At 43.8% G+C, this 250,767-nt stretch overlaps 1 protein-coding gene across 3 annotated transcripts; it reads left to right on the top strand.

Moving 5' to 3' along the window:
* Positions 1 to 46,405: 46,405 nt before the first annotated feature.
* USP28 (ubiquitin specific peptidase 28) lies at positions 46,406 to 202,408 on the top strand. Of its 3 annotated transcripts, XM_068240790.1 has the most exons (27): positions 46,406 to 46,666; positions 74,174 to 74,257; positions 76,503 to 76,623; positions 82,648 to 82,753; positions 84,786 to 84,842; positions 89,023 to 89,185; positions 93,159 to 93,245; positions 94,523 to 94,660; positions 103,149 to 103,222; positions 104,247 to 104,323; positions 105,080 to 105,228; positions 112,073 to 112,200; positions 116,276 to 116,371; positions 119,210 to 119,386; positions 120,538 to 120,737; positions 123,539 to 123,609; positions 131,988 to 132,216; positions 132,562 to 132,747; positions 136,230 to 136,366; positions 147,186 to 147,347; positions 148,011 to 148,106; positions 161,083 to 161,261; positions 166,607 to 166,685; positions 166,859 to 166,938; positions 169,815 to 169,938; positions 176,798 to 176,993; positions 200,197 to 202,408. In XM_068240790.1, the coding sequence occupies exons 1-27, from the start codon at positions 46,580 to 46,582 to the stop codon at positions 200,370 to 200,372; spliced, it is 3,459 nt and encodes a 1,152-aa protein (XP_068096891.1). In that variant the 5' UTR covers positions 46,406 to 46,579; the 3' UTR covers positions 200,373 to 202,408. The 3 variants fall into 3 exon arrangements, with proteins under 3 accessions (XP_068096891.1, XP_068096892.1, XP_068096893.1); XM_068240791.1 differs by lacking the exon at positions 148,011 to 148,106 and having other exon boundaries at positions 46,407 to 46,666; XM_068240792.1 differs by lacking the exons at positions 147,186 to 147,347; positions 148,011 to 148,106 and having other exon boundaries at positions 46,409 to 46,666.
* Positions 202,409 to 250,767: the final 48,359 nt, after the last annotated feature.

Genomic DNA, 250,767 nt, shown 5'->3' with positions numbered 1-250,767 from the left:
TTTGCTTTAAATTTAACTCTATTTTCCTTTAACTATTAATCAAGGGACATGTTTTCCTTCCTTTTTTCCTGAAATGTACAAAATGCAGGCGTTACAGCTACGACTGGGGAGAATGCTTTAAACTTCTGCAGCTAATACTTTTTGCAAGCCAAAGAATTTCCTCCTGTTTAAAGCCTAATCCAAAATGCCATAGTGTTCTCCTTTAAGAAATGCACCATGTATGTATTTAGAGAGTTTAGCCTGTCTAATTCCCCCTCATCTAATTCCCCCTCACTAGTGTAATTTTATGTCAGTTTGCTGCAGTAGCAGATCAACTAATTTGTAAACGCAGGATGTTAACCTTATGTCTACTTCTATGAAAGCAGAATGTAGACACATTGCAGATTTATTGCAGGATTTGTATCAGCTGTAACAAGTAAATATTTTTATTTAAAGGCTATTATGCTGTTGTTTATCTTTTAGAGCAGAGAGGAAGTTCTGAGATCAGGTCTGCTTTAAGAGAAGATTCTATGAACCTAAGCAGCCATTCACACTTATCATAGTGGTTTCTGCATGCGATTTCCCACTTGCACAAAATTGTGTTTGCAATTTGTCAGATCTTTTTGTTGTAGCTTTTCTGATTTCTGTAGGCATTTATATGACAATTTTCATTATGTGATTTTTCTGTTAAGCCAATTAAAATAATTTACAATGCTTTAGGAGCAATCCTGATAGAAGGAATACAGGGAAACATCCCATTCCTATAAATTGCAATGGGAATCGCTGTTGAAAATGTTTTTGGTAGTGGGACTCTGTTCTTAAACTGTGGTTTAAGGTTAGTTTGAATGTTAGATTTAGACACCTAAAAATGTAATTTTCACATTAGCTTGACAATGAAATCTTTTCACCCAGAGTTACTGCACTGAGATTGTGGCAGTAAAAAGTAACATTTTGTTCCACTACAGTTGTTTTATATCTTTTGAAATTGTTTTAGCTTAGAGTATATTGCAACAGTTTCTTCTTCATCTATAACACTGTATTTCACTTATTTAACATTTCTTAGTATAATGCTGATCACTTGTGCAGAACATCAATCCCTTTGCAGATATGGGAGAAACCCTAAAGACGCTGAAGTTATTCAAGTTATGCATAGCGACTGCAGCATAAAATGTACACATTTTCCAAAGGCCAAATACAACTCAGGATAGCCATTATCTGAGACTGATATGTAAAATAATAAGCCCTGTCCTAAAATCCATGTTACCCTAAGGAAGCCACATCGAAGACCTAGAATCCATGGTGCCCAATCACAGATAGATGGCCCGAATAGTTACAGCACTATCCCGTGAAGATTGTGTATTCGCGCTTGCCGGAAGCAGCGAACACATGGCGCTGTTGGACCCGCCCTCTACATCATCATTGGGCTAAACTTTGACCCCTTACATCACAGTCAGCAGGCACATGGCAGCCAATCAGCCTGCACTCCCTCACAGACCCAACCACCCCCTTTAAAAATGCTGCAGTGCTCACCATGTTCCAGTCTGTCTTCGGCTGGAATAGTGAGAGGAAGGGACAGAGCTTGCAGAAGATAGGGAAAGCATTAGCTAGGCTTGTTTATTTTGATCCTCGCTGGCTGATTGCTGTTTAATCACCCCAAACAGCCCTTCTGAGGGCTACTTCATCCTTCTGCTGTAGTGTGTGTGTGTGTGTGTGTGTGTGTGTGTGTGTGTGTGTGTGTGTGTGTGTGTGTGTGTGTGTGTGTGTGTGTGTGTGTGTGTGTGTGTGTGTGTGTGTGTGTGTGTGTGTGTGTGTGTGCGTGTGTGTGTGTGCGCGCGTGTGACACTCAGCCCAGTGCCTATAGGCACCCACCGTTGTGCCCATTGCCACTACAAGCACAGTAGTGCTCCAGGGCCTCTATTATTATCACTAAATTGTGTTTGAACTGTTGCAGCACATTCTCAGTGTCTGTCTGATAGTTCACAGACAGAGGCCACTGGCATTGAGCCACACCTGTGCCCACTTATAGTGATATCAAATTGTGCACCACATAAAAGCACAAACACATTTTTACACTATTGCTCCAGGGCCTCTGTTATTATCACTAAATTGTATGTGAACTGTTGCAGCATTCTCAGTGTCTGTCTGATAGTGTACAGACAGAGCACACTGGCACTGACCCACACCTGTGCCCACTTCTAGTGATATAATTTAATTGTGTACCACACATTTGGTCTGTCAGTGTGAAATGTTTCAGTCAGTTCATCTACGTAACAAAACTACTAATACCACAGAATACTGTGAAAATGCAGTGGGATGCGAAAGTTTGGGCAACCTTGTTAATCGTCATGATTTCCCTGTATAAATAGTCAGTTAAATATATCATATAGGAGACACACACAGTGATATTTGAGAAGTGAAATGAAGTTTATTGGATTTACAGAAAGTGTTAAATAATTATTTAAACAAAATTAGACAGGTGCATAAATTTGGGCACCACAAAAAAAATGAAGTCAATATTAAGTAGAGCCTCCTTTTGCAGAAATTACAGCCTCAAAACGCTTCCTGCAGGTTCCAATGAGAGTCTGGATTCCGGTTGAAGGTATATTGGACCATTCCTCTTTACAAAACATCTCTAGTTCATTCAGGTTTGATGGCTTCCAAGCATGGACAGCTCTCTTTAACTCACACCACAGATTTTCAATTATATTTAGATCTGGGGACTGAGACTGGCCATTTCGGAATGTTATACTTGCTCCTCTGCATGAATGCTTTAGTGGATTTTGAGCAGTGTGTAGGGTCGATGTCTTGTTGAAAGATCCAGCCCTGGTGAAGCTTCAGTTTTGTCACTGATTCTTGGACATTGGTCTCCAGAATCTGCTGATACTGAGTGGAATCCATGCGTCCCTCAACTTTGACAAGATTCCCAGTCCCTGCACTGGCCACACAGCCCTACAGCATGATGGAACCACCACCATATTTTACTGTAGGTAGCAGGTGTTTTTCTTGTAATACTGAGTTGTTTTTTATCCATGCGTAACACCTCTTTTTATGCCCAAATAACTCAATTTTAGTTTCATCAGTCCACAGCACCTCATTCCAAAATGTGCTTTAGCATATCTCAAGCGGCTCTGTTTGTGCTGTGATCAGAGAAAAGGCTCCTCTGCATCACTCTCACATACAGCATGTCCTTGTGTAAAGTGCGCTGAATGGTTGACTCTATCTGCAGCAAGATGATGTTGTAGGTCTTCGGTGTTGGTCTGTGGGTTGACTCTGACTGTTTTCACCATTTGTTTCTTCTGTTTATCCGAGATTTTTCTTGGTCTGCCACTTCGAGCCTTGAATTGAGCCTTTGGTCTTCCATTTCCTCAATATGTTCCTAACTGTGGAAACAGACAGCTGAAATCTCTGAGGCAGCTTTCTGTATCCTTCCCCTAAACCATGATGGTGAACAATATTTGTCTTCAGGTCATTTGAGAGTTGTTTTGAGATCCCCATGTTGCTACTCTTCGGAGAAAATTAAAAGAGTAGGGAAACTTACAATTGACCCCCTTAAAGGGAACCAGAGACGAAGCACCCTTAAGTATTTTACCATATAGATCAGTGGGAACATTATAGAAAACACCTGCCATGCTTTCTGTTTCATTCTGCACTGCACAGCTTGCTTCTAATCAGCCCTGATTAAATCCTTGACTGAGCATTCAGTCTGGCTTTGCTCAGGAATTTTTACAGCTCAGTCTGTGTTTTCTCATGTCTTTTCAAATCCAAGCCTGCCCCCTTGTGGCTCTGCTCAGAAATCATTATAGCTGAGTCATTATAGCAAAGCCAGACTGAATGCTCAGTCGGGGATTTTATCAGGTTTGATAAGAAACAAGCTGTGCAGTGCAGAATGAAACAGAGAGCAGGGTAGATGTTTTCTCTAATGTGCCCACTGATCTATATGGTAAAATACATAAGGGTGCTTCGTCTCTGGTTCACTTTAAATACTCTTTTTCATAATTGGATTCACTTGTGTATGTAGGTCAGGGGTCACTGAGCTTACCAAGCCAATTTGAGCTCCAATAATCAGTTCTGAAGGTTTTGGAATCAATAAAATGACAGCAGTGCCCAAATTTATGCAAAACTAAACTGAAAATAAACTTATGATACAATTGATTGTATGTGTAGTATTAATTGAAAATAGAATATTAGAAAGATAGTCTCATTTTTTTTTCAGTTTAAAGGAAACCTGAGACAACATAAAGACCACCGGAGCTGACTGCAGGATATCGTATTGGCCTGGAAGAGCAGCGAGGAAGTCCATGGTCTACAGGGGACATGAGGAAGCCCAGGTAAGTATAAATGCTGGTCTTTATTTTGGTCCAGGTGCAACACTTTAAGGGTTTTATTTTAAAACTGAATCCTAAACAACAGCCATCAAAGTCTGATGTAAAATCTGCTGCAATCAGCTGCAAAACAAACAGAAGTAATGACCTTTTAAACTTTTCAGCAGTGTTTTCTCAGTCAGATTAATGTGTTTGCCTTCTATTTACTTTTCAGGACAGGGGCTGCATTTGACTTGCTCTGTGACTTGCTCATTTGCATAGGTATCATAACTATTTTTTTTAGCGCTTCCATTGCAGGACAATAGAAAGGAACCTGTGGCAATTCATTGGTTTCCTCAGCCTCAGATCCAACTTTTTGCATGCTAAGTCTTGGGGGAAACCGAAGAAAAGTAGGTATGTTCAGTCTTCCAGAAGAGGCTTGTTTATTGGTGAAGATCGTGGTGGATATGGAGTGTAGGATCTGAAAAGAAACTGGTGATTTCCTGGGATCCTTAGAGCTGTTTTGCTAATGAAACAAGAACATGACTAAGATATGCTGTAGTCTTTTGTTCTAGTAAATGAATACCATTGTCCACTTATCCCTACACCAATATCACATGAATAGGTAGCCACTAACGATTCAATTTCTAGCGAAAAATCGTTAGAGCGATCAGACATTCTGATTGGAAGTGAAATTGTTCACTACACCATCAACGAACCAATCTTTGCTTCCTATCTATCATCACAACCAACAAGAAAATCCAAATTTTGGTTTGATTATAATCCAGTCGGACGAATATTTTTTATAATCGTTTGTAATCTATTGTGCCCATCAACAGAGATTATTTACAACCAGTCCAATCAGAATTTCTGATCGCTCAAACGATTTTCACTATGAACTGGACCACTAGGAATTGGACCTTAACACTGGTAACAGATGGCCAGTTGCAGGAAGGGATGGGCAACATTAATAATTTAGACCTGAGTCTCATTCTATACGCCACAGAAAAAAAGCAATTTCAGAGCAAAAGAAAATTACAATGAAGCCAGATATGGAACAGTCATAAAATAGCGATTTGTATAATGATTTATAGGTTTGCTTAACAAAAAATGGCCACCTGTTCTCTTTAAGGTTCATGCAACAACCAGCTTATTTTGTACTATGGCCCCTGAGCCATTGCACTGACCATACTTCTACCACTGATCAATGTGTGAACAAAGCTCTGTGTTTAAGCATATGTTTACCTCTGGCACATTTAATTTTCCCTAAGACACACATGAACACACTGGAAACAAATCAGTTACCATCCAGTAATCTTAAGTGCCTTTTTTAGATTAATTAAACTCTAATGTCCCTTCTTCTCAAATATCCACTGCTGATTAATTGCCTGAAATGAAAATTAGATATTTAATCAATTTTTAGGATTTGTTCCTTAAACTCCTAAAGTGTTGTGTGTACTTAGGATGTAAAGCCTTGTAAAGCTGTCCACAGCTGAGAAGACAGTGTACTACCAGCAAGATGGAAATGTCACCAGTCCATTAACCAAATGAAAGCAGCCTTTAAATTCAGTGGAGTTTATTTGTTTCAACTGGAAGGAATCAAAGTGTCTGAACTGGTTGTAGGAACCAAGGGTGTTAGCTAGAAATCATCAAACTCCACAGCAGAACTTTGATAGGCTCCACCCAATGGTCTCACTGCATTCTTCCTTCCTCACTGGTGACCCCAACAACCAAGGGGTCTATCTGCCAGAGGCTATATAACAAGTGTGCCCATTATGATGCACACACCATTAACAAGTGTGGTCACAGCAGGACCTGATGTGGAGACTAGAATCCTGTATCAGAGGAGGGTAAGCCATTTGGATTTGTTCACAGCCCCCCACCCACCTACACACACACACACGCGCACACACATACACACAAACGGCTGTGGAAGCTGTTACCCCTACAGGCGCATCTCTGTTAGCAACCTATGTGATTGGTTCATAGAGGTAAATGTATCTACTTACATTACATGACAAACTGGTCGGAAGCATGAAAAGTACAGCTAATACTATTTAACTCTGGTCCCCAAATAAAGGCTTCATCCAACATTTCCCTAATTAGTGTGCACTGGACAAATTGTTGTGAAAAATGGAGAAAGGGGTTCAGCACCGCTGAGGCTTTTATTGCTTAAATGTAAAGCATCCCAGCTGTGTAAAGGTAACACATGTGCACAAACATGGTGGATGTAAGGGAAGTGGGTGTAGGGCACTAGTTTGCTTGACCAATGTTTTGCTCATTAGAGCTTTTTTGAGTAGTGATAACTGCCTCGGAAGAAGCTCTAACAAGGGAAATGGATATCTGGCAAACCCAGTACCTTGCACCCACCACCCTTACACTCATCAGGTTTGTGCACCTCTGTTCCCTCTACATAGCTGAGGTGCTTTGCATTTAACCAATAAATGCCTCAGCAGTGCAGCATGCCTTTCTCCATTTTATACATAAACTACATGACAGCCAACCCATCTGGTCAAATAAGCAGATGATTTCACTGCTGATCAGGATCGGATTCCCAGTAAGTTTCTATAGACACTAGAGCTGCAGACTCTTTCGTACAGGTGCTACTAGCCAGTTTCTGGGAGTTTATGCACATCTCTGATATGCTAACATAAATCGGTTGCATCCTCAATTGTACTCTGAATCCAGAGTGAGTAATACAAACTCCTAAAAATTTGACAGTGAGTTAACTACACATTATGATCTTCTAGGACCACACACACAAAAAAATAATTCCTGGCTCCTAGTCATTAACATTATGTCAATCCTACTTTGCAATTTGACTTTCCGAAACAATAATAAACCTTCTCACAAATGAAGGGCCCTTTTCCACTAGCTGCAATCCGCTTCAAAAAGTGTTTTGTTGATCGCAATGAGCACCTCAATAATATGTAAATCATGGTGCTAATTTTCCCCTACCACAATTCATTTTTTTATGAAACACAATCGCCTGCCAGTGCATATCTCACCGCAATTGTGCTCAGTTCCAAACGCGGCAAGTGGAAATTGTGAGTTGCGTGATCTGCAACTAATCACAACTGATTTGATCTCTCAGCTGTGTTAGCTGGTTGCCTCGGTCGAGCAGCTAATTTGTAAACACAGGATGTTACCCATATGTCTGCTTCCATGAAAGCAGGAAGTAGACACACTGCAGATTTACTGCAGGATTTGTATCAGCTGTAACAAAGAAATGTTTTTCTTTAAAGTTCATTATGCTGTTGCTTATCTTTAAGAGCAGAGAAGAAGTTCTGAGTTCAGGTCCGCTTTAACAACCTCAGTCAGGTTGCTTCAGATCATGTTAGCAAATGGTAAAAGGGAGATTATTGTTGAGGCAGAAAAAGTAACATTTGGTCAATCTGCTTACAATCAGATGCTTTGTTAAGGTCTGTGCCTGTCTAGTAGTTTTAAAGTGAACCTAATACTAAAATCAAACAGTATTTAATTTGAATCACTACGACAACTGAAAAAAAACCTGCTTTGTACATTTTTTCTTTTTCCTGGTCAAAACCGCGCATCGTAAATTCAGCAACGTTAAACTTCAATGTACATTCTAACAAAATGCATCTTCAAATCATTTGCTGATATGAGATGTTTTACTCCAGCTTAATAGGTCAGCAGTTAGCTGAGACAAGTCACAAAAAAGCAGGCTTCTCAGAATCAAGAGACAGTCAATCAATTTAGATGGCCCAATTACTGGGAGAGATTGTAATGGTAAACAGATTATAACAAGGCTAAATGCAGCAATAGGAGTGTGCAGACGCCTCTACATTGTGAGCACGGCACACAATCTGAGCTGCCACTAGGAAAACAACATGGTATTGATTGGGGAAAAAAAATCATTGCACATAACGTCAGAGATTTGATTTAGCCCTGAGTAGATTATTACTGATAATTTAGAGGTTTAAAATGAGTTTAGGTACCCACTGCAATTTTCATACACAATAGCTTAAAGTAAACCTTCTTCCAAAATCTTATGAAGTAAAGCAAGCCTGAGAAAACTCTACAGAGGTTGTCATCTTAGGATTGCTCTATGTCTGGCTTCAGTGTATTTTTTCTCTGCTCTGAACTTGCTGTACGGCGTTAAGGTGGCCATACATCAGGCGACTCGGCGGCAGATCGACCATCCAATTAAATTATTGTAATCAGATTGGATAAAGATCAGTGCCACCAAGTGCATGCACGATCGACAATGCCAGGGCCGTTTCTTGAGCAGTGCAGGCAGGGCGACCGCCCTGGGAGCAGACCAGCAAGTAGAAGTGCAGGCAGAAGGACATAACCACTAGGGAGCTGGTGACTCGTGGTGCAGCCAAATGGAAAAAGAAAGAAGATCACCTTCCTTGACTTCTCCTGGGCTGCCTGCGTCAGACGTCAAGTCATCATCACGTCACCACCGCGTGATGACACCTGATGTCCTGTAGCAGTACTGCAGGCTGTCAGTGCGCGGCGCCCATGGAGTCAGCTTTTCGGGCTCTCTTCACCTGTGTGTTTTCCTGGTCTCTGCTTCCTCCTGGATGAGCGGCAGGTCACTAGTAAGTAGGCAGATCTACTTGTGACCTGTGGCTGTGTGACTGTCCCTAAAGAGTAAAGGCTGTGTGCAAGTCCACGGGGTGGGGGGGAAGGGGCAAAATTTTTATGTTTTTGCCCTAGGTGCAATTTAGCTTAGAAACTGCCCTGGACAATGCGACCAATTTTGGGCCGAAATTGCTCGCATTAATCGGTTAGACGTGCTGCAAGATGTTGGGCCATCGTGGTCAGTCGGGTGCATGGCGGTAACGGGGAGTGATATTAAGATAAGTGACGAAACTCCCGGCCCTGTTCCCTTATTGTATAAATATGTATGTGTATATGTATGTGTATTAATACATTATCTGTCCTGTGTCGTGGTGCCCGTCCTCTTCCGAATCTGCCGCTGTCCGTTACACTTCCTATACATGCTACGGGTGCAAGGCACGTAACAGGAAGCTAAAGAAAGGCATTCCCAGCAGCTAGCTCTAGCACCTTAACGTTATCACAGGCACTGAACTACTGCAGCATCCACCTTATATACTCCAGGCCTCCAATCAGGGGACCTCAGTGCAGTAGCTGGCAATGGGACACTAGACCGGCCTGCAGTGACTGACTCAGGACTCAGGATAGTAAGTCACTTCCTGTTTCATGGATGGTGCTGGGGAGGGTACACCAATTGTTCCCTTCACCTTTCAATCACGGTGGAGATCCGTCCATGCTAGCCTGTGGGAGAGACGGTGCTTGCCCGTCGTGAGCTGCCCATCCGACCATGTCCGCTCCTGGAAGCAGCCTGACTCGTCACTGGAACCAGCATGAGGTGAGAGATCGTGACAATTGCATTGTGAACAGTTTTTACAGGGAAACATACCCTTTGGTTGTTGTAATGTGTTCAACCAAAGTGTATGCTATATTTGGATTTGCATAGACCAGACAACAATGTCATGAAATGACATGATATCTATCGTGTCACTTCATAAGTACATAATTGTACAGTTTTGGATGTGGACAATGACATACTGGACTGCCCGAAAGTAGCAGCCCTGACCCCTGGATGTGGCTCAACATAATTGGATAAAACACTATGCTCCATTCTCCTTGGCCATATTTACAGACTTCTCCATACTTTCTGCTCCTTGCTCAACCCCTACTCTTACTGTGCCTCCTACAAACTTTAGTCCAGTCACACAGCAATGGCCAACCTGCCTGTAAGTGACTCTCTGACACTCTCTGGACCAGTAACTGTAAGAGCAAGGGGGACATTTAGAACATTCACATGGATGTCCTCAACAACCCTAAACAAGACCTATAACAAAAAAGGCTGAGAAATGTTGCTGATATCTGCGTTACAAATAATAATTGTTTATGTTTAACACATGTAGTATGTTGTGCATATTGACTCATCAATCTTAATATCCTTATGTTGATTTTTCTAAATGGACAAGTACTCATTAGCCAGCTGTAGTTCCAGATGCTTTTGGTCATTATGCTGCTAACTTTCCTAAAGCTGTACCCGTTAATCTGCCAGCAGCCCATTCACTATCAGCCATAGTCACCACCAGATCAGTCAGACATTGAGTAATTGTCAACGTTGTTACCTTGTTACCACTGTTTGTTTGTTTGTTTTGTAATCTAGAATTTGATTTCAAATAAAAAGTTAAATAACTTTTAAAATATGTAATAAAATAAAATGTTTTGGCTTAAGTTGTGTCCATGATTTTTTTCTGTGTTAATATGAGTATGTGTGATAGTACTACTGTAAATGTGTAAAAAAAAATATTTTACACAGTAGTTTAACTAAAGAGGTAGGAAACAAAAACAGGGTGGTCCTTCCCTCTTTAGATTAATCCCAGTAGGTTATTTATGTAATACCTTTTGTGATATTCTTTTTATTTGCAGTAAGGGTTCATCCCCTAAAGAAAGGACACTTGAGGTAAAATGGAGGTGCTAAAGGGGGTGTGGTAAAACACTGAAGTCAATTAACCCTCTGCACACTCTCATGCAAATACTCACAGCTGACCAACTACTACTATCCTTACAGTATATATCTCAAAGGAATAAATTACAATAGTAACACGCCCCCTCTACATAAACAACAGTAACCACCAAAGCAGCACAAAATGATGGTTTACAATGCATATAGTTTTGAAGACTAAAACCAACTTGAAAACATCATATATAAAAGTCAAATGGACAGGTAAGTAAAATTACACAATACATCACGGTAATGTAATTAAGCACACCCTGACGCGTGTTTTGCAACCACAAAAGGTCACTTCTTCAGAGGCTTTAGATCCGGTGTCTCAAGCAAACACCCCCATCCCCCCACGACTGCCACTTTTTGCCTTAATGGCATGTCCTGAGTGCTTATTTATGGGATGATCCTAATGTTAATTTCTCCCTGTGCTGCGGCATTCAGGTATCTATTCCGCAATAGGTATTGACACTGTAGAATGATCCTTGTGAAACTACTTGAATGTGCTGGATGTTCATGTTTCTTTATGTGAAGGGATCTTTGTATGTCCTTAAGCTAAGTTAAAAGCAGGGGTCTTAGTTTGCAAAAATGCATTATTTCGTGTAGTCACATACGCTATGCAGAGGCTCCACTGTATTTGTATGTGTCCTAACTCTGGCCCTATAACATGCTTAAAGGATACCCAAAAGGCCCTGGTAAAAAGTGAAGGTGCAGTGGGTAGGGGGGTATAAGCAAATATTTACTGCACCTCCGTCACTTGCCACTCTCCTACAATCAGATCCGATCCGTTATTCTTGGCAACTCTGGTGGCTCCAAACCTGGACATACTGAGCCGTGCATGTGCAGAATGTCCGTTCTGTGGCTGCGCAGAGTGATGTCACAGGACAGGAGCACGCTGTCTTGTGACATCACTGCACGGTAAGTATTTCTTATCATTTTAGTTGAGCTTCCAGAAGTTGTTGCTAAACCACAATGGTGGTCAGGCTTTGACGCCAGCACAGTAGGACTGCATCATTTCTTCCCTGGACCTAATAACCCACTGCCTGTCTATAAGCCTTGGGAATCTGGACTTCACACAAACCCATCCTCAAAGGTTTGTAACAACATCATTTTTGATGAGATGAATAAAACCAGGTAATTCTGAGAACATATCCAAGTTTTGAAGGAGGATCTCATTGACCTCATAGACCTATAGAACAGAAAAAAGGAATAGATACCTTCAGGTATTTCCCCTAGACAGGAAGCACTGTGCAATGTGGAAACCACTGAAAAACTGGGTCTCTCCAAGTGTTGATCATGTTAACATGATATAACTTTTCCTTTTTTCTGTTTATCAGGCTGTTGACTTTCATAACTTGCATTCCCAACTTTCCCCATAATAAAAGGTATCTGCCATTTTGCTTGTTACTCTCTGCAGGGGCAACTAAGACCAACACTGAATCCCTCGTATGAAAGATCTTAAGTCTGACTTTCCAATTGTAAATTGGTCTTTTGGCTTCCCGAGTCCACCTCAGGTTCTCCCAAACAATGGTCACCACTGCCACGATCTGGTCCTGCATTTGCAAGGTACATTCCATCATGGGACAATGGAGGAGGACTCCTTCTGCCAGGACTCCTTAGTTATATATCTAGGCGTTCTCAGTGGCCGTATTATTATTATCCTCATGATGCCATCTATTTTGTGAAGTGCACTATTGCAGCAAAAGCACCCCAAAAACCTTCTTTCACAGTCGATGCAATGTTCTTTGGCTTGCAGGCCTCATCCTTTTTTTCTCCAAACAAAATTATTGACTTTGTGGGCAAACATGTACAAAGCATTAATCAGACCAGACTTTTCTCTAGGAAGTAAGTTTCTTGGCCCTACATAACCTTGCAATCTGCAGTTTGCCTTTTATATGGCAGCTTTGAAAAAATAGCTTATTCCTCCCTGAGTAGAATTTCAGGATATGCCAATAAAAGACTAATTTTACTGTGGTTATACATATTTACCTGTCTGTTTCCTCCAACTTCTCCATGATCTTTATTATTACACATGAATAAAAAACCTTCAGGACCCTTTCACACTGGTGCTTTGCATTGGCCAGAAGTGCCTGATTCACAGCAAAAGCAACAGTGCATTGCAGGCAACATGCGGTGAGGCGAACCGGAAGTTTTGTAAGCCTATGGGGACTCATAGGGGGATTACAGCATTGCCGCGGTAATCCCCGATGGCTATTGTTAGTGTTGCAGTGTGATGCGTTCATCGCACTGCAACGCTCTTATGTCGCCGGTTTCCAGTATTTTCTTCTGAGGTTATCGCTGATTTCTTTTGATTTTCCCATTATGTCAAGCAAAGAGGTGGAGTATTTGATAGTAGACCTTAACATACATCCACACATTGACTACAATTAGGCTAATTGCCAACAAGAAGTTAATTATCTAACTGCCTTGAAGGAGTTATCAGGCAAAAAAATGAGTTTCACTTACCTGGGCCTTCTACCAGCCCCATGCAGCCATCCTGTGCCCTCGTAGTCACTCACTTCTGCTCTGGTCCTCCTCCGTCAGCTAGTTTAGTTTTTGCCGCATTTACGCGTTGAACCACTAACGTGTAAAAATGTATGTGTTAATGTTCCTGCACTAACGGGAATGCATAAAAATGTACGCAATGCGGCACGCCAACCATGAGGTCGTCAAAAACTAAACTAGCTGATGGAGGGGGACCAGAGCAGCAGTGAATGACTACGAGGGCACAGGATGGCTGCATGGGGCTGGTAGAAGCCCCAGGTAAGTGAAACTCATTTTTTTTTTTTTTTTGCCTGATAACTCCTTTAAGTCTTGAAATCATTATCTGAAATATTCCTGGCTGTTTAAAGGATCAGTTAACAAAGTGTATTTAGACGTATTGGAATTGTGATAGTAGTCAATAAAAAAATGACATAATCTTTGCCCAGTGCAAAGTACCGTAGATGTCTCAAACAATATGTGAAATTTACAATTTGTTGTTACTATAGAATCTGTAGTATATATATATATATATATATATATATATATATATATATATATATATATATATAAATATATATATATATATATAAATATATATATATATATATATATATATATATATATATATATATATATATATATATATATATATATATATATATATATATATATATATATATATATATATATATATATATATTGTAATGCTAGATCTATAAGTCTGGGCAAGTATAACTTACAGTAATTTCCATTTCGAGACACAAATTCAATTTCTAATACATAAATGTGATTATTGGCTGGAAAAGCTCACCCAGTACCTATTAGAAGTAAGTGATTAACTTTTGCCATTAGTCATCCTTACATTCTTTTTCATTTCACTGGAGAACCCCTGTGGGACTAATGATTTAACTACATATAATGCAACATAACTAGACATAAATACAAATTAAGGTGAAAAATATACTGTGCTCACTTCTAATTAAGTCAGCCAAGTATGGTTCAATGATTATAAATAAAGAAGACAGAGCTGAGTACATTCAATCAATGCTAACTATATTTGCAATAGAAAAATATCTTGCGTACTTGAGACGGTTGGAAAACTAACACTGTAACTAGGCAAAAACAGACACAACAACATGAAAGATTCACTAGCCAAGTGCAAAACTGCAAAGATGCAGAGGGGCATTATGGTTCTTTTCATGTACAAAACAGTTTGGGTTTAGATTTGTGTTTTGTATGTACAAAACTTAGTTAATGGAAAGATTTGTTAGCAGGCATGAGCAGTATGTGTGCACTATATTCAACTGATTTCTCCCAGGTAAGGTGCACAAGGGCTCAGTGGTTAAATAACACCTGAAGTGAGAGGGATATGGAGGCGTCCATATTTATTTCCTTTTAAACAATGAAAATTGTCTGTCTGTCCTGTTAATCATGTGCCTCTTATACTTTTAGCCACAGACCCTGAACAAGCAAGCAAATCAGGCATTTGACTGATCTAGCTGCATGCTTGTTTCAAGTGAATTATTCAGACACTATTACAGCCAAAGAGAACACCAAAGAAAACAGAAGTACTGCAAGGCAACAGTTAAAAAAGGACATAACTATTGCAGCCTTCATATCCTTCTCCCTCTTGCCTTGCAGCTCTTTAGTCCAACATTTACCCCTTACTTAAATTAAAATGTAAGTGAAAATTGCCAGATACCTACCTATGGAGAGGGAAAGCTCTGGGTCCTAATGAACCTTCCCTGTCCCCTCTCGGACCCTTTGTTCCAGAGCTTTCACCCTCGTTAGAGCTATTTGTCCAACTGGTCGAATATACCTCCATGAGCCTTCAGAAGGCTTTGGGAACACTCGTGTCCCCGAACCCTCCCAAAGACAGGTGGCTCTGTACTGTGCATGCTGGAGCATTCTCATGCATGCACGGTATGGAGCTGTCAATCGTCAGGAGTGTTTGAGGACACAAGTGCTCCCAAAGCCATCCAAGGACTCGTGGAGGTGGTGTAAAATTCAGCAGAGGACAATGCTGAAATGAGGGGGCTGAGAGGGGACAGGGAAGGCTGTACAGGATCTAGAGCCTCTCATCTCCTTAAGTATCTGACTTTTATTATTAAAATCTCTTCAGTTTTACTGTAACAATTATTTGTTCATTCCTTTTAACATGTACTGGAACTAAAGCCTTATACACATGCTAGACAGTTCACAGATGAGGAAGCACGTCAGGGCCGCCTCGCCCAAGAAATTAAGAAAGTAGCTTGTGTATAATGCCCCCTCGACATCCTTCGTTACCTCCGTCAGCTATTAGCCTGGTGGATCAACTCTGCAAAGGGCATTATTCCTCCAACTCATCCCGCCTGTTCTATGCACTCCATCATGAGCCACTCCAGCAGCCTTCTCCCCCCCCCCCCCTCTGTCAGATTTTTACTTCCTACAGTAAAGGTGGCCATTAGTGATACAATGCCGCAGCCTAAAGCTTGTTTCCAATCGCTGTGTTTATGGATCGGAACCGATCAGGCATGCCAATTAACGACCAAATTCCTACTAACCAATTTGGTCAGATTAATGGAATACACCCTTTTTCAGGTTGATCCCATCGATCTGATCCAGATTTGTTAGCGGGTTAATGGGCATGATTGTTTTTGATCAATTACCGTGCCGATCAGAAACGATCGATTGGCCACGGGATGGCTACTTAAAGGAGACATCAACATAGGCAAAAAGTAATTTAAATCTCATTTACTCTGGAATATTTGTATGCTTTCACATTTTTTCTAATTTTTTACGATAGTGGTCCTAAGTTGGCAGGATGTTTTCTTTTAGCGCTTGCATGGGTTTTCACCAAAAATCTATTAAAATATACAGATATGTAACTTTGTTCCCTCACTCCACCCCAAAACGGTTTGTAGACTTTTGTAGGGACAATAAACTGTAAGCCCCCTAAGGCAGAGTTCCCCAACCCTGTCCTCAAGGTCCCCCAACAGTACATGTTTTGCAGAAAACATGCACAGGTGAGGTAATTAGTGTCTCAGCAGAGCTGATTAACTACCTGTGTGGATTTACACAAAACAGGCACTGTTGGTGAGCCTTGAGGATAGGGTTAGAGAACACTGCCCTAAGGGACTGTGGGGACATTTATCAAGACTGTCTGAGACAAAATATTGTGCAGAACTGTCCTCAGACATCCTACGAAATCATTAATAGTGCATATTACTTCTTAAACTGTTAGGAATAGGAGGAGTTAGAAAGGTCTCTCAGGCAGTGCAGTGTGTGAGGGAAATTACTGCTGCTGAGGTAACCAATACATCTGCTGTCAGCAGGCTCTGAGTGAGGGGGTAGGAGCCCTTCACAATGTGTCACATTCCTCACTTGATACATTTGTGAGAAAACGCGGAAAAGCCGCCACACATGCCAAGAGCGAGGCGGCTGACTCCGCGTCCAAAGCGGCGGTTTGCACGCATGGACACGCGTCTGGTAGTATGGTGGAATGCGGAAAAGCTGCCGCATGTCCTGACAGCGAAGCGGCTGTTTCCGCGTCCAACGCGGCGGTTTGCATGCAGCAGCATGCGCTTGGTGTGGCTGGGTCTGTTAGTGCACATAGGCAGATGGGGAGCTACACGCGCGCGGGCCTGAACTCAGGACCTTTATACCAGCAGGGGAAGTGTCAGCTGATTAGGAAGATCAGCTGATTCCTGCAGGACTCATGATTGGCTGAATGGCTCGGGCGGGGCGGCAGAGTCCAGCAACTATATATTCTGCTGCTTGTCTGTTGCTGGTTGTCTGGCATTGCTAACACTTGCGTGAAGGCACTCAGACCTTAGCTAGACCCGACAGTGAGTCAGATTCTTGATAGCTTAAAGTACGAATTGAATTGTAATATTTGTTAGACCAGTTCCAGGGTGTTGAGATCAAGGCCCTCACACCCCAGACTAGGAATACTGTGTATCTTCTGTGTATTCTCTAGCATAGTCCCAGGGTGTTGAGATTAAGGCCCTCACATCCAAGACTAGGGAACTGTATTATCATTTATGTTATACTCCAGACTAGTTCCAGGGTGTTGATGATCACGGAACTCACACCCAAGACTAGGGAATTGTATTATCATTTATGTTTAGAGATGTCGCGAACCTCCGATTTTCGGCTTGCGAACCGGGTTCGCGAACTTCCGCGGAAGGTTCGGTTCGCGGAAAAGTTCGCGAACCGCAATAGACTTCAATGGGGAGGCGAACTTTGAAAAATAGAAAACATTATGCTGGCCACAAAAGTGATGGAAAAGATGTTTCAAGGGGTCTAACACCTGGAGGGGGGCATGGCGGAGTGGGATACATGCCAAAAGTCCCGGGGAAAAATCTGGATGTGACGCAAAGCAGCGTTTTAAGGGCAGAAATCACATTGAATGCTAAATTGCAGGCCTAACGTGCTTTCAAACATCTTGCATGTGTATACATCAATCAGGGAGTGTAATTAGAGTACTGCTTCACACTGACACACCAAACTCACTGTGTAACGCACCGCAAACAGCTGTTTGTGTAGTGACGGCCATGCTGGACTACTGCGCAACATGGCGAGATTGCTCTTCCTCACTCAGTGATGTCAGGTAATGTGTGACTTCCTTCGCCAACTTGCCATGGCATTGTTAAAAAGCTTACGTTTTGTTTTTAAATTACATTTTCTACTTGCTGTGTACTTGTTCAGTACCGCTATAATGAGAATCCTGTGGAGGCGGGCAAGTCTGCCATTGTGACCCCGGGTAATGGCCGGGTAATGAGGGGTTTGAATCCGGTGTGGAGCCTGAGAAACGGCTACCACTACACATCCAAGGAGGGCAGCAGGCAGGCATGCACGCCCGCCCCGAGGTAGTGACCAAAAATAACAATATAGTGTGTATTTGAAATGAATGTACTTTAAATCCTTTAACGAGAACCAGTTATGGCGGGCAAAGATGACACCACATTCCTTTCACGAGAATCATATGGAGGCGGGCAATTCTGCCATTTGTGACCCCGGGTAATGGCCGGGGAATGAGGGATGGAATCCGGTGTGGAGCCTGAGAAACGGCTACCACTACACATCCAAGGAGGGCAGCAGGCAGGCATGCACGCCCGCCCCGAGGTAGTGACCAAAAATAACAATACAGGAGGCGGACTTTCGAGGCCCTGCTGTGTATTTGAAATGAATTAACTTTAAATCCTTTAACGGGAATCCGTTATGGAGGGCAAGTCTGCCATTGTCACCGCGGGGAATGAAGGTTGGATTCCGGCCCGAAGTGGGAGCCTGTTGAGACCCATGCTGTAGCTGCCCTGACCGTGCTTTGCAGACCAGGCATCTGTGGTCAGATGGACCCTTGAGCCAGCGGAAGACAAACCAAGTCGAAAGCATTTGCCAAGAATGTTTTACGGAGGGCACGTTTTTTTTGCCCTTTTTTAAATTTTTTGAAAATGATAGATGGTTGTATTTTTAAATTGTTTGAAAGTTTAGATGGTTGTATTTTTAAATTGTTTAAAAGTGTATCCATTCAAGTGCAAGTTATGCACTGACTGCCAGGTATAATGTGCAGTCACAGATGCAGTGAAAGGTATGCAGTGACTGCAAACAGCCGTTTGTGTAGTGACGGCAGTGCTGGACTGGTGCGCACCATGAAGAGAGTGCAGGTGATGGTGGCTTTTCAGCCCATATGCTCGCCCGGCTGATGTAGCTGAATGACAGAACAGTGACTGTCCAGCTGATCAAATTTGGTCTGACCACAATGAAGCAACGACCTTATTATCTTTGTGTGCCACCCCCACCTGAGACACTCAAATAGCCGGCGGTCATTGCTTCATTCTGATGCGCAAGCCCCTTCACCGCGGCAAGGTAATGATCACAAAGGGGGATGGGCACATGTACACGCACCAGAAAAATTAGTGTAGCGGCCACTGCTAGCAGCAGCCTTAAAAATTCAGGAATCTGCCTAGAGTCCTGGACCCTGTTGGTAGTGGCGGAGAAGGCAGTCAAGCGGCCTGCAGGCAGAGATGCTGTGTGTGGGGACTGACTTAGTCTTCGGTCGTGCAGTAGCCCTCCATGATCCATTCCTCATTCATTTTGATAAAGGTCAGGTACTGAACACTGTCGTGACTTAGGCGACTTCTCTTCTCAGTAACTATGCCTCCAGCTGCACTGAAGGTCCTTTCTGACAGGACGCTTGCGGCAGGGCAAGAGAGAAGTTGTATGGCAAATTGGGACAGTTCTGGCCACAGGTCAAGCCTGCGCAACCAGTGGTCCAAGGGTTCAACGTCGCTTTTCGCAGAGTCTACATCCACACTCAAGGCCAGGTAGTCAGCTACCTGCCGGTCCAGGCGTTGGTGGAGGGTGGATCCGGAAGGACTATGGCGAGCAGTTGGACTAAAGAACGTCCGCATGTCCGACATCACCCTGAGATCGCTGGAGCGTCCTGTTCTTGCCTGCGTGGACTTGGGAGGAGGAGGGTTACTGCCAGTGGTACCTTGATTGCGTTGTGCAGCCACATCACCCTTAAATGTATTGTAAAGCATCATCGACAGCTTGTTCTGCAAGTGCTGCATCCTTTCCGCCTTTTGTTGAGTTGCTAAGAGGTCCGCCACTTTGTGCCTGTACCGAGGGTCTAGTAGCGTGGCCACCCAGTACAGGTCATTCCCCTTGAGTTTTTTGATACGGGGGTCCCTCAACAGGCTGGACAACATGAAAGAGGACATCTGCACAAAGCTGGATGCAGACGTACTCTCCATCTCCTCTTGCTCTTCCTCAGTGATGGGACGCAACTCTTCTTCCTCGCCCCAGCCACGAACAATACCACGGGAACGTGGAGCAGCAGAAGCCCCCTGTGATGGCTGCCGCGGTTGTTCTCCTTCCGCCGCCTCTTCCTCCTCCACAGAAACACCCTCCTCATCATCACCATCATCAGAGTCTGACTCCTCCCCTTCCCCACACGACTCCTCTTCTTCCTCCTCCTCCCCCCTCTGTGCTGCCGCCGGTGTTGTGGAAACATCGGGTTCGTGTGTAAATGGCTCCCACGACTCCTGCTGCCCTAACTCTTCTTGTTCACGCTCCTCCACAGCTGTATCCACCACTCTACGCACGGCATGCTCCAGGAAGTAGGCGTAGGGGATCAAGTCGCTGATGGTGCCCTCATCGCGACTCACCAGTTTGGTCACCTCCTCAAAGGGCTCCATGACCCTGCATGCATTTCGCATCAGTGTCCAGTTGTTGGGCCACAACATCCCCATCCTCCCAGATTGTGTCCTTGTACTGTAATGATACAGGTACAGGGTGATGGCTTTCTCCTGGTCTAGCAGGCGAGAGAACATCAGCAGGGTGGAATTCCAGCGAGTCGGGCTATCGCAAATCAGGCGTCTCACCGGCAAGTTGTTTCTAGGCTGAATGTCCGCAAAGCGTGCCATGGCCTTGTAAGAGCGCCTGAAATGCCCACACAACTTCCTGGCCTGCTTCAGGACGTCCTCTAAGCCTGGGTACTTGGACACAAATCTTTGCACGACCAGATTAAGCACATGTGCCATGCAGGGTATGTGTGTCAGCTTTCCCAAATTCAACGCAGCAATGAGATTGCTGCCATTGTCACACACCACGTTGCCGATCTCAAGCTTGTGCGGGGTCAGCCATTGCTCCACCTGTTTGTTAAGAGCAGCCAGGAGAGCTGCTCCAGTGTGACTCTCCGCTTTCAGGCAAGACATGTCTAACACTGCATGACACCGTCGCACCTGGCATGCAGCATAGGCCCTGGGGTGCTGGGGCTGTTTAGCTGGAGAGGAGATGGCGGCACCAGCCAAGGAGGAGGAGGAGGAGGATGACGACAGCGAAGCGGTGATAGCAGGTGGAGAGGAGGTGGCTGGAGGCCTGCCTGCAAGCCGTGGAGGTGTGACAAGTCGGTCCTCTGCGCAGCCACGTACTCCCTGCTTGCTGCCATCGGTCACCAGGTTGACCCAATGGGCTGTGTATGTAATGTAGTGGTCCTGCCCGTGCTTGGCAGACCAGGCATCCGTGGTCAGGTGGACCCTTGACCCAACGCTGTGTGCCAGAGATGACACCACTTGCCTCTCAACTGCACGGTACAGTTTGGGTATGGCCTTTTGTGAAAAATAATTGCGGCCTGGTATCTTCCACTGCAGTGTACCAATGGCCACAAACTTACGGAAAGCCTCCGACTCCACCTGCTTGTATGGTAATAGCTGGCGAGCTAATAGTTCCGCCACGCCAGCTGTCAGACACTGGGCAAGAGGGTGACTGGCAGACATTTGCTTCTTACGCTCAAATACTTCCTTCACGGACAGCTGGGTACTGCTGTGGGCAGAGGAGAAGGAACCGCTGAAGGGAAGAGGTGGTGTGGAGGAGGGTGGCTGTGAAGGTGCAAGGGAGAAAGTGGATAAAGACGATGCACCTGAAGGAGGAAGAGGAGAAGGAGGGTGGCTTGTCTTTTGAGGGGTGCTGCTTTTCCTCAGGTGTTCTTGCCATAGCTGTTTGTGCCTTCTCTCCAGGTGCCTTCGTAAGGCACTTGTCCCTACGTGAGAGTTGGCCTTTCCACGGCTCAATTTTTGCTGGCAGAGACAACAGATGGCTTTGCTCCGATCTGAGACCCACACGTGAAAAAATTTCCAAACCGCTGAACCCCCTTTGGGTGATGGCGCTAGGGTGGCATCAGCAGCTGACGTTGAAGGGCATGTTGGCTGGCTGGCCATAGCTGGTGATATGGCGCCGGACACTGCCCCCAGCTGTTTCTGAGGACGAGCTCCCTCTGCTTCTATCATGGAGTCGTCTCCTCCTACTCCTCTCTGACTCCTCCTCTGAACTGTCCCCCTGGTCATCTCCTCTACCGGGAACATATGTGGTATCCGTATAATCATCATCATAATCCTCCTGGCCAGCTGCGCTTTCCTCAGACACCTCCTCAAGTGCACCAACTTCAGGTGGTCCACCATCATCCCCATCGACACACGTTACGTCCATACTATCGCCACCTAACTCAGACGTATGAGGTGGTGTACCTGCGCCTTCTTGTTGTTGTTGCAGTAGTGGCTGGGAATCAGTGATTTCACCAACACCACCTAATAACTCCTGCGAAGTGTCAAATGCAGCGGATGTGGTGCTTGTTGTAGCGCTGGTGGCTGCGGGAGATGAGGTGTTCTGTGTTAAATACTCAATCACCTCCTCACGATTTTGGGAAGTGATGGCACGTGCCTTCTTCTGAGCACTGTATTTTGGGGCAGGTCCGCACGAAATCACAGCAACACCACCTCGCACAGCCACAGACCTGCCGGTGCCTGGTGGCCTTCCTCTGGGTCTGCCTCTACCTCTTCCTCTACCTGGTTTGTCCATTTTGTCCATCTGGGGGGTATGCTAGCTATATGCAGTGAGGTGGGTTCTCACTCAACACAACAGGTAGTTAGATGCAGTGAGGTGGCCAGGTGGGTTCTCACTCAACACAACAGGTAGTTAGATGCAGTGAGCTGGGTTCACTCAACACAACGCTAGGTATATGCAGTAATGAGGTGGGTTAAGTAAACACAACAGGTACTGGGTAGTTAGATGCAGTGAGCTGGGTTCACTGAACAGTAAAGGTACTTAAGATGCAGTGAGGTGGGTTCTCACTCAACACAACAGGTAGTTAGATGCAGTGAGGTGGCCAGGTGGGTTCTCACTCAACACAACAGGTATTTAGATGCAGTGAGCTGGGTTCACTCAACACAACACTAGGTATATGCAGTGATGAGGTGGGTTAAGTAAACACAACAGGTACTGGGTAGTTAGATGCAGTGAGCTGGGTTCACTGAACAGTAAAGGTACTTAAGATGCAGTGAGGTGGGTTCTCACTCAACACAACAGGTATTTAGATGCAGTGAGGTGACCAGGTGGGTTCACACTCAACACAACAGGTTTTTAGATGCAGTGAGCTGGGTTCACTCAACACAACGCTAGGTATATGCAGTGATGAGGTGGGTTAAGTAAACACAACAGGTACTGGGTAGTTAGATGCAGTGAGCTGGGTTCACTGAACAGTAAAGGTACTTAAGATGCAGTGAGGTGGGTTCTCACTCAACACAACAGGTAGTTAGATGCAGTGAGGTGGCCAGGTGGGTTCACACTCAACACAACAGGTAGTTAGATGCAGTGAGCTGGGTTCACTCAACACAACACTAGGTATATGCAGTGATGAGGTGGGTTAAGTAAACACAACAGGTATTGGGTAGTTAGATGCAGTGAGCTGGGTTCACTGAACAGTAAAGGTACTTAAGATGCAATGAGGTGGGTTCTCACTCAACACAACAGGTAGTTAGATGCAGTGAGGTGGCCAGGTGGGTTCTCACTCAACACAACAGATAGTTAGATGCAGTGAGCTGGGTTCACTGAACACAACGCTAGGTATATGCAGTGATGAGGTGGGTTAGGTAAACACAACAGGTACTGGGTAGTTAGATGCAGTGAGCTGGGTTCACTGAACAGTAAAGGTACTTAAGATGCAGTGAGGTGGGTTCTCACTCAACACAACAGGTAGTTAGATGCAGTGAGGTGGCCAGGTGGGTTCTCACTCAACACAACAGGTAGTTAGATGCAGTGAGCTGGGTTCACTCAACACAACGCTAGGTATATGCAGTGATGAGGTGGGTTAGGTAAACACAACAGGTACTGGGTAGTTAGATGCAGTGAGCTGGGTTCACTGAACAGTAAAGGTACTTAAGATGCAGTGAGGTGGGTTCTCACTCAACACAACAGGTAGTTAGATGCAGTGAGCTGGGTTCACTCAACACAACGCTAGGTATATGCAGTGATGAGGTGGGTTAAGTAAACACAACAGGTACTGGGTAGTTAGATGCAGTGAGCTGGGTTCACTCAACACAAAGCTAGGTGAATGCAGTGATGAGGTGGGTTAAGTAAACACAACAGGTACTGGGGTATATGCAGTACTGGGTAGTACAATGTGCAGCTTCCTGTCACACACACAGGTAGTCACTGAATGTGCCGGGCTGCTGGCAGTGGCACACACAATATCAATTAGCAAGGCTGTGCATGCAACAAAAGTGTCAGTTTGATTATTATTGCTTTAAAAGCAATAATAATCAGTCAGAAGCAAGCAAAGCAGCCTAGAACCTAACTAATCTGTCCCTAGGAGAAAAAGTCTGCAGCAGCTGTCCCTTTCCTCTCTCTAGCAGGCACTCGAGTGAGGCTAATGGCCGCCGGACCCTGCCTTATATAAGGGGGGGGGGGGGGGCTCCAGGGCTTAGTGTAGCCTGAATGGCTACAATGTGCCTGCTGACTGTGATGCAGAGGGTCAAAGTTGACCCTCATAGTGCATTATGGGGCGAATCGAACTTCCGTAAAAGTTCACCTGGTGCAGGCGAACGCGAACCCCCTAAGTTCGCCTGGAACCGTTCCCCGGCGAACCGTTCGCTACATCTCTATTTATGTTATGCTCCAGAATAGTTCCAGGGTGTTGGCAATGCTTTGATAAATCTGGCCCTGTAAGTGATCTAAACTGACCAGTATAATAAATTCATCATCTCATGTGTAAGTGTTGCATACATTTAGTAATTCAAAATAACAGATATGTAAAAACACAGACAAGATATCCTATTATCCATTCAGATGAGCAGAAGCTCAGCTCAGCAAGACTTTATAAAAAAAAGATCATGTCTGAGAATATGAAATATAATGTACGGTCTGTTCTGTGCAGCTAATTACATGAGTTGAAAAATGGAAATCTGGTTGTGATTTATATTCCAGTAGGTATTCTGTACACCGGATGATATAATGCTGCCATTTTCAAAGAAGTAAAAATGTAACTTCTTGGGATTTTTAGAATGTCACGTCTGAATGCCAATTGACCACTGAATTCTGTCGCACTGATGTACTGACATTTTTATTTAAGTTAAAGCTAAACAGAACAAAACGCTCCTGTACATGCTCCCATCTCAAATATGGATGAAGAATGTGGTCCTAGACAAGTTCTAGCAAGTCACAGGTAATAAAATACTACCAGAAACTAAAGGGTCATGAAATCTCTGTACACATCAGCCTGCAGTCAGAAGTGCGCCAAATTTGGTGTGATCAAATAGTATTATAAACTCATGTCCCAGTTTCAATGTATTTGATTTATTTATCTAACAGAAAAATAGTAAGTAAAAACAATAAGTACAAAGGCACATGTTCAAATGGGATTGAAATACACCAAGTTGTTAGCACTTGTACATACAAAATGGGCACCAATGACATTTGGGCACCACAGAAAACTGCTAGTAGAAAATTACCAATATTTTAGTATTGGGCAGTTTTATTGTCTCTGCAGTCTATTAACTACTTTGGACTCCTGGCCGTACTAGCTATGGCCAGGAGGCCATGTGCGCGTCCACACACTCCCACGGTCGATCGCACGCGTGCACGCGCGCTCCTGGCCGCGGATCGTTAGCCCACGAATCAGTGAATCTGGCTATGGTGCCCGATCACTGATTCCTCTCCCCCGCAGAAAAAGCGACAGCTTCTCTCAGAAGCTCCGCTTTTTCTGGCTGTTGCGTCCCCCATACTTCCCTCTAAGCGTATGTTACGCTCAGAGCAGGGGTCTCAAACTCAATTTACCTGGGGGAGGCAAAGTCAGGATGAGGCTGGGCCGCATAAGGAATTTCACAATCGCTGCGCATCTCTGCCCGCCCCTCTCACTCTTCCTTCACAGAAAGGGGCGGGGAGAGGCGGCGATCCGTGCGGCGATTGACGTCAGGAGGGGCAGAGCTGAAGCTGAAAGCTCTGCCCCTTCCAGGAAATGCCAGCGGATTGCCCCCGGGCGATTTGGGGGCTCTGCAGCCCTCGTTTAACGGTGGGGATGCGACGGATTACTTGGGAGCACTGAAGCGAACTATAAGGAAGCTTTTGCCAGCGAGGGCCACAAAATATTGTATCGAGGGCCGCAAATGGCCCGCGAGCCACGAGTTTGAGACCCCTGGCTTAGAGTGACGTCATGTAAACAAACTCATGGCTGCCATCTTGTGGGCAAAAAGTAAAACTACAACTAAAAGTAAAAAAAAAAAATCTTAACACACATTTACATTATAAAAGTTGTGTTTACATCCCACCCTCCCAAAAAATACCCAAATAAAATGTTTAATATAAAAAAAAACATTACAATAATAAAAAAACAAAACATGTAAATATTTACCTAAGGGTTTAAACGTTTTAAATATCAATGTAAAGATGAAATATTTCTATACTTTTTTTATTTTAAACTTGTAAATAGTGATCGATGCAAAACGGAAAAAATGCACCTTTATTTCCAAATAAAATATTGTCGCCATACATGGTTATAGGGACATAATTTTAACGGTGTAATAACCCGGACATATGGGCAAATACAATACGTGAGTTTTAATTATGGAGGCATGTATTATTTTAAAACTATGATGGCTGAAAACTGAGAAATAATGAATTTTTTCCGTTTTTCTCTTATTCTTCCTGTTAAAATGCATTTACAGTAAAGTGGCTCTTAGCAAAATGTACCACCCAAAGAAAGCCTAATTGGTGGCGGAAAAAACAAGATATAGATCAGTTCATTCTGATAAGTAGTGATAAAGTTATAGGCTAATGAATGGGATGTGAACTTTGCTTGGATACATAAAGTGAAAACGACTGAAGGCTGAAGTGGTTAAAGAGGCACTTAAAGAGACACTGAAGCGAAAAAATATATGATATAATGAATTGGTTATGTACTATGAATAATTACTAGAAGATTAGCAGCAAATAAAATATTCTCATATTTTTATTTTCAGGTATATCGTGTTTTTTCTAATGTTGCATCATTCTATAATATGTGCAGATTACACAACACTCAGCATTCAAAATGATTCCTTCAGAGCAGTCTGTGAACTAATGACCTCTCCTCTGGCAGAGAAAAAGAAATTTGTTCAGTAACAGTTGAGATAATAAAAGTCAGACGACACCCCTCTCCATGACTTTGAAAGTCGTAGAGCTTAATGGCTTTTTTGCATAGAGATGACAACTGGAGTTTCTTAACTCTTCCTGTACTGGAAACAATTAGACTGATGTATCTGATCTTAATGTTTTATTTCTTAGCTGTACTACACATACAAATCATAATATCATAACTTTTTTTTTGCTTCAGTGTCTCTTTAAGCCAGGGAAAAAAAAATAGTTTTACTCACCTGGGACTTCTACCAGCCCCTTGCAGCAGTCCCGTGCCCTCGCAGTCACTCACAGATCCTCCGGTCCCCCGCCGCCAGCTAATTTTGTTTCCCCAGACAGGACTGGCCAAACGTCTTCTTCTATGCATTCCCGTCCACAATAGCGTCCTGCGCAGGACGCTATTGCAGATGAGAACACATAGAAGGAGACACGTGAACAAACCTGCACAGGCGCAGTGAGCCTGTCGCTCAAAAATTGGACTAGCTGACGGCGGGGGAAAGGAAGATCCATGAGTGACTGCGAGGGCATGGGATGGCTGCAGGGGGCTGGTAGAAGCCCCAGGTGAGTAAAACCCATTTTTTTTTCTAGAGTAAGTATCCCTTTAAGTGCCCCAGAGCTAAAATATGTGAACTATTGACCTTTTTTTATCTATTTCCTGTACTCAGGAGCTGTTCTCCGCAGGAAAAAGTTTTATGGTTGTAATTCCTTACTAGTGAGGGTTACACTTTAATCCTACAAGGATCCAACAAGAGAGACATTGCATGCCTGTAAATTTAATATTTCCGACAGGAAAAGAAAAAAAAAAAAACATGACCTGGTTATTAATATGTTTGGCACTATACATGCACATGTTTATCTCATCATATCACATCACCTCTTTTACACTTTAAGAAAAAGGGTCTCAATTATTTCCTGAACATTGCAGAACTTCCATGTATAAACATTTAGGCATGTCTATTGCCCACCTATGTCAAACAGCCATTCTTTGGCTTCTGTACCAGTGTAAAGACCAAATAATGGGTGGGGTGCAAATAGTTGGCTCCTGTGATGGTTGGGGACTGCTTGGAACTTTACAAATCATTGTTTTCGATTCCGATTCTGATTCCGATTTTCAATTCCGATTTTCCCTGAATACATTCAACAGAAAAACGGATCTAAAAACGCAGCATGCAGTAAAGATTAAAAATCGGAATCGGATGTAAAAAAGAATTAAAAAAAAGCGGAATCGGATGCAGTGTGCAGGGAGCCTCAGGCTGCACACTACCTAGTCTAAAAATACAGATGTGCATTAATGAAGTTCATTTATTCATGTGTCCTTTTGCACTTATTACAAGCATGGAATTCTGGGAAAACAAATTGTTCAGCAATATCTCAGCGCTACTGCTGACAATGGACGGTTGAATGAACATAAGTAACGTTATATGGTATTAAAACCCTTTGCCTCATATGAAATTAACAGTTTGTGTGACATAAATCTGATACAGCCATGCACACAATGGCTACCTGCATTAGAGGGCTGTGCAAAATCATTACCAATTTACATTAATGTTTTGAGATCCCCTTCCTGCTGCCTGTCAGTCTGTAATTCTAGATAGTTAACATATTTCAAACACAATTATGGGTCCTTTATTTACTATGAATAGCTTTTCTCGGGACAAAGCATATAAAGTGCATTCTGGCATAGAGCAGTTTTAATGACTTCCAAGCCACAAAAAATTCTGATTAGTGGTTTATAAGTGTTATGAGGGATATTAGATGCCTCACAAAGCATTATGTATATGGGAAAGGGCCATTAGTCTTACAAAATGTATGTATATCACTATCTCAGTGGCTTCATGGATGAATATTTAGGGTCAAATGTACTTTGGTGTAATTTGCCCTTGCTGGAAATGCCATAATTCCACCAGTGAGACATAACTACCACAGATGAGTTCCTCACATGCTCTTCTAAAATGATTTTACGGCATTGTTTCCTGTATCCTTGGCAGATCAAACTATGTTTTGAAAGGATGAAAAATAACTGCAATTTTTATGTATGTAAGTCAAAATGGTGGCAGTTTGCTGAAATTTATGTCAGATTATAACGTATTAGTGAGCCTGTGTTTGTTTGCCTGCAGTGCCATGCACAGATCCTGTATACTTGTGGGCAAAAATAACTGTATTCACTGTAATAAATGTCAGATATAGAGATGGCTTGAATCTCAGATTTTGGGTTCGCGAACCACGAATGCGAACTTCCGCAAATGTTCGCGAACCGGCAAACTCAGCGAACCGCAATAGACTTCAACGAACTTGAAAAACGACAAACACTGTTTCTGGCAACAAAAGTGATGGAAAAGATGTTTCAAGGGGTCTAACACCTGGAGGGGGGCATGGCGGAGTGGGATACATGCCAAAAGTCCCAGGGAAAATTCTGGATTTGACGCACAGCAGGGTTATAATCCCTAAAGGGCAGAAATCACATTGCATTCCTAAATTGGAGGCATAAAGTGCTTGAAAACATCTTGCGTGTGTATACATGGATCAGCAGGTAGTGTAAGTAGTGTACAGCTTCACACTGACAGACCAAACTCACTGTGTAACGCACCGCAAACAGCTGTTTGCGTAGTGATGGCCGTGCTGGACTGGTGTGCACGATGGCGAGAGTGCAGGCGATGGCGGTTTTCAAGCCCATATGGTCGCCAGGCTGAGGTAGCTCAATGAAAGAACAACAGTGACTGTCCAGCTGATCGAATTTGGTCTGTCCACAATGAAGCAACAACCTTATTATCTTGGGTGTGCCCCCCAATGATCAAGAAGGGGAACTGACACATGTACATGCCTTTTTTTGTTGTTGTTGCATGCTAGCAGTGGCCTTAAAAATTCAGGAATCCACCTGGCGTCCTGGACCCTGTTAGTGGTGGCGGAGAAGGCAGTCAAGCAGCCTGCAGGGAGAGATGCTGTGTGGGGACCGACTTTGTTTTGTGGCAGGCAGCAGTGGCCGGCAGGCAGAGATGCTGTGTGGGGAGTGACTTAGTCTTTGGGCAGGCAGTCACATGGCGTGCAGGCAGAGATGATGTGTGCGGGGACTGACTTAGTCTTCGGGCAGGCAGTAGCCCTCCGGGATCTATGCCTCATTTATTTTGATAAAGATGAGGTACTGAACACTTTTTTGACCTAGGCGACTTATCTTCTCACTGACAATGCCTCCAGCTGTGAAGAAGGTCCTTTCTGACAGGACGCTTGGGGCAGGGCAAGTCAGAAGTTGGATGGCAAATTGTGACAGTTCCGGCCACAGGTCAAGCCTGCGCACCCAGTAGTCCAGGGGTCCGGAGTGGGAGCCTGAGAAACGGCTACCACCACACATCCAAGGAAGGACCCAATGTACTATATAAGTAATGTACCTGCCCTGACCATGCTTTGCAGACCAGGCATCTGTGGTCAGATGGACCCTTGACCCAACGCTGTGTGGCAGAGATGACACCACTTGCAACTTTCAACATCACGGTACAGTTTGGGTATCGCCTCTGCGGTGTACCAATCGCCACAAATTTTCGAAAGGCTGGTATGGTAACAGCTGGCGAGCTAACAGTTCCGCCAGTTGTCAGACGCCAGGCAAGGGGGTGACTGGCAGATATTGGCTTCTTCCACTCAAAGATTTCCTTAATGCACACCTGGCTGCTGTGGGCAGAGGAGCAGGAACCGCTGGTATAATACAGTGTGCAGTCACACAGATGCAGTGAAAGGTATGCACTTACTGGTATATAAAACAGTGTGCAGTCACACAGATGCAGTGAAAGGTATGCACTGACTGGTATAAAACAGTGTGCAGTCACACAGATGCAGTGAAAGGTATGGGAATAAGGGTTTGATTCTGGTCTGGAGCAGGAGCCTGAGAAATGGCTACCATCACACATCCAAGGAAGGCAGGAGGCATGACACGCAAGTCCCGACTCAGGGAGGTGTGATGAAAAATAACAATACAGGAGGATTCTTTCGAGGTCCTGCTGACTGCTGTATAATGATGAGACGAATACACTTGAAATCCTTTAATGAGAATCTGTTATGGAGGGCAAGTCTGCCATCCATTCAAGTGAAAGGTATGCACTGACTGGTATAATACAATGTGCAGTCACACTGGTGCAGTGAAAGGTATGCAGTGACTGGTATATAAAACAGTGTGCAGTCACACAGATGCAGTGAAAGGTTTGCAGTGACTGGTATAATACAGTGTGCAGTCACACAGATGCAGTGAAAGGTATGCACTGACTGTGCTGGAGTGGAGAAAAGAGAGCGCTCCATAGTGTAACACTGCTTTGTTAAAACAAATTGCGCAAATTAAAATTCACTTACTAGATGTAAGATGAATACAGACATGTAGTTAGGCTTCCAGCCTTAAAATCCTTCCTAGGTGGGTGCACCCTCAAACTGCTGTGGCCATCGGGGTTGAGTGGATTTGGTGGTAACTGACCCTGGAATCCCCACCAAGGAGTAAACGTGTACTGGTGGCACGCGCCTTCTGATGAAGATGTGGAACGCCAAAACGCGTAATAACGCCACCACTACACGTTTACTCCTTGGTGGGGATTCCAGGGTCAGTTACCACCGGATCCACTCAACCCCGATGGCCACGGCAGTTTGAGGGTGCACCCACCTAGGAAGGATTTTAAGGCTGGAAGCCTAACTATGTGTCTGTATTCATCTTACATCTAGTAAGTGAATTTTAATTTGCGCAATTTGTTTTAATAAAGCAGTGTTACACTATGGAGCGCTCTCTTTTCTCCACTTCTGTTTTTTAATCAAGCCTTCCTAACAGCCTGGCTAATAAGGAGCAGCTAAAGTGTGACCGCCAGTAGCAACCCTTGGGTATCGTCTTAGCAGCGCAAGATTGCACGTCTTTTACTGACTGTGCTGCTCCGGGCACAGGGCTGTATATTCAGTGTCAGTGGCAAAAACAAAAAAAAAAAACACACATCACAAGAACATTAGCTCTCAAAAGAGCTTTTTTTGTGGTTCTTTTCAGCAACAAATATCAGCAAGGAGCAAGCTAACAAGAGCTAACTAATGCTAGGAGAGTGTAAGGCCTGGCAGATCGCTCACCTTTCTTCAGCCTCTATACCCCAATCAAATATGACGCTCTTCACCTATACGCCAAGCGCCCGCGACAACACACAATGGTTGCTCAGAGCGACCCCAGCTCTGAGTTTCTGAATAAGGCAAGGACAGACAAACATACAGACAGGAAGGAATGTTTGCCAATCTAATCGCTACCCCAGAGATAGCAAACATTCACACAAACAAGAACAAGAAGGAGCATAACAGAATAATAGAATACTGCTGCTATCGTCACGTCCACAGGATCAGAACTAGCAGGATCGCTAGCCAATTACTATTGCAGATGACTAGCAGGACTGGAAGGACTATGAAGTCCACAGGATCAGAACTAGCAGGAGTGCTAACCATTCACCAATGCAGTGATTATTGCATTCGGACTAGCAGGACTGGAAGGACTCTGCTGTTTGCCCATGCAGGAACAGCAACCATCCAAAAGCAAGGCAAAACAAGACAAGGCAATTCACAATTGAAACACGGGACCCAGCAAACAGCTATGGGAAAGCTGAATGCTATGACAGGCAAGATGACAAGAGGCTTTTATATGAACATCATCCATTGAGAGCAGGCATGCATATTCCAACAAGGCTGAATGGTAATCACTCAATCCAGTTACTCTGATTGGAGGCTGCAGGCTGATTGCAGATGGATAGGACTCTCATTACAAATGCATACAACATTTTGCAACAATATGCATGCAGGGATTTCAGCACTGCTGCAACAAGTCATAGGTGGATTCATGACAGCATCCTGAGCTGCTCTGAGCCGCAGAGTGATTGCAGATGGCAATGACACTTTTTATGAATGCAACCAAAACTATGCAACTGAATACAAGCAGAGAATTCCACTGCAACCAACAGGACATGCTACAGCAGAGATCCTGACAGAGAGCTGGCTGCCTCAGATTAAAGATTCATACCCACGATGTTAAAAGACGTCCGAATACAAGTGATAGCCATTCAAATTGATGGATCAATGGACGAGCGGGAACGAATTGCCTGATGTCCAATGACTCCCACCCAAATTACCGCGATTGTTACAAGGCTCGTTCGTACCTGTCATTCATTTCCATGGTATGTGATTGCGGATGGAAGATGTATTGGGGGATTCTCGTTCATTGCCCCAGATTGTATAGTGATTATTATTTAAAAAGCACACAGATGTATGTGGACCCAGCATGAACATACCTCTGTTATCTGTCTCCCCCAGGGGGCGTGTCCACCTGGGGGAGACAGAGGCGATCCGCTGTCATAGGCTGAAGCCTATGACAGCTGATCGCACTGATTGGCTGGCTGTGGGAGGTAGGGAGGGGGGTTAGTAAACTAATAAAAAAATAGGTATATTTATTTAAAAAAAAATATTTACATAAAAAATAAACATCCTTTTAGAGATCATTGCCCACCAACACAAAGATCTGTTGGTGGGCAAAAAGGGGGGGGGGGGAATCACTTGTGTGCGGAGTTGTACAGGCCTGCAGCAAGGCCTTAAAGCTGCAGTGGCCTATTTTGCAAAAAATGGCCTGGTCTTTAGGGGGGTTTAAGCCTGTGGTCCTCAAGTAGCTAAAGTGCACCTGAAGGGAAAAAAAGTGCCCACATGCGTTCTTACTTAGGTAGAGGGAAGCCTCTGGACCACCCAGAGTCTCCCCGTCTCTCCCCCCCCCCCCCCGTCTCCCTCCTCCTTACCACTCCATCGATGAGACTCCTCCAAGCTCATCAACAGGGCTTTACAAAGGACACACTGGAGGAGCCAGCTTGCACACTAGCATGAAGCAGAACAAGTTTTGCTTTTTCCACCAAACTCAAGAGACATAGAAAGGACCAGTGTGGTTTGAATGATAAAACATCTTTTGATTCTGAATTCTTTTTGAAATGCATGACGGGGGGGGGGGGGGGGGGGGAGCGTGGTTAGAGATATGGCACGGGGTGTCTTAAAGGGAACCAGAGACGTTGGGGGAAAGGCCCCATAAGCCTGGATCGCTCCAACGCCGCCGTCCTCCGCTGCCTGAATCCGCCGGTACCGGGTCCCGTCATTGCAGAAATTGGCCAGTCGCAGGTACCGGGCCCCGTCACTTCCGGCGGACGCGGCCAATTGTCCGCATCACAGGGGCTCCCTCCATATACCTATGCGTGCGGCTGCATACTGCGCAGCCGCATGCGTAAGGGTATGGAGGGAGCCCCTGTGATGCGGACAATTGGCCGCGTCCGCCGGAAGTGACGGGGCCCGGTACCTGCGACACAGGAAGCGGAGGATTGCGGCGTGGGAGCGATCTGTGCTTATGGGGCTGGAGGAAGCCCCAGGTATGTATAAAACCTTTTGCTATTTTTGCCTATCCTTCCTCTCTGGTTCCCTTTAAAGTGACCCTCTTTATCTCAAAAGTTGGTAGGTTTGCTTGTATGTGGGAGCCCTTAAAGGGAACCTTAATAGATTAAAACTATATAAAATAAACATATGCACCTGCAAATGAATATTACATATTTACCTCACTGTCAGTTCCTCTCAGCTCATCATTTTCTTCTTACGATTCCTTCCAGTTCTGACAAGATTTTGTCAGAACTGAAATACCTAAGTGCTGTCAGTTAAAATCAGTTGCTGTCACTTATAACTGAAATGACAACTGATGAGCAAGGTAATGTCCATGTTTCCCTATGGCTCACATGGGCTATATTACAGTTTAACAGTGTGCTGACCAGGAAGCTGTTATGGGATAATGGCCATTTTCAAAACGGTGGATGGAGAATTCCATTGATCACAGTGGACTAACTGGATGCAGGAGAGGAGAAAGAAATTAATGAGTATACTACACGGGAGGGAAGTATGACCTGTGTATGTTTATTTTGACTTTTAATTTTCAGGTTTGCTGAAGTGAGAAGAATATGGAGGCTGCCATACTTATTTCCTTCTAAACAATACCAGTTGCCTGGCAGCCCTGTTGATCTACTTAGCTGCAGTAGTGCCTGGATACCACCAGAAACAAGCATACAACTAATCTAGTCAGATCTGACAATAATGTCAGAAACACCTGCTGCATGCTCGTTCAGGGTCTATGGCTAAAAATATTAGAGGCAGAGGATCAGCAGGACATCCAGGCAACTGGTATTGCTTAAAAGGAATAAAAAATGGCAGCCTTCATACATGGGCGTCCGCACGTATGGCAAAATAGGGCATTGGCCCTCCCCTGGCCAGCCCCCCCCCCCCCCTCCTTAGCCACCCGAACACGGAAGTGGCTGGCCCACCCACCCCGGGGTGGCAGCAGAGAGAGAAAAGTGAGCATATGCACAGTGGGGGAGGGGGGAGGTCTCCCCCCCCTTCCCTCACCTTTGGGGCTCCCCCTCTCTCTCGCTCCCCCCTTAAGAAATTAGCTGTGCGGGCGGCAGCGGCAGGACACTTACGCTATCCTCTGGTGCGAGTGACACTCTCTCTGTGCGCCGCTGCGCTGGTCTGGACTAGACCAGCGCAGCGGCGCACAGATACAGAGCTCACTCACGCTGGAAGATAGAGTAAGTGTCCCGTTGCTGCCGCCCGCACCGCTGAACCTGGGGGGGTCCCTGCCACTACCTAACCTGGGGGGTACCTATCACTACCTAACCTGGGGGCGCCTGTCACCACCTAAACTGGGGTTCACTGTCACTAACTAACCTGGGGGGCTCCTGTCACTACATACACAGGGGGGTCCCTGTCACTACCTAACCTGGGGGGTCCCTGTCACTACCTAAACTGGGAGTCACTGTCACTAACCTGGGGGCTCCTGTCACTACATACACAGGGGGGTCCCTGTCACTACCTAACCTGGGGGGTCCCTGTCACTACCTAAACTGGGAGTCACTGTCACTAACCTGGGGGCTCCTGTCACTACATACACAGGGGGGTCCCTGTCACTACCTAAACTGGGGGTCACTGTCACTAACTAACCTGGGGGGCTCCTGTCACTACATACACAGGGGGGTTCCTGTCACTACCTAACCTGGGGGGGTCCCTGTCACTACCTAAACTGGGGGTCACTGTCACTAACTAACCTGGGGGGCTCCTGTCACTACATACACAGGGGGGTCCCTGTCACTACATAACCTGGGGGGCTCCTGTCACTTCATACACTGGGGGGTCCCTGTCACTACCTGAACTGGGGGGCACCTTTCACTACATACACTGGGGGGTCCCTGTCACTACCTAAACTGGGGGGCACCTGTTGCTACATACACTGGGGGTCCCTGTCACTAACTAAACTGGGGTGCACCTGTCACCACATACACTGGGGGTTCCCTGTCACTAGCTGAACTGGGAGGCACCTGTCACCACATACACTGAGGGGTCCCTGTCACTACCTGAACTGGGGGCACCTGTCACCACATACACTGGGGGGTCCCTGTCACTACCTAAACTGGGGGGCACCTGTCACTACATACACTGGGGGGCTCCTGTCACTACCTGAACTGGGGGGGCTTCTGTCGCTACCTAAACTGGGGGTCCCTGTCACTACCTAAACCGGGAGGCTCCTGGTGCTACCTAAACTAGGTGGCACCTGTCACTACCTAAACTATCCAGGCCAGCCAGCCCAGCATCACCATCAGCCAACCAGCCCAGAATCACTGACAAAAAGGCCACAGCATCACCGCCAGCCAGGCCAGTATCACCGCCAGCCCGGTCACAGCATCAGCGCCAGACAGGCCACAGCATCACTGCCAGGCCTTTCAGCCCACACATTATCCTCAATCCAGCCAAAAACAGTACTGCCAGGCCAGCCAGGCACAGCAGTCAGTAGAGAAATCAGAAGGCTGGTGAGAGGTGTCTACCATAATAAGGGGGCATTCTGCCTATTTATGTAAAATGCTGTCTATTTATGTGCCTCATGACTGCTGAATTAATCTTGTTGGGGGCCTCATGGTTACTGAATTTGTCTTGTTGGGGCCTCATGGTTACTGAATTTGTCTTGTTGGGGGCCTCATGGTTACTGAATTTGTCTTGTTGGGGGGCCTCATGATGGCTGAATTGGTCTTGTTGGAGGCCTCATGATTTGTTGGGGGCCTCATGATTGCTGAATTTGTCTTGTTGGGGGTCACATGATTGCTAACTGCGAGACTATGGGAAAAGCTGAATCATCATTATATGAGTCAATAGCATTAAACCTACTTTTTTAGCTTTTTAAAACAGAAAATAAAACTGGGAGGTTCTAAAAAAAATGAATACATTTTTTCAGGAGTAGGCTGGATGAAATTGTGTATCTTCACAGTTTACTTGGATTTTCCATAATGTTCATATATCATGTATGAGTTAAAACGTTTGTACAGTATTTCGTTTAAATTGCTGTTGGCACTTTGCAATAGATAAGTGACTTTTGGGTTGCAGTTTGGGCACTCGACCTCCAAAAGGCTCGCCACCACCGTCCTAAGCTAATGTCCCACTACTGCTAAGTTCATGTAAATTTGCCTCCATCCGTGACCTCACCCACATTCTGGTCCATGACCACACCGATTTTTCGGCGCGGCGCGCTTAATGACGTAACCCCATTTTTTTGCGTGCTATGCGCGCCACAAAAAGTACCCACAATTTCCCCCCCACTTTTGTGCCCCCCCCCCCTTCCCCCCTGGAAAAATTTCTGCGGACGCCCATGCCTCCATATCCCTCTTGCTATCTCCATATCTCTCGCTGTCCTTTAACTACTTTATCCAAGATTGGCTATCATTCATAAAGCATTCCCGCATGCGGTAATGCTGAAAACAGCTGACTTTACCGACCACTTAGCAAAATGTCAATTCATAAAACTGCATCTGAAATTCCCGAGCAGTGAGGTAAATTACCGCCTTGTGCGGTGATTATTCTCAACACATGTCACCAAATGTCAATTCATACAGATTAGAGCAGGCGGTATTGGGACGGAGAATACCGCTTGCTTTGAAGAGGTGATAAGGGTGCGTATAACAGCAATGTTAATGGAGACAGATCTCCCAGACAACAGCAGCGGTGAGAGCAGAACAAAAAAAGGCTTCCAGAATACCCCAGGGTGTATTTTTTAACCTCTTGGGTACCTGTTTTTAGATATATTTCACATCAGAAAGCCTGCATGTGTAAAATTTCTTGAAATTCTTCTAAGCTGTGGCAATTAAATAGCGGAAAATTGTATACTCACCTATCGGTAATTTTCCTTTCCTGATGCATCCATGGCAGCACATTGGGTAGTGGGCCCGCCCCCCTACCCCATAGGACCAGTGATTATTTAAATAGAGAATAGAGGAGGTGCTCGCTGTCTTTGTAACTATGATCCTCACTGAATAGTCGGGTGGGATCCATGTGCTGCCATGGATGCATCAGGAAAGGAAAATTACCGATAGGTGAGTATACAATTTTCCGCTTTCCTTATGCCTCCATGGCAGCACATTGGGATCTAACTATCATAAATAAGGGAGGGAGACTATAAGGTGCTGCAACACACAGAAAATTTATTTCATTACTGCAATACAGATTTGGAGATAACAGCTCTCCCAAATTCAACAGGAGTATGTACAGAAACATCAACCTTGTAATGTCTTATGAAAGTGTTTATCGTGGACCAGTTTGCGGCCTGGCAGATTTTTGCAGCTGAAACGTTGGAGTAAGCTGCCCACGAGGAGGAGATAGCTCTGGTTGAATGTGCCCCTATAGTCTCTGGGGGTTGCTCACCCACCGCTCTATATGCCCCCTGGATTGTTTTTACCAACCACGAGGCAATCGTTCTTGCGGAGGCGTTTTGGCCTTTTTTGTACCCCGCAGGGACAATGAAGAGGTGATCCGACTTTCTAAAGGAGTCAGTGGTCTCTAGGTACATTCTCAGTGTTCTGGAAATGTCCAGAGAGTGTAACCCGGCGCTATCATCGTCTTTGAAGGCCGGTAGTGACCACTCCTGATTAATGTGGTAAGGAGTCACAACTTTTGGAAGAAAGGAGTCTACAGGCCTCAGCTGTACCCTATCCTGAAAAAAGGTTAGGTAAGGCTCCCTACATCCTAGGGCGCCCAGCTCCGAGACTCTTCTGCCTGAAGTTATTGCAACTAAGAAAATAGTTTTAAGCGTCAGGTTCCATAATGAGCAAGACTGTATTGGTTCGAAAGGGCTTGCTGACAGATAATTTAAGACCAAAGGGAGGTCCCACTTTGCATATGTAGGCTTCTTTGGCGGTTTGATCTTTATTACTGCCAACATGAACTGCTTAACCAGAGGGTGTAGTGCCCATCTATAGTCTGACAGAGCAGAAATAGCAGAAATTTGTACCTTAATGGCGTTATAGCTAAGGTTCTTCTCAACCCCTGTTTGTAGGAAAGCTAAGATATCTTGAGGTCCGGGGTGATGTGGATCGAAGCCTGATATAGCAGCGAAGGATGTGAACTTCTCCCAGATTTTGTAGTAGGTCTTGTTAGTGGAGGGTTTTCTGGCCTTGAGTAATGTCCCTATGACACCCTCAGAGCAACCTAGTTGTTCAAGTTTCCCCCTTTCAAGAGCCATGCCGCTAAACGCAGTCGACTGGGGTTCGGGTGTAAGATAGGACCCTGTGATAGCAGGTCCCTCCTCAGGGGTAGAGTCCATGGTTCTTCCACTGCTAGTTTCAAAAGTAACGGAAACCATGGTCTCCTTGGCCATTCTGGTACTATTGCTATGACAGTCACTGCTTCCTGCTGTAATCTGTTCAATAGATTGTATATTATCGGGATTGGAGGGAATACGTAGCCTCTTGAGAAGTTCCAAGGACTTGTGAGAATGTCCACTGCTTCCGCCTGCCTGAAAGGGTATCTTGCTATGAACCTCCTGCATTTGGTATTGTTCCTTGAGGCCATCATGTCCACCTCCGGATAGTACCAACGGGCGCATATAGCCGTGAAGGTCTCCTGATTCAAGGACCACTCGTTGTTGTCCAAGTGGTTGCGGCTTAAGTAATCTGCCTCTACATTCAATGTCCCTGGAATGTAAATCGCTCTGAGTGAGATCAGACTCTCCTCTGCCAACTGGAAGATCTGTTCTGCCACCTTGAGTAGTGCACGGCTCCGTGTTCCTCCCTGCCTCTGCACATATGCCACTGCGGTCCTGTTGTCGATCCGTAGGAGGCAATTCTTGTTCGTAATGTGCTCCCGGAAGTGGTGTAACGCAAATAGCACTGCTCTGAGTTCTAGATAGTTCGATGACTGGTTCGAGACTTCCTGAGTCCAAGAGCCTTGCGCTACGAGATCTTTGCAAGTGGCACCCCATCCCGCTTTGCTGGCGTCCGTCGTTATGACTACCGGAGGATCTGGAGTTAACTGCGTCTGACGACGTATGTTGTGATCCAGTAGCCACCAGGAAAGACTGTCTCTCATTATTTCTGTCAATATTATCTGTTGGTTCATGTTGACTCTGTCCCACTGATCGAGAAAGCCGATCTGAAAGTCTCGTATGTGCCAGTGAGCCCAAGGCAGAATAAGTATGGTCGCTGATAACGTGCCCAATACTCTGAGACAGCTTCTGGCCGAGGTAGCACTTCTTACGCTGTCGACCCTCTGTTGGATGATTGGTATCTTTTCCGGTGGGATTGATATGGCATTGAGGTGTGTCTGAAAACGTGCTCCCAGGAATACCAGGTCCTGCGTTGGTGTCAACTGGCTCTTCTCCTGGTTGATGAGCCAACCAAATTCCTCCAGAGTGTCTAAGAGGATCTGTCTGTGTTGCAATATTAACCCCAGGTCTGATCCCAATAATAGGATGTCGTCTAGATAGTGATAGACTCTTAATCCTTGGACTCTGAGGATAGCAATTACCGCCACAAGCACCTTTGTAAATGTTCTCGGCGCTGTTGAGATGCCGAAGGGGAGGCACGTGAACTGAAAATGTTGTTCTCCTATTGCGAACTTCAGAAACTTTTGAAAGTCTTCCTGTATGGGGATGTGTAGATAGGCGTCCTGTAGGTCCGCCGATAGCATCCAGTCGCCCCTGAGTATTGAATGAGTTATCGATTGCAATGACTCCATTTTGAAACTCTCTAGATTGATGTGTTGATTCAACTTTCTTAAGTCTAATACTGGGCGAAGTTTCCCTGATTTTTTCATCACCAAGAAAAGGGGGGAGTAGAACCCCTCGTTTCTCAGAGAACGGGGTACCAGAGATATTGCCCGTTTCTGGATTAACTCCTCGACATACGAGAATAAGATGTTCCTTTTTTCTTGCACCACTGGAATTTTTGTTGTAATAAACCGGTATTCTGGAGTGCGGCTGAACGTCCAGGAGTGTCCTGTTAGGATTGTCCGATTTACCCACTGCGAGTCTATCTTCTTCTCCCAAATGTGGCTGAAAGACCTCAGTCTGGCACCTACAGGCACATCCCGGACTAGGACACCGTCAAAAAGACTTCTTAAGGCTGGATGGGGTGTCTATAGTCTTCTGTTTGGTGGGCCTAGGTAGAGTAGGCTGAGTCCCCTTCCAGTCTCTCTTAAAGTTTTTTCCCGGGCGGTAAGCTCTTGCATTCCTGTACCTACTCTGCTGTTGTGCAGGTGGAAAGCTTTGCTTAGTTGATCTTCTATCCTGCGGCAAAAGGCCGGATTTTCCTCCCGTTACCCTTGATATAGCTGCATCCATCTTCTCCCCAAATAAGGATGACCCATCGTAGGGGATCCTGCACCACGCCTGTCTTGAATTCAAGTCTGCGGACCACGATCTGAGCCAGAGAGCCCTCTTAGCCGTGACTGAATAGAGCATGGCTCTAGCTGCTCCCCTCACCACGTCAAAAGACGCCTCTCCGATAAAGTCCGATGATATCCTTAGATCCTCTAAGGCTGCCACTAATGTATCCTTGTCGGCGTCTGCTCGAATGGCCGCTTCTAGGTTATCGATCCATGCTCTCACAGCCTTCCCCACTGCTGCTAATGTTATAGCCGGTTTGCAAGCCCCTCCTGCAGATGTGTAGATCTTCTTCAAATCCTGATCAGCCTTCCTTAGGAGGACATCCTTGAATGAGATGCAATCCTCTAAAGGGAGCGTCATATGCTTGGCAAGTCTCATAATGGACGCATCTACTACAGGGGCGTTCTCCAGTACTCTGCACTCACTCTCTGGTAATGGGTAAAGTTTCGACAGGCGGTTGGATAAGGGGGGCTTCTTCTCTATGCGTTGCCACTCATCTTTAATCATCTCCTCGATCTCCACAAGGTATGGGAAGGTATCCTTCTCCTTCTTGAGATGAGGATAGTATCTCTTCTTTTCCTTTTTCTTAGTACTACTCTGCTCCACTTCGTCATCCGACTCCCATTCAATCGCCTCTCTTACCGCCTTGACAAAGGGCGGCACAAGTGTGAAATCAAAACCTCCTGCTGCTAAGGTCTCTACCGCTGGATCTGAAGTTGAAGCGCTAGCCTGAGTGTGAGAAGTAGGCATGTTGGAGATGTATGACTCCATTGATTCCTGAACCGCTTTCTTTATTAATTCTGATACATCCATAGTTGATTGGTCTGCTTCTCCAGCCCTCTGTGTGAAACAGTCCCTACAGACCAGTTTTCCCGGCATGACCTCCTCTCCACAGGCCCAGCACTTCTTATGTCTTGCATAGTCCCTGGCATAATCCCTTGGCGGGGAACTTCTTCTTGATCGATAGGCATAATAACTGTCCTGGTGTCCATACTGATAATCTCTCCTAGGAGGAGAGTGACTTCTTGAACGATAATCCCTGTAGTAATACTGCTGATAGTGTGGGGATGAAGATCTTCCCGTTGCTTTCCTAGGCTTTGGATTTGACTCACGCCGTCTTCCTGGGCTGAAAAACACAGTCATAATAACTATGAGAAACTGCACTCCCGTTTCCAAGATAACCTACCTGTTGTGCACCTACCTATTTTTTAGTCGCTGGTCTGTGAGTGGCGTATCTGTGTCCGCAGAGGAAGATGAGGCTGAAGATAGGTAGCTGAAAGAGGAGAATAGCATTAGATAGTAATGAAATGGGAGGCATAGCTGCAGAAAGAAATACCCCCCTTCCTGCACACGATCCCCCAGGAGAGTGTGTGCATCTATGAGAAAGGATACATGCGCAGCCGGCCCCCCTAGCAGAAATAAGGCACTTACTCCTCCGCTACGATCGAAACCTCGGCTCCCACAGCTGCCTGTCCGGTCTCCATAACTGTCCGTGATCCTCCACGCAGAGAAGGGGACGACAAACGGCAGCCCCGCGCCGCCGCCGCCTCCAGGCTTAAAAACACTTCCTGGAGGATGGCTGAGAGTAGGCAGGAGGAGCAAGGCACGCCCCCGTCCAAACAGAATGCGGACGGTGACGTCACGGACCCCGGCGAATAGGACGCAACCCTCGTCCATGCCACGCCCACCTGCGCTCCACCAGACACAGAAGGTTGGAACGCACGGAATCCGTGCACAGCGAGACTGAAAGGAGTCGGACACCGCCAGAACAACTCAATTAGAGTCCAAAGGGCTATGGTGAGTGGTGCTGCGCCCAACACGGAAAGCACCTTAGTAGCCAAAACACCAGCTCCACTCACCCACAGCGTGCCCCCAAGGCCAGCAGAACGGGGCATTCACCATAATCCCAATTTATAGGATAAACAGGTGAATCATCACACAGGGAGGCAATGTGTGGGGACTGCAGGAAAACAGTCAGGTAGGTGCAAAAATCCAAAAAATTTTCTGTAATGGCTGCAGCACTGATCCTTGAGGTGAGGACAAGCAAAAAAGACAGCGAGCACCTCCTCTATTCTCTATTTAAATAATCACTGGTCCTATGGGGTAGGGGGGCGGGCCCACTACCCAATGTGCTGCCATGGAGGCATAAGGAAAGATTGTTTAGAAAGACTAATAGACAGATTCAGCGCAAACAGAGGCAGTTTAAAAAAATGCACATCTAAAGGTAAGGTGGGGATGCCTCTTTTATTGTAACGCTGTCTCTGCAGAAGAAAATGTAACAACTCAGGCAGCTTCTCATGTTACCGCCAGCCTAGTTCGGGAAATCACCGAACGTCTATCGCAACTGTAAACATTTTTATAAATGAGCACACAGAAGTCTAAAATACTGAATGCAGTATTTTCCCGCCCGGATTTTTTTTTACCGAACACACTTTTATGAATGATAGCCTTTGTATTTGATATTAGGAAGGGGGGCTGGGAGATGGTAGAGGGCAGGTGTGTGGCTTCCACTTTGGCGTGGCTGTGATTTAGCAATGAACCCTGAAACGTATTGCACATCTGGGCAATACAGATGTGGCACTGCTGCATATCGGTTTGGTATACTGTAAACTGAGCCAAGCATCAGAAACCAAACAATTGCCAAGATCTATGCTGCCTAGGAATGCATCCTTGCAGTGGCGTAGCTTAGAAGTCGTGGGCCCCAGTGCAAGTTTAGCATTGGGCCCCCCAAGCATGCGATAGATAATTGATACAACACAGCAAAACCAATCAAGGACAATCACAGTGTCAAAGGTGCAAGAAGGGGATGGGAAACTGTGTGTTAATGATCACTACTATTCAAATCAACTATAGAAGTTAATATTATCAGCACAAGACCAATAAAGAGCTAATACTGTGTTTGAGGAGTGGGCCCCTCTAAAATGCCCCCTCCAAATGCATACCTCCCAACTTTTTGAGATGAACAAAAAGGGGCACTTAAGCCACGCCCCCTGCCACACCACTAGTCACGCATACCATAAAGATTTTGTAAGAAAAGTATGTTGTTTTCTAATTCAAACCAGGCAGGTCCTTTCTATCCTGGTTAATTTTCCTTCATATTAACATTTAAAAATTAGTAATATATCAATTTAAGGATGGGAATAAGGTTTAGAGTCAAACACATTTTTAACTAATATATTTACCTAGAAAGAGGGACAAAGTCCTGAAAGAGGGACAAATGAGGAGGAAAGAGGGACAGGGCTCCCAAAGAGGGACAGTTGGGAGCTATGCAAACGCAGTGGCTACTTCAGCACTCCCTATTGCTACGCCACTGCATCCTTGAAGAGGAACTCCAAGCTCCTACCAAATCCCTCATACTCCTGTACTGTAAATAGATTCATATATTTTGTTTTAGGCCCGGTTCACATTAGCGTTCCCTGTCCGGATTTTCCTGATCTGATCCGGACCGTATACTGTACAAACGGAACGTACGTTCCGCATAGCAATGCAAAGTCTATGCGGATGTTCACACGTGTCCGTTCCGTACAGTACGGAGCCGGACCGGATCCGGACACTTTTTCAACATGCGCTATTTTTTGGGTCCGGATCTCCGGCCCACGCACCCGGACCGAAGCCGGACCTGAGCCTGACAGCACCATCCGGAACACAGAAACCAATGGGAAACGGTAGGCACAGAACACACTGCCTACAAAAACCTGACGTTCTACCCCACTTCCTATGCGTATCCAAGCGGCCATTTCGGATGGGGACACATGGGCCAAGCATGTCTGGAGTGGAGCAGCAGTGACAGACGTGCTGGAGCTGTTTGGCAGAATGTCGGAGGTGGAGGTGAGGCCTACAGCGGAGGAACCTGATTCTACAGGTGCACCAGGTGCACCTTCTGCTGACCCCAACATTTTTTTATTTAAATTTCACTCTTTTTTGCCCACGAATCCAGATGGCAGCCTGATGCATGCCTGATACAAACGGACCGGATACGGATCGGAACCGTACGTTCAGGATCCGGTCCGTTTACTTGCCAAAACGCAAGTGTGAACGGGGCCTAAAAACTAAAGCTTTCACTACAATGGACCAGAGCCTTTTTTTTCACCACGATTAGCTCAAATTGAAAAACAATATATAAAAGTTTATTAATAATAATAATAAACCAACAATAATACATTCTGCTAGATTAAATAATGGTATCACACACACTGAAGACTTTCGCTGAGCGCTTCACAATTGTGATAACAAGAAGTGAGGAGGAAGTGGCGTGAACACTTGTAAACAAAACAAAGCAGTGCAGCTCACTCGTCCTCATCGCATACAGAGAAGCTGCAGTTGAGCCTGATGACGTCACATTTGCTTCCCGGCCGGGTAAATGAAGTAAATGAATGGGGTCAGGCAGGACATGAGTTAGGGCGGGGCTTCACTGGCTAACGGCGAGCCACTCGCAGCCAATCAGCGCGCAGGTCGGTCAGAAGCCACCAATCTCGTTTTTTTTTCTTCTTCGCAAGTACCGTGGCGGTCAGTGTCCAACGAGAAGAGGGAACGGGTCTAGGACCACGCAGTAGGATTGGCCCTAGGCGGGTGGGCGGTAATTTACGGACACGTTAGGGGGCGTGTTTACATAGAGAAGTGGGCGTGTCCAGAGGAGATGTCAGCCGAGCACGCGGTGCCGCTGCGGTTGTAATGGTGACTACTGCCGCTGCTGCTAGTATGACACTGACCCGCCGGCAAGCAGAGGAGGACGGGGGCAGGGAGTCCCCACACAGCACGGTGAGGAGTTGGGGGAGGGTGACACTGGGGTCGCCACTGTGCTGTGACTCTGCTGTCACTGCCGATCATCTGTCACTGGCCTCTGTGCAGAGGGACGCCAGGCCCCGCAGCTTCCTGTGCTGTGCAGGAGGGTCGCCTGCTTGTGGGGGTGGCTGGCTGCCATGTAAACAATAGAAAAGCCTCAGAACTGCAAGACGCGTGCTGAAAGTTTCTGAAAAGAAAGTCTGAAACTTTCACTTTCACGAGATCAGTCCTCTCCTTGCCATGTATACATAAGATTCACAACAATGGCCTGTTGAAGTTCTGCTCCCTGTTGTGCTGCTCCCAAAAACTTTTATCACACGACTATTTGCTGTCTACTTCTCTTTAAATTATAATAGTGATCTCCTTTCTCTTTCTGATCTTGGCAAGTGTTTTATAGGCTGGTCATACATATAGTGAGATTGCCCTGCAATTGACCACCAGTTAAGTCCTGGTCCCCCCTGAGCACCACAGGCCGATTCCTGTGACATTTTACACAAATAGGGAATTGGCCTGTGGTGTATGGGCAGCTAACTAATCTCTTTGGTACACACACTTGACTAAAATCATCTGAGGTGGCCGATAATGACCGCTGCAGCCGATAAGCATACCTCCCAACTTTTTGAGATGAGAAAGAGGGACACTTAAGCCATTCCCCTGATCATGCCCCCAGCACATCCCTAGTCATGCATACGATAAAGATTCCATAAGAAAAATATATGTTTTATAATTCAAACCACTGATGCTTTCTATCCTGAGTCATTTTCCTTGATATTAACCTTTTAAAATTAGTAATATATCAATTTAAAGGATGGGAATAAAGTTTAGAGTCAAACACCATTTTTTTTTTAGAAATATATTTACATAGAAAGAGAGACACAGTCCTGAAAGAGGGACACATGAGGAGGAAAGAGTGACAGGACTCCCAAAGAGGGACTGTCCATCTGAAAGAGGGACAGTTGAGAGCTATGAATCAGATGTGTGTACAGAGGCTTGCCACCCCAACCCACAAACAATCCGCCCAGCAGATTAACTCCCATAACCTTCCCTTGCTGGTGGCCAAGTCCTTTGTGCATGCTGCTCTGCCGTCCCTCCTTCATAGCAACACAGCGTGGTGTCCGCTACACAGTTGACTCGCGTCTGTGCAGCCCAGCCATGTCGCCCAACATGATGTGTAAACATTATGCACAGCCATACAATGTAACTTTCAAACCAGCAGCAAAAAAGTAAATATACATGGAAAGAGTTGGTCCTATTAGAGTTTCTATAAATGGGCTAGGTTCCCAGTCAGAGATGGGAGAGTGGCGCTGCAGGTTATCCATGTGTTGCATACACAGTCAATGAAAACTATGCTTCACTGTACTGTTAATGTGGCTGTTATGCGGTAAATGCAGTGCTTTGGGATACTGCTCTCAGTGAGCATTTCAGTGTGATGTTATGCGCTGCCTTACAGCCATTACAATGCTCCACAATCACCAACTGTAAACCTAGCCTAACAGGGCAATCAGGTTTGCACTTAATGTTTTTTCTATCTGATGCAAAGCCTAAGGGTGTCCCTACATTCATCAATTTTTAGTATAGATATGGAGCTTATTCAGGAGCTGAAAAATGCAAGGGCTGTGGAGTCGTTACAAAAATCATCCGACTCTTGACTTATCAGTTTATGAAACCTCCAACTCTGACACTAGGTACCCAAAATAGCTCCAACTCTGACTCCATAGTCTAATACTTACCAGGGCTGTGGATTTGGTACAAAAATCATCACTCAGTTTATGAAACTACATGCTCCGACTTCAGGTGCCCAAAATTCCTCCAATTCTGACTCCACAGCACTGGTATAGTGTATCCCAATGCAAATATCATCATTGTATCTTACTGATCCTTAAGTCAAGTAAAAAAAAAAGAAGAGATTTACTCACCTGGGGCTTCCCTCAGCCCCCTGCAGCCGATCGGTGCCCTCGCAGCCCCGCTCTGACGCTCCGGGACCTGCCTGCGAACACTTCCGGCTTGGCCGTCACCGGCCGACAGGCATGGGAACGCGAGTGATTCTTTGCATTCCCAGGCTGTATATCGCCCCCTATGCTGCTATTGGGGCCAGGACTTGACTTAAGGATCACTTTAACTGAAAAAAGAAAAAGTAAAGCTGGCCATACACTAGGCAGATTACCTGCCGATTGACAGCAGATGCGATTACTTGGATCGAATCTGCTGTCACATCGTTTACGCTAAACGCTAAATATCTATTTCGCCCCGAAACAGATCGATCGTTCTGTGCGGGAAATTACCGTTGATCGCCCGCGGGTAGGGAGCGCATCGCTAGCGGCGTACGATCGACACAGGTTCATCCCGGCTGGCATCTTCTCCGCATCACCTTCCACATCACGTCCGGCATCTGTGTATAACTTCCTGTGTCACTGCAGTGACAGCGGAAGTACAAATAGAGGGCGCTGGAGTGACAAAGTTATATGCGGATGTTGTGATGCAGAGAAGATGCCAGCTGGGAGATGATGCAGAGAAGATGCCCGGGACCAGGCTTCAGGTAATGTATGGGGGGGGAGGGGGGGAACAGGTGGCAGCTCAGCAGGTGGTGAATCGGTTTCAGGCTGAAATCTATTCACAATCTTTTTGCAGTAAAGGCAGCCATACGATCCCTCTCTGATCAGATTCGATCAGAGAGGGATCTATCTGTTGGTCGAATCTGATGGCAAATCGACCAGTGTATGGCTACCTTAAGTTTCCCTTACATGGGGCATGGACCAGCTCCCCACAACCATCCTGTGCTGAACCGTTCCTCTGCCATGACTTACTTTTGGTTCTGCCGACTGATCAGTTGGAGGTCCACTGCGCCTGAGTGGCCCTTGCCACGCGTATCCTCACATCATCAAACGCATGCGCAGTAAGAGGGTCTTTCTTTACTGCGTTTGTGCAGGATGCATTAATGATGTGAACTCTTACAAAGATATGCGTGGCAAGAGATGCGCAGGCAAGTCGCGGCAGGGGAACAGATGATCGGTTTGGCACGCCGTGGGCACAGGATAGGCTGCTCCAAGCCCCAGGTAAATGAAAAAGTGCTTAATTTTTTTTTTTTTTCAGTTGAAGTGGACCCAAATTAAAAATACAAGATTTCAGAAATAAAATCTAAAAAAATATTTTGTAACTTATAATAATAATAAATAGCAGCCTTTTTTCAGCTGCATGATGACTAATATAAAATATTTTACATTTATTGGAGGAACCCCTCCCTCCCTTCCTCCCTTCCTTCCTCCCTTCCATATTGCCGGGACAGAATCCGGCAGACTGGTGGAGGAGATAAAAACAAATGCAGGCTGCTACTGATGATGTCACAGGGGAGGTAATCTCAGCTTGTGTGAGATTTCACATAGACTACGCCCATGGGAGGGAGGTCCCAAGCTGATCACAAACACACCCATGATCTACAAGGATCACTTTAAGGCCTTGTTTCCATCTATGCGTTTTTATCCGCTTCTGTCCACTTTTCAGCAACCTGTATCAGGACTCGTTCAGACTATGCGCGCTGCCGTGCGCATTTTGGCAGCGTGCATAGTGTGCGACACGCAAGAACGGTAGAAGGGCATAGCTAGCCCTTCTACCGTTTCCATTGTATGATGCGCTGTGGCGGTGCTGCTGCATTTTCGGAAGTGGCAGCGCAGATCCCATTCACTGCAGTAAATGGGGATCTCTAGCGCAGCGCATAGTAGCTCAGATGGCTTGGGACACATGTGGCTATGATAGGGGAGCTGATACTGGGGACACATCTGACTATTCTGGGGGAGGCGGTGATACTGGGGACACATCTGGATATCTATACTGGGGCGACTTTAACTGGCGGCACAGTTTTTATGTCAATCGCACTTTTTATTTCCAAACAGGAATTGGTCAAAATTGAGAAACAATGCATTTTTTAAAAAATTTTCCACTTTTTCCCATTAAAATGCATAGAGAAGAACATTTTACTTTGTACCAAATACCCCCAATGAAAGCTTAGTTTGTCTTGAAAAAAACGATAAATAGATCATTTAAGTGGCACGAGGATAACTGACCTGAGAGGGATATGAAGGCTGCAATATTTGTTTACTTTTTAAACAATACCAGTTGCCTGGCATCCTGCAATAGTAGTGCCTGAATCACACACCTGAAAAAAACATGCAGCTAGTCCAGTCAATGATCTGATCTGCATGGGTGTTCAGGGTCTATGGCTGAAAGTATTAAGTTGGAAATACACAATTAGTTTTTTTTTGGCTGGTAGATGGTTCCATAGATAATTTTTGGACAGGTCCGATCTCATTTCGATCTTTTTCTCATAGAAGTGAATGGGAAGCGAACGGCCAGTAAATCTGCCGAAAAAACTCAATGTGTGTTCCCAGCATCAGAGGCAGAAGATCAGCAGGACAGCTAGGCAATTAGCATTGTTTAAAGGAAAACTTAAGTCAAAAAAAAAAAAATGACATTTACTCACCTGGGGCATCCCTCAGCACCCCGAAGCTGGATGGTGCCCTCGCAGCCCCGCTCCGATCGTCCTGTCCCCCGCCGGCGGCTACTTCCGGTTCGGCGACAGCCGCCGACAGGCTGGGAACGCGGCTGTTTTTCCGCGTTCCCAGCCGCTGCTATCACCCTCTATGCTGCTATAGCGTATATATATACGCTATAGCAGCATAGAGGGTGATAGCAGCGGCTGGGAACGCGGAAAAACAGCCGCGTTCCCAGCCTGTCGGCGGCTGTCGCCGAACCGGAAGTAGCCGCCGGCGGGGACAGGACGATCGGAGCGGGGCTGCGAGGGCACCATCCAGCTTCGGGGTGCTGAGGGATGCCCCAGGTGAGTAAATGTCATTTTTTTTTTTTTTGACTTAAGTTTTCCTTTAAAAGGACATAAATATGGCAGCCTCCATATCCTTCTCACTTCAGGTGTCCTATCATGCTCTTATTGTAGACTCTTCTCATCCATTTATGCCCACCACCAATAACATAAAGGCTTATCCCAAATAAAGGAGCAAAATCACAAGGTCCCTCAATCGCTGGAATGGGGCAGCACATACAATCACTGTAATCCCTATCCTAGTGTTTTGTCACAGTGGCGTTTCAGCAAGTATGAAATAAATATATAAAAAAAAATCTCTATATAGTATAGTATTGAAGTGCAATAAAAGCAGTTTATGACCTATAATACTACACTTTGCTTTTTATTGGTTTATTTCATGCCTGCTGGGACACTGCCATGACAAGACTACTAGGAGTGTAAAAAAAAAAAGTGATTGTATGTGCTACCCATGCAAGCGATTGAAGGACCTCCAATTTGCAGATTCTACACGTGTAGTATTAAGATGGACTGATTAAATAGGGACTGAGATATACCGGTAGTTTTTTGGTTTTCTTTGATTAAAGTAACATTCTGGCTTCTGAACTTTCATATCAGTTATTTTATTGCAGTTTCTTCAATCCTTACTGAGATATTTTTGTAAGAGTTTTAATGGGTACCTGAAATGGCAAGGGATAAAAATATATACAGTGGTTTGCAAAAGTATTCGGCCCCCTTGAAGTTTTCCACATGTTGTCATATTACTGCCACAAACTTGAATCAATTTTTTGGGAATTCCACATGAAAGACCAAAACAAAGTGGGGTACACATGAGAAGTGGAACGAAAATCATACATGATTCCAAACATTTTTTACAAATATCTGCAAAGTGGGGTTTGCGTAATTATTCAGCCCCTTTTGGTCTGAGTGTAGTCAGTTGCCCATAGACATTGCCTGATGAGTGCTAATGACTAAATAGAGTGCACCTGTGTGTAATCTAATGTCAGTACAAATACAGCTGCTCTGTGACGGCCTCAGAGGTTGTCTAAGAGAATTTTGGGAGCAACAGCACCATGAAGTCCAAAGAACACACAAGACAGGTCAGGGATACAGTTATTGAGAAATTTAAAGCAGGCTTAGGCTACAAAAAGATTTCCAAATCCTTGAACATCCCACAGAGCACTGTTCAAGTGATCACTCAGAAATGGAAGGAGTATGGCACAACTGCAAACCTACCAAGACAAGGCCATCCACCTGAACTCGCAGGCCGAACAAGGAGAGCACTGATCAGTAATCAAGAGGCCAATGGTGACTCTGGACAAGCTGCAGAGATCTACAGCTCCGGTGAGGGAATCTGTCCATAGGACAACTATTAGTCGTGCACTGCACAAAAATGGCCTTTATGGAAGAGTGGCAAGAAGAAAGCCATTGTTAAAAGAAAATCATAAGTCCAGTTTGCAGTTTGCCACAAGCCATGTGGGGGGACACTGCAAACATGTGGAAGAAGATGCTCTGGTCAGATGAGACCAAAATGGAACTTTTTGGCTAAAATGCAAAACGCTATGTGTGGTGGAAAACTAACACTGCACATCACCAGTGTTCTCCCCAGAAAAAAATTCCAGCCGGGGTGGCAAGAAATAGTAGCCGGGTGGCATGCAAAAGTAGGCGGGTGGGGTGTGATGAGAGAATACAGGGCTGGTGCATCTGTGCACAACTCTGCTTACAGCATAGGCGGAGGTGAGCCGATGACAGCCGGGTGGAGCACCCGGCTAAAAGAGCCTGGGGAGAACACTGCATCACTCTGAACACACCATCCCCACTGTCAAATATGGTGGTGGTGGCAGCATCATGCTCGGGGGGTGCTTCTCTTCAGCAGGGACAGGGAAGCTGGTCAGAATTGATGGGAAGATGGATGGAGCCAAACACAGGGCAATCTTGGAAGAACACCTCTTGGAGTCTGCAAAAGACTTGAGACTGGGGCGGAGGTTCACCTTCCAGCAGGACAACGACCCTAAACATAAAGCCAGGGCAACAATGGAATGGTTTTAAAACAAAACATATCTATGTGTTAGAATGGCCCAGTCAAAGTCCAGATCTAAATCCAATCGAGAATCTGTGGAAAAGATCTGAAAACTCCTGTTCACAAATGCTGTCCATCTAATCTGAATGAGCTGGAGTTTTGCAAAGAAGTATGGGCAAGGCTTTTAGTCTCTAGATATGCAAAGCTGGTAGAGACGTACCCTAAATGACTGGCAGCTGTAATTGCAGCAAAAGGGGGTTCTACAAAGTATTAACTCAGGGGGCTGAATAATTACACACACCCTACTATGCAGTTATTTATTTGTAAAAAATGTTTGGAATCATGTATGATTTTCGTTCCACTTCTCACGTGTACACCACTTTGTATTGGTCTTTCACGTGGAATTCCAATAAAATTGATTCATGTTTGTGGAAGCAATATGACAAAATGTGGAAAACTCCAAGGGGGCCAAATACTTTTGCAAACCACTATCTATATCTCTACCTACCTGGTGCAAACATTTCTTTGTCTTGACTTCTAGAACTACAGTGGTCCTGCAATGTTTACTTCATGGAAGACCAGAGGGTTAACCTCCAGTCTTTACATATTAGCACAGAATCTAGGTACAGTTCGGACACAGCTTACAGCCCTCATTTACACTTGCTCATTACGTGTAGATAATGGGGGATTATGCAGATACATACCATGCAATTTCGTGTCAGATCAACAGGTCAAATTCTATTCAGTACAATGATTGTTTCTGACAGTACAATCAGGTTTCCAATCGTTTTTTTTTCCTATCACAAAATAGAACCGTTAATTTCCGACAGGTTCAATCTGTCGATCTAATGGAAAATTGCATGGTGTGTACCAGGTATTGGGCAAGCTGTTTTCTGTAAACACACAGGAGGAATTTTTCAGAAAATGTATATGATTTCCTTGCCTGAAGGTTCAAAAGAGGACTGCTCTACCTCACCTTCTATAGATGTGTTGCGCAAAAGTGGAAGGGTGCTCGAAGGTGGAACGCCAGTCTACGTGACAATGACCAAAGCAAGTTCCTGCACTGCTTCAGTGTTAGTATAGCATCAAAATCCTTTTTAGTCATCCATTTAAAAGTACAGCAGTGGTACAGGACAGCGACAAGAGCTGACACATTTTTGCTCCTGGTGGGTCCTAAAGGTATCCATACATCTAGCAAGGATGGGCAGATTCAACCAAAAGACAATTTTCTCTAATTGAATCTGATTGGAGAGAGATCTGTCGGCCGCCCATACATCGCGCAGGCCAATTGCCAGTTTCAGCATGAAAATCTCTTGAGAATTGTCCAAGTCTGCAGTCTTGCTGCTGGCCTCCTAGTGTCTAAATGTGCCCTCCATGTGCATTTATACATTAACTGTCCTGTGTCGCCCACCAATCTGTGCGTAGCTGTCTACTGAATCCTGTAATTCCACCCATTAGCACTCCACCTAAATTGGTGTGGTGCAAACCTTAGAGGAATTGTCAGCCATACTATCTCAGAAAAAAACACACATATAAGTAGATAAATACTTGCTCTACTTGCATAACCTATGTATTGCACTGTCCACATTTTTGATTTTAGTGATTTTTCTTCAGTAAAGATTTTTCTTCAGAAGATTTTTCTTCCTATACCTTCCATTATTGCAAAAACGCCTCAAAAATTGTACAGGCACCGCTTTGCTGAACGCACAGCGCACAAACTGCGCTGATATGAACCTTCTCATAAAGATTAATTGCACGAGTGTTTCGTGAACGATTATTTTATTTTTTTTACTCACCTGCGTTTAAAAAAAGCCCAAAAACGCCCCTGGTGTGAACGAGCCCTAAAGGTGGCCATACATCAAGGGACTTGGTGGTTGATGGATGATCCAATTCAATTATTGTAATCTAATTGGATCGGATGAAAATCGGTGTCCTCAAGTGCATGTCCGATCGACGATGCAACTAATTTCGGGCAGAAATTGCCATAAGGGACAGCACCGCACATAAATGTGAAAGGGCCCTTAAAGCCAATGGTTCCCGATTAATAAAAAAAAATAAGCCAGCTACTTAAGGAGAGGGACGGCTCTGTGTCCTAATGAGCTTCCACTCTCCTCTCCTCCCGGTGTCCTCGTTGCAGCGGCAGCTCCTCCGTTCAAATCCCTCGCCGCGGGGGACTTCGGGAGGTGAGTACTCCCGAAGACAGGCGGCTCCATACTGCGCACGCGCGAGTACACGATAGAGGGCGCTCGCGCATGCACAGTTTGGAGCGGCCCGTCTTTGGGAGCACTCTGATTCCTGAAGACTGATGAAGCCTCCCTTCGGCGGCGGACGTAGCAGTATTTGACCAATTTAGTCAAATACTGCTACGGGGGAGCCAATGCTAAAACGGGCATCGGGAGAGGAGACGGAAGTCTCATTAGGACTCTGAGCCTTCCCTCTGCTTAGGTGAGTATCTGGCTTTTCTTTTACTAATCCGGTTCCCATTCTCTTTAAACACGCATACATACAGTTGTGCTAATAAGTTTACACACCCGGGCAGAATTGGTGATTTCTTATAGAGAACCAGAGAGGAGGACAGAGAAAAGCTTTTATACATACCTGGGGCTTCCTCCAGCCCCATACGCACGGATCGCTCCTACGCCGCCGTCCTCCGCTGCCTGGATCCGCCGGTACCGGGTCCCGTCATTACCGCCAGTCGGTCGGCGGACACGGCCAATTGTCCACATCACAGGGGCTCCCTCCATACACTTACGCTTGCTGCTGTGTAATGCGCAGCCGCAATGCGTATGGGTATGGAGGGAGCCCCTGTGATGCGGACATTTGGCCGCGTCCGCCGGAAGTGACGGGACCCGGTGGCGGCGTGGGAGCGATCCAGGCTTATGGGGCTGGAAGAAGCCCCAGGTATGTATAAAAGCGGTTTCTATTTTCAGGCTCCATTCCTCTCTGGTTCCCTTTAAAGTACAACTGAAGAAAGAGGGATATAGAGTCTGCCAGATACCGGTAATTCCCCTTTACCCTCCCTGGCTTTTCATTTCTTTCTGAATTTATGGGTCTAAAAGTGGAACCCCCCCCCCCCCCCCTGCTTCTACCAGCCCCCTGCAGCCATTCTGTGCCCTCGTAGTCACTCACTGCTGCTCAGGTCCCTCGCCACCAGCTAGTTTCATTTTTGTTGACTTGGAGGGCGCCATGTGTACATTTGCATGCATTCCCGCTAGTGCAGGAAGATATTGCGGACATTAACCATACATTTGTACGCGATGGAGGTGCAACGCGTGCATTTTTACGCTTTGCACCTCTGATGCATAAAAGTGTATGTGTTAATGTCCGCGATAGCTTCCTGCACCAGCGGGAATTCATGCAAATGTACGCGTGGCGGCCTGCCTTCTCTGAGTCGGCAAAAACGAAACTAGCTGGCGACAGGGGACCGAAGCAGCAGCAGTGAGTGACTACGAGGGCATAGGATGGCTGCATGGGACTGGCTTGTTGCCGACTGTCCCATGCCGACCTCTCCGCTGCTGTCACGTAGCGATGATTGACAGCGGTGCTTCGTGCAGGCAAGGTTGGCCTCTGCACCGTGCGGGGAGCCCGGGATGGCAGCGGAGAGGTCGGCGTGGGACAGTCTGCAGCAAGGGGCTAGAGAAGCCCCAGGTGAGTAAAGCCTTTTTTTTTTTTTTTTTTTTCTGATAACTCCTTTAAGTTCAAGTTCACACTTGCGTTTCTGTAAAGACCGGATGACCGGACCGGATCCAGTCCATTTGCTTCAGGTATGAATACGGCTGCGATCCAGATCCGATTGGTAAGAGAGATAACAAACTATATAATGTTGGGGTCTGGGAGGTCTGCAGAAGGTGCACCTGTAGAATCAGGTCCTCCGCTGTGTAGGGCCTCACCTCCACGTCCGACATACTGCCAAACAGCTCCAGCACAAAGTCACTGCTGCTCCGCTCCAGAAATGCTGTGCCCATGTGTCCCCATCCAAAAAGGACCGCTCGAAAACGCATAGGAAGTGGGGTAGAACGTCAGGTTTTTATAGCCAGTGTGTTCTGTGCTTTCCGTTTCCCATTGGTTTCTATGCACGGATGGTGGAGTTAGGCTCCGGTCCGGGTGCGTCAGCCGGATGATCCGGACCCAAAAAATAGTGTATGTTGGAAAAGTGTCCTGATCCGATACGGCTCCGGTCAGTACGGAACGGACGCGTGTGAACGGACGCATAGACTTTGCATTGCTATGCCGAACGTCCGTTCCGTTTGTACAGTATACGGTCCGGATCCGGCACGGCAAATCCGGACAGCAAACGCTAATGTGAACCAGGCCTAAGTCATAACTCGCCAAAATATGTTAGAATAAAGGTCTTGTAGACATCCTGCGTATAATAATAAAAGACTAGAACACACAATTGTTGAAATAATTACATTTATGAATAAACTTAAATAGTGAAACTGTACAAATAAGGCACCAGACTATACAGTATGAGTATGTACATATATACCTAATAACACCTCCAGCCTGTGGTATATTTTGGAACAGGGAATGACAGAGGATGGGGACATCGCAATCGGGACAGTGGAAGCGTGATTCCTTTCGGACTTTAACTTTGGTATCAGTCTTAGGCGGCAGGCAGATAGTAATCCAAATACAGGCAGAGGTTGGTAAAGGCGGCGGGCAGAGAGTAGTCAAAAGAAAAATGTGTGAACAAATTTGGCCATTGACACCCATTCAAATTAGTCTAAAGTACCAAAGTCCATTATTGCACAACACCATAGACACAAAGTAGCTCCTCATATGGAGCCAAAACACAGAGCAAACTTTAAAATCATATTTGCGCAGAAAATTAAAAACCAGTAACTTTTTTTTTTTTTTTCTTCAGTCTTTCGTGCCTTATAGCAAAAATTCTCTTGAGTTTCAATTCCACTTTAAAGTGTTACTTAGGCTTAGGTACATCCACTTAGCTTTCATTTAGTCTCTCCATGACACAAGGGGGCCTGAATTACTAGGTGTTCTGAGGCTGAGAAACACCAGAGAACAAACCTAAATGATCCACAAACCTCTGACAGCTGCTGTTTTCTTGTGGTTAAAGTTGTTTTGGATGTGCAGTCAGCAACTGGGTACACCAGTAGTTTTAATAGCATCCAGGTTTTGTAATCAGTATTTTTGAGCTGTGTGCATACACGTGTTTGTAAACCGATAAATTCTCCTTTCAGACATTGGTAAAGTATATTGTTGTTTTTTGTGACCTTGGCAGCAGGGTGTCTTTGTGCTGCTAACTACCAAAACCGTGTACTTTTCATAGGTCTTAAAGAGACACTGAAGCGAAAAAAAAAAAAAAAATGATAGAATGAATTGGTTGTGTACTATGAATAATTACTAGAAGATTAGCAGCAAAGAAAATATTCTCATATTTTTATTTTCAGGTATACAGTGTGTTTTCTAACATTGCATCATTCTCTAATATGTGCAGATTACACAACACTCTGCAATCAAAATGATTCTTTCAGAGCAGTCTGTGAACTAATGACCTCTCCTCTGGCAGATAAAAAAAAAACTGTTCACTTACAGTTGAGATAATAAAAGTCAGAAGACAGCCCTCTCCACGACTTTGAAATTCTTAGAGCTTAATGGCTTTTTTGCATAGAGATAACTGGAGTTTCTTAACTCTTCCTGTACTGGAAACAATTACACTGATGTATCTGATCTTAATGTTTTATTTCTTAGCTGTGCTACACATACAAATCATCATATCATAATTTTTTTTTTTTCGTTTGTGTCTCTTTAATGAGAGCTATAACTTAGGCCTGGACTCCAGAACTGTGGTGATCAAAAGATCTTTTTATTCCATTAATATTTTGTTTGCACCATTGAAGTTTTTTTTTCAGGAGGTATTGGACCCTTTCATTTTTTTCTCTGTCTGTGATAAGGTAGGGTGTCTGACTGCTTGACCTTGATGTGACCCAGTGACCTCTGTTAGTGCAGGCTGTTGAAGCTGTTTGAGTGAATATATTGTGAATCAGAGGGTTTTTTTTGTTTTAGGCTCATGTCTCACTATGACTACAACAACGCAATGCACTTAAGTGGTACCGCAATGCATCCAGAAAGTTGCATCGTGTTAACAGTGTGGCATATGTGTTGACAGTGAGGCCTACATTACAATGACAGTTGTGTAGCCTAGGTTAACTTACTTATGATAGCTGCTTAATTCAACTTAGTAGTAATGATTTCTGATTGCAAAGCCACTACATCAAGATCTGCAATGACATTCTTATTCTTGCTTTGCTGCTGTAAATAAGAGGACTTGACTGCATAAACACCTTGTATTTCTGGTATAAAGATTTACAAAAAAAAGACATTGCTTCCCACTGCAACAAAAATACACAAAAATACAAATAAGAAATTTAAAAATGTACAAAATATCTTTAAATAACTTTTAAAGTACCCCTGACCCTGTTCGCCACTTCCCTTAAAGGGATACTGTAGGGGGTCGGGGGAAAATGAGTTGAAGTTACCCGGGGCTTCTAATGGTCCCCCGCAGACATCCTGTGCCCGCTCAGCCACTCACCAATGCTCTGGCCCTGCCTCCGGTTCACTTCTGGAATTTCAGACTTTAAAGTCTGAAAACCACTGTGCCTGCGTTGCCGTGTCCTCACTCCCGCTGATGGCACCAGGAGCGTACTGCGCAGGCCCAGTATGGTCTGTGCTTGCACGTGCGCTCCTGGTGACATCAGCAGGAGTGAGGACACTGCAACGCAGGCGCAGTGGTTTTCAGACTTTAAAGTCTGAAATTCCAGAAGTGAACCGGAGGCGGGGCCGGAGCATCGTTGGATGGCTGCGCGGGCACAGGATGTCTGCGGGGGACCATCAGAAGCCCCCCGGGTAAGTTCAACTCATTTTCCCCCGACCATACCCCCCCCCCCCCCCCTTTAAGTATCCCTTTAAACTTTTACCATTGCTTTATTACTGGTGCTGCAACTAGCACACATCACCATTCTCCCCTCTCCTGTGCCCCCTGTAAACCCCATTCTGCCCAGTCATAACCTTCAACTGAGGCAGAATGTCGATTATGAGCGGGGAGAAAGTGACGGTTCTTCCTCCTGCTGTGCGTCCATAACTCCACCCCCTCCACCTGCCGCTTTAGTTCCTATCTGATTCATTGCACAGCGTGCAGGGTAGCTGCGCTGTGTGTGTGGGCTTGTAGTAATTGAGGTCGGAAGGATATCTGACCTCAATTATCACAAGCCTGCACACAGCGCAGCTACCCTGCGCGCTTTGTGCAATGAATCAGATAGGAACTAAAGTAGCAGGTGGAGGGGCGGAGTTATGGACGCACAGTGGGGTGGAAGAACTACCACTTCCCCAGTCATAATTATTGCCAGAGTGGGGCCACAGGGGGCGCTGGAGCATAACACAATTTTAAAAGTATATTGATGAGCAGACTGGGTGTAGATGACCCCCAACTTTTATATACATTTTGGAATATACTTGCCCTATAAGACTCTTGATTCTTGGACATTTGTATACTGCACTGTGTGAACTCATGCTATACTCAGAGGCGTAGCTAGGGTTTTCAGCGCCCGGGGACAAAGACTATTAATGCGCCCCCCAAAGGTAAGGTTGCGGCGCGCGCAGCCCGCCGCGACAAAAAGGGGCGTGGCCACATAATAAATATGGGTGGAGCCAAATGTATATGGAGGTTAGCAGGCTCACGCTCACCCACCCTCCCTCAGTATGTACCTTCCAGCATGTTCCAAGACAAATTCAGCAATCATGAGCCCCCCCCCCCCCCCATCAAGACAAATTCAGCAATCATGAGCAAACATGAGGCCCCCAACATGACCAACTCAGCAATCATTAGGCCCCCAACAAAACAAATTTAGCAATCATGAGGCCCCCAACAAGACAAATTCAGCAATCATGAAGCCCCCAACAAGACAAATTCAGTGATCTTGAGGCCCCCAACAAATCATGAGGCCCCCAACAAGACAAATTCAGTAACCATGAGGCGCCCAACAAGACAAATTCAGCAGTCATGAGGCACATAAATAGACAGCGTTTCACATAAATAGGCAGAATGCCCCCTTAATATGGTACACCTCTCACCTGGCAGCAGTTCTCCAAAATACACTCAATCTGACAGCAGGGGTTCCCCAAAAAATAGGTAGCCCCAGGTCTATAGGTGTCCCCAGAATAGGTGGCCAGCAGTATAGATGTCCCCAGAATAGGTGGCCAGCGGTATAGATGTCCCCAGAACAGGTAGCCAGGGGTATATGTGCCCAGTATATGTAGGCAGGGGTATGTGTGCCCAGTATATGTAGCCAGGGGTATATATGCCCAGTATATGTAGCCAGGGGTATATGTGCCCAGTATATGTAGCCAGGGGTATATATGCCCAGTATATGTAGGCAGGGGTATATATGCCCAGTATATGTAGGCAGGGGTATATATGCCCAGTATATGTAGGCAGGGGTATATATGCCCAGTATATGTAGGCAGGGGTATATATGCCCAGTATATGTAGGCAGGGGTATATATGCCCAGTATATGCAGCTAGGGGTATATATGCCCAGTATATGTAGCCAAGGGTATAATATATGCCCAGTATATGTAGGCAGGGGTATATATGCCCAGTATATGTAGGCAGGGGTATATATGCCCAGTATATGTAGGCAGGGGTATATATGCCCAGTATATGTAGGCAGGGGTATATATGCCCAGTATAAGCAGCCAGGGGTATATATGCCCAGTATAAGCAGCCAGGGGTATATATGCCCAGTATATGTAGCCAGGGGTATATATGCCCAGTATATGTAGCCAGGGGTATATATGCCCAGTATATGTAGCCAGGGGTATATATGCCCAGTATATGTAGCCAGGGGTATATATGCCCAGTATATGTAGCCAGGGGTATATATGCCCAGTATATGTAGCCAGGGGTATATATGCCCAGACCACCATAACTGTGTAGCCCCCCTCCCCCCTTAGTCTCACCCACCCTCCCTCAGTAACATATTCCACCACCTGACCTGACCACCATAACTGTTTTGCCCCGCCCTCCCCCCCCCGCGCACTTTGGTCCTGGGCTCAGCTTCACCTGACCTGGGGCTCCACGGCGCTGTCTGCCTGTGTTTAGCCTGCCTCTAGAGGAATGGGGCTCAGGTGCCGGCGGGCTGGGCTGGCTGGCGGCGCCGCTCTCCTGACTTGCCGGCCGCTCTGCGCAGCGTTCCACTTCTATATGGGTGCTGCGCGGCGGTGCGACGATCATGACGTGTGACGTCAGTGACGTCACTCGCTGACTGGGGATGGGGAGATCCGGCCCGGCGGTGAGCGCTGCGTAGCAGCGTATCGATATTCATAAAATAAATGTATATAAAAAAAAACACTGCAGCTGAGCTGGGGGCGCCCTTGGGGACCTAGCGCCCGGGGGCACTTGTCCTACCCCGACCCCCCCCCTAGCTCCGCGTCTGGCTATACTATATAAAAAGGTACAGATACTGGTGCTATACTGTATGTGGTACCCAGTATACAACAACTAACTAATCACGGCAAGTGATGTACCTTACCGGCGATTGGCTGGTTGTTATATACAAAGCCTGCTTGGATTGGTCAGCTATCCCTGTCTCCAAGACTATCAGAGCGGTAGCACAAACCTGCCTCTTTCACCTGTCTGGCCCGCCCTTGTATACTATTACCACCTTCTCTGCCTCTCAGATCTCGCAAACGCGCGCCTGCGCCACTTCACTGCAGTTCTCAGGAGCGAGATCTGAGAGGCAGAGAAGGAGCTACGGTAATAGGATACACGGGCAGGCCAGACGGGTGAAAGAGGCGTGGTTCCCCAAACCCCCCCCCCACACTCCATACCCCAGGTGTCCTGGATGCCTGCAGCTTGCTCCTCACCTCGTCATCGGGACTGCGTGAAGTCACTTCCTTCCAGGAATCCTAGTGAGTGGATTTTCTTCTGCCATACTTGTACAACATCGCCCTTGCTGATTTCATATGGTTTCCACATACAGTGGGCATGCGGCCGCAGACGGTTTTGAGCTACCCCACCCCCCCCTACCATATGTGGCAACCACTGATTCTCCAGTTGGCTCGGAAGTTTCAGCACCTGCCCTATAAGATGACCTCCCCGATTTTGGAGAAGATTTTCCAGGATTAAAAAAAAGTCTTCTACGCCAGAATATACACGCACATGTTTTTGACTTTTAATTTCCAGTTCAGGTTTGCTTTAAAAAAATTTCGCTGAGAAAACAGTACATAAAACATTACTGTTCAAATGTTGTTCTATTTTGAGCTTCATTTGTTGACATTAGTTCTGCAACAACCACAAATGTACTAATATGCTTGTTGATGTCTTGTCAGGTACCAGAGTCCTGTAATTCCCCCATCCTCATTGTTTGATCACCATATGCTGTACTGTTTCTGGCTGATGAGTGGCTGACACCTCATTGTGAAGGAAGAATGACAAACACAAATGGCATGTGTAACTGACCTTAAAATAGCCTATCAAGCTCATCTGCATTCCCTTGCCTCCTTATATGTCTCCCTGCATAGAACAGCACTGGACATTTCCAGTCACTGACATCCACGGCCTTCCTCAAACGCCGTTCTGTTTGCTCAGCCGTCCCCACTTAGCAGCTGATAATCGCCCGGGAGGAATGTAGAGTTATTGTATAATCAATAAGATGGAATGTTTGATGTGACTTTTTCACCTAATGGCAATATTTGATAGAATGTGTGTAAAATGAGAAGTGTAAACTTGACTTGGTCATTAAGCATTAAGTGATATTGCGCAAGTTTATACACTGTCAGAATGCGAGATTAAATACACTGTAACCTAGAATAAACAGTAATTTGAAGCATGTGATATATTAATTTTCTTTTCTCATTTTTTTCCCCTTCTCGCTGCTAAAACGTATTGGTAGCTCTCCTTCTGTTTCCAGTTTCATTACAGGAAGTAAGCGGAAATCTAATCCGAGAGGGCCACAGATGGGTGTAAAATAGACACCTATTCTTAAAGGGAACCCGAGGTGAGAAGAATATGGAGGCCGACATGTTTGTTTCCTTTTAAACAATGCATATTGCCTGGCTGTCCTGCTGATCCTTTGCCTCTAATACTTTAAGCCATAGACCCTGAACAAGCATGTAGCAGATCAGATTTCTAACAAATTGGACTAGTTTAGCTGCATGCTTGTTTCAAGTGTGTGATTTAGACCCTACTGACTAGAAAGATTAGCAGGACTGTCAGGGAACTGGTATTGTTTTAAAAGGAAATACATATGGCAGCCTCCATATCTCTCTCACCTTTGGTTCCTTTTAAGGTGGCCAACTGATGGACCCCCACAGATTATTACCTGATCAGAGAGGGTTCTATGTGATCAAATCCCTCCACACGCTGTACACAGATTTTCAATCTACTTCTATGTGCAGTCTAATGGAAAAATTGAAAATCTGTGCGCACTTCTTGCCAGGTCTCCCAATTCCCCCCCCTTTGAGTGTAGGCAGCGGAGCTTACATTCACCTGTGTGCCAGCGCATGCTCTCTGCCGTGGGGTGCGCCTCCCGGTCTTTTCTCTCTTCAGGTGCTGTCCCATGGTGAAAGACAGCTAGAGGCCCTTAGAGTTCAGCATGTGACACAAGGGCCCCGGGAGAAAAGAGACAGGGAGAAGTGCCCGGCGATTGAGAGCAGGCGCAGGAGAAAGCACTGACCAACAGGTGAGAGAAAGCTCCGCTGATGCAACAGTCATCCCGAAATTGAACGCCGCTAGAAAAGTGCTCCTGACATGCCACCTTTCAAGTGATACAGGTATCTTCTGTCTAGCTATTGAACTTCTTGTTTTTCGGTGGAAAGTGATTGATTGTGATTTCATTTGTGACATTAAATGATCGAATCAGACAGAATTTGATGGAAAATCTCAACCAGTGTATGGCCGCCTTTATTCCTGTGCTTGCTCTAAAAAAATGCCCTGTCTGGGGTTTTACCTGAACAAGACTTCCACTTTCTAAATAATTATTGGCTAGTATGGTCTGTTTCATTTCTTTCTTGAAATATTGAAGCAGAAGTGGTGTTAGTAGTGGATTCGTAGACAGCTTGTTGAGTTTCAGAGTTGGGAGATTTCCATTTTTTACCTTTAATTAAATTGGATGTTTTTCCTCAGTCTTGCAGCACAAAACTTGATAAGGCATGTCCAAGTGGAAAGAACTTTATTTACTGATTAGATGAGATGCTGCGTTCTTGCTTCATTGCTTGCTTTCTTTTTGTTGTTTTGTGTCTGTGTTCAAATAATGAAATAAATAAAACAAAACAAAACTGTGAAGCCTTATAAATGTTGCCATCTTATGAGCCTTTTAAGCCTGGCTTAGTGTTTTTTCTATGCTCTAAACCTCTTCCTTTTTTTCTTGTGTATGGAATGAGGCTTGGCTCTTAGCCATAACTTGTGCCCGACCCTTATTGCATTACTTAAACTGACACTGAAGTGAAAAACTTGTGATGAATTGTATGTGAAGTATGGATAATTAATAGAACATTAGTAGCAAAGAAAAGTCTTTTTATATTTTCAGTTGTATAGCTGTTTTCCTATAACATTGCATCATTCCCTAATATTTGCAGTTTGCAAATTACACTCTGTATTTTAAATGATGAAATGGAGCAGAGCTAATGACCCTTTGAACTTCCTGACAGAAAAACCTTAAACGGTGAGACAGGTGAGTTTAGTGCTTCAAAAAATGGCATTGCTCCCTGACTAAATTAGTGGGCGAGCTCAGAGAAGATCTTTTGCATAGATGACTGAAGTTTATCTCTATCTGTACTGGAAACCAATGAGAACCTAGGCTTAGAGGGCAAAGAAAAGGGGGATAACCTATTTATATACTAAACCTGGTGCATCCATGTTCCAGGAGCATCTTGTAGATGTTCTCCTCCAATTTGTGTCCTGTGTGTCCATTCTGTCCCCAGTGTGTCTCCTGCTCTTCCAGTATAAGTAAAAGTGTAGTGGTAGCTGTCTTACCTAATCCAGAAGCTTCCATTGAGATCGCAGACCTCTTCTCTTCTGCACGTCTCCTATAGTAACGGCTTCTTCTGATTGAGCCATGGGCAGAAGCAGTCATTAGGGGAAGCCCACACGAGACAGAAGGGGTCTGCCATAGCTGCGGGAGCTGCTGGATTAGGTAAGACAGCTACCTGGGAGGGGGGGAGAAGCTGTTCTACTTGAACCCCTTTTAGGCGTGCACAACCTATCCTTCAGCCTATATAGTGGCGGAAGAATGAACTTGCTGCAACTGCCCACAACAAACCAAGGGGAGCAAGGGATCCACAGAAATCAAACCGCAGAGGAAAAGAGGTCCCGCTACACCAATGGCGGGACCATTAAGGAGCCTTGATTAAGGAGCATTGAGCTCCAATATGTGAGCTTTTTAATTGTTGTGTATTCACTGATGTGATAATGGACTTTTTTCACCCAGCCATTGGTGTAGCAAGACCTCTTTTCCTCTGCTGTTCAGCCTATATACATCAGCCCACTATGTCAGACAGCTTTAGGTTATAAATGGGGGTACTCTTGGTATTTCTGTCTGGGCTCTCCACTTGTAGCATTTCGTGATCCAATTTTTAGTGGATTGCAAAATGCTAGATACTGATTGCGCAGGAATGTTTCCATCTTGGTGTGTTGTATTTACAACTACAACACTTAAGCCATACACTCGGCGGATTGCGGCGGAATTGCTGTAGTGGAAAATGGGAGAAACACTATCTAATGGCAGGATGATGGCGATCGTGTTTCTCAGTGGAAGACAGCCATCGTGGTCACTTGAGCAAGAGTTGTAAGCAGGGCTGTGGAGTCGGTCCAAAAATCCACCGACTCCGACTCCTCAGTTAACTCCTTGACTCCGACTCCTCTAATTTGCATATTACAATTTTGTTGATTAACAGTATGTAACGTGAAATTCGTCTCTTAACTGCCAACGCTTAGGAATTTTACAAGACAAATGAAAGTGAGGATATGTAGACTACTATATTTATTCCCTTTTAGACTAAAACTAGTCCTTGGTAAGAGTACTTGTAAAAGGTACAAACCGGAACAAAGAACATCTATCAGGCCCTAGGCAATGTAACCGTGGGTACATGTAAGAATGATGTGCAGGTACTCTGCAGAGGAATGAGGAGATTCTTCCTCTATTACACATTCTTCATGCACAATCTGAACCAGGTTTATGGGTGATAGACAACACCTCTGTTCAATGTGCACAACATTCTCAGTGGATTCCCTGCAGCTCTGTGGAGAGTGGATATGAAGAGTATAGTACTACTGTGTAACAAAGTAAACCTGAGACAGATGAAACTAAAGTTTTATACATACCTGGGGCTTCCTCCAGCCCCCTTCAGGCTAATCAGTCCCTCGCTGTCCTCCTCCGCCACCTGGATCTTCTGCTATGAGTCCAGGTACTTGAGCCAGTCTGGTGTACTGCGCATGCACACACTCCGCCGCCGGGAGTGTACTACACCTGCGCAGCACTATTGCGCAGGTGCAGAATGCTCCTGGCTGTGGAAGCAGCACGTAGCCAGACTGTGCTGACTGGCTGAATTACCGGACTCATAGCAGAAGATCCAGTTGGTTGGAGGTAGACAGCGAGGGACTGATTAGCCTGAAGGTGGCTGGAAGAAGCCCCAGGTATGTATAACACATTTCTCTTTATCCGTCTCAAGTACCCTTTAATTTGTAGTCACCAAACCAAATTTTAACATATCAAATTATTTGATTTCATGAGCAAAGAGAGTGCATACATTTGCACCATGCATAGTAGTAGGCATTCATAAAGCTACAAGAACTTTTAGAAAACGTCTCCCACGTGTTTAAATATCCCATAAATAGTTGGTTACTGCAACAGGGTTCCCAATTGGAGACTTACAACCAGGGCTGTGGAGTCGGAGTCGGAGCAATTTTGGGTGCCTGGAGTCTGAGTCGGGAGAAAATGCACCGACTCCGAATGAATTTGTAACTGTAATTAAAATAGAAAATATGATAAAATGTTCTATTTTTCAGATAAGTCATTAAAAATGTGTATATTTACAGTAATAGCTGTGCTCAGTCCACAAAAATGAAATAAACCAATCAAAATTAGTTGTGCTGCTTCAATAAAGCAGTCCCTGTATTTTTAAAGTCCGATATACATATCTGATTGGGACTGTACAGTATATATGATGTGTACACAGGAATCTTTTATATATACTAAATAACGTCTATGCTGTAAGAAAAAAGCCTGATGTATAGCTGTGTCACTAATAGAGATGGTCAATGAGATGGAAATAATTGCTGCGCAGGTGTAGTACGCTCCCGGTGGCGGAGTGTGTGCATGCGCACTACACCAGACTGGCTCAAGTACCTGGACTCCTAGCAGAAGATCTAGGTGGCGGAGGAGGACAGCGAGGGACTGATTAGCCTGAAGGGGGCTGGAGGAAGCCCCAGGTATGTATAAAACTTTAGTTTCATCTGTCTCAGGTTTACTTTGTTACACAGTAGTACTATACTCTACATATGCACTCCCCACAGAGCTGCAGGGAATCCACTGAGAATGTTGTGCACATTGAAAACAGAGGTGTTGTCTATTACCCATAAACCTTGTTCAGATTGTGCATGAAGAATGTGTAATAGAGGAAGAATCTCCTCATTCCCCTGCAGAGTACCTGCACATCACTCTTACATGTACCCACAGTTACATTGCCTAGGGCCTGATAGATGTTCTTTGTTCCGGTTTGTACCTTTTACAAGTACTCTTACCAAGGACTAGTTTTAGTCTAAAGGGAATAAATATAGTAGTCTACATATCCTTCTCACTTCAGTTGTCTTGTAAAATCCCTAAGCGTTGGCAGTTAAGAGACGAATTTCACGTTACATACTGTTAATCAACAAAATTGTAATATGCAAATTAGAGGAGTTGGAGTCGGTGGAATCCTAAACTGAGGAGTTGGAGTTGGTGGATTTTTGGACCGACTCCACAGCCCTGAATTCGACCCTGGTCATGTTCTCTCGCCTGCTAGAACAGGAGAGAGCCGTCACCCAGTACCTGTACAATTACAGTAGAAGGACACAATCTGGGGAGATGGTGATGTTGTGGCCCAACAACTGGACACTGATGCGAAATGCGGCCGTTTGAGGAGGTGACCAACCTGGTGAGTCGCAGTGAAGGCACCATCAGACTTGCCCTCCATAACAGATTCTCGTTAAAGGCTTTAAAGTTGATTAATTTCACATATACAGCAGGGCCTCGAAAGTCCTCCTGTATTGTTATTTTTGGTCACTACCTCGGGACGTGCATGCCAGGCCTGCTGCCTTCCTTGGATGTGTGGGGTGGTAGCCGTTCCTTAGGCTCCCACTCCGGACTGGAATCGAACCAGTATTCCCCGGCCATTACCCGTGGTCACTCGCAATGGCAGACTTGCCCTCCATAAGATTCTCGTTGCAGGTACTGAACAGCAAGCAGAACAATTATTTAAAAAAAAAAAAGATGTAAGCTTTAACAATGGTAGAGCAAGAACCATTGAAAATTGATAAGGCAGTCAGACATTACCTGACATCACTGAGTGAGGAAGAGCAATCTCGCCATGGTGCGCACCAGTCCAGCACGTCCGTCACTACGCAAACAGCAGTGCGTTACACAGTGAGTTTGGTGTGTCAATGTGAAGCAGTACTCTAATTGCACTCCCTGATTGATGTATACACATGCAAGATGTTTTTAAGCACTTTAGGCCAGCAATTTAGCATTCAATGTGATTTCTGCCCTTAAAACGCTGCTGTGCGTCAAATCCAGGTTTTTCCCCTGGGACTTTTGGCATGTACCCCACTCAGCCATGCCCCCCTCCAGGTGTTAGACCCCTTGAAACATCTTTTTCATCATTTTGTGACCAGCATAATTTTTTTCTAGTTTTCAAAGTTCGCCTCCCCATTGAAGTCTATTGCGGTTTGCAAAAGTTCACGCGAACCAAACTTTCGCGGTAAATTCGCGAATTTAAAATCGGAGGTTCAGGCCAGCTCTACTACACAATAACACAGTAATCATATCCCCTAACCCAGGGGTCCCAAACCACCGGGCTGCAGCCCACTGCTGGTCCGTTGGCAGTTTACCACCGGGCCACGGCGGGTCTGTCACCTCGAGCCTCCCCCCGCAATACGCGCTGCTGTAATACGAGATGCTGCTAAGAGGAGAGCGGCTGGGGGAATCTAAGAAAGGAAGCAGCTGCCTGCTCATAAGGTAAAAGGAGCGGCGGGGGGGAAACTATACTAGCTATATACTGGGCACTATACTAGCTACATACTGGGCACTATACTACTATACTAGCTAAATACTGGGCACTATACTAGCTATATACAGGGCATTATACTAGCTATACTGGGGTAACTAAACTCCCTATACTGGGGCAACTATACTGCCGCACCCCAGACCCCCTCCCCTAAATTCCCCCCCCTCCCCCCCGTAACCCGCTGCGCACGACACTGTCCACTAGGTTGCGCGCACCGTGCCACCCCGGGGGAAAAATTTGGTCAGAAAGTGGACCCTGGGCCGGAAAGGGTTGGGGACCCCTGCCCTAACCTATACCTAAGGCTAATAGCTGGCCAGCAGGCAGCAGATGACCTGGTCTGTGCACAGCACACACACATAGCAGCTGCCTGCAGCACACATTCTGACTGTCACACAAATGACATCAAGGTAATTAACGATTTAACAATAGTGTAGTGATAGTGAAGGGGTTAATCACTGAACAGCTCAACTCTCTGAATATTGGAACTCTGTTCGAGCGCTTATATTTGATATTACAGGTGTAGCCTCTTCAGATGATCCTCCTCCTCCTCTTCCTCATTCATCCATCCATCCATCCATATCATGCAGTAGGGAATTGCAGATTTTCAAAACAGCTTATATACCATAGCTGGGATTTGAACCCAGGACCTAGTGTGTAGTAGGTATCTGTCTTAACCTCTAGACCATGACCCACACTACATGCTAAAGCTGGCGGTAGCATAAACCATACTTCCATTATGATCAATTCGATAGAAAAAGTAGCATGATTAAGGATTTGTACTTTTTGAAAAGCATGCTTATATACCATAGCTGGGATTTGAACCCAGGACCTAGTGTGTAGTAGGTATCTGTCTTACCCTCTAGACCAGGGGTCCCCAAACGTTTTGGGTTGAGGGCCGGGTCAACATACTTCAGACCGCTGGTGCGCCGGAGTAAACATAAAATGATGTAGAAGTCTTTGCGGACCAGACAGTGAAGCATACCCAGGTGACAATCTGCAAGCCAATTGGACAGCAGTGTCACCTGATGTGGAATTTGATTGGAAACCAGCAAAATTTCTGCTTTCTGGCTTCCATGTGGATGGGGGTGCTGCACTGCTATTCCATATGTGGACCACCAATATTTAAAGATGTAGCTGACTGCATTTATAAGCAATACATTTTCTGTGTGGGGGGCCGGTAAGAAAGCCTTAGGGGGCCACATTCGGCCCGCGGGCCTTAGTTTGAGGACCACTGCTCTAGACCATCAACCACACTCAGGGCCAGGCTTTAGCATGTAGTGTGGTCAGAGGTGGGACAAGGTCCTTCAGCACCCAAGGCTGAGACAGCAAAGTGCGCCCCCCCATCCCTCCCACCCCAGCTGTCACACACTGATTGCTATTACACTAAGAGGTGCCCCAGGGCCCCCACCCCCAACACCTTAATCTCTACTTCTCTGGCTTGCAGTCGCTGCCATGTATCACCTTTTCTTATTTCTTTCTGCTTCAAACACAATTGGGAATGACAGCTGAATGAATTGTGCACCCCCTCCTACACTGCGCCCTGAGGCTGCAGCCTCTCCAGCCTCAGCCTTACTAGTGGGTAAGACAGATACCTACTACCATGCAGTGTGGTTCATGGTCTAGAGGGTAAGACAGATACCTACTACACACTAGGTCCTGGGTTCAAATCCCAGCTATGGTATATAAGCATGCTTTTCAAAAAGTACTAATCCTTAATCATGCTACTTTTTCTATCGAATTGATCATAATGGAAGTATGGTTTATGCTACCGCCAGCTTTAGCATACAGTGTGGGTCATGGTCTAGAGGGTAAGACAGATACCTACTACACACTAGGTCCTGGGTTCAAATCCCAGCTATGGTATATAAGCATGCTTTTCAAAAAGTACAAATCCTTAACCATGCTACTTTTTCTATCGAATTGATCATAATGGAAGTATGGTTTATGCTACCGCCAGCTTTAGCATGCAGTGTGGGTCATGGTCTAGAGGGTAAGACAGATACCTACTACACACTAGGTCCTGGGTTCAAATCCCAGCTATGGTATATAAGCTGTTTTGAAAATCTGCAATTCCCTACTGCATGATATGGATGGATGGATGGATGGATGGATGGATGGATGGAGGAGGAGGAGGGAGAGAGAGATTTTAAAATTTTTCCGACGGAATTCCGTATAAGTCGGAATTCCGCGGAACTGCCCCGGTATACCGTCGGAATGGAACGGTAACGGAATTTCTATATGACGGAATGCGGAATTGTGCCGGAAACGGAAATCGGCTATTCCGACCATGCCTGCTCAATAGGCGGCTACTGGGCCCTCTCGAACTAACACATTTAGCAATAGCTTTACATCTGACCGAACCTTCTTTTCCTTTCTTGTCCTCTTTCTTCTTTACCTCTGAATGTCTGTCTATCTGTTTGTCCTGTGCTTACCTAAGATTGCCAACACCCTGGAGGATACAAGGCAACTAGGGTACACAGCCGGATACGTGATAAAGTTTAATACTCATATGGTGGGGGTCTCGGGTGTATGATCCCTATGGGCCCCGAGCCCTCCTACCATATCACAATTGCTACCCCTCGGCTTACTGAGGGAGGAAGGCTGGAGTACACGTGGGGGCAGCCACGAGAACAATATGATAAATAAATGTCTTAAGAAACATCTTCCTGGAGGAATGTATTGCCATTCATTACACCCTTATACCCTGATGTGATTATTAACCACCGCTGGTGACACTGGTCGTCACCGGCTGCATAATTTTTCTTGGTTCTCTCTCACTGTCTAAAATGGGATAAGGAAAGCTTTGTAAGACACTTGTCTTTTTTCTGTTCCTGTTTGTTTTTTCTGTAATGTGAAAAACTTCTAAAATAAAGAATCTTTAAAAAAAAAATCACTGAACAGCTTTAGGATTATTATAACTGTGTACAGCCCTTGCTAGGCCACCAGCACTGGAGCATGTCTCTCAGTGAGCATTCAGCAAGCTAAGACGATATGTCTCATCATGGCAGCCCTCCTTATATACAGGGGGCTGGCCAGTGTTCCTTTCTGTGATTAGGTGCCAGGGTTTAGGCTGGGAGCCCTCTGATTGGCTCAATGAGGTCAGGTGGGGCTGGCCAGGGTTCCCCTCTGGTTGCTAGGGCTTCCGGATATCCGCGTTATGGGCCCAAATATCCGCACATAGCTATCTGGATTTGGGCCCAGGTATCCGGAATCCGATTCCGGTCGGAGAGCTGGAAAAAAGTTCGGATATCCGGGTTACCCGAAATCCGGATAAGCATCCCTGCTTATAAGTGCTTCAGATGTCCGTAATAAAGTCTTCAAATACATCCTGGATATGTTAAACATATCAGTTTTCTCTTAATTTATGTTTCAGTTCCAAGATGGCCAAATGCTGCTAAACCAACTGAAGGAGATCACAGGAATTCAAAACTCATCTATTCTGAAGAAAGCACTCCAGGTAATCTTCAGACATGTACCAGTTATTTATGTTAAAAAAAGCACCTTAAATGAAGAAAAAAATGGTTTAACCACTTTGTCCTCCTTGACGTATAAAAACGTCGAGGACAGGCGCGCTCCCGCGGCCGATCGCGCGCGTGCACGCGCACTCCCGGCCGCGGAGTCGGTAGCCACGGAATCAATGTGTCGGGCTATGGAGCCCGATCATTGATTCCTCTCCCCCACTGAAAAAGCGACAGCTTCTCTCGGAAGCTTCGCTCTTTCTGAAGCTGTGTCCCTCTAAGCGTACATTGTACGCTTAGAGTGACGTCATGTAAAAAAAATCGAGATTGCCATCTTGTGGCCAAAAAGTAAAACTACAAGTAAATACCCAAAAAGATTACACTACACCAATATTTCCCCAAATAAAACACTTTTATATCCCACCCTCCCAAAAATGCCCACATAAAATGTTTAATAAAAAAAAAAAAAAAACATTACTATAAAAAAAAAAAAAAAAAAAACACATAAATATTTACCTAAGGGTCTAAACTTTTTAAATATCTATGTAAAGATGAAATATTTCTCTCTATTTTTTTTTTTTTTTATAAGCTTGTAAATAGTGATGTACGCAAAACGGAAAAAATGCTCTTTTATTTCCAAATAAAATATTGTCGCGATACATTGTAATAGGGACATAATTTAAATGGTGAAATAACCGTGACAAATGGGCAATAACAATACGTGGGTTTTAATTATGGAGGCATGTATTATTTTAAAACTATAATGGCCGAAAACTGACAAATAATGAATTTTTTCATTTTTTTTCTTATTCTTCCTGTTAAAATGCATTTACAATAAAGTGGCTCTTAGCAAAATGTACCCCCCAAAGAAAGCCTAATTGGTGGCGGAAAAAACAAGCTATAGATCAGTTCATTGTGATAAGTAGTGATAAAGTTATAGGCTAATGAATGGGAGGTGAACATTGCTCGGATGCATAAGCTGAAAACGACTGAGATGTTAAGTGGTTAATAGAGTAATGAGGTGCAAACATTTTTGTATTGCTTTTTGGTTCTTCCTGTTCAGAAAGCCAGCACCTATTCAGTAAGGAGCCCTTGGGCAAGGCTCGCTAACAAAGCTACTACCTATAGAGCGGGGATCCCCAACCTGTGGTGGTCCGCGGGACGCTCCCAGTTGGGCCGCAGGACTGTCCTCTTCCGCGCAGGGAGCAGGGCTCGGTTACCATAGTATTGGTGATACATTTCGCCGCTACAGGAAGCCGCTGCCCTGCTTCCTGCCACATCACACACAGAGCAGCCGGGAGATACGCTGCTTGAATAAATACATGCGCCGGAGAGGGGAGAGCGGCCGCTGTTAAGGTAATAACAGTGGCGGGGACGGGCGGGGGGCACCACCTACCCATACTGGCTATCCTGGGGCGCTATACTGGGGCACTATATTGGCTATCCTGGGGCACTATATTGGCTATCCTGGGGCACTATACTGGCTATCCTGGGGCACTATACTGGCTATCCTGGGGCACTATACTGGCTATCCTGGGGCACTGTACTGGCTATACTGAGGCAACTAAACTCCCTATACTGGGGCAACTGTGCTAGCTATGCCACTGCACCCTCACCAGCCTCACTGGGAAAGGTTGGGGACCCCTGCTATAAAGCACGTCCTAGTGGCTGCAGCTCTCTGGCGATTTTGAGTCCACCAGGAGAAAAGCACAATGTAAATGTTTTTTGTGTCTTGTCTAAACCATTACTTTTTAATGTTTTGCATTAATTTTCAACATTCTAATACTGGTACCTTTTGCAGATTCAAACAAAGCTAGCTTGAAACCGTGACAATAACATACTATTCAGCATACCTTTTTACGTTTTACAGAACTTCCTTTTAACACCAAAACTATGACACAACCTATCTTTTCAGGATTTGAAAAACATACCTTTCTCATCTCCAGCCCTCCAGAATTCAGATACATAGAATTTATTTTTAATATAAGAAGGGGGCACACGCCAGCCGAGGCGACCTGTAACCGTCAGATCTTAATACTCGTGTCATGAACTGTTTTTTGCTGTAGGGATATAATCTTGTTTGTGGTAGTTGTTGGATATTTCATTTTTTTTGTTAATGTGTCTACTTATGATACAACCTTACCAAATCTATGTATTAGAAGTGTACATTTGGTGAATATGTTATAAATGGATACTTTAGGTAGTCCTCCATAATACATTTTTATTTTTTTATATCCAAATCAGGCAAGTAATAATGACATCATTCAGGCTGTAAGTTTTCTCACTGGGGAATGTGCCAAAGAGCCAGAAGTAGTAATACCTACTGAATCGTCTGATTTTGAAAATGCAAACCAGAGAAAAACAAGTAAGTTCAAAGTTTGCATTACCGTACTTGACCAATGCAGTAAATCCCACTCTCTTTTTTTTTTTTTTTTTTCATTTTTATTTAAAAGGTCTAAATATGTTTGCATAGCAACTATGTGGCAGTAATCTGCCCTGATCTCCCTCAGGTAATAAGATTGTTGCTTTTCACAGCATTAAGTTAGCTGGCTAATGTACAGTAATGTCTAGAAATTGTATATGTTTAAATGCTTAAGGAAGTTGCCATTCCACGCTGCCTATGATTATTGGAGCTGCAAGCATGGATCTTTTTATTGTGCACAGGACGCTCATCAAATCAGCAGTAACCAGTAAAACTAAATGTCTTTTCTCTCTTTTGCGTTAGCAGTGTGTGGTTAACAGTTAACATGCCTTTCTTTTTAACTGATCAATAAATGCTACATTAAAGAGGAACTCCAGCCTAAACGAACATACTGTCATTAAGTTACATTAGTTATGTTAATTAAAATAGATAGGTAATATAATCTCTTACCCACCCTGTTTTTTAAAATAACAGGCAAATGTTTGATTTCATGATGGCAGCCATCTTTTTGGTTGAAAGGAGGTGACAGGGAGCATGAGACACAGTTCCAACTGTCCTGTCTCCTGAGCACCTCTCCCAGTTGCTAGGCAACGTGAATAACATAGGAAATCCCATCATGCTCTGCACAGCATCAGGGAAAAAAAGCCTGGGCTTTTTTTCTTTGATGGGTTGAGCTTAGCTAAAAATGCAGCTAAAATTGATGCTTTGGTAAGAAAAACAAAGTTCTGATGCTGTGAAACTGTTAAAGAAACATTTGGCCTTTTCAGTTCTGCTGAGTAGATTTTTAGTCCGGAGGTTCACTTTAAGCAGAATGATAAAATACTTTGAATACCTTTTGAATACATATGTGCTTGTGTTTTGTTTTTGTTTTTTTCTTTGGCTAGTGTTAAATTGTGCATTGTGTACTCAAGCCATAGGACTGGTTTGGAGAGCATAATTGTGTTACAGAATAATTCTGTATGTTAAAGTGGGATAAAACTGACATCACATTCAATAAGAATTTTTTTTTTATTTCCCATACAATTAAAGTAATATTGTCCATTTGCAAATTCCAATGGTACAGTTTATCTGCTCTAAAAACTTCTGATGAACAGCTGATGAATGTACACGTCTGTGACTTGCTTTATGCCAGTGATGGCTAACCTTGGCATGCCAGCTGTGGTGGAACTACAAGTCCCATGAGGCATTGCAATACTCTGACAGCTCAAAGCATAACTCGGGGAGGCAGAGGCAAGATGGGATTTGTAGTTTTGGCACAGCTGGAGTGCCAAGGTTAGCCATCACTGCTTTATGCTAACTGGAAGGTCACAAAGTTGCGCTTCCTGCAACGTATTGTGCCCGCATCTATCCTCTTATCTTATTCCTGGCTTTGATTTAAAGTCTATGGTCAGTCTCCAGTGCAGTTCACACTTTTAGGCTGGTTTCACAGTAGGACGTTGCGTTTTAGGGGACGTCGATGTGGACGTCAGAGTGAGCCGCGTTGTGCAGCTCACTCTAGCGTCCGTGATGCGTACTCTTGGACACATGCGGCATCACGTGGTTCTGCCCGGCCAATCGCCGCGCAGAGCGGCCGCTCCAGGAAGTAAACACTGCACGTCACTGAGTGCAGTGACTATTAATTAGCCATGTGCCTGGCTGCTCTCCGCTCCTCCCCAACATTACTGAGCATGTGCAAGCAGTCTAACTTATAAAGTACTGCATGCAGTACGTTGTCTTATGGCGCAGCATTACTAAGTAACGCAACGTGGGCACTGTGAACAGACCATTGATTTTTCATTGCTGTGCGGTGGGGTGCGTTACAGGCTGCTCTAACGTGCGCCTGTAGCGTCCCACTGTGAAACCAGCCTTAAAGTATGTGTTATGCAACTGACCACTGTGAATCTAGTCTGTTTATTTTTTGTGTCATTGTGTATTCCTTTTTTTTTTTTTTTTTTTTTTTTTTTTTAAGCTTCTAAGATCGGACAGAATTTCCACCCACCACCAGCTTCTGCCACTTTGCTTTGTTTCCATTAACCTGTTCATCACTAGGTTTACACCTAGGACTTTTTTTTTTTTTTGAGCACCGTCGATTTTTAAAAACTCCTTAATAGCGCCTGTGCAATGATTCCTTATGGGACAGTTCATATCAGCACGTTTCATCCGCTCAGCAAAGTGCTGCATGTACCATTTTTGGGGCACTTTTGCTGAAATGGAAGGTGTAGGAAAAATGCAAAATGCTCACAAATCGCTTTATCCAGCAATTGCGTTGACCCTTTTATGAATAAATACATTGTATTTATTCATTTCCGGGTGAAAGAGTTCACTTCCTGACTTACGCCAGGAAGTGAAAAAAACGGAATCGCTCTGCAAAAGTGCTTACAAAAGCGCTTTGTACAAAATCGTGGAGCGCCAGGAGGAGGGAAAACACAAAAAATTGGTTGAGTCAGCGTTTTTTTTTTGTTTTTTTTGTTTTTGTTTTTTGTCAACAAAGCCTAAAGCCCCATCTACACCATACAATTTTTTTGTCTGATTCGATTCAATCCTACATGTCCGATTGGGATTCGATTCAATTTGCCATTGCAAAACAATGGCAAATTGAATCGAATCAAAGAGTCAAATCGGACAAAAAATTGTATGGTGTAGATGGGGCTTAAGGGTTTTTTCCCCTTATGGGTCAGAGCAATTTTCACATTTCAGCGCTCCTCCCTTTCATTTACCGATAACTTTATCACTACTTATCACAACAAAATGATGTATATCTTGTTTTTATTTTTGCCACCAATTAGGCTTTCTTTGGGTGGTACATTTTGCTAAGAATTATTTTAGCCTATATGCATTTTAACTGGAATAATAATAAATGAAGAAAATCGTGATTTCTCCATTTTTGGCATTATAGGTGTAAAAGAAAACTTTTCTTTTGGGGCTAAAACACAGTTTATTTGGCCATTTGTCCTGGTTATTAAAACATTTAAAATATGTCCCTAGTACAATGTATGGCGGCAATATTTTATTTGGCAATAAAGGTGTATTTTTCCATTTTGCATCTGTCACAAATTGCAATCCCTTATTTGCAAAAATAACAGTAATCTACACTCATGACATACTGTTCAGGCTGCAAGAGGGAGGCACAGTCTGAATGTCTCTGGGAAGGCTGCAGCAAGGAATGGTCAGTGGAATGCTAATCATTCCAAGCTCATGCAGACTTTTTGTAAACTTTGTGCAAATGTATGCAGCTTGGGATTGGACCAGTTAAATAAAATTTGGATAATTTCACAATGGCCACGGACAGATAATGTGACGTGTACTGGGGGGAGGGGTTTGATGAAAAATCCAATCGGCTGATAATCGAATGTGCCCATCAACTGAGATTTAGGGCTCGTTTCCACTATCGCGAATCTGCATGCGTCCAACGCATGCAGATTTGCACATGTAATGCAAGTGGATGGGCCTGTTTCCACTGTAGCGTTGTTGAGGTGCGTTTTTTTCAGCGGTAAAAAAACGCACAAAAGAGCCAACGAATTCGCCTGCGAGTGGAATGCATGCGAATCGCCGCTAATGTATTTAATAGTAAAAACGCATGCGTTTGTTACATGCGTTTTTACCCGCGATTTTGCGTGCGATTTCGCACCTTTTTCAATTTTATTTTGCCCTGGCAGTGTCATGGTTAATTTCGCATGGCACCCTGCCATGCGAAATCGCACGCGAAATCGCGGGTAAAAACGCATGCGGAAACGCATCCGCATGCGTTTTTACAAGCGTCGGAATGCCGGCGAAATCGCGTCGCAACAGTGGAAACGAGCCCTGACAACCAATCCGATCACATCCAATCAGAATTCTCTGATTGCTTGAACGATTTTTCACTAGAAATTGGACAGTCAGTGGCCACCTTTTAGAGAGATTTGTCTCTTGGTCGAATCAGGCCATCATCGCTAGATGTGTGGCTACCTTAACTGTAGTTTAATGGAAACCATTGTCAGGCTCCATTTTCATAGAAAAGAAAACCATCCCCATATTAGTATAGCCTGTTTAAAACCTATCTAACACCCTCTCAGTGATAAGCATGCTCCTTCACCAGCGACCCAGGGGTGCATACATAGGGGGTAATTCCACCACCTGCGGACTCTGGTTCCTCGCTCTATGTCCCTGTTCACCGTCAACTGCTTACAATGAATGCTCAGCATCTGCCACCAAGGCTTTTTCAATCAGACATCTCTGCAAGAAACTCAGAAAAAAAACACTAACGTGTACATCTGCTATTTAATAACCAATCCTAAAATAAGTAATACCTGTACATTTTAAAAACAGCATTGTATCACACCATCTCTTCGAGTGGAGTAACATCAGGTAAATTCTCTCTTTTTTTTTTTTTTTTTAAAGGTGTTTCTCCAAATTACTCTGGAGATTGTTTGAAGGTGAAAAACAGAGGGAGATTTATCAACGCATTACCGACAGTTTTTTCTTCTTAATCTGTTCTAACCAGCAGGGAGAACAGTTCTGCATTATAAGAACCTTCTTTAAGAGAAACTCCAACCTAGAATTGAACTTTATCCCAATCAGTAGCTGATACCCCCTTTTACATGAGAAATATAATGCTTTTCACAAACAGACCATCAGGGGGCGTGAAAGCCGTTCTACAGATGTAGAACTTCTGGCTAGACATGATTGCAGAGTGCAGGCTGTACATGATTTGTGATGTGCTCCTCCCACCTGCTGAATTACTCCTCAGAGCCTGCTGCTATCAATACAGCAGGTTTTGGTTACCTCAGCAACAGCAATTCCCCTCACACGCTGCACTGTCTGAGACCTTCCTAGCTCCTCCTATTATACAACAGTTTTAGAAGGAATCTGCACTATGGCCTGGTGCACACCAAAAACCGCTAGCAGATCCGCAAAATGCTAGCAGATGTTGAAACGCTTTTTCTTCTTTTTCTGTAGCGTTTCAGCTAGCATTTTGCGGTTTTGTGAAGCGTTTTTGGTGTAGTAGATTTCATGTATTGTTACAGTAAAGCTGTTACTGAACAGCTACTGTAACAAAAAAAACGCCTGGCAAACCGCTCTGAAGTGCAGTTTTTCAGAGCGGTTTGCGTTTTTTCTATACTTAACATTGAGGCAGAAACGCATCCGCAATCCAAAATCTGCAGCAGCCCGGGAGTATGCGTTTCTGCAAAACGCCTCCGGCTCTGGTGTGCACCAGCCCATTGAAATACATTACCCTAGCGGATCCGCACCCGCAAGCGGATCGCAAACCGCAGCCGACCCGCTCTGGTGTGCACTAGGCCTATCTAATGATTTCTTAAAGAGAAACTCCGACCAAGAATTGAACTTTATCCCAATCAGTAGCTGATACCCCCTTTTACATGACAAATCTATTGCATTTCACAAACAGACCATCAGGGGGCGCTATATGACTTTGTGATGAAACCCCTCCCACAAGAGGCTCTGGTACCGCGGTACTCTGGGCAAACTGCCACAATGTAACAATGTTCACAGACAGGAAATGGCTGTTTACAGCTGTCTGTAACAGCCAAAACAGCTAGGAGCAGCTACATAACCTGCCCTCAGTAAAAATGTCACCATGTAATAAATGTCAGAATGTAAATATGGGAGAGGAAAGATTTTACAATGAGCAAACACTGACTAAATCATTTATACATAATTATTGTAAAAATGAAGCACTTTTTTTTATTACATTATTTTCACTGGAGTTCCTCTTTAAGATGCCTGAGACAGTTCTGCATTGATTTCTAAAAACCTACTAATGTTTTGTCTCAGACACTCTTGATAAATCTGGCCCAGAGAGTGAGTGTCTGTATATAACTCTGCATTGGATATACGGGTTGAGGTGAATGTAAGTACAACGCGCACCACTCGAGGTGAACTGGACAGTGATTACTGTTTGTTTTTGAAAATGGTTAAGCGCAGCACTACCCAGTAGGGTTTTTTGTGTTGCATTCCTGTACTGACATGCTTGGTAATTTATCTTTCCAGGTGTTGTCCGGTTCATGAATGACAAAGATGAGCTTGAGGCAGCCATAGCCCTCAGTTTGAAGGAATCTGCAAGTCTCCAGACACAGGAGAGAGATTCTAGAGAGAGGTATGGGTTTAGAGACTTCAATTCTCAACTGCATGAATCTGCATACAGATTCCAGATTTATCTTTTTATCCTTCTATATCTATCATTTATTATGGACCTTGCCGATGAGCTGAAAATTAGACGCTGTGGTGAAAACTGGGGTACTGTGATAACCCTGGTAGCATGCTGCTAATGAAAAATGTTAGCTATAAAGGTTATTTTTGAAGCCTTTTTAGAGATCCTGTCAGTCATTAAAAGGCTTACCATGTGTTCTCACCCTCTGTGTCGGACTAGGAGGTGGGAAAGCTGGGGAAATCCACTTGTTGGCCAAGCAGCAGTAATCAGGTGTTGCTGCTCACACTGAAGACTTGCTGCAGGTTTCTACTGTGAGTGATAACACAGGGTTTCTGCTGCTTGGCCAGCAGTTGGATTTCCTAAATTTTTCCAGCTCCCAGTCTGACTCTGCCCCCTCTGCTCACTTGGGCTAACTGCTTATGTGGCCTCTCTGCCCAGGTGAAGCAGGTGTACAAGCTGCTTAGTCATTTACAGTCTTGCAGGCTCAACAAGTGCTGTTGTATGCTGGGGAAGATGGTAGGTTAATAAACAGGCAGCTAAGTTACTTATTGTGAATGAAATGTTAACTCGCAACCTTCTGCTCCAAAGGCGTAGGCATTACCTCTACACCGGCAGGCTTGCTCACTTGACGAAGAATAAAGGTTCTCTAAGCTTTTAGGGCTGGTTCACACCTAAGGCGTTTTGCAAAACACTCACAAAATCGCTGTATGCGGCTTTGAAAAGCGCTTTACAAAAAATCGTAGCACAAAGGTAAGCCCCGGGAGGCAGAAAGAAAATCGCAAAACGCGGCTGTCATTGATTTCGGTTTTAGATGTGAGCAAAGCCTCACTGCTGGGTTGTTTTGAACTGATGGGATTCTCTCTTCTGCCTCTGAAGTGCCATCCATGCTTTACCATTTTCACACATGGCAGTGGATGCTTGTCTGCCTCCCATAAGCTGATTGATGCCCCCCAGAGGATACGTGCATCACTTGCTTATTGCTGCCGACAGATTTACATTGGTCTGATGAAATAACACGTGTTGGTGGTTAATCATGATTGAATTACTCGTTTTCTATATCCCTCGTTTGGTCTGAAGTCTTTCAGAAAATCCCAAAAAGTGGAGATATATGGAATTCTATTCCCAAAATGATGGCTGTCTAATTTTGTTTGCTTTACTCCATACAAATGTGTGTTCATGCCTACATTGTGGGTGACCAGTTATGTAACTCACAAATATATTACAAAACAAGTGATTGCTGTAATGCTTATTACACATTTCCATGCAAAGACATTCTGCCTAATGGAAAGGACAAGCAGACATGAAAACTGATTCTATGTGAGGCAATAGGATCCGTTCACATCTGTCCAAAACAGGTTCATTCAATTCCGATAAGCGGACCTAAAGGCTGTGTGGTACGCGATGATTACGCATATGCTGACGGAATAAGTGGAAGCCTATGACAACACAGTGCCTGTTCTCACTAGGCTGGTCGCCACGTTTGCTTTGCCACATTACTTTTGTTTTCCCTCACCTATCTTCTGTCACCTCAGACAAACTCAGGTCCACTGCAGGGGTAATTGCTGATGATATACGGATTGGAGCCCCAGCAGAAGCGTACACCACATTGGATTTCAACAGACCAATGGGAATCCTATTTCCCCAGGACCAATGAAAATCCTGCCTGGCGGAGGGAAGATTCCCATTGGTCTGTTCTAATCCAGTGTGGTGCACCTTAATGCTTCTGCCAGGGCTCCAATCTGTATACCAGCGCTTCTCCCCTGCAGTGAACCCAGGTGATGGTGGCTGGCGTGGCGGAACTGAATGTGACAGCAGCAGATGGACCTGACAACTGGCGGAAACCATGAACTAGGCAACGGACTCCATGACGAGCCACTGTTTAACCTGAGTGGATATGTTGTGAATACACAGCTGTGCAGTCCATGCATTGTGAACCCAGTCTTGGTGTGTGCTCCAACCCTCTCATTTTACTTTACAGCATGAGCCTGAGTCCAGATGGTTCTCCAGATGCTGGGAAAAGCTGTAAGCTTATGAGGTATGTTCTGGCATCTTATAGTCCCTACTTGTTCTTTGCATGTTATCAAAATGGATGTGCAACACTGATACAAAATTGCTCTCTACATTCCAGTTTAATTAGTGCTAGCTGAAAAGTTCTAGAGGACCATGTTGCCAGTGAGGAAAAAAATGAAGTCAATTAAAACTTTTTCGTTTTAAATGATCACTTCCATCAGATTATTTTTATAAAATTTTAACACAACCACACACAAAAAAACCCTGAAACTAGCAAGCAGGACTGGGCATGCTAGCCGTATAGTAAAACTTGAAAGCATGAGCACATTTGTGAAATAACTTAGTGGTACAATTTCAACGCTGTTAAAACAGATCATACTTGAAACTGATAGTTACTGCTAGCTATCTGTTTCTAGTTGCTGCTAGCTGAAGACTTCATCAACATCTAAACCTTGAGTCTGGGCTACTCCCATATTTGTAAAAGTGGAACATTTTCACTAGATTGGTCAGGTACTAAATGGGAAAGGGCAAACTGTAGTGGGTACTGCTGTAATTCAGGAGAAACTAAATATGAAACGACCCATGAGAAGGCCTAGGTTTGGATATATGGGGAAAGTAACACTTAAAGGAGTATTGGGCTACTTTTTAACCGTTTTATCTATCATTGTGTGACTCTTCCTCCCTCCCCCCCCCCTTGTGTATTGGGCTACACGTTATGCTTCCTGAAATATAGGATAGTGTATAATGTGTATAAATGGTGTTTTAAAAGTTGCATCGTGCATTTTGCAATGTATACAGTTCATATGGTTCACTGTAACTGCAATCTCACACATTATTCACTAATGCATAGCATGTTCCGTGTCATTTCTACGCACTGCGCTACTAATAAGCAGATGTGAACAGCCATTACATTGCACTGCACCACACTGGATGCAGTGTGAAAGCACCCTTAGGCTGCTTTCACAGTGGGACGTAAAAGTCCCACGTTACAGCAGCCTGTAACGCAGCCCAACGCACAGTAATAAAAAATCAATGTGCTGTTCAGAGTGCCCACGTTGCGTTACATTGTAACGCTACACGTTGAAAGTGCAGCATGCTGTGCGTTATACTGGGCTTTAGCTGCATTAGACTGCTTGCACATGCTCAGTGACTAGCCACACGGCTAATTAATATTCACTGCACTGTGGTGATGTAACTTGGACTCCTAGTGTTGTCTGGATCATGAATGAATCATTCATTTTATCCGAATCTTTTTTGTGAGTCGAATCATCCGGATCATCACAATGTTTCGGTTCAGTGGATGTCTGTCTGGAAGAAACAAGAACATACAGAATGTACAGTGCAGGGAAAGTCGTGTCCTGCTAGTCATTTCACCCCCAGTCTGCTTCCCTAGTAAAATGATTCAAATGATTCGGTTCAAAGATCTGGATCTTTTCAGTGATCTGATTCGAATCATCCGAATCCTTGAAAAGATCCGGACTTTCCATCACTATCCTGGAGCGGCTGTTCTATCAGTATAGATAGAACGAAAACAGCGCACCAAGAGCTGCATAGCGTGGCTCAATCTGACGTCCAACTTCAACACCACCATGCGTTGCGTTAGGGGCACGTTATGCAACCTTAACGTCCCCTAAAACGCAACGTCTTGGTGTGAAAGAGGCCTTAGAGTTGATCACCTGAATAGAACATGCTATTTGGGTGTATTTGCAGACTGTGAAATGTGGTCTTTCTATGTGCCATTGAGCATACGTTATACTAAGTATTTCTGCTGCAAGATGCATCTCTGCTTTTTTTTTTTTTTTTGCTTTCCTGCTACGTACAGTGTGCATGGTATTAAAACATGCCACAATTGGGAGAGAGTGTGTTTCTCAAGTAAAAAGTGTATTTTTATGACAAACTAATTTTATCTTCCAAATATGAGTTTTCCAGTTAGATAACTTGTATACTCTTAACCCCAAAATGGAATAATGTATCGTCTTAGAAACAATGCCTACTTGTGAGTAAAAGACCAAATCCCAGAACTAGTAAAATACTAAATACTTATGCTGGCTACTAATTGCATGACGTATAGACTATTAGGGATTTACCTCCAAAGATTACATGGCAATACCATTATTATTATTATTATTATTATTATTAATTTATAAAGCGCCAACATATTCTGTGGTGCTGTACAACGTAGGAAAACAAACAAGGGATACATAATGATACAGACAATGATATACATCAAATATAAACACTGATACAAGATACAGCACTGCTGATTACAATTTGATTTAACATGATGACTAAAATGTATAAATGTCTAACAGTGTGCAAGCAACTAAATTAATAACAGTCCATGACACAAAAGGGTGAGAGCCCTGCCCTTGCGAGCTTACAATCTAAAGGAATGGGGTGGAAACAAGAGGTGGGGATGTATACAGTATATGTATATATACCATTGATTTAAGCCATGTAAAAGGCATGCGTCAATTACACAGCACTCAACACCATAACGAAAAATGATTTTTAAATGTCTGCATGAATCACGTAACAGTTATTCGGCAGCATTAGGGGCCTGTCCCAGTAGTTTAGGGAGGGGGTGCGAAACGAAACAAAAAAAAAAAAATTCAGGCCTGGAACCCAGGGCTGTGGAGTTGGTACAAAAATCCTCCGACTCCTCGACTCAGACCTCCCCTAATTTGTATATTACAATCTTGTTGATTGAACGTATGTCACATAAAATGCATCTCTTAACTGCCGGCGCTTAAGAATTTTTAAAAGACAACTGAGAGGGATATGGAGGCCGCCATAGTTCCCTTTTAACCACTTAAAGACCGCCTAACGCCGATAGGCGGCGGCTGGTCGTTAGTGGTTTTACATGGAAATGTCTGCTTTCCATGTCAGTTCACGGAGGGTGTCTCCGTGAACTGCCTGCGAGCCTCCGATCGCGGCTCGCAGGCGAAATGTAAACACGTGGGGAAGAAATCCCTGCTGTTTACATCATACGGCGCTGCTGCGCAGCAGCGCCGTAAAGGAGATCGGCAATCCCCGGCCTCTGATTGGCCGGGGATCGTCGGCATCTGATAGGCTGAAGCCTATCAGAGGCGGCGCAGGACGGACATCCGTCCTGCGCCGCCGAGGGGAAGGAGGGGAGGTAGGTGAAGAGAGGGAGGGCGGAAATCTCTGCGGAGGGGGCTTTGATGAGCCCCCCCCCCCGCAAACCACAAGTAGCCGACGGTGATCAGACCCCCCCAGCAGGACATCCCCCTAGTGGGGAAAAAAGGGGGCGAAGTCTGGTTGCCCTAGCTGCAACAGGATCTGTGCTGTGGGCTAGAGAGCCCACGCAGCACAGATCCATCAGAATTGCCTCGGTCCTTAAGTGGTTAAACTATACCAGTCACCTTACTATCCAGCTGATCTTCTGCCTCGAATACTTTTAGTCATAGACTTAGGCTTTGTTGACATTATACGCGCTTCCGTGTGCATTTGGAAGCCCGTATGACGTGGTAACATGCAAGAACGGCAGAAGCGCATAGACACCCCTTCTACCGTTCACATAAAATGCGCTGCGCCGAAAGGGGAAAATTCCCCTTTGTTTACATTTGTACAGCGCTGCCATCTCCTGCAGCGCTGTACCAGGGACACTCGGCTGTACCTCATTGCGACTTCCAATGCGTGGACTCTCATAGGCTGATGCCTATGAGAGACTGGGTTGAGTGCTGATCACTATCCTATGGTGATTAGGACGGCACAGGAGGGAGGGGGGGAGGGAGGGAACAGCCTCCCTTTGTTAGTGTAAAAAAAAAAAAAAAAAAAATCAACAAAGATCGCAGTAGCGATCAGAGACCTCCGACAGAGTGTCCTATTAAAGACACTAAAATGAGGCAAGGTCCAGTTGTGTGCTGAGTTGTTGGGCTGTGCAGCAACCTGACCAAGCTGCACAGACCTGTATTGTGAAAAATAGCCTGGTCACTAGGGGGGTTTAAGCCCAGGGTCATCAAGTGGTTAAAAAAATGGTTGTTTTGCTTTGACTGGTTGCTTTCATTTTAAAGAATGTAGTTGCACATGACAAGTTCTAAATTGGGTGTATCCATTTTTATTTGCTTATTATTCTGTCTAGAGTTGTATTGACGTATTGACTTTCTGTAGGACAGAAAAGTTCTGTAATGCACAGAACACAAAATATTTTATAAACTGAGGTCTGTGTTGTGTGTGTTTAGATGCACTGACTGCTGTAATGCAGAATATAAAAACCGCGCCAAAAGGAAACGTTCAGAAACGTGGGGAAATGCCCCTAATCCCAACGAGAGGAGGAGGAATGATGACTGGCCTGTTGGATTAAAGAACATTGGAAACACCTGCTGGTTCAGCGCAGTAATACAGGTACTTGACAAAACCTTTACATTATATGACATGCGTACAGGACTTTGTCTATGAGCAGGGCCCTCTCTCTTATTGTATCTTAGTATTTGATCCATTTATGTTTTAATTAGCACAAGATCTTGTACTACTTAAAGTGAACCAGTGATGAAGCACCCTCATGTATTTTACTATATTTATCAGTGGGAACATTAGAGAAAACGCCTACCCTGCTCTGTTTCATTCTTCACTGTTCAGCTTGCTTCTTATCAGCCCTTATAAAATACCTGACTGAGCATTCGGTCTGGCTTTGCTCAGGAATCACTATAGCAGAGTCTGTGTTCTCTGATGTTTTTTCAAGCCCAAGCCTGCCCCCTTGTGGCTCTGCTCAGAAATCATTATAGCGGAGTCATTATAGCAAAGTCAGACTGCATGCTCAGTCGGGGATTATATCAGGGCTGTTGAGAAGCAAGCTGAACAGTGAAGAATGAAACAGCAGGGTAGGTGTCTTCTCTAAAGTGTGTGTGTGTGTGTGTGTGTGTGTGTGTGTGTGTGTGTGTGTGTGTGTGTGTGTGTGTGTGTACACACTTCATCTCTGGTTCACTTTAAAGTACAAAATAGTGATTCCACAATTGTTTTAGAAAACCAGAAGGTTAGCTTCAGTGCATGTTATAAACATGTTTACCAGTAGGCTATGTTTTTATATAAAGAGGAAATGTAACTGAAGGTAGCCATACATCTAGCGATGTATGTGCAGATTCGACCAAGAGACCAATCTCTCTCATTGAATCTGATGAGAGAGATCTGTCAGCTGCCCATAAACCACAGCCCGATTCCTGATCAATTTCATGTTGAAATCGATTCAGAATTGGCCCTGTGCGCTGCCTCGCCGCTGTGCCCCTCTAATGCCTGCCGTGCCAAAGTGATACATTGCCTGTCCGCGGCCTCCGCCTGTCCCCCGCAGGCTTCTGGGCGCATTCTCCTCTTTGCATACACGCATGCCCCATGTGGTCTACTAGTATGGGTGCGCATGTGTAACGTCACACCCGCAACCTTACCAGAAAACCGCGTGGGGTGTGCGTGTATGCAGAGAAGGAGAATGCGCCTGGAGCAACGGGGGACAAGCGGAGGCCACGGCCCGGTACACACTTTGGCACAGTGGCAAGGCAGTGGATGGTTGCGTCGATCGTTGAGAAATTGCACGCCGTTCCCGAAGCGCATCTAACCAACTAACTTTGGCCCGACATCTGGCAGCATGCGCTATCAATAGCAACCAATTTTGGGATGGAAATTGGTTGCTTTGTCGGTCGGACATGCACTAGGTGGCATCGACTTTCATCCATTTATTTATGGCCACCTTAAGGATTGTACTTCATCCCAATCAGTAGCTGATGCCCCTTTTCCCATGAGAAATCTTTACTTTTTCTTGAATAGATCATCAAAGGGGGAAGGGTCTTTATGGCTTATGTGGTAAAACCCCTCCCACAGTGATGTCAGCACCTACAATTTCAGATGTCCTGACAATTTGCTGTCTGTGAACCTCGTTGCATTGTGGGAAATAACAGCTGTTTCCGACTGCCAAGCAACCAGTATCTCCCTCTGTGCATATGTATGCCTATTACAAAGGAAAAAAAAAAAAACCTTTTAGCCTAACACATTGTTAGGGGGCGTGGTTATAGATGATGGCATTTGGTGCAGTCTGTCTTTTTTTCATGTCTGCCACTGCCAGTAGTAAAGATGATTATGTACAGGCTGATTGTGGATTAAGCAATATGAACAAATTATATGGCGAACATCCATATCAATTCTTGATTTATCTTCTATTTAACTTCTCACTTTGCAATGTATTGATTTATTCCCTCCCCCCCCCCCCCACGCTAAATTTTCTCTTTAACCACCTTGAGGACCGCAGTGTTAAATCCCCTAAAGACCAGGCCATTTTTTATTTATTTTTTTGCTTAATTGGCCGCTGAAGCTTAAGGCTGGTTTCACAGTGGGACGTTACAGGCGCACGTTAGAGCAGCCTGTAACGCACCCCACCGCACAGCAATGAAAAATCAATGGGCTGTTCACAGTGCCCACGTTGCGTTACTCAGTAACGCTGCGCCATAACAGAACGTACTGCATGCAGTCCTTTATAAGCGGCAGAGCCGCGTTAGACTGCTTGCACATACGCTGTAATGTTGGGGAGGAGCGGAGAGCGGCCAAGCACATGGCTAATTAATATTCACTGCACTCAGTGACGTGCAGTGTTTACTTCCTGGAGCGGCCGCTCTGTGCGGCGATTGGCCGGGCGGGACCACGTGATGCCGCATGCGTCCAAGAGTGCGCATCACGGACGCCAGAGTGAGCTGCACAACGCGGCTCACTCTGACGTCCACATTAGAGAGCACCAGGCGTTGCGTTAGGGGCACGTTATGCGACCATAACGTCCCCTAAAACGCAACGTCCTGGTATGAAACCAGCCTTAAGGCCTCGCTGCAGGACTGCACAACTCAACACACAAGTGTTTTTCCCCCTCCCCCTCTTCTACCCTCCAACAGAGAGCTTGGATCGCTCCCCCAGTGTTCATTATTTTTTATAAACCTTTGTTTTTTAATTTCCCTATTTATTTTTAAACTCCCTCCCTCCCCTCAGCCAGCCAATAGCGGCAATCGGCTGTCATAGGCTTCAGCCTATGAGAGCCGATCGCTCTCCTGTGTCCCAGGGGGACAGCTGTGTCACACGGCTGTCCCCAGTACAGCGCTGCCTTAGATCGCAGCCTTGCACTATGCTAATAGACGGCAATTTCGCCGTCTAACAGTCTCCGAGCAGCAATCAATGCAAAGACTGAAGGCGGAGCTCCACCTGCCAAGCGGAGATGCGCACACATCGGTAAAATCCATTAGGCGGTCCTGGGGCTGCCGCTGCGGTCACGCCCATTGGCGTAATATGGTCTTTAGGTAGTTAAATACTGAACTGGACTCCCCTTTAACATTTTTCTGTGATAAATCCCTTCTGGAATAGATATATGCTAGTACACGCTGTCTTTGCAGCAGGAAGCAAAGTATTCCTTCTTTTTTACTGAGTGCCGGATTTGAATGCTAAAAGATCAGCTCTTTGTCTACAGTTCTCAAACCATTACAGATCTCTTAAAAATGTATGACTCTGTTAATTGCTAATTGTTACTTTGTAGGAGTGGGACTTTAAGTGAAGGAAAAGCAGCAACCATTTAAAGTTTAGGTTCAGTGCTATTTTTCCGATCCCTCAGAGATTGGATTCTTAACACAAAGGCCGTTTCTGACTGTTCAATTGTTATGTTTACACTACTTGATTGCTAAATGGAAAACAGTGAACGCCAGTGTGCGTGTGGGTGCTGAATGACTTGGGCTTGGCACTGAGCTTTCCAGTTTTCTCTTAATTTGAGATACTGCGTTAAACTGGTTGGTTGGTGTTAGTGGCGCTCAATTAAAATCAAGCATTTTACTAGGATTCCCGGGTGAGTGTGATGAGAATAAGCCAGAAATACGGTCTGCAGCTTGATTGGTTTCTTGCTGTTTATTAGTATGACTCACAGATAGAAATAACCCCTTCAGTTTGATTGGTTCCCAGCTGAGTATTCCACAGAGCTCCTTTCAGAGCAGCGATAATGGGGAAACCTAAACTACCAATTAAAGCAAACGCTTGTTTTCTTTATTTAAAATGGTGAGGTTTACTTAAAGCCTGAGCAGCAAGTCAAGTCAAATGCATACATTTTTTGTTAGAGTCAGGGTTTCAACAGTTAAAGCCTCAATTCATATTTTATTTTCCATTTTATTGTATTTACTGGTTTTGTTTTGGCTTCAAACCCCCCCCCCCCCCCCCCCCAAGTTTCTTCATCCCACTGGTTTTTGTTTGTTGTTTTTTGTTTATTAGCAATTAGTAGTAAAAGGCTAGGCAGAGCTTGTTCTGAAACCTTTTTTTTTATATATAGCAAAGTACTTTTTTTTAATTTTTTTTTCGTCCTCCTTCCTTGCAGTCTCTCTACCACCTGCCAGAATTTCGAAGACTGGTCCAAAGTTACAGCATTTCCCAAAATGTTGTAGAAAGATGTCAGAGTCGAAGTGTAAGTATCCTAGACTTGCTCTTATGTCTACAAGGTCATCATGGTTGTGCCCATTGTATCACATTGGTGCGAGGGTGGTTTGTGTTTTTGTTTTGTGAAAACTACAGTTTCTTTTTATCGTGGTTTTATGCATTTTTAAAATACTAGCGTATAAGACTTGAAAATCTTCTGAAAAGTCGGGGGTAGTCTTATACATTGGGTTTCATTGATGCCAGGTGATACGCGATGCTGATGCGCGATGCATGTTCATGATATGCTGATGTTTACGCAGTGCTGATACGTGATGCGCGTACGTGACATGTTGATGTTTAATTACCGGGTGCTGGAGATTCGGCAGTTGCGCCATATGCTGATGGGGAGCGGTGAGCTCACGCTGCAAGGTCTGTCCCAGGGTACAGAAGAGATTGTGCTGTGCCCATAAAACACGCCTCTTCCACCCGTCTGGCCCACTCTATCCTGTTACTGCCTCTCAGATAACGCTGCTGAGGACTGTAGTGAAGCAGTGCAGGTGCACATGATGGGCGAGATCTGAGAGGCAGAGAAGGAGGTAAATAGGATACAAAGACGGGCCAGACAGGTAAGGGGCGTGTTTTCTGGCCACAATGTGATCTATTCTTTCATACTGCTCTGATAAACCCGGTAGAGCTGACCAATCTGCATAGGGAGAGGGAAATTTGACCAATCCAACCAGTCATTCCCCCTGTATACTGTTATATACTGGGTACCACATACAGTACAGCACCAGTATCTTTTCATAAATGGTACCAGTATATGATTATTATTTTTTTCTTTTAATTTGTATATGGTGTGCGTTTGAAAGATGGGTAGTCTTTTATATGGCGAGTGTCCCACACTCTATATTTTAACTGGAAAAGTTGGCGGTCGTCTTATATGCCCAGTCATCTTATATGCCGGAAATACAGTATTTAATTTCTTAAACAAAAGTTGAACTTTGTTAAACTTTATACCTTTTTTAACATTATTTTAAATCTTTCTCGAAGAAACAAGGACACTCTGGCTCATAGGATGAATAGAATAATTTTGATTTCTAACTCCATCTTATAAAAATGCCTGGAGTACTTCCAGTGTACAAGACCAGGCCAGTCAATGAAGGACTACCCTATTTAAATCTTAATGATTTGCTTAGGCTTGGATTACTGGTACTTGTGAACAGAATTATTTTTATAATTTTTTTTTTTTTTGTGGGTTTTGTTTTTTTTTTTTTTTTTTTAGTCCGAATAACATGCCTGTATAACAGATATTACCTTACATTTCAGGAAAAGAGAAATATTGCCTTTATGCATCAACTGCAGTATTTGTTTGCACTCATGCTTGGAACCAATAGAAAGTTTGTTGATCCTTCTGCTGCTGTTGAACTTTTGAAAGATGCCTTCATGTCTGAGGAAGCACAACAGGTAATAGAGAGCTTGGCTTTTTATTTTGTGTATTCCCCCACAAATAGACACATTAAACAATTGTTCATGCAATTTACCTGGGTTCTCAGGGTCCCATAAATAAAGTTCGAATTTATTTTTAAAAACTAACAGCTATATGATAAGTCTGTCTCCCATTCTATTCTTCTGTGGAGTTCTGCACTTTTGAAACTTTTAGAAATTAATGGCTAGTTGATGTGGGATTTAACCACTTGCCGACTGCCCACTACCTATGGGCGGCGGCAAAGTGGCATGCCCAGGACCACATAACGCCGATGGACGTCGGGTCCTGGGACTCTTCCTGGCCGGAGATCGCGCGCATCCGCCGGCAATAGGCTCCGCCCACCCGCTATGTCTACCCGCTGGCTGTTCGGAAGCGCCGGCGGGTTGTTAACACCTCGATCGCCGCGTTACAAGCGTATAATATGCTTTGTAATGTATACAAAGCGTATTATACAGGCTGCCTCCTGCCCTGGTGGTCCCAGTGATCGAGGGACCACCAGGGCAGGCTGCAGCCACCCTAGTCTGCACCCAAACACACTCATCTGCCCCCCCCTGCCCACCCCCTCAGACCCCTGTTTGCACTTAATCACCCATCAATCACTCCCTGTCACTCCCATCAATCACTCCCTGTCTGAAGGTGATCAGGGGCTCCTGATCACCCTCAGATCCTCCCCCCCATGTACTGTATACATCTATCCTCCCCTATAATCACCTGTCAATCACCCCCTGTCACCGCTACCCATCATATCCATCAGATCAGACCCTCATCTGCCCCTTGCGGGCACCCAATGACCGGCCCACACCCTCAGATTGCCCTCAGATACCCCCGATCACCTCCCCAGTGCATTGCTTGCATCTATTTCCCCCCTCTATTCACACACTGAGACACCCATCAATCACCTCCTGTCACCCCCTAGCACACCTACCCATCAAATCAGGCCCTATTTTGCCCCGTGTGGGCCCCTGATCACTCAGCCAAACCCTCAGATCCCCCTCAGACCCCCTTCCGATCACCTCCCCAGTGCATTGATTGCATCTATTCTCCCCTCTAATCACCCACTGAGACACCCATCAATCACCACCTGTCACCCCCTAGCACTTCTATCCATCAGATTAGGCCCTAATCTTCCCCCCTGCAGGCTTCTGATCACCCGGCCAAACCCTCACCCGCCCCACCACAGTGAGAGAATTTTTTTTTTCTGATTACTGCTGGTTTGACTTAATTGTGGCGAGACCAACCGTTATGCCACACAATACGCAACCGCCAATCCAAGAAGCTACTATGCCCAGCCTTCTCCTTAACATGGGTCTAATCAAAAAGAATGTATTGCGGTCTTATTGGTCTACGCACCCAATACATCACATGCCCATGTTCTCTGCTGCCATGTCCAGGTCACGATTTGAGAACACCTGCGCTTCCTGCACTTCAGTGCCAATACAACCTGTCATCTAAGAGGCCACCCTGCTTGACTGGTTCCACAAAATTCGGCCCCTCATAGACCACCTGTCATCAAAATTTGCAGATGCTTATACCCCTGAACAGTCATTTTGAGGCATTTGGTTTCTAGACTACTCACGGTTTTGGGCCCCTAAAATGGCAGGGTTGTATATGAACCCCACAAGTGACCACATTTTAGAAATAAACTCCCCAAGGTATTCCGTTAGGTGTATGATGAGTTCATAGAAGATTTTATTTTTTGTCAAGTTAGCAGAAATGTTTTTTTTTTTTTTTTTTTTTTTTTTTTACCAAAGTGTCATTTTCCACTAACTTGTGACAAAAAATATAATCTTCTATGAACTCACCATACACCTAACAGAATACCTTGCGGTGTCTTCTTTCTAAAATGAGGTCACTTGTGGGGTTCCTATACTGCCCTGGCGTTTTAGGGGCCCTAAACCGTGAGGAGTAGTCAAGAAACCAAATGCCTCAAAATTACCTGTGAATAGGATGTTGGGCCCCTTAGTGCACCTCTTTATAGAAAGAAGACGCCCCAAGGTATTTAATTAGGAGTATGGTGAGTTTATAATTTTATTTTTTGTCACAAGTTAGCGGAAAATGTTTTTTTTTTTTCACAAAGTGTCATTTTCCGCTAACTTGTGACAAAAATAAAATCTTCTATGAACTCCCCATACTCCTAACGGGAATACCTTGGGGTGTCTTCTTTCTATAATGGGGTCATTTGTGGTGTTCCTTTACTGCCCTGGCATTTTAGGGGCCCTAAACCGTGAGGAGTAGTCTTGAAACCAAATGTCTCAAAATGACCTGTGAAATCCTAAAGGTACTCATTGGACTTTTGGCCCCTTAGCGCAGTTAGGGTGCAAAAAAGTGCCACACTTGGTATCGCTGTACTCGGGAGAAGTAGTATAATGTCTTTTGTGGTGTATTTTTACACATACCCATGCTGGGTGGGAGAAATATCTCTTTATACACTTTTTTTGCAGCCTAGGTGCGCTAAGGGGCCCAAAGTCCTATGAGCACCTTTAGGCTTTACAGGGGTGCTTACAATTTAGCACCCCCAAAATGCCAGGGCAGTAAACACACCCACAAATGACCCCATCTTTTTGTCACCTTGAAGGGACAACTGTACACCTAGATTCTCTGCAAGACGTCCTGAATTTTGCCACATGTTCTATATGTTATATACATGGCTTTAGGCCCGGTTCACACTTGCGGTGGCCCTCCGGAATCGCCGTGCCGGAGCCGCACCGCCTGCAGAACGGACGGAACGGACGCACGGCATAGCAATTAAAGCCTATGCGTCCGTTCACATGGGTCCGTTCTGCAGAACCGGACCGGATCCGGGCCGGATCCGGACTCCGGCCTCCGTTCCAACATGCGCTATTTTTTCATCCGGCCCCTCCGGCAGCCGTATCCGGGGCGGAGCCGGACTGCACCATCCGGCCAATACAAACAAATGGGAACCGGAGGCCGCACAACACACTGGCTGAGAAATCCGGATGTTCTACCCCACTTCCTATGCGGATTTTTGCGGCGATATTGGCGGGGGACACATGGGCAAGCATTTTGGAGTGGAGCAGCACGAGCTGGAGGTGTTGGCAGGATGTTGGCAGCATGTCGGAGGTGGAGGTGAGTGCTAAACAGCAGAGGGCCTGATTCCACAGGTCCCCCTTCTGCTGACCTCCCAGACCCCAACATTTTTTTTTTTTTTTTTACGTTAACTTTGCCAAACGGATCCGGATCGCATCCTGATTACCACCTGATGCAACCTGACCGGATCCGGATCGGATCCGGATCAGAACCGTACGGTTCCGATCCGGATCCGGTCCGGATCCGGTCAGGTCATCCGGTCCGTTTGGCAAACAACCGCTAATGTGAACCGGGCCTAAGTAAGCTTTTCTTGTGACTGCTATGTTCTTCTCGGGTCCAATTCAAACATTTGCTTTACATCATTCAACAGTCTTTTTAACCTCAGTAGTTTTCCAACATGCCTGGCAGCAGATTCCATGGTTTAAAATGTGGTGGCTAAAGGCCATGTTTTGTTTCTATACAAGATAAAATGGTGAAGAGGGTTATAGGACAGCTTTTCTACCTTTATGAAAGTTATATTTTAATGTGTTTTGGAGAAATAAACATAAGAAAAATTCTAGGTGCATGAAAATACCTCAATTCAATTACCCCAACTAAAAGGAACTCTCCAATCGGCTGTAGACGACGATTTACAGAAGTCTAAATTTCACCTGTGGGGTATTAAATAGGCTCCCCTCGGCTTCTCCAATTCCCTCAGTTTCAAGACGTGATGGGCAGTATCCAGCTTGTCACAAAGTTTATCAGGGCCTATGCAGGCCCATTCCCTTTCAATACCTCAATTTAAGCAAATAAGCCTTCATTTTGCAATATAGTTGCATAAAACCTGATTCTTAATAAAAAAAGGTACACTCTCATGCATGACGGTATCAATCAAGCTTTTGGAGTGGGCCCCCAACCCGCACGGTCTCCTGGGCTGACTGCCGCCATGTTTGTGCAACATTTTCCACACGGACCTTCCCTCCTTGTGTCTACCTGCTCCTTCCACACTAGGCTCTTCCCGATCAGTTTTGTCACACCTGGTGACTCATCAGGGGAGTCAAAATACCTTTAACTCAGATTAGAATGTGTAACCAAAATGCAGAAGTAATATTGTTTGTCTTGGTCTAAAGCAGTGCTGTCCAACTTCATGGGCATGGAGGGCCATTTTTTTTTCAGACCCCATGGTGGAGGGCCGAAGGTTCTTGCTAGAGCCGCAGGCCCCCCCCCCCCCCCCCCCCCCGGAAAAAATGCAATTAAAGGATAATTAGATTGGCAGCACTTTGCACAAAATGCAATTTAAAATAATAGTGAAGTGAAAACACGAGGGTACCATTGAGCGGCGCGCGTAGCGCGCCGCGCCGAAAAATGGGTGTGGCCATGGACCAGAATGCGGGTGTGGCCACAGGTGGAGAAAAATTTACATGAACTTAGCAATGTGGGACATTAGATTAGGATAGTGGTGGTGAACCTTTTGGAGGCCGAGTTCCCAAACTGCAACCCAAAAGTCACTTATCGCAAAGTGGCAACAGCAATTTAAACTACATACAAACGTTTTAACTCATACATGAACATTATGGAAAATCCAAGTTGAAAATAAACTGTGAAGATAAACAATTTCATCCATCCTACTCCTGAAAAATGTGGGTTTTTTTTTAGAACCTCCCAGTTTTATTTTCCGTTTTAAAAAGCTAAAAAAGTAGGTTTAATGCTATTGTCTCATGATGACGATTCAGCTTTTCCATAGTCTCACAGTTCGCAATCATGTGACCCCCAACAAGACAAATTCAGCAATCATGAGGCCCCCAACAAATCATGAGGCCCCCAACAAGACAAATTCAGCAATCATGATGCCCCCAACAAGACAAATTTAGCAATCATGAGGCCCCCAAAAAATCATGAGGCCCCCAACAAGACACATTCAGCAATCTTGAGGCCCCCAACAAGACAAATTTAGCAATCGTGATGCCCCCAACAAATCATGAGGCCCCCAACAAGACAAATTCAGCAGTCATGAGGCACATAAATAGACAGCATTACACATAAATAAGCAGAATGCCCCTTTAGTGACAGGTGCCCCCCACTTAGATAGTGACAGGTGCCCCCCACTTAGATAGTGACAGGTGCCCCCCACTTAGATAGTGACAGGTGCCCCCCACTTAGATAGTGACAGGTGCCCCCCACTTAGATAGTGACAGGTGTCCCCCCCCAGCTAGATAGTGACAGGTGCCCCCCCCCCAGTTAGATAGTGACAGGTGCCCCCCCAGTTAGATAGTGACAGGAGCCCCCCCAGTTAGATAGTGACAGGAGCCCCCCCAGTTAGATAGTGACAGGTGCCCCCCCAGTTAGATAGTGACAGGAGCCCCCCCAGTTAGATAGTGACAGGAGCCCCCCCAGTTAGATAGTGACAGGTGCCCCCCCAGTTAGATAGTGACAGGTGCCCCCCCAGTTAGATAGTGACAGGAGCCCCCCCAGTTAGATAGTGACAGGAGCCCCCCCAGTTAGATAGTGACAGGAGCCCCCCCAGTTAGATAGTGACAGGTGCCCCCCCAGTTAGATAGTGACAGGTGCCCCCCCAGTTAGATAGTGACAGGAGCCCCCCCAGTTAGATAGTGACAGGTGCCCCCCCAGTTAGATAGTGACAGGTGCCCCCCCAGTTAGATAGTGACAGGAGCCCCCCCAGTTAGATAGTGACAGGAGCCCCCCCAGCTAGTGACAGGTGCCCCCACCAGTAGCGAGCCCGTTACCTCTGGGGCTGGCCTCTCCTGTGTCCCCGCTGGCCTCTCCGGTGTCCCCGCTGGCCTCTCCGGTGTCCCCGCTGGCGATGCCGCTGCTGCCTCACAGATCAGACCTCACAGATCGCGGCGACTGAAGCAAGCAGAGCGCGCGCATGACACCCGCGCGGCAGAACGTCACATGCGGAAGTGACTAATGATTCACTTCCGCATGTGACGTACTCCGTGCGGGTACCATGCGCCCTCTGTTTACATCAGTCGCCGCGATCTGTGAGGTCTGATCTGTGAGGCAGCGGGGGGACATAGGAGAGGCAGCGGCAGCAGGGGGACATAGGAGAGGCCAGCGGGGACACCGGAGAGGCCAGCGGGGACACAATAAGAGGGAGCAGGCATGGCGCCCATAGCGCAAGCCATGCCTGCATCCCAGGGAGACGAGCGGGCCGCAGCAGGTGGCCTGGCGGGCCGGATGCGGCCCGCGGGCCGCCAGTTGGACAGCACTGGTCTAAAGGAACAGTCAAATATTTAAGATTTAAGCCTTTTTGATCCTGGGTATCTATTGTAAACCAAATGCTGTAATTGAGGTCGGGGGCTCTGAAGGAGCTGGTAAATTTGAGTGCTGGGTGAAGCTGAAAGACACCATGTTCAAATTACAGTATACTCCTGCCTATTTAAAGTGGAACTCCTGTGGAAATAATGTAATAAAAAAAGTGCTTCATTTTTTATTATAATTATGTATAAATGATTTAGTCAGAGTTTTCCCATTGTAAAATCTTTACTCTCCCGGATTTACATTCTGACATTTACCACATTGTGACCTTTTTACTGCTGGCAGGTGATGTCACTGGAAGGAGATGCGGCTTGCTTTTTTTGGCAGTTGGACCCAGCTGTAAACAGCTGTTATGTCCCACAATGCAATGAGGTTCAGACAGGAAACTGTCAGGACCATGGTCCTGACATCACACTGTGGGAGGGGTTTCACCACAATATCAGTCATACAGAGCCCCCGATGATCAATTTGTGAAAAGGAAACCATGTCTAATGGGAAGGGGGTATCGGCTACCGATTGGGATGAAGTTCCATTCTTGGCCACGGTTTCTCTTTAGCAATGTGTTCCCCTACAGACTAACTCTTTATCCTACCCACTTAATTCGTGCTATTGCCGGCACCCAAATTCCCCCCCCCCTTTTTTTTTTCTTTCTTTCGTAGGATTTCTGCATTTGAATTGATAAAAGAAAAGTTTTTATTTGTATTGCAGAAAGTGGGGAGAGTCTTCCCCCTCCTAACTGGAATTGGAAAATAGAACCCTTGAAATGGCCCTACCCTGGATAATACCCTCAGTGATAAATGTCCTCTAACCTTAGGTCACTTGTAGGATCTTCTATAAATGTGACACTTGGGAAGTACTTGGAATTCCCCTAGGTTTTTGGCCTTTCTTAAGACTCCTTTCTGAACTGTGAAACATCCTCAATCCACTAAGGGCCCATTCAGACTATGTGCGTTCCTAGTCGTTTTTACAGAAATTTTACGCATAGAAACGGCTACTAATGTTTTTTAATGGCCTCGTTCACATGTATGCGTATGAGACGCATACGTTTCTCATCCGCATTGCTGCACGCAGTTCTGTGCGTCACGCACATAAACGGACACAATGAAGGTCTATGGACGCGTATCAAAAACGCGCACTATTGCTTTTTTAGCATAAGTCTCTCTCTGCGGTTCCCATAATTCTTTTCTGTTTCCCGAGTCACGTGTGTGTGTGTGTGTGTGTGTGTGTGTGTGTGTGTGTGTGTGTGTGTGTGTGTGTGTGTGTGTAAAACGCAATCAAACACATTCGAACGCAAGAAAAACGCGTGTTTTTCAACTTGCGTTTCTTTGAATTTATACGTGTTCTACAAGCGCTGATAGTCTGAACAGGGCCTAAGGCATGTGAAGTTAGTGAAGAAAGGGGATTTAAGCTGCCCTGATAGATAGATAGAGATAGATATAGAGAGAGATATTTTCAAACTTCTTATTTTGCAGTAACTTTCAGTCAGCAGTTAGGATGCAAATGCATATGGTTGTCACGTGATAATAAATACAGTGGTTTGCAAAAGTATTCGGCCCCCTTGAAGGTTTCCACATTTTGTCATATTACTGCCACAAACCTGAATCAATTTTATTGGAATTCCACATGAAAGACTAATACAAAGTGGTGCCTTTATGGATGCACTTAAAGGAAACCTGAGCCAAAACTCTGGTTCCGAAAGACATACATGGCTAAAGAGGGAAGCCTCAGGATTCTATTAAGGCTTCCCTTGGTGTCTTCTGCTCTCCCCACTGCCAAGCGTGCACCCCATGCACAATGGGGCCATGTTCCTCTTCTGCAATGAGCACAGCTGGCCTGTGAACACATGGCTACTTCATAGCCATGCTGATGCCAGGAGAGTGCAGCCCCAATCAGATTGGTGACGATCTCTCATCTGCAATCTTCCAGCGGGGCCACGCTTGGGGAGGAACCACAGAATGTTGAGGGAAGCCTCAATAGGATCCTGAGGCCTCCCTTTTTTAGCGAAGTATCTTTTTTTTTTGTTTTTTTTTTTTTTGTTTTGTTTTTTTGTACCTGAGCTTGCGCTCAGGTACACTTTCATGGGAAATAAGTAATGCAATAAAGTATTGTTGTACTATGGCTTTTTATGTCTGATACCTATTCTGCATTTCTGCCTAATAGCAAGATGTCTGTGAATTTACCCACAAGCTGCTGGATTGGCTGGAAGACGCTTTCCAACAAACTGTATATGGAGAGTGAGTTATCTGTGATTTGAAATTTCAAGTGTGTGTGATATACAACAGTTTTTACAATGTGTATAGTAATACAGCTTTTACAATAGGCATAGTAATTTAATTTATTTTTGCCTAGTTGTTAGGAATAGTGTATTTGTAGTTCTGTTGGAGATTTGATTGTACGTTTTATAACTAGCGTAATCGAAAACACAACCAAATACAGCAGAGTCCTTGTTATCCAGAATTCAGGCAACTAACCGGCATGCCTGAGGGATAACTGGGACCCCTTTTAGAGGGCTTTCTGTGCATGCTGGCAGGTTGTAAAATACTTATCGAGCCTCCAGCAATCTCTGGCAGTCTCCCAGTACTGCCTCATGGGCTCCTAGCAGCTTCTGGCATCTATGTACGGAAGCAGGTGTGTCACATGCTACAATGCGGGTCAGCTGACACTCTGGCTTCTGTGCACTGTGGAGCCTGCGGGGAGGTACAGGAAGGCTGCTACGCATCACTGAAGCCTCAGTAAGGACCTATGTGGGGAGGTTTGCACTATTTTGGCTGGTTACTCAAGCAACCAGCAAGCAAGATATCCGGCATCATCAAAGATATAGACAAGGCTGCTGCACTCAGTGTATAGCCAGGTGGGAGCAGGAAAACCAAATGCCATATCCAGATCACAGTAGAAAAGAATTCCCGCTGCACCATATGGTTGAGTAGTAGTAGAAAATCCTTTATTCATAGCTCCGACATTACATAGTACAGGTAAAAGCTCACGCGTATCGGAGCGAATGTGGCTCCTTAATCGTAGCTTACAGAGGCGCTTACATGCGTGAGCTTTTACTTGTACTATGTGATGTCTGAACCATGAATAGAGGATTTTCTACTACTACTCAACCGTCTGGTGCAGCGGGAATTCTTTTCTACTGGCATCAGGCGATCCCCACCGGTACCAGATACTGGGCACTGTGCTGTATAGCTGATGGGTATACACTTTGTTTTATCATGTCTTTTTTGTTTTGTTTATTTAATTTTTTTATTCCTCCTCTAGAAACTTAAGGGATAAGTCTGAGAACCCAATGGTGCAGCTTTTCTATGGCACATTTCTTACTGAGGGACATCTGGAAGGTACGTTGTACAGTCTATGACTAGGTTTAAGTAAATAAAAGGAAATGATCCTTTTCTATTCATGCTTTATCAAGTATATCCGGACTTAAATTTCCAAAAACCTAGTCCCGATTGGTTAATAATTTCATGCCTAGACCTAATTATACATTTTCATGAGTTTCAGTTGGCTCCTTCTGCTGAAGGCTACACTGGCTTTATTGTATACTTGAATGATTATTTTATGTGACAGATCTCAGTATTTTAACTTTAGTGATGAGATCAGACTTGGTGGATTCATAAATGGTTGTGTAGCTTGGAGCTAAAAGAGGGGAGGCTTGGCACCAAGTCTGGAAAGATGAATTTTCCAGGACTTAACGAGGAGATCGAGACTCATTCAGCATGCATACCATTGCGAGCTTTTTCCGAGCATGACGTCACTAGTTGTGATGCCCATTTAAATGGTTTATACAATGGACCATGAACTCAACACAATGTTTAAAAAGACAAGCAAATCAAGCATGTTTCCCAAATGATATAAGCAGGGGAAAGTGAACCAGCCATTGTTTATTAGGCTTTAACTAAATGGTAATATCTTATTCAGTTATGTATAGAAAATGTTACTTTCACTTACTTTGGTATGCATTAGTGCTTATGGTGTGTCCAACTCAGTGATACATACATACCCCCGCTCATAAAACTTGTCATGAAGTTTTGGGAGACGAGTAACAGAATTGTCAATATTGTACACCCAGACATGGTACTGTTTTGTCACAACAGGTAAAACCTTCTCCAATGTTGAGACTTTTGGACAATACCCCCTTCAGGTAAATGGCTTTAACAACCTAAATGAGTGCTTGGAAGCAGCGATGTTGGAAGGTGAAATTGAGATCTCTCGGACTGGGCAAACTATCCAGTGTAGGCAAGAGGTTGGTGTGTGTTTTTTTTTTTTTTTTTTTTTAACTATTTTATTTGAATTCTTTCAATTGTACTCAGATTTCAAGCAACCACCTGCTAAACTGGACACAGTGACTACTAAGGCTGAGTTGTGTACTGCATTACTGTGATAGTACTAGTTTTGAAAAATAGTGGTAGAGTTGGGACCTGTTATGTACTTTGTCATCCTGTACTTCTTGTGCAGAAGTGTGGCAACATCCTTTCCCAGAACGTCCCTGGGATAGCACCCATCCTCTGAGACTTGTCTCCCCTCCCAATTCTGGACAGGAAGCTATTAAACAAATACATTTGCATAATGGACAGCAGTACATGTATAAATACAAGCCACTCACAATGATTCCTCAGTTGTTTTTCCTGTCCCGGACAGAGGTGATGGAGGAGTCTCTGTGCTCCCATGTCAGGCGGCAGGTGCAGCGCGTGGGGCAGGCAAGGAAGGGCTGAGCAGGGGACTCAGTGTGCTATGCGCCAAGCGTGGTGGAGGCTTCTCCTTAGAGTGCGGAAGTTTTAAGGACGGCAGAGCGCTAACCGGAAGTTCCGGCGGAAGCGCGATGACGTCATGTGCTGGCGTCCCACATGACTAATCACATGATCGGGCCTGATTTCAGGGCCGCGGCGGTGATCATTACGGCGATTGGCTGCAGGGGAACAGAGGCAGCTGATGGTAATTGAGGAGGAGGGTAAGATTTAAAAAGTTCTGTTTGTCCATGACTCAATGCTGTTTGGTGGATCATGGAGGACGCCGCAGGCCTTTCTTAACTGCAATCTGCAGAGACTGGCTCTGAACCCTTTCTGGTGAGATATTGTTTTAAACTGCTTCTGCGGACTATGCTGTTTAAGTATACACTGAAGGGACTGATAGTTTCTTTCTTATCTATATATTGCAGCCTAAAGGCCCATAAACACGTCGGATTTCCGCGAACGACTGGTCGTTTCAACGTCCCGTCGTTCGCCCGCTAAATTGGGTGTGTGTACAGACTGTCGTCCGCTTGATAAGAGTGAGGTTGAGCGATCCGCCGGGCGGATCGCTCAAACTCACTCTTATCAAGCGAACGACAGTCTGTACACACACCCGATTTAGCGGGCGAACGACGGGACGTTCGAACGACTTGTCCGCGGAAATCCGACGTGTGTATGGGCCTTTAGGCTGCAATATATAGATAAGAAAGAAACTATCAGTCCCTTCAGTGTATACTTAAACAGCATAGTCCGCAGAAGCAGTTTAAAACAATATCTCACCAGAGAGGGTTCAGAGCCAGTCTGCAACAATCATATATCATCATCTGCTCCTTCATCAAGGAAATTGTGTCAATATTGTACAGATAAAATTGTGAATTGTGAAGGATGAATCCCCAGTGGTTTTCAAAGACTTAATGGGTTGGATGCGTTCAGAAATGTCTTCAGCCATAAAAGAAATTAAAGATTCTGCTATAGCATCATCCTCATCAGCTGTAACTTCAGATCCTCAGGAGCACACTTCCCCTGTGGAAGGCACTTCCCCTATGGAGGGCACTTCGTCAAATAATCAGGGGCTCTATCCCTATACTTTCCTTACCTGTTCCCAAGAGAAAGATGGGAGAAGATTCAGAGGGTTCAGATAATTCTGAGGAGGGTGGTGAAATATCTTCCTTTGCGGAAATTTCGGCTGATGATACAGCGGATAAACCAGACAAAGGGCAAAAGTTTGCCTTTTCTCCGGACCTAATTAAGGATTTGTTATCTGATATGCATACGGCTATGGGTATTACTGTTGAACAGAGGACTTTGACACCCTTGGATCAGATGTACGAAGGTTTGTCGGATCCCCAGTCCAGTTTCATTCCAGTTCATTCTTCTCTAAAAAATATGATTAGAAAGGAGTGGGATGAACCTGAAAAGAGAGCCTTTTGGCCTCGTTCCTTAAATCGTAGATACCCGTTTAGTGCGGAAGACCAGAAATTCTGGGGTTCATCTCCCAAACTAGATCCATCTTTTTCCAGGATATTGAAGAAAACAGATTTACAGTTCGAGAATTTTGGAAATTTAAAGGATCCAATTGACAAAAAGGCGGACAACCTCCTCAGAAGAGCATGGGAGTCCTCATCACTAACTTTTAAGCCATCAGTAGCTTTAACAGCAGTAGGGAGATCCTTCAAATTCTGGTTGTTGGAAACACAGGACAAAATTGCTTCTGGTGTTCCTAGGGAAGAAATATATTGAAGGACTTTCCTAAACTGTTCAATGCCACCAATTATCTCACTGATGCTGCAGATGATACGGTGAAATTAACGGCCAGGACCACGGCTTTAGTAAACTCTGCTAGACGTGGTATATGGGTAAAGACTTGGCAGGGAGATAACTCTTCCCGCTCTAAATTATGTAGTTTACCTTGTGAAGGCGAATTTCTTTTTGGCTCCAAGTTGGAGCAGACTTTGGAAAGAACTGCTGATGCTAAAAATAATTTTCCTTTAAAGAGAAAATCCTTTCCTCCTAAACGTTTCTTTCGTTCCACTAAACCAGAGCAAGATCCCAAAACTTCTTCTAGGAAAAGATGGGGGACAAGTAGGCCTCAAAAAGCCAAATCAAATTTTTCCCATACCTCCCAGCAGAATAAACAATGACGTCAGGATCCCGGTGGGGGGGAAGACTGTCCCATTTTTATGAACATTTGTTCCTCCTTCCTCAAAATCATTGGCTACAATCATTGGCCCAGAACCCCGTAAAGGTTCTGGGTAAATCAAAGACCAAAAACAGAAATCCAATCAGTGGCATTACAAAAGGAAGTGACTACGTTACTACAAAAAAGTTATCAGGGAGGTCCCATCTTGCCAAAAGGGGTCAGGGATATTATTCACCGGTTTTTCTTGTAAAGAAACCCCAGGGGGAGTTCCGCTTCATCCTCAATCTGAAGGGCCTGAACAAGGCCGTAAAATACCGAAAATTCAGGATGGACAATATCAATTCTGTTATAAGTCTATTACAGAAGGATTGCTTCTTGGCATCATTGGATCTCAAAGACGCCTATCTACACATCCCGATAGACCCACAGTCTCAACAGTTCCTAAGGTTTGCCATCAGCGTTCAGGAAGAGGTAAGGCACTTCCAGTTTAACGCTCTACCTTTTGGATTAGCCTCGGCTCCTTGGTTGTTCACTAAGGTCATGTCTAAAGTTTTAGCGGTTTTGAGGAAAAAATCTATTAATTTGTTAGCCTATCTGGATGATCTGTTCTGGGTAGAATCAGTAGATTTCATCAGAGTCCAGATTAATTTTGCCCTGGAGTTGCTCCAATCTTTTGGATGGCTTATTAACTGGTCTAAATCATCTATTCAACCTAAACAGACTATGGAATATTTAGGTTTTGTTATTTCCACCTTTGATGAAAAAGTGTTTTTTGCCTCAGAGAAAGGTAACTGCTATCCTTAATGCTGTTCTTTCTTTTCAGACCACAGGTTCGATTACACTAAGGGCAATGTCCATTCTAGGCCTTCTAACCTCCTCCTTCCATGCAGTCCAGTGGGGACAACTCCATTCAAGAATACTTCAAAATTGGATTCTAAAAAATTGGAACAGAAAGATAACATCCTTAGAAAAAAGAGTAGCGATTCCGTTCAGAGTAAAGGCAGCTCTCAGCTGGTGGCAGAATCCAGTACGTCAGGTCGACAGTGGTTTTCTCCAGTCGAAAAGATCATGACGGATGCCAGCTCCTGGGGATGGGGAGCTCGTATAGACTCTCTACCAGCTCAGGGTCCACTTTGATGAAAGGAAGATCATCAAACAGCAGAGAGTTGCAGGCAGTATGGATGGGTCTACTTCACTTTCACAGTTACATCAGCCACTGTCATGTTCTAGTGCGGTCAGACAACGCCAGTGTAGTGGCATACATCAACCGGCAGGGAGGGACAAAGAGTCACCTGTTATGGTATCAAACATCAAAGATCCTGTTGTGGGCAGAAAGCAATTTAAAATCCATCAGAGCAGTGCATCTGAGGGGTGTGAACAATCATCTTGCGGATTACCTAAGCAGATCGACTCTATTGCAGGACGAGTGGTCCCTGAACTGGGAGGTTTTCCAGGAGGTCTGCATAGCATGGGCTCATCCAGAGGTGGATCTATTTGCAAGGAAGAGCAATGCAAAGTGTCAACTTTTTTGCTCCCTATGGCCCCAGGACAAGCCATGGGCGATAGATGCCTTCTCGATAGATTGGGAGGTCAGGCAAATGTATGCATTTCCCCCTCTATCCCAGATTCCAAAGGTTCTCAGCAAGATTTGTCGAGACAGGGCCCGAGTAATTTTGATAGTTCCCTTTTAGCCAAAAGACCGTGGTTTAGTCTATTACAGAAGTTATCGATCAGTCCTCCATTGCTTTTGCCTCAACGTCCTGATCTATTGCAGCAGGGACCAGCTTTTCATCCAAATCTTCAGCAGATGCATCTCTCTGCATGGAACCTGAGTGGAACATTCTAAAATCTAAGGGGGTTTCAGATGGTCTTTCGGAAACCTTGATTCAAAGTCGAAAGAAAGTGACAAGAGTAATCTATTAGAAGGCCTGGCGAATCTATAATACCTGGTGTTTGGAGAGATCTATGAATGTTCATTCATCAACATCAGTTTTAGAATTCTTGCAGGCAGGATTTGAAAAAGGACTGAGTATTAGTACATTAAAGGTACAAACAGCAGCAATCAGTGTTTTTTTTTTTAGAAAGACTAGCTCAGGAAGAGTTCATTCTTCGTTTTTTCTAGGCAATTAAGAGGTTACGTCCAGTGTTGGTTCCTAGAACCCCATCTTGGGATCTAAACATAGTTTTACAGGCCATGTGTGGTCCTCTCTTTGAGCCAGTTGATCAAATTTCGGAAAAACTGTTGTCCTTGAAAATGGCATTTCTTCTTGCAATTACTGCAGCAAGAAGGGTAGGAGAGTTACAGGCCTTGTCAATTAAGCCTCCCTACTGTATTATTTCAGAGGATAAGGTTACTTTACGGCCAGATATTGCTTTTCTGCCAAAAGTAGTTTCAACTTTTCACAGAACTCAGGAGATATTTTTTTCCCTCCCTTTTGTGAGAAACAGTCTAATGAGAAAGAGAAACAGCTTCATTCCCTGGACGTCAGAAGGTGTCTGCTTCGATACTTGGAAAGATCTAAATCGTGGAGGAAGACAGATGCTTTGTTCATACTGTTTGCTGGAAAGAATAGGGGGCTCCGTGCGTCAAAGCCAACTATTGCTAGATGGATAAGACAGGCTATTTTGGTGGCATATCAAGCACAGGGTAAAGTTCTGCCAACTTGTGTCAAGGATCATTCTACAAGAAGTGTCGCAACCTCATGGGCACAGAGGGCTGGAGCTTCCATCGAGTAGATTTGTAGAGCGGCTACCTGGTCCAGCCAAAATACATTTGTAAAGCATTACAGACTAAATTTATTAAGTGGTGATCTAGCCTTTGGTAGAAAAGTTCTACAGGCAGTGGTCCCACCCTAATGAGAATCTTGTTTATCGTCTCAGAGGAGGGGTGCTGTCCCAGGGACGTTCTGGGAAAGACCACACTTACCTTCGGTAAGGTCTTTTCCAGTAGTCCAGGGGACAGCACCCCTACTTCCCACCCTATGTGGGAAACTATTAAGAAAATTTTTTGCAAGCATTGTATGGTGAGTCCGGGTCATCTTTATTATTACTGAGGAATCATTGTGAGTGGCTTGTATTTATACATGTACTGCTGTCCATTATGCACATTTATTTGTTTAATAGCTTCCTGTCCAGAATTGGGAGGTGAGACAAGTCTCAGAGGAGGGGTGCTGCCCCCTGTACTACTGGAACAGAGCTTACCGAAGGTAAGTGTAGTCTTTCCAATTCCTCAGAACATGGAGCAGAGACTGGCATGTAGTCATGTGGGTGAAAAAAAGGAATATCATTTTAAGTACCTAAGCTAGGTACACACATGATATAAGTCTTTGGAAAATGAAAGATCGAAGACCAATTTTACCACCTCTATGTAGTATAAGAGCATTAAGTTGAGTACGCTCATCAGATAAAAATCTTTGCAAACTGAGGAATGTATCTGTCAGAGGTTTGTTAGGGAGGTTTGAAAGACTGATCTTTCTAATGCTAGGTACACACCATACAATTTTCCATCAGATAGACGGATATATTAGATAGATCTAATAAGAAATTGCATCGTGTGTAGAAGTCTAAATTTTCAAATCAAACTTGCGATAGATTTTGCTTTAAAGAGAACCCGAGGCGGGGTTCTGAGAATAAAATCCCCATACAGAGGCTGGGTCTGTCTTTAGAGCCCAGCCTCTGTTGCTATTCAGATTCCCCCTAAGCCCCCCTGCGCTCTGTAATCCCCCCCCCGTAAAACAGTCGTGCTGCTGACACGCAGCTTGTCAGAGCGCGCTGTTTACCTCTGTCAGTCTCGCCGCCTCCTGCATCGCTCCGGTCCACGTCCCTTCGCTCGCCGCTGATTGGAGGGAAGGGACGCGGGCGGGGACCGGAGCGATGCAGGAGGCGGGGGAGCAGCCGAGACTGACAGAGGAGAGGTAAACACAGCCGCACAGTGAGACTGTAAGTTATGGGGTATTGCAGAGCGCGGGGGGCTTAGGAGCGATCTATATAGCAACAGAGGCCGGGCTCTATAGACAGACCCAGCCTCTGTATGGGGATTTCATTCCCAGAACCCTGCCTCGGGTTCTCTTCAAGTACCCAAAATCTATTGTAAAATCTAACGCAATATGATTGGACCGGTTGGAAATTATCAAATAGATTTGTCTAATAGCATTAATTTCAATGGTTTTACATTCTTTTGCTTATATTTTCCCTTTCATTTGTCCTTATTTCTCACACAGCGATGGTTTACAAAACTTCCTCCAGTCCTGACATTTGAACTTTCTCGATTTGAATATAACCAGTCTTTAGGTCAGCCGGAAAAGATCCACAATAAACTTGAATTCCCTGAGATTATTTACATGGACAGGTAAGGCCCATTTTAACCGCTAAGTTTCCCTATTGCTTGCACAGTTGCTCAGTCACAAAATACACCTCATTTGACTGTCACAGAGGTTACCCTGTAACACCACATGATTGTAGTACACACTGCATCTCCGTTACAGTGTACCTGAGGTAACACGATGAGATAAACGTGTATGTACGACACAAAACATTAACCACTTGCGGATCAGGTACGTTGAATCAACGTCCAGCAGGTGGAGCTACCGTTCTGACTGGATGTTGATTCAACGTCCGCGCTAAAGAACCGTCCCGACGCGATCATGCGCACCCGAGAGGGGAGATTAAGCTGTCATGACAGCTGGCATCTCCCCCTCAGTGATCAGCAGCCATTGCGTATTGCTTCCGATCACGTGATCACTACGATCGCCGTCAGATCGCAGTGATCACTTTGACAGCGGCGGCAGCAGGGGGGGAAAAGAAGAGGATCCACTCGCCTCTCTGCTGTTCCAGCGACGATCAACGCCCCCCTCTGCTCTGGCCGGCATCTCTGCTCCGTTTGACGTCTACGCTGGGTCCCGACTTGATGACGTCATCAAGCCGCGACCAGACCTGAGCGTCATTTTTGGCATGGAAGTGACAGCTTCTGTCTTTTTGGTTCTTAGGTGGGAATATAATAAAAATCACTGATAAGCAAATTGCAGCCATAAAAGTTTTACAGGCAGACTACAACTGAGAGCAGGGGTAGATAGAAAAAGGTCAATAGTTCATGTATTTTCATTTAGGGACGTTTAAAGGGAATAAAGGGAATCTGAAGTGAAAATAAACTTGTATGATTTGTATGTGTATTTCAGCTAAGAAATAGAACATTAGCACAGATATGAGTCTCATATTGTTTCCAGTACAGGAAGAGCTTCAGTTTTTATCTATGCAAAAGAGCTTATCTGAGCTTAGATTAATTCAGTCAGAGAGTAGTGCTCCTCTTGAAGCGCTTATCTCAACCTGTCTCTCATTGTTTTGCTGCAGAGCTGTATGACCCTTTGAACTTTACTGCTCTGTTTCATAGTTTAAAGTGCAGAGTATAGTTTTGTAAACCACAACTCTTAGAGAATGATGCAATGTTATAAAAAAAAAGCCATAGAACTGAAAATGACATGTTTTTCATTGCTACTAATGTGCTATGAATTATTTGTACACATGCAATTCATTATAGTATATCATAAGTTTGAGGTGTGTTTTTTTTTTTTTTTTTTTTTTTTGCTGCTACAGTGTCACTTTAACCACTTAAGGGCCAGGGGTTTTGCGCTGATCTGTGCAGCGTGGGCTCTCCAGCCCACAGCACAGATCAGCAAACAGCCAGGGCGACCAGACACCACCCCCCCTTCTTTTTCCCCACTAGGGGGATGTCCTGCTGGGGGGGTCTGATCACCGCCGGCACTATGTGGGTAGCTGGGGGGAGGGGGGGCTCCTCAAAGCCCCCCTCCGCAGCGATTTGCAGCCTCCCTCCCCTCCTTCCCCTGGGCGGCGCAGGACGGAGAGAGATCCGTCCTGCGCTGCCTCTGACAGGCTTCAGCCTATCAGATGCCGGCGATCCCCGGCCAATCAGAGGCCGGGGATCGCTGATCTTCTTTACGGCACTGCTGCGCAGCAGCGCCGTATGATGTAAACAGTGGGGATTTCTTCCCCACGTGTTTACAATTGGCCTGCAAGCCTCGATCAGAGGCTCGCAGGCTGTTCACGGAGACACCCTCCATGAACGGACATGGAACGGCCGCTCGAACCATGGTAACACCACTTCGACCTGCCGACGCCTGGTGGTTAAAAGGCTGCCACTGAACAGAGACAACAAATCATTTGATCTGCTTTGTACATGTATAAATATAAAATAAAACCATGGGGTATCTAAAAAAAAAAAAAAAAAATTAAGTCCTTTATGGAGTGGGAGGATATTCATTCGTAAGATCGAATCGGAAACATATGTTTAGTCCCACTAATGGGAAGGAAAGCTGCTGTCCAATTCCATCAGATTGATGGAATCTATCTGAATAATGGATCGATTCCATCAATCTGATCGAATTAGTATAGCAGCTTTGCTTCTGTCAGTGGGTAGTGAATGTATGTTTTGTTCGATTGAATCCGGTTGATCGAATCTGGTGGCCGATCGGCTAGAGAATTGTATCGTTAATGGGCACCTTTATGGTTGAAAACTTTGCTGCAGAATCTTTTACGTACACAGACAGCATAACACTTGTTATATAAGCAACTTGCTATATGTACGCAATGCAAGTTGGGTAACACCCATTCCATAAACGTTGGAAAAATTTACAGATGCTATCTGTTCACATAGATTTCACAACCGATTAGTCACAAGTTTTTCATGCAGTATGGTGTTAAAGTGGATCTGAGATAAACGTTTACACATTTCATAATTGTGCTCCTTGCATATATTTTATAGGGCATTCCTCAAGCCAAATACTTTTGTTTTAATGCCCTAATTCCCTATAAACTAAAGCCACAACCAAAGCTCCTCCAGCACCTAGGCATTCTGAGTCCCATTTGGCAAGTGCTCATGGGAGCTCAGTCTGGGAGGCAGAGGCTTCTCCTGGAGGAGGAGGCGTTACGAGCCGGGATCTGCTGAGATTTCAAAGGCAAGGGGGCATAGAGGGAAAGAGAGGGAGTGGAGTTTTCATAGACTGAGGGGTGGAGATGCAGAGCAGCTTGCCTGTGTAATGATGGCAAGCAGAATATGGCTGCTCTCATTTGATCACAGGAAGAAATAATCCTATACTGTTGAAGCTGCTTGCAGCTAGAGTTACTGTGTAAACCATCTAAACTTTAGATAGGATATATAGACAATTTACTTGCTATAGTTAGTTTTTCATCTTGGATCCGCTTTTAATCTAAAATGACCAAACTGTATAGTATTCCATAGTGTTTTAAGCCTCGAACACATGCCTGATTCAAGATTACGCCAATGACTACCTCCTCAGCTGATAATCAGACGTGTGTACTGCAGCCTCGACCCACGAAACGCAAACGATTCACCCAGCCAATTCCAATATTCTCATTTCTCTCCAGTGTGGCGCCGCTCCCTCTGTCGTCTCCCTGCAAAGCAACACTGTATGTCGCCAGCTGACATACATCTTTGCATCCCAGCCCAGCGGTGCCGCTCAAGAGGATCTGGTTCTGATCCCCGATGGGCGACATTAGTCACAGGTGTGTACGTACATTTAGATGTTAAAGGGAACCTTAACTCTAAGAAAAACATTTTCACCTGGCATCTATCTGTCCCCTGCAGCCGTCCTGTGCCTGTGCTGTCACTCATGGCTCCTTCGGTCCCCTGCCACCAGCTAGTTTTGTTTTTGCTGACTCTGTGGGCGGGCTGCCACGCGTACCTTTGCACGCATTCCTGCTGGTGCAGAAAGCTATCGTGACATTAACACGCACATTTTTATGCATTACAGGTGCAACGTGTAAATTTTTATGCGTTGCACCTGTAACGTGTAAAAATGTAAGTGTTAATGTCTGCGATAGCTTCCCCCAGGCGGGAATGCGTGCAAACGTACGCGTGGCAGTCCGCCGACTCAGTCGGCAAAAACAAATCAAGCTGGCGGGGGTTCGGAGGCTGGAGGAGGTTCGGAGGAGCCGTGAGTGACTGTGAAGGCACAGGACGCCTGCAGGGGGTGGTAGATGCCCCAGGTAAATGAAACCTTTATATTTTATTTTTTTTTATAGTTAAGGTTCCCTTTAAGGGTTTACTACTTCCCAGTTTGTAATGCTAATCCTATGACTTTATATCTTAGCAAATCACTGGTAGTGGCTGGATAGTGTACTGGTTAAGGGCTCTGCCTTTGACATGGGAGACCAGGGTTCGAATCCTGGCTAGGTCAAGTACCTATTCAGTAAGGAGTTCAAGGCAAGACTCCTTAACACTGCAGGGTGGCTTCCTGAGCGCGTCCCAGTGGCTGCAGCTCTTGAGCGCTTTGAGTCCGACAGGAGAAAAGCGCTATACAAATGTTCAGATTATTATTATTATTATTATTATTATTATTACTTGGAACAAAACTGCATTGTTTGACTAAAACGGAGTATTTCCATTACAGGTACTTGTTCCGAAACAAAGATTTTATTAGGAAAAAAAGGGAGGATGTGAAAAAACTCAACCAATGCATTGACTACCTCCAGGAGAAACTGGAAAGGTAAGCAGATTTAGTGCTCATATACAGAAGTATGGTAAAAATGTCTCATTGATAATTATGCTGTATTTTTGTTTTACTGTCCGGTGGCCGTTTTAAAAACTATGTAACTACTAGATTTTACAGTAAAACAGAGCTGCTGATTTGATTTGATCTCTTTGAGGATAAGGAGTGGAGAGAACTTATTTTACACAGGAAGGATTGGGGGGGGGGAGGCGATGCATTTGAAAACTATTGTGACTCCATCAATATAACTACTGAAGCGTGGCACACTTGGAAATGGCAAGAATTCAGATTTATCATTTTTAGCCCATAAAAATCTAACTGCATCCGGTTCCTTAACACCCTTAGCAGTGGTAATCCCGAGCTGGATCCATGGCGGGTGAGTAATGTGCAGAGATACCGGAGATTTATCTAGCGGTATGATTTTTGGGGTCCAAAGGTATATGTATATGAATACAGAGGGTGCTGCAGCACACAACAGGAAAACAGTGACAGGGGCTCTTGATTACGCTTTAACGCGTTTAAGGTCACCAACTGCGCCAAAGTGTCCCCGATCTGGTGAGTCCTACTCTAACCAGGCAAAAATGCTAGTTTTTATCAGCGTTCTAGTGGGAACCATGCCAAAAGCCCAGGGGTCAGCTAAATGGGAGAAATGTATGTATGTATGTATGTATGTATGTATGTATGTATGTATGTATATATGTGTATATATATATATATGTATATGTATATGTATATATATATATATATATATATATATATATATATATATATATATATATATATATATATATATATATATATATATATATATATATATATATATATATATATATATATATATATATATATATATATATATATATATATATATATATACCGCTTTCAAATCCGAAGAAGCCAAATTAATTTCCTTTTAAATTATGCAAATTGCCTGGCTATCCTGCTGACTTTCTTCCTTAAATATCTTTAGTCATAGACCTTAAACAAGCATGCAGATGTGTGACTGCATTTGCTGCAGACTTGTTTCAGGTGTGTGTGAGTCTCTATATTCCTCTCTCTTCATTTGATTTTTAAAAAGTCTTCAATGCATAGGCACAATAGGGTATAACAGGACCATGGACACCTTGAGGAGGTAAATGGTTGACGTATATTTTGCTTTGTCAAGACAAAGATCACCAGTGAATTGGACAATGTGAGATTTTTATGGACTAAGTGGAATAAAATGTAAATATTGTTTGAAGTGTGCTCAGCTTTTACTATTGTATGCTGTCATTAAAGTACCTTGAAACATAGATGCACAGATCTTTCTTGTTGGCATTATAACTGAATCAGACAGATATAAAGGTCTCCTGTCCATGTGATAAGCAAGCAGAATGGGAATCCTATCTTTGTACCTGGGTATCTGTCTTCACCTTTTCCCTTGATCATTGGATATCTTCCTTCCTTGCTGTTGGGTTCTTCCTTTGTGCTGTCTTGTGGCCAGTAGAAAAAAAAAAAAAGTACAATTCATTGGTTTTGCACGCTAAGGCCAGAACTTTCTGGCAGTACTATCTCTGCTGAAATGTTGGAAAGTATATTTTCCCAAAGGGCTTGCTTCTGAGAACCATACTGGCCATTCTCCTTCCAGAGGGCCTGTTCAGAGGATCATCATACCTGTCAGTATCCTTCACAAAGAGATGTTTACAGGATAATGGTAGTCTCAAGGGTCTGTTTAGGGAGTGATGGTTACTGCCAGTATAATAATGGTAGTCTCAAGAATCTGTTTGTGAAGATACTGGCAGTTACTATCACTTCCTAAACAGACCCTTGAGACTTCCATTATCCCGTTAAGATACTGGCAGTGACTACTGCTCCCTAAAGGGCCTATTTGGAGAATAATGGTCAGTATCATCTGCAATGGCCTTGTCATAGGCTAATGATCACAAAACAGTAAGGTTTGCTGCAATCGGTATTGCCACTTCTTGGCAGCACCATAGATCACAATATACATATGGGACGCCAGGATGTTTGCAGAGCCGGATTCGTACACTTTACCGCGCGGTTTACAGGTTTGGTAGTTTAACTGCCTGGGTGTGTCGGCCTGCTGCCTGCCCCTTGCTTCTTGGTGCTCTAGGCCATGGCCTTTGGGGGCCTTGCCTCAAATCCGGCCATGGATGTTTGAGTTTCGCGGCGGGTCCTCTCTTCTCACCTGCACTGCTCTTCTGACTGCTTCTGTTGATTGCTTAATCAGCAGAAGCAGTCACTAGGGGGAGCCACGAGAGAAAGAGAGCTGCCGGATTAGGTAAAACATGCCTCTACACTGGTAATTACACTGGAGGGGGAGGGGGGGGAAGAGGGGACCACACAGGGGGAGCCGGGGACACTGGGAGCTTATGCAGAGAATCCGGGGGGCGGTTAGTATCAGCGGACGTTCATAATTTGGGGTTTCCTACATTCGCCATATAAGATGCAGGGACTTTCTCCCTATCTGTGGGGTGAGAAAAAAAGGTCTTATACAGCAGGAATTGCGGTAAGTAAAACTTTAGTAACATGGAAATGAGTCCTATTTTTATCTTCACTTTAATGGCCTTATTTAAAGATTGCATCAGACTGTCATAGCTGCAGTTTGGAATCTAAGCTACACTTCAGGTTTGCTTTAAGAGAAAGAAGAAGAAGAAATCTTTTATCTTATTGTGTTTTCCGCATATAAGATCACCTACCATGAAACATTCTGTTTTCGACTTAACATGCTTGTCGTGCTATAATCTGTTTCTACCTCTTTGCCATTAAGCTACATACATAAGAATTGTTGTGGTGTTTCTAATGTAATATTTACCATAAGGCTTTATTGAACAGATACCTGAAATACGGCTCTGGCCCCAGCCCTTGCCCTCTCCCTGATATGCTTGGCTATGTGTTGGAGTTTGCTCAGACGAAGTCTGCAGCAAGAAGCCATGCTGGGGATACAGCGCAGACCTCAGAGCCGTCAACAGATGACTCCGCTTCCTCCGACACTAAACCACCAGAAAATGGGTAATTTCATTTATTGTAAAATGCAAACCTATAAAATAGATGTTCTAGCTAACCTTGTAAATGAAGAGCTGCACAGCCAAAAGCCATTTCCTTGATGCGATTTGCAGCAGATTACAAAACCTTATCTTCATTTGGATTCTAGTTTGTTTTATGTTTTTATTTTACTGTGTTCTTTAATAGGCCAAGATTAAAGCTGAAGTGTTAATAAGTGTTGCTGCTTTTCTTCTTAAACATGCTGCACACTTGTATGGCAGAACAATGTCACACAAGGTAACTCATTCATTTGACATTGGTAGGCCTGAGGAATGTGCACAGATCAGTTCTAGCCGCGCATTCTCTCTTAAGGTTTTGTATTCTGCTTACACGTAGCACAGTCTGGTTTACATGTGCTGACTGCTGTGCAAATGAGAACTTCAGTGAGCTTGCTGTTGGGGAGGGGGAAAGATGTGCATAGGCCACATTTCATACCAAGGTGGTAATAGAGGGGGCAGTGGGTGGATGGATCATAGTAATATGCCCAATCACTAATTTTCCTACTTTATCTGGCAAAACCGTAACAGATTATTGCCTAGACTGGTTAAAGGACAAATGGGCACCTGTGCGGCCTCGTTAACACTAAGGATTTTGCTGTACTCTACAAAGCACGTTGCACTGTGCGCTTTGCTAGGTACAGATTTTTCCATTGATTGTAATGTACGTTCACATCTATACGCTTTGTAAGACCTCATTCACACTAGAGTGCAGCAGTGAATGGAGTTCTCTGACTTCGGTCAAATTGGACCACGATTCTGTGTTTCCAGGAGTTCTGCTTTTATTAAAAAAAAAAATAAAATGGCTTTATTTTGAAAGTCAGAACCCTGCATTAAAAATAATTTGCCTAGGAAACCATTAAATGCTTAGTTGTATTTTTAGGTTTGAGTTCAATGTCCTTTTTATGGGACCAGCAGGGAGGCTGTGTGGGTGAAATGAGGAAACAAAGCCAAACCTTGCAGGTAAAGGAGTCATTAGCAGGTTAATGCAGCTGTTGGTTTCTGAAACTAACCGTTTTGAGTTGTTTTTAGTGTTGTACTGTGATTTTCTTCTTAATTCTGCAGACTGTGGCCATTGAAAATAGCACAAATCTACTAGTTTTTGTTTTTTGTAATTTATAGTGTTCTCACTAATGGGTATGGAGATCAGATGGACAGTGAAGATTCTCCGGAAGGTGAACATTCAACCGCACAGTATTCTGATGAGCATTACATAGGGCCTATTGAAAACCCAGCTCCCCATTCTGTTACCAAGGAGGAACTCCAATCTGTGGCATCCTGCCTACAGAGGTGGAAAACTGAAGTGGAGCAAGACATTGAAGGTCAGGTGGGATATGATATGCTCAATACCACAACTTTTTTTGTAAACAGCGGTCACGTGACTGTCATTGAAACTTAGTTTCCAGTTGCTCTCGTTTTCAACTTTGAGAGCTTCCCACAATTCAGACTTCACCCCTCCCCCACTGGCCATGCCACCCCTCTCAACTGAGCTATACCACCATCTGTTTGGGAGGGTTGTGAGCAATAGTTCGACCATGCCTCTCTTCCCACATTGCAGCGCAGCATGGAGGAACCAAGATTATTAAATCTGTAGGACTCAGCAGAAGTAACATGTGCACCGCTGTCTACTGAAAATGTAAGGTATTTATGAGCATTTTTAATAACTTACACCTCAATCCATCCCAATTTGAAATCATTCAGATTGTTGCTTGCAGAATTAAAACCTTCACTGTTGCTGCCTCAGAGATCAGACCTTCATTAATGGTCCACCCTCAGCATCCTCATGGCATGAAATTTGGAGCAAAAATCTTGAGGAATTGGGCAGTATTTAATAAGGTGGCAGCTGTGGTCCTCGCAAGTAGAAAGCCAATAACCAGAACTTTTCAAGATTATAGAAAGTCTTTGTAGTCTGGTGCCAGTCAGTCAGGAACTACAATCTGTTGACTTATGCGATCTATCTATAGTGATATATATATATATTTATAATTTTTTTTTCTTGGAGTGCAGCTGGTGGCCAATACATGAGTAAAAAATGATTCATGAATATCTTGGAAGGATGAGACCGCCTACGGTTTAGGTCTTTTTCTCAATAGAACTTTGTCATTGGTTTTAACTCTTTAGCAGTCAAATATAGAAAAACTATATGTGCGCTACAGGGTACCTTTTTTTTTTTTTTTTTTTTTTTTTTTTTTTTTTTTTTTTTTACATTTTTTTCTTTCCCCTCTTCTGCTTCTGGGGAAGTGTGCCTTCCCCAGTGTTTAGCAGGGTATACAGAGCAGTACAGGGAGCTGTCCGATTTACCTGTAACTGGATCGGCTTCTCTCCTCCACTGACGCTGCAATGCCTACATCCTCTTCTGAGTTTCGATCACATCACATGATATGACGTGATAACCCCAGGGGATGGTGTCAGCGTTGCAGCGCCACCTGGTGGTGGAAGAGGGATGATGGTCTCTTCCATTCACCACTGGGTAGCGCTGCAATGCTGACACCATCCCCTGGGTTATGATCACGTCATATGTAATCGGAACTCAGAAGAGGATGCTGGGAGGGCAGCGCCATGGGTGGATGAAGAGTAGAAGCCGATCCAGCAGCCCGGAACAGGTAAATTATAAAATGGCTCTCCGCATAGCTGCATTAAGCAGTATAACGATAATGCGTGCCAGGGCATTTTCTGCCAGCATATATCGACATGCATTATCTAACTCTAGATAATGCGTGCAGGGCATTCACTGAATCACCCGACAACATTTCTGCCAAGGCCAAATTAAACATTAAAAAAAAAAAAAAGTATGTGTGTATATATATATATATATATATATATATATATATATATATATATATATATATATACATATATATATATTTGTATATATTTGTATATATGTGTATGTATGTATGTATGTATGTATGTACAGTATGTATGTTTTCGGACTATAAGACACACCCATATTTAGAGGCTTAAAATAAGGAAAAATCTAAACCTGTGTGTGTCCATGGTGCAGGGGCATCTTGTAGACCTTTTTCCCCCCAAGCTGTCCTCACCAACTACAATAACTAAGCTTCAGGGCCCAGCTACCCGAACTCATGCTGCCCCCACCAGTAGACTAAGTGCCCTACACTAAATTCTGATGACCCACTAGTAACCTTACAACACACTACATTACACTAATCCCCGATTCCCCCCCCCCCCCCCCAGTTACTTCACTAACTAACCCCTGCCCCACCTGTAACGCTACACTACATTAAACGAACGCCTCCTTCCCCACCAGCTACAATAACTAAACACTTGTGATCTCACCTATCCAGCTGTCCATCCGTGCATTTCTGTCCTTTGATGGAAGCTGTGATATCGACACGGCGGGGGTGCAGTGGCAATTTCAGCAGGGGCTGCAGCAGCTGTTCCTCCATGTATTGTGACGGGGGGGGGAGGGGGCAGAAAAGGCACGACCCAGGGCTAATTGCAGATAATGTCCGACTCTATGGTCGCTCTCCACGCCGCCGCAATAACCTGGCTTTGGCTCCATGCCGCCAATCATCTGCCCACGTGCCTGCCCTCAATGCCATAGCCAATCATTCATCTCCATGCTGCGTCAATCATCCGCCTCTATGCCGCCGCTACATCCGCCTCAATGTCTGCTGGATGCCCGCTCTCTGTGCCTCTACAATGAACTGTCTCTGGCCAGCTCTCCGTGCGGCATCCATGTCTGCTCGCCAAGTTCCTGCACGGCATCGGTGTGTCAGAAGACTGGAGATCGTAGCGGTAGTTACGACTACAGATGCCTCAGTACTTCCTTGTTTACTAGTTCCCACCACGTGACATGTGACGTGGCAGAAGGAAGTACAAGGAAGTACTGAGGCATTGGTAGTCATAACTACCGCTATGATCTCCCATCTTCTGACACGCCGATGCCATGAAGGAACTTGGCGAGCAGACATGGATGCCGCACGGAGAGCTGAATAGTAGATAATTTGAGCATTATCAGTTTTTGGTACTGGTTGGAGGAGCCTTTAGATCTCTCGTACCGACCAATACTTGTAAAGCACATCCAGGGCATTTTATAGATGAAATGATGCTGAATTCTCATTTTATCATAATTTTTTTTTTTTTTTTTTTTTTCCAGATCTGAAAGCTTCTGTTTCAAATATAAGAGAAAGAATTGACAAAATCTACGACGATTCATCCTTAAGACAGGTAACTACCAGTATCCTGTACTTTTGTTTTTTTTGTTGTATTTTGTAGAGTCCCTCAGTTAGGGCATAATTAAAGTAAACCTGTCACAGGAGAAAAAGTTCAAATTTTCTTACCTGGTGTTTTCTCAGGACCTGCAAAACTTTAGATTTCCCTCGATTTCTTCCCATTGCACTCCGCTCTTGCACTCTTCATATAACTTCAGCGCCTCATGGTATTTCCACCACCAAACATCCTTCAAAGTGCAGGCTTACCAATTTCCAGTCAGACCCAGATTATAAGGTCTATGCGCTTAATAGATCACTGTAACGGTCTGCTCTCCTTCCTGTTTATCCTCAGATCTCCATAAATCGGGCTCTCTCATCCATGCAGCACATCAGTTCACAGCATGAAATAACCAAAACAGATCTAAGTGTTCTCCGTTAAAATCAATCACATTTATTGCACATAAGATCAAATCCAATACTCACATCAGGGCCTTTGTGACAGGGACTCTCAGGAAGTATTCACGTATAGTAATCCAGTGGAGTGCCGGCCTCACCTCTGCCATCAGTTAGCCCGACCGGTTTCGCTATTGCATCATCAGGGGCGATTCGTAAGTCTGATATGATTTTAGTAAGATGCGGCATCTATGAAGATCATACAGGAAACAGCTGATCAACTGTGACCCTCTGGAAGATTGCCTGCCATGGGCTACTAAACATGTGCAGCCCACACACCTTCTCACTTGCGATCCTGGTAGCGAGGAGTGTGTGTGTGGTCAGGACCGCACAACTAGTGTGAGTTGGCAATCTTTTGGATGGGCTCAACTGACCAACAGAGCACAACAAGAGGAAATCGAGGGACCTGTCAGGCTTTTTGTGTTTAAGTGTATTGCAAACAGATAACTCTAGGCAGTTGAGTAAAGATTAGATCAGAGCTTGTAATTTATCCTGTTAAATAACGGGCGCTAGAGAGCAGTGCCTCTAAGCCAGCACTGGTGACACTCGCGTGCCTGCGGCCACCATGTGCATGGTTCTGCGCATGCACACTCAGCTGACGCATGCAGAAACCCAGGGAAATTATTAGGTAGGACACCTTTTGCCTTTTGAACATTTCCACTTTACTTTTTATTTTTTTTATTTTTTTGTTCATTTGTACCTAGTTGTTTACTCACAAGCTTATACAGTGGAATTACGTATTTGAATTGTGTTTATATATTGTGTAGAACTTCTTGACATTTTTAAGGTGCATCTACAGTTTCTCTAACAGAGAATATCAAATGATATGTAAATGTTTCAAGTATTTATCAAACCCACCAAAACACATACAATTTTAATGAACATTCCATTGTCTTTTCCCTTTGTTTCCATTTATCAGTTGATGGTTTAAGGTAATTCTAACTATTGAAAGCACTATTTGGGTAAAAGGGGTGCCCTGGTATATAATAAAAGTGTTTAAAAACAGTTTAAAATCGAAAAGGTAATGAGGTAGCTTACCTCAATGCTGACAAAATCTTTGTAACAACAAAAGATTTTATTAGTGAAAGCACAGGCAACGTGTTACACGGGTCTGAGCCCGCTTCCTCAGGCCAATATCGGTGCCTTCATTTGGAAACAAAAGACGACTCTTTAACACAATATGCATAGTAATATAATATAAAGAACAGTGTTCTCCCCAGGATTTTTTTCCAGCCGTGCGGCATGAAAAAGTAGCCGGGTGGGGTGCGAGGGGGAATGCGGGGCAGGTGCAACTCTACCTACAGCATAAGAAGAGGATGAGGCGAGCTGATGACAGCCGGTTGCTCACCAAACTTAGTTAGGTGATGCACCTGTTTAAAAGAGCCTGGAGAGAACACTGAACATGGGTGTTATAGTTGCATTTCGTACGGGGTGATTATTGCATTTAATATGGGGGGGGGAAGGGGGAGTAATTTCACGTTTCATACAGGGGTGTTTGTTGCATTTCATAAAGGGGGTGATTTTTGTTTTTCATATGGTTATTTGCTGCTGGGGTCCAGCGGTATTGCAGATAGTAAACAGGGGTCAGTATAGTAAATTATCTGCAATACTGCTGGACCCCAACAGCAAATAACATCCATATGAAATTACATACATGTGAACTCTGCAAGAATCACCGCCACACACTGTCCTTTCAAGCAACCTGCACATACCCTCAACACTGGATCTATGTTCCATTTTTTCTATTTTTGCAGCAGCAACTTTTCACAGACTTTGCCCAACTAGTACAGCCAGAGCTGGATTTGTAATTTTTACTGCCCTAGGCAAACTTTTCACAACTGACCTCTGGCAGATAAAATCACTTATATTAAATCTGCCAGTTGCTTCAATCAAGTAATGTATGGGCACTTACATCTTATGGGCAACCAAGCAATCAGGCAGATGAGACAGCATTCAGCAGCAGCCTCCATCCCCAGCAAGTCTGCTAATCTACATTGCTTATTGTTTATTTGTTTACCAGACCCTTGAAAGCTCCGTGTACTCTCCGCAGACTCTGCACTATCAGATAAGAAGTGCATTAGCAGAGGTCTGCTCACACCAGAGGAAGGGTGATTATCAATCAGTTCATGTGCAGAGTTCTGAACTTCACCAGCACTGCATGCTTCAGAGCTCGTATTGTAGTGATAGAGAAGCAGCCGGGAAACAGAGGGGGCGGGGCGTCAGAACTCATTGCCGTGCACTGGATCTGGAGCTGAAGATTCATGCAGCCAGGGCACACAGGAGAGAGCGACGCTGTGTGGATACGATCGCTGGGGGGGAGGGGGGAAAGAGTGTCTGCAGCTTCATGCTCTCCCAGCCTCAAGTGACAGGACTAGTTTCCCTGCGCTGTTTGTATTTACCTGGCGGCTGCCTCTGCTAGCTGAGCTGCTTGCAAGCTAACAGACACAAGCAGCCAGCAAAGCGAGGCATAGAAGAGGCTTTCTGGTATAGCGGCGACAGACAGTTATCCAGCCCTGCCCCTCACAACCCACCCAGCCAATCGGTGACAGACAGTTAACCAGCCCTGCCCCTTACAATCCACCCAGCCAATCACTGCTCAAGCAGGTCACACAGGCACGCTCCTGCAGTGTATAGCGAGAGCTGAGCACTTATTTATAGCAGGCAATAGAACGCTCTGCCTGCGTGACATCATCAGCCTTAGCAAGGTAGGTGGGCGGGACCTCAAAGCAGCCGGGCGGCCCGCCCACTTAAAGAGCCCTGGGGAGAACACTGAAGAATACTACAACCATGTAATCATTTATTACATTTATTGCGTTATTCTATTTTGGATCACAGTCTGTTATATATACCGTATATACCGGCCTATAAGGCGACTGGGCGTATAAGACGACCCCCCAACTTTCCAGTTAAAATATAGAGGTTGGAGTATACTCGCCGTATGAGACTACCCCAGTGTCAGCCGGGTGTCAGGCTGTGGTGAAATTACCGAATTGTGCAGTCTTCCTGTGAATAGAAAAGTAGATTGCGCTCTGTGTTTAAAGAAAAGACCTGCTGTAATAGTTTCTTGCTCGCGCGGGTATCAGTGCGGCTTCCGGGGTCACCTGACTGGTGACGTGTGCGCTCTACTGATGAGATTTCTGGGCTGTATTGTGGAGCGCAAACGTCAGATGATCCCGGAAGCCGAACTGATATCCGCGCGAGCGGCTGCTCGCAAGAAACTTACAGCAAGTCTTTTCTTTAAACACGCAATCTACTCTTCTATTCATAGGAAGACTGCACGATTAGGTAATTTCACCACAGCCTGACACCCGGTACCCGGCACTCCAACTACTGACTCTAGCTCCAGACTGATACTCGGCGTATAAGACAACCCCCCACTTTGCAGAAGATTTTTAAGGGTTAAAAAGTAGTCTTATACGCCGGTATATACGGTACATTTCAAATAATGATTCTTAATTGCTTATTTGGATGGATTCTGGGTAGTAGGTCTTGGATTAAATATTAAGTATCAAATATTAGATATAATTTATACATATATGTATTAAAAATTCAGGGTATTTCCACATGCTTTCTTTCTTTTTTAAAGAGACACTGAAGCGAAAAAAAATATATGATGAATTGGTTGTGTACTATGAATAATTACTAGAAGATTCGCAGCAAAGAAAATATTCTCATATTTTTCTTTTCAGGTATATAGTGTTTTTTCTAACATTGCATCACTCTATAATATGTCCAGATTACACAACACTCAGCATTCAAAATGAGTCTTTCAGAGCAGTCTGTGAAGTAATAAACTCTCCTCTGCTAGAGGAAAAGTAAACAGTTTAATTACAGTTGAGATAATAAAAGTCAGATAACAGCCCTCTCCACGACCAAGTTGGTCTGAGAGCTTAAAGGTGGCCATACACTGGTCGATGTGCCATTAGATCGACCAGCTGACAGATCCCTATCTGATCGAATCTGATCAGATAGGGATCGTATGGCTGCCTTTACTGCAAACAGATTGTGAATCGATTTCAGCCTGAAACCGATCACAATCTGTTCAGCTGCTCCTGCCGCCTGTCCCCCCCCCCCCCCCCCCCCGTATACATTACCTGAGGCTGGCTCCCGGGCGTCTTCTCCGCACTGCACCGCACCGCTGTTCTTGCTCCATCCCGGCGCTTCCTGTGTTACTCCGTGACCAGGAAGTTCAAATAGAGCGCCCTCTATTTCAACTTCCTGGTCACCGGAGTGACACAGGAAGTATAAGCGTACACTGGGACATGCGGAAATGCGGTGCAGCGAGGAGAAGAGGACCCCGGAGCCAGCTTCAGGTAATGTATACATGCTCGGATCGGGCCCGAATCGTACGCCGCAAGCGACGCGCTCCTACCGCCGGGCGATCGAGGGTAATTTCCCGCACGGCGCGATCGACGGTCCGATCCGATTTCGGGAGGGAATCGGATCGGCGGGTGCGTTTAGCGCAAGCGATTGGCAGCAGATCCGATCCCAGGATCGGATCTGCTGTCGAAACGGCCGTGAATCGAGCCAGTGTATGGCCTGCTTAATAGCTTTTTTGCATAGAGATAACAACTGGAGTTTCTCAACTCTTCCTGCACTGGAAACAATTAGACTGATGTATCTGATCTTAATGGTTTTTTTCTTAGCTGTAGTACACATACAAATCATAATATCATCATTTTTTTTTCGCTTCAGTGTCTCTTTAAAAAGATAATAAATATGTAAATAAAGTCTAATCGCTATGTGCCATAAGCCTATACACAAATAAATTCTAAGATAAATATATATTCTTTAAAAAAAACTTTACTTCGCTTTCATATATAGTTGATTAAAACTGTTTTGGAAATACAAGAATACATATATAGTTAAGGTCTCTGAATCATCCCTCAATGCATGTGAAATATATGGAATATATAAAGTATGTAGTGGTGGTAGGAAAATGTCTCAATGCATAGCTGCATGGGTGGGAGAATTATACTGGAAAGACTTGGCCGGCTAAGTATTAGGGGACATAAGGTAGAAATCGCTGGGCTCAGTGGCTGCTTCTGCCTATATATTAAAAAGTTAGCCAGTCACTGAAGGGTAAAACAATGTAGTGCTTGCTATGAAGGTTTAACAGCAGGGGAAGCGCTGCTATGGCTAGCAGTGAAAGCTAGTCCTAAAATAACATTCTATGCAAGCCTATTACTTGCATAGAACTACTGGCAAAGTACAAATCCATCCTATGGGAGAACCCTTTAACACTGCGGTCCTCAAGTGGTTAAGCATCTACTTCATTTAGAAACTAAGATATACAGTGATGTGAAAAACTATTTGCCCCCTTCCTGATTTCTTATTCTTTTGCATGTTTGTCACACTTAAATGTTTCTGCTCATCAAAAACCATTAACTATTAGTCAAAGCTAACATATTGAACACAAAATGCAGTTTTAAATGATGGTTTTTATTATTTAGTGAGAAAAAAACTCAAAACCTACATGGCCCTGTGTGAAAAAGAAATTGCCCCCTGAACCTAATAACTGGTTGGGCCACCCTTGGCAGCAATAACTGCAATCAAGCGTTTGCGAGAACTTGCAACGAGTCTTTTACAGCGCTCTGGAGGAATTTTGGCCCACTCATCTTTGCAGAATTGTTGTAATTCAGCTTTATTTGAGGGTTTTCTAGCATGAACCGCCTTTTTAAGGTCATGTCACAACATCTCAATAGGCTTCAGGTCAGGACTTTGACTAGGCCACTCCAAAGTCTTCATTTTGTTTTTCTTCAGCCATTCAGAGGTGGATTTGCTGGTGTGTTTTGGGTCATTGTCCTGCTGCAGCACCCAAGATCGCTTCAGCTTGAGTCGACGAACAGATGGCCGGACATTCTCCTTCATGATTTTTTGGTAGACAGTAGAATTCATGGTTCCATCTATCACAGCAAGCCTTCCAGGTCCTGAAGCACTAAAACAACCCCAGACCATCACACTACCACCACCACTACCACCACCATATTTTACTGTTGGTATGATGTTCTTTTGCTGAAATGCTGTTTTACTTCTACGCCAGATGTAACGGGATACACACCTTCCAAAAAGTTCAACTTTTGTCTCGTCGGTCCACAAGGTATTTTCCCAAAAGTCTTGGCAATCATTGAGTTGTTTTTTAGCAAAATTGAGACGAGCTTTAATGTTCTTTTTGCTTAAAAGTGGTTTGCGCCTTGGATATCTGCCATGCAGGCCGTTTTTGCCCAGTCTCTTTCTTATGGTGGAGTCGTTGAATACTGACCTTAATTGAGGAAAGTGAGGCCTGGAGTTCTTTAGATGTTGTCCTGGGGTCTTTTGTGGCCTCTCGGATGAGTTTTCTCTGCGCTCTTGGGGTAATTTTGGTTGGCCGGCCACTCCTGGGAAGGTTCATCACTGTTCCGTGTTTTTGCCATTTGTGGATAATGGCTCTCACTGTGGTTCGCTGGAGTCCCAAAGCTTTAGAAATGGCTTTATAACCTTTACCAGATTGATAGATCTCAATTACTTTTGTTCTCATTTGTTCCTGAATTTCTTTGGATCTTGGCATGATGTCTAGCTTTTGAGGTGCTTTTGGTCTACTTCTCTGTGTCAGATAGCTCCTATTTAAGTGATTTCTTGATTGAAATAGGTGTTAGTAATCAGGCCTGGGGGTAACTACAGAAATTGAACTTAGGTGTGATAAACCACAGTTAAGTTATTTTTGTTAACAAGGGGGCAATCACTTTTTCACACAGGGCCATGTAGATTTGGAGTTTTTTTTTCTCACTAAATAATAAAAACCATCATTTAAAACTGCATTTTGTGTTCAATTATGTTATCTTTGACTAATAGTTAACGGTTTTTGATGAGCAGAAACATTCAAGTGTGACAAACATGCAAAAGAATAAGAAATCAGGAAGGGGCAAATAGTTTTTCACATCACTGTATATTAGATATAATTTCTATATATTTGTATTAAAAATTCAGGGTATTTCCACATGCTTTCTTTTTTAACTACTTTAAGTACGCCTCACGCCACTGGGCGTGGCCGCGGCAGCAGCCCCAGGACCGCCTAACTCCAATTGGCGTCAAGTCCTGGGGTTGCAGTTTCCCAGGGAATGGCTGTGCGCATGCACAATCAATCCCTGCCCCTTCACGGAACTGAGTTCCATGATTAGCCTGCTAGCCGCCGATCACGGCTAGCAGGCTGCTTTGTAAACGAAAGGGGAAAGAAATCCCCTTTGTTTGTATGCGTACAGCGCTGCGGTCTCCAGCAGCGCTGTACGAGATCGGCGATCCCCGGCCTCTGATTGGCTGAGACCTATGAGAGGCGGAGAACAGGACGGATCACCGTCCTGTTCAATTCTTCAGGCGGAGGGGAGGGAGGAAGGAGAGGGAGGGCGATGGTGGCAATGAGAGCCGATTGCTGGGCTCCATAACTGGGCTGTGCAGGAGGCTGAAAAGCCTGCACAGCCCAGTGCCCCAACAAGGAGCCTGGTCGGTAGGGGGGTTTAACACTGCGGTCCTCAAGTGGTTAAACATCTACTTCATTTAGAAACTAAAAAGATTGCCCTTGCAGGACAAAATTACCAGATTGTGTTGAGTGTGGAGCTTTGTAAACCATACAGAAAAGCTTCTGCTGAATCCAGGGAAGAGACAAAAAACTTTCTTTACTTTTGTCTTGTAATTGTTGTGCAAACAATCTGATAATGTGCCCTCCAAACCTTCAAAATCCCTATAAGTGACATTAGACCAATCCTTTTTTTTTTTTTTTTTTTTTTTTATTATTATTATTATTATTATTATTTTTATAGTAGTTTTTTTATGTGACAATTTTGCTAAAGGTTTCATGTTTTAGAGCAAAAGTTTAATTTTGAGTTTCAAACCACTTTAAATGTATCAGTCACAATGTACTATAATTGCCAAGTCTAACTTTTTTTCTTTGTGGCGATTCTTTGCCAGGTTCCTTACAGACTCCATGCGGTGCTAGTTCATGAAGGCCAGGCTAATGTGGGCCACTACTGGGCTTACATATACAACCACACCAGAAAATGCTGGCTGAAGTACAATGATATCTCTGTTACTGAGGTCACCTGGGAAGACCTGGAAAGAGACTCTTATGGAGGGATGAAAAATGCCAGTGCTTATTGTCTTATGTACATAAATGATAAACTGCCACACTTAATAACCGGTAAGAAATTATTTTCTCTTACAACAGGGATGTCCAACTCCAGTCTTCGAGGGCCATATATCCATGTCAGTGTTTAGGATGGACACAGAAATAGAGAAATGCATTCTACTTGATGAAACACGCCTTTCCTTATTCGGCCTCATCAATTAATTTGAGCTGTGCCCAGAATGTGTGAGAACCTCGCCTCTGAGGACTGGAGACATCCCTGACTTACAAGGAAAGTTTATCTAAACTTCTGTAGAAGGCAATAGAAATGTACCCAGTCCATATGAATCCTAGTAACCACTTTGCTGTCACACCAACAAGAAGGTGCAGATAAAGGTCAACTTTCCTCTTGTTGCATAGATAATGAAGCTGGACAGCTGGAAGATAGAATTGCTGCCCTCCCACTGCATTTAATGCAGTACGTCAGAAAGGAAAACCAAGCGTTTGACCTCGAAGTGGAGGAATGGGAAGAAGATCACTCATGCAAAATGCCCCAGATGGACCCTGTTGTAACATCAAGTGAGCGGAGTCCCTCACCCTGCAATAGTAAGCAGCACCTTATTTATAAAATAGGACATAAAACAGTTTATGGTAAAAACAGTAAATATACACTTACATTGAAGTAAATAAACTATATTAACGAAGAAGCTGTAAACAGAGAAATGTATGGTCTGCATTTGGAAAAACTTATATAAACGCTATTCGCTGACTGTTGAGCTGCTTTTTTGAATTGGAACACCTAACCTGCAAGCTAGTGTTTAGCCAGTGATATGAGCTGAAAGGTGGTGTTCTTGGATGAAAACTTAGCCAATCTCTGTTTCTCATTGGGGGTTCTCTGACATCAACCTATGCCTAAGCCTGAAGTGAACTATTATGATTATTATTTATTGGATTTATATAGCACCAATATATTGGTGCTGCACTGTACAATAAGTAAAGTTACACTACTTGGCCTTGCACCAAATTGAGCATCCCTGAAACCTCTGTTTTTAAAGGGAACCGGAGTTGACATGGAAAAAAAAAATCATACATATCTGGGGCTTCCTCTAGCCCCCTCTGGCCTGATCCAATCCGTCCCTTGGCACCATCCTTATCCTCCTGGATTTTCCATAAGGCCTCCCGGTATCTTCAGCCAGTTAAGGCTTACTGTGCATGCGTGGCCACACATGCCCAACCCGCCGTGCTCCCCGTCGCCAGGGCTCTTTGTGCCTGTGCAGTACTGCGCAGGGGCAGCACTCTACTGGCCGTGGGTGCAAGATGGGGAGCGCGCGCAGCTGCACTGTGCATGCGCCGATTGGCTGAAAATACCGGGAGCCCTTACGGAAGATCCAGGAGGAGGATATCTATATATACAGATGCAAGACCTTTGCAATAGCTGGCTTCCTTTTTAGAAGCTAGTGTCTTTCTGTTAGCTAAATGTGTGACTGACATACTATTGCCCTCTCTTTTAAAACTGAATTTGTATTAGATGGGCAGGAAACTCTGCAGCTAAAGAAACAAATGTATTGAACACTATTTTCATCTTCCACACCTTCAGCTGCATGTTTTGTTTTGTTTTTTGTTGTTGTTTTTTGCTGTAATGCTGGAAAAGGTATCCTAGCCTGTTTTTAGGTTTTTTTTTTTTGTTTATTTAAATTTTTGTTTTGAAGTTATTTTAAACAAAGAGTACAGGAGAAGCTATACCATCCCTGGCCAGATGGCTTGGAAAATGTTGTAAAACATTCAGATATAGAACAAATGAAACAAACCACATCACCATTAACAGATTATACTGGATAAAGCAATATAGAGAAAATCCCATTACATAAGTCATAAAGGACTTTAACTGGGGATTAGTCCAAAAGTGGGATCGGGTATATGCATTCAGAAAATATCAGCAAAGGGCCAATAGGCAATTATGAATATGTATGTAGCTTAAAGTGAACCTCCGGACTAAAAATCGACTCAGCAGCACTGAAAAGGCTTGGTGTTTAACAGTTTCACAGCATCAGAACTTTTTCTCTTATACAAGCCTCATTTTTAGCTGCACAAAAGAAAACTGCCTGGGCTTTTTTCCCCTGATGCTGTGCAAAGCATGATGGGATTTCTGATGTTCTTTCTGCTGTTTTTGGTGCAAATTTTTTTTTTTTTTTTTGAATTTGACATTTGAAGCCTAGCTTGTGCAGCTGGGAGGGGTAATCCGCACACAGGACAGTTGGAACTGTCTCCTGCTCCTTGTCACCTCCTTTCAACCAAAAAGATGGCTGCCCCCATGACAAAGGTGGCAGCCCCCATGAATCACAAACATTTGCCTGTTCTTTTAAAACAGGGTGGGTAAGAGATTATATTACCTATCTATTCTAATCAACATAACTAATGTAACTTGATGACAGTATGTTTGTTTAGGCTGAAGTTCCCCTTTAAGAGTAAAAGTACTATGATATACTGATGACTGTAAAGGGTATGAAAAGCTATAATGGGGGAGGGGGGGGGGGGAGAGATACCCAAGAGCTGTTGATAAGGATCTTTACTTGAGATGATTATGAAATGTATGAACGCTGAATTACAGCAAAGGTGTTGAAAGGGATGAGCTATTAATTCTGCCTGAGAACTTATTTTCTGTATTAAAGAATCACTATAGCGAAAAGTAAGCAGTTCAAATCTGCCAAAACAGACAGATTTTTGACTAGTCCATCTCCTCATGGGGGTTCTCAGTTTTCTTTGTTTTCAAAACCATTTACTGAATGACAGTTGCTAAGTGCTCATCCTGATTCACCTTGGATGCCCCTTATCTTGTCACTGGTAGTCCTTTTTTGAGCCCTTTTTTATGTACTAAATAAACCCTAAAGACTTGCTTGCTTCAAAAAATGCTCACCATTTGACCTTTGTCAAAGTTGCTGAAATCATTATGCTTGCTTATTTCAATCCTGCTTGACACACATCACCTATCTGTATACTTTCTGCCTTTTCATATTCAACCCCCTTGCCAGATGCTGTTGCGGAGAGATAATGCATGTTATTCAAATCACTTTTTGTTATTCACATCATTTTTCTTTTTCATGTTATGAACATCATTTTACATTACTGATGTCCATTATTTTTCTATATGCAGTGGCTGAAAAGTCCATGGTACTGCACAATAACTTGTCTGCACCTCCACAGTTCCTGCATTGGGAAAAGGCACCCCTGATGCAACTAAATTTCCAATACTCAAATTACCATCAATGCTACAAAATGACTGTGTAGTTATTATACCCCCATTCTGATAGCAAAAAGGATTACAACCACAAATGTTTAAAGGGAATGTCCGAGAAGTAATAAAAAAAAAATCAACTTACCTGGGGCTTCCTCCAGCCCATGGCAGCTTGTTGTGTGCTCTCGCCGCAGCTCTGCTTCCAGCCGGGGGCCCGTGGTCCCCTCCGGTGAAGATGCTGACCTTGCCAGGTTGGCATTTACTGCGCCTGCGCGAGCGCCACTGGTGATTTGAGCTCACATGGTCTAGAGCGTTCTGCGCAGACGCAACACTTTTGCACCTGCGTGGAACGCTCCAGACCATGTGAACGTGATCACCAGTGGCGCAGCAGGTCAGCATCTTCACCGGAGAGGACCCCGGGCAACTTACTGGAAGTGGAGCTGGGGCGAGGGCACAGGACGGCTGTCAAGGGTAAGAAAATACTTTTACACTCCATTCACCTGAATTTACTTGACTGCCATATCTCAGTGTAATTGAAGACTTAATAAAGGGAGGTAAAGATTGCTCTGCAATACTGATCCCCAGTTAGGTAATGACTTTGCCAGCAGCAGAAATAGCAGGTGGCTCCCACCTTTCTTGTGCAAGCGATGACTCTGCTAGGAATGGGCTCTCCAACCTTCATATTGCATCTGCTTCCAGGAACAGCTTGTGAAAGATGCAAAATCCGTAATGCAATACATTAGAATTTTTGGTCTCTGGATATATTTGAAACAGTTATTGATCTTTGTTATTGCTTAAAAATAATTGCTTAAAGATAATTCATTCAATGTCTTTGTATTGTGTTGCCATTTTGTAGGTGTCTTTTCATGTGGGGATTCAACCAGATCTTTGTCATCTGAGCATGCTATGATTGCTAAAGATCAGACTGCTCTGGCAATAACGAATACAGCTGAGGCGTATGAAAAAAACGGTGTAGAGGCTGCTCTGATAAAGGTAACGTGTTTTATTATGTGCTCATGCTAGATTCATCTTGTTTACGATTCTGTCAACTGGAATTTTGTTAGCAAGGATGGTGCCTCAAATAGTTTGTTAGGTTATGGAAACTGAAGCAAAACTTGAGATTTTGATCATATTCTATTATTATTATTTTTTTTTATGAGTGTGAAACTACAGCATTTTCAGTTTTCATGCAGTTATGTTCATAAGTTTACTTGGGAGAATTTGATTTATTAACCACTTTTTTTTATAGAATAGAACTTTTTTGTCTTTCACTCAAAAGTGGTTTACTGAAGCCATTTATTGTCAAACAACTGTTTGTGTAGTGATTAGGATTAAAAAGCATAAACTACCCAAATGACCTTGAGCAAAGTTTACATACCCCAGTTCTAAATACCATGCACTGCCTTCTTTAAAGGATACCCTAGGTGACGTGGCTGGATAGTGTACAGGCTAAGGGCTCTGCCTTTGACATGGGAGACCAAGTTTTGAATCCTGGCTAGGGTCAGTACGTATTGAGTAAGGAGTTTAAGGCAAGACTCACCAACACTGCAGGGTGGCCTCTTGAGCGTGTCCCAGTGGCTGCAGCTCTTGAGCGCTTTGAGTCCGACAGGAGAAAAGCACTATGCAAATATTTGGATTTATTATTATTATGAGATAGACCTGTGTATGTACAGTGCCTAGCACACAAATAACTATGCTGTGTTCCTTTTTTTCTTCTCTGCCTGAAAGAGTTAAATATCCGGTACGTAAGTGGCTGACTCAATCCTGACTCAGACAGGAAGAGACTACTGTGTGACCCTCACTGATAAGAAGTTCCAACTATAAAACACTTTCCTAGCATAAAATGGCTTCTGAGAGCAGGCAAGAGATAAAAAAGGTCACTTGTTCATGGATTTTAGCTCTGGCATACTTAAATGAATGTGTCATTGTGCAAAAACAAAACCGTTAAAATTTAAAAAATAAAACTGTAATATCTTGGAGAACCTGAACTGAAAATAAAGTCAACATAACCATACACGGGTCATACTTACCTCCTGTGTAGTCTACTACACAATCTTTCTCCTCTCCTGTGCCCCATTTGTCCACTGTGATCAATGGACTTCTCAGTCCTCCATTTTAAAAATGGCCATTACCCCATAACAGCTTCCTGGTCAGCACACTGTTAAACTGTAATTTTACCTACTTGAGCCATAGGGAAACATGGACATTACCTTACACATTCAGTTGTAACTGACAGCTGCTGATATATAGCTGACAGCAACTGGTATATAAGGGATCACTGTATGAAGAAAATGGTGAGCTTCTGAGAGGAACTGATGGCGAGGTAAGTATGTCATATTCATTTGCAGCTACGTCATGTGTGTGTGTGTTTTAAAAAATTTACTTGCTTCAGGTTTCCTTTGTCATTTTTAGGAGAAGGAAGATAAATACAATTTTGTTTCATTAGTTTATTTTTGCCTTGGGTAATTTCAAGATCAATGACGGCTTGAAGTCTTTTGTTGTAGTTGTACATGAGGCTCTTTATCTTCTAAGATGGTAAAGCTGTCCATTTTCCCTTGCAAAAAAGCCTTCAGTTCCTGTAAATTCTTGGGCAGTCTTGCATATACTGCACTTTTTAGGTTTCCCCAGAGTGGCTTGATGATGAGATCTGGAGACTGAGATGGCCATTAACCATTTCAGCCCATGGGGATTTTTCACCTTATGCAACAGCAATTTTCACCTCCAATTCATTCGCCAAAAAACGTTATCGCTACTTATCACAATGAATTGATCTAGATCTTGTTTTTTCTGCCACCAATTAGGCTTTCTTTCGGTGGTACATTTTGCTAAGAATAATTTTTCTAAATGGATTTTCACAGGAATATTAAAAAAATTGAAAAAATTCATTATTTCTCAGTTTTCGGCCATTATAGCTGTAAAATACATGCTACCATAATGAAAACCTATGTATTTGCCCATTTGTCTCGGTTATTACACCATTTAAATTTTGTCCCTATCACAATGTATGGCGCCAATATTTTATTTGGAAATAAAGGTGCATTTCTTTTTTTAGGGAGCATGCGGGTGCGCACCCAATCGTGCGCGGGAGTGCGCAGCTGCCGCCTGGACGTGACAATCGCATCCAGGCGGCAGGAATGGTTACAGAACATTCACTTTATGTTGCTGTAGCCAATGACAGGTCAACTTGGCCTTACTGCATTCATATTGTCCTCAATTGTGACTAAGTTTCCTGTGCCTTTGTATTTCACACATCTCCAAAACATCAGCAATGCACCACCATGTTTCACAGTAAGAATGTTGTACCTTTCATCATTGGCCTTCTTGACTCAGCTCAAAATGTTGTATGGTTTTGGCCAAAAAGTTCAGTTTTAGTTTCATTACTCCAAATGACTTTGTAATCTGTATTATATCTGCCCGCCTCTGGATTAACTGGTATATGTTTTTTTATATATATGGGGAGTCCTCTCCAGGTTAGAGGTCCATCACGCCTCAGCTGTCTGATCCAATGAAGAAAAAATTCCCGGCAGGACTCGACCCTTTAAAGTGCATATCAGTATTTATTGCATTATAATGGCAGCCGTACAACAGCAATGCAACAGCATGACGTTTCGGGCAAGAGCCCTTTATCAAATGCTCATTTGATAAAGGGCTCTTGCCCGAAACGTCATGCTGTTGCATTGCTGTTGTACGGCTGCCATTATAATGCAATAAATACTGATATGCACTTTAAAGGGTCGAGTCCTGCCGGGAATTTTTTCTTCATTGGTCCAAATGACTTTGTGCCAGAAGCTTTGAGGCTTGACTCTGCTGTTTGGCATATTGTAAGCGGGATTCATTGTGGCATTTGCGTAGTAATTTTTTTTCTTCTGGTAACTCGACCATGCTGCCTGTTAAGTAGCCCCTTATTGTGCATCTTGGTACTGCCACACCACATTTTTTCATAGTCCTGTATTTCACCTGAAGTTATTTGTGGGTTTTTCCTTGCATCTCAAACAATTTTTCTGGCAATTGTGGGTGAAATTTTAGTTGGTCTACCTGACTGTGGTTTGGTTTCAACAGAACACATAATTTCCCACTTTTTGATGAGTTTGAACACTGCTGATTGGCATTCTCAATGCCTTGGATATCTTATTATTTCCCTTCCCTGTTTTATAGAGCTCAACTACCTTTTACTGCAGATCCTTTGACTTTTATTTTGTTTTCCCCATGACTCAAGGTGCGTACACACATGCGACTATAGTCGTTTGTAACGATCGTTCCCCGATCTTTACCAACGACGATCGTTACAAAAAACGAACCACCGACTATTAAGGCAAACGACGAACGAGCCAAATCGCTACAAAAGAAAGTTCTGTCTCGGCGGATTTTAACCAACGACGATCGTTTGCAAAAGTAGTACATCGTTGGAAACGGTCGTTCGTACTAGGCTTGACATGCGCATTTCACTATTTCTCTGTGAAACTTCTCATTTTTATGCGCAGGCGCAATAGTTGCTTTACGTGATGTAACGTTCGTTCTAACGATCAGATCGTTACACACCTTTTAAACTATCTTTACTTAGGTCGTTCTTTCATCAATTAAAAGTTCGTTCGTCGTTCTCAACGAACGATCGTTGTCGCATGTGTGTACGTAGCATTAGAATCCACACATCAGTGCAGCGCTGGATGGGAGATGGAACGATCTGTCAGGAGTCCAGAAACTCTGAACTTTTTTTTTTCTTTACAAACCCACTAATTACATGCAAACAGATCACAGGTGATGGTGGTTTCCTTTTTCAATAAAAACATTTTTAAAAAAACGTTTTTTGTGTCAAACTGTGTACATTGTTGCCAAGACGGACAAATCACCGGGGTGTGTAAACTTAACAAGGTCATCTGGGTAGTTTGTGTAGTGGTTATGGTTTAAAAAGGGTAAGCACAGTTGTCTGGCAGTAAATGGCTTCAAACAACCGCTAACCAGGAGTGAGAAACTTTTTTTTTTTTTTTTTTTTTTTTGTCGGTGTGTTATCCCTTATTGTGTACAGTCCTGGCCAAAAGTTTTGAGACTGTCAAAAATATTGGAAATTAGAAAAGTTAGTGCTTAATTTTTTATAATAGCAATTTGCATATACTCCAGAATGTTATGAAGAGTGGTTTAGATGAATTGCATAGTCCTTCCTTGCCATGAAAATTAACTGAATCCCCCCCAAAAAAACGTTTCCAATGCATTTCATTGCTGACATTAAATGACCTGCTGAGGTCATTTCAGTAATCGTCTTGTTTACTCAGGTGAGAATGGTGACGAGCACAAGGCTGGAGATCATTATGTCAGGCTGATTGGATTAGAATAGCAGACTTGACATGTTATGAGGGTGATGCTTGAAATCCTTGATCTTCCATTGTTAACCAAGGTGACCAGCAAAGAAACGCATGCAGCCATCATTGTGTTGCATAAAAATGGCTTCACAGGCAAGGATATTGTGGCTACTAAGATTGCACCTAGAACAACAATTTATAGGATCATCAAGAACTTTAAGGAAAGAGATTCAATTCTTAAGAAGGCTTCAGGGAGTCCAAGAAAGTCAAGCAAGCACCAGGATAGTCTCCTAAAGAGGATTCAGCTGCGGGATCTGAGTGAAACCAGTGCAGAGGTTGCTCCGGAATGGAAGCAGGCAGGTGTGAGCGCATCTGCACACACAGTGAGGCGACTTTTGGAAGATGGCCTGGTGTCAAGAAGGGGAGCAAAGAAGCCACCCCTCTCCCAAAAAAAACTTCAGGGGCAGATTGATCTTCTGCAGAAAGTATGGTGAATAGACTGCTGAGGACTGGGGCAAAGTCAAATTCTCAGATGAAGCCCCTTTCCGATTGTTTGGGGCATCTGGAAAAAGGCTTGTCAGGAGAAGAAAAGGTGAGCGCTACCATCAGTCCTGTGTCATGCTAATAGTAAAGCATCCTGAGACCATTCATGTGTGGGGTTGCTTCTCATCCAAGGGAATGGGCTCACTCACAATTTTGCCAAACACAGCCATGAATAAAGCATAGTACCAAAACACCCTCCAACAGCAACTTCTTCCAACAATCCAGCAACAGTTTGGTGAAGAACAATGCATTTTCCAGCACGATGGAGCACCGTGTCATAAGGCAAAAGTGATAACTAAGTGGCTCGGGGACCAGAACGTTGACATTTTGGGTCCATGGTCTGGAAACTCCCCAGATCTGAATCCCATTGAGAACTTGTGGTCATTCCTCAAGAGGTGGGTGGACAAACAAAAACCAACTAATTCTGAATAACTCACAGAAGTGATTATGAAAGAATGGTCAGGATTTGACCCAGAAGTTGAGAGCATCAGGGCTGTGGAGTCGGTACAAAAATCCAGTCTCCGACTCAATTTAGGATTCTACTGACTCCGACTCCTCGACTCCGCCTCCTCTAATTTGCATATTACAATCTTGTTTATTGAATGTATGTAACATGAAATTCGTCTCTTAACTGCCAATGCTTAGGAATTTTAAAAGACAACTGAAGTGAGAAGGATATGGAGACTGCCATATTTATTCCCTTTAGTCATAGACTAAAACTAGTCCTTGGTAAGAGTACTTGTAATAGGTACAGGCCGGAACAAAGAACATCTATCAGGCCCTAGGCAATGTAACTGTGGGTACATGTAAGAGTGATGTGCAGGTACTCTGCAGGGGAATAAGGAGATTCTTCCTCTAATTCACATTCTTCATGCACAATCTGAACTAGGTTTATGGGTGATAGACAACACCTCTGTGTTCAATGTGCACAACATTCTCAGTGGATTCCCTGCAGCTCTGTGGAGAGTGCATATGTAGAGTATAGTACTACTGTGTAACAAAGTAAATCTGAGACAGATGAAATTAGTTTTTTATACATACCTGGGGCTTCCTCCAACCCCCTACAGGCTAATCAGTCCCTCGCTGTCCCCCTCCGCCACCTGGATCTTCTGGTATGAGTCCAGGTACTTGAGCCAGTTTGGCATAGAGCGCATGCACACACTCCGACGCCGGGAGCGTACTACACCTGCACAGCACTGTTGCGCAGGTGCAGAACGCTCCTGGCTGTGGAAGTGGCATGCGGCCGGACTGCGCTGAATGGCTGAATTACCAGGACTCATAGCAGAAGTTCCAGGTGGTGGAGGTGGACAGCGAGGGACTGATTAGCCTGAAGGGGGTTGGAAGAAGCCCCAGGTATGTAAAAACTTTTTTCTTTTTATCCTTCTCCGGTACCATTTAATTCGTAGTCGCCAAACCAAAGGCTTTATACTTACAGCATAGGTGTTATTTCGTATATATGAGATTCCTGTGTACACATCATATATACAGTCACAATCAAATGTGTATATCTGACTTTAAAAATACGGGGACTGCTTTCTTGAAGCAGCACAAGTAACTGATTTTGATTGGTTTATTTCATTTTTGTGGACTAAGCACAGCTATTACTGTATGTATAAATTATTTATAATGACTATTATCTGAGAAATAGAACATTTTATCATATTTTCTATTTTAATTAGTTTAAATTCATTAGGAGTCGGAGCATTTTTTTCCCGACTCCAGGCACCCAAAATTGCTCCGACTCCACAGCCCTGGAGAGCATGCCCAGTTGAATTGCAGAGTTCCTGAAAAAGAAGGGCCAACACTGCAAATACTGACTCTTTGCATAAATCCCATGTAATTGTCAATAAAAGCCTTTAAAACGTATGAAGCGTTTATAATTATATTTCAGTACATCACATAAACTGAAACAAAGATCTAAAAGCAGTTTAGCAGCAAACTTTGTGAAAACTCTTATTTTTGACAATCTCCAAACTTTTGGCCAGGATTGTATAAAAAATGGTTATGGAAGCATAAGTTCTGTCAGGGTATGTGAACTTATGAGCACAACCGTACATTTGCCGAATTAAAACAGTTTGGAGGTGAGGAAAGCACATTTCCCTATGCTATTCCCTACAAGTGGAAAGGTTTCCCCATTTGCAATGTGTTGGTATCCTCATTTCCTCCACAAATCAGCATTTGAATGCATGCATGCTTTTAGCTAAGACCAAGCGTAAGACTGCAATGTGCAAAAAGTGGAAAAATATGACCCAATACCACGTTTGTGTGGTAAGGCTTAAATATAGATGGAATAAATCCAAAAATTCTTTGAATCTAAATCCAAAAAGGTCCTCGAATATCTGAAACCTTTTGAATCCTGTACATAATTGTGTGATCTAAAAACTTAGTTAAAGATTCAAACTCTCTTTATTCTTCTTTTGATTTTTCTGACAATCTTCACAAAGATGTCAGAAGGCCAGCCTATTTTCTCCATTCATCATCCTGGACGGTTTCTGAGACTAGCTTGTCTCCTTCCTAAATCGGAAACCCCTGACATAAATACAATTAAGACCCATCACCTGGTATAAAATCAGTACCTCCCTTCCTTTCTGCAGTTTTTTGTTTCACCAGATCACCCACGGAAGCACAGGAATGCTGGAGTATGTTTAGTTTCTTGTGGGTAGTGGAGCTAGACGACATCTACTCAGTTAGGGCTTTTGTTTTTGTTTGGCATGGGGTCCATATTGTGTTGCAGACCTAGCTGATCGGTGGTGGGGGTAGTAATACCTTAACTGCTAGGCTGTGTTTGGTAGTCCAGTGGGCACACTCTTCACTACCGGCATTGCCGACTACTTTTCACATGCATGCTCTGTGCACCTCAGTGGCATTTCCGGCGGAAGTAAACAAAACTGAGCTAGAGTGTGGCAACTGACTTCAAGGGGGATGATTGGTTAGTGGGGTTAAGGTAACCCCCCTTAGATTGGGGGGGTTACCTTAACCATGTCACCACATACAGCTGATTAGTGCACATTAAATGGCGTTCCCGCATGCGGAAATGCTTAAAACAGCATACTTTACCGACAACTTAGCAAAATATGTATTCATAAAGACTGTTTCCGCATGCAAAGCTGACATACCCGTGCAGAGCGATAAATTACCGCATTGTGCGGTGATTCTCTAGATTTTTCTGGAAAAGGTACAAAAATGTCGATTCATAAAATATTAGCGCAAGCGGTATGTGGACGGGAATTACCGCTGCCTCGCAGTAGCGATAAACTTGCGGAGTACATGTAAGTGAATGGGACAGACCTCCCAAGCAGCAGCAGAGAGAGCAGCGCACGGAGGGACTCGGGCAGCTTATCTGTTACCGCCAGCCTTTTCCGGAAAAATTCCGCACTTGTATCGCAACAGGCAACATTTTTATGAATGACCACCCAGAAGTCTAAAGTACCGACAGTGGTGTTTTCCCGCACTGATTCTCCTTACCGACAGCACTTTTATGAATGATAGTCATTGTGATCCATCTCGGTCATGCCACTTCCATGCTTCCTCCTTCAAATCCGGGGTGTCATAATCACAATGGAACACAACGTGCACCATCTCAGCTGTAGGCAGTGACCTAGGTAAGGTAATTTTCCTCTCTGCCATGCCCAGCAAGTTTTACTCCTATTTTGATTACTAATGCCGCCCAGGGCTATTCATAGCCCGTCCCTAATCTTAACATATACCAGTATTCTGAAATGTAAGCAGAGAGCAGGTAAACATATGTTTCTAATGAAAATCAAGGGGACATTTATCCCCCAGTATTGCTCCCACTGATACACTAGCTACCCGTCATTCCCACTGCCAGTGTTGCCTCTATTATTCCTGCCAATTCTGGAGCAACTAGTGTTCTCCCTGTGAAATACAATGTAGGGTGTGGGCAGCATAGCTCCCCCAGCCAATGGGTAGCCACTGGTGTTTTATACTGCACAATTTGCAGCGGAGCATCTTTACCCATCTGTATGCCTCAACACTTAGTATGCAGATTATATGCCATGCAGAATTCAGGAGAGCGGTTGTTACAACTTCCTCTGTCGGGTTCCTCTTTTCAGCTGCTGTCTTTTGTGTGTCTTCCTTCTATTTAGGTTCAATCCACAGTGTTTGCTAATTACCTTTTGCACCTGAAGCTATCAACCTCCTTATCTTAGGGCAAATGTCTGTTTATATTTGCATAGATGTGGTACTTTTACTCCTCCTTTGTACCTATAACCAGGGCTGTGGAGTCGGTCCAAAAATCCTCCGACTCCTCAGTTTAGGATTCCTCCGACTCCTCGACTCCGACTCCTCTAATTTGCATATTACAATTTTGTTGATTAAAAGTATGTAACATGAAATTCGTCTCTTAACTGCCAACGCTTAGGAATTTTACAAGACAACTGAAGTGAGAAAGATATGTAGACTACTATATTTATTCCATTTAGACTAAAACTAGTCCTTGTAAAAGTACTTGTAAAAGGTACAGACCGGAACAAAGAACATCTATCAGGCCCTAGGCAATGTAACTGTGGGTACATGTAAGAATGATGTGCAGGTACTCTGCAGGGGAATGAGGAGATTCTTCCTCTATTACACATTCTTCATGCACAATCTGAACAAGGTTTATGGGTGACAGACAGCACCTCTGTGTTCAATGTGCACAGCATTCTCAGTGGATTCCCTGCAGCTCTGTGGGGAGTGCATATGTAGAGTATAGTACTACTGTGTAACAAAGTAAACCCGAGACAGATGAAATTAAAGTTTTATACATACCTGGGGCTTCCTCCAGCCGTCTTCAGGATAATCAGTCCCTCGTTGTCCTCCTCCACCACCTGGATCTTCTGCTATGAGTCCAGGTACTTGAGCCAGTTGGGCGTAGTGCGCATGCACACACTCCGCCGCCAGGAGCATACTACACCTGTGCATCACTATTGCGCAGGTGCAGAATGTTCCTGGCTGTGGGAGCGGCATGCGACCGGACAGCGCTAACTGGCTGAATTACCAGGACTCATAGCAGAAGATCCGGGTGGTGGAGGACAGCGAGGGACTGATTAGCCTGAAGGGGGCTGGAGGAAGCCCCAGGTATGTATAAAACTTTACTTTTCATCCGTCTCAGTTACCCTTAAATTTGTAGTCCCCAAACCAAATTTTAACATATCAAATTATTTGATTTCATCAGCAAAGGGAGTGCATACAATTGCATAAATCAGCATCCGTGCAGAATTTTTCATCTCATTGACCATCTCTATTAGTGACACAGCTACACATCAGGCTTTATTCTTACAGCATAGATGTTATTTAGTATATATAAGAGATTCCTGTGTACACATCATATATACAGTCACAATCAGATATGTATATCTGACCTTAAAAATACGGGAACTGCTTTATTGAAGCAGCACAAGTAACTAATTTTAATTGGTTTATTTCATTTTTGTGGACTAAGCACAGCTATTACTGTGTATATATACTGTAAATATATATACATTATTTTTAATGACTATTATCTGAGAAATAGAACATTTTATATTTTCTATTTTAATTACAGTTACAAATTCATTAGGAGTCGGAGTCGGTGCATTTCTTCCCGACTCCGACTCCAGGCACCCAAAATTGCCCGACTCCACGACTCCGACTCCACAGCCCTGCCTATAACCACTTATATTTTTAAGCTTGCCAGAAACGAAGTTGATTCATAGGAAAAGGTTTGACTCAACTCTTGGTCTACCTTATCTTAACTCCAGATTTCTCGAGGTCATCCAGAGTTCCTTTCCCTTTACTTTATGGTCCACCAGAACCAGAGCTAGACTCTTATTTTTGAATGTTTTGGATTGTTGGCAGGTTTCCTCCTGTATGCATCCTGATGTAGTTTAGTAACCTTGGCAATCGATAGATTGTTTCTTCCATCTCCTGTTCCACTGTATATCTGTTCTGTTTCATTCTGTTTCCGACCTGTCTTTATTTTGCCAATATTACAGCCCTCAATTTCTGAACCAGAGGAGACCGGGGAGTCTGAACCCAGTCCCCCTGATGAGTCGGGGGAGAAGGAACAGCAGTGCAGTTCCCAGCTCTCAGAGGTGGAGATCCCCAGTGTGGGGAAGATACTCGTTAGATCTGATGCTGATGGATATAATGAGGAGGTACAGAGTTCTCTATGCAGACCACGTTAATGCTACACATACTGTACTTCATTCAGTATTGTAATAAATGCTTGGCTTGCAATTATTGTGTGGATATACAGTATATAGTACATGTTAATTTGAAGCCACCTTCCTAGGTCAAGGTTCTAGACAAAAATTAAAGAAAACCTAAATTGAAAAAAAAATTGCCCATATACTTACCTGGGACTTCTTCCTGGTCCCTTTTTCCGACTAAGGTTAATTTTAATAAACAGCCTAAAGATACAATATTTTAATCCTCGTTATTTCCTTACTACATATGTGCATCTTAAAGGGTGCATGGTTTTCTGACTGTGGGCTTTCATTTCTGCCAGTATTTGCCTCTTGCTTTCCTTATCCTTAGCTGATGGCAACAATTGGATCATGTTTGGTGTCGAATGCTTGCATGACCTACTTATCCGCTTAATGGAAGGACATGCCACACAGTGCCATTAGGTAGCAAGAAATTGGGGTTTGTTTTAAGCATGTACAACAAATAAAGAGTCAATGTTAAGTTAATCCAAAAATCCTCATCCTAGCAGGGTGTGGGGGGTAAAGGGATCAGAACAGAGCAGTCATTACATTGGTTGTTTGGCTTTCTCCATTCTTCTTATCAGCGTGTTTTCTCTTCTTCATCTGTGTTAGACAATGCTGTCTCCTGCCATGCAAGGCGTTATTCTGGCGATACTCAAAGCCCGCCAGGTCTTTGATCGTGATGGGTCAGAAGCAGGGCTTGTTAAGGTATCTTTGGGTTTTCCATGCTCCATGCACTAATACTCTGGAGTCCAGCTCTTTCCAGAGGGGTTTTGCCGTGCTTACTAACCTGCATGCAGTGAGTGATGTACACCTATCTTAAACCTCGGCATCAAATGAGCCTGGTGAAAATGCATAGGCAAAGGTTACAGTCAGTGAACTGACTCTTTTAGATGCAGTCTTTGCTATGCTGTCTGTTGAGGAAATATGCAAATTTTGATTTTTCTTGTTGAAGCTGAACCTGCCCCATCCTTTCCAGTTTGTCTTGGTGTAAAGTGACTTTGCTGACCAGAAAGAAATCACTGGAGCTCCGCTAACTGCTGCTTCTTCATTTTTCTTGAGTTCAGCTGCACATATCTCAGATCGCTGAATACTCTGACATGCAACAATAAGCTTGGATTGTTGTTTTTTTTGTTAACTTTTAGTCATTTGACCATTTTCTGCTGCCCAGTTTTTTGTTTGTGTTTTTTTTTTTTTTTCACAAATTTGCTTAAAGCAACCCTATAGTGACAGGAAATGTTTTAGATATTTATGTAGAGGGAAGGCTCTGCATCCCGTAGAGCCTTCCTGGTCCTCTGTGCCCTCGTTCCTGCTGACTTTAACAGCTTTGAGGGAAGACTTGGGGGGACACTATATTAAAGGAAGACTATGCTATGTTTCAGTCAAATGTGTGTATGCAGCATAGTGTAAACATGCTTTTGTTTGACACTTTAAGCGGAACTGAAAATAGTTTCACTTACCTGGGGCTTCTGCCAGCCCATTGCAGCCATCCTATCCTGCAATGGTCCTCCACGATTGTCCGTTCTCCCGCCACCATCTAGTTTCGCTTAGGTTGACTTGTAAGTCGATGGGCCACTGCGCCTGTGCAGCTCTGACTATGCGTAATCTTGTTTGCGTTCCCGTCTGCAGTAGCTTCCGGCACAGGGCACTATTGCGGACGGAAATGCGAGCGAAGCTACGCATGACTAGAGCTGCACAGGCTCAGTGGCCCATCGACTAAACAAAAGCTAGCTGTTGGTGGGGGAACACAGGACGTGGAGGACCAGCGCGGGACCGGATGCCTGCAAGGGGCTGGCAGAACCACCGTTGCTCACAATTCTACCAGGTTTCTCTGAATATGGAAATTTTCCCTGCTTGCTGCTATTAGGGAGCCTAGTGGTGTCCAAATTTATTACCTACATTTTGTAGCTTTGTATTGGGGGGGGGGGGGGGGCGGCAGATCAACTGAAGTGAGAGGTATATGGAGGCTGCCATATTTATTTCCTTTTAAGAAATGCCAGTTACCTGGCATCCCGCTGATCCTCTGCCTATAATACTATTAGCCATAGACCTTGAATAAGCATGCAGCAGATCAGAAGCAGAATAAATAGGTGCCAATATAGGCTGTAATGTGAATTACGGCTACAGCTGCGCTTAGAAGTTTATTTGGACACCGGCGAAAGACTGAGCCTAAACTACTTTACCAGTGTAATTTGTCAAATTACGTATTTCACCGGTGTCCATGGAGGCCTTGCGGAGGAATAGTAATTAACGCCATCGGGACTTTTGCAGGAGCAGGGTGAGCCATTTTTTGGCTTCATCCTGCACCCAAATTTGTTGGCGCAGTTTTTACATGCATGCACAGATCAGGTGTTTCTGACAGTATCGGTACTGACAAGATTGTTTCTGGTGTGATTCAGACACTAGTGCAGCCAAACGGACCAGCAGGACTGCTGGCTAACTGGTATTGCTTAAAAGGAAATAAATGTCAGCATCCATATACTTCTCACTACAATTGTCCTTTAAGGTTGGGGGGTGGGGGGGGAGGTTAGGGTTAGGTGCCATGGGGGGGGGGGTAGGTACCATGTGGGGGGTCTTAGTGTTGGGCACCACTAGTGGGGGGGTTGTCTTAGGTACACTGACCATGTAGGGGGGCACAGGAAAAGCAATTGGCGGTTGATGTGCCCCCTACATGGTCAGTGTAATAATTGGCTGTTCCTATTCCCCCCCCACCCCCCTCCCCACTCTCCCACATGGCCAGTATGATTGGTTGTTCTTGTGTCCTCTTATGTGGTCAGTGTATCCTTAGGTTTAGGCACCACTGGGAGAGGGGGGGGGGGGTATTAGGCTTAGAAATCGGTAGTGGGAGGATTCTGTGTGAGTAGGGTTAGGTTTAGTTATAGTTTTATAGTAAAATATCGGTAAAACTTACCAATATTTAATGCTATTGCTGATTGATACTAAAGCAACGCAAACACGCTCTATGGAACAAGACAGCCATCGTATAAAGATGTCCCATAGAGATCTGGCATACTGGAACTCTAAATGACACCTGTATGTCACTTAATTTTGTTTGGAGTTCCTCTTCAAACTTTGTGAAATATGAAGTGCCATCTCTGAACTTTTTAAAATGCCTGGCCTTTAATCAGACCTTAATTTTTTGGAGCACCAATTGTATTTATTTTTCTTTAAACCTTGTTCAGGAATGTTTTTTAGGTGTATTTTCCTATCTAGCACTCATTTGCAACAAGTAAGCTAAGAGAGAACTGAACACCTAGTCTGCTTATTGAGTGATTTCTAGCCAAACCTCCTGCACTACAGCCAGGAAATAGTCCCCTTTTGGTTGGAGGAGGTAATCAGTAGTAGGTGGTATTTATTTAATGATTGGATTACTTGTAGAACTTTTTTTCTTTTCTTTAGAATAATGGGTCTTTCCCTCCCCCTGCCCTTTGAAGCGCAGTTATTTCAGACGCCCCTTGGCATAATATGTTCACAGATGCAAAGCAGCATATCTCCAACAGAGCAGAAACTGGGCTCTGTTCAAATGTTCGGAGGGGGCCAGTTTGTAAGACTTTCAGCTTACGCAGGGTGGCAGAAAAAGCCTGGATTTGTAGGCTGGCACATGTGTGGGCTTTATGCCACCTTAGAGCGATTACATTTGCTTGGAATTTTTAGCTGCTCTTGTTCTGTGAAAAGCACTGTCAGCGCCACTATTGTTCCATCTGCAAAAAACATGCAAATTTGTTTTGGAGCTTGCGGAACATCTATTTTTGTCACCACATGCATATGCAGAGAGCCGCTTGGGTTCCAGCAAGATAATTTTAGGCTGTGCCATGCAGAATCATCCCGCGCTTGACGTAAATTGGTTTTCAGCAGTGAAAAGGTAGCAGATGATGTCTATAGCTCTTTCAAAGCAGCTTTCACTTTGAGGCTCAAAATCCATTTTCAAATAGACAAATTCATTCCTGACTCCTGGTAATTAAGAAGCTACACCTTAAAGTTAGACACTAAAATGTGAATTACTTGGATCAGGTTTTGCCGCACAACTTGTAGGAATAGCACGCGAAGTACAGTTTTATTTGGTACAGCTTAAAAAAAATTGCAAAAGCAATAGACCATCACTCATAACAACCCAGCTTATTTAAATAAAAAAATAAAAAAAAAGTATAAAGGCTTTTTGTTTAAAATGAAACCGGGTTGTAAATGTTGACCATAAGTACGGATCCCTACTGGATTTTCCATGCAGGATAACAGTGGAGATCTCCTCATAAGAGTTGTGACTGATGCCATCTATGTACCAGTTAGGCTTAAAGGGAAGGTTCAGGGAGGGTGGGTAAAAAATCAAAATCAATTTCCACTTACCTGGGGCTTCCTCCAGCCCGTGGCAGGCAGGAGGTGCCCTCGCCGCCGCTCCGCAGGCTCCCGATGGTCTCCGGTGGCGCGCCCGACCTGGCCAGGCCGGCTGCCAGGTCGGGCTCTTCTGCGCTCCAAGTCCTGGTACTTCTGCGTCCCACGCCGGCGCTCTGACGTCATCGGACGTCCTCCGGGCTCTACTGCGCATGCGCAGTTCTGCGCATGCGCAATAGAGCCCGGAGGACGTCCGATGACGTCAGAGCGCCGGCGTGGGACGCAGAAGTACCAGGACTTGGAGCGCAGAAGAGCCCGACCTGGCAGCCGGCCTGGCCAGGTCGGGCGCGCCACCGGAGACCACCGGGAGCCTGCGGAGCGGCGGCGAGGGCACCTCCTGCCTGCCACGGGCTGGAGGAAGCCCCAGGTAAGTGGAAATTGATTTTGATTTTTTACCCACCCTCCCTGAACCTTCCCTTTAAAGTGTAACTGTCGGGCATAAAATCAAAAATCAATTCTTTATTTTTATCTGGTAAACAAGTAATAAGGATGCTAATCAGGCAATCCAAAAGTTAAAATCTCTTTTCTTGTTTATAAATGATCAATCCCCAGTTTACCTGACTCTTATTTGGTCAGTTGCCGCACAAAAGAAGTTGCAGGCCATGCTTGGGTGTCTTTTTTTTATTTTTATTTTTTTGCTTCCTTATTTCCCCTCAGACTTAAAGAGGAACTGTAACCACAAATTGAACTCATCACCAGCGTGAAGCTGACATCCACTTTATGGGGGAAAACCAAGTCTTTCCAGGAAGAAGAAGCCAAAAAACACATTAAATACAGTGTTAAGGCATAAGCCCCGCCCACCTAATAAAGTTAGTCCGCGGCTGAATTTTAATTGAGCCTGGGACGAACAGCCATCTGGGAAGTAACAGTTGTGAAAAGAAGAAAAAAAAAAAAGCTCACGTCATCTCTGCAGGACACCTCGTGCAGAGGGAGAAGTGTACAGAGATAGCAGGGGCTGGCCGTGTGTGGTAGAGATGGGAAGTTCGGATCTTTTCAATGATCCGGATGATTCGAATCGGATCATTGAAGAGATCCGGATCTTTGATCCGAATCTCGGATCATTTTACTACCGGAAGCATTCGGGGGTGAAATGAACAGCAGGACAGGTCTGTGGAGTGTGGACAGGAGAAGGGGAGGGGGGTGGACACACAGAAGGGGAGAAGATGGACAGAGGGCAGGGAGTGGACAGAGAAGGGAGGAGGGACGAGCAGAGAGCAGAAATGTTTGCACGTAATACCCACATGCTGAAGTCATATGCTTTACATGTATTTCACCTATATGTTCATCTGTGTACTTTGAAAGAAAAGGTCGCACAGTGAAAGAAAGCATTCCCCAAAGATAAGTGCAGCTGTTTAGTGCCGAGTGCAGGAGGGCTTTTAGGACCATTGTAGTCCCTTACACACTCCAATGAGTTCTGGGTCACCATGAGCTTGCTGGTTAGTCTGTGCAGGAGGATTATATTGCCTTTCAATCACAGTGTCTGCAAAGTTACTGAGCTGTGCTGAGCTGAGCCAAAAGTTTCCAATGTGATCACTGTGCAGCACTACGGAACAGACAGCCTATAATGAGCAGCACATTGCAGCCAGTATGTGTGCTCTACACACATCTGGCAGTGGCACCCATGTCCCCTCTCTCTCATCTACCTGTGGCTGCAAGGCTGCCTCCCATCCAACAGAGCGATCCCTGCTTCCAGGACCCCGCTGCCCGCTGAGAGGGGGCGTGTCGCTCCTGGCCCCGCCCCTTTTGCGATCCGAATCGTTCATTTTGATGATTCGGATGATCGACTCATAAAATAGATTCGGATCAAAGATCCGAATCGTTCATGATCCGGACAACACTAGTGTGTGGCTCTCACTTCTCAGAGATCTCTTCGTGCTCGGGTGGTGAGCAGGAATTTCTGTGGGCAATCCGTCTCCTCCTCTCCCAGCCTCCCCCTGAAGGCTGCATCATCTCGTTCCCCCTGCTTGCAGAGTGTAATATATACACTGTGTATACATTGCCCAGTGTTGTGCATAGCTTCACTCTGCTCCCTTCAGCTGTCATCACAGCCGCTCAGTGTACTGAACTGTGTACTGTGCTGCAGAGTGGAGCGACACAACAACACTGGACAAGGTATACAGGGAGTATAGCCTGCGTTTTGCTAGGAGGAGGGAGAGAGATGCTGCAGCCTTCAGGGGGGGAGGGGGGCTTGCAGGTACATGATGGTCATGTAGAGAGGGGGGAGCTCCAGTGGTCAGATAATCCTCCCTAGGTGTAGTGGTTGTGTTAGTGGGTGGGTGTATATATATATATATATATATATATATATATATATATATATATATATATATATATATATATATATATATATATATATATATATATATATATATATATATATATATATATATATATATATATATATTTATACAGCGACCACACATGCAGGGGGGGAGGGTCCACTAGAATACCAGGGAATACAGCTAAAAGGTATGGAGGTTACTATACTACGGGGGTCAACGAGAAACTTTAAGGAAGCCTGTTTTATACTTATCTGGGGCTTTCTCCAGCCTTGTTAAGGCCACTTCATCCCTCGCCATCTCACCTGGCCACTCCTGTCCCCCGCTTCACCAGCAGCACCTGCTCCCTCGTCGCACTCCCGTACCTGGGAGCAATCTCTGCCTGCCATGGGGGAGCACGGCCGGGCCACACATGCGCAGTGAAGCACAACTCAGCTAGAGTACTGGGCTGTCCAGGAGTGGCCCAGGGGAGAAGGTGAGGGAACGAGCGGCCTCAAGGGGGCTGGAGGAAGCCCCAGGTAGGTATAAAGCCTGACATGATTATTGTCTCAGGTACACTGTAAATCCAGTAATTATAAAAGATTCATACATACCTGGGGATTCCTTCAGCCCCTCTGCACTGATCACTTCCACGCCGTCTTCCTCTGCCTTCTTGTTCGCATGCGCAGTGCGCCGCTATTCACTGAGCTAGCAGGACTGTTAATGAAAAAACAAGAAGGCAGAGGAAGACGATGTGGGGTGGGGGGCTGGAGGAAGCCCCATGTATGTATAAATCTTTTATACTTACTCGTCCCTGGTACACCTGGAATGAGAACCTGAAATGAAAATAAAAAGTCAAAATAACCATACACGGGTCATACTTACCTCTTGTGCAGTCTGCTCCTCAATCTCTTTCTCCTCTCCTGCGTCCTGTTTTGTCCACTGTGATCAATGGAATTCTCCATCCTCCATTTTAAAAATGGCCACTACTCCATAACAGCTTCCTGGTCAGTACTCTGTTATGCTGGGCATACACGGATTGATTGTTCTTATCAATCGAGCCACTAATGGCTCGATTGATAATTTCCGACAGGTCCGATACCCCGCCGGATTGCGTTCTCGATGCCCGTGGGCGGACAATGGGAAGAATGGGAAGAAAACGAGCGAAAGATAAGGAGCTCCCGCAGGGACGAGCGGGAATCGTCAGGCCAGGCACATGGCTAATTAATATTCACTGCACGGTGTGACGTGCAGTGTTTACTTCCTGGAGCGGCCGCTCTGTGCGGCGATTGGCCGGGCGGGGCCACATGATGCTGCATGCATCCGGGCGGGACCACGTGAGTACGCATCACGGACGCCAGAGTGAGCTGCACAACGCGGCTCACCTCTGACGTCCACATCAGAGAGCACCAGGCGTTGCGTTAGGGGCACGTTATGTGCCCTATAACGCCCCCTAAACGCAACGTCCTGGTGTGTAAGTAGCCTAAGTCGAAAACAAAATGCAGTTTAATTTTTTTGGGGGCTTCTTGCAGCACCCTGAAATCATCCTGTGCCTGCGCTGTCCTTCCACGACCTTCCAGTCAGCATCAGTGACCCTTCTCAAAGTTGGTTAGTTGTGGCCGGTCGCGAGGTACTACACATGCTTGGCCCTGGGCTGCATGCATTCTGATAGTAATGATTTTTCAGTACTGTGCATGTGTTCTGTACTGTGCGTGTGCAGAACGCTGCCTTGCACAGGAAAGCAATGTGGCGCCTGGCCTGGGGCCATTTATACAGCTTATTGGAGGCTGATACAGCTGACGAGAGGATCGCAGACTGACAACGTAGGCACAGGATGACTGGAGGAATACTGTGAGAAAACCAGGATTTAAGGGAATACTTTGGTAAAGGAGAGGGGACTACAAGACTGCCAGGGAAGACTTTGAAGGGAAACCACTAGACCACCAGAAAATACTGCCAGGAGGGTAGGGGACAACTAGTGGATCAGGTAATTCAGGAAACTGCTCCAGAAAGCGCCTAATAGTCACCAATGTAAGGTAGTGATAATCGGTGCCAAGGCATTGATCAAAAATCAATCTGACATTTATGGGAATCTATTTCCAGTAGGAATCTGCAGGGAATTGAATGAGAAAATCGTAAGTGTATGAGCACTTTGACGCTCTGCTAAAACTTGTATAGAAACAGACCTGATCTGCTTTCATTTTCCTTTCTCCTCTATGGGCCCTTTTCCATTACAAGCGCGATCGCAACTGCACTGCATTTGTGATCACACATGCTGCTTTATCCACTTGCTGCATTTACACTGTTGGGTTTGGAGCATGATTGCAATGAGAATCACGCAAGTCTATAACTGCATTCTGGGGAAAATGGGAGCACTAGTGGGATATGAGCACCGCGATTTATATGTAAATCGTGGTGCTCTCGCAATCAGTCAAAATCACAGCCAGTGGAAAAGGGCCCAGCCCATTACAATAAATCACCCTTTTTCCATACATTTATCCTTTTACTTACTAAACATGCTTTACAACAACCATTCAATTTTGTTTGTATATACAGACAAACAAATTTATGGGCCTGTTTCCACTAGGAGAGGTGTCCTGAAACACATGCACAGCAATGAAAGAGTTTCCACTGCGTGCATGTTATGCGGAGCAATCCGAGAATCTGCAGCATGCTGCAGATTCTCGCACGGCCGCATCCGCTTGCAGCCATGTCCCATCTCCTCCAATACACTTCCGCATCGGGAGATGCGGAAGTGATGCGGCCGGTGGCGAAAGTGATGCGATGCGGCTAGATAGCCACATTCGCATCACTTTGTAGTGAACTTCTCTCCACACATACATTGGGCGCCTTCAGATGACATCAGTCAGTTAAAAAAAAAGTGGTTACAGCCTAGTATAACAGTTACAGCTGCTGGAAGAAAGGAAAAAAACTGTTAACTTGCCAGGAGTACAAATGGTTCGTCTCATCACTCTCTAGGAGTCAGTTTTTTTTTTTGTTTTTTTTTTCTGTTTACAGTTCCTCTTTAACTAATGTACAGAAGCAAAAAAACACAACCCAGCATGCCCTGCAACTTCCTTTATGCGGCAACGTACCAAATAAGAGTCAGGTAAACTTGGGAATGATCATTTATAAAAAAGAAAAGTAATAGAGCTTTTAACTTTTGGATTGCCTGGTAAGCATCCTTATTACTTGTTTACCAGATAAAAATAAAGAATTGATTTTTGATTTTATACCCGACAGTCACACTTTAAGACGGTTTTAGAGTTGATGTTGTTTATGCAGTATACTTTACTACTACCGTATGTACTCGGCTATAAGTCGAGAAATTTGGGACTGACTCGCAGTATAAAAGTGGGGGGGGGGGGTCGCCTTATACTCGAGACAGTTCTAAGTTTCTCCACTTACAGCCTGGATGTGGGATGCTGCCTTCCCTTTCTCTCCTTCCAGGGCAGGAGCTGTTAGTTTCTCTGATCACCCCCTCCCACCCATCACACCCTAGAGTCGCTGTCTCACACTGTCCGTTCCCCCTCCTACATGATATAGTGCAGTGTCCAGCGGAAGTCACGTCCCTCATCAATCTAGTGCTGGGCTCTGCATCCTCTCTCGTACTTCTCTCACGCTGGTCTGCATAGCGTACTTTTGTTTCTGATTACATGTGATGTCGGGAGGTACGCTAATGTAGACCAGCGTGATGAGTGAATTACGGGAGAGTGTGCAGAACCTGGCGCTAGATTGATGAGGAATATGACTTCTGCTGGACACATTGTACTACATCATGGAGGAGGGGGAATGGACAGTGAGGCAGTCAGTCTAGTTTGTTGTGGGTGGGAGGGGGTGATCACAGAAGCTAACAGCTTCAGCGCTGCAGGGAGGGAAAGAAATATTTAATCTCTGGAGTCGCAGAAGAGAGCAGAGGAGGGGTCTCTGCTTTCTTGCTAAGTTCCACTGACTCCCCAAACAACTTATTTAGCAGTAGCTTATCTCCCCCCTGACTGCAAGAGAGATTTCTTGCAGTGTCCAGCAATGGATATTGGGGGATCAGGAAGAAAAAGCAAAATGGCTATCCCAGCCTGTAGTTCGGAAACACCCTGTTGTGCAGCAAAACCACTAACAGTCGTTCCGAACGATACTGTTAGCCACTCCCACTCTGCTGTCAAGCGCAGAAGTGCCCCATACACACAATGCAATTATAATTTCATATGGTAGTGTTGCTCAAGCATACAATTAGGCATGGACTTATACACAGTTACACTGCAGTCTCTTCTAGGCTATGAGTGTTAGTTTAGTACAGCAGAAGTCAAGCTTATTAAATAACAATTTAATATTCCAGGAAAAAGTGGAACAATGCAGAAAGTAATATATACAAAAGATGTACAAAAAACAAAGTAAAAAGTTACAATATTAAGAGTTTACAAAGATACACACAAGACAGGTTGCAGAAATAAAAGGGAAAAATAAACGTTACTGCGTTGTTTGAACCTTATTGGCGGGAGCACGCCGCTTTGACCAGTAGTCTGGCAGCCCTTAGCGTCCTTGCTATCTCCAGAGAGCTACAATTTTTTAGACATCTGGCCCTGCTTCTTATACTGGACTATACGCCTGGAGGCTGCAACTTCATTGGGAAGGGGAGGAACTAGTTTTAAGTGTATTTCACAGCAGATCAAAGGTTAGGGACTTGACTGCTCTTGGCATAAGCCATTTCCTGGCCAGAGGCAGTTTCTTGCCCCAAGACTAATGCAATTTCCCCGTTTGTGACATCACGGTCTGCCGAGCCACTTGTCACATCTGGGCTAGCTGTGACATGCAAATTTCAAGGTTTTTCCTGTCTCAGTTTTCAGGTCATCAAAAAGGACTTCCCCCACACCAGGTGACAATTGATTAAGGCTTCCTCGACATTCCAGCAGGCCTGTCATATGTAAATGTCAAACATTCCTGTCCACTTTGAACTTGGCAGACTCACTTAGTCGGATATGGTTTTGACCAACAGGCAGCCGTCTACATTTATACAAAAGATCAAAGCAATGCCCCACATTTGCAGGATGCCAGACAAAAGGGAACCTAATTACCCGGCTGTCCAGAGGAATTGTATGCTAATGTCGGTCTATTGACCCACACACACAATCACATTCACAGTCCATGAAGCTAGCTGCCAATACCTTCAAAGCCAGACTGGCTGACAGAATACACAGCAGATAGAAAAATGAAAAATACGCTTCTGTGCGATACCATACGGCGGCTATATTCTGCATATTACCGTACATATCATCCTCACCCCAATATATCCTCACAACCCCCAGTGTTCACACCCCTTCCCTTGCCTCACCTTAAAGGAGTAGACAAGCAACTTCTGTAACCCATAGTACTACTTACCCGGTACTTCCTCCAGCCCCTGGCATCTGCTATGTCCCTCGCCGCAGCTTCTATGGCCCCTGTTCCCCGACAGTGCGCATAACGACCTCCAGGTCATCCTCTGCTCGACTGTCAATCACCTCCACGTGGTCCGGAACGTACTGTGCTGGCGCAGAACTACTGCGAAGTACGTTCCGGACCACGTGGAGGTGATTGACAGTGGCGCAGTACAGGACGACCTGGAGGTCGTCCTGCACATCATCAGGGAATGGGGCCAGCGGGACATGGCAGCTGCCAGGGGCTGGAGGAAGCCCTGGGTAAGTAGTACTGTGGGTAGCAGGAGTTGCTTGATGACTCCTTTAATGCCCATCATGGCCTTGGAGCCCATCTCCCAAGCGTCATAAAACAAGTGTGGTCATCCTGATCTTCGCACCCATAAGTGTAGCCACAAAAACGCTGCCTCCTGCAGCATAAACACGTGTAAGTATTGGTTCTTATATTTACAGCTCTGGTTTCCTTTAAAAGCTCAGTAAAATGAGCACTTCCTTTCAGGTAAAGATTTTAGTAGATTGTGCACCATCCCAAAGTAAATCTCCAGGTGAGTGCCTGGGAGTGGAGGGATGTGGGAACCTATGATAAATTGTGCCGAAGGAACAATGTAAATTGTTTCTGGGTACATTGAGAAAAATAAGTGATAGAACTAAATTGGATATTGCGTTACTATGCAAGATATCAACATTCACACAAGTTGCTGTGACCAGGGTCAGAATTATGTGTTTAACTTTTCAAACAAATGACATTACTTTGGGTCAAAGACAAGCATGAATATTACTCTGTAGTCTGAGATGACAAGATTTTAATTAAATGTTGTTCTGGTTTTTGGTATATGTGTGTATGCAACATATAATATCTCTGACACAAATCGGATTTAAATTCAACTTAATAGGAACTTCAGAAAATTCTAGAAATGGTGAATTGTAAGTGGCATAGTAAGGTGCGTAGTCACATCTTCTATGGGGGTGTCACTGCTGCCAAATCTTCATTGATCTAATGTCACAGCACTTTGGGAAAGGCCTGGTGACAACTGTAGGCTTTGGCAGAGACTCCTCAAACATGGCTGATCCAGTCTCTAGTTCAATTTACAAGCTGTTAGCTAGTGCACCGTGAGAGCGCTACTGACCAGAAACATTGAGTTGTTGCCATGGAGAATCTCTGCACCAGAATATGCAGCTTTCACCAGGGATTTTTAGAATACTAAACTCAGAAATATTGGTGGACCTGTGAACAGTGACTCTTCCACAAGGAAATGGAATATACATCCTTCATTTCTAGTCTATTGTTCTTGTGCTTTTAGGTAGTGCTGACCTCTTCTGCAGCACGTTAGAGTACATAGTCATATCACTGAGCATCCCTCAGAGAAACTCTAAATGGAATCCCTGCTATAGTTGTGTATCTAACCATATTCTAAGGCTAATTTTGGGCACTAGTTAACTCATCAGTGTTTTTGACATGGGAGAGGACGCCCCACAAATAGACTAGTAGAACATACAAACTCCACACATAACTGAAATCCAAACATGGAAAGCTGGAGCTGCAAGGCAGGGGAACTAATTTATCTTGCTGGCCATAATGCTTATGAATATTTGTAGAGAATGATGACTCTCTGGTAACTGTTGGGCTTTCTGCAGGCATTCCATGAAGAATATTCACGGCTCCACAAGCTTGCTGAGGAGGAGCCCTCTTTGTCCAGTGACCCTCGATTGCAGCATGTTCTGGTGTACTTTTTTCAGAACAAGGCCCCTGCTCGTGTGATTGAACGGACATTGCTAGAGCAGTTTGCAGATAAAAATCTCAGCTATGATGAACGGTGAGCATGACTGCATTGTAGCCTATGAACTGATGCCTTATTGAAGTTGTTATATGCATGCCTAATTTACTCAGGTTGGCAGATGTGGGCTTGTCTCAACATGTTACTGTTATCCAAGCATCCAATCATTGAATTTAACATGCTTGGATGACTAAAATCCAATTCTATCGCGATATCCTTTTTTGGGTTAATGGTGACCTAGAAGTGAATAGGCAGCGGTTTTAACAGTGATAGTTGACCACGATCATAAAGCCTCATCTGCATAAACTGCCTTAGGCCCGGTTCGCATTTGCGTTTAGTGGCAAACGGATCTGTAAAAAACAAATCTGTTAGTACAGGTCGATCGGATCCGTTTTCACTCCGTTTGCTTTCCACTGCTTCCGTTCAGTTTTCCTATACCCCTCCCCAGACCCTCACCCCCAAAATGGAGTTTGCCACTTAGAACAGTCTGTTTCTTCACTAGTATGATCCTCCAGATCACATCTGGAAACAACCCCATACATGACATGGCTGTAACCTCTGACTCTCTCATGAGTAAGAGGGAAGCCGGTATAGATGGGATAAGTCTTGGGAGAAAGTTAAATGAGGTTTTGGCTCACATGGGACTCCATTTATTAAGCATTACCACATTCGGTAATGCAGAAAACAGCTGACTTAACCAAGCATTTAGAAAAAATGTGAATTCATCATGGCTGTTACCGCATGGAAAGCTGAAATTACCGAGAAGTGAGGTAAATTACCGACTTATTTCATAACTGCCTCAAGAGATGTCCTTATATGTCAATTTATCAAGGTTACAGCATGCGGTATCAGATTCGGTCATTACCAGCAGCTCTGAGGTGGCGAAAAACAGCTTTGAATTCCTTCCGTTTGGCTATCCCAATGATTGACAGAAGCAGGGAGTCAATAGAAACCGCTCCTGTCTCCTGGAAGTCCCTGTAATCAGATTTGATAGGTTGCGCAGGCATCTCAGGTGGGACAAACTTTTCTACCCCCAAGGCAGTGAGCAGAGAGAATGGAACAAAATGGGCTAGTGGGGAAATTGCTTAAGCATGGCATCTGTAAATGTTTCTTGGAAGTTCATCTAAGCTGTGGAAATTAAAGTGGTTTCGAGATGAACTTTTACTCGTTGCATAATTGTGTTCCTTTCATATAGTTTTAGCCAAATACTTTTTGTTTTAATACTCTTAATTCCCTATAAACTAAACAAGCCTCGCCCACAGCTCCTTTTGTGCCTTGGCACCGTAGCAAGGGCTTATGGGAGCTCAGTCTGGGCAGGAAGAGGAGGAGGTTACTAGCCATTAATTTCAGAGGGGAGGAGGAGAGGGGACTGAATTTACACACAGGCAAGCTGATAGCATCTACAGCCCTCAGCCTGTGACAATGTGACAAATAGAACATGGCTGCCCTCATTGTATCACAGGAATAAAAAACTTTTTAAACTGTTTGCAGCTAGATATGCTGTGTAAATTATCTAAACTTTAGATAAGCTATATAGACAAGTTACTTGTTATAGTTAGTTTTTCATCTCGGATTCGCTTTAACTAAAAAGACTAATGGACAGATTCAGAGCAAGCAGAGGCAGTATGACGAACAGTATAAAAAACCTATACATCTTAGGGATGTCTGGTTGCCTCTTACTAGTACAATGCTGTCATTGCACGGAACAGCTTACCGTATATACTCGCATACAAGCCGAATTTTTGACCCCCAAAAAGGGGGTCAAAAGTTGGGGGGTCGGCTTGTATGCGAGTCTTCCCTGGTGGTCTAGTGGTGGGTGGTCGGGTGGTCCGCGCCCCGCTCCCCCCCCTCCCCGCTCCCCCCGCGGCCGCTGCTGCTATTACCTTGTTAGACAGCGGCCGCTTCCTAATCCGCGTTCCTCTTCTTTCTCAGAGTGTATCACGCTGCTGTGACGATGCAGGGGGCAGGAAAGAGCGGTTCCCTTGGTAACGGCGATACAGATCGCCGCTATAGGGAGCCGCGCTCTTTCCTGCCCCCTGCATCGTCACAGCAGCAGCGCCGGGCGCGCTGCTGTGATACACTCTGAGAAAGAAGAGGAACGCGGATTAGGAAGCGGCCGCTGTCTAACAAGGTAATAGCAGCAGCAGCGGCGGCCGCGGGGGGAGCGGGGGGGAGCACTACCCACCTATGCTGGGCACTATACTGGCTAAACTGGGCACTTTACTAGCCATACTTGGGTACTATACTAGCTAAACTGGGCACTATACTGGCTAAACTGGGCACTATACTGGCTAAACTGGGCACTATACTGGCTAAACTGGGCACTATACTGGCTAAACTGGGCACTTTACTAGCCATACTTGGGTACTATACTAGCTAAACTGGGCACTATACTGGCTAAACGGGGCACTATACTGGCTAAACTGGGCACTATACTGGCTAAACTGGGCACTATACTGGCTAAACTGGGCACTATACTGGCTAAACTGGGCACTATACTGGCTAAACTGGGCACTATACTAGCCATACTGGGGCACTATACTAGCTAAACTGGGCACTATACTAGCCATACTGGGGCACTATACTAGCTAAACTGGGCACTATACTAGCTAAACTGGGCACTTTACTAGCCATACTGGGGCACTATACTAGCTAAACTGGGCACTATACTAGCTAAACTGGGCACTATACTAGCTAAACTGGGCACTATACTGGCTAAACTGGGCACTATACTGGCTAAACTGGGCACTATACTAGCTATATTGGGACACACTGGGGGGCTGCACCAATCCAGCATTTCCTACCCCCGGCTTATATGGGGGTCAATCATTTTTCCCTGTTTTTTCAGGGAAAATTTGGGGGGTCGGCTTATATGCGGGTCGGCTTATATGCGAGTATATACAGTACTCTTCTTCGGTTACTGAACAGGTTTTCGTCAGTGGGCTTTGGTAAATTACTGAGCTTCTGCCGCACCAGTGAAAATCTTGATGAATTTGCAAAAAAGGTCTATACACCAAATGTTGTTGTTTTTGTTTTTTATCGAACCACCTTTGATAGATTGAAGCCATGGTCTTCAATCTTCTGGGGATCACCCAGCATGAATCTTACGCCACACTTGCTGCTGCTTAACTCTGATGCAGTGTAGCACCTGCTTTTACCGCTCCCACCACGATCGTTCGCACCCAAGAGGGATGTTTAAGCTGTCATATGACAGCTGACCTCTCCCCTCACTGATCAGGAGCCATAGCGATTGGCTAGTGATCACTGTAAGCGGAGGTCAGAGGGGAAGAAGCGAACCGGGTCTCACCTGCCTAATGTTCCCACGGCAATCGTTGCTCCTCTCCGCTCTGACCGGCATCTCTGCTCGCTTTGCCTTGTCAGGTCCTGGCTTTATCTCAGCAAGCCGCAACCCGGAACTTAGCGGCAGTGCGAGTGGGGATGCCCCACTAGCTAAACTGGGCACTATACTGGCTAAACTGGGCACTATACTGGCTAAACTGGGCACTATACTGGCTAAACTGGGCACTATACTGGCTAAACTGGGCACTTTACTAGCCATACTGGGGCACTATACTAGCTAAACTGGGCACTATACTGGCTAAACTGGGCACTTTACTAGCCATACTTGGGTACTATACTAGCTAAACTGGGCACTATACTGGCTAAACTGGGCACTATACTGGCTAAACTGGGCACTATACTGGCTAAACTGGGCACTATACTGGCTAAACTGGGCACTATACTGGCTAAACTGGGCACTATACTAGCCATACTGGGGCACTATACTAGCTAAACTGGGCACTATACTGGCTAAACTGGGCACTTTACTAGCCATACTTGGGTACTATACTAGCTAAACTGGGCACTATACTGGCTAAACTGGGCACTATACTGGCTAAACTGGGCACTATACTGGCTAAACTGGGCACTTTACTAGCCATACTGGGGCACTATACTAGCTAAACTGGGCACTATACTGGCTAAACTGGGCACTTTACTAGCCATACTTGGGTACTATACTGGCTAAACTGGGCACTATACTGGCTAAACGGGGCACTATACTGGCTAAACTGGGCACTATACTGGCTAAACTGGGCACTATACTGGCTAAACTGGGCACTATACTGGCTAAACTGGGCACTATACTAGCCATACTGGGGCACTATACTAGCTAAACTGGGCACTATACTAGCCATACTGGGGCACTATACTAGCTAAACTGGGCACTATACTAGCTAAACTGGGCACTTTACTAGCCATACTGGGGCACTATACTAGCTAAACTGGGCACTATACTAGCTAAACTGGGCACTATACTAGCTAAACTGGGCACTATACTGGCTAAACTGGGCACTATACTGGCTAAACTGGGCACTATACTAGCTATATTGGGACACACTGGGGGGCTGCACCAATCCAGCATTTCCTACCCCCGGCTTATATGGGGGTCAATCATTTTTCCCTGTTTTTTCAGGGAAAATTTGGGGGGTCGGCTTATATGCGGGTCGGCTTATATGCGAGTATATACAGTACTCCGGTTACTGAACAGGTTTTCGTCAGTGGGCTTTGGTAAATTACTGAGCTTCTGCCGCACCAGTGAAAATCTTGATGAATTTGCAAAAAAGGTCTATACACCAAATGTTGTTGTTTTTGTTTTTTATCGAACCACCTTTGATAGATTGAAGCCATGGTCTTCAATCTTCTGGGGATCACCCAGCATGAATCTTACGCCACACTTGCTGCTGCTTAACTCTGATGCAGTGTAGCACCTGCTTTTACCGCTCCCACCACGATCGTTCGCACCCAAGAGGGATGTTTAAGCTGTCATATGACAGCTGACCTCTCCCCTCACTGATCAGGAGCCATAGCGATTGGCTAGTGATCACTGTAAGCGGAGGTCAGAGGGGAAGAAGCGAACCGGGTCTCACCTGCCTAATGTTCCCACGGCAATCGTTGCTCCTCTCCGCTCTGACCGGCATCTCTGCTCGCTTTGCCTTGTCAGGTCCTGGCTTTATCTCAGCAAGCCGCAACCCGGAACTTAGCGGCAGTGCGAGTGGGGATGCCGGGCAGAGCGGAGGGGGCTAGAGCTGCTAATCACTGGAGCCTGGGAGGTGAGTAAAGGCTGATGGCTATACTGGGGACCCCGATGCCTAGCTATCTATACTGGAGATATGGCTGCCTGACTATCTAAACCTTCCTCCCCCCGCACGTAAAAATGCCCTGGTCCTTAAAGGGGGTTAGGTAGCCAGTCCCCAGAAGGTTAAGATATTGGAATCACTATAGTTTTAGTTTCAGCGCAGGCTATTTTTAACTAAAGTCTTATCTGTTTCAAAAGTCACACATTTAAAAAATATTGAAAACAGCCTTTTTATTTCTATTCTCAGCTCAATAAGCATTATGAAGGTGGCTCAAGCTAAGCTAAAAGAGATTGGCCCAAATGATATGGACATGAGAGAATACCAGGTTGGTATTGGTTTGGTGCTTCGATTTCTCTATTTGCATTTCTTTCTTTAGTGTTAGTAAATAAAACACACAAAGGCCAAATGCTGGTAGAGAAGGCAGACACTTGACTACTGTGATGTAAATTGTGCAGTGTAAATATAAGCATGTTTTAAAAATCTGTCCTTCCTCTACAGAAGTGGCATGAAGATTACAGCCAGTTTCGGAAGGTGGCGGTTTATCTTCTAACTGGACTAGAACTTTATCAGAAAAGGAAGTAAGTGGTTATTAGGGGAAACCTGTCTCTAACCTGGGTTAGATGGAAACCTACACGATCAGCTGTTACTTTCTTAACTGAAAATAGTAAGTCAACATGAATTGGTAGCAAGAATACAGGTCACTAAAGTAAGAGCACGGTGGGTTGATCTTCATCCTGTGTCTGCTCTGGTGAAGACATTCTGTAGAGAGAAGCTGCCCTCTCCATTGAAAGAAGTGGGAGCTCAGTAGTAGTGATAAGCAAACTTTATCTTCATCTACTGAGCCGTTCCCATGAGGCAGAGGATGGAATTTGAAGATCTGTTAGGAACCCCTTTAGCGACATGAGGGATCATTGTTGACTAGGGTAGCTTTACCACCAGGCAAACTTCAATAAACATTTGCTATTTAGTAGAAGGGCTTTTCGTTCTTTTAGTCCCCTATACTTGCCTAGTACTTTTGGGTCGCCCCTAGCTGCATGGGTATTCTGTTCATCAGTTTACATTACAGTGCCCCAGCAATGGATCAGTTAAAGGAACACTATCGATTAACATGTTTGTTTCAATTGAGATAGAAAATATTTGGAAAGTGCTGCTAAGTACTGGTGTATACATTTCACTGCTTATCTATTTTATCTATTTGATTACTGTGATCTAATTCCTTTCACATTTTTCTGATGCCAGTTCTGAGGGCAGACTCAGCCATGAGGGGAGGGGGGAAATTCCCTCAGAGTGTCAGTTAACTCTGTGTGCAGAGAGCTCAGTCAGAGACAGGCAGAGCTTTCTTTCAGAGAGCAGAGGAAATGTATCTTATGTGCAAAATAAACATTTGTAAAAAAAAAAAACTGTGTGAAACCTGATACCTGTTTTCAAATCTGCTTCAAATATTACACTTTTCTTAGTATGTCAGACTGCAGAGATTCATACAGATTCATACCTCTGCAAATGAGACATTCCAAAGTAGCTAAAATCTACACGCAATGAATTTAAAGACTTTGCCTCTGATATTTAACATGAAAAGTAGGAAAATGTTTAGCACAGCTACTTAGACATTATTTGTACATTGTAATTTTAGAACACTTGGTTATTGATAGTATTCCTTTAATGTCCCATAGTGATTTAAGATTTCTTTGAATGTGTAAGTTTTGATCCCCAGGTCATTATTTAGCAAAAGGGTGTATGTAATTATTTAATATTCTCCCATAGTGTCTCCACCCCACTATCCTCTAGACCAGGTGTAGGGAACCTTGGCTCTCCAGCTGTGATAAAACTACAAATCCCAGCATGCATTTGCCTTTATTAATCATGACTGTGGCTGTCAGACTCCTGCAATGCATTGTGGTACTTGTAGTTCCTTAACAGCTGGAGAGCCAAGGTTCCCTACCCCTGCTCTAGACTGTAAACTTGCAACGGCAGGGACCTCCTATTGTTTTCTTATGCTGCTTTAATTTATCATATGAACATGTACCATATTGGCAATGTCTCAAGCCACACATCAACTATATGTATTTGTATTGCTTGATATAGTTATTGTACATAATGTTGAACGGCTCACGTATCTATGCGCCCTAATATTTGTTTTGTACTATGTACAGCACTACGGAAATGTTGGCTCTCTGTACATAAAATAATAATGGCATTCCGCAGGTGGGTTCAACATATGTAGGAATGCATTAGATGATGGCGTTTAAAAAAAAATTAAATTGCTTTTTGGCACAAAATTCAATAAAAACTTTAAAGTAGAATTATAGTCTGATAAAATAAAGTGGACCTAAACTCTTGCACAGCAGACAAATAAAACGCCTATAGTTGCTGAGAAATTCACTGTGTGTGTTTATAAGGAGCAACCTGTAACTCCCCCTTATCTGCAAGTAATCCTCAAGTGTAAATCACAGCTGTCAGTTGTTCCTGAGTGCTTGTCTGTGCTAATATGTAAACACTGGAGCTTAACCCTTTGTGCTTCCAGGAAGAACTGCTGGATCTTATTAGGAGTTCTATAAGTTGTAGCAAAGAAATGTGTTTTTTGTTTTAAGGGAGGAAGTTCTGAGTATAGGTTCTGCTTTAAGAACTTAAGGTAACAATTTTTTTTGTCAGGCTTCCTGATAGTGAGGCTTCTTTCCCACCAGGACGTTGCGTTTTAGGGGACGTTATAGGTCACATAACGTGCCCCTAACGCAACGCCTGGTGGTGGACGAGGACACTACCTAGAGCTGCGTTCTGCAGCTCTTGGTGTGCCTTTTTTGTGCCATGCATGTGGAAACCACGTATTCCCGCCAGCCAATCGTCGCACAGAGCGGCCACTCCAGGAAATACTGCACGTCACTGAGTGCAGTGAATATTAATTAGCCATGTGGTTGGCCGTGGAGGAGGAGGGGAGACCTCCTCCAACATTACTGAGCATGTGCAAACAGTCTAACGCGGCTTAGCCGCGTATAACGCACAGCATGCAGCACTTTATTTAAACGTGCTGCGTTACAATGTAACGCAACGTGGGCACTGAACAGCCAATTGATTTTTCATTGCTGTGCGGTGGGCTGCGTTACAGGCTGCTCTAACGTGCGCCTGTAACGTCTTACTGTGAAAGCAGCCTGAATGTACATTGTAGCTCAGTGTTCTGTATTGTGAGTTCAATAGTGGATGCATCTCCTAGACTTAAAAACTGGAGAGGCCTTATAGTTGGGAATGGCAGAGCAGGCCTGGCTTTTATGTGAAAGTTAAAGCTTTTCATATTACTGTGCCTTTGGAACTACTGATGGCCTTCTTTGAGTGCATCTTCTGATGTACTTGCATTGTATGACCCAGTTCTATTACGAATATCAGTGACAGTTTTGTTTATCCATATTCAACATTTTCATGTAACTAAGCAGTCATAAGATGTAACTTTGCATTTTCTTTTTAGGTACCCTGAAGCCCTCACATATCTTGTGCATGCTTATCGACATAACAGTGCCCTGCTGAGTTTCGGAGTCAAACGTGGAATAGATGAGAACCTCATTGAAGTCTTCAGGAGGAAATGCTTTTTGGTATGAATTCTAGTCTGGATAAGAGTGCTGCATTCATTAGTATTAGGGCAGGGAGGTCAAACTGGTCCTTCGAGGGCCGAGGTCCATACACATTTTTGACACTGATAAAATTATTTGTTGGGTCTGAATCCGGAAAGGTGTGGTCCATCCGGTTGAACACATTCCTCTTTCTCAGTCCTATCCTATCCTAAACTCTGGCATGGATCTGGCCCTCCAGGCCTGGAGTTTGACACCTGTGTATTAGGGCGATACAACTCACGAGAAGCTGCTGCTGTGAAAATGGAACTTTTTAACGTGAACCTTAAGTGACAAAAAGAACTTCAGTTAAACTTAATCGAGGCTTCTCCTTCCCCCCCCCCCCCCCCCCCCCTCCATAGTCCTTTAGGTCCCTTGCTGTCTTCCTGGTCTGTGTCACTGTGCCCCTCCAAAAAGCTTGTTGGCTGGACCAGACATGGGCCACTGCAGGGCCCAGGCCATACGCCTCCTCAGTCTCACGGGCATGCCTGGGAGTGTTCTGCGCATGCACGTTTTACAAACTGCGCATGCCCCTATTGCTCCCAGCTATGGGAACACTCAAGGCGTTCATGGCCAGGGCAGCAGCACAATGAAAGGGGCCTGGAGGACATTGAGGGACTACAGCGGACAGGAAGAAGCCACGGTTTAAGTAACTACATTTTTTTGGTCTTTTTAGGTTTTCTTTAAAGAGAGCTTGAGGTCGGATTTAATTATGTTACTGGGGCACAGAGGATGGTTGTCCACACTAAGACCAGCCTCCGTTGCCCCATGGTGTGCCTCCATGTCCCCCCTGCACGCCGCTATACCCCCGCAGTGCTGGCGACACGCAGCGTGTCACCAGCACAATGTTTACCTAAGCGCTGTCTGTCAGCACCGCTCCCCCGCCTCCTCCGCATCGGCGCTACCCGCCCCTGTCCCTTCCCTCCCGCTGATAGGAGGGAAGTGACACGGACGGGTAGCGCCGATGCCGGGGAGTGGCGCTGACTGACAGGGCATAGGTAAACATTGTGCTGGCGACGCGCTGCCTGTCGCCAGCACTGCGGGGGGTATAGCGGCGCGCAGGGGGGACATGGAGGCACACCATGGGGCAACGGAGGCTGGTCTTAGTGTGCACAACCAGCCTCTGTGCCCCAGTAACCTAATTAAATCCCACCTTGGGTTCTCTTTAAGTTTGCATGTGTTAGCTTTGCTTGCAGGTCACTTTTTCTCATGAGGCCTTTCCAATTGAGAAAAGTTTTTTTTTTTTTTTCAGTGTACTTGATACATGGTTGCAGCATCTTTCCAGTTTTTTTTTTTTTTTCTCCTCTGTAGCCCACTGCAGTGCTAGTTACTGAAAGAGGTCAGCGTTCTCTTTGGTTGATGAGTAGTGTGCAATATTGGGAACAGATGTTAAAGTTGAAGAGCAGTAATGCTATCTCAGCTTTGCAATTACACTGTTGGGATGAATTTGTTGGCTTATAATGAAGGCAACAGTGAGTGGTTTGCACAGGGGCTTTTTTAACTCCCATTAATAAACCTGTCTATAACAAAGGTAACCATACCACGCTGCTTCAAAGTTACTTTTCCTTGTACACTATAGAGAATCACTGATGTGTTTCATTACTTCTTCAGCAGATGGGTAAAACTTTGTATTCTATGCCTTGCCGCTAACTCTAAGATATAGAATAGGTGGTCATATGAGTCAAATGGGTACCATCCATGCAGAATCAAAATGCTTAGCAAATGCTGTGGGCATCACCATACTAGTGGTCTTTGTATTACTGCCCTTATCTGCAAGAGCAATGCTCCACTGCTAACCAATATACTTATAGCCAGTGTGTCAAAGCTCTTGGTAGCTACACGCCATACAATTATTTTATTTATTTATTCGATTTGAACACTCTGATCAAATTTTCCATTTGATCGGAAGTTTCCCCCCAAAAAATGTTTCTAAGCTACTCGATCTACACTACACTGCCCAGTTACACTGCACTATGCCCCATTTCCCCACCAGTTACACTACACTACAATACACTACACAGCAATACACTACACTTAAAGAGGAGCTGTTAGGTATAAGGTCTCAGAGAAAATAAACACATATATCAGTAGCTAAATATTGGCTATAGTATTTGCAGAGAATGATGCTTCTGACAGCTCATGGCAGGTTCCATGTTTGTCTCCTATGAAGCCAAATGTGTCGTCATGTCCTGCCTGCTTCCTGATGATTCCACTCACAGAAAAGCTCCTACTGAATAACAGTACTGTGCAGTGAATATTAAGTAGCCATGTGGCTAGGAACAATAGCGGACTCCTGCAGTGTACTCTGCCCGGAGATTTATCAGTGCTGTGCGCTGGACTGAGTTACATGCTATTGTAACTTGACCCTGTAACTTCTCATTAGCAGCCGAGGGGAGGGCCCCAGAATGCTTTGCAGTATGGTTTGCGGCTTGCGGCTTCTTAAGAGCTTGGGTCTAACAGCTTTGCTGATAAGCACACATCAAATGAAAGAGAGATTTTTATCTTCAGTGTTGCCTTTTTGGCTTCCTTCTAAACTGTTTAACACAGGAGAATAGAGGTTTAAATTAGCTTTTGCAGCCTGACAGTAAAGGTGCCCATACACTCGTCAGATTGGCAGCAGATGGATAAGAAATGCATCTGATGATCTATCTGATGCGTTTTTAGAACATTTTTTACCAGGATAGAATTCCAATAGATTTCAGTTTGAAATCTATTGAAATTGGATCTGATGGCATTTTTTTGCCATCAGATTTCCATTAAGGCCAATGCAAACTGATAAGCAATCTCATCAGATCGACCTAAATTTTCCACCCTGTTAGTTCGATGGAAATCCATCGAAATCCATCGAAATCGGCCATCGATCGGTCGATTGGACAACCAATTTGCGATCGATCGATCGGACAGAAAATCGGCTGAGTGTATGGGCCCCTTTACTCTTTAAACTAAACTGCACTGCACTAAACTACAATTAACTACACTAAACTACACTCCAATCAACTACACTAAACTACACTCCAATGAACTACACTAAACTACACTCCAATTAACTACATTACACTAAAATACACTCAAATTAACTACACTACACTACAATACACTTTCATACATTACCTGATCCTGCAGCCGCGATCTTCCCCCTGGCTGTTGGCGATCCTCTTCAGCATCCTCCTTTAAACCTGGGTGCCGCAGCGCGTTCCTCTTCAGTGGCAGCGGTAGGCAGGGACAGCGGCCACCTACCACTGTGCTGGGGTCACGACGCTGGAAGAGCTGCTCTATGTGCTTCACACAGAGCGGCGTGCAGGGAGGAAGGGGGAGCGGCCAGAGAGAGAGCGCTGCCAAATGGCAGCTGAAGTAGTGCTTCAGGAATGCCTCCAGTAGGCGTTTAGAGAGAACCCGAGGTGGGTTCTAAGAATCCTAATAGCAGACAGGCTCGCTGTGCATGTAATCACCAGCCTCTGTTGCTATATATCGTCCCTCCAGGGCCCCCCTGCGCTCTGCCCCTCATAAATCAAATCACCAGCCGACTGTTTACAATTTGCTATCAATCTCTGCCGCTCCCCGCCTCCTCCATAGCTCCGGTTCCTGCCTGTGTCCATTCCCTCTTCGCTGATTGTAGGGAAGGGACTCGGGTGGGGATCGGAGCTATGGAGGAGGCGGAGGAGCGGCGGAGATTGATAGGCAATTGTAAACAGCCGGCTGGTGACACGCTGCGTGTCGACAGCGCGGCTGTGATTTATGGGGGGGCAGAGCGTAGGGGCGTAGGGGGGCCCTGGTGGTACGATATATAGCAACAGAGGCTGGTGATTATATGCACAGCCAGCCTCTGTCTGCTATTGGGATTCTTAGAACCCACCTTGGATTCTCTTTAAGCAGGCAATACCTCTCCTCCCTTCCCATCGCCCCCTCAGGAACACTTTAAGAATACTTGGAATGTCTGTCAATATGTTACTGCTCTTGTCCCTCTTTTGGAGGGATATTCAGTCCCTTCCTGCCCTGGCATCAAGTTGCCACCTGCTATATCCTAAGGGAATAATAATAATGGCAGTATTTGTATAGCGCCTTTCTCCTGTCGGACTCAAAGCGCTTGCGAGGCAGCCACTAGAGCGCACTCAGTAGGCAGTAGCAGTGTTAGGGAGTCTTGCCCAATGAACTCCTTACTGAATTACTGGCTTACTGAACAGGCAGAGCCAAGATTCGAACCCTGGTCTCCCGTGTCAGAGGCAGAGCCCTTAACCAGTACACCATCCAGCCACTCATTGATTCCGGGTGATACGCCCTATCCTGTTACTGACAGGTGCATGTGTGAGATCTGAGAAGCAGAGAAGGAAGTAAATAGGATACAAGGGCGGGCCAGAAGGGTGAAAGAGGCGTGTTTTAATGAGCACAACGCAATTTATTCTTCCATACCGCTCTGATAAACAGGTAGACAAGGAGAGCTGGCCAATCCGCTTAGGGAGAGGGAAAGTTGACCAATCCAACCAGTCAATCAATCACCTATATACTGTTATAAACTGGATACCACATACAGTACAGCACCAGTATCAGTTCATACGCACCAGTATATGATAGTTTGTTTTGTATTTGTGTGCGTTGGAAGAGGGGTAGTCCTTGTACGGCGAGTATATCCCAAACTCTATATTTTAACTGAAAGTTGGGGGGTCGTCTTATACGTCGGAATATACGGTTTGTTTTAACTTCATTATAGGTTTGTGTTATGCAAAATTTAAATGTAAAACTGTTAATTTAGGGTTATAAAGTCAAAATATTACTGTACTTCAGAGAAAGAAAAACCAAAAGAAAACAAAAAAAAGACTGGCACTGCGGTCATAGAGCAAAAAAATGGAGGGATCTCCTGGTACAGAGGGGACAGGGTATCAGCCTTCCGTGTGCTCAGGATGCTGAAAGGGTCATCCAATATATATGCACTGAAAGATAAACAATCCGGCACTATGCTTTATAGGTCCATTCATCTGTCATTTATTGCTTCATTGTTTCAAGTCATGCATACATCCATGATTAAATATTCATATAAACAAATCGTTCATACCCTGTTCAGTAGCTGTTGTGGGGCAATGTGGGAGCAGCGGTCCACCTGACGACCGTTTCGCTCGAAAACGAGCTTCTTCTGAGGCTCGTTTTCGAGCGAAACGGTCGTCAGGCGGACCGCTGCTCCCACATTGCCCCACAACAGCTACTGAACAGGGTATGAACGATTTGTTTATATGAATATTTAATCATGGATGTATGCATGACTTGAAACAATGAAGCAGTAAATGACAGATGAATGGACCTATAAAGCATAGTGCCGGATGGTTTATCTTTCAGTGCATATAAAGTCAAAATATTTCTCTGGGGCTTTCCAATATAGGGAAGGTTATTTCAGACAGTGACATTTTCATAAGATTATTTTAAATACAAAAGCTAGAACATTTTGTTTATAACGCTGCTTGGAACTGTTCACATTTTTGTATATATGCATCATAAGCAAATACATACAAAATATAATTTTTTAATAGAAAAATCATACTCTGATTTATTACAAGATATGCCGTCAATCTATAATTACTGTTAGGCTGGATCCACACTATAAACGCTTTTGTGAGCGCTTGTGATTGCTGAGCGCTTGCTGAGCACTTTTCCCATTCACTTTGATTAAAATCATGGTAAAAATCATGTAAAATCTTTATTTTATGCATTTTGTGTATTTTATGTCATTTTTACCATGATTTTAATGAAAGTGAATGGGAAAAAGCGCTCAGCAATCACAAGGGCTCACAAAAGCGCTTATAGTGTGGATCCAGCCTTATAGAGGGTTCAGATCCAGCTATGCCCAATTTTATGATGGCAACACATTAAAGAGAATCTGTATTGTTAAAATCACACAAGTAAACATACCAGTGCGTTAGGGGACATCTCCTATTACCCTCTGTCACAATTTCGCCGCTCCCCGCCGCATTAAAAGTGGTTAAAAACAGTTTAAAAAAAAAGTTTGTTTATAAACAAACAAAATGGCCACCAAAACAGGAAGTAGGTTGATGTACAGTATGTCCACACATAGAAAATACATCCATACACAAGCAGGCTGTATACAGCCTTCCTTTTGAATCTCAAGAGATCATTTGTGTGTTTCTTTCCCCCTGCAGCTATCTTCCACTGAAGTTTCAGGCTGCTCTTTTTTCTTCCTGCAAACAGCTTTGCCCTTGTCTGTAATTCCTCACTATGTGAAAGCCCAGCCAGCTCAGAGGACGATTTATCCAGCTTGTAAAAGATAAGAGAGAAGAGAGAAGCTGCTCTAATCTAAATAACACACAGGCAGTGTGCATAGAGGGGCATGGAAGGGGGAGTTCATAGCAGAACCACAACACTGAAGAACTTGGCAGCCTTCCAGACACAGGCCTGACAAGTCTGACAAGAGAGAGATAAGTTGATATATTACAGAGACAGTGATAGTACAAAGTGCTGCAGTAAGCCAGAACACATTCGAATAGCTTTTGGAACTTGTAGGATGATAAAAAACAGATACAATGCAATGCAATTTTTGTTACGGAGTCTCTTTAAGGCTGGTTTCTTTATGGAGTTATTGATAATTTATAAAGACCAGACCCATGCAGGTGTTTGACATCGCTCTTCCCCCCACTCTACTTAAAAACGTTTACTTCAAACCTCTCATGATCTCGAATGGAGAGTTTTGCAAAAATTCCTGTCTGGACATGAAACGAGTCAACCTCTACCAAATAGGGGCACTAGCAGTTTAAAACCCCTAAAGATGAATGCCTTTTAGGTGACCTAAGGTTTCAAAGAATATTATTTTTTTTCTAACTCATGGTTTCCACTTTTTTTCCAGGATTTAAATAAAATGGCTGCTAAAATGTTTGAAAGTGAGGATGAGGAACAGGTGACTGAAGGAATCAATATATTGAACAATTTGATCATCCCGTGTATGCATGTCATCTTCAACAACAAGATCTCCAAAGAAGATTTGGCAGCAATTGAGGAAATGCGAAGTAGTTGGTGCTCTTATCTTGGCCGAGACATTAATGGTGAGTGCAATGACGTTTTCTCATCAAGAGTTTACTGGTGACGATGTCAGGTCTGCAAAACACAGAATTAAAGCCACGTAGCTAGATGACTTTTTGAGTGGACTTAAATCGACCAGAACTTTGTATAGGTTCCGGCTACTAATGTTTATGTACAAACCTGTAAACCTCTTGATGTCTGCAATGAAATCCTTGTAACATGTTTTTTTCAATAAAATTTTTTGCAAAGTTTTTTTTTTATTGTTTTTAAGTGGACCTGTGGCTCAAACTGTTACAAGGGATGGCCCAAAAAATTAAAATTCCTTTTGATTCAGGATTATGCAAATTATGTATGCAAATATATGCAACTAGAAAATGGACCAATTGAATCCCACTTTGGCAAGATCTGATTTAGTCAAGTTTTAAACTGCATAAATTTGCATTCAAAATTTGCTTAGTCCTGTATAAACCTGGGATTATTTTCATCTCATTGACCCTCAAAATAACAAATATATTCAGGGTGCACCCCCAAATGGCAATACGCTGGGTGCCCAAAATTAGTTATGCAAAAATAAGATATAGAACTAAAGAACTGTTTTGCAGAGTGCCCTTCATAATACCCAGAGTACCTAAGCATTTAAAGTTACAAAGTTCCTTCAAAAAGACATTACATGATGCATCACCTCTGTGATTCCAATAAGGTGTATCTGTACAGGTGCTGCAAGGGACAGATGTCTCCTGTTTTTGGAGTATGTGGCCTTTTTTTTATTTTTTTATTTTTAGGCACCCTGAATGCCAAAAAATGATTACATATAATGCATTTCTAAAGAAATGTTTGGGGTGGGCCACTAAAGGGAAACAAGCCAAGATTCCATAGTTTGGGGACTGCTGTACTAGTTAGTTCAGTTTTAAGCTGCCTGGTCTGGAGGTTTTTACCAGCAACTTTCTGCTGCACTGACCTACAGAGGTACTGGTAGTATAGGTGCATTGTGGGCTGTATGGTTCCCCATTTAAAATAACTGAACACATAAAGACCTGCATTTGGTTGAGCCCCCCCCCCCCTGTACTGGTGGCAGGCATGGCCGTGTTCTCCTCAGAATTTTTTTTTCAGCCGGGTGGCAGTAAAATGTAGCCGGGTGGTGCAAGACCGCAAAGCACGTCATCTGTGCGTACGCAGAGATGCGCAGTGCCAGATGACGATGCGGCGATTACTGCTGTAGTCCATGCCCCGTGTAAAGGTTATTTGCGGTTCCGGTGATTGCCAGACCACAAATTACTTCTCCCTCCGAGTTAATCTGCCTCGGACGGATACACATCCACATGCACACTCTTACTTGCTTTCATCCATTCACAAAACTCAACAAAAAAAAAAAAAAAAAAATTATAAAAAGTTTGTTTGAAAAAAAAAAATGGAATGCAAATCCAACTGAAATGGAACTGTAATATAGGTTAGCAATGCGTTATAAGATTTCTATCTAAACATTCATGCCGTGGCTGTGAAATAAAGAATAAGTACTAAAACAATGGCTTATGCACAATACTGGCAATAGCGAGTGGTATAGCAAAAGCTTAGGCATTTCAGCAGGTGGAGGTGGCAGGCCAGCTTGGACTGCAGTGAATATTGATATAGGCTGCAGCTCAGCTCTCTCCCAGTGTATCAGCAGCATACTGTCAGGGAGATGTCTGCTGTACCTCTGTACCGAGCTGCTGCCACCTAGAGGATGCTGCCTGAATTACAACATTCAGGTTTCCAGCATCGTCGAGAGGAAGCTGGGTGCTCGGGGAGAACAGGTGGGCGGGGCGCCCGGCTGATAAGGCTTGGGAAGAACACTGCATGGGTTCTCCCAGGGCATAGTCTGTGGCTACGAGTCTTCACCAGAGCACTGTGCAAAGTTTCTACCCCTAGTGGACGACAAACTACTCCGCTGCCTAGTAGCTACCAGGTCATGACCCCTAGGATTCTTCCATCAGTGACTGAGAGAATACCACTATACGAGGTCAAGGGCATTCAGCGATCAAAAGGTCAGGTCATATGTATTACAATCTCCTGACCCCCAAATAACAATTGCAGGCATCACCAAGTGAAACACCAGTGTGACTAGGAAAGCCAAACCAGCAATGTAAATTATAATTCTAGTGTTCAAGTTAATAGCTTGTGAATTTCTGTGAGCCAAAGGTCCAAGGCAAGAACTGCTCAACTAGTTAGCCATTAGATTTCCAAAGACCTGTATACTTCTGTATCATGTGAATCCTCATTTATGGTCTAGTGTTAATAACACATTACACTTAATAACTGGACTTTTTAGTCTCCGGACTTGGTAAAAGCAGCCCATTGTCTGGATAAGTAGTACAAAAAACGGTCAGCCAGCACACCAGCTTCTCAATGAGCAAAGTTTATTCTTCCAAGTGACATGTCAACACTAAGGTTAACTATTGTTTCGGGGCCACTAAGGGTCCCTTTCTTCAGAACAGTGCAGACAAACAATGTAACAAGGTACACCAAATATATACACACCATGTGATAGATAATTCACACCCCTGATCATGAGGAACTCCCCCCTCCCGTATTGTAAACATTCCATAATCTCCGCAATCAGAGATAAATCAGAACCTAAAATATACATGGGTAACACCAGTACACTGTACATATTCATAGATTGTGTCACAATAAGCATATGTTGCCCCAAGTACTGTGTACATACCAGGAAAGTAGTTAATAGGTTCCTGTCACTCAGTTGTATTTGAATCCATTGGCTCCAATTCTGTCCATAACAGCAGAGCCTCGCTGCCACGACCGTTAATCCCGAGTGGGCCCGTCCAATGTAACATGGAAACAAAACACGATAGGCTAAGGTTGCACAGAAGGAGCGGTGCACGCTGCAGGCACATGCAAAACAGTGTCAGCATAACCATAGAAACGTCACACCAAGAGTATAGGGCTGCTCGGTCAAGGCATGAGAGAGCAGCAAGGGCTAAAGTTTGCTCTGTAGCAACTGTGAGAGACTAGCAGGGACTCATTGTAAAATTTAGATAGACATGCCAACAAAGTTACACGTCAAGTAAACATGCAAACAAGGTTATATGTCACTGATGGGCAAGGCAACTGTAATAAGGTCCATATGGACTCACCCTGGGTGGGCTAAACTCGCGCTCATCCCGTAAACAGTTGCATGCATTATTTTATGGACACCATTGGGGCCGAAGAGAGCCAAACCATATTAAAGCAATATGCTACAATAAATTACATAACCAAGAGACTGGGGGGGGGGGGGGGAGGGAGAAGGGAGGGGGGGGGGCTGAAAAGGAGAGGTAAGGGGAAGGAAGGAAAAGAAGGTGGGGGGGAGGGGGGAGGAAGAGAAGGGGCAGGAGGAGGAAATGCACATCAGGAGCAATAAAAACGTGCAGTTGCAAATCTATATCATAAATAATGATAAACAGTGCTATTAGATATTCAAAGCATGTGAGTGCTACTCAATCACATTGACATAATTATAAATTCGTGGTCATCTATCCTCAAGATAGCAGGAGAAGGAGTTATATTGATCAAGTCCACTTGGGGCAACTGTGTCCAGAGTATATATCCAGAATGTTTCTTTTTGAAGTAAGTTTGTCACGATTTCCACCTCTCCTTGGTTTTTTAACATGGTCAATGACCAGGCCCTTAAGTTCACTCACTCGGTTACCCATTTGAACAAATACAACTCTGAGTGACAGGAACCTATTAACTACTTTCCTGGAATGTACACAGTACTTGGGGCGACTTATGTTTATTGTGACACAATCTATGAATATGTACAGTGTACTGGTGTTACCCATGTATATTTTAAGTTCTGATGTATCTCTGATTGCGGAGATTATGGAATGTTTACAATACAGGAGAGGGGCGTTCCTCATGATCAGGGGAGTGAATTATCTATTACATGGCGTGTGTGTGTGTGTGTATGTATGTGTATACACATATATATATATATATATATATATATATATATATATATATATATATATATATATATATATATATATATATATATATATATATATATATATATATATATATATATATATAATCTTTTGTTACATTGTTTGTCTGCGCTGTTCTGTGTTCTGAAGAAGGGGACCCTTAGTGGCCCCGAAACAACTGTTAACCTTAGTGTTGACATGTGACTTGGAAGAATAAACTTTGCTTATTGAGAAGCTGGTGTGCTGGCCGACCGTTTGTACTACTTGGATTGAAGTGGAATGTTGCTTAGCATCCAAGGTTATGCACCCGGAATAGCACTTTGGATAAGTGTGCCTCTCTGCACCCTCTGACTTCATTCATTGTCTGGATAAAGCTTGGAAGATTGGTGAATCTGTGACCAGTTTGCCAATCTTAAAGAGGAACTCAAGTGAACATAATGTAGTAAAAAAAAGTGCTTCATTTTTACCATAATTATGTATAAATGATTTAGTCAGTGTTTGCTCATTGTAAAATCTTTCCTCTCCCTGATTTACATTCTGACATTTATTACATGGTGACATGTTTACTGTGGGCAGGTTATGTAGCTGCTCCTAGCTGTTTTGGCTGTTAGAGACAGCTATAAACAGCTATTTCCTGTCTGTGAACCTTGTTACATTGTAACAAACTGCCAAAAGTACTGCGGTCCCAGAGCTTCTTGTGGGAGGGGTTTCAGCACAAAATCAGTCATACAGCGCCCCCTGATGGTCTGTTTGTGAAAAGCATTACATTTCTCATGTAAAAGGGGGCATCAGCTACTGATTGGGATAAAGTTCAATTCTAGGTTGGAGTTTCTCTTTAACTCCAGACTTCTTTACACTCTAGTGAGATGTGCAGGACCACTCATGTTTTCCAGTGACATTTGGCTAGAAAGAAGTTAGACCGGCACCATCAGTAGAATTTAATGCTCTTTTAATATTCCTTAGTGCATAACAGCCATTACAGCGACGTTTCGAAGTTTCCACTCCTTTTTCAAGCTTGGCTGAATACAAGTGACAATATGGCTGACACATAGCCGCTTTATATATCATACATCAGCTGGGGGACACCAATAGTCATGAAGCATACTCATACCCAATAACAACGGTCCTTACAGAGTCGGACCTGATGGAGAACTAGACTAATGGGCTCCCATTGGATGCCTCCATGTGAGGCTACTCACCTCTGTTATTTTGAAGTGCGACGGTTCCGCATCACAGTCCGCCCCCTGGCTCCGGAGTCTGTCCGCGTCATCACCCCATAGCCCACCGCTCGGCGGACTTAGTGGGAGACTTCGGGCAGTCATGTGGGGCGGCGCGACGTCACACGTCGTCACCGCCCACATCTACCGTGGCCCAATGATGAGAGCGCCGACGCTGTCAGCGCTACTCATCAAGGTGGAATAGTGGAATACGGAAGCGCCAGTGATGCGGAGTCCGTAACACTAAACCCATGTTAATCCGTGCTATACGGAATCCGCAAGTTGCAATATCTAAGTCTACGTGGAGGCTGCTATCCCTATTCAAGGGTCATATGTAAAGGAGGAGAAGCAGAGGGGAGACAGCGGAGAATCTGACAGTAAATAAAGAGGATCTGACAGTGATAAAAAGATCTATCAGTAATAAAGAAATCTGCTATATCCACATATCAGATAATCCAGTTACATGGACATAAACACACTATAATTATAAAGTGATGACATGGCCCAATAAAGAAATACCCTGGATATAGGATCGACACCATGAGGTCCAGGGGCATAGTAAATCATTATATAAAAGGTAATAAATCAAGTTCACGATTAAGGCCCCTGGGCTCCATGGTGTCAAGAACCTTAATCCACTGAGCCTCACGCCACAATAATTTCTTAATGCGATCACCCCCTCTCCTAAGAGGGGGGACTTGTTCCAAGACCAAAAATCTAAGCTGACTGACATTGTGGTTAGCTTGAACAAAGTGATAGGGGACGGCCTGGTCTGTCAACTTCTCACGAATCGCATGTTTATGCGATGACAATCTCTTCTTCAATTTTTGAGTGGTTTGACCCACATAGATAAGTCCACACGGACATTTTAATGCATACACCACATGCGTGGAGTCACAGGTGTGACATCCCTTAATTTTAAATTTAGTTCCACGATGGGGATGAATCACTTCATCTCCTCTGATCACAGAATTACAATGGACGTTCTTGAGGTTCTTGACACCATGGAGCCCATGGGCCTTAATCGTGAACTTGATTTATTACCTTTTATATAATGATTTACGATGCCCCTGGACCTCATGGTGTCGATCCTATATCCAGGGTATTTCTTTATTGGGCCATGTCATCACTTTATAATTATAGTGTGTTTATGTCCATGTAACTGGATTATCTGATATGTGGATATAGCAGATTTCTTTATTACTGATAGATCTTTTTATCACTGTCAGATCCTCTTTATTTACTGTCAGATTCTCCGCTGTCTCCCCTCTGCTTCTCCTCCTTTACATATGACCCTTGAATAGGGATAGCAGCCTCCACGTAGACTTAGATATTGCAACTTGCGGATTCCGTATAGCACGGATTAACATGGGTTTAGTGTTACGGACTCCGCATCACTGGCGCTTCCGTATTCCACCTTGATGAGTAGCGCTGACAGCGTCGGCGCTCTCATCATTGGGCCACGGTAGATGTGGGCGGTGACGACGTGTGACGTCGCGCCGCCCCACATGACTGCCCGAAGTCTCCCACTAAGTCCGCCGAGCGGTGGGCTATGGGGTGATGACGCGGACAGACTCCGGAGCCAGGGGGCGGACTGTGATGCGGAACCGTCGCACTTCAAAATAACAGAGGTGAGTAGCCTCACATGGAGGCATCCAATGGGAGCCCATTAGTCTAGTTCTCCATCAGGTCCGACTCTGTAAGGACCGTTGTTATTGGGTATGAGTATGCTTAATGACTATTGGTGTCCCCCAGCTGATGTATGATATATAAAGCGGCTATGTGTCAGCCATATTGTCACTTGTATTCAGCCAAGCTTGAAAAAGGAGTGGAAACTTCGAAACGTCGCTGTAATGGCTGTTATGCACTAAGGAATGTTAAAAGAGCATTGAATTCTACTGATGGTGCCGGTCTAACTTCTTTCTAGCTACAATACTCTGGGGTGCTGCCAGAGTGGACCAAGGCACATCAACTTCAACATCATTGAGTTGAGCTTCACCATACCGCAGTGACATTTGGCCAAAGAGCACCTTTTTATTTTAGGCCCATTATGTTTGTTCTTCAGTAAAAATGGTTAAGCGCTCTTCTCTGCCTGTTCCTTCTTAGACACAGCAAATATGTCATATAATGAAACCCCCCCCCCCCCTTCGGGGAGAGACTCACCAGACTTCTAGGCCTCCAGGGCCAATGCTCGCATTCGGGGTATTGGCCACCCCGCAGCCTCTCTGGCAGTCCTCTCTTGGCTATTCCCAGTCTGTGTAAGCAAAAAACGGATTCCACATCGCGTAAAAGCGTACCAGTTTATTTTAAAAAAAATTTAAAAAAATTTAAAAACAGATCAGTGGTGTATAACCACTCATTGGGTCAGAAAACTTCATCAAAAATGAAAAAACACAGCCAGCCCCTTGTTTTACAAGCTACCTGATTCCAGGTACAGGGGTATGCAGAGATGAGATGCACTAAGCTGGTGACAAGGCGCACGCCTCTGTCATTTAGCGTCCCTCTCCGCAATAGCTTACTGGCTAGTGCTCTAAAAGATACCGAGCCTGCTGCACACAGACAATCCCGCCGCGTCCAGCGAGCGTCGTGCGCTATGACGTCACTCCGTGGCTCCGCCCAACGTTTCGTTGCCCTAGCAACTCCTCAGGGGCATTATGTTTGTTGCAAATGGGATGTACAAGTAAAGCGGAATATAACCCTGCATTTCAACTTTGCTCTAAAACATTATTTACAGTATATTATATGCAACCAGCATTTTTTTTTTTACTAGACCAGCATTGGAATGGTTACACAGGGCTTTAAGGTTCCTAGAGATTTCTGCAGACGCATCCGAACTTGAGACAGATACATTTTGTTTACATACATGTATCTAAGTGTTGAATGTGACTCATCTCTCTCACTGAGAAGGAGTTGGAGGACAGCCAAAGAGTGTGTAACATTTCTAAATCTATACATATAACTAAATAGAATGTAACTATCTGAACGTCTGCATATCTCTCCACGGAACTTAAAACCTCTGTGTTTAACCCTTCCAATGCTGGTCTAGTAAAAAAAAAATGCTTTTTGCATATAATATGCTGTAAATAATGTTTTAGAGCAAAGTTGAAATGCAGGGTTATATTCCGCTTAATGAAACCTAATGGCGGTAATGTGATAGTATAGAGGTACTTTCTGTCTCGGGACTTGAAATGGTCAGTGAGATGCTAATAATGCTGCTACAGTGCAAATTATGCAACTTGGAATCGGACCAATCAAATGCACCTTCTTCCCATTTGGAATGACCCAGTTACTGCATACTGTTTGAATTAAATTTGCATGCACGTCGAAATTACTAGCATCTCATGAAACCTCTTTAGCTATTGCAATGCGAGCAAAAGAGCAATGCGTACTCTTGGACGCATGCGGCATCACGTGGTCCCGCCCGGCCAATCGTCGCACAGAGCGGCCGCTCCAGGAAGTAAACACTGCACGTCACTGAGTGCAGTGAATATTAATTAGCCATGTGCCCGGCCGCTCTCCCCTCCTCCCCAACATGACTGAGCATGTGCAAACAGTCTAACGCGGCTTAGCCACGCAGAACGCACAGCATGCAGCACTTTGCTACGTTACAGTGTAACGCAACGTGGGCAGTGTGAACAGCCCACTTGTTAGATTGCTGTGCATTGGGGGAGCGTTACAGGCTGCACTAACGTGCGTCTGTAACGTCCCTGTGTGCAAGAAGCCTAAATGTGTTTCTCGCATGCAGAAAAAAAACTGACATTCTGCATCCTGATTATGCACATGTTGTCAGTTTTCTGTATCACTAACATTAGCTGCTGTGGAAAAACGCACGCGTTTTCCTGCATAGAAACACACTTGGTGTGCAGAAAAACGCGCGCAAAAAACTGAAAGACAAGTGTGTTCCCTGCCTGAAATATTTTGCTTTGCATGTAATGATTCTTTTTCATATATTCCACCTTTTAAGTTGAACTACTGAAATAAATGGACTTTTGCACAATAGTCTAATTTTTTGAGTTTTACCTGTATATCAGGAATTGTCATAATCAAGCATATAAAAAATATTATAGTATTGTATCTTAATTCAGTAATTGTCAAACATTGGGTGTCCTATTTATTTCTTTTCAATGCTTTAACAAGCAAGCTTAGTGTCTAAGCTAGATGAAAATGCACAGTGCTCAGTATGCAGGGATTTGAATGCAATAATCACGCAACAGCTTGCACTGGAAACATAGGTCTCACCAGTTAAATGCAGTTACAGTACTGCAGTTAACTCTGCTGAGACACGAATTACCTCACCTGTGAAGGTTGAAAGCCCTGCTCTATGCATTCTAAACGTCTTGCTCTGGCTTGAAGGAGAAAGTGTGCATAGTGGGTCTTGCAATGCGTCCAATAGGACGCGTGCAAGACGTTTGGAATGCATAGAGGACCGCAGACGTATGGGTAAGTAACCCCCCTCTCCCAGCTGCACAACTGAGGCAATCAAGCCTCATTTTAATCACGGATTAGAATAGCTAGCCGCTTGTGAGCTCATCACTGCCGGCTGGTTCTTTTGAGGCAATCCCACACAGGCCCAGAGTAGTGTGCTGATAGAGAGCAGGCTACAAGTTGCTGCCAGCCTGCCTACAGGTCATGGGTCTCCGACTGATGCATGCACCCCAGCCCACTTTTCACCAAAGCTGGATGAAAAATGCTGCAGGGGCCAAAAAAAAAGCTTTACTATAACAGAAGTTCTATTATATCAGTTTACTATACCAGCCACTACTACCACGTACTTGTAATGGTGCTTGTCTGGGGTCTGGATTTTTAGTATACTATACCCAAAGTTTTACTATATCAGAGATATTTTGATTGATTGGAAGTCTGTGGGGCCAATTATCAGCATGCATGCAATGGATACCTATGTTCCATAAATAAAGACAACATATGAATACATACAAGTTATGCCTCATGCTCAGCTAGTTGAATATTCCATTTTTAATAACAAAAAATAAATAAATCACAAGTCGAAATGTATTTTTGTGGGGGGCATTTTTCATGTTGTATCTTTACACTTTTTTAAAATGTAGAATGGTACTGTAGATTTAAACACTTATTTTATCTGAGAAAATGTAGAGATGTGAATAATGGGTGTATTTATAGCTTATGTGGGGCTTCCTCCAGCCCCATGAGGTGCATGGGCTCCTTCACTGGCCGTTGCATCCATGTTAATCTCCCCCTGTACTCTAGCCAGTTGTGTACTTCTGCGCATGCATGGCCTGGCCACACGTGCCTAGAAGCATACTGCGCAGAACACTCCTGGCTTCGGTAACACGATGGCCAGATTACCTGGGAGGGGGGGGGGGTATCACGTGAACAGAGGATGGCCCATGCACCTCATAGGGCTGGATGAAAGTGAGGGTAACCTATTTTATCTGGCTATTCCTCCTGTTTATCACAAAACTAAAATTATGTTCCTGGCACAATTATATGGTGATATTTTATTCTGAAAGGTATATTTTTTTCTAATATATTTTTTCATCCTGAACTGAGAAGTAAATCTATTTTATAGTAAAAAGCAGTGGTTTGTGGGGAGTTTTATTATGCAGGAGGTGAGATCTCAAATATAGGTGTGCTTAAACAGTATATAGTTTACATTGCATTATTATTATTCGGGTTCCCTCATTCCACCTGCTTCCTCACTTTACATTTCTCCAATAGGTACCCATTCCAAGACCTCCTATAACATTCTTTTTATACTATTTTTATAAATGCTGCCCTATTATCATAATTGCTGTGCTACATGTAGTTGGCTCCCTATGACTCCTCATATGGTGACCACTGTGCCTGCTTATAGTGGTAGTCATTACTATTTTTCCTAGTAGTCTAGTGGTCCCCCTTCCCCACTATCTTTCACTGTGGGCTTGGTCCCCCCCCTCCCCCCCTCCCTATATATATATACCTCACATAGACTTTTCAGGTGGTTTAGTGGCCTCTTCCTGTTTTATATCAGTTTACCTGGTAGTCTTGTGAAAACTTTTTTAAATTGTTTTTTTTGTAAACCGTTACATTACATTGCAACTAGAATGACTGAAAGGCATAGTGTAATTTGACTCAACAGATAGTATTATGGTAAGTATGTACACGTGTTAAACACATGATAAAACAAGACATTAGCCTATTAACGAAGAACTAGTTGTTTGTGATGTCATCTTTATTCCCAAAAAACGATCAGATCAGCAATAGGCCACATAAAACCATGAACAAGCCATACATTATCTATGCATCCACTCATATTGTCGCCAACCTTGACAGATGAGATTTGGGTAGCCTAAGCAAAAAGTGGCCACAGCCATTATTGAATGATAATTGTGAAGAGACCCAATGTGCACCCCCCACACCCGTCTTGGTTATTTTGTAATGCACTGCTGCATGGCAACGGTATAGAGTCCAATACGAAGAGCAGTGAGGCCGGTTCCTCCGCCACATTCTGCAAACTAGTCATCAAAATTGGAAGATATTACAAAAGGACACAATGCTGTTGAAAACGTATGATTGGGGTCATTACAATTAGGAGATGTTAACCACTTCAGGACCACAGTGCTAAACCCCCCTAAAGACCAGGCTATTTTTGTTTAATTGGCCACTGCAGCTTTAAGGCCAAGCTGCATGGCCGCACAACACAGCAGACAAGTGATTTCCCCCCCCCCCCCCCCTTCTTTTTCCCCCCACCAACAGAGCTGTCGGTGGGGTCTGATTGACACGGCTGTCCCCAGTACAGCGCTGCTGCAGATCGCAGCGCTGTACTAAGCTAATAGACGGCGAATAACAGTCTCCTGAGCTGTGCTTTCTTGATGCATTTGCATGTTTTGTTTTTTTACCGCAGATGCATTTTTCAAGCGTTTTACGTGTTTTTTTTAATAAGTTTGCGGTTAGCATATACAAAACTCATATAGGTTTTGTATGAGTTTTCATGCGGTTTTAGATTTCAGTTTATGCAAATCACTAGGGAGGCAACAGGAAGCAGAAATGCATGACAAATCAATTTTTCGGGGGAAAACGCATATAAAAACACATGAAAAACGCATACCATTGCGTTCCCATTTATTTTAATTATGTGCGTTTTTCATGCATTTTTGCATATTATACAACAAAGCTAGCATTTTTCAAAACGCACACATATAAAACGCATATGCAATTTTTTTCTTGGGCCCATAGACTTCCATTAGCGACAAAACGCAGTATTTTCCGCAACACTAGCGTTTCTGCTTTGTCTGCACCTAGCCTGAAGGTTCCTAACATTTTTGATACTTAAAGGAAACATCCAAGGTATAAAAAAAATAAAGATCCACTTACCTGGGGCTACCTCCAGCCCCTTACAGCCGTCCTGTGCCCTCGCCACCGCTCCAGTGGCTCCCGGTCTCCTGCGCTGGCAAAGCCGGTTCTAGGTCGGCTTCTGCTGCGTTCCATAGTGCTGGTCACATGGGCTCGCTGACGGCAGAACTACTGCGCAGTACCATCCTTTTGATGTCAGTGAGCCCATGTGACCAACGCCGTGGAACGCAGCAGCCGACCCGGAACCCAACCTGGCGAGGTCGGATTTGCCAGCGCAGGAGACTGGAAGCCACCGGAGCTTCGGCGAGGGCACAGGATGGCTGCGAGAGGGGCTGGAGGAAGCCCCAGGTAAGTGGATCTTTATTTATTTATTTTTTTATATACCTAGGACCCTTACTTTAAAGAGGAACTGTCGCAAAAGTCTTAAAATTGAAACCGCATACAGACAAGAAGTACATTTCTCCCAGAGTAAAATGAGCCATAAATGACTTTTCTCCTCTGTGGCTGTCACTTACAGTAAGTAGTAGAAATCTGACAGTACCGACAGATTTTGGACAAGTCCATCTTCTCATAGGGGGGTTCTCTGGGTTTTCTTTATTTTTAAAAGCACTTAGTGAATGGCAGTTGCTCCGTTCAACTGCCAAAATAGTGTGCAGCAAGCAGGGAGGCTGGCCAGCATCCTTGTATTAATCTTTTTCAGGGAATAGCTTTATAAAGAATAAAGGCCATGCTGAGAATCCCCCATGAAGAGATGGTCTAGCCCAAAACCTGTCATTAATGTCAGACTTCTACTACCTACTGTAAGTGATAGCAACATAGGAGAAAAGTCATTTATGGCTCATTTTACTCTGGGAGAAATGTACTTATTTGTATGTGTTTTAAGATTTTAGCGACAGGTCCTTTTTAAGCTGTGTAGCTTTTGATACAGCAGTAACTTTTTAATTATTTATACCAGTGTTTCTCAAACCTGTCCTCGTGACTCCCCAGCAGTGCAGGTTTTGCAGGCAACCTTACCTATGCACAAGGTAGGCAATTAGTGTCTCAATTAGTATGCACCATTGAGGAGTCACGAGGACTGGTTTGAAAAACACTGACTTAGGTCCCATTCACACTAGAAGCGCCTTTCTGAGCGTTTTGCGATTGATAGCGTTTTTTGAAAATCTCTCCCATTCACTTTCATTAAAATTGCAGAAAAATCAGATTTTCGTGATCGTGAAACTGCAGCTATTTTTCCGCAATTACCGTGATTTTAATGAAAGTGAATGGGAGCGATTTTAAAAAATGCCAATTAATCGCTAAACGCTCAGAAAAGCGCTTCTAGTGTGAATGGGCCATTATACCATCTTAGTTATATATGTAAACTGTTGTTTTTTTATTTATTTTTTCCAATACATTCTAGGCTTTCTTTGGGTAATATTTTTTTTTCCCCTGAACTATTTTACTTTTATAGTCCTTTTTATGGTGAAAAATTGTGTGTAAACGCAGAAGATACACATTTGTTCATTTTGCACCCTTCCTAACTTTCAAGTGGCACGTCCCGTGGTTAAAGAAAACGCATAAAATGGAATTTCTTGGCCCTACCCAGTTAAAATACCCCATATACCATATTTTATTAATAGCTGAGAATGTGGTGGACTGTTATCCCCAGCCTGCGGGTCTGTGGCGATCGGATGCATTTGCAAGGGCAGCAGTCCAAGGGCCATACTGCTGTACAGATGCACCGTTAAGTAACGGCAGAGTGATGCATCTGTAGAGCATTGGGGCAGCAAACTTTTGCCCTAGCGATTCCATCCGATCACTACAGGCAGCAGTCATTAAATGTTTATAAATGGGTATTGCAGGGGTTAACAATGGGTTAGTAGTCTATGCTGGGGTTAAAACTTATCTGGGGAAAACACACACACACACACACACACACACACACGGCAGTTTTTAATACAGGACATAGATTCTACATTCTGTAACCTACAGCAGCACTAATTAGGATGTAGAATATATGTTCTGGAATGTAAAGCAGTTAAAGTTAGGCATTAGGAAGATTGGTTAGCTGTAGTAAAATAACATTTACCGATAGGAAGGGGAACTTCAGCCTAAACAAACATACTGTCATCAAGTTACATTAGTTATGTTAATTAGAATAGATAAGTAATATAATCTCTTACCCACCCTGTTTTAAAGAACAGGCAAATGTTTGTGACTCATGGGGGCTGCCATCTTTGTCATGGGGGCAGCCATCTTTTTGGTTGAAAGGAGGTGACAAAGAGCAGGAGACACAGTTACAACTGTCCTGTGTCCTGATAACCCCTCCCAGCTGCACACGCTAGGCTTTAAATGTGAAATTCAAAGTGTAAAAAAAAAAAAAATTGCACCAAAACAGCAGAACGAGGACAACAAAATAAGAAATCACATCATCTTTGCACAGCATCAGGGGAAAAAAGCCCGGGCAGTTTTCTTCTGTGCAGCTAAAAATGAGGCTTGTATAAGAGAAACAAAGTTCTGATCCTGTGAAACTGTTAAAGAAACACCAAGCCTTTTCAGTGCTGCGATTTTTAGTCCGGAGGTTCACTTACACATTGGAAATGAACACCTCTAAATAGTAGACTATCGGTACATTTACCGATATTCTACTATCGGTAATTTAACGTAAGCCTCATTTCAGTTAGTTTGCTACGAGTCAATTAGTCTAGGTTAGCCTTTGCAACCTTTGTACCTTCAATTTTCTCACAAGACGCCTGCCGTAGCAGAGGGATTTATTTTATAGTGGGTGTGGTCTTTATTATGTCCTCCATTTTGTGATTCTCCTGTACAGGACACCCATTTCATGCCCTCCATTATTGTGCTGCCTATTGTAGTTGGCCGGTGTTAGCATTTTATTTCTCTATTGTCTTTTCATCTGCTGTACACACACTCTCAGTTCTGGCAACCTACCTGTCATGAAAGTCACATGATCATTGTACCCTTGATGAACATGTAGGGAGGCTGGTATACATGATGGGCAGAAAATGAGCGAAGAGGAGCCAGAGAGGTAACCACTTCACCTTGAAGCGTTTTTCCCCTTGCAAAAAACCAGAGCAATTTTCACCTGTCAGCACTCCTTTTATTCATTCGCCTATAATTTTATTACTACTTATCACAACAAAACAATCTATATCTTGTTTTTTTTTTTTTTTTGCCAGCGATTAGGCTTTCTTTGGGGGATACTTTTTGCTTAGAATTATTTTAAACATTTCTCAGTTTTCACCATTATAGTTTTAAAATAATACATGCTACCATAATTAAAACCCACACATTGTACTTGCCCATTTGTCCCGGTATAATGTATGCCGCCAATATTTTATTTGGAAATAAAGGTGCATTTTTTCAGTTTTGCGTCTATCCTAAATTACAAGCCCAAGGGACAGAGGGGGGGGGGGGGATATAATTATACAATTTGGCCACAAGATGTCCTCGGTGGTGAATTCAGTTTGCGTACTATTAGTACGGAAACCGGAAGGACTGCGTGGTCGGGATTTGTGAATGGCAGAGCTGTGTGAATAGGCTGCTGCGTTCATTCACAGAGGGACTTAGATCAATGAATGGGAACTGTGTTGGATGTAGCGGGGAGGGAAGTAGTAGCTGCGCCACCACACAGAGTTGAGGCATTTCGGGGGGGACATAGTTTCTCGTCCCGGCAAAGGGGGAGTGGTTACATTTCTCACCCAGCCAACGGAAGCCACTGTCACCAGAGGCAAAAATGCCAATGAACCCCTGCACAGTCTTCAGGAACCCTGCAAATCATTTCTTAATACCCCTGAAAGCCAGCCACACACCAGATTTCTGATGAACGATATGACACTTTAGGTCAGTGTGGGATATTTCTGGCTGCCAGGGATATGAGCTGTGAAGTGTGGGAGAAAAGTCTGGCTGGTGCACACCTCGAGCGCTCCTGAGTGTTTTTTAAAGGGAATGTCCAAGCAAAATAAAAAAATGAGTTTCACTTACCTGGGGCTTCTACAAGCCCCATGCAGCCATCCTGTGCCCTTGTAGTCACTCACTGCTGCTCCAGTCCCCCGCTGGCAGCTTGTCGACCTCGGAGGTCGGCGGGACGCATTGTGTACATTTTTACGCATTCCCGCTAGTGCAGGAACATTAACACATATATTTTTACGCGTTACTGGTTCAATGCGTACATTTTTACGCATTGAACCAGTAATGCGTAAAAATGTATGTGTTAATGTTCCTGCACTAGCGGGAATGCGTAAAAATGTACACAATGCGTCCCGCCGACCTCCGAGGTCGGCAAGCTGCCAGCGGGGGACTGGAGCAGCAGTGAGTGACTACGAGGGCACAGGATGGCTGCATGGGGCTAGTAGAAGCCCCAGGTAAGTGAAACTCATTTTTTTATTTTGCTTGGACATTCCCTTTAACCACTTAAGCCCGAAGGGTTGAAATTTTTTTTACATCCGAGCAACTTTCACCCCCCATTCATTTGCCAATAACTTTATCACTACTCATCAATTAATTGATCTATATCTTGTTTTTTCTGCCACCAATTAGGCTTTCTGTGGGTGGTATATTTTGCTAAGAGCCACTTTACTGTAAATGCATTTTAACAGGAAGAATAAGAAAAAAATGGAAAAAATTCATTATTTCTCAGTTTTCAGCCATTATAGTTTTAAAATAATACATGCCTCCATAATTAAAACTCACGTATTGTATTTGCCCATATGCCCCGGGTATTTCACCGTTAAAATTATGTCCCTATCACAATGTATGGCGACAATATTTTATTTGGAAATAAAGGTGCATTTTTTCCGTTTTGCGTCCATCACTGTTTAGAAACCCATAATTTATTAAATCATATTGATATACTCCTTTGACATGAATATTTAAAAAGTTCAGACCCTTAGGTAACTATTTTTTTTTTTTTTTTTATTATTGTAATTTATTTTATTTTTTTTAATTTAAACTTGTATGTGGGTATTTTTTGGTGTGGGAGGTAAACGGGGTTTTTTTTTTTTAATATATTTATAGGTTTATTCTTAAAACTTTTTTTTTTAGGTGTAATTTGCTATTTGGCCACAAGATGGCCAGAATCAAAAAGTCCTGGGAGCGATCGATCTCGCTCCCAGGCAGAAGAAAGGAGACCAGAGCTCAGAAAAGCCGCAGCGTCTGAAGAGACGCTGTCTGCTTTTCTCCGGGGGGGTCCGATCAGCGAAAGGGATTTATAATCCCTTTCACTGATCGGTGGGCTAGCGGCCAGCAGCGGGGGGCGCGCACGGGGGGGGGGGGGCCCCGCAGGCGCGCGACCCGCGGGAGTGCGCGCAGCCCAACTGGACGAGAAATCTCGTCCAGTTGGGCTTAAGTGGACAGCGATTTGAAAACGTGGATCCTGCAGCATTTCTGAGGCCATTCAACCTCAATGTTAAGAAAAATGGAAATTTGCTCTAAGAAAAAAAAAAATGCTAGAACAGAGCGATTTTCCAATCCTTTATTTTTTTCTTTTGAATACAGCTGTACATTTCCAGCTCTACTGTACAAAAAAATCTTTACACCAAAACATCGTTGGGCATACTTAGAAAATCGCTAGGCATGTGCCTGAAATCGCTTTGAAAAATGGTTTCATAAAACGCATAGCGTTTGCATTTACGCTGGTGCTGCACCAGCCCATATTGTTGCCAGTAACCCCTGTCTGGATACTGGCTAAGAAGGTGATTTTGTTTTTTTGAAGCAGCTGATTTTGGCACAGAACTCAGCAGGCGTGTAATGGGACGCCAATCCTGAGTATTGGTAATCTGGTGTCCAGGTCATGAGTTGTGCATCCGAGTAGTAACTGTTACATAGGTTTGTATTAAAGTAGCCGATCACCTGCATATAGCGGGCACTGGAGGGGGAGGTTAGGTTTAGGCATTAGAAGAGATTTGTTTTAAGGAGAAACTCCGACCAAGAATTGAACTTTATCCTAATCAGTAGCTGATACCCCCTTTTACATGAGAAATCTATTCCTTTTCACAAACAGACCATCAGGGGGCACTGTGTGACTGATTTTGTGGTGAAACCCCTCCCACAAGCAACTCTGAGGGCCGTGGTACTCCTGGCAGTTTCCTGTCTGTGAACCTTGTTACATTGTGGGAAATGGCTGTTTACAGCGGTTTACAACTGCCAAAAAAGCATGCAGCATCTACATCACCTGCCAGTAGTTAAAATGTCACCATGTGATAAATGTCAGAATGTAAATCAGGGATTTAAAAGATTTTACAATGGGCAAACACTGACTAAATAATGTATACTTAATTATTGTAAAATTGAAGCATTTTTTTATTACATTATTTTCACTGGAGTGCCACTTTAAGGCAATTGGGGGGGGGGGGGGTCATTTTTGGGCATTAAAAGGCTTGGGCATTAGATGGAAGGGGTGGCACCAAATACTTGCTAGGTTTTTTTGGGGCATGCCCACCTTCAATCTGTAGGTGTCAGGGAAGTTCAGACACACAGCATTGGTAAATGTCCCCTGGGTAGGAAATTGTTGTTGTGTAGCAACAAGGTAGCAGAGTTGCAGATATTTTTTTTTTCCCCCTATGGAATTACTGAACAGGAAATTGTGTGCTGAAAATGAAATTCTTAATAAAGGGAATGTTTTTAGCACTGTATTGTATTATATTATTGATTAAAGTAGATTTCTGTCAAATTGCATGCAGAATAACAAAGCTGCCAGCGACAAAACTTTGACCTTTGCTTATTTGACTTTCACGCAGCTTCATCCCCCCGCCACCATCGCCCCCTTTTATAGGCTGCACGAGCAGTTGACGCAGTAATAACCCGTGTCACTTTTAACATCCCTGCATATTTATTGACTGACGGCCCCCACTCCTCTCTTCCTAAGGAAGATTAAAGCATAACGATTTCAGTTTATGGCACATTAGAATACACATTGTCCCTCCAAGCCCGTGCGAAGCGAGATTAATGGGCTGTCAGAAATTTGTCTCTGCCGGCAATGAATTCCAGACATAAGAGTCTCAGGCACGTTGGGTAGGATACAAATTAGCACTAAGCAGTACTTATTAGTCAATGAAGAATTCATATGTATTATTTTATTATGGTACTATGGCAGCTACATTCACAGCGTTCCTCTACAATACATACAGGTAAAGCAACATGGTTATTGCGTTACAATGCCTTTTGTTCATGTTTCATCTTTAAATACTAATGTGTAAGGCTTAGTGAAAAAAACCTTGTCTGCAAGAACTAGAATACCAATTCGGAACAAAATAGTTATGATGTAAGTGGATGCATTGAACCTCCCTCAGGAGCCATATAGATCCAGTATTAAAAGAAACCTTTATTTGATATTTTGGAGGTTGCTATTGTTGACCTCTTTGAAATAAATAAATAAATAAAAAGGAACTTCTCTGGTTGCAATGAGGATGTACTAGTCTGTGCATTCATTCAGACACTTGGATGAATCATGCAGGCACTGAAGTAAATGAGCAGTGAGGACTGCTTCTGGGTCATGCATGAACTGCTTCTGAAGTGAGAGTTCAGACAAGGTCTTCTATTGCCCAAGGCAAAGGTACCAGATTGTTCCCCCTCTAAGCTTCCCTGGAACAGGTATTTTATTTAAGAATACCTGAACCTAAATCGCTTGAGTAGCTGGAGTATGGTATACAGTTTTGGGCACCACACTATAGGAAGAACATTGACCATCTAGATTGGGTTCAAATATGGGCAACTAAGTTAACTACCTAAAGACTGTGTCACGCCAATGCTGCAACAGGAGCCCCAGGACCGCCTAACGACCATTGGCATCAAGTCCTGGGGCCAGCTGCTGTAGGAGATTGCACGCGTATCTCCTGCTTGGTAGGCGGAGCTCTACTCCATCTTCAGTCTCCTATAGGCAATCGCCGCTCGGGAGACTGTTAGATGTCGTCTTTTTACTTGGTACAGCGCTGCGATCTGCAGCAGCGCTGTACTGGGGACAGCCGTGTCACATGGCTGTCCCCTCTGTTGCTATGGAGGTGATCCCCTGTCATAGGCTGAAGCCTATGACAGCTGATCACGCTGATCGGCTGGCGGGGGGAGGGAAGGTGGGTTATAAAATAAAAAAATTGTAAACCATATTAAAATAAAGAGATTTATTTAAAAAAAAAACCCAAACACCCGAGGGGGGGGGGGGGGGGGTGTGTGTATCAGACCCCACCAACAGAGAGCTCTGTTGGTGGGGAGAAAAGGGGTGGGGGGGAAAGAATCACTTGTGTGCTGTTTTGCAGCCCTGCAGCTTGGCCTTAAAGAGAGACTAAAGCAAACAAAAATTGCTATTCTTACTTTCTAGTTTGCTTCAGTACTCTCATTTATGTATATGTATTTATAACGCGCCAACATATTACGTTTAGATGTAAACCGATGCATCCCCACCGCAAAACGAGGGCTTTAGACCCCCCAAATCCCCGGGGGGGCAATCCAGCTGGTGCTTCTTGAAAGAGGCAGAGCTTTCAGCTGCAGCTCTGCCTCTACTGATGTCAATCGCCACGGATTGCCTCTCCCTGCCCCTCTCACTCTTCCCTCTCAGAGAGGCGGAGATCCGCACGGGATTGACATCAGTAGAGGCAGAGCTACAGCAGAAAGCTGCTGCCTCTCAGGGCAGCACAATCCACGACCAAGATGGTCGTGGATGTTTGCCCCGGGTTTGGGGGGTCTAAAGCCCTCGTTTTGTGGCGGGGATGTGGCGGTTTACATATACTGAGACTACTGAAGCAAACTACCTGGTAAAAATAGCAATTTTTGTTCGCTTCAGTCTCTTTAAAGCCTGCAGTGGCCCATTTCTCAAAACATGGCCTGGTCTTTAGGGGGGTTTACCACTGCAGTCCTCAAGTGTTTAAAGAGATGGAAGATCTCCCTTACCAAGAAAGGTTGGCCAAACTAGGTTTATTTAAAGGGGCACTATGGCGAAAAATTGTAACATTTTAAATATGTGCAAATAAAGACAAATAAGAAGTATGATTTTTTTTTTATTTTTTTTTTATTTTTTTTTTATTTCAGTGTAAAATGAGCCATAAATTACTTTTCTCCTATGTTGCTGTCATAGTGGGTAGGAGAAATCTGACAGAAGCGACTGGTTTTGGACTAGTCCATCTCTTCATAGGGGATTCTCAGCAAGGCTTTTATTCTTTATAAAGATCTTTCCTAAAAAGAATTTAAACAATGATGCTGGCCAGCTTCCCTACTCGCTTGGACAGAGCAATTGCCATTCACTAAGTGAAGTGAACTACCATTCACAAAGCAGATTTTACATCACTGTTGTCTCTGCTGTTTAGAATGCAGTCTTAAAAATTAAGCCCTTAAAGTGGACCCAAATTAAAAATACAAGATTTCAGAAATAAAATATATTTTCTAAATTATAATAATAAATAGCAGCCTTTTTTCAGCTGCATGATGACAAATATAAAATATTTTACATTTATTGGAGGAACCCCTCCCTTCCTTTCATATTGCCGGGACAGAATCCGGCAAACTTGTGGAGTAGATGGTGTCCAGCAAAGGAGGAATTGCTAATGGCTGCCACCTGTATAACCCTTGTTATGAAAAGAGAAGGGTGAAAAGCATGCACTGAAATGCTCATAGGCTTGAAGAAGTGTTGATTTAACTTGTATGTGTCAGAGTAGTGCAACTAAATATTTTGAATAAAAAAAGTTTGGTTTGGATCCGCTTTAAGCTGAAAATAAAAATGACTCTGTTATTAATGTTCTATTAACACAAATATAAGTGATTTACTTATAGTTACCAGAAGTTTATCTGATCTACCAGCTCTAGAGAGTGACATGGTTGTTCATTTGCCCAATATTACTTAGGTCCTCCACTGCTAAAGAACCACTCCCATTGTTGTGCCCACAGTGGCACCTGTTTGCCTGGTACTGTCTGCAGACATTTACTGCCAGAATTATTCTTCAACCTTCTAAGACCGCCTAATGAAAAATGGTGGCCACCGATTGGCTCTCTTCTCTTGTTCCTCAGTCATGCCATATGGCTTGATCTCGAGAGGCGTGATTTGCAGGGAACGAGCACGCAGTCCCTGCAGTAAACACGAGGCCACTAAAATCAGAGCTGGCAGACTGTTAATACATTTAAATGATGAAAAAAAGTGTGCAGTGCTGCAATCTAGAGCAGCACTGTACAAAGAACAGCCTTGTCACTTAAAGGGAAGGTTCAGGGACTATCCGAAAAAAATAAAAATCCCCATCCACTTACCTGGGGCTTCCTCCAGCCCGTGGCAGGCAGGAGGTGCCCTCGGCGCCGCTCCGCAGGCTCCCGGTGGTCTCCGGTGGCGCGCCCGACCTGGCCAGGCCGGCGGCCAGGTCGGGCTCTTCTGCGCTCCAAGGCCCGGCACTTCTGCGTCCCACGCCGGCGCGCTGACGTCATCGGACGTCCTCCGGGCTGTACTGCGCAGGCGCAGTAGTGTAGAGTTTGATAGTGATATACTGTAATAATGGGCAAAACATTTTTGTAAGATGAAAAGTTCCACTGTTCCAGAAAAATAAAAAAAAAATGAGCCTATCACATCTAGTAGCTGCTGATCTATAAGCTGGCAGCTGATTAATTAACTTGAGGTTTTGATTGGCTAATTGTAATTTCCTGCCTGGGCGAGTGGATTTTTGCATCTTAGGAGACTTGCTTATTGCTAGACTGGGAGATAACTTGGTGCATGCTATAACTTTCCACATGCTTACAAAAGTGTAACTCAATTCTCTTACTCTTGTGATTCACAGAAAATTTACAGCTAAAACTTGGAGAGTTCCTCCCAAGGCTTCTGGACTGTTCTAGTGAAAATATTTCTATAAAAGAGCCCCCCAAGATCCGGCCCCATTCGCCCTATGATTTGTGCAACCGTTTCACAGCCATAATGGCGTCCATCCACGAAACATCAACAGTTAAGGTGACCTAGAGTTGCAGGAGGTCTTTCCCTGTGCATCACAGAAAATGAACCACTACAGACTTTGTCAATGTTATGCTGATACCACAGTCACCTACAGAAGAAAGTTATTATTTTGAATCCATAAGAACCATAGAAGAAGCCACAAACGAAAGAACACTGGAATGTGTAATAATGCTTGACTTCAGCATCACAGCCTCCTATTGACTGCACTGAGGTCTGTGTAGATAAATAAACCTATTAAGTACCACACTGGAATGGAAAAAGTTCCTGTTCAGTTTTAGATGATTGAGTAGTGACTGTTCTGCACTTATTGCTGTTGTATGTGTATTCTACTTTTTTTTCCGTATGGATGATTTTACTTGTTCTTTGCGGAATTGGCTACATTGAATTTGTTGTTTTTCTTTTTATAATCTTTTATGATGGTGTTCAATTTATTTTGTCCAATTTTTCAAGATGAACTCAACTCAGACATTTTCGGTGGCATAGCATAAAGACACCATCTTGTTTTACCTCCAATCACCTGAGCTTTGCTCATCAAAACTTCTACATGTGCTGTGTCACTCATAGAATTAGATTGGCTAGAGCCAGATGGAGTCATTGATGGAAAAAGAAAGCAATGGTAAGCAATATTTGCACACGATCAACCAGAACTACTTGCCTGGAGAGGTTGCCTTTGAGCTGGATTCACAGGACACCTCCTGCTGTCAGTTATGAATGCACATTAACGGCTTGTGATGGCAGTGCTGTGTTAGGAATGGTAGTAATGTGTCCACAGGCCTTGCTGGCTGCGGTCTAACACGTCTCATCATCTAACTCTACTCCATCTGAACTACTTTCTGTGGGCTATTGGTTTTAAAGCAATAGAGCCCTAATTTCACAAACCTGAAACTCTTGGTACTTTACCCATAACAAATGTATAACATGACAGCAATGTTAATGACTCTTAACGTTAGGTTTTGTTTTTTTTTAAATCTGAGCAGTGATTCAGATCTGTGCTCTAGGCCTAGTAATAACCCTGTTGGTGGCAGAGTAATTTTCTCCAGTAGTTTTTATCCAAGCCATTTAAACCATCATAGCGGTTTCCTGGGCAGCACAGACTTCATTTCCTTCTGTGGTGCTAAGTGGTCTTGCTGCAGGCTGCATGGTAAGAAAAGCTGGAAAAGAAAAAATTCTTCTCATGCGGCTATCCTATTCCTTCCTTATCCAAGCTCCTCTAAGGTATAGCGTATGATATGCCATCTATGTGTAAATCATGATAGAATCTTGTTCTGAACTTCCAGATAAAGAGTAAGCACCTCTGATTTTAAACTGCCAAAACGTTTCCTTGCTTTAGGGCGGAAAAGCAAAACATCTTGGTCTTCCACACATGAAAGGGAGCAATCAAGCCAGTGCACCTTTTAGATTGCTGTGCTTTAAATAACTCCAGCATCCATATCTCTTGCCAAGCAAGTGACAGAAGCTGACTGGGTAATAGGGAATTTTTAGCCCGTGGGTGTGGACTTTTCTCAACAATCACTCAAGCAGCTGCACGATTCCATTTCAGCAGGAAAGAGCGGCTGAAGGGAAAGACTGATTTAAGAAGCCAAACACCATTGGGATTTGGCAAGCACCGGCTCTTGGCTCTCCTATTTTGGAAACTGTGAGAACAAGAGAATATCAGGGAAATTTTAGGCTGGCATTGAAAACAACGATCATCCATTACTAGGGACGAAAACAATAAAACTGGGGCACTTTTTTATTAATTGCTCCTAAGTTGTCCGTTGTAATTACTTCCATTTTTGTCTTTAAAGATGTGGGTTCACGTTCCATGAGCTCTATAAACCAGCAAAGCTGTGCCTTAAAATGCCTGTGTATTTTTTGCCAAGACTGATACCAACTGTGCCAAAACCTATTGTCCGCAGCCTAAAATGCATGCAAGTTTGATCAAATTCTTCCTATTTTGTGCCAGATACGGGTGATATTTTCCATAGAGTTGTGTGACATTGTTACAGATATGTGCACCCCATGTCAAATATGTTCTGTGCAATAAAATATTTATCTTTTTAGATGTGAATGTTTATTTTTATGCAGTGTTGAGATCTATATATACTACCTTCTTGATACGGACTTGTATATACAATAAAACTTTCCATTTTGGAGCCAGACCCCCCTAATCATAGTATTTTTTTCAGGTAAGTGGGTTCAGTACATAGTAAACGCAGAGCAATCAGAAGAACCAGGCAAGTAAAGGTTGTAAAGAGCAATTTTAAGTTTTAAATCGGTATTGGTTTGAACATCTGTCTGACATATAGTGACCTTTGTCCTCTGTTGTGGAGACTTTCCTTCATTTACAGTTCTGCACAACCCAGTCTCTGGGCCAAGAAGTGAGCCTTGTCAGTGGAAAAGCATACATCAGTATACTGTTAAGAGACATTGTAACACTTCTCCATAATGCTAAAAAAGTGTTTCTATTGGCGTTGACTCCTTTCACTTCCTGTTTTCTGAAACAGGAAATTAGTACATATCTTCTCAAATAGAATCTAGACGGCAATGCGAATCTGATGGCGGCGCTTAATTATTCCCTACTTTGTCAAAAATATAAATAAAAACCTTTAGCTGGCATTCAGTTCTCTCATGCTTAAGAACATACACTGTCTGCATTATATGACCATCAAATTCAATACAGCACAACAGAGAGGATTTGTGTTAATGCCCTCAATACGGCATGTTACAGAGTACTCAATTTATGCCGAGCCAGAACCACTAGGATTACATTTAAATTCTATTGAAAATAGCAAGATTCTTCGAGAACATCATAAAACTCAGGATTTGACTCGAACCTTGCTCTTTCTATAAACAAGGGCAATACCCTCACTTCTGTAAATTAACATTGTGGGATTTACTGGCAAACCTTATTTCTGCTTGCTAACACATGTGTATAACAGTTAATGCTCATAGATACAGAGAGTGATATGGGAATGTCCAAGATTGCTTCCAAGTCAGTGGATTGGTCCAGAAGCTGAAAATGAGTAACGGTTTTTTACTCTGCAGCTAATTTACCCATGCAACATTATAGGAATTACCTAGCCAACCTGTACTCCACAAAGAGTAGAGATTGAATTCCTGCAAAGTAGTAAAATCTTAATTTTAGTCAGTCTTAGACTTCCCACTTGAGTGCAGGGCTGTGGAGTGTGAGTCATAGTTGAGTCAGAGCAATGTTTGGGTACCCGGAGTCGGAGGTTTCATAAATTGAGGAGTCGGATGATTTTGTACCAACTCCACAGCCCTGGTAAGTATTAGACTAAGGAGTCATAGTTGAGGAATCTAAGCAATTTTGGGTACCTGGAGTCGGTGGTTTCATAAAAGGAGGATTCTGATTCAGATGATTTTTGTACCGAGTCCACAGAGCGGCTTGAGCACATTGGGGAAATGGAAGTACCAACGCTTTGCACTGCATTTCGGTCTCGATGTAATTTTTAGCAGTGCAATTGTGTTTCCGTTAATTACAATGAATGGAAATCACAATGCCTTTGCATGTTTTCATTGGCAGCCATGCATTACGATTCCGCTGTGAATCGTAACCCATAGATGGGGACTATGCACTTCTGATGTCCCCACGGGTCACATTGCACCATGTTCCCAAAAATGTGAAAATTGCGCTATGTGAGGAAGTGGCCTTAGAATTCATAGATGCAAACTAGATGAAAATATATATATATATTTAATGACATTAAATTGCAAAGGGCCTTGTGAAGCATTAATACATGTTTGAAGCAATTAATCAGGCAAGCCAGAGTTTGTTTAAAGCGATACTGTAATGAAGTACATGAACATAAAGTGGTGGGAAGCCTGTAAACTGCACAACCCTGGCAGTACAGGCTGCTGCCACTAATGTCTAAGCGGGTAATTTTGGCGCTGCACGGCACCTTATGGCTATAGCTCCACCCAGTGTGTAATCTGGGCACCTGTAAATCCCAAATTATGTTAAGAAGGGACGGGTATTGTTAAAGGTAGGGTGTACAATAGGGCTAGATTAGGTATTGGCTATGGGTATTATTAGTGTAGGTAAATGCCTTAGTAGAATATCTGCAGTATTGCCAATATTTTGATAGCCGCTTCACCCAGCGCCTTTTTCCTATGTACACCACTAATTCGGCTCTACCCAACCGAAGCAGGAAAAAAGGGCACAGGAGTCCTTACAGAAGAAAAAGGCACCTATGATAAAAGCCACTTTTAGCGGCATGGAATGTAAATTTGGGCACATGTTAGCGGGAGCCTCGGGGGTCCACTTTTACCACTTTTTTGCTTCTGCAGAGCAGCGGTATGCGGTCATGAAGGTAAAATTGGGCACCCGACTATCGGCAAGAGGGGCCATTTGTTGCGGAGAGACTTTGCAGAAACAAAAAAATGGCATGCTGATAACTACATTGCAGCATGGCCGTGCCCGCTATGCAATGCAGTTATTTTTTGCAACAAATGGCCCCTCTTGCCACTATTCGGATGGCTCCGGGTGCTCAATTTTACTTTCATAGCCGCATATTGTGGCTTTGCAGAAGTGGAGTAGATTTAGGAGGGAGATTTAGGGTTAAGCATCACCGGGGGGGGGGGGGGGGGGGGGCGGATCTAATGGTTAGGCACCACCAGGGGAGGGCTCTAAAATTGGGGTTAGGTTTAGCCATAGTAAAATCTGTAAATACCTATATTTTACAATCTAAATTCATTAGTTCAATATCCCTAACCTTGGCGATATTTTACAAGTTGCAGTCCCCATACCCTTTTTTCCCAGACACCTTTATTTCATGTATGCATACCCAACATAGGTAGTGCTAGTGCTTGGCTGAACTTAATAGTCCTGAATCCATGTTGCAACTATCCCATGTCAGACATACCCCATTCCCTCTTCTGATCATGTTGACCTCTGCACCAGTACCGAGAACAGGCAGCTGTCAGATGGTGAAGAGGACAGTGGCTTGCTAATAAAGTCCATGCTTATGATTCTCATCTAGCGATGAGGCCATCAATAACTGGTGCCAATACATTGCAGGCTATGGTGGCAAGTAAAGGACATTAAGTAATTAACATTTGTTACAAACTGCATTCCTTACATCCACTAGGGATGGTCAATGAGATGCAGATAATTACAAGTTAATGCAGGGTGATACAAATTTTCTGTGCAAATTTATGCTGCTTGAAAATTGACCAATCAAATCCTACCGAGGTGGAATTTGATTGGTCAATTTTCAAGCTGCATACATTTCCAGAGCATCAGTGTGCCCTCAGACAGGGCTGTTTATGCACTTTCTGAAATTTGATCAGCAATGCAGTGCTGTGCTCAGGCCCATCTGCCACATACACACATACAAGGACTGTCGCTTGTACTGATCTGGGTAATTGTAAATTAATAATTGGTTCAACATCACTATACTCTTTCAGAGCTGTCCTGGGGAAATATTCCTGTATAAATTACACAGACCCTTCTTCTCTGCCTCCTTCTCTGTAGCCTTTTAACAATGTACAAAAAAATGCTCAAAAGGTTTCATTTTCACATAGCCATTCTATTTACAGCCGGGATAAAATAAGAACATGCAAAAACCAGAGGTCACAAGGACCAGCCCTATAGGTACTAGAGAACAAAGTTGGTAAATTTATTATATATACAATTGTATGTAAGATGGAGGTGAATAATTGTCATACACCTCTGGTAAAATACATAGTACAATATGCAAAGTGGGTGTACACACTGAAGTAAAAGTCAGTAACTGGGTATCCTGGCTGATCCCCCCCCACCACCACCACTACTCCGCCTGTAACTGGAGTGGGGTGTAGCTGGCCCCAGCACAGACTCCTTCAGTGTGTAAAGTTGAATAAGCTGGTTGGCAATGCTATATCCAGCCAACAGCAGACCACTTGATCCACAAAGTGTAGTTCCCACTTGCACAGAAGGGTAAACAGAGCGGACTAAAAAGACAACTAAATGGCTTCTGTACACATAATTGCAGTGCTCCTATAGATTTGACTGGTTTCACCAACATGGCTTCTTCAGAAATAACAGTGCATGTGCTATATTACAACATTTATATACGTATATACAGTGGTGTGAAAAACTATTTGCCCCCTTCCTGATTTCTTATTCTTTTGCATGTTTGTCACACTTAAATGTTTCTGCTCATCAAAAACCGTTAACTATTAGTCAAAGATAACATAATTGAACACAAAATGCAGTTTTAAATGATGGTTTTTATTATTTAGTGAGAAAAAACTCAATCTACATGGCCCTGTGTGAAAAAAGTGATTGCCCCCCTTGTTAAAAAATAACTTAACTGTGGTTTATCACACCTGAGTTAAATTTCTGTAGTCACCCCCAGGCCTGATTACTGCCACACGTTTCAATCAAGAAATCACTTAAATAGGAGCTATCTGACACAGAGAAGTAGACCAAAAGCACCTCAAAAGCTAGACATCATGCCAAGAGCCAAAGAAATTCAGGAACAAATGAGAACAAAAGTACTGTAATTGAGATTTATCAGTCTGGTAAAGGTTATAAAGCCATTTCTAAAGCTTTGGGACTCCAGCGAACCACAGTGAGAGCCATTATCCACAAATAGCAAAAACATGAAACAGTGATGAACCTTCCCAGAAGTGGCCGGCCAACCAAAATTAACCCAAGAGCGCAGAGAAAACTCATTTGAGAGGCCACAAATGACCCCAGGACAACATCTAAAGAACTGCAGGCCTCACTTGCCTCAATTAAGGTCAGTGTTCACGACTCCACTATAAGAAAGAGACTGGGCAAAAACGGACTGCATGGCAGATATCCAAGGCGCAAACCACTTTTAAGCAAAAAGAATATTAAGGCTCGTCTCAATTTTGCTAAAAAACCATCTCAATGATTGCCAAGACTTTTGGGAAAATACCTTGTGGGCCGACGAGACAAAAGTTGAACTTTTTGGAAGGTGCGTGTCCCGTTACATCTGGCGTAGAAGTAAAACAGCATTTCAGCAAAAGAACATCATACCAACAGTAAAATATGGTGTTGGTAGTGTGATGGTCTGAGGTTTTTTTGCTGCTTCAGGACCTGGAAGGCTTGCTGTGATAGATGGAACCATGAATTCTACTGTTTACCAAAAAATCCTGAAGGAGAATGTCCGGCCATCTGTTCGTCAACTCAAGCTGAAGCGATCTTGGGTGCTGCAGCAGGACAATGACCCAAAACACACCAGCAAATCCACCTCTGAATGGCTGAAGAAAAACAAAATGAAGACTTTGGAGTGGCCTAGTCAAAGTCCTGACCTGAATCCTATTGAGATGTTGTGGCATGACCTTAAAAAGGCAGTTCATGCTAGAAAACCCTCAAATACAGCTGAATTACAACAATTCTGCAAAGATGAGTGGGCCAAAATTCCTCCAGAGCGCTGTAAAAGACTTGTTGCAAGTTATCGCAAACGCTTGATTGCAGTTATTGCTGCTAAGGGTAGCCCAACCAGTTATTAGGTTCAGGGGGCAATTTCTTTTTCACACAGGGCCATGTAGGTTTTGAGTTTTTTTCACACTAAATAATAACCATCATTTAAAACTGTATTTTGTGTTCAATTATGTTATCTTTGACTAATATTTAATGGTTTTTGATGAGCAGAAACATTTAAGTGTGACAAACATGCAAAAGAATAAGAAATCAGGAAGGGGGCAAATAGTTTTTCACACCACTGTACATCCCCCCCAACAGTTGTGCGGTATGACAAAGTGTCCCCCTGCAACCTTCAAAAATAGCCCAAGTCAGAGCTCTGGCTCTTGGCTAGATATAGCATTGCCAACCAGCTTATTATAATGTTATATTATTATTGCATATTGTACTATGTATTTTACCAGAGGTGTTTGACAATTATTCACCTCCGTCTTACATACAATTGTCTTTTATAGTAAAGTTACCAACTTTGTTCTCTAGTACCTATAGGGCCTTGTGACCTCTGTTTTTTGCATATTTTATTCCCTGGTACCCATTCGGTGAGTGGGTTATAAAATAAGAACAGGCTTATTGTGGCCACACATGTTAAAAAAAATTATCTTTGATTCTACCCCAATTCGATTAAAATGATCGATTGTGTGAAAACAAACGAGAGAAAATATTTTTTTAGATTGATAAATTTGATCGAAATTTTTTTTTTAGTAAAATTGATTAGAAAGGTTGGAAAAATCAGATAAATTTTGGCAGAAATTGAATGGTGTGTGGAAGGTTGTATGAAAGTAATTTGACCTAATTTTAAATTCAAGAATAAAGACATTTTATTTGTCAAAGTGACATATTAGATAGAATGTACTACTTTAATGTAATAAATGTAGTGTTGTTGATTAAAATAAATGAGGAATAGATGTAAGGTACATTTTCTAAGGTTGTTTGTGATGTGTGCCTTTTATACACAGCAGTGATGGCACAGGACCTCCCATACAGATATATAAATGAAAATGTATATATTATTACATCTAATTTATCGTTCATTCAATTGTTTTTGTCATGATTGTGTCCAAATCAAACATACATGTGTGGTACATTGGATACAAGAATCTAATTTTTTATTCAAGCGAAAAAAAGATCAACGTTGCCGACTCCAAAAAAGAAATTGTAATGTGTGTGTGGCCACCATTAGACTTAATTACCACATAACACAGCAGTGAATTGCCACACATGCTTTATATTATGAATGTCATCTGTAATTTATGAATTTTGTCTATTATAAGAATGGTCTTTATGTAAAATAAGAACACCTAGCTTAGTGAATTCACCTCTGATAAATCATATGCCAATGAGCAGATACCTCCGATAATATCATCACCACTGAAGACGCTAAGTGAATCGGGCCCATAAAGTTAAGACCGGACTAAAGTTAGATTCAGAAAGGGGTCCAGCTGATAGCCAGGTTGTGAAGCAATATTTAAACTCTTGTAAAACGGATCCTGTACATAAAGTGGGGTGGTAGAAGATAAAAAACACAGAGAGATCCAGGAGCCCAATCTGGTGCAATATTGTTAGTGGATCGAGGTATAAAGATAAGCAGGCGCCCGGATACTTGGACATTTCGCCTAACAGGCACTTTTATTGACCTGAGGAAGCGGCAGTGGCCGCAAAACGAGTTGTCTTGTGCACCATTAAATTTGACCCTTATTTATCAAGTTTTTCCTTGCCTTTATCCCTAACGGGACAACTCTATTATTATCTATATTATTGTTGGATACTACCGTATTGAGCTACTGATATATATCGACATACTGATTCCTTCCCGGGCGCCTCCTACCTACTCCAATACTGTACATAAAGTGTTTGCTCACAACACTGATAGCCGAGTGACATCTTCGGTGTGTCATTTTGCTATCTTGTGGATATGATTATTGCTCCACCATCCAATGGACCTGCTTTAAAGCGGACCTGAACTCAGAACGTCCTCTCTGCTCTCTCTACACAACAGCATAATAACTTCAAACAGAAAAACATTTTGTTACAGCTGATACAAATCCTAAGATAAATCTACACAGTTTCTACTTCCTGATTCATGGAAGCAGACATATTGTTTACAGCATGTGCTTTCAAATGGGCTTATGTGCCATCTCTGCCATTGGCAGTCATGTGACACAGGGAGAGATCAGATTACAATTTATGATTAGACACATATGAGGGGGAATTAGCCAGACTAAACTCTTTAAATGCATACAGTGTCCATTTCTCTATGTTTTCCTTCTGTCCTGTGCAAGAGTTCAGGTCCACTTTAACCACTTAAGTACCAGCGGTCTCTACCCCCTTAAGGACCAGAGACCGCTGGTACAGAAACTGTACATGGTCGGTATTCTTGGCAGAATAATGACGAATCGCCGTCACTGCCGCACGTCAGGAACCTGGGCCACCCACTCTTTATGACGGCAGAGTTCCTGTGAGCCGGTCAGGAGCCGCTTTCATTGGCTCCTGACCCTGCCTATCAATGTAAGCCAATGGGAGCGGCTTACATTGATAGACAGGGCCAGGAGCCAATTTCATTGACCCGCTCATAGGGCTCTGCCTTCATAGAGACAGGCAGAGCCAGTGAGCTGCGGGGATTAAGCGCCGAGATTGGCTGAACCGGATGCGCGCAGCAGCGGGTAATTGAAATCTACGCCCTGCCAGCCAGGTGAACACCAAAACGGTGTAGATTTCAATTAGCGTGGTACTAAAGTAGTTAATAAAGTCCTCTAGTGCTGAAGAGCATTGGAGAACCTTACCATTCCAACAATCCTGGCCTGGATTTCTTTATATTTAAATGTATATTAAGTGGCAGAGCAATTGTAGTATTGGCTGGGTCATAGAGTGGCTATGTAATTGTACTTGCCTGCAAGGAGTACTGTGTGCTAGAGCTTAATTTCAAGACAATTTTGCTTTCTTCCAAATATTTTTCACTGCATCTATATGTATGTGGCTACAATCACACGGCACCTCTAGTGTTTGCTGTGCTTTTACATGACCAGGGCAAGCCTTGAAAAACAGGATGGTATGTGTAAATGAGTGTATCTATGTTTTGGAGGAACTAGAAGGTAAGAGGTTTGTAGCTTGAACTGTATGATTTGATGGGCCGCCAGTGGGAGGGACTGACAGGTTGGAGCAGCATCTGTAAAGGGAGATGGATGAATGAAGCAGCAGAGTTCAGGTTGCATTGAAGAGGTGCTTGCTGGTTCTTTAAAGGGCAACTGAAGCAAGAGGGATATAGAGGCTGCTATTTATTTACTTTTAAGAAATACCAGTTGCCTGGCTGTCCTACTGCTCCTCTGCCTCCAATACTTTTAGGCATAGATCCTGAACAAGCAAACGGCAGATCATGCCATTGTCAGATTTGACTGGATTAGCCACATGCTTATGTCATGTGTAGGATTCAGATACTACTGCAGCCAAATAGATCAGCAGGGCTGCCAGGCCACTTGTGTTTTTTGAAAGAAAATAAATATGGCAGCCTCACTTCAGTTGTCCTTTAATAGATGGCAGAGAAGGATGTCCCAGTGTCCTAGTTGGGATATGTTAAGGATATGCAGTAGAATTTTACTTGTGTCCTTTGTCAGGGAAGAATGGATCCCCGAGGTGTTTCTAGATTGAGACTTAAGGAGGTAGTTAACATGTTAACCTAAGTCTTGAATGATTGCCAAATCAAATGTTACCCCGAAGCAACCAGCTTGAGAAACCTGAGCTATTGTCAGTGTTAATTGGTATGTCAGGCAGACAAGCTGATTCAGAGGGTGGAAAATTACAATTTCTGTTTCTTGCATACTGAGTTTGAGAAAGCAGGGGTGTGTGATAGAGGAGACAGTCAGATATGTGAGATGTAGCAGAAAGATCAGGAGCAGAGAGATGCATTGGATGTAATCCACATATATGTGATATTGGAAACCAAAAGGGCTAATGAACTGGCCAAGATCATGGTTGTAGATAAAGGACTGAAAAGGTCTATTGATTGAGTCCTACTGTATTTCAACAATGAGGAGATGGTTAGTGAGTTGGCAATGCTAAAAGTTCTTGTACTGTAATAAGAGGAGACTGTATAGAAATCAAGGCCTTGTATGCTTAGAGAGGGAGGTAGCTGAAATAGTGAAGGATGTGCCATTGGTTACTTTATCAAGGACAATTTGAGTTAAAGAGGAGCTGTCAGCTATAATATGCCAGGAAAAAACACATATGCACATAGATAAATACTTGTTCTACTTACATAACAGATGTATTACACTGATCACGCTTTGATTTCAGTGAATTGTATATAGTAAATAAAGATAATTCTGCTCCTGGCATTTGCCATTTTGAATTCCCTCAGAGTGAAGCCAGATACTGATGTCATTTTCCTCCCTTGCTTCCCCCCCCCCCTTCCTTCTCCCCACAGCATTACAGAGCGCAGCGGGGAGGAATAAAGGCAGCACACACAGATTTACCTCCTCATGGTTCCAGGCGATGGAGTTCCTGTCTATACACTCTGCATTACTATAACCAAATCTTGCTCAGAACACTACCATCGCTATCTTTGTTCTCACCCTGGACCAACCCACTTGTGTTGTGCTCCAGTTACATAGCAGCCTCAACCCAGAGTAGGATCATTCACCAGGCAACTAAGGCAGGTGCCTGGGGTCTAGTAGGTGTCAAGGAGCCCATCTGCCACCTTTGATATCTCTTCACTTCAGATTACCAAAAGGACCACAAGGGGGCCCCAAATCTATTACCTTGCCCAGGAACCCATTACATCTTTAATCCATCTCTGCCTCAACCGACCAATGTTCAATCAATTTAAAACAAACATACATTTATCAAGCAAACCGGACTTGTTAATACTTGTAAGTTGCACTTGATCTTTTTATCTAATCACACATTGCAAAAAAACCCATAGTGTTCAGCCAGTTTTTATATATTTTATGCTTGCTAACGTTCTACATTCCAGGCATCCCCCTTTAGCCATCACTAATGTGCTTTACCATCTTCAACACCACACTGTCCTTCCCCACTTTTCATGGTCTCTAACCTGCTTGTGCCTATTGGGTACTAAGTTGATAGTTCAAAATTATGTTGTAATGAATGTGTCTAAAACCTGTGGCTTAACCTATTAATGGCAATCTGACTAATTAAAACATCCTGTTTTACCCTGTTAATGGCAACCCGACGTTTTAATAAGTCGCTCGCTCCCGCCACAGTTTACCGTCGGATCACAGCGTTCTGTGATTGGGGAAGAGGACTGATCGGTCCTCTACCCAATCGCAATGCCTGGAATGAATGGACGTGACTGCGAACAGCAGCCGCGTCCATTCATAAAACAGGAAGCCGTCAGTGTAACCAAATGTAAAAAAAAAAAGTGAACCCTTCCTATTAAATGGGAATGTGTTCCCTAGCACGATCTTGTGGCCAAAAAGTAAAATTACACATACAGGCACATACATACACTTATACACACTATTAATAAAATCAATAACTTATACTTCCAAACCCCCCCCCCCCCCCCCCAAAAAAAAAAATGTAAAAAAAAAAAAAAAAGGTAAAAAATACATAAATAGTAATTTAGGGACTCAGCTTTTATATTTTATTAAGGAATATTACTACATAGGGGCATGTAATTATGGACCAGACAAAACAGAAAAATAGCACCTATATTTCCACATAATATATTGTCGCCATACATTGTGATAGGGACTTAATTTAAACGGTTTAATAATTGTGACAACTGGACAAACAAAATGTGTCGGTTTTAACCACAGGAGAACGTTTCATTTTAAAACTATAATTGCAGAAAACTGAGAAATAATTATCTTTCTCTATTATTTTCTTATTTTTCCCGTTAAAACGCTTTTAGAATAAAAAAATTCTTAGCAAAATTTACTACCCACAGAAATCCTAATTGGTGGTGAAAAAAACGAGGTATAGATCATTTTGTTGTGATAAGTAGTAATAAAGTTATTAGGGAATAAAAGGGAGGAGCACTGACAGGTGAAATTTGCTCTGGTCCGTAAAAAACACTTGGGGGTGAACTGGTTAAAGCAAAACTGAACTGAAATGGATTTGGAGGTTGCCATATTTATCTCCTTCTAAAGAATACCCATTACCCACCAGAATCCTGATGATCTTTCATGCATCAGTAGTTTTTGAATCACACCTGAAACAAGTAATGTAGGAAATGCAGTCATCAAACATCAGATCTGCATGCTTGTTCAGGGCCTATGAGAAAAAAGGATAAGAGGCAGAGAAGCTGCAGGACAGCCAGGCAATTTGCATTGTTTAAAAGGCACTAAATATGTCCGCCTCCATATCCCTCTCACTTAAGTGTACTTTAAGTGTGGCTATATAGGTACTGTATGTGGATGTACCCTATTCTATCAGATAATCAGTAAAAAGTGAAAGTAAATTGCACCCTGTACTAAAACTGTCCATGATCTTTATTGAGGTGCCCACACACAGTACAAATAGTTTTTCAATGAAAATGTAATCAGATGTGTTGGAAAAATCAGGTTGATTGCTTTGAAAATTGAATGATGTATGGTAGGTTTGATAAAATAATCTAATAGATCAAAATCTTATTAAAAAATATATATATGTATGACCACCTTTAGATGTATTTGTCTCTCTTCTGGTTTAAATTCCGAGTGAGAATTAAGAAACAGACCTGTACTTAAAGATGTCTCTTTGCATGTAGGCCTTAATGTTTGTTTTATTTATATTTCACATGTAAAATGTCTCTGCTAAATGAGACACAAATAGATTTTTAAACTGTAAGTCAGCGTGCTAACAGCTATTTACAAAACATATTTTATCACTGACTCTTATGTTTTATTCATATTCAAAGATTTTTCTCATTCACAAGAAAGTTTATAGTTATTGTATACACATGTAACAAACTGGCATCCAAGTTCTGAAGGTTGTATAGTTAACAGTGATCTTTTACTGCCACCTAGTGGTTACAGCATGACTACATACTTTAGCATGTGCCTATACAATGCTTTAATTGTACTGTATTAAAAGCGTACACGGTGTACATCATTTCCGTCTTCACTTCCAGTCAAATGTATGCTCTTCTAAAATACATGCTGTTTGTTTTTAATAACATTTGTCATATTGCAGACACAGCTACTTCTAGAATAGAAATGCCCTTTTTTAATTATACTTACCATCCATGCAGAATATTAAGCCTTTTTTCCCCTTAGTAACTGCATTTAAACGCAAAACAAACACAGAACATTTATATCGCGCTTTTCTTATGGTGGACTTAAAGTGCCAGAGCTGCAGCCACTAGGACGCGCTCTATAGGCAGTAGCAGTGTTAGGGAGTCTTGCCCAAGGTCTCCTACCGAATAGGTGTTGGCTTATGGAACAGGAGGAGCCGAGATTCAAACCCATTTCTGCTGATGCATATCTGTGCACTATTGAGAGAAAACCTAATTTTAGTTAAATAAAAAAAGATTACTTATATGTGATAGAAGTGTGAAATAAGTGAAAAATATGATGTGAAATTAAACAGCTTGATTAATGCGCTTATACAACCAGTGGTCTTTCCATCTACTCAGCTAGCAACAGAGCTCCAGACCAGTTAACTCACAGGGGACTTAATGTTATCTCCCTGCGGTTATGATGTGGTAGAAAAGTTGGTACGTTCCTACGCTCCATAGTTGAGCTTCTTTTTTTTTTTGTTTTGCCCTGCTATGCTGCTTACCCCCCCCCCCCCTTTCACTGTATCGCGCATGTCCAAAGTCAAAGCAAGTCCAAGCTTTTTACTTTCACATCATATTTTTCACTTCTTTCACACTGACAAATAAGTAATCTTTTTTTTTTTTCTGTTCCTAAAAATTGGGTTTGTTCACAATCCTGATTATTTCAATGTTTTTAAAAAGTACCTTCCATTTCATTTTGTATGGTAAAATGGACACCACACAGACCACAATGTTAATTATAGATAATGTGGGTGCCGCAGGCGACTGATACATATCGGGATTAGGTGGCCAGTTCCCAATAAATAGTGGACGAGATGGAGTATTTAGCTGCAAAGGTGGCACTGATACCGGCGAAAATTGTGATGGGGGATAGGTCAGTGTTGGGCATCAATAAAGAGAGAGTTAGTATTAAATATTGGCGTAATTTCCTTGGGCTTGAGTGTGTGGGGGTTGGTTAGGCATGGTATATGGAGGTTTAGTTTTGGTGATAGTAAAATATCAGTAAAAAATACCAATATTTCTCTATCACAATTTTACCAATATTCTACTAGCTCCTATCTACAGCACCCAAATTACCACGGTGCCCTTTTTAGATGTATGTGTACTTGGCTGGGAGAAAGGTGTATTATCCCATCTGTCCGATAGCACCATAAACCTCTGTCTCCATTACTGTACATCCCCACTGGTGCAGGAGGATGTCTAAGCCGCTATATGCACCACGATGGGTGATTTTTTTGGTGTGGGGGAGGGGGGGTTCATACCATCCTATTAACAGGATTCCCCATTGCTGAAAAGCATGACATACTGCTTATGCTTACTGCATATGAGATACCAACTCCTATACACAGAGGCAGGTCCCTCATGCTGTATTCTCTGCCTGTTCAGTACCTTCTGATATCTTATGGAACTTTATTGGGAGTAACTATAAATAAAAATGTTGTGCAATACTTCCCCTGAGTCCTCTCCTATCCCTGTGTCCGTGCCTTTGCACTACTGCGCATGTGTGGCACGTCGGTGGCCGTTGGGACAGGAGGTGGGTGGATGCAGGGGGATTGCGGGCGAATGCGCGGGCGCGTGTGCACAAGGCAAGGCGCATGGTTATGCACGGGTGACTTGCCTGCGTGCAGACATGTGGTGGTGACAAAGGCGGGAGGGGGGTTGTGAGGGAGGCTAGAGCCCGTTATTGTAATGGGCTTAGGTCTGCTAGTCCTATATAATAAAACCCCTGTGTCTCTGCGTCCTGTCCCTGTGAGTGTGTGTCCTTGCTTCCAGACCTGACAGTTTGCTGTCTGTGAACCTCATTGCATTGTGGGAAATAACAGCTTTTTCCAACTGCCAAGCAAGCAACATCTCCATGTGTGCATATACTTCAAACAGCGGTGGGGCACGGGCGAGCGCGACGCGTCTGTGCTTGGGGTAGCGGCCGAGGACTAGCACCCATTTTTTTTTCTCCAGGGGGATAATTTTTCATCTTCTGTTTAAAATAACTTATCAACACCTGGGCCCATATGCAATTCACTTTTTCTCCTGCGTTTTCTCCTAGGAGATAATTTTCATCTTCTATTCAGAAAAACTTTTCAGCACTTTGCAGTCGAAAAAGTACCAAAAGGTAGGTGGAACGGTATTATCAAAACTATTTTAAGTATTTTCATGCTTGTTGGTGATTTCAAAGGCATTTTATTATATTTTATTATATGAAAATATCAACTTGGATAAAACTCGGTAGAAAAAGTGAATTGCATATGGGCCCTTGTAACTGAAAAAAGTACTAAAACGTAGGTGAAAAGTACCGGTACTAACACATTTATTTTGAGTATATTCTTGCTTGCTTATGGTTTAAAAAACCTTTTATTGACAATTTTGGAGATATCACCTAGGAGAAAACTAAGGAGAAAAAGTTAATTACATATGGGCCTCATTCTCTTTCTTCCTCTCCTCCTCTTGAGCTCCATCTCTCTAACCATTCTTTCTTTCTTCTCTTTCTCTCTCCCTCTCTCTTTCATTCTCTTTCTTTTTCTACACTTTCTCACTGCTAGTTATGTAAATACACAGACTCAGCACCACGGACAGCAGCATAAGCTGAAACAACTCATTGAAAAATGGAAAGAAATAAAAAAAAATCCAGTAATAAGGCAGCATTTTTTATGAAAAATCCAGTTTGCACAAACATGCTCTACTCCTCATTATTGAGATTGTATGGAAATGCGTAAGATAAACCTTCGTTTTTACAAATACACACGAGTCACTTTTTAGGATGTGACTCATGTATTCCACTACAGATTGTATCAGAAAGATTGTATCATAATCCTGGCATGGGTGAAACTCTGCAATCAGCCAAAGGCCATATTCACATATACACAGGGATAGTTGGCAGCAATGTGTGCACTGCCTATCAACAACTCCTGTTGATGTGGCAGCACGCATAGGTCGAGGGGTGCCACTCACCTTATGCATGTGCAACTGAGTGTGCTGCTGTGAAATGCTAAATATTACATTAGGTGGTTTTCTAGAAAGCAGTAACCATAACGTGTCTGACACGGTTAGCAGACCAGCTACCCATGTAAACTGACTCCAACTTTTATCCTCAGCTGAGGAACTTTCCAGCGCACATGTTGAGAGCTCCCTTAAAGGGATGATTCACGCTACAAGAGAATTTTCAATGCTAGAGATTTTAAAAGCTCTTGCTAATGCAATGCTATGGGTTTTTTTTACAAAATCACATAGCTGCAGTGTGAACACACACATAGGGAAAAATTTGGAAGAGCTTTTAAAATCACAAAGTGCTTAGAAAAGCTCTTGTAGTTTGAAAGAGCCCTTACTGAGACTTGTAATAGCATTCATTTATTTCTGGTGCTCAGTGCCAAGTTTAAGTTGATGCAGGATATTGGGATAAGTAACACAACTCTATTAAGATTCCTTGTACCATTTCATGAAATTTCCTGGCTCCAAATAATTCCCAGTCTAACCCAAGTCTAGCCCTAGCTCATCCTAACTCCTATACTTAATCCAAACCTACTGCCTTTTCTCTGCCCAGTCCAAACTGTTACCCTCTCTTGACTGCTATCACCTTAGCAGTCTGCACCTAATCTTAAAGGACAACTGTAATGAGAGGGCTATGGAGGCTGCCATATGTATTTCCTTTTAAGCAATACTAGTTGCCTGGCTATCCTGCTGATTCTCTGCCTCTAATACTTTCAGCCATAAACCCTGAACAAGCATGCAGCAGATCAGGTGTTTCTGACATTATTGTCAGATCAGATGCTTGTTTCTGGTGTTATCCAGACACTACTGCCACCTAATAGAGAACCAGGGCTGCCAGGCAACTGGTATTGTTTAAAGGGAACCAGAGGCCCCAGGAAAAAGATTATATACATACGTGGGGCTTCCTCCATCCCCATACGCACGGATCGCTCCCACGCCGCCGTCCTTTGCTGCCTGGATCCGCCGGTACCGGGTCCCGTCATGGCCGCCAGTCGGCCAGTCGGCCGGCAGACGCAGCCAATTGGCCGCATCACAAGGGGCTCCGTCCATATACGTACGCATGAGGCTGCCTACTGCGCAGCTTCATGCGTACGGGTATGGAGGGAGCCCCTGTGATGCGGACAATTGGCCGGCTTTTCAGCCTTCTGCACAGCCCAGCTAAGGAGCCCAGCGATCGGACTCACCTCCTTTTTTTGTCCCTAAGGGAACATGCCGCCGGAGGGGTCCGATCGCTGCGACCGTTTGTTTATTTTTTTTCCCCAGCCTCTATGAGGCTCTCTCTCCCTCCCTCCCCTTCCCTCCTCCCCTCCGTAATCTTTATGGAACAGGGCGGGGATCCGTCCTGTTCCGCGCGCTCCTCGGCCAATCAGGGTCGGGGATCGCCGATCTCGTACAGTGTGGGGACCACAGTGCTTTACAGATGTAAACAAAGGGGATTTCTTTCCCCTTTCGTTTACAAACAGCCTGCTAGCCGTGATCGGTGGCTAGCAGGCTAATCACGGAACTTGGTACCGTGAAGTGGCAGGGAACGATTGCGCATTCACACGGCCGTTCCCTGTGAAACTGCAGCCCCAGGACTTGACGCCAATTGGTGTTAGGCGGTCCTGGGCTGCCGCCGCGGTCACGCCCATTGGCGTGAGGAGGTCTTTAAGTAGTTAAAGTGTATACATAGCTTTACTTCTAGTCTCAGATGAGGGCAATCTGTATCAAGAAAAAGTGTGTCAACAATTACTTAAGTGCCATCCTGTTCCCAGCCAAATAGGAGCAAACCAGTTGCTTTATACTTTGTATACTTTGTACCAAAAATAAGAAACTAAGAAGGGCTGACTTACGAAACAGTGATAGCTCTATTTATTTGGTCTCTTTCAACTGATAATTACTCCACTTCAGTAACTGCTACTCAGTATCTGTTTTCAGAGAAAGGAACAGAACTTATCATTTAGAAGATACCAAGTGAAGAATGTGAAACCATGTTCCTGTCAGCAGCCCTGAAAACAGATAAGGAGCTGCTGGATATTTAAAACTGCTTTCTACACAAATTATATACTGATGTTTTCATTATACTGCAATTACATGAATGATTATACAAGTTGCAGAATGTCAGTCATTGCTTCAGTAGCCCTTTAAACGTCACCATACCTTCCTTGTATAGCTGAGGGTTTTTTTTTTATTAATCCCTAGACTGCTGCAGACATTTATAGGTGTTTCTGAGTTTCTGAATTTATATGCTATGGCCAATGGTGATTTAGTGCAAACCTTCTAGCAAGTATGTCTGGGCACACACTACTCTAATCCAGTGCCACTTGCCTTTGGAGTTCCACAGGGTTCTGTGCTATTACCATTACTCTTTGCAGTCTACATGCTCCCACGGGGCAAAATAATCCAGAACTATGGCCTAGGATACCATTGTTATGCAGATGACACACAACTGTATCTGCCCTTCAAGCCTGGCACCCAAGACCCATCAGCATCCATAAATGCGTGTCTAGTGGATTTACAAAATTGGATGAACCCCAGCTGGTTGAGGCTGAACTCTGACAAAACAGAGGTGTTGGTGGTAGGTGGTCCGCACATGATGGATGAAGTTCAATATGCTCACCACCTCAAACTAGCAATTGGGGGAGATATTGTACAGTATAAAGACTCTGTGCGAAACCCTGGGGTGATCCTGGATGGAAATCTAAAACTCAGACAGCAGGTATCAGCTGTCGTCAAGTCTTCCTTCTTCCATCTAAGAAATATAGCGATAATCAAACACCTTATGCCAGCTGAAGACCTACCTGCCCTGGTTCATTCATTTGTATCCTCCCGCCTAGACTACTGCAATGCCTTGTTCATCGGATCTACAGATAAGGTTCTGTGCCCCTTACAACTAGTACAGAATGCTTAATATCTATATGTTGACAGCGCTCCTCTTCTTATATCACAACCTGCAAAATTGAAACCTAAACATAGTGCATTACTGTCGATCTTATAACACTGACACCCCAGTGCATAAAGTGCTCCACTCGTGCTCCACTCTTAGTTCAATTATTCACACAACCCCTTCAGAAATGCAGGCTCACCAGATGTGATCCACCTCGGTTTTCAGGTGGGTCTCTCGCATAAATCAATCAGCCATTGAACTAGCAGCTTCAGGTTTCCAAAAGGTTTAATCCAAGCTCCACTTAAAAATCACAATAAAAACAACAAGGCAAACATAGCGTAAAACCGTACAAAAATAGCTGCCAATGCCCTGCGCTACAGTGCACTCACGTCATACAGATGAATTATGCGCATATCAGGCCTAGAATCAGCCTAGCGGTGTCACCTCCAATGCGGTGTCGGCATCCCGTCTCCGCTGCGGCGCTTCCGCTCGGAGACGGGACGCCGACACCGCATTGGAGGTGACACCGCTAGGCTGATTCTAGGCCTGATATGCGCATAATTCATCTGTATGACGTGAGTGCACTTTAGTGCAGGGCATTGGCAGCTATTTTTGTACGGTTTTACGCTATGTTTGCCTTGTTGTTTTTATTGTGATTTTTAAGTGGAGCTTGGATTAAACCTTTTGGAAACCTGAAGCTGCTAGTTCAATGGCTGATTGATTTATGCGAGAGACCCACTTGAAAACCGAGGTGGATCACATCTGGTGAGCCTGCATTTCTGAAGGGGTTGTGTGAATAATTGCACTAAGAGTGGAGCACGAGTGGAGCACTTTATGCACTGGGGTGTCAGTGTTATAAGATCGACAGTAATGCACAATGTTTAGGTTTCAATTCTGCAGGTTGTGATATAAGAAGAGGAGCGCTGTCAACATATAGATATTAAGACTGCTTTGTGGATTTATGACAAGCGAAAACTCTGGACTTTGGTTGATGTAAAAAACTGTTTGGAAATGTAAAAAACTGTTTGGAAATGTAAAAAACTGTTTGGAAATTATAATATTAAGCGGGTGGGCGCATTCTGTACCATTATAATAGTACAGAATGCTGCAGCCAGACTCCTAGCCAATGCCCCTCGCAGCTCACACATCACCCCAGTACTGCAAACTTTTCACTGGTTGCCAGTAAAATGGAGAATCAATTTTAAGATCTGCCTGCTAACATTCAAGGTTCTAAACCAAATGGGACCCAAATACATAGCGGATCTATTGGAACTTTTTGCCCCTCCACGCACCCTTCGCTCTGCCAACAATATGAATCTGGTTATTCCCAGGACACACTTAACATTTGGTGCTCGGGCCTTTTCCTATGCAGCCCCTACTCTATGGAACTCACTTCCACAATCAGTACGAGAGGCTCCCTCTCTAGACAGCTTTAAAAAAAGGCTAAAAACTCACCTCTTTTCCCGAGCCTTTGAGACTGTATTATGCAGGGTCACAGAGCTTTGAGTCCCCAGGGAGAAAAGCGCTATAAAAATATTATTGTTGTTGTTCTGCCTGCCCTGGATGTCTATAGGCATTTTTGTTTGTCCATAGTCCTGTGCCAAGGATGTCTAAAGACGATTTAGTACAACCTTATGGCACAATGCCAACTTTCTACTTGATTTGAAATATGCAAATAATATAAAATTGGTGCTGAATTCTGAAAATGTCACTGCAAATCATTTCAACTTGAAACTGACCAATCAAATGCTTTCACTGCAAGATGTAATTAGTTCATTTAAATGTTAGAATTTCATAATTAGCACAATTCTGTATAATATCAATTAGCATAATTCTCAATCATCTCAAATTTGTTTTCACCTCAATGGCAATCCATACTGACTGATGTAGACTTTGGTCTTTCAAAGAGTCAGCACCGTCTTCAATAGATAAACTCTTTTATTAGTATCAAGACATCATAATTCCAGAAGATCAAGCAGCCAGCATGTATGTCTGATGTAGACTTTGGTTCATGTAGATTTTGCCAAGATATTTAACAAACACAATTAAAACAAAGAAGGCCCTGGTGTGTAGCTTAATTAAAGATAAGATGGCAGTCTAAAGCAGCGTACACACGCCAGACTTTAGTCCGTCGTTGCCTCCCGCTGGGTGGGCGTGCCAGCGATAGTCCGGCGTGTGTACGCTCTGTCGTCAGACTGATACTGAAACAGCCGTATCAGTCTGACGACAGAGCGTACACACGCCGGACTGTCGCTGGCACACCCACCCAGCGGGAGGCAACGACGGACCCGTCGTTGCCTAAAGTCCGGCGTGTGTACGGACCTTAAGGGTTAAAGGTTAGTGATGATATGTTCAAATTCAGACCCTCATTCTGGATACTTCAGAACAGAACGTGAACCTTTTCACGCCTGGCTAGGTTAGGTGATCTGTGAGCACCCTGGATTGAAAACAAAAACCACAGAGACACCGGGAGCCCCAATAGTGTAGTATGTCAAACAACTGAAGCAAATGGTGGAGAAGAATGGGTACTCATAAAGGGAGGTTGCAAGTGGGCAACCAACCACTGTAGATGAGTGGAGATGCTCAAACCAAACTCCATTCGAGTATCTAGTTGGACTGGACGTGGTCGCTCTCTTGGTACAAAATAACTCTAGATGGTTGTAGGGGTAAAAGGCCCTAACCAAAAAGACTACCCCTCCCGAAGGAGGGTGTGTGACACAAAGGTAGATAAGAGGCGCCCAATGATAAAACTGCATCAAAAGCACTTAAAATAGAAAAGGTGAGGTGGCTTACCTCAGTGCCGACAAGGTAAGATAATGATAAAGAACTTGCATTAACTTGGAATTATTTGCATCTCATTAATCATTTCTACCCAGATTGATTGATTTTCCTGGATTGGCTTCTAGCATGGCAGCAGAGTCATAATGCTGGTAACTGATGTAGAGGGTGAGAAGAGGGGGAAGGAAACCCTTCAGAGTGAAAGGGGCTCTTTATCTAGCTCTATTCATAGTAGATCACAAATAAGGAAATGTTAAGCAATATCCAATGGTAATATGTAAAAATATAGCCTAGAAGGGAACATGTGATATTTATCTTTCCAGGAAAGTGCCTTTCAGATCCATGCTCCCTTCTTGCAGGTTCATTGGGCCAGATTTATCAAATAATTACTGACAGTTTTTTTCTTCTTAAACTGTTCTAACTAGCAGAGAAACTGTTCTGCATGATAATAAGAAACTTCTCAAATCCTATGTAATAGTGGCAGTTTAGCGTGGATTTCTAGAGCTGCACTACAGTTAAGAAAAGTGCAAATCCATCCCTAAACTGCTGCAGATTAAGAAGTGCTCAATAGAAGTTCTACAGATTGTGCAGCAGTGCAGGCTAGACATGATTTGTGAAGGGCTCCTCCCCCTGCTGCCAGGTGTCCTGTGAAGCTGTTCTGTGATTAACTCTTCCAGTGCTGAGCATTGATGCAATATAGCTGATGTATTGGTTACCTCAGCAACAACAATTTCGCTCCCACATTGCACTGCCTACGTTTTTCCACTCGGTGTTCCACCCGATCGTTTTTTCCACTTGATTCTACACTCGATTCTCTTATCTTCCACTAGTTTTTCTTATCTTTTTCCATTCACTCCTATGAGAAATTGAGCCAACAATCGATCGGAAGGAATATCGGATATGTCGGAACTTATCTATCCTCCTCCTATTCCTAACAGTTTAAGAAGGAATCTGCACTATTTAGTAATTTCTTAGGATGTCTGAGACAGTTCTGCATGGATTTCTAAAAACTTGATAAATGTACCCCATTGTCCCTGGCTCCAGTGATAAACACTGCAACAAGTGTTTTAATCCACAAATGTCCATCTGTCCTTGCTCCTCCTAAAGACCGTCAATCTAAAACTCCCCTATATATGCCAAGTAGCAGCATGTTTGGAATTAGGGGCCAAAACCAAAAAAGGTAGAGTACCACAAAATTGCAACCAAAATCCATGTCTATGGACAGATAAACTGATACAGTACAAAGAAAGCGTCCATGACACAACAAAATAACTATACATCCAACTCCATATACAAAATAATAATCTTTATTAAGGAACCTACAATAAAAACAATAAAAAACTGAGGGCAGCAATTGGGCCTAACATGAGTGTGGGAGTGATCACCAATATAGTGCAATGCTCATATAGCCATATCTATCGAATCTCTATTCAGGTGGAACAATCACAATAAACACAAATATGACAAACAAGCCAGCTACCAGCGCCGCCAAAATGACATGTCCGGGTAGGATCACACAATGCTACAAAGCAAATTGCATATACTAAGATATCAGATTGTGCACTCACCCTAAGGGAAAAGAAGCCCGCACACCAAAGCCCAGATGCCGCGCCAATCTCACGCGTTCCGGACCCCTGTCCTTCATAGGAGATATCAAAAAATACTCAGAGGAGTCCTTAAATCCCGGGAGCCGCCAAGTTCCATTGGGCATGGGCGCGACACATCATGACGCAACCGTCGCATCCAAGCCTCACTGTCACATCAGCCCACCTCCAGGAGAGCGCACAATGTGACAATGTTTGACGGAGCATAGGAACAATAATAGAATACCTATTTATAGATAACCCTCTTCCTAATGAAAAAACAAAAGTTGGATTCAAAATGGCCGACTTCAAAATGGCTGCCATGGTCACCACCCATCTTGAAAAGTTTCCCCCCTCACATATACTAATGTGCCACAAACAGGAAGTTAATATCACCAACCATTCCCATTGTATTAAGGTGTATCCATATAAATGGCCCATCCTGTATATATAATACAGGCAACCACCATAGATCTGAAATTTTACCTCTGTGTGTACGCATATGCGCATAAAACCAAGAAATAAAACAAGATAATGATATTACAAACCAGTATACATTGCGAACACACAGGAGCCCTATCAGACCACCATAATACGTACTCGATAAGATAATATAAATTCATTACAGGTAGCTGGACATTAATTGGACAATAATTAGTGACCGAAGAAAATAGTGTAGACGGCCATACTAAAATAGGCTATAAAGGATTACATGGTATAAAAAATATATTAGACAATTATAAAAATGTCAAAATATTAGACCTTAAGTTCATCAAGCAGGGGAGTTAGGTAAAGAATCAAGATTTTTTCTATTATGTACAAAAATATATTTTTGTGCAAAGATGCAAAAAGACAAAAAAGGGGAGGGTGCAAAAAAGTGCAAAAACAGAAGGGGACGCAACCATAAGTCCATCAGTAAATATATTTATGGTCCCTAAGGTGCTGATATGTGTATCAAGCTATTAGTAATCGATCCTTAATTCCATCCAAATAGTGCATTCTCAATGTCTTGTGGAAATATCACTTATATATAAAGGACTCTGACATCTATTCATCCATTGTGATGCCTCCATATGGTGATAAACAAAGTGAATTACTACAAAAAAAATGTAAAAAAAAGTGATGAGAAAAAAAGTAACTACACATCAACAAAGATCAATGCGTTCATAAAAATTGCAACACGTGCCAACAACTACAAAATGCCAGACCCTGCACTACTCACTTATGCAAGAGTCTGGAATCAACGAATGTGCACACCAACACCTCCACTAGTGAACCAAAATTTGTGTCATTTGTAGATGATCTTCCCCTGTTACTCACTCCCAAGGACAAGTCCATAATGATAAAATCGTGACAAGTCCACCAAACCTATCATATGGTCTCCACATCTAGTACTCACAACCTGGTAGGAGACTAGTAATACCCCAAAGAAAGCCCTCAAACCATAATAAAAATTCTCAAAATGTGTTTTTTACATATACTTACAATAAACAAGTCATCCAGCTAATTTATACTCAATTTATTCAATGAGTCAAATGTGTCCAATGGGCTTCAAGATACACAAACAGGGCACATCAAGAACCTGACGAAACAAGAGACACAGTTATATTAAGATACATAAACCTTACTCATACTCAACAAAGAGAGAACCTCCACCATGGTTAGATAGAACATCCATATCTCACTAAATTATTGAGGAAGAAAACAGCCAAACCTGAATTCTTCATTAAAGCGGACCCAAACCAAACATTTTTTAAATTCAAAATATTTAGTTGCACCACTCTGACACACACAAAGATAAATAAACACTCCTTTAAGCCTATGAGCATTTCAGTGCATGCTTTTCACCCTTCTCTTTTCATAACTAGGGTTATACCGGTGGCAGCCATTAGCAATTCCTCCTTTGCCAGACACCTGCTACTCCACCAGTTTGCCGGTTTCTGTCCCGGCAATATGAAAGGAAGGGAGGTTTTCCTCCATTCATTGTAAAATATTTTATATTTGTCATCATGCAGCTGAAAAAAGGCTGCTATTTATTAATATAATTTAGAAAATAGATTTTATTTCTGAAATCTTGTATTTTTAATTTGGGTCCACTTTAAATCCCATTGGAGCCCAAGTTTGAAGCTTAAATATCCACTTTAATTCAGCTAGGAGGAACCAATTACTAACATCTCCCCCTCTGATATTGGTCTTGATAGTTTCAAGACCACAAAATAACCATCCTTGTAAAGAGCCACTGTGTCTATTGAAAGCATGTGTTGCCAATACCGAGATAGTTTTACCATCCTCCTGATCTCTCTGGGCCAACCTGACTACTGAGCAATGCTTCTTTAATCGAAGTTTTAGAGCGTTCTTTGTCTGTCAGACGTATCGCCATCCACATGGGTATTGAATGTGATAAATCACGGCAAACATTTTGCCGTTAATTAAGTTGTTAATATGAAACTTTTTTCCTGTGTGTTTATTCGTGACTGATTTTGTTTTCCGCATATTGGGACAAACATTACAATTCCCACTGGGAAAACTGCCCTTAATAGATAAACCTTGATTGGAAAGTTCCAAATGGCTCCTGCATAAGATATTTTTCAATGTAGGAGCTCTCACAGCTGTTAGGCTCAGGTAATCAGTAAGAAACGGTCTTAAATCACTATCATTTTTGAGTATATCCCAGTGTTTCGCCAAAAGTTGGCGTAATTGACTCCATTGTGTATTGTATGGAGTGGTGATTCTGATCTTGTTGTCTCTTGGTCTATGTTTAGGATGCAAGAGATCTGCCCTGGGGGTGGCCCTGGCCCTTCTTATTGCTTTTTCAATAAACTTATGCAGGTATCCTCTACTTTGCAATCTTTGCTTGAGGACAGTTGCTTCCCTCTCAAACTCTTCAATTTCGGAGCAATTGCCTCAAAGTCTTATAAATTGTCCAGTCGGAATATTCTGTTTAAGATGAGTTGTATGGTGTGAATGATATTGTAGCAGACTGTTCAACGCAGTGGGCTTTCGATATATAGAGGTTGTCAATTCACCCCTCATATTCTTTCTAATATTGAGATCGAGGAATTAAATCTCTGTCTCTGAGATCCTGTATGTCAGAAAGAGATTCAAGTTGTTGTTATTCAGAGTCTTGAAGTACTCATCACAGGTTTCTCAGGGGCCCTGCCAAAGGATGAACAGGTCATCTATGAACCGGTACCACCTCAGTATATAGGGGTGGAACCGGTTCATATGTTCTGACTACACAACCTCGCGCTCCCACCACCCCAGGAACAGGTTGGCGACCGACGGGACACATTTGAAATTAGGGGCCATCTTGGATTCAGAGGTGCAGGGGATGACATAAGAGAATAATAGAAGCAATACAAACTGAAGGGACCCTTCCTTGGGAAGTTTGTATCATCTTTCTTCCACATGTTTAGAAAGGTATGAAATTCAAAATTTAATTTCTGCTGTAAAACATTAAACAGAACACAAAACTATCAGAAAACTGGGAAGGGGCACTGGAAGCGTTAATAACTCAAATTTCCACTTCACTGCAGCTAACAGATAACCTTTCTGGTTCCCCTTGCCATGTTGGACTAATTATCAGATTGTCTAGTGATTATTTGCAGAGAAGACCCAAGAGAAGTCTCCCTTTTATTTGAGGAGAGGGGGGGGGGGGGGGCTGTTAATTGGCAATGTCATCAATCAGCTTCAGTAGTACTTTGAGGTTATGAACCCTTCCAGTGACATTACACCAGTTTTATATTCTTTTTATGCTGTGTAATGTATTACAGCTGAGATTAAATAGTTTTATAACACTTTAAAAATTGCCAGAACTTCCACTTTAAGACACGGCTAGATTTCTGGAAAGGCCACCAAGGCCTTGGGCAGCCCAGGGGGCACCTGGACATGAAATAGGGGTTGCTACATATGAAAGAGAAGACTGCACATGGGGAGCAACACTTGAAAAGGGAAGCTGATGTCCGTAGGAACTGTACATAAAAGAAATACATGGATGTTACACATGAGAGGGATACAAATGGAATGGGAGGGGTACTGCTGCACATGGAAGGGGGACCCTAACATCCGGCCTTGCTTTAAGATGCTTAACTGGTGTAATCCCTCTGAACTTGCTTGTAAATATAGACATGGGAGGATGGTGCGGCAGGGTTTTGTCAGTTGGCGGGTCATTTGAATTGCCACAGATTTTTGGATTACATCAGTTTTGGCACAAAGAAGATAGACACTGTAGTAGACAACCTCTCTTCAAACAACAGAGGACACCAGCTACAAGCATGATTACAAGTCTCTCAAAGCATCATAGCAAAAGTCCTCTAACTGGAGACTGCTAGCAACATGGCAGTGGATTGGGATGGGTGGTGGAGAAGACCCCCAAAGGCATTTATCCACGTTAAAAAATAAACATTTAATGCCTTCATAGTTTATTGACTCAATTTTGCACTCATGATAAAAGAATAATGGATCTGCAAAAAGAAAACAAAAGCCCCTGTAATCATCAGTCAGAGAGGGTGAGCTTATCTGAGATAGCATGATAAACCTTTCAAAATCAGGCACTCTGTCAGGCCAGAGAGTATCTGGAGAGTTCCCATGCAAACAGTAATAGGCATGGTGTTTAGTTGGAAGGGGGGAAGAGAAGAAAAATACTCCCCTGTTGCTGTCAGGCATAGTGGGCTGTTAGCTAGACTGGAGGGATATTAACCACTTAAGACTATCTGGATGGATATATCCGTTCAGATAGCCAGCACTGCTGACCAGCCTGTGCACGCTCCCGCCGCCCCCCGTTAGCCCGGAAATCAATGAATGGAAACAAAGTTCCCATTCATTGATCTAAGTTCACGTATGAAAGACCAACACCACCAATGAGACGGTTCCGTCTTTCACTAATCCCCTTCTGTCCTGGCTACGCATCACTTCTGCTTTGCGGAGAAATTTCTGCATGCAGAAGTGAACTGCGAGAGCATCTTGTGGCCAAATAGTAAAATTACATCTGGAAATAAAAATTTCCAGATAATGACTTTTTTACTTTTAAAACTGACCCCTTATCTCCCACACTCCCCAATAGGTACACATAATGTTTTTTGTAAAAAATATACAATAAAAAAATTACATAAATAGTTACCTTAGGGACTGAACTTTTTTAATGTTTATAGTAAAGTATATTACTGTTATCTTTTAAAATTATGGGCTTGTAATAAGTGATGGATTCAAAACTGAATAGGGACATAATTTATGTAATAATGTGATAGGGACATAATTTAAATGGTGTAATAACCGGGACAAATGGGAAAATAAAATACATGGGTTTTAATTATGGTGGCATGTATTATTTTAATCTTCCTGTTAAAATTGATTTGTAATAAAATAATTCTTAGCAAAATGTACCACCCAAAGAAAGCCTAAATGGTGGTGGAAAAAACAAATTATGGATCATTTCATTGTGATAAGTAGTGCTAAAGTTATTGGCAAATGAATGGGAGGTGAAAGTTGCTTGGATGCATAAGGTGAAACGACACTGAAGGCTGAAGTCCCGCCAGCCTGTTATTGGCCTCTATGGCTGGATTCAGGGGCTACTATAAGCTATAGCAGGAAAACCCATGCTGTTTGTTTTCTTTTTAACCAAAGATGGACATGTTCAGCACCTTGGAAAGCTGCTGCTCTGCAGTAACTGAGGCAGAATAAGGAATGGTGCACATGAGATAATGTTAACAAAATGAATCTTGTGTTCGTTTAGGTGTGTTAACTAAAGGTAATTTATACGCTTGTTATAACAGCTTCACTGAACTTTAGTGCAGCAACCCATTGTATTATAAGGATTACTTATAAGTATACCCCACTAAAACTGCTATAATATGCATACCCTCATAACAAGTCAGTCTATTGACTTAACTACTGTCTCGCTAATCAGAATATAGTAGTGGGATGGATCTCCATATTTATAACAGCTCAAAGCCACAAGAAATTAAGCCATCCAGTCAGTTAGAGAACAACATGTTTAATAGGAATGTTTATGTCTCTCCGCAGAGTTAAATCACTCATGACAGCAGTGTATTATAAGAATAATAATCGCTTTTTAGTTATCAAGCACCTTATGAGTAAAGAAGCCCGAGGGAATAAAAGAAAGCCAAATTCTGCAATAAAAAAGCAAAATGCGCTATTAAAGCCTAGCCTGTTAACGTATGCAAATTGAAAGAACGCTGGAAGATTTATTTTGTTGTTATTTCAAATGAACTTATGTGTATGTGTCAGAATGGGAACTCTATTTGTTTCAGAGGCCTTGTTTACGGAGTTGCTGCTAATACACTTTACTTTTGCTTTATATAATTATATAAGCTGGCCAGTCTCACACTACTGTTAGAGTGTTAAAGAAAGGGCAGCATAGTGCCGTAGAACTCTCATCTTGCAGCAATGGGTCCCGGTTCGAATCCCAGCCAGGGCACTATCTGCACGGAGTTTGTATGTTATCCCCATGTCTGCGTGTATTTTCTCCGGGCATTTCGGTTACTGCCCACATCCCAAAAACATACAGATAAGTTAATTGGCTTCCCCCTAAATTGCCCCTACACTACAATACATGCACTACAGGATACATACATAGTCTTATGACTACAGTAGGGATTAGATTGTGAGCCGCACTGAGGGACAGTTAAAGTGAAACCATAACCAAGAATTGAACTTCATCCCAATCGGTAGCGGATACCCCCTTTCCCATGAGAAATCTTTTCCTTTTCACAAACGGATCATCAGGGGGCTCTGTGTGGCTGATATTGTGGTGAAACCCCTACCACAGTGTGATGTCATGACCATGGTTCTGACATCATGCTGTGGGAGCCTTGTTGCATTGTGGGAAATAACAGCTGTTTACAGCTGTTTCCAACTGCAAAAAAAAAGCAAGCAACATCTCCTTCCAGTGACATCACCTGCCAGCAGTGAAAATGTCACCATGTGATAAATGTCAGACTTTAAATCAGGGAGAGGAAAGATTTTACAATGGGCAAACACTGACTAAATCATTTATACATAATTATTGTAAAAATGAAGCACTTTTTTATTACATTGGGCTTGATTCACAAAGCCATGCTAACTGTTTAGCACGGGTGTGCTAAACAGATAGCACGTGAAGTGCCGTTCACAGACTTTTGCGCACGGAAAGTGCCGCAATTCGATGCAAATTGTGCGCGCAAATGTCCGCGATCACGCAAATTGCGGCACTTTGCGCGCGCAAAAGTCCGCAAACGGCACTTCACATGCTAACTGTTTAGCACACCGGTGCTAAACAGTTAGCACGGCTGTGTTTGAATTCGTGAACTCATTCTTATAGGCCAGCATTTGTATTGCCATCTGTGTCCCCACTGAGAAGATTTTCTAATCTTTCTGTCCAAGGAAATTGTCAGGAAGGCATACATGTTGTGCCAGGGGCAAGTTTCAATGATGTGCCTCTAAAAGTGTGTACACACGCACTACCAGATGCAACGACGGGTTCGCCGGACCCTCGCACTAGGCGGTCTTTAGCCGACAGTACGTGTGTGTGTACGTGCTGTCGGCGGACTGATAAGGCTGTTTCTGAATGATCTGCTCAGTGGATAATTTAGAAACAGCCTTATCAGTCCGCCGACAGCGCGTACACACGCGCATACTGTCGGTTAAAGACCGGGAGGATCCAGCGGGCCCGTCGTTGCATCTGGTAGTGTGTGTGTACGCACCTTAGCACTTTATAAATTGGCTAGGTAATGCTATTTGGTGCAGTTTCAGTGTTTACCCCCCACTGTTTACTTAATCCCAATCAATTCAAGTAAATAATGCCTAACCTTAATCTCCCCTTCATGATGACTGCCCCCTTTTCCTGATTTCTAACCTTAAAGGACAACTGTAGCTATAGTTATGTGGATGTTGTCATATTTATTTACTTTTAAGCAATAGAAGTTGACTGGCTATCCTGCTGATCCTCTGTCTTTAATACTTTTAGCCATAGACCCTGGACAAGCATGCAGCAGATCAGAGGTTTCTGACATTATTGTCAGATCTGACAAGATAAGATGCATACTTGTTTCTGTTGTGATTCAGACACTACTGCAGTCAAATATGGCTGCTAGGCTACTGGTATTGTTTAAAAGGTCGCCATCATCTAAAAAGTCCAAACATCACGGCAACAGACACCGGCCAAGAGCTGTTTCAGGCGTCCAGCATGTCTTCAAGCCAAGTAGAGTACTTGAAGACAGGCTGGACGCCCAAAACATCTCTTGGTCGGTGTCTGTCACTCAAATCACTCAAATCAGTAAGACAAGTATGCTACAGTAGATCCGCATTTTTAAACATTTTATGTCAAATCTGCTTATTAAAAAATAAACATTATACATAATAGATCTTGTGGAGGTGGACTAAAGAGTAAAAAAAAAAAAAAACACAAAACATAAATTAGTATTAGTGGTTAAAGGAATACTATAGGGGGGTTGGGGGAAAATGAGTTGAATTTACCCGGGGTTTCTAATGGTCCCCCGCAGACATCCTGAGCCCGCTCAGCCACTCACTGATGCTCCGGCCCCGCCTCTGGTTCACTTCTGGAATTTCAGACTTTAAAGTCTGAAAACCACTGCGCCTGCGTTGCCGTGTCCTCGCTGCCGCTGATGTCCCTAGGAGCGTACTGCGCAGGCACAGACCTTACTGTACTTGTGCTATACACTCCTGGTGACGTCAGTGGGAGCGAGGACACGGCAACACAAGCGCAGTGGTTTTCAGACTTTAAAGTCTGAAATTCCAGAAGTGAACTGGAGGCGGGGTCGGAGCATCTGTGAGTGGCTGCGGGGGACCATTAGAAGCCCCGGTTAAGTTCAACTCATTTTCCCCCGACCACCTACAGTATTCCTTTAAGAGAACTTGACCTTATTTGCAAATACATTTCAGTATATCCACAATAATGAGAAGAACAGTATGTCAATGGGTTGAGAAACAATAATGCAAATTGTAAAGATCACATTCTGATATTCATGAAGGCATAAAGCAAGTTAACTACAGATGTTTAGACAGTATCCATTAGTGATGAAGAGGTGAAAGAAAACAGTTATTAGCAGCGCCACCATATAACGGTAATGAGAATGGTCAAATGGTCCTCAACATTTTTATAGCTTGTAACCCTTTATTAATGACTGTGAAGGGCAAATATCAACCAGGGTGGTAACATCATCTGACCATTGACTCCTATATGTTTGCAATCAAAGGTAATTGTGCATAAATACTTTTCAAACATTCTTTGATGATTTAATTAACTATTAATATTTATTAAGGTTTGTTTATATATAATTTATCATGGATTTTTAACCTGAAAACTTATAATGGATTGACTAATTGGAGTACCCCCATGCTCCTGGTGTAAATGTACCATGCATTAAGAACGTAGACTCTAGAATAGAAACAGTGTTTCTATGTTGATATGTACTCTTTTACAATCATGTGTCTTAGTATATGTCAAATTATCTCAAGTGCCCGTTTAACCCCTGGACACTTACATTTCATATCTGAACAAAATCAGCAAAATTGGGCATCCTGGACTGTTTAGAAATGTGGTCGCTGCCATTGACCAGAAACGTTAATAGTGGCTTATAGCAGCACCCAGTGTACAATTTGGTGACAGGTGCAGATAATGACAGAAAGTGAGGAAATTAGTGGTAGAGGAACAGATAGCGGCATTAGAGAAAAGTGATCTAGTACATGGGGTTAAGCTACAGTCAGGTCCATAAAGATAGGGACATCAACACAATTCTAACATTTTTGGCTCTATACACAACCACAATGGATTTGAAATGAAATGAACAGGATGTGCTTTAACTGCAGACTGTCAGCTTTAATTTGAAGGTATTTATATCCAAATAGAGATGTCGCGAACCCGCGGATTTTGGTTCGCCAACCGTGAATGCGAACTACCGCAAAAGTTTGCAAACCGGCAAATTATTGCGAACCGCAATAGACTTCAATGGGCAGGCAATTTTTCAAAACTACAAACACTAATTCTGGCCACAAAGGTGATGTTAAAGATGTTTCAAGGGGTGTAACACCTGGGGGGCATGGTGGAGTGGGATATACGCCAAAAGTCCCGGGGAAAATTACGGATTTGACGCACAGCAGGGTTATAATCTCTAAAGGGCAGAAATCACATTGCATTCCTAAATTGGAGGCCTAAAGTGCTTGAAAACATCTTGTGTGTGTATACATCTATCAGGTAGTGTAATTAGTGTACTGCTTCACACTGACAGACCAAACTCACTGTGTAACGCACCGCAAACAGCTGTTTGTGTAGTGATGGCTGTGCTGGACTGGTGCGCACCATGGCGAGAGTGCAGGCGATAGCGGTTTTCAAGCCCATATGGTCGGGCTGAGGTAGCTCAATGACAGAACAACAGTGACCAACTGATAGAATTTGGTCTGTCCACAATAAAGCAACAACTTTATTATCTTCTTGGGTCAGGTGTGCCCCCCAACCCTAACACACTCATTTAGCCGGTCATTGCTTCATTGTGATACGCAAGCCCCTTCACCACGGCAAGGTAACAATCACGAAGGGGAATTGACACATGTACATGCCTTTTGTTTTGTTGTTGCAGCTGCAGTGCAGTCAGAAAAATTAGGCAGGCATGTACACGCACCAGAAAAATTATTATAGCGGCCGCTGCTAGCAGCGGCCTTAAAAATTCAGGAATCTACCTGGAGTCCTGGACCCTGTTGGTGGTGGCAGAGAATGCAGTCAAGCGGCATGCAGGCAGAGATGCTGTGTGGGGAAGACTTAGTCTTGGGGCAGGCAGTCACACGGCGTGCAGACAGAGATGCTGTGTGTGGGGACTGACGTAGTCTTCGGGCAGGCCTGACTGTGCTTTGCAGACCAGGCATCCGTGGTCAGATGGACCCTTGACACAACACTGTGTGCCAGAGATGACACCACTTGCCTTTCAACATCACGGTACAGTTTAGGTATCACCTTTTTTGAGAAATAATTGTGGCCTGGTATCTTCCACTGCGGTGTGTGGCTTTGCTTTTGTGTGCTGCTTTTCCTCAGGTGGTCATCCCATTGCAGTTTGTGCTTTTTCATCAGGTGCCTTTGTAAGGTAGTTGTCCCTACGCATGTCTTGCCCTTTCCACGGCTCAATTTTCGGTGGCAGAGAGTACAGATGGCATTGCTCTCATCTGAGGCAGAGACACAAAAAAATGTCCACACCGCTGAGCCCTGGGATGATGGCGCTTTGGTGATGGCTGCCGATGGAGTGTTAAGTGTGGTGCCAGAATCAGAGCAGGAGGAGGGAGATATGTCACGCTTCCGTGTGGAAACTGAGGAAGATGAGGTGTTCTGTGTTAAATAGTCAACTACGTCCTGACAATATTGGGGGGTAATGGCACGTGCCTTCTTCTGATCACTGTACTTTGGTCGGGGGCCGCACGAAATCACGACAGTACTACCTCCCACAGACCTGCCAGGTGGCCTGCCTCTGCCTTTTTTTTGTCCATATTGGGGGGGGGGGATGAAGTGAAAGCTATGCACTGACTTGTCTAATACAATGTGTAGTCATGCAGATGCAGTGAAAGGTATACATTGACTGCTGGTATAATACAATGTGCAGTCAGACAGGTGCAGTGAAAGGTATGCAGTGACTGCTGGTATAACAATGTGCAGTCACACAGGTGCAGTGAAATATATGCAGGGACTGCTGGTATAACAATGTGCAGTCACACAGGTGCAGTGAAAATGGATGCACTGACTGCTGGTATATAAAAAAGTGTGCGGTCACACAGGTGCAGTGAAAATGGATGCACTGACTGCTGGTATATAAAAAAAAAGTTTGCGGTCACACAGATGCAGTGAAATGTATGCAGTGGCTGCTATATAAAACAGCATGCGATCACACAGGTGCAATGAAAAGTATGCAGTGACTGGTATTATAATACAATTTGCAGCAGTCACATTAGGCACTGAATGTGCTGGGCCTGGCACAGTATAGCAATAAGCAAGAACCAGCTGTGACAGACAGGGCTGTATATGCAGTGTCAGTGGGCCACAAAAAAAAAAAAAACACATCACAAGAACGTTAGCTCTCAAAAGAGCTGTTTTTGTGGTGCTTTTCAGCAACAAATATCAGCAAGGAGCAAGCTAACAAGAGCCTAACTAAGCTTTCCCTATGTCTGCAGCAGCCTCTCTCCCTTCTATCACTGATACAGCAGCACACAGAGGGAGAACATGGCTGATGCTGCTGCCTTATATAGGGGCGCCAGGAGGGAGTGCAACCTGATTGGCTGCCATGTGTCTGCTGTCTGTGATGTAGAGGGTCAAAGTTTAGCCCAATGATGTAGTATAGGGGGCGGCTACTGTCAGATTTCTACTACCTACTGTAAGTGACAGCAACATAGGAGAGAAGTAATTTATGACTCATTTTACTCTGGAAAAAAAAACATACTTCTTATTTGTTTATGTTTGCACATTTTACAATTTTTTGCCATAGTGCCCCTTTAACGGAGCCAAGGTAATGGGAATAATAATCATAAATCAAACTTTCACTTTTTAACCTGCTGAGCGGTCTGGACGAGCTCAGCTCGTCCAACACCGCCAGAGGCTGCCGCTCAGGCCCTGCTGGGCCGATTTTGATGAAATAAAAAGCAGCACACGCAGCCGGCACTTTGCCAGCCGCGTGTGCTGCCTGATCGCCGCCGCTCTGCGGCGATTCGCCGCGAGCAGCGGCGAAAGAGGGTCCCCCCAGCCGCCTGAGCCCAGCGTAGCCGGAACAAAAAGTTCCGGCCAGCGCTAAGGGCTGGATCGGAGGCGGCTGACGTCAGGACGTCGGCTGACGTCGATGACGTCACTCCGCTCGTCGCCATAGACGATGTAAGCAAAACAAGGAAGGCCGCTCATTGCGGCCTTCCTTGTTTATTCTGGGCGCCGGAGGCGATCGGAAGATCGCCTCCGGAGCGCCCTCTAGTGGGCTCTCATGCAGCCAACTTTCAGTTGGCTGCATGAAATAGTTTTTTTTTTATTTAAAAAAAACCCTCCCGCAGCCACCCTGGCGATTTAATCAGAACGCCAGGGTGGTTAATACTTGGTTGCAAATCTTTTGCAGTCAATTACAGCCCAAAGTCTGGAACGCATAGACATCCCCAGATGCTAGGTTGTAACCCTGATGATGCTCTGCCGGGCCTCTACTGCAAACGAGAGCTCAGCTTGCTTTTTTCTTTTCTTTTCACTTTAGCATTGTTATCATTTTGAAATAAAATATATATTTATTGTATTTTTTCAACAAATGTATTTATTTTATTGGCAGATTTTTTGTTGATCTCTAATCTATGGCAGCTATAAGATCAGGGAAGAGTAGCCATCTTCAGAAGTTAATAGGTTACATATACAGAATTTTGATGTTTGCCTCGGTCCTTACCTGAAATGTGAGGAGGAACATGTTGCTGACTGAACTGGAATGCCCTGTATAGCAGATATCCCATCTGCTCACAGCTACAAAAGCAGCATAAGCAGGAACACTCACAAACTCATTTTTATTGGGGATTAATGCTGTAAGCTTCTAGGCATTCGGCCTCAGTGTTACGTGAGACGTTATGAAACATACAGCTGCACAAAATAGCTGTGCATTTATTTTCATGCTGCATTCTCTAAAATGAGCACAACAACAACAACGAAGGAGAAACATTCATTAAAAAAAATGATGAATGCAATGAGGATTGGAGCAAATTGCAGTAAACCATACAAGCGAATCAGAAATCCACTTTCTGTTTTTCTGTGTCCTGGAATGCTGCCATTTAAACATTTTTTGGGGGTCAGGGAATGTTTATATAACATCCTTACAACCTTGAATTTTATGCAGGAGAACAGTGGCGCCAAAAGGATATAAGGAAGCTAAATGAGCTTAAAAACCAAATTCTTGGTAAATAGGGGAGGTAGTGGTGGACTTACCTCCTCCAAGTAGACACACAACGACTGTAGTAAAGACAGTCAGTATATTGTATTTATGAACTCCAAATATGCAATGCATTTCGCAGGTTTGATCCCGCTTCATCAGGCAATAACAACGGAGCAATAGCATATGTGGTCAGTAGAAGAGCCAGGCACCTCTCACAGAGGTGCCTGGCTCTTCTACTTAAGAATAAGAAGAGAGCGACTTCTTATTCCTGAGCAGGGCCGGTTTTAGCAACAATGGGGCCCCAGGGCAAAATAAACCTGGGGGGGCCCCCCAACAGATACCCCAGAACAAAAATCGGCATTAAGGGACCTTTTTTGCAGCTGGGATAGTCAGGGTGTGAAGCCCCAATCGGTCGGAGCTCCACATTCTGGCTATTTCAGCCTGCATGGGGACAAGGGGTTAAAAAGTTTCAGGAGGGGGGACCCCACATGATTAAAAAAAAAATCCCAGATTCTAAACATACAAAAAAAATTGGGGAAATTAGGAAAAATGCCAGGGATCTTCATACAGCCATATTGCGGCTGTATAGCGATCCCTGGCCAAAGCGCTGTGGCTACATATGGACCCCCTGGAAACCCCGTCAGGAAATGTATTGCTCTTTCTTTTGATACATGTAAAATTACACTAGCGTTAGGTTTGCTACTAAAAGTGACATTTACCGCATTTAAAAGTATACTTTTTTCCTTCAACACTTTAAAATCGATTTTCTCAAAAACTATAAGGTCTTTTTGAAAAATTGTTTTTTCCACTTATTCCCAATGATCTCCTTAACATGTCCTGCAAATTTAGGGTTTCTAGCATTCAAGGTGGATTTGCTATTAACCATTAAAGTCTGCGTGTTTTTAAATGTGTATTTTTTTTCCTTTGAAACTTTAAAAAAAATGATTTTCTCAAAAACTATAAGGTCTTTTTGAAAAATAATTTTCCTCTTGTAGCCACTGGGGACCCTACAGGCTCTGGGCCCTGGGGCATTTGCTTCCTTTGCCTCTATGGTAGCGCCGGCCCTGTTCCTGAGTGGGGTCAGGAAAATCTCCCCACCTGCCTTTACAGTGGTTGCCTAATGGTAACCCTGGTATGTGGGTATTAGTATTTACTCTACAGTGGGTTGCAAAAGTATTCAGCCCCCTTGAAGTTTTCCACATTTTGTCACATTACTGCCACAAACATGTATTTTATTGGAATTCCATGTGAAAGACCAATACAAAGTGGTGTACATGTGAGAAGTGGATCGAAAATCATACACCATTCCAAACATTTTTTACAAATACATAACTGCAAAGTGGGGTGTGCGTAATTATTCAGCCCCATGAGTCAATACTTTGTAGAACCACCTTTTGCTGCAATTACAGCTGCCAGTCTTTTAGGGTATGTCTCGCTTTGCACATCTAGAGACTGAAATCCTTGCCCATTCTTCTGTGCAAAACAGCTCCAGCTCAGTCAGATTAGATGGACAGCGTTTGTGAACAGCAGTTTTCAGATCTTGCCACAGTCTCTCGATTGGATTTAGATCTGTACTTTGACTGGGCCATTCTAACACATAGATATGTTTTGTTTTAAACCATTCCATTGTTGCCCTGGCTTTATGTTTAGGGTCATTGTCCTGCTGGAAGGTGAACCACCGCCCCAGTCTCAAGTCTTTTGCAGTCTCCAAGAGGCTTTCTTCCAAGTTTGCCCTGTATTTGGCTCCATCCATCTTCCCATCAACTCTGACCAGCTTCCCTGTCCCTGCTGAAGAGAAGCACCCCCAGAGCATGATGCTGCCACCACCATATTTGACAGTGGGGATGGTGTGTTCAGAGTGATGTGCAGTGTTAGTTTTCCGCCACACATAGCGTTTAGCATTTTGGCCAAAAAGTTCCATTTTGGTCTCATCTGACCAGAGCACCTTCTTCCACATGGTTTGCTGTGTCCCCCGCATGGCTCTTGGCAAACTGCAAACGGGACTTCTTATGCTTTCTGTTAACAATGCCTTTCTTCTTGCCACTCTTTCATAAAGGCGAACTTTGTACAGTGCATGACTAATAGTTGTCCTATGGACAGAGTCTCCCATCTGAGCTGTAGATCTCTGCAGCTCGCCCAGAGTCACCCTGGGCCTCTTGACTGCATTTCTGATCAGCGCTCTCCTTGTTAGGCCTGTAAGTTTAGGTGGATGGCCTTGTCTTGGTAGGTTTACAGTTGTGCCATACTCCTTCCATTTCTGAATGATCACTGGACCAGGGCTCCGTGGGATGTTCAAGGCTTTGGAAATCTTTTTGTAGCCTAAGCCTGCTTTAAATTTCTCAATAACTGTATCCCTGACCTGTCTTGTGTGTTCTTTGAACTTCACGGTGTTGTTGCTCCCAATATTCTCTTAGACAACCTCTGAGACCGTCACAGAGCAGCTGTATTTGTACTGACATTAGATTAGATTACACACAGGTGCACTCTATTTAGTCATTAGCACTCATCAGGCAATGTCTACAGGCAACTGACTGCACTCAGATCAAAGGGGGGCGAATAATTATGCACACACCACTTTGCAGTTATTTATTTGTAAAGAATGTTTGGAATCATGTATGATTTTCGTTCCACTTCTCACGTGTACACCACTTTGTATTGGTCTTTCACATGGAATTCCAATAAAATTGATTCATGTTTGTGGCAGTAATATGACAAAATGTGGAAAACTTCAAGGGGGCCGAATACTTTTGCAACCAACTGTATCTAGTAACCATTTACCAGTACATATTACACTATTGGGGCTCTTGGTGTTCCTTGTGTTTACAACCTTGAATAAGCATAATGTCATATTTTATTTGTGCTTTTAAGGTAAAAAACAAAAAAGCCCCAACTTAAACCTTGTAAACCTCCCCGGTGGTGCCTAACCCTAACTACCCCCTGGTGGTGCCTAACCCTAACCATCCCCACTGCACAAACAACCTTACACATATATAAACAATAATATATTTAATCCTTAAAATACTTCACTACAAATAACATTAATAGAATAATTAATATATTTTAATAGAATAAATAGCCTTAAAATCACATACACATTAAAAATATTACAAACAGAAAAAGTTATATATGTATAATAGAATAAACAGCCTTACAATCCCGTATGCATTAAAAATCTTAAAATAATGGTAATATTTAAAATGATATATACCGGTAAGTAAGATAATAAATCTGAAAACTGTAATCGACGCATTGTAATTCTGAAAACAAGGTTAATACCAAACCAATATATTTCTAATACATTGGCCTCGATTCATGAACAGCAGTGCGATAAGAAAAATCTTGTCGGGAAAATACCGCACTCGGTATTTTCCCGGTCTGTATGCTAATTCATAAAGATTTCCCCAGCTGCCCTTGGAGGTCGGTAAATTACCGCAGCCCATTGAGCGGTAGAGTAGAGCAGTGTCTCGATTCTCTCTTTGCCCTGCAGAAATGAATCACACAGACGGCTCTCTCTGGCTCTCCCACTGATGACTCAGACAGATGAGTCACACAGTCTTTCCCTGCCTGCAGAAATTACTCACACAGACTGCTCTTTCCACTGATGACTCAGACAGATGAGTCACACAGTCTTTCCCTGCCTGCTGAAATGATTCACACAGAGGGCTCTCTGGCTCTCTCCACAGATGAATCAAACAGACAATGGCTCTCTGCACTTTGCATTAATCAGAGCTGTCAGAGCTGTCGGTAACTTGTTAAGACCTCACCAGAGGTGTCGGTAACTACCACCTGGCTTACCGCTTGTTGAAGGCTTTATGAATTGACATTTTCTGACAATTTACTGACATGTGTTGTCGGTAACTGCAGCCAAGTCGGTAATTTATCTCCCTGGTCGGTAATGTCAGCTTTTCATGCGGTAACAGCCTTTATGAATTGACATTTTGCTAAGTGGTCGGTAAAGTCTGCCGTTTTCAGCATTACCGCATGAGGTAATGCTTTATGAATCGAGGCCAATGGGTTGAAAACGAAATTTAAGAATTATATGTACGAAAACAAACTTTAAAATCATAAAATAAGTATAAATGGAAATTTACTTTTTACACTCCTGAAAGTGAAATTTAAAAATGAAAAAATAAGTAAAACTTCCTGAAAGCAAAATTTAAAAACAAAGTCAAAACAAAAGTCAAAACGAATTTGTAAACGCTATTTGTAATAAACCTTATTCTGTAAACAAAAACTTTTGTTAACACGATCCCTGTAACCGATATTTCTCGGGCGCCCTAATTTCCGGTCGGGCGCCCAATAGCCAACATTTTGCATTGCAGTCTATGGCGGCGCCCTTTTTGTCCATTAGCCATGTGCACCCTTTTTTCCTGCTTCCAGTTGTATCCACTACATAAGAACTGACCATTGCCTCTGAACCAGAGAAGGGATAGCTATTGGGATAGCTCCCTGTTGGCTCTGACCCCATGATTTTGGAGTACTAACAAAAGATGATGTAAGAATGTTCATATAATACAGAGCAAGACACTGTATGACCTTAATGCTATTAGTATACAGGTGTCCTGAACTGTGTTGTGAGTTTAGGCAAACACTACAACTATATACCATTGTTAGTGCTTACTTTTGAGTGGAAGTTCATATATATATATATATATATATATGGAGTGTTTGGTGTAACAGTATGACTTTGAGTGAACCACCTGACGAGCAGCTGATCCTAGGCAGTACTGAAGACACTGCTATAGAGAGTACAGAAACCTTCCTGCAGCCTGAGACTCTCCAAGGGGCGAAGTCAGGCTGAAGGTAGGAAGGACTAGAGAGTGAGTGACACCTGAAGGTGGATGTCACTGACTGATCTGGCGACTATCTCTTTAGTGGAGAGAGATAGCTCTCGAGGTCGGGCAAGCCAGGTCGGCAACACACGGACAGACAAAGTACAAAGACAGAAGGCTGATTCGGTATCCAAGGCAGGCAGGGTTTGGCAACGGAATATCAGATATGCGTGGTACCGAATCAGAAAGCAGAGGGATAGTCAGGAAAGCAACAGGTCATAACAAATATCAAACAATGCCTAGTCTTGGGTGTGAGGTCCGTGGTCTCTACACCCTAGAACTAGTCTGATGTATAACAGAGTGTTAACACAAGTTCCCTAGTCTTGGGTGTGAGGTCCGTGGTCTCTACACCCTGGAACTGGTCTGAAGTATAACAGAATGATAACACAAGTTCCCTAGTCTTGGGTGTGAGGTCCGTGGTCTCTACACCCTGGAACTAGTCTGAAGTATAACAGAATGATAACACAAGTTCCCTAGTCTTGGGTGTGAGGTCCATGGTCTCTACACCCTGGAACTAGTCTGAAGTATAACAGAATAATAACACAAGTAATCTGGCTCAGTGTGAATTCCCAGGTCCTCCTGGTTCAAACACACTGTTGGATCTGACTAAGGTCTGAGTGCTTCCACGTAGTGAACGCAACGGCAGACAATCTGAGAGTGGCCAGCAGTAACCATATATAGAGCAGTGCTCTCTGGCGCCACCCGAAAGTGATCAACCAATGGTTACCAGCTCTGAGGTCAGCTGACCGGCCTGGTCAGCTGATCCCCCCTTGACCATCATAAAAGTTCTGCCTTTCAGCGCGCGCGCGCGCGCGTATTCCTACACCTGTGTGAACTAACAGGCTCAGCCACACCAGCTGCACGCTGCTGCGAGCAACCCGCCACGCTGGACGCGGAACCAGCCGCCTTGCTGTCAGTACATGCGGCGGCTTTTCCGCGTTCTGCCATGTCACTAGATGCACGCTTCTGCGTGCAGACCGCCGCGTTGGACGCGGAATCAGCCGCCTTGCTGTCAGTACACGTGATGGCTTTTCCGCGTTCTCTCATAAGCAGCTACCATATACCTATACGTATTTTCTCCTACGAGATGATTTTTTATCTTCTGTTTAAATTAACTTTTCAGCACTCTGCAATTTAAAAAGTACCAAAAAGTAGGTCAAATAATACTATCAAAATTATTCTAAATTTTTTTCTTGCCTCCTGGTGGCTTAAAGGGCAATTTATTGATGAGGTGTGAAAATATCACTTAGTCCTAGTAGAAAACTTTTGAGAAAAAGTAAATTGAATAAGGACTTTTGAGTTTTAATGCACGTTAATAAAAGTTACATTTTGTTTTTCACCCTCAGGAATGCTTCATTTAGAGAAAGGCATGCCAAATAAGAATACATGCATAGTAATAAAATGTCAAATAACAACAATGCAGACATAATGATGTATAAACAGCTAACATGGCTACCATAACTTCAGCCTCCTATATTCATTGTCATAAGGGTAAAGAAAAGTGATTCCGCCCATATCAGATTCTAAAACAGATCTTAGCCTCTGCTGAAACCTCATGTACACAGCAGTGTGGCTAAAAACCCATTCAGACTCGGCCGTGCATTTCAATAATACGTAAAGACTAACTATAAAAGAAACGGAGGACACAGAGGGACAGAAGAGGCACAGGGGGACAGAAGAGGCACAGAAGGACAGAGGAGGACATGGGAGAACAGAGGTAGACACAAGAGGGACAGAAAATGACACAAGGGGGAAATAACTAGGGGGGGGATTGAGGAGTGGAGATCCACAAGACGTCCCTGCACCATGGACACACCAAGTTTAGTTTATTTTTTTTTACCCTGGTTTTTGTCCTCTAAACCTAGGTGTGTCTTATGGTCCAGACTATCTCATGGTCTGAAAAATACGGTAGTGTTTTTATTTTCTTTCTCTGTAATGCATCTAATTAAAAGAACAGCTGCCATTACAAAGCTACAAACACATATTTGAAGCTGCTGGTGCCTCTGGAGTTCTGCAAACATCCATGTGCAGGATTCTCCTGAGGATTTCAGTGTATAAACCTTCTATTCAACCACCCCTAACCTAAGCTCACAAGCAGAAACAGCTGCAGTGGGCCCAGAACTACAAGAAGACTCATTTTCACACAGTCTTGTGTACTGATAAGTGCCATGCAACGCTTCACAGTCCAGATGTAGAAATGTTTGGAAATTCCGATTTCCGATCTTAAGTTTTTACGATTTCCAAATTTCCGTTTTTTCCAATTTCCGATTTTTGAGGAGTGTTGTTGTATTAGTAATTTTTTTTATCACAGAATGCATAAATTGAAAAAAACACAACCAAAATTGTAAAAACGGAATTCGGAAAAAGCGGAAATCAGTCTAGTGATTGCTCTGAAATTAAAATTTTCCAGAAAAATTCTGCATTCTCTGATTAGTCCAATGCTTCCAAGTTCTATGATTGGGCTAAAATTACAGAGTTGCGATAAATTGTATTTCCGCGGAATTCCGATTCCTTTTTTACAAATTTCATTTTCTGTTTTTCGGAATTCGGATTTCTGATCTTAAATTCAGAAATTTCAATTCCGCTGAATTCAAATGAGCATCCTTATCCAGATGTATGGAGCAGTGGATGGTTGGTTAACAGCCACCACATCCCAACAAGGCTGCAATGTCAGCAAGGAGGTGGCAAAGTAATGTTTTGGGCTGGAATCATGGGAAGAGAGCTGTTCGGACCCTTTTGTGTCCCTGAAGGTGTGAAAATTACCTCTGAAAAGTATGTGGAGTTTCTGACTGACCACTTCCTTCCATGGTACAAGAAGAAGAACCATATTTTGTGTGATAAAATCATTTTCATGCATGACAATGTACCATGTCATGCTGCAAGGATTATCATTGCGTCATTGACTGCTATTGGCATAAAAGTGGCACACATCCTCCCCTGACCTCAATCCTATTGAGAACCTTTGGAGCAACCTCAAGCAAATGATCTATGAAGGCTCGTTAAAAATGGATGCTTATTTTTTTTTAAGCGCCTGCGATTTTTCAAAATCGCCCTGGAAGCGCTTACACCATGCTATCCTATGCGCTAGTTCAGATTAGGGTGATCCTTCCACTTTCCGCTCAGAGAAGCGCTGCATGGACCACAATGGAAGGTATAGGAAAACCGCAAAACGCTCACAAAATCGCTTTGTGCAGCGATTGCGTTTGCATTTTTAAGAATAAATACATTGTATTTATTATTTTCTGGATCAAAGAGTTTACTGACGTCAGGAAGTGAAAAACCGGAATCGCTCTGCAAAAAACGCCTACAAAAACGCTTACCAAAACTGTCCAATGAACAGAAATCGCTGGGAAGGAAAAAAAATCGCTTAAAAAAAGTCCAATGCGAACGCTAACGCGATCGGAATGAAATGTGAACGAGACCTGAGGGTGGGAGGCAGTTTACATCCACACAGGAGCTCTAGAAGGCTGATTACCTGTTATGATGTTTTGATTGAAATAGCTTTTGATTTCAGTAAATATGATCGCCTAATGTTGCAAGCTCATATAATGACCATTTTAGTTCTTTACAACCCATGACATTTTTTGAAACTGTATGGTGCGTAATAATTTGGAACAGTGCATTTTAAATATTTTATTTTTTTTAAAGACATACCGTTATCATTAGTAGGTTTATTCAATAACATTTAAATCATAGTGGGTAACAATTATAATTTAGTGGGTCCTAAGCTCTAAGGCCTAGGACCCACTACACAGTGCAAAGCGCTATAGCAACGGCTAGTGATTTGTAGTAATGCTTTGCAAGTGGTTTGGGAGCGATTTCCCTACTCCTATACATTAGATGGGAAACTCTCCCAAAATGCTGCATGTCCTGCGATTGCGATTTGCCGAATCGCAGTCACTCCAGTCTCATCCATTTACTTTAGCAAAGCATTTAGGGAAATCGCTAGCAATTTAAAGTGATCCCTAAATGCTCTAAAAAACACTAACGAGTTCCCACCCTAAGGGTTGATTACTCAAAAATAATGCTGAATGCCACTTGCATCAACTATTTAGGAAAATCAGAGAAAAGTATAATTTGCATAGTAATTTGGAATGTGGTGTATAGGGTTATCCAGTTGAATTGTGTTTGTACTTCTTGATTTACCACAGTCAAAAGAGATCAGAAATAAGCTCCTCGCTGTATAGAATGCTCTGTTTATTGGTAAGCAAAATCTTGATATAAGTAATTTTTTTTCAGTTGTATGGCTTTTGTTTTTATTTTACCTCTAATATCTGATCTCTGCAGCTTATTATATTGCTGATTTGGAGAATGTTTAATGTAGGCAATATTCAAATAACCCCCACAAATTATGGACCTCCCCTTATTAGACAGCAGTGACAGCTGAAACACTTTTTGCACATAAAAACATCATGCACTGCTATAGTTAATATACATTGTTTGCCGTTTGTGGTAAACATGTTCATGTTGCTTTTTCACAATGTTGGACATTGCTACTGCAGCAATCCGTATTAAAGGGTTTTATCTCATGTGCCAAATTAAACCTGCTGCTTTCTAATTCCAGCAGGCCCATAACACAGAGAGATGCAGACTGAACCCAGAGATTACTTGGTGGGTGGGGGAATCAATATTTCTCCAGATTATATTCACTTGCGTGGGCTTTTGTTAAAGGACCACAACCGTGAAAAAAATAGCAAAATGAAATATACATGTGTACACGTACTTATCAGAAGTAGGTGTCTCCCACAGTACAATGCGCTATAAATTACTTTTTCCTATGTTGCTGACACTTACAGTAGGTAGTGAAAGTCTGATCGCTCTCATTGGTTTTGGACTAGTCCATCTCCTCATGAGGGATTCTCAGTATTTCTTTTTTTTCTTTATTTTTTTGTGTCTTGGAATTCATTATACATTTTATTTATCATGTTACTTTTATCACTGTCATTGCCAATTCTGTATATTGTATCAATTTTTTATTTTGTCACCAATTATGTATTTTGTATATTGGTGTACACTTTTGTCTGTATTATTATGTACCCCATGTTAATTTCTTACTTTATACAGCGCCACGGAATATGTTGGTGCTGTATAAATCAATAATAATAATAATCAGACTTGTATTGGAGAAGTACTTGGGAAACTGTTTGATATCAACTTAAGTAGCTGGATGCAATGCCAATTAGCAGCAGTTAAAGCAATTACAATTCTGAGATACATTAACCATTTATGCCGCGCAGACATGAGCTTGATGAGCTATAGCTGCAGGGACACGCTAGTCACGTCCCTGCAGTTTGGGGTGCTTTGTGGGCGATTGTGCGGGCAAATGCCTACAATCACGATGTTGCTAGTTCCAGGGGGGATTGGCTGCAGGGGACAAAAGTCTCCTGTGCCAATCCATACATGTCCACCGACAGGGCCGGCCCTAGACTTTTTGCCGCCTGAGGCAAATTTTTTAAAAAAAATTGCCACCGCCGCCCCTCCCCCCCCTCGGGGGGGGCCGCTCTGGGGGGCCGCCGAGCTGGAGGGGTAGCTGGCAGGACGGGGGTATTGGGCCAGCGGCGGGGAGGGGGGTCGGACCCCCCCCTCCCTCGCCTGGGTCCCCCGTCCTCCGCTCCCCTCCAGCCTAAATAGACGCAGCCGTATATGTAAGAGGCAGCGTTGCAGGAAGTGATGTCAGTGGAGCGCACGCTGGAGCGAGGAGGAGGTGAGTGTCTCCCCGCCCGTGCCTCTTACATATACGGCTGCATCTATTTAGGCTGGAGGGGAGCGGAGGACGGGGGACCCAGGCGAGGGAGGGGGGGGTCTGACCCCCCTCCCCGCCGCTGGCCCAATACCCCCGTCCTGCCAGCTACCCCTCCAGCTCGGCGGGCCGGCTCCCCGCACCCACGGACGGGCGGGTGCCGCCCCTGGAAATTTGCCGCCTGAGGCAAAAGTTTCACCCCGCCTCATGAGCGGGCCGGCCCTGTCCACCGAGAATAAACACTGTTTTTGTTATAAAACAGTGTTTATTCTTAAACAGAGCCACTGCGCTTCCTGCTGCCAATTTCCGCTGCTTTCCGCCGATCAATAGATTTATGACTGTAAACACAGTTCCCATTCATTAATCTCCCCGCAGGCCACTGTGATCGCTACTTGCGTCACTTTCCTAGTTACAATGTAGCAACACATTGTCTCCTATGTAGCGTACGCATTGTATGCTAATAGGATTTGCTCAGCGGGGACATATTGTGGCCAAATAGTAAAGTTATACCTACTGACCTTAGGGAATAAAAAAAAATGTATATATATGCCAAGAGATGGATGTTAAACTGAAAAAATGCACCTTTATTTCCAAATAAAATATTGTCACCATACATTATACTAGGGTTATAATTTTAACGTTGCAATAACCGGGATAAATGGGCAAATAAAATGTGTGGATTTTAATTACGATAGCATGTGGTATTTTAAAACTATAATTGCAGAGAACTGAGAAATAATGATTTTTTTCAATTTTTTTCTTAATTATTCCCATTAAAATGCATTTAGAATAAAATTATTCTTAACATAATGTACCACCCAAAGAAAGCCGAATTGTTGGTGGAAAAAACAAGGTATGGATCATTTCATTGTGATAAGTAGTGATAAAGTTATTGGGAAATAAAAGGAAGGAGCTCTGGAATGAGAAAATTCCTCTCGTCCATAAGGTGAAAAATAACTGCGGGCTAAAATGGTTAAACAAGTAGTGATGAGCAGGAATTTTGTATTTGTGTGATTACAACAAGAAATTTGAAATTAAGACATAAAGTTGTAATTTCCGGAAAATTTGTAATTAATTAAATTGTAATTT

Source organism: Hyperolius riggenbachi, chromosome 6 (assembly GCF_040937935.1).
Source record: "Hyperolius riggenbachi isolate aHypRig1 chromosome 6, aHypRig1.pri, whole genome shotgun sequence".
Lineage (NCBI taxonomy): Eukaryota > Metazoa > Chordata > Amphibia > Anura > Hyperoliidae > Hyperolius > Hyperolius riggenbachi.
The sequence above is the reverse complement of the archived record's forward strand: the minus strand, read 5'-3'. Positions and strand labels throughout refer to the sequence as shown.

Bases quoted from the DNA above. Each gene is read 5' to 3' on its own strand.
- USP28 (XM_068240790.1), top strand. From the start codon at position 46,580: ATGGTGACTACTGCCGCTGCTGCTAGTATGACACTGACCCGCCGGCAA. The intron at 105,229-112,072 runs GTTGGTGTGTGT...TTTCTCACACAG, and splicing joins CTATCCAGTGTAGGCAAGAG to CGATGGTTTACAAAACTTCC. The intron at 116,372-119,209 runs GTAAGCAGATTT...TTTATTGAACAG, and splicing joins CTCCAGGAGAAACTGGAAAG to ATACCTGAAATACGGCTCTG.